At 38.3% G+C, this 288,358-nt stretch overlaps 2 protein-coding genes and 1 non-coding gene across 11 annotated transcripts; 2 read left to right on the top strand and 1 right to left on the bottom strand.

Annotated features, from left to right (window-relative positions):
* Window positions 1-1,056: 1,056 nt before the first annotated feature.
* On the top strand, window positions 1,057-55,254 carry Aass (aminoadipate-semialdehyde synthase). Of its 2 annotated transcripts, none has more exons than XM_034519755.2 (24): window positions 1,057-1,190; window positions 10,173-10,397; window positions 11,651-11,827; window positions 13,917-14,001; window positions 17,423-17,490; window positions 17,595-17,741; window positions 18,898-18,976; window positions 19,096-19,223; window positions 22,875-23,023; window positions 25,589-25,711; window positions 26,583-26,694; window positions 35,601-35,660; window positions 35,904-35,971; window positions 38,003-38,124; window positions 38,349-38,475; window positions 39,614-39,724; window positions 39,815-39,923; window positions 40,901-41,041; window positions 47,654-47,821; window positions 49,453-49,548; window positions 50,792-50,907; window positions 51,416-51,504; window positions 51,967-52,143; window positions 54,952-55,254. In XM_034519755.2, the coding sequence occupies exons 2-24, from the start codon at window positions 10,188-10,190 to the stop codon at window positions 55,068-55,070; spliced, it is 2,781 nt and encodes a 926-aa protein (XP_034375646.1). In that variant the 5' UTR covers window positions 1,057-1,190; window positions 10,173-10,187; the 3' UTR covers window positions 55,071-55,254. The 2 variants fall into 2 exon arrangements, with proteins under 2 accessions (XP_034375646.1, XP_076769769.1); XM_076913654.1 differs by lacking the exon at window positions 1,057-1,190 and adding an exon at window positions 1,220-1,359.
* An 11,009-nt stretch (window positions 55,255-66,263) lies between these two features.
* On the bottom strand, window positions 66,264-242,496 carry Ptprz1 (protein tyrosine phosphatase receptor type Z1). 8 transcript variants are annotated; one of them, XM_076913656.1, is made up of 30 exons: window positions 242,076-242,273; window positions 192,410-192,475; window positions 157,524-157,703; window positions 155,371-155,522; window positions 152,699-152,794; window positions 152,163-152,229; window positions 142,988-143,145; window positions 142,695-142,845; window positions 131,513-131,697; window positions 130,403-130,529; window positions 123,541-123,587; window positions 116,265-119,808; window positions 111,672-111,816; window positions 101,585-101,676; window positions 97,395-97,480; window positions 94,882-94,902; window positions 94,576-94,672; window positions 91,840-91,922; window positions 90,372-90,506; window positions 89,054-89,188; window positions 85,894-86,057; window positions 83,697-83,832; window positions 81,860-82,006; window positions 76,542-76,635; window positions 76,136-76,209; window positions 74,727-74,855; window positions 73,356-73,502; window positions 69,421-69,563; window positions 68,572-68,707; window positions 66,264-67,210 (listed from the first exon to the last, which is right to left on the bottom strand). In XM_076913656.1, exons 1-30 carry the CDS (start codon window positions 242,131-242,133, stop codon window positions 67,070-67,072), a joined length of 6,936 nt encoding a protein of 2,311 aa, XP_076769771.1. In that variant the 5' UTR covers window positions 242,134-242,273; the 3' UTR covers window positions 66,264-67,069. The 8 variants fall into 8 exon arrangements, with proteins under 8 accessions (XP_076769771.1, XP_034375071.1, XP_034375068.2 ...); XM_034519179.2 differs by having other exon boundaries at window positions 66,816-67,210; window positions 118,809-119,808; window positions 242,076-242,429; XM_034519178.2 differs by having other exon boundaries at window positions 66,923-67,210; window positions 85,894-86,075; window positions 118,809-119,808.
* LOC117721127 (U6atac minor spliceosomal RNA) lies at window positions 70,772-70,897 on the top strand. Its single transcript, XR_004608395.1, has one exon. It is a non-coding gene; the product is annotated as a U6atac minor spliceosomal RNA (small nuclear RNA).
* Window positions 242,497-288,358: the final 45,862 nt, after the last annotated feature.

The following is a 288,358-nucleotide window of genomic DNA, read 5'->3' on the forward strand; positions in this document are numbered from 1 at the left end:
GAACCCAGACCCAACAGGGTAACATCAACCACAATGGTCTCTCCCCCGGGAATCACTAATTAAGAAAATGCCACACAGGCTTGTCTATAGCCTGATCTTACGGAGGCACTTTGCTTGCTTGAGATTCCCTTCTCTCTGATGACTCTAGCCTGGGTCATGTTGACACAAACTACCCAGCACTTTAGGCTTATTTCCAGAAACTTGCCTTCACAAGTCTAAATGGAGGAGACACTTGTGAAAACAGGAAAAATAACACCCTTCTGGCTATGACCCTGAGGCTCAATGGTCACTGAGGCTAGTCTTTACGAAACCCGCATTTCAGCAATATTGGAATTTGTAATACATTGGTCATCCCTAAACTTCTGTTTCTTGAATGGAGGATACTCTACACTGTGCTTCTCAGGCCCTCAGCTATTGGTCTCATGAAGGCTGGACGCCGTGTGTGTGTGTGTGTGTGTGTGTGTGTGTGTGTGTGTGTGTGTGTGTATTCGAAGGTGGGAAGGTGGGAGTGGGGGGTGGGTGGGGGCACATCCTCATAGAAGTGGGGGGCGGGGATGGGATAGAAGGTTCCTGGGCAGGTGTGTGTGTGGGGGAATGGGGTAAGGGGATAACATCTGAATTGTAAATAAAATATCCAATAAAAATAAAAAACACGCTAGAACTCTCATTGGGCTGGACTTCCTAGGCTGTGAAAAGGCTCTGTAAAGTGCGCTTCAGAAAACAAACATGACACGTGCGCTTGCAACTTGTTCCAGGAGATAAGCAAATCTACGTAGTAGATAGTGTCCAGACATTTCTTTTGTGCTTTTGTTCTGCCCTCATAGGCTTACTGCCACGGGCAGTTACAAACCAAATCAAAATCCTCCTAGGGAGAACCCGACGTCCGTGAGCTAAGTAAGCTCCAGGGTCAGAGCTCTTTTAGGCAGATGAACTTTAGGGTAGAGCAGGGGCAGGGCATGACTTAGTACCTGGCAGCACCGCTGATTGGTGGAAGAGAAGGTTGTTCCTTCGAGGCTGCCGCTAATTGGCTGCGGGAAGAAAGACTTGTGACGTACTTAAAAGTTGAGCAAACACCTCCTTCTTCTGACCCCCCCGCACCCCCAGCCAATTTTTTTTGCAGGGAAATCAGAGTCTGTAGGGTCCAGATTCAGGAGCTCTGAGAGACTGGGGACCGATCCACAACCTACAAGGTGAGAAGGGGGACGGGAGGGCGGCTCGGATGCAGGCGCGACCTCTGCCTGCAGGATGCACTTGGAGCTCGCAGGGCAACCGCAGGACTCCAGCTGTTAGCCGAGAGATCGGCCTCCCGCCCCCGAAGCCGCTGGCGATCTCGAAGCTCCCTGTGACAGAACTAGGGAGGTGAGACAAGCTTTAGGCTTCTCTGCCCAGCTTTGCTGGGGGGAGGAAGGGCTGCGGGCTCAGATCCTCAGGACTTCTGAATAGGGAGGGGGAAAGGGGTGCACTTTTTGGCGGGTGGGCTCTGGTGGTTGTGGTGTTGTTGCTGGGGAATACAATACAGGTCAGTGTTAAAATTAAAGTTGCAGAGTGAATAACTTATTTATTCTTGGACTGAAAGCTTCTTTGACTGTGGTGGTTGATGGAGGGAGCAAGGTTCTCTCTGACCTCCTCCTAGTCCCCTTGGCTCGGTAGAATTCTGACACCAAACGTCCCCCACCCTAGCTGCAAGTTTAGGGCTGGCCACTGTGTCTGAGGTAGAGACCTGGCTGGGTCTGTCTGTAATCTATTTGAGATAGGCATGAAAAGGTTAGGTAAGTTGTGTTTTGGTGTCCAAAACTCTTGATACTCTGGGCAGCTGTGTTGGCCAGGCCAGTGCTCAAGGAGGGGCTCTGTGAACACACTTTGTTATGGACTCTGCATGGTTGAATGGGTTGGGGGAGAGATAGAGACAGACAGACAGACAGACAGACAGACAGACAGACAAACAGATACATAAATAGTGAGAGAGAGTGTGAGAGAGTGAGTGAGCAAGAGAGATATTGAAAGATGGAGAGAATGAAGAAATGAAATTGTTCCTAAATCTGTAGAGACTGTCATTTCTTGGATATTATAAGTCATGAATTGTGAGAATGTGAGCAAGGTGTAGCTGTGATGAGGCTCTGTACACCACACTGAACGGCTAGAAATTTATGTAGAGTTCTTCCAGTTCTTTATTCAAAACACAGATGGCCTGGTGTTTGTGTGTGTGTGTGTGTGTGTGTGTGTGTGTGTGGTTGAGAATGCATGTATTTTGCTATCCACTCCTCTCTGCCATGAAGGTAAGTGGACCTAGGGCCTATAGCTTGCTGGCTGTGCAATCTGGTTGTCATTCTGCCAAGTGACTTGGGAAATCGAAGGTTGGAGTTTATTATTTACTGGAGGTATTTCCCCAATCTTCTAGAAAAAAACATACATCTTATCACAATTCCCGTATTCACTGAACATAAGTTGCCTTAAATCTAAGATGCATCCGTACTTCAGAGATGCCAAAATGTGAAGACATTTCTTAAACTTGTTGAAATAAAGAGTAATGAATTTTACATGTTCACGGTGTCCAAAGAGTGGCATTCACATGCTCTTTCAATTCTCTCTCTCTCTCTCTCTCTCTCTCTCTCTCTCTCTCTCTCTCTCTCTCTCTCTCTCTCTCTCACAGAGAAGCATAATTTACCACAGGGTGGCAAAGAGCAAGGACAGGTAGTGTCTTCTACCAGGGGCGTGGCTATGCTCACAATGACGGAAGCTGCAGGTTGATAAACGTTTTCTGTTCTTCACATTTGTTGTCTGCAGCATGTGAGACTGGCTCAGCTCACTAGCTAGATGAAGGCTTGAACAGTCTTGAGAGTTAGTTGTATTGTATAGATGATGCACAGACAGAGTAAGGTCAGGTGCTGAGACCGTGTAGGGGACCCAAGTCCTTGGCATCTGTCTCCTGTTGCAAACTTTGGCTTCTGGTTAGTGTGGTTAATGATACACTCCTGAAGACTTAGGTGAGAGTCTTAGTGCTTCGCTTTCCTGTTCAGTGTACTTTGGCTGGATTTTACAGGCTAATTTATGTTCTAAAACTCCAAATGCACGTGTAGCTCACATCGCCCAATCTCTCCTGAGCTTAGTGGAATCAGAATATTATGGCTAAAGGGACTTTTCCTTTTCTTTTAAAAGATATTATGTTTAAAGATTTATTTAGTCTCCCTCTCTGTCTCTCTCTGTGTCTCTCTGTCTCTGTCTCTTTCTTTCTCTTTCTCTGTGTGTGTATGTATACAGGGTTAGAGAAGATAAGTTGACAGTCTGTCTGGTTCTTATTTATGTATCTATCATGCGTCTTTTGCTGCCTAGGCTTTTATGGTGTCTATTTAAATTTTGTCATCATTTATTTTACATAAATAATTTAAAAAGTTAACTGGCTCACAAAAATCATAGAACTATATATATTAATGGGTACCACATGGGTTTTTGGGATGCATGCATGTATCATATACTGTTTGGATCCAGACAAATATATGTACTGGCTGGTTTTGTGTGTCAACTTGACACAAGCTGGAGTTATCACAGAGAAAGGAGCTTCCCTTGAGGAAATGCCTTCTAGAAATCCTGCTGTAAGGCATTTTCTCGATTAGTGATAAAAGGGGGAGGGCCCAGCCCATTGTGGGTGGTGCCGTCCCTGGGCTGGTAGCTCTGGGTTCTAGAAGAAAGGAAGCTGAGCAAGCCATGGGAAGCAATATAGTAAGTAGCACCCCTTCATGGCCTATGCATCAGCTCCTGACTCCAAGTTCTTACCCTGTGTGAGTCCTGTCCTGTCTTCTGTTGGTGGTGAACAGCAACATGGAAGTGTAAGCTGAATAACCCTTTCCTCCTTAACTTGCTTCCTGGTCATGATGTTTTGTGCAGGAATACAAGCCCTGACTAAGGCATATATATCATCATCTCAAACATTTTTGATTTCTTTACTGTGAAGGCAGTCAAATCCCTTCCAGTTTGCCAAAATAGACAGTGTATTTCTATTAGTTATCGAATTGTGCAATTAGATTTATTCTTTTTTAAATTGTTGAGGTTTTCTGACATGCCATTCACTTGGAATACAGGAGGGAATAAATCATATTTCCTATCTTGGACTATAAAGTTTAGTAAGGAGACATGAATATAGCAGATAAATATTTTGTATTGCACTGAAGTTCAGAACAATTGATTTCCATTTCAGTGAGTCTAAATCTGTTAGCTTGGAGAGTCAGAGTTTTGTTTAATTGATTGTTTTATTTATTTATTTTTTGAGTCAGGGTCTTACTATATAGCTCTGTTTATTCTGGAACTCACTAAACAGGCTACCCTTGAACTCACAGAGATCCACCTGTCTCAGCCTCTGATGTGCTAGAATTAAAGGCTTTTGCCATCAAACCAAGATTTAAGAGTCAGGTTTTTATATCACTGCATGACTGCAGCTGAGAGATTGAGGCAATATGAATATTCTCAGACCAGATAAATAAACACTAAGAGACCTGTGAGTTTACATGCACTAGAAAAACATGATATATGGAAACATACCAGTGTGTATTTTGTTTTAAAATATTAAATATATGTGGCTGGGGAGATGGCCCAGAGATGAAAATCACTTGCTGGGTTTTGCAAAAAATTGGAGTTTGGGATCCAAGTCCCTAAAAGTTTCCATATGATTAATTTTGTTTCTGTGACAAAAACAAACAAACAAACAAACAAACAAAAACAACAACCTACCGAATAGAAGCAATTTGAGGGGGAAAAGATTTACCTTGTCTCATATTACAAGAGGGGATGCAGTCCATCATGGAGGGAAGGCATGAAATTACTTGTGGTCCTTAGAAGAGATGGATGCTCAAGCTTTCTCCTTTCCTTTTATTCAGTCCCAGATCCCACCCTGTGGGATGGTACCATCCACATCCAGGGAGGTTCTTCCCTCTCTGGTTAAATGTCTCTGGAGCAGCCTCGCAGACATACCAGAGGTGTGCTTCCTGAGTGATTCTAAATCCAGTCAGGATGATAGTGAAGACTGACCAGTCACAGTCCAGGTGCTTTTTCAAAATGTATTTAATTTTTACCATTTGGCTAGGTTATAATAGGTTCCACATGGAAGCATTTGAAAAATGTCCTGGCAAAAAGGAAGTGAAAATCTGGGGCCAGTGCTTTTGTAATTCCAGGCTTCATTCCAATAAGCCTTGAGTTGGGAGGGATTTGGCTTAGCTGGGACTAAAGCCATTGTCAGATGCTTTGTTAACACTGGAACTCTTTTGAAATTCCCAGGAACACTATGGTCTGGAGAACGGGCTAAGAAGCTTAGCTATGGAGCCACTATGTTAGTTTATATGCAAGGAAGACATGGTATATGGAAATATACCAATGTGTATTTTGTTTTAAAATACTAATATATGTGGCTGAGGAGATGGCCTAGAGATGAAAAGCACTTGCTGGTTTTGCAAAGAACTGGAGTTTGGGATCCAGCTCCCATATCAGGCAGCTCCTAAATACCTGCAACTGCATTCCAAGGGTTTGGATATCCTCTTCTGGCTTCAGAGGCTGTACTAGCACAGACACAGAAACACACACACACACGCTAAATAAAACAAATCTTAAAACTCCAAGTATATTTTAAAAACAATCTACATTTTTGAATGAACTAAAAGGACAAATATAAATAATTTGCATTTCTTATATATTAACATATTTCTTCATCGGATGTCTATGTTAACCCTTAATATTTAATGCAGGCGTATATCTGATTGCTGCAAAGAACTTGGCATTGAAAAAACCTCTACGTGTGATTTAGTAGTTTCAGTCACTGAATGATGGGGCGTGGGATTGGTTTAGCGTTTTAAAACAAATGGTCCCTAAGACAGGCCTGAGTATGGAGACCAGAGAGGGAACATTTGGTCTTAATTTCTTCAACAAGTGAGTGTGCACTAAGCTTATTCCTGTCACAGTGGGAGTGGGCACAAGTTAAGGGAAGCCCTGCTTAGGTATTCATATTCTGTGCATGCACATTGGCCCAGTGATTCCCAAGTTTACAAAGTGTTTTGCTTGAGTTGATGCTATACAAAAGGTTGGAGGAACAGAAAGGAAATTTTGATGTTTATAGAAGAATCACAAAGCTCCGTGAAAGGCCTAGGGAGATGGCTCATTTAGTAAATTACCTGCTGCACGAACAAGTGTGAGAACCTGGAAAAAGAGCAGTTGGAGGTGCTGTTATACAGAGCGAGTTCTGCTGCTGTCAGAATATGTCTGTGCAATTCACAGTGGTACTCTGGTGACTGTCAGAGGTATTTCAAGTTCCCGATGAATCCTATGTGAATAGGAATATACTGTAGAGCTATTTTTTTTTTCCACAAGGGCACAGAGAATACTTTTAAATTTACATTTTTGTATTCGAAATGCTGACCTTTCCACGAGTCTCCTCGAGTCTCTCTGGCCCTTTCCCCATTTCCTGTCCTGACATCCTCCTTACTCGGCTTCTCTTATCAGCATTCAGTAAAGTCAGCTGATCTCACTTGAGTCAATGGATAAGCCAAAAGCATTCCACCTTGCCGGAAAATAAACATGGTATTTACTTCCTAATGTTTTTTGCAAAGATCACAAGATCCGGGGCCAGGAAATCCCAAAGTTCTCTCAAGGCCACTGCAGGTAAATGTCTCTTCCTGTCAGTTCTGGAATCCCCACAATGCTCTACTTATGTCCTCTTGGTTTTGTGGTGTTCCAGATGGAACCTGTTTTCCTGCTAGGCACCTGTGTGTTCTTTCTTTGAGCTCCATCCTCAGCCACTTTCCTTTGTCTTGATAACCTTAAGTGACTGGGAAGCTCTGTGCTGAGACCGAGTTCCAACGCTCACTAAGCTAGAAGTGACCAGTAACACCTCCTAGAATCTTGGCCCTTTTTGTTCCCAAACACCCAGAGGTCTAGAGTTTACCTTGGCAGAAACTCAGACTTTTCAGCTGACAGAGGAAGAGGGGTCAGGAGGGGAGAATTGATAATTTACTAAAGTGCACAGTGGACACTAGGTTTCGTTTTGAAGCCAGTAGCTGTGTGTCAAATCTCCCCTGGGAGTACAGTCTCTGGCCTTTGGCAAAGCAGAGAAAAACCACAGATTTTAAGCTTTGTCCTAGTAATTTTTTTTCCACGCAAAAGTGAATCACCCGGTGAGTCTCCCATGCCCTATTCTTCATCCGTGTGTGAGGATAATGATATTATCTACTTGAGATTTTTGCCAGAAGGAAATGAGCTAGCATCTGCAAATGAGCATAGTGCTGGGCTCACAGGATTTAACCAATGGGAACTATTGTTTTGTTTATTTAAAAATGTGTATTACAGGAATTGAATGATTTTAGAATTTCTCACAGAAAGTGAATGTAGCTTCCTAAGATTCAGTCTCTGATTTTTGTCTTCTAGTTTTCTTAGACCAGCAGTTCTTTGCCTGTACGTCACGATCATTTGTTTCTGTGTATGTGTATGTGTGTGTGTGTGGGGGGGGGGGGGTCAAATGACTCTTTCACAGGGGTCACCTACGACCATCTGAAAACACAGATATTTACATTATGATTCCTGAAATTACAGTTATGAAGTAGAAACAAAAGTAATATTATGGTCGGGGGTCACCACAACATGAAGAATGTATTCAAGGATTGCAGCATTAGGAAGGTTAAGAACCAATGTCTTAGACTGTGTGGTGTGTCTCTCCTGCTGTCTCCTAGCCCAACCCACCAACTCCAAAAAAGCAAAGGATGTCACTGAGTTTGGGAAGAGGACTTTGGTTAATAATCAAGCTTGGAATGGTGCTTGCAAGTAGGGGTACTCAGTAATAGGAACATGTGCACGTGCCTTCATTTAGGGCCAAGAAGGGAAGTTCATCATATGACCACCTACGAATTCAAAAAATGAACTGTGTGTGTGTGTGTGTGTGTGTGTGTGTGTGTGTGTGTGTTCATGTTCAAAGGAAACACTGTCTTTGGAGTTGGCATTTAAGAAAAAAAATGTTCAGGCTTTGGTTGGGAATATTAACTATTATGCAGCTGGGCTTGAGTTTAACTTAGTTCCTTTGAAAAACAAAATTATATAAATAAACCAAAAAAAAATGGATTTAGTGTTAGCAATCCCTTACTGAAATGTTAAGCACATGGTTTTTCGTCTGTGTGCTCTGTAAAATGTTCAGTTGTGCCTTTCTTGGCTCTTAATGAGGTCATTGGCCATCAAAGCTGCCCAAGCCATTAACTTTTGTTTTTTGAAATTAAAAAAAAATTACAGAAGATGAATTTTGTTGTTGTTTTGTCTTGTCTTGTTTTGAGACAGAGTTTCTCTGCGTAACAAGCCCTGGCTGTCCTGGACTTGCTTTGTAGCAGGCTAGCCTCGAACTCACAGAGATCTGCGTGCCTTTGCCTCCTGAGTGCTGGGGTAAAAGGCATTTGCCTCCATAACAGTCTTAGAAGATAATTTCATTTAGACAGAAGTTCATTGTAGACTTACAGGTGGGAGCTTAGAGAGATGGAGAGAGCTCTGTTTCTGTGTAGTAAGAACAGGCCCAGGAAATAGGGTACTTTGTAGCTGCTGCTAAGGGTGTGGCAGTGACTTGGGTGACACATAGGGAAGGAAAGGGGCTGGTCAATCCAGTTGGGTCACCCAGAGATTGTTCAGGCACTTCTTCTCAGTTTTCATCTTCTGAAAAGAGTCTCTTCTGAAATTCCTGGCCTCCAGCAAGAGTCCCAGCCAAAGCCTGGACCGGTCTCTTGCATGTGATTTCTGCTGTGTGTAGCTGTTTCTTCCTGGACTTTTTCCTCCTTGCTTTCTCCTCTGGTTTTGTTGTGAAGTGCTCTATTTATAGATATCAAACATTTGTGAGTCTTTGGTCGTTTTCTCCACCTGTGAGAAAGGTGTTCTTTAGAGCTCGAAGTCTGAAGTAACAGAAATGTGTTTTTATCAAAGTTTTACTGTGTGGTATCTGTAATGAGTAGGAAATTTCTTGAAGTATAAAATTATGGGTAGGGCGGTTTGTTTTTGAGAATAGATAATCTCCATAATTTATTGCCAACCCTACATAGACAAATAATTGCATCTGAAAGATATAGAAAGCTATCATCAGCAATATGTGGCTTTTTGATGTTTACAAACATTCAAAAAAGGTAAAGTAAATGCTTTTAGACCTAGATATGTGTGTGGGATAAAAACTATATAAAATGTACTTGTATAGGACACAGAGTATTTATCTTGTAAATATGTTCGTTCCAACTGACTACATGAATGGGATTTTGTTTACTTGAACTGCAGTGAGGGCACTCGTTGAGACCCTCAGGGCTTCTACACAAAGGGCTGAGGACTGCAAATGAAAAGGGCGCCTTATGGACCTATGAGAGAGAAGCTAGAATCTATAATGTCGGCTTAGGCTGCTCTTCTTAAATGACACACTGCTGTGGTGAAAGCATCCATGACTGGTTGGTTTTATTCATTTACAGTAGCTGAGGAAACAGTACTTTTGGTAAATTCAGTAACATAAAGATATGGAAAAATGGTCATGAGAGTTGTTGTTATTATTATTAGTATTATGTTTTTTTCTCTTTTGAGACAGGGTCTAATTATATAGCCCTGATTGGATTTGAACTCATGGCACCCACTTTTGCTTCCTTCTCTTGAGTACTGGAATTACAGGCTTTTTCCACCAAGCTTGGTTGATCATGTGGTATTAAGATTAGACAGTCTTTCCTTTTACTTCTGATGATACAACTCTAGGTGGAGGGTTAAAAAAAAACAAACCTACTTGCGGTCACTAGGGGTCAGAGGAGCACACCGAGTGACTCCTATTCAGGAAGACTATGGAAAAAACTGCAGGTTGAGCATTTGAAGACTCTTGCATACCATTACAGGAATTACAAGCTTTATATCATCGAAATAGGGACCTGTTTGTAAAAACTGATATCTGTTATCTCTTTGTCTTTGTATAATAGACTAACATGTTTAAGCTTTTATGCTAAAAACATTTAAGAAGTTATGTTCGCCAGTTTTAGGCACTTTCATCTGGTTGGTTAAAAGCACATCTGTGGTCAGAGATTTGTCCCGCTCTTATCTATCAACCCGGCTGGTTCTCTTTTGCAACAGATTTCTAAGGAGAACAGAACTGATCTGTGAGGTCTCTCCACCCTTTTCTGTGCTACTGTTCAACCTTCCCTTTACAGCTATCAGATTTGAAGATGCTGAGAGTGCAGAGGCCAAGACTGGCCAGGCTGAGAGCCTGCCTGTCCAGAGGCCTCCACCACAAGCCAGTGATGGCGCTCCGGAGGGAGGATGTGAACGCGTGGGAGCGCAGGGCACCTCTGGCTCCCAAACACATCAAGGGCATCACCAAACTGGGATACAAGGTCTTGATACAGCCTTCCAATAGACGGGCCATTCACGACAAGGTGACTACTTTCAACTTTTAAAACACCTGTGAATACAACGGTGCTAAGATTTAAGGCATGTGCTACCACCTACAGGCTGAACGGTGGTTTTATAAAACTGGGTTAGTTCTGCCTCACAGGAATTCTATGGGAATTAGTTGAGACAATTTATACAAAGAGTCCAAAGTAACACTCACTAATATATTTAAAACAGTCAGTTATATTGTTGTTATTCATTATCTGGTAGATCTCACATTAGCTGAGCTGGAATTTTCCACATTGTGCTATCTATACACCCTTTTCTGTCTATGTATGTGTGCCTGTTTCTGACCTCTTCTTGCTGATGTGCCCCTACCTTCTGACCTCTTGCTGATGTGTGCTCCTGCCTTCTGACCTCTTCTTGTTGATGTGTGCCCTGCCTTCTGATCTCTTGCTGATGTGTGCACCTGCCTTCTGACCTCTTGCTGATGTGAGCACCTGCCTTCTGACCTCTTCTTGCTGATGTGTGTGTGCCCTTGCCTTCTGACCTCTTGCTGATGCTGCTGTATCCTAATCTCCACCTCTCAGAACCCATTCAGCCTTTTTGATTAACTTGACTGTCTGTTTCTTTAATTACCTCAGCAAGAAATTGTCTTAATAGCCAGTAGCCTAGAGTGTTCCTCAGATTCTTCTGACTGTAATGTTCTTTTGAGTGTTCCTGGCATCTTATATAAATTCCTTCATGGAGGTAACTTGCCTGTCTTTCCTTGTGTTATTCCTAGCACAGATCTTCATGTTAGAACAATAATAGATGTTAACTGAACTAAAAACAGTAAAAAAAAAAAAATCAGTATTGGACACATATGCAATCTCTTAATACAAAAAGTAAAAACCACTACTTGACATGAAATGTCGCAGCATACTATTCATGTAGAATAAACTTTCACACTCTGTTTTGTTCTTAGAAAGGGCTCCTTTAGTTCAGACTAACCTGGAATATGTTAGAAAGCCAATGATGACCTTGAAAATCTGCTTCTCCTGCCTCCATTTGTGACCAAAGTATAATTTGCTCTTAAATATGAGCAAATAGTGGAAATGTCAAATCTTTTTCCTCTAAATGCCAAGCCAGATAGATTTATCTTTTTGAGGAAGCATAAACGTTAAAAGTAGCTGTAGTATGGTTTGTTCTCATTTATCAAACTCCATCCTTCCCAAGCCTGTTTGTACTTTTTCTTGGAGAAAGCATGAGTGCTGAAATCTAGGGGAGTAACCTTTGTTCCCAATTGCATCCCCAGGAGTATGTCAGGGCTGGTGGCATTCTTCAGGAGGACATCACCGAAGCCTGTCTGATTTTGGGAGTAAAAAGGCCTCCAGAGGAAAAACTGATGTCCAAGAAGACTTATGCTTTCTTTTCCCACACAATAAAAGCTCAGGAAGCTAATATGAACTTATTGGATGAGGTCCTGAAACAGGTAATTGTGATCACTATTCAAGAGTAGTAATTTGGCATTAAGCAGTAGGTCCTGTCAATCAGTAGGAGAGGTGGTCCATAGCAGGATACCAGATGAAGAGGTATTCTCTGCCATGCGCGTTTGGAGTTTAGATAAACAATGCATCTCTTTCTTTTATATATTCTGAAGGAGAAAGATAAATGTCACCCCTTCCCCCCAATAATAACTAATTTATAAAGTCAAATACAGATATACCACCATGTAGAAATTTAGAGCTGGAAATAGCCTCGGAGATCATGCAATTTAACACCATGTTTTTCAGCTGGGTCTCATAGAGGTGCAGTAGCTTAACTGAGGTTGCACCGTCCTATGGCATCAGAACAACTGAAAAGGACCATCATAGATGGTCATAGAAAGTATTTATATGAGAACGGGCATGGATGGGAATGTTGGGAGTTGAGCATCTCAGCTTGTCAGACATCTATATTTTGAAAGTTGTCAGGAAAGCTGATGGTATGTTGGACATAGTAGCCAAGGAGAAATGCCAATCACAACATGCTTTTGTGATTGGCGTTTGGTCACTGACAAAGACCTGGAAGTGTCTACAGTTGGGTGATTGGATGAGTGTGGAAAGTGAGTGGAAATACAGACAACAGCTCAGGCTCAAAGCCTGGAATAAGGATGTCAGAATTTTGATACAGAGTCTGAGAATAGACTAAAAAACTACATTTACCAACAGTACAAGCAACAAAGGAAATGGATTATATATGGGACAATAGGATATGTTCCTATTAATTTCAAAACCACTCATCCTGGGTAGTGGCTAATTTGTTTCTAAAGAGCAGACTCAAAGCAATTAATGAAAACCATGCTGCAAAAACATTTCACCAGAAGCAAATAATCTCTTTAAGGAAAACTTCAGAGGCTTTCTGTTATATGAACTTTTGGTCCTCATTAGAAAACTAATAAAAATAAACCCAGCAGGATGGCTTTTGGGCAGCACTCTAACAAGTCATTCAGAGTTGGAGATACATTAAATGTCTTTACATTTGTAAACTTGATTTTAAATTGTACACCTTTCCCCCCTAGTACTGGGGATGCAACACAAGACCTTACACACGCTAAACAATCACTCTGTAAGTTAAGGCCCCTAACTCCTACTATATCTTCAAAGAGATAAGTGACTGCTAAAAATATCATGCAATTGTACTATAGCTTTTAAGACTACATTAACGGGGCTTTCCTGAGAGAGGGAAGGTCTTTGAAGAAAGAGAAAGAATTTGTATTTGGCAAAGATGAAGAAAAGAAATTTAAAGACAGAGAGGGGAAAGAAAGAGGGGATAAAATGCCAAAGAGAGAAGGAAAGAGAGAGTGTTGGGCTATACTGTTACAATTTTTAAAGTAAACAAATTGTTTAAAATGACTGAGGAGCAACTATGCAAGAAAGAGGTAATAGGGGGCTAGAGAGATGGCTCATCAGTTCCTGGCTTTACTAACTACTCTTCCAGAGGTCCTGAGTTCAATTCCCAGCAACCACATGGTGGTCAACAACCAGCTGTAATGGGATCAGATCCCCTTTTCTGCTGTGTCTGAAGACAGCTACAGTGTACTCATATACATAAAATAAAGAAAGACAGACAGAAAGACAAAGAGAGAGAGAGAGAGAGAGAGAGAGAGAGAGAGAGAGAGAGAGAGAGAGGTAATAGTTCAAGAAGACTTGGCATGAGCCAGGATTTATTCACACAGGGATGTGTCTTTGGAAAGATGTGTTTTCTTTGGGACTGGAAGATTGAGGATAAGTAGAGACATAAGTGTGTTTCAAATCGATTGGGGCAGCTTGGAGAACATAAAGGAAACCCTTGTCTCAGTTATTTCCTTGCCTCAATCAAGGAATGTAACACAAAGTTTATTCCTTTACCTCTCATTATAGATGGTTTATGACCAGGCATTTTCAAAGCATTTAATGACGCACCTGCTGGTAATGGGTTTGTAAATCAACATGCATTTTCTAAGAGGAAAAAATATAGAATTCTTACTTCTTTATATGAGACTGGTTCAAACTGAGCTGAATTTACCTGCTTGTGACAGTTTCTTTTCTCCCTTTCTTCAGGAAATCCGGCTTATTGATTATGAGAAAATGGTGGACCACAGAGGGTCTCGGATAGTGGCTTTCGGACAGTGGGCGGGTGTGGCAGGTAGGTATGATATAGCATGCCTATGAAGCTTTCTCAGTGTGTCTCTGGAACCCACATGTGTGTTCTCTTTCTTGTGTTTATTTCTACTGGTAAAACAAAAACACAAAGAAAAGAGAAAGGAAGCAGGCAACAGGTTAATACCTAGGAATAGCTTGTAGCATTCTAGATGTTCCTGTTGGAGAAACAAAGCTATGTTTGGTAATGGGACACCATAGGTAGAAAATCTGGGGGGAAATGGGGACATTTTGACTAAATGATGGGTCAGCCCTGTTGACTACTGTTCCAAGGCCTTTTGAGACACATCCAGCTGAGTGTGCATTCTCTCCAGAGAATGAACACATCAGAAACAAGTTGAGTGATTCAGAAGTAACTCCATATCTGTGAATGGAATGTAGCTTTTTTGTCTTTAATTGAAGAAATCATGGGGGCAAGATAACACACAAGTATAGAGTAAGTACTACTGGCTAGAAGAAGAGCATGGAGCTGGAAGTAGCTGTTAGGATTGTCCTTAAGATAGTGGACCTGAAGCTAAGACTCTGTGAATGATTAAACCTATTTAAGCAAGTAAGAGGGAGGGGAGGTAGGCATGGGTAAAGCCCTGCTATCGATAAAATTGAAAACAAATCTATACAGAGTAATTACCAAAGGAGATGGAACTGTGTAAAAGGAAGAAATATAAGAAAGGACATCACAATCTATTCTGCAAACACTGAAAGAACAAGAAAGCACTAAGGAGAATAAGCTTGATGAACTCAAGAAGAATTTTACTTTAATTCTTGTTTTTTATTTTTTTGTGAGTTTCATTCATGAATACTATATTTACATCAGTTCTGCCTTTCCTTCTAAGCCGCTCCTATAGTCCCCACACTCCTTCTCAAATTCATGACTTCTTCTTAAATTATTATCACACACACATTCACATACCCCACTGAGTTCATTCAGTGTTGCTTGTATGTATATGTGTTTATGGCTGACTACTCCGTACTGGATAACCCATGAGGGAGCTCATTCCTGCAGAAAAATGGATTCTCCTTTTGTTAGCAGTCACTGCTTCCCTGGCGTTCTTCATCTAAGGGTAGGCCTTATGAAATTTCTCTCATATACGTTGGCATGTCAACTGGTCATATCACTTTGCAGGACTTGTTTAGGTAGTCATATTATTGACACTTCATGACTACAACTTTCCTGTCATGTCTAGAAGACTCTATTTGGTAGCAGATGTCATGTTCCTGTGGCTCTTGCAATCTTTCTGCCCTTCTTGCACAACTGTCCTTGAGTCTCAGGTATAGGGAGTTATGCTATAGATATATCAGTCAAGGCTGGGCACCCATGGTCACTTATTCTCTGCATTTTGACCAACTGTGGATTGCCATTATAATCTCTGTCTACTGACAAAAGAAGCTTTTTTGATGAGGGGTGAAAGCTACACCTATTAGTGAGGATACATACATACATACATATGTGTATATTTACAATGCAGTTAGAAATTATATTTATTTAAAAAAATGTCAATAGTAAGGTCTCTAAAAGGTTTAAAGTCTACAAGCCTTCCAGCCATGGCTGTTTTACATCGGCTAGTTTTACAGTGACAGACCTGAGTCCCCTCCTATTGACCAGGTTGTAAGTATAATTAGGTATCTGCTGGTTATCCTTTTTTTCCCCCCATGAGACTCGGCGAGAGAGTCACATGGGAGAGACGGGGATTCGAACTCGGAGAGAAGGGCGCGGCTTCCCTCTGGTGGCAGTGCGCCACCGCTCGCTTGCTGCTGGTTATCCTTAATATCAGATAGTCTGTAGTTCTTGGGGGAGGATATTGTTATTATCCCATGTATCACTCCATTTAAGCTAAACATACACAAATTAAATGTGTGTAATGTAATATATTGTGTGTCTGCACCACAAAAACAATTTTTTACAGAAATTTGTAATAGTCTGGAAACAATACAAACAGAAATGGATAAACAGATTATGCTATAACCATAAAATGGGAAACAGCAACACTAAAAAGAAACAGAATTATTGATGCAAATGTAAAACTATGCTAGATGAAATGAGACAATAGGGTCTGTGCTTATAACTTCATTTACATAAAGCCAAAGAATCTAATCTATACAGATAACAGCAACATTTCCCATTTTAAGTCTGTGATACATGGGTGTGATGATTTGTTAATGGTTAATAAACTATGCACTTCAAGTTACATTTTACTGCACATAAACAATTTATTTAAAAGTTGACTTCAACAAAAAGATAAAAGAAACCTAGATAGAATTGCATGTGACAGAGGTGTTGGGAAAGGCATGGAAAAGTATAAATAAGGGGAAATAGAGAATGAGAGCATTGCTGTAAGTGTGCCGAGTTTTAGGTGTCTGAGGACACCCCACTTAAGACATAGAAAAATGACCTCATCCTGAAATCAAATGAAAAAAAAATCCGTACTGGAAGTATGAACGTGGGGATCATCCATACCCAGAAAACACTTATATTTAGGATGTGATGAAAATGAAGCTTTTAAGAGACTAGAGCCCCAAACACAATCCTGAAGGTGATAATATAATACACACAGAGAGATGCTTAAAGAAAGTAAGATTGATTCTGGGCGCAGGTATGGCTGTACCTGCTCAGAATCCTAGTACTTGAGACTATGACAGGAAGCTCTGGAAATTGAGGATAGCCTGAGTACATAGGGAGATTAAAGGGTAGCCTGGGCTATATAGTGAGACAAGAAGAAAAGGAAGGAAGAAAGAAGGATACAATCAAGTCAGGGATACTGAGAGGAATTGAGTGTTGATCCAAGAGAGTCTATATTGCCAAAAACTTCTGACTAGTAAATCGGAATCTGAAAGGCCCAACAAGTTTAATGATGTAAGCCACCTAGTATCTGTTAGGATCCCTAGGCCAAAGGGATTCTAACATTATTATTATTATTATTATTATTATTATTATTATTATTATTATTATTTTGAGTGTTTGCTTGCTTGCTTTTGGTTTGGGAGATGGGACTGGGTTTTAAATGTGAGGGAGGCTATTCAAGAATGAGTCTCTTGCTATGAAGGGCCAGGTCAGGTTGCGATCTGCAGACAGGAGGAGAGATTAATCTTTTATGAGAGGAGGGATTTTCTTCTAATAGGACTAATATGAGAATGGGACCTATGAGGGAGACATGGGACATGGGACAGAAGAGGACCTAGGTGGGTGAGGGTTTTGATAGAAAGTAGAGAGTATGGGCAGGATGTCCTGAGGACCCTTATGAATCTGAGATAATTATGGTCTTTGCTTTCTTATGGCACCCAGCAGGTTTAAAATGGACAAAGAGAAAAAAATGTATTATTTCTTCTGGTCAAGGCCTATGAACAGAGTTTATTTTGTGCACTGTTATTCCATGCCACTTAATGCTCTTTTTATTCTGGTTCTGTGACAGGAATGATTAATATTTTACATGGAATGGGTTTGAGGCTCCTTGCTTTGGGACATCATACACCTTTTATGGTGAGAGATTATTTATTTATTTATTTATTGGAAGCATCACGTTTTCAGTATAGAAACATATTGGAGCTAGTGGACTGACGTGAACTCTGTGTGCTTGCTTTCAGCATCTTGGCATGGCCCACAACTACAGGAACAGCAGTCAGGCTGTGCAGGCTGTCCGAGATGCTGGCTATGAAATATCTCTGGGTTTAATGCCAAAGTCAATAGGGCCCTTAACGTTTGTATTCACAGGGACCGGCAATGTATCCAAGGTAATGCCACCTGTCCTCTCTGGCAAGCAATCTGAAATGCTGAACATGCCATGGGCATTTCAAATAGGATGGATGACCATTCAACTGGGGTTGTATTTTTAAATAATTTAATTTTACTTTGTGTGCATTGGTATGAGGGTGTCAGATCCCCTGGAGCTGGAGTTACAGACAATGGTGAATTGCCGTGTAAGTATTAAGAATTGAACCTGGGTCTTCTTGATGAGTAACCAGTGCTCTTAATTACTGACCTATCTCTCTAGCCCCTGGGATATTTTTGTTATATGTTATTCTTGTAGCACAGAACAGTAACAGTCCAAGTATTTTCTTTTAGTTGATCTCCTCTATTAGAGCAGCAGTTCTCAACCTGAGGGTCATGACCTCTTTATGAGATCCAACAACCCTTTTACCACTGTAGAAAAACACAGATATTTACACTGCAACTCATAACCATAGTAAAACTAAAGTTATGATGTAGAAACAAAAATAATTGTATGTTTGGGGGTCACCACAACATGAGGAATTATATTAAAGGGTTGAGAACCACTGTATTAGAATTTAAAGTGTCCCTTAACTCTTCCATCTTCCTTTCCTCCCTCCTTCCTTCTCCTCCCTTTTCCTTTTATAACTCCTTGTTAATGATATGAAGTACTATTCTTCAGGTGATAGGTTGTTCCTTCACTAACTACCTAGAGTCTTGCTAGTAACTAAGGAAGATTAAGACTGGAGTTAATGTTTTCTTCTGGTGTGGTGGTGAGGCTGCATCTGTAATCACCCTGGAGAAACTTGTAACTGAAAAATAAGTGTAGTACAGATGTTTCTCCAACAGAACGTCTCTGTTAGTGTTGTTTTGTAAAGCACACATCTGATCTTTTCCTTCTATGGTAGACCATTCTCCCCCTTAAAATGATCTCTATAGCAAATCAAAAAGTAAATAGACATATGTTACACCCACATTTCTAAACATTACTATTCTGAAGAACCAGTTAAATGGCAGTCCATTCTAATGCAACTGAAACCAAAGCTTGTGGGATTTGTGCTTCTCTGTTGTGATCCTGGTTATAAGGCAGGGCAAATGGAACTACGGAATTGTGAGTCCTTGCAGGAAATCACGTTGGCACCATCCCTACTGAGGTTTGGTTCTTATGTATATTTACAGGGAGCCCAAGAAGTGTTTAATGAGCTACCTTGTGAGTATGTGGAGCCTCATGAATTAAGAGAAGTTTCAAAAACTGGAGGTAAGGGGTGGGGGAGACCTTACCTCTCACTGTTTTAAAAAGTCTTTGTGTTAGTACTTTGTTACCATAAATCGTTATCATTTGTCACTTGCTTTACTAATTCCCTTTTTCTTTGTAAGACCTCAGGAAAGTGTATGGGACAGTGTTAAGTCGCCATCATCATCTTGTCAGGAAAACAGATGGTGTGTATGATCCTGTAGAATACGAGAAATACCCCGAGCGCTACACCAGTCGTTTTAATACAGATGTGAGTATCTGTTTTTGATTGGGTTGCTGTGACACACCATAGTTAAGCTGTTTTCTGAGCGGGAAATCATAAATGTGTTGATCCTTGATCCCTGAGGTCCTTGTATAGACTGACTGCGAGTCCTTTGGTTCTCATGTGCTGGTTTTAGTAGTTGGCTCCTGCTAGGTTTGAGGCGGCCTTTGCTTAGTGGCTTTGGTGGCTTCTGTTGGGGATGTTCATTGCTTTATGGTCTCTTTATTTAAGAATGTATGTACTCATTAATTTTAAGCCAATTCCTGGAGAGCCTTGTTTTTATGTTAGCCTATACTAGTTAGCGCTGCTGAAAAAAAAAATGTACTTTATCTAAAGATTGGTCTTAACATACATCTATCCTAACATTTTTAAAATTGTTTTTCTTTTCAATTTAAAAAAGAATCTAGTGTTTCTCACCTCTCAAGTCATTTACCATTGAGCAACATCCCTAAAGGTTTACCTTCTTTTCTATGCCCCCAAAATTATAACCACAATCTCACCTAGCATCTCAATTGGCTTTATAAAAAAAAAAAAGACCATGGTATGGGTAAGAAAAGAGGTTATTTAGCTTGGAAAAAAAGAGGTTATTTATTTTGGAAGCCTGAAGAACAAAGCATAGTTCAGGATTTTCCATGGGTTCCCACTGGCAGCAACACATCATGGTGGGAGGGCATGTGGATCTCTCTGTGTGTAGTTTTGTTCCCTCTCCTAATTAAACCACGAGGATTCATCATGGATCTTCTACTCTCTCTAATCTAATTTAAACACTTTCCAAAGGGTCACCTCTTAGGAGCGTGGTTGCATTCAGTTTCTACTCTCTAAGTGCCACGCACATAAGGCTTTACTGGTTAACCTTTTGATAAGTTCAAGAGACAACTGTATTTCAACCACAGTATTATGTCCTGGGCCCAATAAAACTTATTTCCCCACATTTAACATATGTGCATTTCATCGCCAACAATTCCAAAGTCTTAACTCATCACTGAATTCAAATTTCAGAGTCTCACTTGGAACCCAAGATTAACATCTTTGGCTGTAAAGGCATATAAAATAAAGAGCCAGCTGGATGTTTCTAAGATACACAGCATGTTAGCTTCGTGGTATACATTCCATTCCAAAAGGCAGGAGCAGACAGTAAGAAAGGAGTCATTGGACCCAGGCAAACCCAAAACCCATTCAGACAGACTTCAACTCCTAATGCTCCAAGACAAGCATCTTGTGCACAATGTGCTAGATTTCGAGCACCTTCACCCTGGCTCGGGAAGCTTTACCTCTGTGCGTCATGTGGCTGTTGCCATAGGCTAGACGCAGGAGTCTGAGGCCTTCCTTGCCTAGGACACATGTTGCCTGATGTTTCTTCCAGTAGGGGTTGTGTATTTCTGGTTGCCTTACCTTTCTAGAGTTCCTTCTTTGTCTCCATTCCCATGGCTCCATCGTGCACCACTCATTTGGAGTACACTGTAGACATCAGCTCTAAGAAACATTTGCCTGGCTCCTCAGACTCTCTTTTGAAATGTTCTACTTCAGACATTTTACATTTTTTCCTCTTTGCTTTCCTTCTTTCCTTCTTTTCTTTCTTTCTCCCTCCCATCCCCCACATCATTGATTTCTCCCCCTCCTTTCTTTCTGTTTGTCTTTCTTTTGTTCTCTTCCTCCTTTCATTATTGTTTTTAATTTTCATTTCATTTTGATTTTTTTTTTGGACAGGCTCCTTCTCTGTGGCTTAGGTTTGTTCAGAATTCACTTGCATTCCCTGCTGTCCTTAAACTCTCAAATATTCTGTCTCTGTCTCCTGAGTACTGGTAGCATAGGCACAAGCCACCCCTATGCCTGGTTACAGACTCCTCATAACTTTGTTTATGGTACCTGGGATGGAAGCTAGGGCTTTGTGTATGACAGGCAAAGTATTTGTCCCCTGAGCGACACTCCAACTCTTTTGGGGATGTTCTTCTAGCCTGTTTTTCCACATCCAATTTCTAAAGGCCAATCGGTTCCAAAGTGCTTCAATATTTTCCAACATAGTAATAGTAAGGATTCCTTCTCTCAGCGTCAATTATTTTGTTTAATTAGTCAATATTGCATGTTTAGAACAAAATACCCCAAACAACTTTATAAAAAGAAAAGACTTATTTAAACACACAGTTTTGGAAAAGATTTAAGTCACAAGATCAGCCAGTCATCTGCTAAGCATTGGGGATGGCTGTGGTAAGGATCAGTGGTTTGGAGGAAGCATCCCAGATCAGAAGAAAGGTAGAGGAGAGACTTGCATTCTAATATCCCCTTAAAGGCATATCCCAGTGATTTGAAGACTTTGCACTAGGGTCTACCCTCTGAAGGTCTTCATTTAAGTAGTGCCAAGGCTGGGTCTTTGTGGTCATTCAACATCTCAACCATAGCAACCAGCGATCTCCAAATGCTTGTGACAGATTGCAGGACAAGAGGAGAAATGGTCCAGCTACATAAGCACCGTGCTATCCTCTTTGCCCAAAATATGACTTACAAACCAATCCCTCTGGTGGGCAAATAGCAGTTTTATTTACTAAGAAACACAATTGGTCATGTAACAGCTGTCTTCAAAATAAGCCAACAAACTAAATAGCAAATACTAACTCAAAGTGCATACATGTATTATGAAAAGAAACGCTTTAAATAATTTTAAGTGTGTTTTCACAAGGTAGCACTTATAGGTTCTGGTATGAAATTTAGCCGTTTGAGCATGGATAGTGTGCTACAGAGAAAGCTCTTCCCTTCAGCCTAAGACTGCCTTGAGATACTTAAGGAAAAAAATATATATGAAAACAACTGAAGTTGAAAACAGATTGAAATCTAGCATCACTTCATCTTTAGTTTCCCATATGTTGTTTCCCCCTTTCCTCCTCCCAACACTGACCAAGGACTGTGCGTTGATTCCTCTCAGATGCATGGTCTCTTCCTCTACTCCTCTCTCTATAGGTATGCATAAATAAATAAATACAACCTGCTCAATTCAGTGTTACTTGTATTACATGATTTCTGGGCCGACCATTCCACTAGACAAAGAACTATAGGCAATAAGGAATACTGAGAATAGGAGATAGTGTCCACAGTGATGAGGCCCCTAGTTGATTCTCTGCCCCTAATTTTATCTTGAACCTTCAGTTCTGAAACTGATGTCAAGGCGCTTGTCGCATGTGTGCCTGTACATGTGTATGTATAAGCAGTTCCCCAGAGAAGTTATCAAATTAATCCTCAAAGCGTTTTTTAAAGATCATTATTCCCATCTGGTAGATAAGAGTAATTGAGTTCAGAGAACTGAGTATGATTAGGGTTGATGTTCTCTGGTATTTGAACTGGAAATAGAGTTCTGGGTCACTTGATTCTGTTATTTTTTTTTCTAGCTGTGCAATATATTACAGAATAAAATCTTAATGTATTTATTATATTTATATCTTATCATGGAGTAATTCTACAGTGGACTGTAGGTGACTATTATCCTTTCCTCAGAAGAGGGGAGATGAGCTGGACAACAAAACATTCTGTAGAAGTAACACTGATGACTTACCTTGGCCTTTACTCCCAGCTCCTATACAGAGTTCTCTCAGTACATGGTATTAACATAAGCTACATCGTGTTTTGTTGAACATGGAACTTGCTTTACAGATTGCGCCCTATACAACTTGTTTGATTAATGGAATCTACTGGGAGCAAAACACCCCTCGCCTGCTCACACGTCAGGACGCTCAGAGTCTCCTGGCCCCAGTGAAATCCTCGGTTATTCCTGTGGAAGGCTGTCCTGAATTACCACACAAGTAAGGACTTGTACATCATCAAAAAAATGAAGGTTTTTTGTTGTGGTTTGGTTTGGCAGCACTGTTATTAGGGATCAAAGACCACAATGTTTCTATATGCCAGAGAGCTTAATTTTTAGTGATGGTCCACCCTCTCAGCATTTTACAGTTTACTCACCTCTTGAAACTGACTTCTGACTTGTTTTTTGTTCCAAAGCCCACCCCTCCTCAGAAATCTCTTCATCATTAATCTCCTTCCTCTCTAGTTTATTATTTTGTTTTGAAAAACTCACACTCTATTTTTCTGTGTTAACGATAGTTTTTTTTTTTTTCCTCCTACTGGAATTTATTCTCCTGAAAGATAGGCCCCTTTTGGTCTTGACTTTAATAAGTACTTGGTATAAAATAGACATTTAAGTAGTTCTTAAGTATTGAGTGAGTTAATTAATAAATATTTGTCAAACATCTTATGTATAAAATTCAGAGACGCATAGACAGGCTGTTTGCTGCTCTGAAGCAAACGTCAGTGGACCAGAAGGAACAACAAACAATGTAACAGGAGATTAGATAAAGTAAGCGGACTGCTAACACAGCACAATGGTTGGGTCATTTGATGAGCTCACCTCTGATAAGCAAAACCCTGCAGTGAGAGTGAAGCAGATTTGATTATTTGTAGCAAGTATGGCGAGCACTTGGGCTCATCCTCAAAGCAGTGTCTCCCTCAGTAATGAAAACAAGGGGCTTTTGTCTGGGGAAACTCCTCTATATTTACATAAGGATCACAGATCCTGGGATGTATAGGTGGACAGGCTGCTGGATGAGCTCAGTTCAAAGTAAAGTTTCTCTGTGCATCTCATATTCAGAAGATGAGGAATGGGAACCCTTCTTTTTTTTTTTTTTTTTTTATTGTTCTTTAATCATTTTTTTACAGTCCAGTTGTTATCCTTCTTCTTGTGCTCCCTCTGACTGTTCCTCTTCCCATACCTCCTCCCTGCCCCCTGCCATACACACCCCTTTCTAAGAGAATTTACACCCCCACCCCTACCCCACCAGGCCTCCCTGTTGCTCTCTTAGCAGGGAACTTTACTTCACTTCAGAAGTATGGGTCAAAATGTATTACTAATTGTGTCCTTGCAAGTTTCACTGAAGGGCCTGTTAGAAACAAAAAACCAATGGGAAGGTCTGTTAATAGTGAGGTTTTTATGTTTGGTTGGTTTGGGTTTTGTTTTTTTTTTTTTTATTTTTGTTTTTTGTTTTATTTTGTTTTGTTTTAGATAAAGCAGTACTGCTCTAAGCTTAGTAATTGTTCTTAAAGTATCTAATGAATGACTAACTCTGGGCTCAGCAAAGCCTTTTTAAAAAGGACTCGGTGGGGGTGGGGCAGGAAGATAAGCATTTCAATGCAGGACTGCTACTTGATAAGTAGAGAACCATTGAAGTGCAATAGTGGGCAAGCCTCTTGTATACAACCCTATTTCTGCACGTGGTGACAGCAGACAGGACAGAAACATTATGATTCTTTTCTTTTCAAAAGACTATGACTGCCATTCATAAATCTAGAGATTTCCATAAAAATACAAGTAGAGTTACGTAGTAGAGTCAACTCTTCCTGGTATGGAGAATGGTTTCTAAGCCCCAAAAGAGAGCAATATCTACAGATATCCAAGTTTCTCATATACTATATATTAACATCATCTCTGTATTGCTTCTGATGCCTAAGACATTACGACAGTTAGTGGAGCCTGTTGGTGTTGAGTGAATTCACCGCTGAATTCACAGCTACATGTGAGTAAGATGAAGCTTTACAAGTATAAATGCTGTCTGAGATAGAGGGACTTCAAGGACAAACTGGACAACATGGTGACACCCTGACTCCAAATAAAAAGGAAAAAAAAATAAAAGATAAGGATAGAGAGCTTAAGGGCTGGAGAGATGGCTCAGCTGTTAAGGATAGATAGCTTAAAATTCTAGGTTTAGTGCTCAACAATGGGGGGAAAGAAGAGAGAAAAGAATAAGTTAAATTGTATGCATGTATGAAAAAGTTAAAACTTATTTGTAGGTACACACTAATAAAATTCTTATTCAATAGTACATGCAAATGGTTATGCCGCATTGTTTAGGTAATAATAATGAGAATGAACATATTGTATGTATGTTGACTATAGATCCAACATTTTTCTCAAGTGCTTTTAGGTCTCAGTTGAATCTAAGGATGTGGAGGTATGGCGTAGAGAGGCAGCTGTGCTATCTACAATACTTATTTATAGGTGATGAACCAAGCCACCTTAATCTGTCTGCTATCAAGTTTTTCTGTAGGGAAGGGATTTCACCCACCCCTTTTCATTCTGATTCTGTCCCTTCCTTTTTTTTTTTTTTTTTTCCTTCATGATTCTCATGGAAACTAAAGGACCCTCTGTCTTAGATCAACACAATGTCCCAAAGACTGAACAAAGATTCTAAATGCCTGGAAAATATTTGGCATGCACAAAGCAATTTTTTTGACCACACTATGTTTTTCTTCATTGTTAGTCTTCTCGAAGGCTTGAGAATTCCACTGTCTCATCTGAGTGTTGACATTATTTTCAGACTTGTGGCAATATGTGACATTTCGGCAGACACGGGAGGGTCTATAGATTTTATGACTGAGTGTACTACCATAGAACACCCCTTTTGCATGTATGACGCAGACCAGCATATTATTCATGACAGGTGAGTTTGTCAAAGTTGATGCTTCTTTACCTTGATGTACTAGTTTGAATCACTCAACATTTCCCTTCTTTATGAAGGTGTAGACGTTTGGGAGTATATGCTCAAACACAGTTAAAAAGTAGTGAAAATAATCACATTGAAATTTGAATGCTTAAAGAAGTATTCACTATAGTTAAATGGGAGATGGGTTGCCAAGTTGAAAAAAAAAAGTTTTGTTTAAAAAGCAGTCTTTTAAAAAAAATTTTTATTTAAACATTTTTTACAGTCCAGATTTTATCTCCCTCCTGGTCCATCCCCTGACTTCCACATCATATACTTCCTCACCCTAATTTCCATGAGGATGTCCCCACCCCACCCACCACCCACCCCACCAAACCTCCCCACTCCCTGGGGCCTCTAATCTCTTGAGGGTTAAGTGCATCTTCTCTGACTGAGTCCAGACCCCACAGACTTCTGCTGTATATGTGCTGGGGGCCTCATATCAGCTGGTGTATGATGCCTATTTGGTGGTCCAGTGTCTGAGAGCTCAAGGAGAGGTCCCAAGGCCTGACACTATTACTGAGGCTATGGAGTGCTCATAAAAAGGGGACTATCATGACTGCCTTCCGAATGACCAAACAAGCAGCTGAAAGAGTCAGATGTAAAGATTTGCACCCAACCAATGGACAGAAGCTGCTGCCCCCTGTGGTTGAATTAGGGAAAAGCTGGAAGAAGCTGAGGAGGAAAAGCAGTCTTATTTATAGTGATATGCTTTTTTCTCAAGACTGCAGATATATAAATAACAATGATACAAATGTTGTGATGGAGTAGAGTCTGGGAAAAATTCAAGTCATATTTTGTGCATTTGAATAAAGGATGTTGCTTCTCTTAGTGTTGAAGGCTCCGGGATTCTGATGTGTTCCATTGACAATTTGCCAGCTCAGCTTCCAATTGAGGCTACAGAATACTTTGGAGACATGCTTTACCCTTATGTTGAAGAAATGGTAAGGGGACCAGAAGGCTCCACAGCAGCTCTGTGACTTTAAGTAGAACCATTAAGTGTGCTTATGAATGTTCTGGTCTTCTGTATCCAAGAAATCTGTTGTAAAATGAATTACCAGCCCTTCCCCAAATGTACTTATAGGTCCATTTTTGTTCAACATAATCTGTTACTTGTCTCCTGGGGACTGTATCTCTGACTACATGCTCACAATCAGTTACATTTATCTCATTATATACATTTTATTAAGGGTGTTTACGACATTGTGGGGACAGGTAAATTACTTTATCATCAATTCCCTTGCTATCTAGATCAATTTGTATCGGGGGCATTTTTACTGTGATATAATTAATAGATTGGAACAATTGGAAATATTCAAAATATCACTGGATGTCAGTCACTAGTATTTTGTTTAGTGGTGGCTTATGCTGAGGTGGTGTTCGTCTCCTGTGATTGACTTCTGAAATGCTGTGTAATCTAGATTTCTTCCTATTTACCAAAGAAACTCTTTCTTCCACCAGTGTTTATCTTGGGTTCAGACTTACCATGTGTTGTGTTTTTATTGCTGACAGCAGGCAGCCTTTGGCAGAGATTCCGAACCTAGGAATCACAGCTCTTGTTTGTGTCTTCATTCTCTATTTCTCTCTGACTATGAAACAATGGGTCCATAGTGAACAGTGGGAGAATAATCAAAACGTCTGCTCTGAAGTTGTCTTCTCTGAGTAACCAACGGGTTAATAAGAAGAAGATAGAGGATGTGCACATTAGAAAATCCTGTGGAAACATATTTTGTTTGTTTGTTGATGTGTTTGAATGTGTATGTGTGTGTACAGCAGCATGCTTACGCTGTGATGTACCTGTGGAGGTCAGAGGACAACTTGAGGGAGATACTTCTTGCCTTCTGTCATATGTGTCAGTGCATGCTGAGTCTGCAGTGAGTCTGAAGTTGGCTCTGAGGGAAGGTAGTAGCATTAGGAGAGTACCAATGGCAAGTGAGACTAGGTGTTAGCTAGATTTCTGACTCAAGGTATCACTCAGACACCCATCTGTAAAATTTGCTGGTTGTAGTATACAATCTTAATGGTTTTCCTAAGTGTTTACATTCTAGAGATGTAAATGTCTCAGTGTTTGCATGCATGTCTAGGGAGAAAGGAATAGTAAATGTCCCAGCTGTGTTTATATTCACTTTTCTTGACATTGTTTCTCTGCTGACTAGATTTATTTTTAAAACAATATTTATTATCATCATTATTAATTGAATGTATATATGTATGTATGTATGGATGGATGGATGGGTATGTGTGTGAGCATGTAGGAACCTTCAGAATTCAGAAGAATGCTTCAGGTCTGTAAATGCCATGGTAGCTTTTATCCTGGTAGCAAACCTGTCTGTGTACTTTTTAACTTCAGAGTAGTAGTTATTTGTTTCTTGGTACTTTTCCTTTTCCCTGCCTAGAATCTCCATGATTTCGTCACCATTGTCGTTGTCATCATTATCATCTTATTTTATTGTCTTTGTGATTTTTATTTTAATTTTTTATTATCTAACTTTTTGTTGATTCTTTGCGAATTCCACATCATGCAACCCAATCCCATTCATTTCTCTGTCCCTTCATACCCGCCTTCTTCTCTTGCAGTGTCCCCCACAAAAGAAAAAGATCTTATTGTGGAAGCTGTAGAATGTCATAGGTGTTCCACAGAATACCCTCTTGTCCACACTTATTTGCTTGCAGATGTTCACTGCAATGAGTCTTTGGTCTAGTTTGAGGCTTCTGGCTTCTACTACACCATCATTACTGGTTTTTTGTTTCTGTGTTTGTTTTTGAGATCGAGTTTCTTTGTAGAGCCTTGACTCTCCTGGAACTTGCTCTGTTGACCAGGCTGGCCTCAACTGCAGAGATTCATCTGTCTCTGCCTCCCAAGTGCTGCAACTGCCCAGAGTCCTGCTTTTCTTATGAATGTATTTTCTTTATCACATGGAACACAGTTTTAAAAGCCATTTTGCGATCTTTATGTTAGTTTCTCTTATCTGTGGAGGATACATTCTGGGAATTCCATTCATGTCTGAAACTATACATAGTATTAGATCCACAATATATATCTTCTCTATACATGCATATTTATGACAAAGTTTAATTGAAAAACATGGTTTGGTAAGAGATTGGTAATAACCACTAATTATGAAATAGAGCAATGATAATAATATCTTATAAAATTCAGGTCAATCTGGTCTTTCAGTCTCAAACCTTGTGTGCTGCATGCCTTTCTTGCTCGTGATAACTTAATAACAATGTCTGTAGGGTAAAAGAAAGCAAGATGAAAGATGTATGGACTGAGACTTAGCATTAAGCTACTGAAACACCACCACAGCTGATTCTCTTTCTCTCTCTCTCTCTCTCTCTCTCTCTCTCTCTCTCTCTCTCTCTCTCTCTGTCTCTGTGTGTGTGTGTGTGTTTGTGTGTGTGTGTAGTTTGTGCAGTATGAATGTACTGGCCATGTGGGATGCAGCAGGAAAGCACATAATTACATCTGCTACTCAGAAGGGTGTGTACTTAAAACTTATTAATAGTTGGTTTCAGGAATTTCTATTGATTGTTTTCAGACTGTAATTGACTTGAGTAAGCAAACCCATAGGAGGCAAACCTGGGGAAAGGGAACACTGCTGTATCTTCTCCTTCTAACACTCTGGAAAACTTGAGGTTGACGTTTGTGGATAGTTTGCACCTTTGAGAACAGATCATAGGGCAAGTGTTCTGGGTGCTGTAAATGTTATATTGTGGGAATTCTGAAAAAATGGTGATTTTTTTTTTAAAGCCAAGTTTAGAGCGACTTGTTTAGATCCAAATTAAAAATTACATCTCATCTGTGGAGCCGGCTAGCTTAAATAAAAGGAGCATCTTTTATCTTTACTTGAATGTGTACTGTACCCTGGCCTGCACTTGCTCAGTGTATAGATCATGAGACAGAAGAGACTTAGATAAAAGCTGACCTCTCTTTTCCTGAATCTACCAGTTTTTACCCCTAACACTCTGGAGTCTGGTCACTCTGGGCCTGGTACGTTTCTAAAACCCCTTTACCTATCCACTTGTCCTGTTAAATCTTAATTGTCAATTTGGTACAGCCTAGAGTCACCTGACAGGAACCAATACTTTGAGGAATGATATCACCTGAGGAATTGTATATTTCAGTCTGGTTTGTGGATTCTATAGGAGGTTGTCTTGATTATCATGATGTAGAAGGGTCCCAGTGTTGTTAGCATCGCTGCTTGGGCAGATGGTCCTGGGCTGCATTTCAAAGCTAGTGCAGCATGAGTCAGAAAGACAGCAAGTAGCATTCTGCCATGATTTCTTCAAGTGCTTGGCCAGACTTCCTTACATGATAATTGGTAAACCAATATAATTGCTTTCCTCCAGTAAGTTTCTTTGGTCAATATGGTTTATGACACCAACAGAATGAAATTAGAACATCACCCAAGGCTTGTTGTCAAAGCAATATGGGAAACTCGGCTATTCCTGTGGAAGCTTCTCTCCAAACTTGCTGTCCCTCTATTTCTAAACCCCTCATGCAGGTTTTTTTTTTTTTTTTTTTTTTTTTTTTTTTATTGCCTGAACTTTTTCCTAGGGTTTACACCTAGTATTTAAAGGAGGGATAGTTTGTAAGAGCTTAGTCCCTTAAGCTAACATGAAACTCCCTGGTACTAATAAGTGGATAGAGTCACCTTGGCTCCAGCAGAGTATTAGAGTAGCCAGAAGTACTGGCAAATCTCCAGCTTTAAGTCATCCTTCTCAGCACGGAAATTATGTATTTTAGCCCAACTTATATTCTGTTAAATGTTGAATATCAATCAGTCATATGGATGGGTATGACTGCTAATATTTCTTTTTAAATTTTATTTATTCTTCTTCCATACAATGCATTGTGACCTCAGCATCCCCTCACTCTATTCCTCCCAGTACCGCCCCCTCCCCCCCCCTCAGTCTCATCTCCCAAAGATCTCCTCCTCCTCCATTTCCCTTCAGAAAAGAACAGGTCTCCCAGAGATATCAACTGAATTCAGCGTAAGAAGATGCAGTAAGACTAGGAACAAACCCTCAAATCAAGGCTGGATGAGACAACCCAGTAGGAGGAAAAAGGTCCCATAAGCAGATAAGAGTCAGATACCCCAATGGGAGCATTGTTAGAACTCCTACAAAAATCCCAATGTAACGAACCACAGCATGTATGCAGAGGACCTAGTGAAGACCCGTGCAGGCCCCTATGAGCCCTTCTTAGTTGGTTCTGTGGACCTTGTTCTCCTGGTGTCCTCCACCCCTCGGGTTCTGATGATGCTTCCTCCCCTATCTTCAGTGGGGTTCCCCAAGTCCCACCTAATGTTTGGCTGAGGGTCTTTGTATCTGTTATCAGCTGGGAGAAGAAGCCTTTCTGTTGAAGACTGGGCTAGGCACCGATCCTCTGAGTACAACAGAGTATCATTAGGAATCGTTTCATTAACATATTATATTATATTATATTATATTATATTATATTATATTATATTTTGCTCAGTCTTGTTTGGTTCTACCCTAAGTCTCTGAGCTATCCAGCTTCTGGATCCTGGCCATCTAGGCTGTGACAAGCATTGACCTACTCTCCTGGTATGGACCTCAGGTTAGATTAGTCATTAGTTGGCCACTCCCACAAGCTCTGAGCCACCTTTGTTCCTGAGCATCTTGCAGGCATGGCAGGTTGTAGGTTATAGATTTTGTGGCTGGGTTGGTCTTACCACTGGAGCCTTGCCTGGTAATGGAAGATAACTAGTTCAGTCTCTATATCCTCTCTTACTAGGAATCCTCCTTAGGGTCAGCCTCAGGTTCCAGGAAGTTTCTATCGCATTAGACTTCATATTGCCCCCTAAATGCCCACCTATTTCAATCTCTCTCCCTTCCTCCCTCCCTCCCTCCCTCCCTCCCTCCCTCCCTCCCTCCCTCCCTCCCTCCCTCCTTCCTTCCCTCTTTCCCTCCCTTCCTCTACCACCTGGCCCCTCCTATTTTCATCCCCATCCACCCACAGTCCACCTCCAAAAATCTATTCTGTTTCTTTTTCCCAGGGTGATCCAAGCACCCACTCTTGAGCCCTCAATGTTACTTAGATTTTCTGGGTCTGTGGATTGAAGCATGATTATTCTTCCCTTAACAGCTAATATCCATTTATAAGTGAGTACATGCCATGTTTGTCTTTCTGGGTCTGGATTGCCTTGCTCAGAATGTTTTTTTTTTTTTTTTTTTTTTTTTTTTTTTTTCTAGTTCCATTTGCCTGCAAATACTATGATGTCATTTCTTTTAAAATTGTATACAATGTATTTTTATCTTATCTACCCCCACCTTCCACCCCCAGAAACCCACAAAATATCTCCCTTCTTAATTCATATATTAAAAAAAAAAAACTCCTGGGAACTATTAATTCTGCCTATATGTATTGAATGAGAAGCCATCTACTAAAGCACAGACATCTTACCCCTAAGAAAAATGACTCTCCCTCCTCGAGCAATCATCAACTACCAATAGCAGTTGGCTGGGAACGAGGTCTTATGAACCCTTCCCCCATCCATACTTGACTTAATTTTGTATGGGTTTTGGGCAGGTAACAATGTAACTTGGAGGCAAGGGCGTTTACCTGCTTGGCCATACCATTGACTTCCTACTTGTCTTTAATCAAAATTATCATTCAATGTAGTACATTTCATATAGATGTGGTGGGTCAATTAAATGAATTTGCACTAAAACATCATGAGAATTAGCCAGTGTGACTCATCATGACAACACTTATGAATAAAATTTTTGTTATAGAAAACAACATAAATATAAAGCTTTTATACTATGTAAAATATAAAGTGTTAAAGTATCAAATGTATGTGTTCCATAAAAGGAAGCGGCTTACCAGTAACATTATATGGACTGAGTAGACTGACACACATACACATATATATACACATACATAATATATGCATGCAATAATAATGGTAAAAGAATCTATGAATTTGAAAGAGATCGAGGAGAAGAATATATGAGAGTTTGGAGAGAGGAATGGGAAGGGAGAAATGTTATAATCTCAAAAATAAAATCTCCTACCATTTAAGAAAAAAAGTGAAAATGGTCAGATTACAATGAAAGCCATGGGTCAAAAGTCAGACAGCATTAGCATCCTCCATACCTCTTTGTTCTCACCCCATACCCTTCCTACTCTTCTTTTCAAAAGTTCCACATCTGCTGTCCTGACCTCTAACCCTGAAGATTTTGGTATCTGTTGAAAGACATTTGTGCTTTTATGGTGGATAAAAATAGCAGGAAACTTGTGTCTTTGTCTCTTTTAATCTTTTTTGTTGTTGCTGTTGTTAGTAAGTTTTATTCTTTTAAGGTTTTATACATATACACTATGTATTCTGGTTACCCTTTCTCCTATCTTCTTGAATGTTTCTCCTACCTCTACCAGTCCCGCCCCTGTCTCTTTTCAGTATTTACTTTGGTTTTGTTTAGTGTTCTTCAGAGTTGCATCAGAGCTGTCTGTGTGCTCATGCGTGGGGACTAACTGTCAGAACTTGATCTGACTACCAGTGGGTGTACAAGTGGATACCATGCTGTCCCTCAAGCCAAAATCTTTTGGTTGTCAGTAGATCAACAGTAAATTCTACAGTCTAGTGAATCCTTCCCTTTCTATAGCTTGGTGCCAAGAAGGACTGACTTCTGTGGACCTAGTGCCAGTACAATAGCCATCTACTATGAGTTCATGGTTGTAATATTTGTTTTGTACTTAGAAGTTGGTATTTTGCAGCCTCTCGCCCCATCCTCTGACTCCTTCACTCTTCCCCCACATCTTTAGAGAATAATTTCATCAGTAAATCTGACATTTACTATAAAATTTTCACATATTTTTACATATCAAAGACTTTTGAACTATTATAATGGTTGCTATATTTTACATTCATCAAGATTATATAATTTTGCTTTGCTAATATAATTTCTGTCAACTGATTTTCAAATCAAACCATCTTTACACTCATAGAGTAGACTCAACTTGACCACAATATGTTAATCTTCTATTTGTGAGCAAGTTCAGGTTGCTAATGGCTATATCAGCATCTGTTTATTTTACCATTGGTTGACATTTAGATGGTTTTCTGTTTGGAGCTATTACTAACAATTTTACTCTAAAGAGTTTTTCTGATATATCTTGAGTATGTTTATTAGGAAAAACAACAGGCCTCTAAGGGGGTAATGATAAAATAATGAAATAAAATATAATAAAACAAAAACTGACACATCAGAATTAGATAAAACAAGTAAACAGAAGAAAAAGAGCCCAAGAGAAATCACAAACAGTGACCCACTCATTCACATACTTGAATCCCAGAAAACCACTACATTGGAAACCAGAATATATATACAAAGGAGCTGGTATAGACCTGAGCAGGCTCTGTGCATGCTGTGTCAGTCTCTGTGAGCTCATATGAGCTTTGGTCATGTTGACTCGGAGGACCTTGTCTTCTTGGTGTCCTCTGTCCCCTCTGGCTCTTATACTCTTTCTGCCTCCTCTTCCACAAGGTTCTCTCAACCTTGCCAGGACGGATTTGATAGATATATCCTATTTAGGGCTGAGTGTTCCAAGGTCTTGGTCTGTCTCTCTCTCTCTCTCTCTCTCTCTCTCTCTCTCTCTCTCTCTCTCTCTCTCTCTCTCTCTCTCTCTCTCTCTCTCCATAATGTCTGGCTGTGGGTCTCTGTATTTGTTCCCATCTGCTGTAGGAGAAAGTTTCCCTGGTGGTGGCTGAGCAAGGCATTGGTCTATGGGAATAGCAGAATGCTATTAGAAGTCATTTTATTGGTACATTGTTGTTAGTTTTTTACTTTTGACTTGAAGTCCATACAGATTCTGTGGTATTACAGGGCACAGGCTTGGGAATGATAAGGATGTTTTGTTTCTGTTGGATTCAATAGCTATTTGTTGACTATCTGCTTCAGATGCACAAAAAAAACAATGTTATATTCTGTTTCTAGTATACCCCCACCCCCACCGTGTAATGACTTGTTTTTTATTTGGGTAAGTGTTCTAGACCTTAACCTAAGAAAGTCCTGACTGATACTCTATTGTTGGCCTCTGGGTCTTGAGAAAAAGAGAAGGCTTCTCAGGTGTAGTGAGGTGTGGGTTAGGTATAATGGCTTGTACTTCTAATCCCAGCACTCTGAGACAGAGGCAGGTAGAGTTCTGTGAGTTCAAGACCAGCCTGCTCTACAGAGTGAGTTCTAAGACTGCCAGGACTATGTAGAGAAACTCTGTCTGAGGTTACAGGGAGAGAAGGGAAGAGGATGGGAAAGGGGATGAGAGGTGGAGGGGGAGAGGGGGAGAGAGAGGAGGTGTCTTGTGTTAATATCTATCTGATTTAATCTTCAAAGAAAATGGACAGATTATAGATACCATTGAGCTCTACTTGGTCAAGTAATCATTCCCATGTTTTGAAGTGTTTTATTAACCATAAAACTAAATATGACCAGAGGGTGACGTCTACAGTGAGGTTGGTGGGCTTGGCTGTTTCTCATAGAACAGCTTGAAGTATTGAGATTGGACAGAGGCACTCAGAGGAAAGGTTATGGCTCTGATACTTGGGAAACTTAATATAATACCTCTGCTTATGAAAGAAGGGTCTTTGTGTATTCTCAGCAAGCAAAGGTGATTACAATCAAATTTTAGTTTTAATATTAGACCTTGCCTTGCAACATTATATTTCTTTACACAGAATTATTTATAATTTTTATGGCCATTTATTTATATTCAGCAATATTCAGAAAACTTTTTCTTTATGCAGAATTTTAGTCTGTTGATAAGTACCATGTGGCCTGGTTGCGGTTCTGTTTACCTCTCCCCCGCTCTCTTTGCTCACAGCTGTTATCAGATGCGTCACAGCCTCTGGAAAGCCAGAACTTCTCTCCCGTGGTGCGAGACGTAAGTTATCAGAATTCCTCCACGTGAATGTAACCTTTTCCTACCATCCTTTTCACTTCTTCTCTTTGTGGTGTGTATTCTTTTCCTCCTTTCCTGATGTCTGTCTATCTCTGTTTTTCCCATTCTTTTCTCCCCACCCCCCACCCCTGCCCTCTTTCACGTGTCTCTTCTGTCAGTCAGGTGTTCATAGTCCTAGGACTAAATGTTAAATACTAAAGGAATGTCTTGTGTATACACATCTAGGCAGTGATTACGTCCAATGGTCTATTGACTGACAAATACAAATATATACAGAAACTCCGAGAAAGCAGGTATGTACTGTTAAAAAAAATCTGATATTGTTCTTTATCATTACCTTGGATTTGATAAATATCTTAAAGATTTCAATGAGAGTTATTAATATTAGATTTATGTAACATGTACATTTTTTTTTTTTTTTTTGAAGAGCAGTGTAGCATCCCCATAGCGGTTCAAATCTGCTGGGTTCTGGCCGGTGAACAGAAGAGTGAAACAGTGTTACTGTTTGAATAGCTCTGTGATTCCTCTTCAGTTTGCTGCACACAGTGATTTCTATTTCTTTTTCCCAAAAGAAATCAATCAGCATATTAACTCTTTCTGTGGTACTTTCTGCTTGGGCTTTTGTTAAAGGTTTGGACTTTGCTTTGTTCAGTATAATGAATAGAAATTAACAGACACAGTGAAAAGGGAAGCAGATGAGAGGAGAAAGGTGCCTTAAAAAGCCTGTGCCTCTATCAAGGCAGCCCTCTGCCTTCCTAACTGACTCTCCTGTTCATATATATACCAAATATATGTATATTATGTGTGTGTATGTGTGTGTGTTTCTTATATGTGTTAGTTTGCATAGAACTGCTGAATTAAATGTGAGAATGGAATCTTCTGGCATTAAATGCTTGAATATTTAATTCTTTCTAATTCTTTCTAAAGAATTATAAAATTCTAAAAGAATTCTAAATTCTAAAATTCAAATGCTTTTGTAGTTCTGTAAGAGAGTTTATTCTAGGGAACATCATATTTGCTTGTTATTTATAGTTCTGTTTATCCTTGTTACCTGGATGACTCCTTACTGTGGTAGTAATGATGTGTCAACCAATCTGTCATGTCTTCAGTCTATGCATCAGATTTCCTGGGGCAGCTGAGCTAATTGGCTGCAGTTGCTGGAACTTCCCACTTTCACTCTCCAGTGTATTCTTATAGCAGGAATCTAATAATGGAGATCTTAGCTAGAAAGGGAATTTACTTTAGTCTTACAATCTTTTCATTGTTTAGTGTAGCGACTATTATCCTGGAATTTGGGGTTTAAGGGTACTGTTGATGTGGACTGAATTGGAATCTAGGAGTGTTTTAAACATTTTATATTGGTGCATCAAAATAATGTTTTATTTATATAAATTATATAAGGTACTACTGGAAAGAATATCTAATAAACAGGTAATGGTGGCTCTCTCAGCTAAATGGATGGGGATCGTAGTTGAAGGAGATCTCTTACCTGTAGTATGCATGTGTTTCTGTGTGAAGATGGATGGGAGCATTTAATATTAGTATTTATTCACTTATTATAAATGAAAACCTTAGCAGATTGGTGTGTGAGAGTACCCTAAAGACCTTACCATCCAAGTTTGCTGTGAAGACCCCTGTACCAGACTATGCTCATAGATTCCTGAGGACATCTGGGAATCTCAGCTAAAAGCATTTGATAAACTTCCATATTCAAAACAAAATGAAAAGTTGAGCAAGACCCTGTCACTACCATGGAAGTCATTGTTTGTCCAAACAAAAGTTCTCTTTCCAGAAAGTATAACTTTTAACAGAATAAATGGGTCAAGAATTAAAATCCTTTCTAGTCTTAATCTTTTACATTAGCCTAAAGATATCTGACAAAACATGTTTTGATGCAGATAATAGTAAGCCATTTTTCAGATTGCTGTTTCTTCCAACTGTGTGAGGAAGAAATAAGGTATTCGGCATCGAGACCCAAAATAGTTTTGAGTAAATACTTCTGGGAGGATAAAGTAAGAAGCAAGTTACTCAACTGTAAGTAAGCAGAGAAAAAAAAAAAAAGTCAGGTCCGCATTCAAGCCCCATGAATTAGAGGAAGTCTGTAGACCTTGACCATCTCAGAGGCCAGGGTCTATTATACAAGATCTAAAACAAATGATGTAGAGTGTTGGCCTAAGGAATTCCTGGGATGTTCTTACTGGAAGCAGTGCAGGGAAATTTTGTTGCTTCATCATCTAAGTTTCTGTTACACTTGGGGATCACAAGATTTTGTTATTTAAAAGAAATAAACTTAACTATCCCCCCTCTTCTTCTTTGTCAAACAGAGAACGTATTCAATTCCTTTCAATGAGTACCAAGAAGAAGGTTTTGGTTCTTGGGTCTGGCTACGTATCTGGGCCTGTTTTGGAGTATCTGTCAAGAGACAGCAATGTAGAAATAACACTAGGTAATGAGGGTTTTGTGTGTGTGTGTGTGTGTGTGTGTGTGTGTGTGTGTGTGTGTGTGTTTTGTTTTGTTTTTATTTAAGAAGAAAAATTAGTTTCATTGCCTGTTGAATCTGAACTTTAAATAATTTTTATCTCTAAGTTTTGAAAGTCGTGGAGATATGAAAACGTCTCCAGTGGAAGGAAATCTTAAAAAAATAAATGGATTTTTGTATTCTTGAAATAGGTTCTGATATGACGAAGCAAATGCAACAGCTGAGCAAGAAATACAATATTAACCCTGTCAGTTTGACCGTTGGCAAGCAGGAGGCAAAACTGCAGTCCCTGGTAGAATCTCAAGATCTTGTCATCAGGTAGTGGGCATCTTGTTGTTTTAATCTTCTTTTGTTTTCTCCCTGTCTCTCTTTCCTCCTTGCTCTTTCCTCCTCTGTCTTCTCTCTCATAAACACTTAACTGAAGAACATATGTATGAAAATATAAGAAGGTTGTGATGCGGTGGTACCTTCCTGTATGTCACGTACTTGCTTGAGTCTAAGAGGGTTTGAAAGTAAGAGGCCACAGTCAGGCTAATTAGTAACATTCTTTCTATCTCTGACTCTCTGTCTTTTTGTCTGTCTATCTCTCAATGTCTTTCTCTCTTCCACGTGCACGGGGGGGGGGGGGGGGGGGGTGTGTGGTGTGGGGGGTGTGGGTGTGGGTGTGTGTGTGGGGTGGGGGGTGGGGGGTGGGGGTGGGGTGTGTGTGAGCGCTCACACACACATGCACATACTCTTGAATAAAAAACCATAACTATGTTTCTCAGTGAACTGCTACAATGTTAATACACCTTCTAATCACTATCTGCATCAAGAAACAATGTTTATAATATCCCACAAGACCTCTTTTGACCTTTTTAAAATTATTTGCTCTATCCCATAAGCACTGTTCCTTCTTTGAACATCTAGCTTAGTTTTTTACATGTTTTCAAAGTTTGTAGAATTGAATCATTCAGTATGTCTTTCATTTGATATTGTGATTATGAGAATAAACTACTTATGCCCTTCTGTCTGAACATATCATTAATACTCTTGTGACTTCGATGGAATCTAGTTGCTTTGACTTGGGTTGTTATGAACATGCTACTAGGCACAATTTAGTGTTTGTCTTTTGGCAACTGTATGCCTATGCTCTTAGTGTTAGAAAATAAAAATAGAATTTCTGAGTTATGAGATATTTGTTATTTGAATATGTTACATGCATACATAGACATGCACAATGAGTGAACATAAAAAAGTTAAAAAGAAAAAAATACAGAAAGGGTTAGTGAAGAGCATTGTGTAGTGGACAGTAGGACAGATCTGCTCTGTAGTTCAGAAGTCCTTGGTCATTTCTGAGAGAATTCTTTAAGGTTGGCGTTTTCTTAGGACTGAGCTGTGGTGTAGTTCAAGCATCCTGGAAGGGAGGGAGGATTGGAAACCAAAGGTTCTGAATTCCTTCTCCCTCCATCTTCAGCTTGTTGCCTTATGTGCTGCATCCTGTTGTGGCTAAGGCCTGCATCGAAAGCAAGGTTAATATGATCACTGCAAGCTACATCACACCAGCCATGAAAGAACTGGAAAAGAGGTAAGCCTCCATCTCCAGTAAGGTGCTGCCTCAGGATTATTCCTCTTCTGTGTCTGACTTTTCCATTTTCTTCTTTTCCACCTGTGGCAGTGTGGATGATGCTGGCATCACAGTCATTGGTGAATTGGGATTAGATCCTGGTCTCGATCACATGTTGGCAATGGAAACAATTGACAGAGCCAAAGAGCTGGGAGCCACGGTGAGCCCCATTCCCATGCGGAATTCCGCTCAGGAGACACAGGGTCCACTTTTGCTTCTCATTAGTGATTTGCTGGACTACAGCTCTCCCTTTGACTAGTAACCTCAAAAACTGCAGAACCTACAGATATACCTGTAGAGTCAAACAACTTGGGTCTTAGTAACAGTTCTAGAGAAATAGATATTACTGTAATAATTTTGTTTCGTAAAGACTTTTGCCTTTGAGACAGATTCTTCGAAAAGACTTTGCATTTAGAAGTTAGAAAAAACCATTGGGATATTAGTCTGTTGTTTAATTAAGCAATTACATAAGAAAAACAATAACTGTATATGTAGATATGGTCAGTCAAATTAAGTGATTTGGGGTTTTTGCATATATATATACATATATATATATATACATATATATATATATGATTTTGGATATAAAACTTATTAGAACCAGCAAAGAAAAAATTAATAGTTGAATTTTTATTCATTTATTTTAAAGATTTGTTTTATTTTCATTTATGTGTATGTATATGTTTGCATGTACATATACTCACATGTGTGGATGCCCTCAGAGACCGTTGGATTTTCCAAGATGTCTGGGATTACAGGAAGTTGTATGCTGCCCGGTGAGGGTGCTGGGAACCAAGCATGGTTCTCTGCAAGAGCAGTAAGCACTCTTAAGTGCTGACCCATCTCTGCACCTCTAGCAGTTGAATTTTTAACTGAATGAAAATTTAGCCATTATCTCTACTAGACTTTATTTTCTTCATATATATTTTTTCATATATACATATGTGTGTGTGTGTGTGTGTGTGTGTGTGTGTATAAGTGTTTGACTTTGAGGATGTATATCTGAAATCCTTGATAATTTCAAAAAATAAATGATAGCACATTCAGCAGATTGATATTATTAACCCTAACTGATAACTTAAATAATTAGTCTTCTTAATATTATTGATTCTTCCTGATTTATTCCTTAATTTGCAGGTTGAGTCTTATGTTTCCTACTGTGGTGGCCTTCCAGCCCCTGAACATTCAGATAATCCCCTGCGATATAAATTCAGCTGGAGTCCAGTGGGAGTCTTGATGAACATAATGCAGCCTGCTAGCTATCTGCTCAATGGGAAGGTAAAGGAGCATCATGGGAACCTTAGAGATGGAAACCTGCAGTGGTGGCCAAAGGGACTCCAAACACTTTCCCCCAACATCAGTGTTGTTTGATGATGGCTGTGCACATGAACACACATGTGCAGAGTTGGCCTCCCCTTAGATGAGCGTTTCTATCTCTTTACGAAAGGTAGGCAAGTTCTGGAAAAGCAGTCAACCAATGTGTAGACTCTCTTTCAATCAGCTAAGTTTCTGTCAATACCCAGCTCTTACTGACAAGTACTAGTGTCTATTCTTGTCTCCTCTGATATTTCCCCGTGTATATTTTTTTGTTCTACTTAACGAGGTCACCTTTGATTTTTTTTTCCCCAATCCTATGTTCCATTCTTTCTTCTTGGCTCCTTCTGAAAAATGCATTTCTCATCTTATTTATATGTAAATACTGGTTATCTTTTTTTATTGGATATTTTATTTACATTTCAGATGATATCCCCTTTCCCCATTCCCCTCCCACACTGCATCCAAGAATCTGCTATCCTGTCTCCCTTCCTCCTGCTTCTATGAGGATGTGCCCCACCCACTCCCACCTCCCCACCCTTCATCTAGAGGTTAAGAAGACTAGCAGAAAACCCTGTCTCAAAAAACAAAAAACAAAACAAAACAAAAAACCAAACAAACAAGCAAAAATAAAGACAACTAACAGGAGCTGGCTTATTCTCTTCTACGTAGGTTCAAACTCAGGTCCTTAACCTTAGTGGTAAGTTCCCTTGCTAACCATGTCACTAGCCCCTCCAAAGCCATTTATTTAATCGGATTACTTTTTTTGTTAGGGGAGTTAGTAACTGGTAAGACCACTTTGAGAATTCCTTTTCCAGATAATATGTAGGAAGGGAGGAGTGAGGAAAGATTTGTCAAAGGTTATAAAATTACCATGATCTGGGAGTAAGGAGTTTATATACATAGGGTGACTATAGTTAGTAACCACAGAGTTTGTTTTTGTAAGGATTTACTAAGAAACAAGATGAATGTTCCTGTCATCCATGGTCACTCATGTCTGTGAGATCTGCATGAGTGACAGATGTGGCTGCACATTAAACCGTAATGAAAGTTTGAAGAGAAAGAGTACCTAAACCTCATTCCTGAAGATTTTAATTTCCTCAACTTTTGGTGAATTTTTAAATCTCTCCAAGTGATTTTTACGAAGCAATCTAACTTGAGAACAAGTAAGTTAGTAACAAGAAGATCACAGCATGTCAAACATGGCTACTCCAGCAGAGAATTTCAGGGGCATGCGCTAGGATGAGGAAGGGTGTAGATGTTGCTTTTATTTCCTCAGATGAAGGGATGAGATGAGAGCCATACTCAAGCTTTATGAATACATGGCTTGGGCTGAGCCTAGAGCATTTTCTTCTGTGTCCTAATTCCCCCTAGGCCTAGAAGTTTCTTCGGCAGTCCTATAATGTGAATTAATGAAGCCATGTAGGTTGCGATCTACCTATCAGCAGACTTATTGGCATTCCCGGAGTATTGAGCAAATATTATCGGCAGAAACAACCTAGTGCTTCAGAGAGCCTAGGAAAAAAACAAGTCTTTTTCTGGCTGCAGAACTTGTGTTTGTTAACTTTGAATTCTTCCCCATCCTTCCCTCTTCCCTCTTCCCACCAAAACTCGCTTTTTAAAATGGAGGGCATTCTTCCTTTTTTTTTTCTTTCTGACATTGGAGGATTTGAAGAGAAAACAGGATGCTTTTTCTTTTCTCTGCTAAAATGATACTTTTTCAAGGTCTTGTTCAGATTTTCTCTTGTAGAGTTTCCTGGCCACTTCAGCCTTTGTTCACTATTCTTTTGTCTGAACTCAATCTGTCTGACACTTAGATCCTTGGATTGTCTGTGTCTGAGAATTTTCAGTGATTTGAGTCTATAGATCTGTTCCCCAATCTTTATTGTTAAACTTCTTAAAAATGTCTCTCATAGTCTTGCCCTTCTGTCCCCTCTGCCACCATCTCCTCTGCCACTGTGTCCCTCAGCCACAAAATGGGCCTTACAGAACTCAGGCCTGTAATGATGAAGACAGGTGACTTCTCTGCCTCTGGCTTACAGTCAAATTCTTAAACTTTTCTAGTAATTAGAAAGGGTCTGTGAATGAGAGCAGACCACACTGTACAATGTTCTTGTGGTCAGTTCTAGTCTTTCATATTGTTCTGACTTCCAGAAAATCTGACTTCCTCCCCTGTGTCTGGGAGCAGTGACTAGTCTTCTCTTAACTTCCATCCCTGAATAGATGGTGGTACAGTTCCCAGCCTTGGAAAGTGGGAAATTCATACATGTAGAAAGGAGGCCCCTCCTCCTTTTTAAGAAATCAAGAGTCCAGTTGCTGCCTGTGCCCATAGCCGCTCTAGCCTGGCTTTCCAAAGACGGTACTCAGGGGCCTTTTAAAAACATTGAGAAAGAGGCAAGACCAAGAATCTCATGCACTACAGTAGAAAGAACACAAGCAGTGTGTTAGGTAGGTAGGCTTGAATCTGCCTCTGTATGACTCACAGTCTGTTTATACTTCTGAAAAAAGAGCGGGTAATTAACGTGGATTAAAAGTAAGCATACAAGTTACCCGAAAGACTGAGGGTTCCTAGTAAACAACAACCTGTACATTTACCATGCTAAATTTCTGATTAGTTTAATGATGAAGCTTACATTAACCCCAAAAACAGGAAAAAGGAGAGAGAGACCAACTGACCCAAATCACCATGGCCAAATTAATTAAAGCTTTTTAATTGATTAATAAAAACAAGCTTTTTTTTTTTTTTTTTTTTTTTTTATTGATGGACACAGGCTGGGCTGCCTCCCCCTAAGGCAGGATTCAAGAGGTCAGCATTAGATAAAAGGAAGACAAGATTTTCATAGTCAAGGGGGGAGGGATTTTCTAAATGAGGGACTTGGTAGAAAGAATTGGTGGTAGGGTCATAGGAGCAGGACATAAGCAATAAGTGTTAGATATCCGAGTGCAGCTTAGAACAGACCACACCAGACCAAACGGTTCCAAGGGGGGAAGTATTCAGGAGATAGGGCAAAGGTGGTGGGGTGGGGTGGGGGGAGAGAAGTGGAAGGAGAAGATGGAAGAAGAGAACGAGGTCAGGGGGTTCTTCCTGTTTTATGTGGGCGGTGACATAGCCTCTCCCAGGTAAAGGTAAGGTAGCCAGGTGGATCCTGGGAATGTATGGCAGTTGCCTTGGCAACGATGTGGGGGTGGGGGTGGGGTTCGCCTAGATGTGGTGTCACTGGGTTTGAGCCTGATACCAACCATAAGTTAGTCATGATGACCTCCCAAAACAAAAGGCATGATCGCAAGGTGATCATAACAAGGTAGTCATAGCTGATAACTGGTCACAACAAGCTTTTGAAACAAACATACAGTTCAAGATGGTTATAATAACTTTTTGAAACAAAGGCATGGTTGCCATTTCCTAGAACAGGCAGTACAGCACCATTTGTAGTTAAATTTATAAATGTGACAAAGCCCAAGCCTTGAGAAATAGAAGTTTAATCATAAACAGGAATAACCTCGTTTGTCTGTATTATACGATGCCTTTCAAGCCCAAGACAAAGGCAGGCTGGTTCATCACTTATTTTGAGGATTTAAGTAATTGTTCTAAAATAGATGCCTGTAATTCTCATTGGTTGGGTACCTGTATGAAAAAGAATTGGCCTTAGGGAAGCCTTCCATCACAGTCATGTCATGAGCTGTGCTTCTGCTGGGAGTGGGTCTGGGATGCAAGCATTGTCTGAGCAAAGAGAAACACGTGTCCTCTGCAAAAAGGATAGATGCATTGAAGTTCATAATATAATAATTGAACTGGACAAAGCTTATTTTTTGAGCCTAGGACTCTGGACATTGTCTGCTGTTTTCAAATGGTGAGCGGCGTTATTGTGGAGAGGTCTTTGATTAGTTCATTTTCTTTGCCACTTAAAGAATTAAAAGGCAGAAGAACTCTGGAGTGTAGTATGTGATAGAAGAGAAAATCTCAAGACACAAAATCACCCAGTGAAGAAAGGCTTTTTTTTTAGTGGTGAGGAACCATGCATGCAGCAAGGCCCTGAAAAAAATCGTCTGCAAAGTGGGTGTTCGTGTATGCAGAGACCATGGCAGTTCCAGATTCAGTCTCTGCGTGAAGGGAGGGGCCAATAGGGGAGAAAAATCCACAAGGTTTTAAGCTTCCTGGCTTTTGTCTCAGGTCAGGAGGGTAATGAAGAAGCCAACATCCTGGAGAGGAAGTTACTAGCTAGCTGTCTTGGAAGTTTGAAATCTGTATTACCTGGTTTTGCCTTCTCTGTCTGTCTGTCTGCTATTAGGGAGTCCATTTAACCCTGGTTTCTTATCCCCACACTGTTAACTGTCAGGTCCATTGGCTGTTAATTTTTCTAAACAAATCACTTGGTAGTCAGTATAAGTTATTTGATTTTATTTGCAAGAGTTAAATGAATGTTGCTGATTTTTGGTTGGTAACTTTCTTTCTTTCTTTCTTTTTTTTATTATGTAAAGTCTTTGTACATAGTTCAGGATTGCCTCAAACTTTTAGCAATTCTCCTGTCCTCCTGTCTCAGCCTTCCAAACACTGAGATTATAGTTTATTACTACAATCCCTGCCATGATATTTTCTTTAAAAAATTGTCCTGATCTTCAATTAAAGAAGCAGGGCTATAGAATTGCCTTAGGTTATAGAAGCAAGATGGATGTGGAGACCCACCTTGTGGCTTCTTTATTAGGTTATCTTTAAAACTAGAATCCTATTAGAAATTTAACACAGGGACTCTGAGCAAATTAGCAAGCATTCTTCACATTCTTTGGATTCTTCCTGAAGTATTCTAGAAGGTACTCTGCAAGTGACCTTGGCAACTGAAAAGATCTTACTTCACCCACTCTGGGTAGGCTGTAGCCCTTTCTTTCTGGGCCCCTAAGTTGTATATAAATTAGTTTCCATTTTCTCTCTCACACCTTGGTAGAGGTGAGCTCATCTACAAATGTATTCAAAGCATCATTACATTTAACCCACCTTCCCCTGGGAAAAATCCCTCTGAACTCTGGCTACTCCCCCATCCAGTCTTGGTTTGTGCAGCTTTAGAGACAGGGTCAAGTTGTTCCACCAGGACAAAGTCCAGTTAGACAGCCGCCTCAGCCCTAAATTTATCATTCCAGAATGTTTTTCATTATCTCAAGGACAACCACAGACTTCAAGCTCTTAAGAGGAAATGTAATACTTTAAAGTTAAAGACAAAATAGTACCTCATTGTACTTTGTGTTCTGGGGAAGGGTAGGAGGCTCTGGAGAATCAAGGCTTAGCTTCTGACCAGCGGTATCTTGCATATGAGCTTTATTGTGTAGTCTTGGCATTTTGTCTGTTGTCAAGGAAGGTCTTTTTTCTGCTGCCTCTTCAGCACCTCCCAGCTTGTGCCTTCAGTTTTATGCAGATGCAGGTGATTACTGAACATTCAGTAATTTTTTTTCTCCCAATGAATAAAGAATGAATAGATGTGAATTTTGTCTCATTCACTGTTTTCCTTATTCTCTCTACAACTTGTGTGATCTCTGACACATACATAATAGCCAGTAAATGATAGTTGGGTAACTGAAAAATACAAGACTAGTGCATGATGTATTCCAAAAAAATGTGAGACCAAAGGAAAGAATATTGTCATTGTTAGCAGAGCACACAAGCCACTGAACACACACTTGATGTGATTATATTCCAAAAAAGCACACAACCCACCAACCCACCAACCCACCAACCAATGAACCAACGAACCAACGAACCAACGAACCAACGAACCAACGAACCAGCCAACCAGCCAACCAGCCAACCAGCCAACCAGCCAACCAGCCAACCAGCCAACCAGCCAACCAGCCAACCAGCCAACCAGCCAACCAGCCAACCAGCCAACCAGCCAACCAGCCAACCAGCCAACCAGCCAACCAGCCAACCAGCCAACCAGCCAACCAGCCAACCAGCCAACCAGCCAACCAGCCAACCAGCCAACCAGCCAACCAGCCAACCAGCCAACCAGCCAACCAGCCAACCAGCCAACCAGCCAACCAGCCAACCAGCCAACCAGCCAACCAGCCAACCAGCCAACCAGCCAACCAGCCAACCAGCCAACCAGCCAACCAGCCAACCAGCCAACCAGCCAACCAGCCAACCAGCCAACCAGCCAACCAGCCAACCAGCCAACCAGCCAACCAGCCAACCAGCCAACCAGCCAACCAGCCAACCAGCCAACCAGCCAATCAGCCAACCAATCAGCCAACCAACCAACCAACCAACCAACCAACCAACCAACCAGTCAGCCAATCAGCCTAAAGCAGACAAAATGATACTATTTTAACTAGGAGCAAGAGCCAATTGAAAATAAGACTTCTGTTTAGAAAATAAAAGTGTATTAGAATTTGAAAGTTTTGGGTGGGGGAGCCCAGTAAGATATTCCAAGAGGAGCAGTCTGGCTAATGGCATGCTAAGTATCAATTGTAGTTTTTTGTTAACATTTCCAAAGCTCTGTTTGGTTAGTTTCTTTTGTATAATTAATGCAGATAAGCCAGAGGAAACAAACTGTTATGAACCCTAGCTATTTTTTCAATCTTCCTCAGGTTGTGAATGTGACAGGGGGAGTCTCTTTTCTCAACTCTGTCACACCCATGGATTACTTCCCAGGCCTAAACTTGGAAGGGTATCCTAACAGAGATAGCATAAAATATGCTGAAATTTATGGAATTTCATCTGCCCATACGTTGTTGAGGGGAACACTGAGATATAAGGTAAGTGCTGTATTTTAAACACATTGCTAGTTTTGATATAAGTAGTGTATTTGCTTACTTTTTTTTAGTAGTTAAAATGAGAAACCAAGTTGGAGGCTGTCTTTATTTGGAAATCTCTATTAAGTTAGTTGCTTGACAAGTTCATGCTTTTATACAATTTATTCTGGTTACATTTTTTTTTTCTGGTTGCTGCTCTTTCTGTAGTATTTTTTTTTTTTTTTACTGTAATCCTTTCTTATCCTCCCTAATCCCCACCCACCCATCCCTTTCCATACCTGTCACTTTCCAAGATTTATGACTTGATTTTTGTGTAACGACCCATTTAGTTTAATCAGGGTTATTTGTGTGGTCCCGGGATTGGGATTGGGATTATCCCTTAGGGAGTCTCTTCCCATCTCCCTGTCCTCCAGCTTCTATATTCCTTTTTCTCTCTCTTCTGCAATGTTTTATGAGCTGTGGAGGGATGCAATAACAACTCTCTTGTTTGGGGGTGAACACTAAAGTGAGAATATGCTCATATTCTCAAAGCCCTGTACAGCTATGACACACTCTTTCCCATCATAGTTCACTGGTTAAAAAAATTTTTTTATTAAATGTATTAGGGGCCTAACTCACAATAGTGATTTTATTGTATTGACCCTTTAAGGAATGGGAGCAGGTAGGAGGATAGCTAGCTTTCTATACAGCTGAGTACTTAGGTTCTTGGTCTTGTAAGAGTTGTGCAACTCTTGGGTTTTGTGCAATAGCAGACAGCTACCATCTTCCTGGTATGGCCCTAATAAGGTTCAAATCTAGATTAAATGGCAAACTGCGTCTTTCTCTAATAGCTAAAAGCATACATTTTGTCTTGTTAGTTGGAGTTTATTTCTGAGGTCAGTATCCTCTGTTGTATGTCTTGAGAGCTTAGGATGAAATTCACATCATTTAAAACACATGAACTGAGGCTGGGAGCAATGAAAAGGTTAAACAGACTTCTCAAAAAACAAGTTTGAAATGTTTTCCTAACCATAAAATAGGGACTTAACGTGATCACAGTTGAGAAGTTATAAGTATGTTCAAAATAAGAGAACCAGATTATAGAGCATGACACTCTTCTTTTCTTCCGTACCCAGATCTTCATTGTAGGGTGGGTTCTCTGCCTTGGGGGTGTGAATGATTGTTCCTTCCTTCACACAAAAGTAAAATAGAACTAAGTCGATAGAGTACTTTCCTAGCATGAATGAGGCCCTGTATGTGATCCTTAGTGTTTAAAAACAATATGTTGTAATAAAGAAAGATTAAATCTGACTGTTCTATTAAATAATATTCTGTTAAATCACATTATATCATCCACCAGGAAATTAGCCCTTATGCTGCCAGAACATACCACACAATATAGTTCTGAGAAAATAAAAAAAAGTCTTTTATGTAAACCAGTTGAATCATCATGACAACGGTTAATATTGATCCCATTTCAGCAATGAAGATTATTACCAAATAAGTTATAAAGATAAAAGCCCTCCCCCACCAACATTTTTTTTAATTAGTTGTAAAGGCAGATTCCCTCTTCAAGGAAAAAGAAGGGAGAGCAAAAATTCATTTGTCTTCGAAGGGAAAAATACTCATTTTCTGCTTATTAATTCTTGCTTCAGGGATACTCCAAAGCTTTGAATGGATTTGTGAAGTTGGGACTCATCAACAGAGAAGCATATCCTGCCCTCAGACCTGAGGCCAACCCTCTCACCTGGGTGAGTAGCTCCAGAATTCTGTGCTGTCTGCTTCACACACCTTCTGAGATGGCCAGATCTATAGCTTTGTTTTGCACTGGGCCAAGGCATCCCTTCTCTAGCTGGTATATGTTGATGAGTTCTCATGACTATCTCCTCCCCCTTCAGTGCTTTGGATGAATAGAGAAAGCAATGGGCTAAAGTACCCGGCCTGTTTCTGTATTCACTTACTCCCCAGGATAACTCCCTGAGCAATAGAGAAGATGCCTTCACTCTTTGCTTTGGACTCTGAAATTTTCCAGTTGTGTAGGTGGTGCCATGTCATTTGGACCTATTGAGTGTGATATTTAAGAGGATGCTGGTATGAATCTTGTGAGTCCTCTCACTGTGCTATTTATGGCCTTGAGTAATAAGTTTGTTACCGAGCTTTAGGCATTTCTGTCTCATGCCTAAATCCTAGGAAGCAGTGTACTCCTCCTGGGTCATCCCAAGATGCAGTTAGAATCCAGAACACGAGCAACAAGCTTGTTGCACAACATCAGATAGTAAACATTTTAGACTTCATGGGCCAAGCAGTCTCTGCAGAATAATCTGGTACTGGCATAGACAGTGCATAAGCACTGTAGGTACAACTTCCAGTGAACTTAATTTTTTTAAAAAGCAGGAAATGAGCCACACTGAGCTGATGAACCAACTGGTCGACTTCTGATCTAGACCATAGCTTCCTTCGGGGACCCTGGAAAATTTTTTGTTTAGAAATAAGAAAAATCCAGGGCCACTCTTTTAAGTGTTCCTTTGAAACTTAATTCCCTGTGAGATCTTTCTCATCTATTGAAGCTAAGAAAGAACTCTGGTTGCTACTGGCAACCACAGCACTAAACCTCTTGCACTTTAACCTGCTTCACATTGATTGCTATAGAGTACAGGGGTAGGAGTGTGGGATGAGAGTGTGAGTGGAAAAGTGTTGGGGAAAATACATGACCAGGAAATGGATTAGCGTTTCTCCTTGTTTGCATTAAGCATCTATTGAGTTTTTTTTTTATTGTTATGGAAACCCATGCATTTGTGATGTGTAGATATTCTTGCATGTGTGTGTGTGTGTGTGTGTGTGTGTGTGTGTGATGTATGTCTTAATTTTCTATTTTACTTATTTCTAACAAACTTTTGAGGTATACTTGATGCCTTATCTTAGTTGGTTTATTTCTCCGATAACTAATGTTTTACAAGTATTTACTTAGACTTTTCATTTTTATTTTTCTATCAGAAACAGCTCCTTTGTGACCTAGTTGGAATTTCCCGCTCCTCCTCATGTGAGAAGCTTAAGGAAGTTGTGTTTACAAAATTGGGAGGGGACAATACCCAGCTGGAAGCTGCTGAATGGTAAGTACCATATTTCTATTTAGATCAAGACATATTGGACCAATGATTAATGACAGTCATTTCTGGCCAAAGAAAGGCCATGACAGACTACACGCTTTGCATTTGTCTTTGAATAATTAGCTGTTTATTGACTGATTCATGGCCATTCATTGGCCTGATAGATTATAATTTATTGTGTTTATGTTCGGTTTAAAAAAGTAGATAGGGAAGAACCCTGCTGGAAATTATGATCTGGAAAATGTTTATTTTAAAGCATTTTGTCACTCTGTTTCTGGATCAAGTGGGATTTTTTTTTTTTTTTTGATTTTCTGCGGCTGCAGAATATTCATTTATGTGACTATGGTATACTTAATGTAAGACAACTAACTAATCTGTCAGGTAATCATGAATGAGCTGTTAATATATCATCTTTGCTCTGCCCTAAGGAGCAGTGTCTCAGGGAGCCCGAAGCAAATAAAGAACATGCATAGGCTGTGCACTAACTAACAGCAACCCTTGTGCTTTTCAGGTTGGGCTTACTGGGGGATGAGCAAGTTCCTCAGGCAGAGTCCATTGTGGATGCGTTCTCCAAGCACTTGGTCTCAAAACTCTCCTATGGTAGGTCAAGTGTTTTTTCTAGACATGGCTGAGGAAGAATCATAGGAAAGTTTGGCCAAAGGATCGTTTTCGAGAGCGGCAGTCATGCAGTACGAAGGAGAAGTGTGAGAAGAGGCAATGATAGAAAAATTCTTAGGAAATAGTGAATTCAGGAGCTGCTGGGAAGAAATAATAAAAAAAAGAGTTTTATATCTAATTTATCAAATAAATATCAAAACAAGTGTCTGTCTGCCAGAGCAATGCCCTTGTCAAGCCAACCAGATTATTTGGTACTGAGAAAGGGATACAGTCCAAATTACCATTCCCTTGAGGTTTTCACTTGGTCTTTGGGTGAAAAGCATCACACATAGTTATCTAATGAGAATATGTAATTGGGTAGAGAAACTAGAAGGGTGGAAGAGGTGAAGGACAATTATAGTTGAGCTATAACAATGATTTAAGACATCTGTATTTATTTTTGAGGCCCTGAAGAAAAGGATATGATTGTGATGAGGGACACCTTTGGCATTAGACATCCATCTGGACATTTAGAAAATAAGACCATTGATCTTGTGGTTTATGGAGACTTCAATGGCTTCTCGGCAATGGCTAAAACTGTGGGGTTACCGACAGCCATGGCAGCCAAAATGTTGCTTGATGGTAAGTTCCATTGGTACCAGGCCTGAGCCTGGCTCCGCTTTACCTTCAAGCCACTCAGTGCCTGCTATAATGAAAATGAACCATCTCATTTATTATTATTATTTTTATTAGAGGATACCTGGCTGAGGGCCACACTATGGTGAGGAAAGAGCACAGGCTCTGGTGTGAGACTAAATTTTCATCCAACTCAGTCACAGGACCTTGGAATAGTGGAATAGATGTGGCCTAACACCTATGGGCCAAGGTTTCCTCACACTGAACGCGGGTTGTGTCATTCCAAACTCGGGCTTGTTGCGACCTTTTAATGAAACAGCATAGAAAGCTGCCACTACACAGAGGGTCTGCTGGGAAGGGTGACTCCCTTACTTCTGTTTTTTATTTGTATATTTAGAGTGGTTGTTCTGAATTAGAAGAGGATGTTCACTTGTAGGTCATCATCAGTCTGTGGTTTATGCATCTTAGATTTAAGGCAACTTACGTTCAGTGAATACGAGAATTGTGATAAGATGTATGTTTTTTTCTAGAAGATTGGGGAAATACCTCCAGTAAATAATAAACTCCAACCTTTGACTTCCCAAGTCACTTGGCAGAATGACAACCAGATTGCACAGCCAGCAAGCTATAGGCCCTAGGTCCACTTACCTTCATGGCAGAGAGGAGTGGATAGCAAAATATATGCATTCTCAACCACACACACACACACACACACACACACACACACACACACACACACACACACACACCAAGCCATCTGTGTTTTGAATAAAGAACTGGAAGAACTCTACATAAATTTCTAGCCGTTCAGTGTGGTGTACAGAGCCTCATCACAGCTACACCTTGCTCACATTCTCACAATTCATGACTTATAATATCCAAGAAATGACAGTCTCTACAGATTTAGGAACAATTTCATTTCTTCATTCTCTCCATCTTTCAATATCTCTCTTGCTCACTCACTCTCTCACACTCTCTCTCACTATTTATGTATCTGTTTGTCTGTCTGTCTGTCTGTCTGTCTGTCACTATCTCTCCCCACAACCCATTCAACCATGCAGAGTCCATAGCAAAGTGTGTTCACAGAGCCCCTCCTTGAGCACTGGCCTGGCCAACACAGCTGCCCAGAGTATCAAGAGTTTTGGACACCAAAACACAACTTACCTAACTTTTTCATGCCTATCTCAAATAGATTACAGACAGACCCAGCCAGGTCTCTACCTCAGACACAGTGACCAGCCCTAAACTTGCAGCTAGGGTGGTTGATTGGTACCTGTGACTCCCTGATTCCTCCTGGCACCATGGCATAGTGTCATAAAGCATATCACTAGCTTGGTCAAAGCCCAAATTCTAAGTATAATCTATTTTTAGTGTTTTGCACCATTAACAAAGTTGACAACCTTAAAGCCAACCATTTTCCCCTTTTTCTTTTCTTTTTTTATTTCTTTATTCTTCTTTCATATATTACATCCCAACTGCAGTTTCCCCGCCTCCACACTTGTCTTCTCCTCTCCTCTCTCCTAGAGATCCACTCTTCCTTTTCCTAAAAAAAAAAAAAAAAAAAAAAAAAAAAAGCAGGCCTCCCAGGGATATCAACTGAACATGGAATAACGGGGTGTGATAAGACTAGATACAAACCCTCATCTTAAATGGATACGGCAACACAGGAGAAGAAAAAGAGGTCTCAAGAGCAGGCAAAGGAGTCAGAAACTCCCCTATTCAAACTGTTAGGAGTCTCATAAGAACACTAAGCTATACAACCATAACAAATAGGCAGAAGACCTAACATAGACCTATGCAAGTTCTGTGATTTTTGCTTCAGTAGCTATGAGCCTCTATAAGCCCTGCTTAGTTGATTCTATATTCTGGTAGTACTTTCAACCTCTCTTGTTCCTAAACTCCTTCCTCCCCCTCTTCTGTGGGGTTCCCCAAGCTCTAGCTAATGTTTGGCTGTGGGTCTCTTCATGTGCTTCCATTAGTTGCTGATTGATGTTTCTCTGATGATCATTGAGCTAGGCATCAATCCATGAATATAGCAGAATTTCATTAGGCATTATTTTGTTGACATTCTTTCCAGTCATGTTTAGGTCTATCCTAAGTCTCTGGGCTATCCCGTTTTTTGGTTCCTGGTCTTCCAGGCAGTGTCAGGCATGGGCTCCCTCTTGTGGCATGGCTCTCAAGTTAGACCAGTCATGGGTTGGCCATTCCTACAAGTTCTGCACCACCTTTGCCCCATCACATTTTGTAGGCACAACAAACTGTAGGTCGAAAGTTTTGTGGCTGGGTTGGTGTCACAGTCCTACTACTAGAAGCCTTGCCTGGCTACAGAAGATGGCCAGTCCAGGCTTTGTATCTCCCATTACTAGGAGCTTTACTAGGGCCATTTGTAGATCGAGGGAATTTCCATTATATTAGGTTTCCATTATAGTCTCCCAAATGCCCTGCCCCTTATTACAGTAATCTGTCCCTGTACTCTCTTCTTCCTTCCCTCCCACACCTGATCCCTCCTGTTCTCACCTCAGCTTGCTCCACTCCACCCCTGAAATCTGTTCTATTTCCCATTCCCAGGGAGATGCATGTGCCCCTTCTTCCTTGAGCCCTCCTCGTTACTTAGCCTCTCTGAGTCTAAGTTGAGATTTTCTTTAAAGGATTTCACATTTTAATTCTCCATGTTCTCCCTTTATGATCATATATAGATTGAACAGCATTTCTCTGCAATACAGTACTGTTTGGCCCTGGGGTAGGACTCTTGCCATAGAATTAGACCTTTAACATCAGCTTTAAGTCAAATATCAAAAATTTATTTTCTTTTAGGTGAAATTGAAGCCAAAGGCCTAATGGGGCCATTTACAAAAGAGATCTATGGGCCAATATTGGAGCGGATTAAAGCAGAAGGCATTGTATTTAACACACAGAGCACAATCAAGCTATGAGTGGAGATTTGTTTTCCTAGGCATCACAGATATTACCTTGTGTATGACAAACATGATTGCTAAAGCGGGAAGCACAATATGTTTTGAGTAAGTTCATGCAATGGTGTTTTTGAAACTCAGATTTCTATTTTAGTAAAGCTTTTGGAGTAGAAGATTCGAGGCATTACAGAAACCTTTAATAAGTCTCCTGTCTACTTTTTGTGTGTATGTAAAGGTGATGACGATCATAGTTTGTTAATTTATTGTGCTTCTCTTTTCCTGAGAACATATCATCAGCAAATACGGTTGTACTATTTCTTTTTCCAGAAAAAGTCACTTTATGTAGTTATATTTTTGTATTTTTCAAATTGATTCTGCTACATACCTTTTAGACTGGTGTATTGAAAAACAATTGCAAAAGTACTGTCTCATGCCTTTTGTAAAGTTATGATTTATTTAGTAAAATTGTTTGGAAAATCATTTTCTCTTGAATTTTTGGAAAATAGAGTTGATGCAATAAATTCAGTCCTCCTGGAAAATCTTTAACACCCTTCCATATAATAGAAACAAAATTAAATAATATAACTATAACAAAACATATAGCAAAACAAGAATGGAAAGGAATACCCTTGTAAAAGATAGCTATGAAAAACCCATAATTTATATCATACTTAATGGGAAAATACTGAATGGTTTTCACCAAAGAGCACAAGTATGTTATCACTTGCCCTATTGATTCAACCTGTATGGCAGGATTGGGCCAGGGCAATTAGGAAAAGAAAAGAAACGTATACACTGGAAAATAAACTCTATTTGCATAGAATCTTCAAAAATTGCACGGAAAATCTAAGAACATAGTCAAAATAATACAAAACAACATCTGGATTCATGAATTCAGAAAACAATGCAGATTCAAGAATAACCTGAAGAAACTGTCTTTCCATAAAGTATAAATGAGTGAGCCAAAAGTGTTTATAAAAACAATATCAATGGCATCAAATGGGGGGAAAAGTAATAGAATTTAGAGGTCAGTAACATTTGTGTTTATGTCCCATTGTCTTTTTAAAACTGTGCTAAGATAACAGAGCAAAGAAAAATAATGAGTTTTCATCAAATGAGGGTTGAAAATCTGCATAGAAGCAATGGAGCTGGATCACTACCTCACAGCATACATAGGTCTAAAAAAAATCTAAAAAGAGTTAATACCACGAAAATCTTAGAAATAAACATAGGCATAAATCTGTATGTGTTTAAATTAGGCAATGATTTATTAAGTAATTGAAACAAAACTCACAAGCAACAGAAGGAAAAAATAGACAACCTGGACATAATAAAAATTGAAAACTTTTGAGTTTCCAAGGAAACTGCTGAGATATAAAAATATTGAACTTTGAGGAGGGGAAAGGGGGTAGGGTGAGGGTGAGGAATCAGGTGTATGGAGAGAGGACAAGGAGAGTCAATGGAAATTGGTGATGGATGTAGTTGGAGGGGCACCTCTAGGATGTGCCAGAGACTAGGGACAGGGAAGGCTCCAGGGAGTCTATAAGGGTGACTGTAGCTGAGATTCCTAGCAGTGGAGGGTATGAAGACTGAAGTGGCTAACTTCTGTAGCTAGGCAGAACTCCTAGAGGAAGAATAAGGACACCAACTCACTCACAAAACCTTCAATCTAAAATATGTCCTGCTTATAAGAAGTTCAGGGATAAAGATGGAGCAGTGACTGAGGTAATGGCCAATCAATGACTGGCCCACTTGAGACCCATCCCATGGACAAGAATTAGTCCCTGGCATTATTAATGATACTCTGATATACTTACAGACAGGAGCCTAGTATAACTATTTTCTGAGAGGTTCCACCCAGCATCTGATTGAAACAGATGCAGAGACCCACAACCAAACATTGGATGGAGCTTGAAGAGTCTCAAAAAAGGGTTGAGTGAAGGATTGAGGGACCCTGAAGTGATATGAGGGACCCCATAAGAAGACCAACAGCATCAACTAACCTCAATCCTTTAGGGTTCCCAGAAACTGAACTACCAACCGAAGAGCGTACATGGGCTGGACCTAGTACCCTCCCCCACATATATGTGTAGCTTGGTCTTCATATAGGTTCTCTAACAACTAGATCTGGGCTGTCCCTCCCTCCCTCCCTCCCTCCCTCCCTCCCTCCCTCCCTCCCTCCCTCCCTCCCTCCCTCCCTCCCTCTATCCTCTTTCTCCTTCCCACTTCCTTTCCCCCCACTTCTCTCTCTCTCTCTCTCTCTCTCTCTCTCTCTCTCTCTCTCTCTCTCTCTTCCTTTCCTTTCTTCCTTTCTTCCTTCCTACATCCATGATCTGTGCTGCTGCCTTGGACTATAATGGGCAAGGAAGTTTTTTTGCACAGGTATTGATGACTTGCAAACTCATAGTTGAAATGAGAGACACAGAAGGCTTCTGTGACAACCTACCCTTCCCCCCTACCCCCAGCCTAGATTTTATATGAGTATGGGGGATCCAAATTCTAGAATCAAAGTCCTCACATTGAAATAGCAAGTTATGTACTTGCTGATCTATTTCTCCAGCCCCAACATGGCATCCTTCAGAGAGAAAGACATTCTCTCTGTCCAAAAGTGTCCCCAAATGGATAATTGGTTATCATCATTGTCTGTTGTGGAATTTTCCCCACTGAGGTGTTGTGCAGAATCTCTCCTTTATTGTGCACTACTTTTCTTTACAATGACTGACATTTGTTAACTGTTTGCAGTGCAACTTTAGGTATCTGCCCAGAATGCCATTTCAAAAGGCTTACAGGGAAATGCTGCTGTTTTTGCTGAAAAGAATGCTAGTGGCTGAGAATTAATCAAATGCTTTCTTTTTATTTTTTAACTTTAGTGATCTTTCCTAAGTTTTATTAGCTATCAAAATTACAAAATATACTAGAGAGTTCTACATTGTTAAATAAAAAGATTGTATCTCCATAATTTTAATTGTTGCTATAGTAAGATAGCCTTCCAGTTTTGTTGATTGACAATGCATGTAAAATGAACAGATTTCTCCTCCTCCTACACACACACACACACACACACACACACACACACACACACACACGTATTTTCTAGGATCCAGGAGACTCTGGTGAGTTGACATGAATTCTGCCCTCAGCTTTGACTCTGAGCTGTTGTCAAGCAAACTAGTCAAGCACATGACTCTAGTAACTATTCCATTTCTTCTGAGCCTGGTTCATGGTGAGATTGGCAGAGACCAAACCAACTCTGCATGGAAGCAAGAAAAAAAAATATGTCATTCATTCTCTTCAGGTTGATAGAAATGCTTGAAAGAGATAGAAACCAAATGGTGTTGAAACCAGCAGAGATGTTGTAAAACACAGGAGGAAACCAAGAAAAGAGGTGTGTGGGAGAGCAGGCCCTGTACCTTACCTGGGCATTGAGGTAGAGCTTGCGAGGCCCTGAGCAGGGGCAGTAGTGCAGAGCTGGCCTCTTGGAAAGGGAGCCAGAGAGCCAGTACCACCCGTTGCTGGGTGCCATAAGCAGGAGAGCTGTTCTTGCCCCTCACCTAGGCAAAGTGTGGAGAGCTGCCAGGCTGAACAACACAGCCACCACCCAGGCCCAGATCCAGGCCATTGAATTGTTTCACCCCAACATCTACCTCACTCATGAACGGCTGGAGCATGAAGGGAAAGTCCTGCAGATCCAAAGCTGAAAGAGCTCCATGACATAGGGCAACAATAGGATATCTGAGAGGAGTCCCTGTGAGCATCCAATATTGGTAGTGTAGTAGAAGCTGGAGGCTTCACACCAGATTAATGACTCAGTGTAATGAATATTTGCAAGTAAAGCTGTTTGGGCAAAAGGGTATACTGCGTGATGCATTGTGACACACTGCAGCTTCCATGGCAAGATGGTTCTATTTATTTGTTTATTTGTTTTATTTTTTCATTTATTTTTATGTTTTTGCTTTCTTTTGGTGGGGGTTGATAGAGTGTAGAGGACAGATGTAGAGGGATGGGATGATGAGTGGATTGGGTACACAATGTGAAATTCACAAAGAATCAATACAAAGTGAGAGAGGGAGAGAGAGAGAGAGAGAGAGAGAGAGAGAGAGAGAGAGAGAGAAAGGGAGACAGACAGAGACAGAGACAGAGACAGAGAGAGTGACAGGGTCCATCTGTTCCACTGATAAAATGGGTGAATGTCAAGGGACATAGAATGGACCAGAGTCATGCTTTTGAAACCAATCTGCCACAGTTTGGTGCCCTAAGAACAGTGGCAGGGCCATTTCTGTGAATATCATTAAGACTCCAAGGGCTCAGTCTTTCTTCTTGGCTTCAATTTTATTTGTGTTTTTTTTTTTTTTTTTTTTTTTTTTTTTTTTTTTCTAGACAGTTTTCTGAGCTCTTTTGTGTGTTCTCTTGGGCTTCAAACTGGAATACCACATAGATAAATTGGGAAAGGTTTCTCATTTAATAGTATCTAAAATCAAACAGACAACACACATTAAGAGCAGGAAGTGCATAATTTCAACTGTAAATGTTATTTAAAGCAATGGCTTGAAATAATAAGTATAATAATAACCTTTGGTATTTTAGTGCCTTAATTTTGAGAACCTCGTTTTAGTGCCTTAATTTTGAGAACCTCGATGCTGGTAGGTTTTTTTTTTTTTTTTTTTTTTTTTTTTTTTTTTTTTTTTTTAGAAAGAGACATTAAATAAGTGAGCAACAAAGATAAAAATCCTTTGCACTGGCCCACCTCTCTGCGACTCGTTCAGAACTATTACAACAACTGTGGTACTGAAACAGGAGCAGGAATGTGAGAGTCAGGGTGACAGCCATGTATACAGTGCTGGAGGAGGCAATTCAAACTAGCCTCTCTGACAAGTTGCTCTAAGGTCAATCTGTGTCTCGAGAACAGTTTAGAAACTCCCATGGTGATGGACTGTTAGAATTTCTTAAGGAGTGAATGAGACATTTCTATTTCACGCTATGTTCTTCTTTCTTTTTCAAATCTTGCTTTTATTTTAAAGACGATAAAGGACAATATTTTAAAATATATTCAGGTTCTTAACACCAGTACAGTTTTTATTTTGTTTATTTACCTAGATATTTAAAGCTACCTACTGTAACATCTCAACATATTAGTAAGAAGGGGGTATTAGCATGTATCATGCAGTCAGCATATTGGTATTCCAGGTGAAATATTATGCAAACTTGACAATGATAGGCTGCTAAAAGATGTGTAATAAAATACAGTTAGCAATATCAAAAGAATATGTAATCAGAATGAAGTCATAGCTGTGTTATAAGCTATTACATTAAAGATGTGTAGAATAACAGCTACAGTTGTATTGGAACAATAAAGTTTTAATAAAGATGACTGCTGGAGGCTCACCTGACCTTCTCAAGCCAGCTTCATTATTTATGATTTGTCTTGGAATGCACCGTTATCTCAAACATTAAGGTTGGAGAGATGAGGAAAGCTTGTCATACCTTACAGGAACTTTTGTTTTAATCTGTCTCAGATGTATGTGTTTCAGTCTTTGTAAATGACTTCATGTATTGGTTATATAATCATTTTCTCACAGACAAGATTGTGTAGAGTGCATTGCTACTAAATCAACTTAAAGGGGAAAGAAAAACTTTCCATCACCTCTCACTCTTCATTGTTGGAACAAAGGCTAAAAAGAAACCAGATACAACACAACGACAATGAAAGGAACAGGACTGGGACAGAGGACTGGAAATTCGAGCACAAAACTAACCATGACTCTCCATTCCCAAGGCTGAGGAGGATGAGCTTTAAGCCCTGGGATCAGTCCTGATCTCAGTCCCCCTCTCTTCTCAGTCCCTGACTCACACAGCCCCTCCTCCTCCCTCCCCCTCTCCTCTGATAAGGGGAGCCCCCCATACTGGGTAGCTGGCACCCCAAATCACTGCAGGACTAGACACATCCTCCCTCATTGAGGCCAGACAAGGCAACTCACTTACAGGGATGATATCAGAATCCACAGGCAGGTGACAAGATCAAAGATAGCCTCCCTCCAGTTGTTGGGGGACCAACATGAAGACCAAGTTGCACATCTGCTACATATGTGAGGGGGGCCTAGGTCCAGCCCACGTTTACTCTTTGGTTGGTGGTTCAGTCTTTGGGAGCCCCCAAGGGTCCAAGTTAGTTGACTCTGTTGGCCTCTCTGTGGAGTTCCAATTCCTTCCGGGTCCCTCAATCCCTCTGCCAATTTCCTTTCCTTGCTTTCTACCTCACTATGTCATCTCTCCCTGACATGTCACATGTCATCTCTATATGTCACCTCAGTGATGGGATTATGTATGTGTGTATATGTGTGCATTTGCATATGTACATATGTGTATTTACATATGCATATATGTATATATTTGTGCATTTACACATGTATATATGTGTATTTACATATGTATATATGTATATATGTGTGTATTTACATATGTATATATGTATATATGTGTGTATTTGCATATGTATATATGTATATATGTGTGTATTTACATATGTATATATGTATATATGTGTGTATTTGCATATGTATATATGTGTATATGTGTATTTGCATATGTATATATGTGTATATGTGTATTTGCATATGTATATATGTATATATGTGTGTATTTACATATGTATGTATGTGTGTATTTGCATATGTATATATGTGTATATGTGTATTTGCATATGTATATATGTGTATATGTGTATTTGCATATGTATATATGTATATATGTATGTATTCACATATGTATATATGTATATATGTATATATGTATATATGTATATATGTGTATGTATTTGCATATGTATATATGTATATATGTGTGTATTTGCATATGTATATATGTGTATGTATGTATATATGTATATATGTGTGTATGTGTGTGCACATATATGTATGCACATGTATTTGAGGAAACTGCTTAAATGTTATGCTTTAGGCCCTGAGCTTGGAGTTTGGAGCCAGTGTCCTCCAAACACTTTTGGCTAAGGCAGGGGATTGTTTTGAGCATCAGAGTTGGCTTATTTATGATTCTGTTTCCCTGTCTCTCAGTTTCACATAGCTCTTGAATCCTAATGATAACATAGGATCTCTCTCCTTTTTCCACTTAGGATGTATGACCTTCTGGTCCCAGGTTGTCTTTCTGGCTCCCACCCTCTAAGCTAAGTTGGCCTTTGCTCAGACTGGAAATACTTTTTTTTAACTTCCTGTTTGGCCCTGAATCAAAAGCTCCATCATTTCAGGGCACATGGTACTCTCACTTTCTTGACAACATTTTGCTAATTCTTCATAGCCAACTTGAGCTAATAGAACAAAACACCATGCTGTGGACGTCTATACACTACACAATTTTATGTTTCACAGTTCTAGAAATCATCTTGTCCAGGCAGGTTCAAAGTCTGAGAAGACCTTGCCCCCCAACTCCTTCCCCCTTTTCGTCACTTTATTTTATTTATTTACTTGTTTAAACTTTTTATTGATTCTTTGTGAGTTTCACATCCTGCACCCCAACCCCAGTCTTCTTACTCTCCTTTCATATTTGCCCTCTCCCCTTGCAACCTTCCCCATAAAAGAAAATTTAAAAAACTAAACAAAACAAAACATAGAAAACATCTTGTCATGGAAGTGTAATGAGTCACAGTGTGTCCCAAAATATATCCTTTTGTTCACACATTTTTACTTGAAAATGTTCATTGCAATGAGTCATTGGTCTGGTTCAAGGACTCTAACTTTCTCTATCATCAATCTATACCGTTAATACTGGATCCTCACTGGGACTCCAGTCCCTGTTGTTGTCCTTTATCATGGAGATCCTGCAGCTTTGAATGTGCAGGATGGGCCCTTTCATATGTTCCAATAGTTTATAGATGAGGTAGATTTTGGGGTCAGCCATCTCAAAGCCACAGATCTCAGCCTGTGTGGTAGTTGAGGTGTTCAGCCCTCTGGCTATCCTGCACTCTCAATACCAGGGTGAACTTTTTAGCACTGCCTCAGCTAGCTCATCCAAAGCTATAGTCAGCGAGGGGCAGGACCAGCTCTCCTGCTCTCATGCCCCTCGAGACTGGCTCACCCACCTCAACCCCAGCAGGGCCAGCTCTACTATGTAGCCCAGATGAGGTGCAGGGCTTGCTCTCCCGAGTGCTACAGACAGTGAAAGGGAGGGGCAGCTCTCCCAGCTGCCTAGGGTGACAAGGTAAGGGTGGTATCCCTTCCATGCCCATACCACATCATGGCAGGGGAGTGGCAGGCCAGCTCTGTCGAGCTCAAAAGAACTTGATATTCACAGCAGTAATCATCTTGCTGTAATCTTATGTAATGGAAAATGTAAGGGATCTCTCTCAGGTCTCTTTTACTTAGGGATGTTATTGTGGTTTGAATGTAAAATGTTCCCTATAGACTTGTGTTTGAACACATTGTTGCCAAGGACCAGCCTGGGCATGGAGAGAGGTTCTGACAGAGGGGTGTTTGGGAGTGACCAAAAGAATCGCTCAAAGTTAAATCATTGGTCCAAGCTGGTGATCTAGGTTCTGCTGGGATGGCTTTCCAAATTGCTCTAGCTTTCCCTCTCTCCCTCCCTCCTTCCTTCCCTCCCTCCCTGCCTCTTTCTGTTCTGCTCTAAAAACTCTCTGGCTTAGACAGCTCTCTTTACTAGTAAAAGTTCTAAAAGGCATCAGGATAGCTCAAAGTCAGAAAAGCTGCTGTAAAAAAACACTATTGGATCTTCTAACCAAGTCAGAAATCCTGGTAAGAAAAATTCTTGAAGATGTTTTTGCTCTCCAGAGAAGAACTGCTATCTCTTATTGCTAGCTCATCTCATGCAGACCAAAAGTCCAGTTTTTATTTACATATCAATTTAGTAATTTATTCTGGGTCCTTTTTGGATTATCTTATGAATAAGCATCTTTGTTTTTTTGTTGTTGTTGTTGGATATTTTATTTATTTACATTTCAAATGTTATCTCCTTTCCCAGGTTTCCCCCATAGAAACCCCCTATCCCAACCCCCTTTCCCTGCTTCTTATGAGGATACTCCCCCACCCACCTACTCCCACCTCCCTGCCCTGACATTCCCCTATACTGGGGCATCAAGCCTTCATAGGACCAAGGGCCTCTCCTCCCATTCATGTCCAACAAGGCCATTCTCTGGTACATATGTGGCTGGAGCCATGGATACCTCCATGTGTACTCCTTGGTTGGTGGTTTAGTCCCTGGGAGCTTTTGGGGGACTGGTTGATTGATATTGTTGTTCTTCCTATGGGGTTGCAAACCCATCCAGCTACTTCATTCCTTTCCCTAACTCCTCCACTGGGGACCCAAGAGACAACAGGCATACATTTTTTTCTTAACTTTTCAAAAGAATTCAGAGATCTGTCTGCCTTTGTTAACCACAGAAGATAAGTTAGTTGAGTGTGACCCTGCCTTGAAATTACCACTTATATCACACCCTGGGCCTAACCATGCTTTGTCTCAAGATGACCTTGAACTCAGGAATCTATCTGCCTTTGTATCTTTCTGACAAGCTGGCTCATAGTGAAGCCTGTCATAATTCATATTGCATCCTTATATTTTACATAGTTGAGATGTTATATGTATTTTGAACTCATGAATGAAGAGCTCTTTTCCATAGCCTTAAAGGCTGCCCTGAAGGTCTAGGTGTTTACCCTTTCGCTGAGACATTAGCCATACCTTCGACTACTGGACTTGTGCTGATTATCATGGCATCGTCAATGTTTACTGGAAGGACATTTCTCGGAGGAATGTGAAAATCTGTATATTATTACGTAAACAAGCCTTTTGCCCACAGTAGCCATCTACACTCATGGAAGTTCATACCAGGGCCCTATCCCACGGGCGGGAACCCTGTCACCATGTCATTCTGTCCCCACCAGGGCCATGTCTGGCTCAGCACTTTGCTGTGCTGTTCTGGAAAGTTATGGAACCCTTAGGAGGTGGGGCCTTCCTGGTATAAGTGAGTCAGGGGACAGGGCCTTGAAGTTTTATAACCAGGAAGTATTTCCCGTTCTCTTTCTTTCTGCCCCCAAAATTTGAAGTGATCAGAAGCCTCCTGTTCCTGTTACTATGCTTTCCCTACCATGATAAACCTTTTTCTCTTTGCCTTCCTAGGAGTGAAAATGTTAGCACATGGAGTTTTGGTAGTCATGCATATCCAGGTCAGGGCAATCCTATAAGACAAAAGAAATACATAATGGTTCTGCTTATTGAGCAAGTGGGTCCCAATGGTTTAATGATACATCTTGTAGTGGCAATACCAGCTGCTGTGTCAAACTCAAAATCACAAAATTTTGTGACATTCCTATGTTTCATAGAGAAGACAGTTTGGGAACCTGAGTTTGATACTCTGTCCCATTTCTTTGGGCTTTTCACTTTTTCTCAGTGGTACCTACGTTCACAATTTCCCATCATGTAGAAGAATTTTAATCCAGCTATATGACTGCTCTGACAGGGATCATATCCAAAGACCCAGGGCTGGCTGGAATACAGACATGCCCTTAGTATAGACCTTTAAGGTAAAATTAGTTTATATAAGGAAGCAGCTATGTTTGAATGTTATGTCTAATTGAGGGGCAGACAAAGTGATGAATTAGAGAAAGATTTGACAGAATGAGTCAGAAATAGGAGATGCTCAACTCTCAGGGGGAAAGCCATTTAAGAGCAGCACAGGGAGTCAGTAGGAAGTTGAGTCAGTTTGGAGGCAGTGCAGTGCAATGGAAGTGAATTTGTTTATGAGTTCATGCAGGTCAGCAGAAATAGTTGAAGCCAGATAATAAGGAGCCAGAAGATTAGAACAAATTGCCAGAGTAAGTTTGAAGTCAAGTAGAGCCAAGCAGAGCTGAGAGAAGCCAGACTGAATCAGTCAGCTTGGAGAGGAATTTTGAGCCAGAACTGCTGAGTTGAACCAGCCAGCCAGAGTTTAGAAAGAGCTAGAAAGGATGAGCATATTCAGCAGTAAACCTCTGAGATGACAATTACAACAGCTGAATAGAAGATACCATTACTGGCTTTCTGTAAATATGTTTGCCCTAGTCGAATTAAGAAACTTTAAAGGTTATAAAATAAAAAAGAAAAAATAAAGTATTTGTTTGTTTTCTGCTAGATGCAAAAAAAAAAAAAAAAAAAAAAAGAAGAAGATAACATTACACTGCTATACATAGGTCACCACAACATTCCACAAGTGAACACAAGTTAATGGCAATATTTATATTTATTTTTGCAACTTCTCAGATAAAAACCATTTAAGGAATGTTTGGTAAGGTGTTATTCTCATAAAAACATCTTTTAAAACAAGTGGTTTTCTATTTTCACAAAAGTTAAAATGACATGCAGAAACAAGGTTAGTTTCTTGAATAACACAGTACAGTTTTAAAAGACATGTAGAGTAAGTAAGACCAGAGAATAAGCTACATAATTAAACTCAAGTACACCACTAGAAAACTCACGCAGTAGTAAAATATAAAAATCTACAATTATAAATATAAATTTGGTCCATGGAGACACCAGAGCAGTATTTACATAAGTTACTATCATTCCTATTTCAGGTGAATACTGCAGTTGTAAGATGTTGAATATCATCGGGAATAAAGTGGTTTACTTACAATCTACTATATTAAAAGTTATATTTCTAGCAAATCTGATGATTGCTACAAATACAGCTAAAAATTTGACACTTAAGAACAAATATCTTCCAATGTTTGTGTTTCCTATTATCTACAAATTGATTTTTTTTTTTTTTTTGTTAAAATCAACATGGAAAAAAATACCACAATTCAATTCTTAGAAACATTGTAAAATTCAATCATTTTAGTTCAAACATAATAAGTGAATTACAAGAAGTCTTTCAAAAAGGCACACGTTGTTAATGGTGTCAATTTGGCAGCAGAATGAGTTACCTTCAGGTCATGGGAAGTAAACACATAACAGAACTGGACTCATTTTTCTAATTTTAGAAAGAGACAATGCTTGGATAAGGGTGGTCCTACACCCTTTCTGTGTTAGACTAAAGACTCCAGGCTTTCAGCTATATTTCCATCAGGCAAAGCTGCACCATTACTATCCAGAGAGGTGGATGGATTCTCTTCCTGCCTTGTGCTGACGAGGCTGAGGACCACTTTGTAGAGAAATTGATACTGCTCCTAGAAAACACAGGAAGGGAGAACACAGACAAGAAGCTCAACAGAGGCATGAATTTGCAAAAAAACAGGTCTGACTTCAGTTAGAACTGTTCATATAAGGGCATAGGGCTGATTTAATGGGATTGTACTCAGCTGAGGTGCACATTCTATATTTAGTTGTATCTGTTTGGTTAAACCCAAATCTCTTTGCTATGAGCAAATAGCACATCTGACAGTGATAAGCACTCAGTACTTAATTCCTTTGTTTCCTGGAGTTGGAAGATGATGCAGACAAACTTCATTTGTGCTTAGCATCTATAGCCTTAATAAAAGCAACATCTTTCCTTCCTTTCTCTTCTTTTTTATACATCTGAGGCTGGTCTTGAACTACTTAGGTGAGGATGAACTTGAACTCTGATCCTCTTGTCCCTACCTCTCAAGTGACAAGGTTACAGATGTGTTTTCTTTATCCAATTTATGTGGATGTGGGGATCAAAACTAGTTCCTCGTGCTTGTTAGGGAAGCATTCTACTAACTGAGTTTTATCCCCAACTCTCAAAACTCAGAGTCTTAGTTTCCTTTCTTTAATGCTATGTAATCAAATGTTTCTATCTATTTATGAGAAGTGCTCAAAAATGACTGTTTTATCACCAGGGAACTGCACTTTGACAGACACACAGCTCACCAAATGTTTTTTAATCTCCATCATTTTGTCTGGCTTGATGGTCTGCCTTGGGAAAAGGGTGTCATGCTCCCCAGTCATCTCTCTATGAGGTCCTTCTCTGTACTCAGCTAAGAAGCTGACAGTGACCGTAAGACTGTGATGTCCACCCAAAACTCTCACCAAGCTTTCTATTATTTTGCCACAATAATAACAACTTACAGGTTATTTCTAAGCTAAACCTTGAAACCAGAAGTGCTGGCTGTGTCTCATTCTTGACTGCACGCGTCTTTTTTTCTCTTAAAAGCACCTATGAATTAGTTATTTGTTAACTCCAGAAACTGGGTTCGGCCTGAGAAAAGAGTGAATAAGTCTAACATTTAAGTCTTTCAGATATATCTCTGGCTATTCTGTGAAGCCTCAACTTGAACCTCAGGAATACGACTCTTCAGCTTGCTGAACAAACCAATTCATTGGTAATTCCACTACAGGTATTTTTAAGAGTTACAGTGAATCATATAAAAAGGGCACCGAGTGACTGAAAGTTTTTTAATCTGCCAATTTTCTGTAAAGTTCCTACTTGTAATTCAGCTTAAATGATAAAAGCTAATGGTACCTACCAGCCTCTGTGACTTTCTTTATATATGATTAAAGAAAAAAAAATTTCAGTAACATCTAGGAAGTGATAATTCAACAGTGAAAGGTGAGGTTCATCACTTACAATGTCAGTGAAGACTCCTGGCCTCATCAAATTGATCATCTTGGCTACTTGGTAAACATCCATGGAGTTTTCTTTTTCTAGTTGGTGCATAAGGGTCGTGAGAGCACAAAAAGTTCCTGCAGTTACTCCTCCATGCCTTGCAGTAAAGAGACAGGGCAAAGACTCCATCAGATGCATTTTTTTTTTTTAAAACTCAGAGCACACAGCCTTGAAATGGCTTGTCTTTCTTTCTTTTTATTGTGCATAGAATTATCATTTAATTGGAGACAGAGCCAAGTGTGCCATTAAAAACAAGATCCTTTATAAAATGCTTTACTGTTTGATTATGCTTCGTTATTTTTACTCTATGAAAAAGGCAGGTAGAAAATGCTTGATTGAGGTTATAGTGTATAAACTATGTATCTTATAGAATAGGTTTAGCACAATTCTAGCCTTTTTCATTGTTATAGAAACAGAAGAATTTATGAAATAAAGATTCTTCTCTTAGGCAAAACAGAAACAACAACAAAAACTACCAAACAATAGTCAGTTTTACTCCTCTTTCAAGAAGTAAATAGCTTCAATGTATCCTACGTTAGCTCCTTTAAGTCCAGTACTGAAACACTGCCTCATCTCAACAAATACTCCCACTACAAAGCCTAGGAGCAGATTCCAGTCTTCAGACATAGGTGATCTGCCTTCACCAGGAGTTACCGGGGAGGCATAATGTTCTGCATCACCTTTATGACAGGAAATAGCTAATCCACCCTGGCTGAATCAGCACATGAACACAAAGCATCAGGCTGGTGTGCGAACAACAGAGTCATGCATATATTCAGAGGTCTCAATGACTAAGACTGCAAGACTTACTCATCGTGAACAATCATGGGCCCATCCCTGTTGGCAGCTTCTTCTTTGATAATACTTATAAGTTCAAATGTTTTACTAATGGGACTATCCGGATTTGGCCATTTGGGGCACTGAAAATGCCTTACTTCCAGCACATAATCGTCCTATGAGAAGAAAGAACAAATCAGTTTTTAAAAGAGTACTGCTGGGCTAGTGACAGTTGATCATGAATGGAATAAGTGGGAAATTCAGAAACCAAAGCTAGATGATAAAAATAGCGCATGCTTCATTTGTAGTTTATCCGTCACCGTGGAAGGAGGAAATCATTGCAGTGGGACATTAACCATGAGTTAACCATACACTGGGATGAAACACCATCTCCTTTTTAGGCCTATGTGTGGGGCTGTACATGTGTACACATGTATGTAGATGCACATGGAGGTAAAAGGTTGATATTAAATGTCTTCAATGTTTCTCTAGCATATTCTCGGGATCTTTCATCTGGAGCTTACTGATTTGAACTAGACTGGTTGGTCCAGCAAACACTTGGTATCTTCCTACCTCTACCTTCCCAGCACCACGGGGCCTGGTTTTCATGTTAGTGCTTGGAGTTGAACTCAGGTTCTTATGCTTCAGTGGCAAGCTCTTTAACAACTGATTCATCTTCTCAACCCCTCCCTTCCAACGTAATGGGGGAAGGGACTTGTAAGGTGGGACTGGAAGGAGAAGAGGGAGGGGGGCCTTTGATCAGGATGTAAAGTAAATAAATAAATGAATTAATGAAAGAAAACAAGAAATGTTCTTTGTGGGTGAACCATGAAAGTATGTCATAAAGATGTGTCTGCACTACTCAATTTTAAGTTACAAAAGGAAATCATGAGTGTTAAAATTTGTGTGGAAAAGAGCACAGAGACCATCAAACATCAGCAGAGCTCATCAGAATGAGATTAGACAACACAATAAGGAAACATCTGGCATGGGGGCGGATGTCTACTTTGAACTCCAGTCTCAATTACTTTTTGTGTGATTAACCAGATGACGTCATAGTGAAATAAACCTCTGACCTCCAAAAGTGAACTTAATGAGATGATATATTTGAAAACAGCTATCTCAGAATCAATTTTATGTAGTAAACGTAAACTTCCCAAACAACCAAAGTACTATTAACAAAGAAAATCACTACAGGGTATTGGCTTATCTGATATCAAGAATTATTATAAGCTAGAATGAAGACATTATCCGGTCAGCAGGGAGATTGACAAGGAGCCCAGTAGAAGGAAGTAGTGGTGCTAGAAACAAGTCCACATTCAGATGTGTGCCTGAGCTGATACTGTTGTCTGTGAGCATGAGGTCACTAGAAAAATAATATCACGTGTTGTATGAAAGGAAAGAAGGTTAGCACTTCCCTTGACAAGGATGGAAGAGGCCCTTGGGCCTAACAACACACATACGGTTAAGGCATTGCCACCTACTTTGTGGCATCTAACCACTGTTTTTTTTTTTTTTTTAAATGTATAAATGCAAAAAGGAAAAGGGGGCATGGGATAGGGGTTTCCTAAGGGGAGTGTGTGTGTGTGGGGGGGAATGGGGAAAGGGGATGCCATCTGAAGTGTAAATAAAATATCTAATAAAAAAAGAAAAATAATATCACATGGCTAATAATGAAAGTGCACTCTTGACTTGCACAATGCAATATAGAAACTATGGAAAAATAAAAAACATTTAGCAAACAATGCTATGTAGCTAAGTGTCTTAATTTTAGACATATTTTATTTTGGATCTCAGTTTGGTTTTGTGGCAAAGACTAGAATCTGGGAATCCATATATGTGAAATATTCATTCTGCTACTGAACTGCTTCCTCAGCTCCCAACAGGATTTTTATAATAGTGAATCCTAAATGGTAAATTCTTTCTAACAAAATGGAATGGGGAGGATAGTAAAATCTACATGAATTAAACTTGTAAACTTTGATTTACAGAAAATTAAAAATGTTAAAATTACATAAAGGAATATTTGTAACATGTGAACCTGGAAAGGGGTTGATACCTAGAATATACAAAGACCTCACACAAGTAAGTAAATAAAATTTCAAGGTGCTATGGAAATTTGGGCAAAACCCTTAAGGACCTATCACTAGAAATGAATTATCAATGCAATGGGCAATTTTTGGAAAGTTATTTAATGAGGAAATTAAAACTAGTGAAGGAGGAGGAAGAGGAAGAGGAAGAGGAAGAGGAAGAGGAAGAGGAAGAGGAAGAAGAAGAAGAAGAAGAAGAAGAAGAAGAAGAAGAAGAAGAAGAAGAAACCATTTCAGCCTCAACATAAAAAATGATGAGGAGATTCCAGACTTCTCATGAGCTGTAAATCAGAAGGCATCTGAGAGTAGGACCACTTTTAAAACAATCATAACGCTGAATAACTGGAGGCAGAGGGGATGTTCTCGTCCTCAGTAACCCATAAGGGATCCCTGGGTCCCTATGTTTCCATGTAGGTAAACATATTTAGTTGGTTACCATTTGTAATTGCAAATTTTTGAACAAAACAAAATGAAGCAGACTTTAAATAAGTTTGGATAGAAAAAAATGAAGGAAGGCAGCAACTATTTAAAAGAATACACACAATTTATGTAAGGGTCAGAATGTAAGATCAAACTAACACAGTCTTAAAGAAAACAGAGATAAAAGGTGAAATTATGAAGTAAATCCAGAGTAAACACTAATCGGGGAAGAGGCCACTGTATTTGGAGAGAGCATAGAATAGCTGAGTGGGAGTATGAATGATCTTAAAGGTCAAGACCGTGTTTCTTTATTGACCTCAGTAGCCAGCAAATCATTTAGTGTATTACTTTGATATATTATATATAACTTATGAATATTATTTTATTATATAATACTTGATATGTTAAAAATAGTCTTTATAAAAAAATAATTAACAGACTCTTAGATTTTGACATTAGACATTTAACAAACTTCCTGGAAGTTGGAATGAGTCCGGTCCACACAGCATAACCTTTTACCTCTTTACCGAACTTAAGAGCTATGACATGTGAGACATGGTAGCTATGAAGTGCCTACTTCATCTTGCTTTCCTGACCACTGCTTTAGAACTACCCCTTATTCCTGGGCTGGCCTTCTGGAAATTTAGACATCAATGGCATTTGATTTATATATCTGAGATGCATTGAACTGGAATCAATCCTGACTACTTATTGTATAGTGTGTTTTCTGTATAACACTTGAAAAAAACTGTACTTCCTAAGGCTGAGGTAGGCAATGGGGGTGGTCAGAATAATGCCTATGACAAGGCAATGGATATCTATTGATTATTTTCCCAAAGTAAGCCTTCTTAATAACCCTGGATACCTATGGGAGAAAGCATGACAAGGTAAGTGCTGGTTTTAAAGCAAGAATTAGAATTAGGGCCTGAAAAGATAGGTTTGCAGGTACAAGCACTGGCTGCTTTTCCAGAGGACCTTAGCTCAATTCTTAGCACACACATGGTGGTTCACACCCATTTGCAGCACCAGTTCTAGCAGATCTGATGCCCTCTTTTGGTATCCATGGGCATTACATACATCTTGTACACAGACATACAAGCAGGCTAAAGACCCATCTACAGAAAAAAAAAAAAAAACCCTCAAAGAAAAGAAAATTAGAATTATTTTTGTTTGTTTGTTCATTTTCAACCTAAGTTCTATTAGCAACTAATCTGGAGTGAAAGAGAAATCTTTGCTTTTCTGTGTACATAGATGTTAAAAATTGTATAGTTTAGCAAAGATTAGTAGTTTGATGATTTTGTAAGAGTTTTGGAAGTAAAAATGATAAGTATAGGAATATCTCTGGAATTGTCTCACTTTGTAAGAAATCATAATCCTTTTCACTTCTGAAAGATTCCCAAGTCACCGTATGTATCACACATGAGGGCAGTTCATCCTCTAACCCGGTTCTGTCCATACCTGTGTCGCTTCCAAGATGAAGTCTTGAACGATCAGTTTTTCCTCATTTGAAAGACATTTGTGTTCTTCAGACATAAGCGTGACTTTGAAGCTTTCGCAATTTATGGGCTCATCTTTATTTGGCCAGTAAACAAATTCATCCTCTGCCTGAGAAAGACCAAGGGAGAATATAGAGTTTTCATGGAGTAGTTCATCGGTCTGATTGGAAAATCAGTTCAAATGCTTGGCAAAGAAATTTAAAATCAAAATTTTCTTTGGATAACAACATTTATCATTAAAATGTCCTTGACATCTTAATCCAGATTGGATTTATGTGTGAAATAAAACACCACACAACCCAAACTATCACAGTGGCATTTTGTTCTCCCGGCTCATCAGTAGCATTGGTAAACCTGTTGCTTCTATAACTGCCAACTGAGTGAAGCCAACTGGGTGACTGAAGAGAGGGCTCCCCAATTTCTAGCATGACCTGAAATCTCTATAACTTTAGTTATGTGAACTGAGTATGAGAGTTAAGTAAATATGACAAGCCCAAATCACATATTAATTTTGACTGATTCTCTAGGTTTTACAAACAGAAAGAAAAGTGGACGTGTCTGAAGAGATCTGAAGAGATCGTTTCTTTACAAGTTTACATTTTTTTTAAGTAAAGCTTTCCAGCATGGACATCACCCTAGCTAAGAGGCTATTGGCAGGTGAGAGCAGCTCGGGAGGGAGATTCAGTCTTCTTTGGAGCTATGACCACTTGTAAGATGCCCATGTCCCATGCATACTGCTATACCCATGCTCGTATGGTCAACAATAATTGTAGTAAGTTATTAAGAAGAAACAACAAAGCAAGTAGGAAAAGGTGTGTGATGGGAAATACACCAAGAGTTGGGGGCAGGTATGGTCCTACTTCATTGTGTACATGGATGAGAGCCTCAAAGCATGAATTTAAAAGTTCCCCTAGTCTCTCCTTCATAAAAGAGCCTTGGCTGATATTATTAAGAGGATGTAACTACTTCTTCAACTATGAATTTCATGAAATTTAAAATGAAATAGTAAAATAAAAAAGAGAGTCTTAAATGGAAATTTCAATACCATACTATATATTTTATCTAAAAAATGCAAATAGAAGTGTATAAACTGGTGTCATTTGTGGGTGCATTCCTGATGTGCTTAAGCAGTGCCATAAATACTTAAATCTACATTTAGATCTCTCATTCACAACTTTGACCCAACGGAACTGCTTAACCAATCCAGTCTAGCAAAGCATGACTCCAGTGAGTCTATTAGGTAGGAAAAAGATGACTTTTCTTTGTATAATAGGCTTTTGGCCATTGTAATATTATATTTTCTTTACAAGAAAAGAATAAAAAACCGACCTACCATGTTTTGACCATCTGGAATCATAACCACTAGCTGGGCATTATGATCCCATATCATTCTCCAGAAGTCCTTGATGGTGTGCAGAAGGGGATGCTGGGTGATGATGAATTCATTGCTCTGGTAATAACCCTACAAAACCAAAGACACGATAAAAGAGCCCAGTGTGTGACTAAACAGAAAAATGTGGTTTTGTTAAAGTAGTGTATTTAATTCTAGATTGAATGCTGAAATAATAATGTATTACAACCAACATTTACTAGGCGGTGTCTGTATGCTAGGTACAGTTTTCTTTCGATTCAGGAATCTATGAAGATTCAGGAATCTATGAAATAGAATTATCATCTTCATTTTAAAGGTGATTTAACTGGGGTATACAAAGTTAAGTGCTGTGGGCACATTTACCTTAAGAAGTGGCATCACCTCTAGAAGTCGATGTACCAAAACAGCTTATGAAAGTTTCTCTTGCACTAGATAAGAGTGTAAATCCATGGCAGAGTTTTATATCCTTATTGTCCACAAACCCCAGGCTTCAGAATACTAAATCTCATATCTCTTCACCTTCCATGTCCTGGCCCCTGGCTGCCTCCCCCAAGAGAGGGATCAGGAAGGGTCCTCTCTGACTGTATTTAGGAAGCCTGGAAACTGGTATAACTGAATCGAATGATTTATATGCTCTTTATTGAACTTGAAACTCTCCTCTTGCAGTGTGGTCTTTCACACCCCCATGGGTTCACTTGAAATGTCTTGGGTGGTAGAGAGTGGTGACGGCACATCTTCCTGTTTCCTGCATCTCCATTCCCTGCATCTTCTTAGGTAATTTCTTTGCTGTCTGACTAGAACAGTGGTTTGGGAATGAATATTAGAACTCATTTGTTTCCAACCAAGCTGTGTGATTGGCTGTCCTAAGATGGTAACAGGGGGCATACAAAAGCCACCAAAGCACCGGTCCATTTATCAGACAATCTAAATGCAGAAGGAAGGTTTTACATCTTTAAAAGGCCAATAGCACAAATGAATCCAGTACTTAGGGAAGAGCTGTGCTGCAAACCTGGGGTGTGAATTTTAGTGAGTTTGGACTCTGTTGAAGTTGGTGTACCCTACCTCTGCCCCAGATCTGTGCCTTGGTGAATGAAAATACATTTTCTGTCTACTCATCAGCTCTGAATGGTGAATTTGGGACTCCATATTTCTTTATTGATTTCGATTGAGGTTTCTTCAGTCCTAGTGCACATATGAAAACATCAAGGTATGATGCCATTCCTTTGGCCACTGAAGACTGTGTGCCCTAGTCATTGTATTGGATGAATTTTATTGGACAGGTGCTGTTGCTGCATCCAGGAGCTCACTCTACTATTAATTCTGGTAACACAGATGGGCATGTAGATTCTCCCACGGTGTCTCTGACTTACCATAATATAGGATGCATTGATGTAGTCCGTGCCTTCCCCACTCAGGGATGAAATGCCCACCCTTGATCTTTCCACTGGAACACAGAACATTGCAGGTAACCAAACATGCTCACTGCACCGAGCTATCCCCACCCCCCCAAAACCAACCCCCAAGTGCAAAGTACAATTGCATTTCTCAACGGATACCTTTGATGATTAAACTAATTGTTAAAGTTAAGTTTTCCAATTTTTGATAAGACTTCAAGGATCTAAGTTATCTTTAATAATCAAATACTGGGTATAATCAGGACAATATGACAATATACATAACACAATTAGTATACATAATTATTACTGAAAGACATAGAAGTATTTTATTATGGAAATAAGAAACCCAGTTGGCTTTGCAAGATTCAATGTGACTTACCAGGGATGATGGAGGATGTTCTATTCTTCTCCCTGTTACACTGCTTCAGGGCTGTAGAGTAGTCACTCTGAAGAATATTTGACTGACTCAGAAGCTGACAAGGGAGGCAAGGAAATGTGCAGGTCATTTCATGCACTTCACCCAGATCCCCAAACACACACTGACACACCTCAATAAAAGAATGACATTTAATGTAAACATAGCGGACTCTTTGGATCCAAGGCACTTTTTGAATTGAGCCCCTTTTGAGTGAAGTCTCAGAAGCCTCTGTGCTGTGTCCCAAGCCATTTGATCTTGAGAGGATCTTCCTGATGGCTTCCTCTGTGGGCAAGTTTTGATGGCCTCCTCTGTGGGTGTGGCCCTTACATTTCTTCTTCTTACTCTCACTAATGTTAAAGAGTTATTTAATTTTTGGAATGAATCCTACAAACTACTTCATCAGGATGCTGCAGGATATACTGGTAGTTTTTCAGTCACTGAAACCCCAAATTCTATTTTACTGATACTGCTCTATAAGTGTTTTATGCACACACTATCAAGGTATCAAATATTTAGGCGTTCACTAAAATAAACAGGTTGGTTTTCCAGAGATTTTTTTTCTTTTTACTACCAAGCTTTGGAAATTTTTGTTTCTTAAAAATCTAGCAAAGCCTATGTTCTTCTCCATGTTCCCACCTATACTATATTTTTAAATTTAGAAAATATTTCTAAATTATGATCCTGTTTAATTTCCTCAACTTTTTTTTTTTGTTTGTTTTTTGTTTTTTTGTTTTTTTGTTTTTTTTTTTAAACAAGGTCTCACTCTTAGCCCGGGTTGATGTCGGCTTTGTGGCAATCCCTGATGCCTCAGGAAGTTGAGTGCAGAGATTCCAAGGTGTGAGACATCACCCTTAGCATGCCTGTATTGTGTTTGTGAATACTTACCCCTTCCTGTGTCAAGGACATCTTAGAGATTGTATATTCATTTCTAAGTACACCCAGTCCACAAACCACTAAGGTCTTGTTTTAGAATCCATCCCTTAGCCCGTGTTCTCAACCTTACCTCTTTACACTAAAGGATTTTTGTTAATCTGAATTTTCTCACTTCCCCTAGATTTAAAGGAAGCTCATACATTTCTTATTAAAACACACTCAAGGCTGGGCATGGTGGTGCACACCTTTGATCCCAGCACTTAGGAGACAGAGGCAGGCAGATTTCTGTGAATTCAAGGCTAGTTTGGTTTACAAATAGAGTACTAGGACAGCCAGAGCTACACAGAGAACCCTTTTCTGGAAAAAACCAACCAACAAAACAAAACAGCAATACCATCAACAACAACAACAACCACCACCACCACACAATCAAATCAAAATAAGCAACATAAAATCTGTCTTAGCCTCTAAGCTCATATTTCCTAGTACCTATCTTTATTATTTCTTTTAGTGCCAAGTCTTAAAAATACATATATATTTTATTTGTGTGTGTTTGTATCTATCTCTGTGTGCATGCCACATGTGTTCAGGAGCCCTAATGTCAATACATTTTGCTCTAATTGTCTCCTCTAATGGCCTTCTTGTTCCTCTGAGCTTGCTTCTTTTTTGTAAAAAAAAATTATTTATATTTTATGTATATGAGTACATCATAGCTGTCTTCAGACACACCAGAAGACAGCATCAGATCTTATTACAAATGGTTGTGAACCACCATATGGTTGCTGGGAATTGAACTTCAGGACTTTTGGGAGACTAGTCAGTGCTCTTAACTGCTGAGCCATCTCCAGCCCCTGTGAGCTTGCTTCTTGCTGTGCCCTTTTCATTGTTTTTCAATTCAGTTATCTGTCTTCAACAAAATAACCATTGCAAAGGTCATCAGTGCCCAGGCCTCAGCTCTACTGCCTTTTCCACAAATGTTACTAGAGTTTGCTGTTTTTATTCATTTTCTACTCTTGAAACCTTACTTTTTTAAGATTCTTTTATTTCTCACTGTCTCTTAGACTCTTGTGCCTTCTATTTACCCCTCTTATTTTCCCCCTTCCCTGCCTTTTCTTTTCTCTCTCTCTCTCTCTTTCTCTCTTTCTCCCCCTCTCTTTTTCTTTCTCTCTCTCTCTCTCTCTCTCTCTCTCTCTCTCTCTCTTTCTTTCTTTCTTTCTAAATTGGTGTTTGAACCTAGGATATGCTATGTGCTACATAAGAGCTCTACCACTGGGTTGTATCTCCATCCCTTCTCCCAAGCCTCCTTAAACACCTCATCTTATCTTTTTTGACCATCTTATCCAGTTTCAAGGCTTCAAATAATTATCTCCAAGTTGGCCAGACTCTTTCTCCATTCCTGATCTTTTACCATTTTGATGCAGTAGTGAGTTGCTTACTCCACACATTAACCTGAAGCAAGTTCTGTTATGGTTTGGCTGTGATTTGAATGTGTTTTCTAAGGCTTCAGGTGTTCAAATTTAATCTCTACTGAGAGAGAGGCATTGAGAGTGTGAAGCTGAGGTCACCTACGGTGTATAGAAGTGCAGGTTTGGGGAGGTGACTAGGACTACATTAGGTTAGAGTTCTTATGAATTAATCTTAGTGGCTATAAAATGGGTAGAGTTTTATACACCCACACATACACACACATAGACACACACACAGACACACACAGACACACACACATGCACACACACACACTCTTACTTGTCATATATCCAGTTGGTATTCTGAAGAACCTAAGACTTTCATCACCAGATGTGGCTCCTTGATTATGTATCCATAGAATCAGAATCCTAAATAAACTTTTTATTTGTAGAACCCTGTACTTCAGTCATTCCATTTAATAACAAAAGTCTTGTTAATATGCTTCTAGTACTTCAGAGTTATGTAGATGTAGGAGTGATCTGACCATCTTGTCCTCTACCACGTCCTGCAAACATGCACACTTCTCTCTTGAATTCTCTGTCATAGGAAATGACATCATCCCCTCCCAGTTAACAGAATTTCTTTTCCTTTCCAAATGTAATGTCCTATAAGCTGAACACCAAGTCCTTTTATGGACACATATGTTCTTCCCTAAATTGTTCCTCCACCTGTGCACCTATCGCATCCTTTCTTCCACAGTGGTGTGTTTGTCTGTTTTCTTATCTGTATCTTTCATTAGGCTGCAAGCACCTTGAGAGTATGAGCTGAGTGTGCTCTTTCAATTGTTTTAAGATATATTTTAGTATAATTTAATTTATGTGTATACATTTTTGTGTCTGCATGTGGGTATGTGCACCTGTGAGTTCAGATATATAAGGATTCTAGAAAGAGGGTGCTGGACATATTTTAATGTTTTTAATACATATTTTAATCTATGTGTATCTGTGTGTGTATCTGTGTGTGGGTATATGCACATGTGAATTAGGGTATCTGAGGATTCCAGAAGAGGGTGCTGGATTCCCTAAAGCTGGAATCACAAGCAGTTATGAGCTGCCCAATGTTGGTGCTAGGAACTGAACATGGGTCCTCTGCCAGAGCAGTTTAAATCTCCTAACTGCTGAGCCATCTCTCTAGCTCCTCCTTAATGTTTGTTTTTCAAAATGCATGTTTCTATTTTATGTGTGTGTATATGCCTGTGTGCATGTGTGCATGCATGCATGTGTGCATCTGTGTGTGTGTGTGTAGGCTGGGGATTGACATCAGCTTTTCTCCAATTATTTTTTTGGACATGAATTCTATATCTGAACCTGGAACTCACCAATTCAGTTAGACTATGAGCCAGCAAGCCCCAGAGATGCTCCTGCACCTGCCTCCACAGCTCTGGGATTCCAGGCACTGCACTGTGTGAAGCTTTTTGCCATGGGGCTAGGGATCTAAATGCACACTCTTATGCTCATACAGCCAACACTTTATTGACTGAGCCATTACCCAGCCCATAAGTTTATAGTTCAGCATTAAACACCGAAGCCTGACAACTAATAGGTATCTGATAAATATTTATGGAATAGGCATGCCATTTCTTTCAAGGAAAAATTTCTTTGTATGAACCTGAATGAATAGTGCTTTTAAAACATAACACAGCATGCCTTTATATCTGCATTCCCTATATATATTGTGAGCAGGAATAAAAAAAAAAAAGTCAAATCTCTCTCTTTTTTTAATTCAATATTTGTTGTATTTCTATTTAAATCCTGGATTAGTCAGTGTAAGCCACATCAGTTCTTGTAAGTAACCGTGCAGTGGGTAAATCATATTTAAGTGAGAGTTCTATTGATATCAGGTGATATAAATGTGAAATTGTGTTGCCAGGATGGCATTTCATCTCTGCAAAAGGTATCCTTCAAATTTCATTTCACACTTTCCTTTTTCTTTTTAAGAGCCTAGTCCGCATACTTTCTCCAAAGCATCCTTTGAGATCTGCATAGTCCTGCTGAACAAGGCTTGACATCTTTCCACAAAAAAGTTCTATCATTAGAAGACACACCAATCTTTTTGTATTCCCAGAGCACAGAAAGCAGTTTCAAGGTCAGAGGCAGGGGATTGATGCTAGTTAGCATACTCTGCTGTAGGTTAGGCAAGTAGCAAGGAGAAAAGGATCTCTTAGCCTTTCTCCAGAACCTTTTAAATTCTTCTTAGATATTATTTCCTTAGCCCCATTTCTCCTCAAACCCTCGGAATTTTGAAGATAGCGTGGGATTGTGTGCAGAGAAATCATAGCCCTCATTCTGTACTTTCTCTGCGATGAGAGGCAGGTCTGCTAACACCCACTTTCAGAAATCTTTGCAAAGTAATTTCTGAAAGTCAGAAAGCTTGTGTTTTGGAAGTTTGGGAGCAAAGCATGCCTCCACCAACCCCCCGACAAACACTCTGGTTTTCTATCTCAAAACAGGTGAGTGGGAGAAACTGGGGTTGAGGAAACTATTGTAAGTAGGTGGCCTACTTTAGTCCAAGGGCTTCAAGTGAGACACAGGCTGTTTCAAAGAGTACCAGGAACAGCCTGAGCCACCACACTTGTGCTGAAGTGGTCTGGTTTTTTCAAAGCAAAAAGAGCACTTATCCAGTTTGTATTGTAAGTTCTGTCTGTTCATTCTGTTATTCTCCATGTCCTTCTTTCCTGGGCTGTGTCGTGTCTGTATTTGTCAAAGTTAGTCTAGGGTTTCTGACAACTTTTCCTCTTGGTACTCAGAATTAAGCATCTCTTTAAAATCTACTGTGTGGCACTGTAACCTATTGTAAGGAACAAGGGCGGTTCGAACACAAAGCCATTATTCTAGCAACACTCCCAACTTTTCCACTTGGCCTTGTCTAGTCAAATGAGGAGCTACTGAGACGTTCAGTTCTGTGGTGACACCCGAGAGGCATTTGAGCAAGCAACTCACCTGGAATTGTTTCTCTAGTTTTGTCTTGCCTGTTGGTCCAGGTATGAGGAGTGTATTAACATAGGAATGAATGTGGCTGTCAGGCACCTCAGTTTCTTTGCTGAGTATGGCCTCCACCAGTGTATCATGAATGAAGACATACTGTTCCTGAGAAAACAACCACGACAGAAGGCTTTACATCTTCTGACAGACATATGGGTACAAATGTAGAAAGCTAGAGTTCAACAAAATGGTTGTGAGTGGTCCTGCCAAAGGTTGCTAATGAGGCCCAGTAGAAAGGTGGACAGGAGAGGAGGTGGCCTAGGCAGAAACACCCTCTTCTCATTCCTCCTCTCTGTGTCTCCCGTTGGTCTTGGTGGATTGGAAGGAGGACAGAAGACTTGGAAGGGCAAAGCCAAGTCCTCTGCCTTCCTTATGTCTTGAGCTTCTCTTTTCTATGAGGAGCACTCCCTTAACTCCAGGACTTCTGGTGACTAGCTCTAGTGGCTATTCTCCTAGTAGCCTCTCACATAAGAACAGAGTGGTTTCCTGGTTAGGTACATCATCATCCCAACACAAACTGGACATTGCTGAGAAGAGGAAATCTCAATCAAGGAATTTCCTCCTTCATATTCGCCTGTGTGTGTATGGGGGGCATTTTCTTGATTGTGAATGGATGTGGGAGGGTCCACCCCACCCCACTGTGGATGAAACCATCTCGGGTGGGTCTTGGCTGTATAAGAAAGGTAGCTGAGGAAGCCAGGGGAAAAGAAAGTCAGCATCTTCCAGAGACTGCTTCAGTTCCTGTTCTATCTCCCCTGCATTAGGGGGCTGTAATTTGTAAGCTAAAACAAAGCCTTTCCTTTCTTAACTGTTTTTACCCAGTGTCTTCTCACAGCAACAGAGAACAAACTGGAATAGTTGGGTTCAGGCTTGTCTAGTTTGTATCTAATGATTCTCTTATGTTTCACTGATGGAAATTTTCTCTGGTCCTGTCTGACAAAAAGTTATTTCAATGATGAAATGTGGTTTGTTTTTTTTTTTTTTTTTTTTTTTTTTTTTTTTTTTTTTTTGTCTTAGACTAGTCACATATTTCTTGTTACTCTTAGGGTCAATATCATAGCTTTTAACCTATAACATTTTTACTTGAAAGCAGAAGGGAATAACACAGAGATTTGTAAACTCTGCCCTGCCTTGTATATGATCATGTATTTTAAACAGAAGAAATGGAATCCATTAACTGCCTGTGTTGAGCAGCTTTAGGTGTTGGCTAGCATGGTGAGTGTTCTGCTGGTTCTGGATCTTTACCATAATTAGTGTCATATGAAAGATAGTCCTCCTTTTTGTTCCCAAATACATGGAGCTTTGCTGGCCTATTTGTGATTTATTAGTAATTTAGTGTTACAGGTTGAATTGCATTCCCCTAAAAGATAAGTTGCAGCTCAGCCTCTAAATATGGTCTTATAAATAGGGGCATTACAGATATAAAATTTTTTTTAAATTCAACCATTGGAGAGCAGTGGCTGGCATTCATATTAGTAGAAGGAAGTTTAAACACAGAGGGAAGATAGCCATAAGAAGACAGAGGGAGAGACTAGACCAATGCTCCCAGGATTAAGGATACACGCAGCCACCAGAATCCAAGCCACAAGGCAAGAAAGTATTCACCTCTTCAAGCTTCTGAAGGACTGCTTTGCCGATGGACTTTAGATCTCAGACCATAGCAAATGCGTTTCTGTCAATTTTACCTTCCCTTTAGGTAGTCCCTCCTTATGGCCACACTCAGAGAATAACATACCTAGATTTCAGTGACACACCCACACATTTGATGAATAAAGATAGATTTAAAAAGCAATACCTCTGTTTGTACCAAATAATTCCTTTGAGAACGAATGTGTTTTAAGAAGCCAAATATGTTGACGGTTCCTTCGTGTTGAATCTGTTGCAGCATACTGTCTAGCACAATGTATGTGCCCGTTCTCCCCACACCAGCACTGTACAGATGAACAGAAAGAAATACTTTAATCTCAAGCACAAAAGGAGTGTGAAAGTTGGTCATTATTAGTTGTCATGTTGATAAAATCAGCTTCCTTCCTCAAGCCAATAAGCCATACACAAACTTAGCAAAATGTATGTTGCAGTCCAAGTTGTGTTGAAAACCACTCTGCCCCACGCTTGGGGGCCAAAATGTCTCAGGCTGCTCTATCAGTGTTGGAACCTGCACTGCCAAAAGCCTTGGGGGCTAAACTGTTAGAGCCTGAATATAATAATAATTCTTCTTCCGAGTTCTCTAGTCCAAGTGTCTTCTACCTCATGCCTAATAACTAACTCACTTCTTCTGTCTGCCTCGAGCCTTTTATATGTCTCACTTCTAAGCCACGCCTTTAGGTCACACCTTTAAGTCATGCCCTTAGGTCTTGTCTCTAAATCTGATCTCTAAGTCATGCCCTTAAGTCACTCACCTTTAAGTCTCACACACCCAAGGGAAAATCCTGGGTATCTAAAGCAAGATGTTATCAGAGTGTGCTCAGCTGTTGTAGGCTATTGTAATCAAATCTCTTGTCAGGGTATATGGCTCAAGATGGCTGCAAGGATGATAGCCGCCTTCTGTCGGCTCCCCACAGCAATCTAAAGTTGTAATCAGTGTGGCAGTTCAGGGTAATGCTTAGACAAAGTTTACTTTGAAGTTTGTTTCTGCTGTGAGTCAAACAGCAAAGCTACCTGACTATTTCCATGGGATGTGTTAAAAGTATTTCCAACAGTTATTGGTGACTGTTCGCTATACAGTTCATAGTAAGTAAAGTAGATATTTAATCTGAGAAAAGTGGAAGCATCAGCATCAGCAAACTCTGAAAGGCCAAGGTCTCCGGTCTATGTTGCCAAGGAGACATGTTTGCAAAGGTTTTGACACTAGGGAGAAAAAAGAATCCAATGGGGCTTTCAGTTGAAAGTTTCATTTCAGTGAGACCACAAGGAATAAAACACAAGCCCTGTTATTTCTAAAGGGCTGTTATTGAGCCACCTTTTTCAAAGCCTCAGTCTAAGAGACAGAACTCAGGCAGGGCTTCTTTTCAACTGTCCCCACAAGTACTGTAGAGAGAATTAGCACCACTCTGCACAATCATCCGGTCCTTAACCCTTTGCTCAGAGACAATCCCTGACCTTCAGAAGCTTGTTTTCTGCAGTCTTTGGTTTTCCTTAGTTTGTCAAACAACCAGATTAAAGCCTCTCCAGATTGACTTGTCCAACTTTATCTGAGGAAAAGTCCAGGTAGGGTGATTGGAATGTGTCAGATGAGCTAGCTGTGTGTCAAAGGCAGACAGCTGCTTCTGCAAAAACACAGGCACTGCCTCAGCACATGCACTGAGTAGAGAAACAAAAGTGGTCTTTGCAGCTTCACTTGGTCGGTATTAACTGCTAATATTTTAACTACAAACAACAAGAGTAGCATAGGTCCTACAAACTGCCCACCTCCTCTTAATGGTGTTTTTTTATTTATCAGCCTCCTCTTGAAAGTTCTAGCTCCTGGGCAGCTGTGAATTGCTAACCGAGTCAACGTGACTTTTGAGAAGTTGGGAAAACAAGAAAGCGATTTGGGGGACAAACTATTTTTTAAAAGTCAGATTAGTTTGTTAAATTTCTCCAAGACTGAGTGCCTTGCCTTCTCTAATATAAACCTAGCATGATAACTGTATAACAGATTAAGTCAGACCAGGGACAGTATTTTAAGCATTTAAAGTCTCAACCAATGGTGTTGCGTGCTGCTTAATAGATGTTTAAGAACAAAATGGTGTTGTGCCTATCTCACCATTAATAAGCTGAAATCCAATTCAACAATCAGATAGACCAATACCTGCTGCTCTGAAATCTTTAGCTTTCCAATTTCGAGTCTACTATACTCGCCTCTTACTGATCAATACTTATGTGGATTGGAATATAATTTCACTTCCCTTGTTGCATGAAATCATTTCCAGTTTGGTATAAGTTGTTCCTTGAGTCCTCATGTGACAGCATAAGAAGTTCTGTGGGTTTGGGAGAACATCTCTGAGACTTACCTGCAGTGGACAACAACTGGCCCAACTGCATGGCGCTTGGCCTGGGCAGCCTTTCTCACAAAGGCCAGTACAGGCAGGGAGTACTCGGGAACACCCATGTCAGGCCACTGGGTGTAATGATACTGTGTGACCAGGCGCCCACTGGATCTTCCTTTTTGAGAGCCCTGGAAGAGTTCAGACAGCTGATAGCAGCAAATAAGAATTACACATATTTATGTTGTCCATCATATATACATACAGTGAAGCATGGGTACATTGTGACATGGCTAAATTAAGCTAATTATCATACATTTTACCTTACATACTTAGGTTTTATTTTGGTGAGAATATTTATGTTCATACACACATATGTTTATATTATTTATGATAGTCAACTTTATATGCCCATTTAGCTAGGCAGGTGTCATCAGTTCTGTGAAAGTGTTTGATTTTATTGTGGTTTCTGATTTTAATAGATGTGGCTAAAATTTAAATTTGTAGTTGAGTAAAGCAGCTCATCTTCCATGATATGAGACTGACCCAAAAGGCTGAAGCTTTGAAAGTCAAGACTTGAGGTTTCCTGAAGAAGAGATGCTTCTCAAGACTTCAGCACAGAAGTGCAACTAGAATGTGAGACGAAGTCTTGAGGATTTGGGCTCTAACCTGCACAAGCCTTACCTGAATTTCTACTCTCATCCACAGACTTCACACTTGGTCATTTTCAAAATTACATGAGTCAATCCAAACCCCAAACTCCATCTAACTAAGTATACTCATCTATTTGTGTCCATCTACCCACTCATCCATCTCTATCCATACAGCCATTACTACCACCATCACCACCATCATCACCACCACCATCATCACCACCACCACCACCACCATCATCACCACCACCACCACCACCACCACCACCACCACCACCATCACCACCACCATCACCATCACCACCACCACTACCACCACCACCATCACCACCACCACCATTACCATCACCACCACCACCATCACCACCACCACCACCACCATCACCACCACCATCATCACCACCACCACCACCACCATCACCACCACCACCATCACCATCACCATCACCATCACCACCACTATCACCACCACCACTATCACCACCACCAGCATCACCACCACCACCATCACCACCACCACCACCACCATTACCACCACCACCACCACCATCACCACCATCACCACCATCACCATCACCACCACCACCATCATCACCATCACCACCACCACCACCACCATCACCACCACCACCACCACCATTACCACCACCACCACCACCATCACCACCATCACCACCATCACCACCACCACCACCACCATCACCATCACCATCACCACCATCACCACCATCATCTCTCTGTATCTATCTATCTATGTACATATAGATGTATGTATGTATGTATGTATGTATGTATGTATCCATCCATCCATCCATCCATTCATCCATCCATCCATCCATCCATCCATCCATCCATCAAGTATTCATATTTGTCCTATTTCTTGTGAAAATTTCAAGGGACACATTGTTTCTCCAGGTATATTTGCCTCACTGATTTTTTAACTTGTACCCATTTTAGGTGAGTGGTGGGATTATGTCAAAGCTATACTGTGGAAGTGTCTATATGGGTCAGGAATTATTTTTCACCTACCAGTCTACTGCACCATGGGTTTTGGTTCTAAACGTATAGCTGATGCTTAGCCACGTGGAAGAAATCACTAGGTTTAAGATGTAGTTTTGTTAAGAGCTTTCTGTATCTTTAGTTATCCAGATTTAATTCTAATTTGGTTTTTATCATTGTGATGGCTAATCTTGGTTGTCAACTTGACACAACTGGGAAGAGAGAACCCCAGTTGAGGAATTACCTCCACCAGACTGGCCTGTGGACATGTCTCTTGGGGGGGCATTTAATAATTGATAATTGATGTAGGAGTCTAGACTATTATAGGCAGTGTGATTCACCTAGGGTAGGTGGGCCTAGGCTGTATAAGAAATCTGTCTGAGCAAGCAAGGGAGAGTAAGCTGGCAAGAAGTATTCCTCCGTGATCTCTGCTTCAGTTCCTGCTCTGGTGTCCCTTGATGATAAACAGTTAGCAAACTATCCCCTTTCCTTTCCAAGCTGGTATTTGGTCAGTGTTTTATAACAGCAACAAAAATCCAGCAAGGACAATCAAACATGTATTTAAGTAAAGACTGAATCTATCAAACACCAGATGATAATCCATCATTTATTTTACTTTTGACATTATTTTGTTGGGCAGATCGGAACTACGATGTATATATAGCATAAACATCTTTTAGTTTTGGAAACCTTGTGGCTCACTAATTAAGCTGATTAACAAATGCATTATCTTACACACTTTGTGGTAAGAACACTTAAATCTACCCTAAGAATATTTTTAGTCTTTTAAATTATAATCACCATATTATACAATAACTCTCTCAACTGATTTATTCTTGCACCTTTTGGTCAACACCACTATGGTTCTCTTTACTCACTTTTGTAGCTACCATTCTACTCTCTACTTCTAGGAGTCTAACTTCCTGGGGTCTACATATAAATAAAATCATGCCACATTTGCCTTTCTGTTTCTTGCTTACATCACTTAACATACTGTTTTCAAGGTTCATCTAAATTGTTCAAAATGACAGATGTCATATATTTATTAGGGCTAAATAATATTTCATTGTGAGTATATGCTCCAATATTTTATCAGTTCATCTATTGGTGGTATATTCCCATTAGTTATAATTTATTAAATAGTTTTTATGTTAACTTGACACTAGCTGGAGTCATTTTGGAAGAGAGAACAGCAATTGAGAAAATACCCCACAAGATTGGTTTATGGGTAAGGACTCTGGTGTATTTCTTAATAATGATTGATGGAGGAGGACCCAGCTGATTGTGGGCAATACCACCACTGGGTTGGTGGTCTAAGGTGTGCTATAAGAAAGTAGTTTGAAGAAGCCATGGAGCAAGCCAGTATGCAGCTTTCCTCCATGGCCTCCGCATCAGGCTCCTGCCTTGAGTTTCTGCTGTCTTTCCTAAATGATGGACTGTTTCTTGGAATTGGAAGTAGAAAGAAACGTTTTCTTTAGCAAGGTGATTTTGGTTCTGGTGTTTTGTCACAGCAACAGAAACCCTAAAACACTTACCTTTTTTATCTTTGTGTTTCTTAGGGTGAAATTCCTCACAGTATAATAAGCAAGCACCTGAACATTCTTCTGGTGGACTAGGAAGCTCCCATATTCTTCACTACCATCAGTAGGCCAGTACTGGTCACATTTTCTCTGTAAGAGAAAAAAAATAAATGTGTAATATTTATGTTTCCAACATCCAATGTGAATGTGCATATCACTCTTGAAATAAGTAAAGGTTTGGGACAGTGACATGAATGGACTATTATTATTGTATATTATCTTATGTGTATGGGTATTTTTCATACACACACACACACACACACACACACACACACACACATGCCTACAGAGGTCAGAAAATGGCACTAGATCCCTTGGAACTAAAGTTACAGGTGGTTGTGAGCTGCCATGTAGGTTCTTGACCTCAATTCTGGGTCCTCTAGAAAAGCATCCAGTGCTTATAACAGCTGAACGATTTCTCTAGCTCCATCCTAAACTTTTAAACAAGTGTCTCTTTTTTTCTAGGTGATGATAAATTAGTTATAGATGACACAGAGATCGAAGGTGTGAAAAAATCTCAGATGATCTAGTCTTGTTTTCCTCCCTTCAGATGACAACAAAAATAAAGCAGGGAGCTCTGTGTTCCTGCAGGCTCTGCATTTAAACCTAGGTTCCATGCATCGAAACCTACTCACTCTCCATTGTTTTCACCAAAGTTCAATTTACTCTTTCTTACACTATGAAGAATGCACTGAGGAAGCAGATAACTTGATTCCTAATGATGAAGCATTTTGATTGATAATGTCAACAGTTGCCTTTGAGTTGTCATGATGCAATTAGGATGAATACTATAGGGATGGAGAGATGCCTCAGTGGTTAAGAGCAATTGTTGCTCTTTCACAGGTTCAAATACCTAGCAACTACATAGCAACTTACAAACCACATAGTAACTTCAGTATCTGAGGGATCCAATGCCCTCTTCTGGACTCCATAGGCCGCAGGCATGCATCTAGTGCACACAAGTACTCGCAGGCAAAACACCCATACATATAACACAAGATGCAAATAATTAGAAAGAATATTGATTGCCTTTTCTAACTCCTTCTGCTAATATTAATTGTATCAGAAATTAGAAGTAGCTGGAAATGATTGTCTAGTTCTGTCATTCCAGCACTTGGGAGGCAGAGGCAGGGTGATTAGAAAATCAAAATCAACATTTTGTAGTCAGCCTAGGTTACACAAGAACCTGCTCAGAAAATGAAACAAAATGAAATGAACTAATTAGAAGCACCCCTAACTGATATTAGAGATGTCCTGACAGATGGCTACATACTCTTCCTTTCTCCACGAGATTTGTGATCATGACAATGACTTCCACGTTATGCTCCCATATCATTCTCCAGAAGTCTTCTGCTGTGGATTTCAGTGGACCCTGGGCAGCAATGTAAGCCTTTGGCCTGTTGTAACCCTGAAGAAACAAGTCACAAGTGTGTCATGGTACCTGAATTACATGCTTACTTAAAACTGTGGAATCTAATGTCAGCACCCCCTTCTCAGTATCTGAAAGTTGCACAAAGAACTCAAAAAGCCGTAGAACAACTATGGCACTAGAAAAGACAGCAATTTGCCTTCCACTTTAATTTTTGTACAAAATACTGTGAGTTATCTTTGAGATGACCACAGGCTTGCAACTCTACTCCAGATGCATTTGGTCCAAAGGTATTTACTGTCCTTCAAATCTAGTCCTTAATCATGTTATTTCCGAAATGGCTTTCAGCCAATGAAGTTCAGTTGTCTAGAGTTAAGAAAGTGCTAGGATTATGGACTCTTTCCTTTCCTTGGAGATGCCAAGCCTGGCTGTCTCTTACACATTACCAGCTGTCTCTTACGGAGCAAATGGTGCTGGGGTGACACTTTTCAAACACTGTTCTAACCTATCATCTCTACAAAATGGAAGCATCATTCCCGACCTGGTGTTGAAGTAAAAGAAGCTCAGAGGAGTTAAATGACCACCTAATATCATCGCTAGCCAGCGGCAGAGCTAGAATTCTAAGCATTTATACCCCCCAAGTCTACATTCTTTGGCACACTAATGGCTTCCGCTGGAAGCAGGAAGCAGGAGCTCTTATAATGAACACTCTACAGGTAGGAATTCACGTCTCTGAACTCAGTGTTGAAGGTAGAATGAACTCAGAGGAAGACTGTGAGACCAGAAGCCAGGTAAATGACAGAGTTCTGTTGACATTCAGTAAACCACATTGGTGAAATAAAATTATACCTAATCTAGAGTGCAACAAAGCTGATGTCAGGATTGTTGTCTAAAACAATAGAGGCTGAATACTGGCTTTATAATATCATTTGTATATTGTTCAGTACTACCACAGGAATTTTCAGTTTAGATTTATTTATCATCTGTGAGGTATATCTCACAGAAAATATATATATATATATATATATATATATATATATATATATATCACTGTGCCAGAACTGAGGGAAAATTCAAACTAAGTACTGGGCCTATACCCTCCCATTTGTGGAGGTATCAGTTTATGAGAATATCCATATCCTATCTAGAATGTACATTTTAGCCTGAATTCCCTCCCTCTCTTATAAAATAACAGAAGAATAACAGTATTATTTAATCCAAAGTCCTGTAGCTACAGGATCTCCTACAATTTATTCATTGTTTATTTGCAGTTTCATTATATATCAGATAACATTTATTATACAAAGCTATATGTACATCGTTGTGGCACAACAAACTTAGGGAGTTATAAAAGTCCCATGAAAATGCTTACATCAACATAGTTGGCATTGATGTAATCAGTCAATTTTCCATCTTTTTCAGCAAGTTGTGTGAGCTTAACCCTGCTATGATCATCTGGAACAAAAAGAGAATATGTTTCACTAAAGTACAGGTTGCTCTTTATAATGAAGGTCTTCTTATCTGTATCATAATTTTATCACAAAATTAAACTCAACACAAAATAATCTACTTTAGTGGGGCATATTAATTTGACAAATGTGACAAAGACAGATGGACAATGATCTCCAACTTAAGAAAACTTCTAATGCAGTGAGACTAAGCTCTTCAGGAAGTGGTGTACACGCCCCAAGAAGAAGGAGCGCAGTGCCAAGAGGAATTCGAGGTAGAAACTAAATTGGTGTAATAAGGCAATAACCAAAGTTAGATAGATTTTTAAAATGGCACAGGGACTGGGAACAGTGGCGTTCTAGATGAGATACGTGTGGTGGGAACTTCACCAAGCTGAGGAAGAGCAGCAGCAGACGCCTTCTGATTGTGAAGTTGGAAGAGGAAGCAGTGAAGGAAGCAGAAGGAGCCTTTGGAGTGTCTGTGATGGATTACAATCAAGGATAAGAAAGTAGATGCTGATCAAAGGATAGCAGGTCCATTAATCCACCCAACAGTAGCAGGCTACAGGAGTACAGACACATGTAAATAGACTTGTGGCTCTTGAGGGGTGGGGCTGGATGTCTTTCTTCCAAGTAATACATATTTTTCCTGGTTGTTTTTGGCAGGGAATAAAACAGTAGTATTTACAGTGCTAAGGGAACCTCCGCTCCTTAATGTAAGCAGGATAAATGTCGCAAGTGAAGAAACAAATCTATAGTCTATAGAGAAATTGTCTGCTAAATAGTAAATGCTGATGTGAATCACATGGCAAGGAAGGCAGCATCAATGAAAACTGCTGAAGAGAGCATGATAATTAAAGGGAGGAAGATGCAGCCCTGTGTGCTCCTACTACTGGACTGGAACCAGAATTTAAGTGACCTTCTGGTAATGCATTTGTTAGGAAGCCATCCAATGATCACATGAGAAAGGATCTAAATTTTTACATTTCTTTTTCCTTGTAGAGGGAGGAAGGAACATGAAGCTAGATTTCAAGATATGGAGGGTATAATCTGCAGGCTACCAAAAACAAAGCATATGCACCTACACAGCCACAAAACCTCTGGCCTACAATGTTGTCCTGTTTGCAAAATATATTAGGGCAATAGTGGCATAAAGCTTGTGGGAGAAACCAACCAATGTCTGATTTGACCTAAGGCCCACTCCATGAGATGGAACCCATACCTGACACTGCTTAGAACCGAGAACCAGATAGTAGAGAGTTCAGAGACCTAGAGCAAAACCAAATTCTATTGTTCTTAAAAAGAAGTAGTATTAAAATGGCTTCTAAGGACATTCTCCTATATTCATAGATCAGTGCCCTATTCAGCCATCATTAGAAAAGCTTCCTCCTGTAGCAGGCAGGGACAAATACAGAGACTCCCATAGCCCACACATTACACATACACACACACACACACACACACACACACACACACACACACACACACACACAGAGAGAGAGAGAGAGAGAGACAGAGACAGAGACAGAGACAGAGACAGAGAGACAGAGCGAGAGTGACAGAGACAGAGAGTCAGAGAGAGACAGAGATAGAGACCAACAAAGAAAGAGAGAGAGATTTTGGAATACTCAGCTTTAAATGTGATGTCCCCATCAAATCCCTCCCCTCAGAGCTCAGGAAACCCCAAGAAAGAGGAGACATAAAGAATGTAAAAGCCAGAGGGTGCAGAGGATACTAGGAGAATAAGTCCTTCTAAATCAACTGAGCAAAACTCGAACTCAAAGACTGAAGCAGCAAGCACAGGTCCTGCATGGGTCAGCACCAGGGCCTCTGTGTATAATTATGGCTTCCAGTTTATTGTCCTTAATGAGAATCCTGAGTGTTGGGGGTGAGTGGGTTTCTGATTCTTGTGGCTTCTCTTGGGTTCTTTTCCCTTTGTTGGTTTGCCTTGTTCTACTTTAATGTGATAGTTTTTACTTTATCTTATACTGTTCTATTCTATTCTGTTCTTGTTTTGTTTTTATCTCTTAGAATCCTATTCTTCTCTAATGAGAGACAGGAAGAGAGCGGGTGTGGATGGGAGGGGAGGTGGGGAGGAATAAGTGCTGTAACCAGAGTGAAGAAAAACTGCAATAGAAGAAAAAGCAGACATCAAACCGTGTTAAGGATGGAAGCACCAGCACTGCTCCAAGATGAGGAAGAATGAAGCTAAGAAAAGCAGGGGAGGGTGCAAAGAAGATCTTCAGCCAATCCTGTGTAAAACCCCAGGGAGAATTCCAAGAAAGTCTGGAAGCAAGCACAGGTACGAGCAGAAAGAGGAAGCCCGGAGAATCTCAGCTGGTCAATAAATTTACTAAGAGCAAGCCGATTCTCAGTAGAAACTGGGCTGTGAACTATAGAGAAATATAGGCTATAGGGCCTGAGGAAAGGACTAGATTAAAACTGAAGACGCTTCTGTATAAAAGAAGTCAATGCCACTGATGATAGCATGTGCAGAAGTGACCCTAGAATGATACTAGTGTTAGCAGGCAGAAGAGTCTCTCCCTGATCACACAGGCCTTGAGATAACCCCATTGAAGTCCATTGGCAGACAGCACAAGGACACCAGTTGACAACCGCAGCAATGAGGCTGCAGTTCGCTGCGTTAAGAACATACTTACAGGCTACAATATTGACGTATCTGTTCTTGTGCTTGTTGTCTGGGTGATTGGAGCTGTCTGCTGTAATACCTAAATCAACAGTACAGCTCTGCACTTCCTGGAAAAAAAAAAAGGCATGCATCGCATTTTAACATAAATTCTTTCAAAACAAGTGCCTTTAAATATAAGGAAGACAAAACAAATAAAATGGTCTAGCAAAAACTGTATATATATATATATATATATATATATATATATATATGAGACATATTTACATGTTACAACTACTTCTTGGCTAAAAGGAAATGCAGTGAAATAATGCCTTACCTGGTAAAACTCTTTCAGTGTCTAATGAGGAAATGAATGCCAAAAAAGTAAAGAAATCAAATTCCACAGCACACGACAAATGAGAAAAGAAAGTGTTCATATTAGGTTTACAATGGAAAACTATGGTCATGCAATAAATACATTTGTCACATACTAACACAACAGAATGTTTCAAACAGTTGCATGCAAATCAAAATGCCACATAATTTGGAACCTTTAATTATGTAAATGAAAAGAACCAACATGTTTAAATGGGGATGCGGGTATAGTATGATGAATATTTAAAATGCTAATAAGAACCACATATCCCATGACCCATTCTGTCATAGTAATTGGATTGGCTTAAGTACAAAGATAGTTTGAATTGACCTCAGTAGCACTATTTGAAACTCCGAATTAGTGATACAGTTTTTGAGTTATTTTATGGAATAGCTTCCTGTTAGGTGGTTTATAACAGATTTAGGGTTCTCATAACATTAAATAGTCCTAAAAAAGTTTCAATCTGTGATTAAATGACATCATCATTTTGAAACAAAATTTGCAAAGCATTACTTTGTATTGATTTAACTAGTAGAAATATTAAAGAAAAAAAAAACTTCTATGAGCATAGTAAAACTGTTTGGCTAACTTATCTATTAAAATGGATTAAGGACTTGTCCAGAAGTGTTTCCTATCTAAACAATCAGTTTGTAATTTTTAAATATTTAGAACTGAGATAACAACACCAAAGCCTTGCAATTTCAGAAAACATAAAACCCAAATATGAATCTAACCTCCAGCAAGTGCTCCAACCCCTCCCTATAAAAGCTCTTAAGACCTCTGTGGCCTCAAGACATTCTGAATGGCTAAAACCAGTCTAATATATGAACCACTTAAAAGGTGTAGCATTATTAGTTATTTAGGTAATTATCCAGCTAATGAGAAGTTTTCTTAAATCAGACTGAGTTAAAAAGCAATGGAATTAAGAAAAATTTTGTGTAGAAAAAAATGTGGTTATTAGGTTAATTTAATTCTATGGACTTGCTTAATAATTTCAGGATCGATTGATAGGTGTGAATTAATGACTGTCCCTGAGACAATTTTAACTATGAATCTTTTTTTACCCCTTAGTATTTGCTTTTGTGTATGTGCACGTAGAGAGTCACAGCCATCTTCGCCCATTTCCCCTGTTGAATTATAGCTCTGTTTGATGGTAGCCTGATATATATATTTTAAACAGGAGTAAGTGTCGTTAACAGCACAATTAACACTGTAGCAATAGTGTACTCTCAGGCACCTCCAGCTTATACTAAGAGAGCAAATGTGATGCTTTACATATGAGACTCATTATGCTACAGCACATTTCACTTCTATTCTTCTGAGTGCTTTCTAGTCTGTGCTCTTTTCCTTCCCTACCTACGTCTTGATTGACAGGACTTTGAGAGTCATTGTTGGGTATAAGAAGTTGTTGGGTACAAAAAGAGTAGTAGATCAAGGAACAACAAATCCTGAGATCAGGGCCAGAGTTCTAAAACCTTTAAAGAGCGAGTTCTAAGGAATGCTATGGAGGTGGGGAGTGAAGAAGAGATAAAGAGGTAATATATAGAGTGTAGTGCTTGGTGGCTGGGGTGACTGGGGGGTGGAAGGAGAAGCTGACCACTGCTTACTGATGTTAAGGTTAATGGAAAGCATGTGAGAGCCCACCTTTGCTATTTATCAGTTGTTAATTCATTTCTATGAAGTTTAATTGCATCAGTTATTTTTATATAATTCCATATAATAAAATCCTGGAGATGAATAAATGTTGACTATGAGGCCCCTGGCTCATAACTTGTAACCTTCAGAGATGGCTGCTCCGTGTGTGTGTGTGTGTGTGTGTGTGTGTGTGTGTGTGTGTGTAGTCTTCATTATTTAACCTGGGACATGTGACTCCTTATTTTGAGAAATATGCTTAAATGAAAGGTTAGTGGGCACGACACACTTGCAGTAAACTTTTCCACCTCTTTTAAGAGCATTTAACAGTGTCATTAGAAAAATTTTTATTGATTATAAACTTCAAATGATTTTAGAAATGTATGTTTTCTTGGAAATTGCATGTGATTTTTACCTTGTGTAACAGAAGCTTCTAAATGTTTCTCTGAGTTTGTGTTGGTGTAGGATTCATAGAGTTTTGCTGAGAATCATCAGGTTTAGTAGTTTAGTATAATTTATGTAACTTAGAAAAGAAATCACTGTTACTTATTTAGGTTTAAAGAAAAGAATGTTAGCAATATGTACTTAATGGGAGAGGATTTACTTTTGTTTGTTTCTTTGACTAGTGCCTGCTCACTGTTAAAACAGAAAGCCAAGCTTCTAAGTTATATCATAACTAAAAGACATTTCCTAAGCACATATATAATTATGAAATGGATATCATATTTTTTTTCTAGAAACAAAAGTGGTCTCAATGTCTTTACATCATGAAATAGTTTCATGCTGACTTGTTGACATTTATTACATTCAATATAATTAGAACAGACATATTTAAATCATACCTCAAATTCTTCAGTGAATCCATTACTTGCATGTAAGTCTGCAACATGCTTTGGAAAATGCTTTATTGGAATTGCTCCAATATCATCTAAGTGAATAAAATAAACACATTAGAAAGGATAACAGTGGAAACTACTGTCTCTTCCACTATAAGATATTGTTTAAAATAAATTCAAATTTCAACCTTGCTGACCCAACTAAACTGCAATTAACAAATATATATATATATATATATATATATATATATATATATATATATATATATGAATGATTTGGATTTGATTATAAACTTTTTCCTTATGTACTCTAAAGATAAACTAATTTCTTTTTGATTTTAGTTTATAAATAACCCTAAAGCCATACTTCTTAACAATGTGGTCATATTGTTTTGGACAATTTTGTTTTATATGAGTAAAGATTGTATATAAATTCTGGCACAAAGATAGGCAAAAATTATATATTAATTTACTTATTTAATACATGTTTATTTATTTGTATTTATGGACTCAGGATATAAAAGCTGGCCTTAAATTTGTCGTATTGCACTGCCTAGATTTAAATTTGCCATCCTGATTCAGTCTCCTGAATTGTCTCATAATCCTCAGCTATATTTTCAATTCATTATAGTGTACTTACAATTGTATAAAGTTACATAGTTTAATATCTTATTTTTATGACAAGATGCATATATTTATACTTGAAAATATTTTTTCCTTCTCTCTACATGTAAGAAAAAGCATTTATATCAAGGGTATTCATTAATAATAATGTATGTGATAATTTAAGAAAAACTTTGGAGCTTTTCATCTGTAAAGCTTCAAGAATTTTAACTTGAAAATGTACTATGTAAATGAAGCCATGAATCTGTTAACTTATTTGTAAGGGGGCAAATTATTTTAAGCAGCTAGCCCTGTGCTTTCCTTTTCTAGGAAAGATTTTTTCTGAGATTAAACAGAGTAGTTCACAGTATACAGTTTCACAAGTGATTTTTCTAACAAGGAAATGTCAAACACATTTCACTAGAAATAGTTATTTACATTAACAGATGTTCAGCATTTCGGCTTTCTAAAAATTTTAAGCTTCGGTTACTAAGAATTTGTTGATTAAAAAAAAAAAAAAGATTAGACTCCATCTGCTCTTCCTCTTAGGTGGGCGGACCTGAATACTAACATTGCATTAGCCATTGAAGCTTGAGAGCCACCTAGGTGTAATTTCAGCTTCACACCTATAGAAAGATTGTACTTGAAAGTAGCATTTATAATTAGGTAAGAAAACAAAAATGATCTGTCACACCTAAATCATTAGTTCCTATGAATGTCCTTTAGACCCGCAGGTCCCCCACCCTCATGCCCAGCCAACCCGGCACTTCAGACACGCCAAGTATTCTGGTAAGTCCTTTATAATTGGTCTGCAAGTGAGACTGGGATATCTCTTCATTTCCTAATTTTACATAAAGAGAAAACACTTTCCTGATCAAGGGCGGCTGTTTCAGACCTGAGTGAGGAAGAGGACCTGTCTTTGGTTACTGCTCTTTTGACATCCAAAATGCAGCATTTGGGATTTCTTAGATAAGTCCTTGATTTTGAATTACTGTATTTTATTGATAGTAACACATCATGCTGGACTCTGGCTAATATTAGAGCTAAGCTGAAAGCCCATGATAATGGGGTATATAAAGCAGATGTTTGGAAGTGAAAAAAATCACAATCCCACAGATATCTGAGAGTTTGCAGCCGCAATATCCTAAAAGTGTATCCTAAAAGGGTCGATGCTCTAGTAAAGTAACCTCATAGTCTTAATACAAGCTAGAAGAACAGAAAGCAACTTCTTTGTGTAGAAAGAACAAAATTAACAATACATATTCTATGTAACATAAATGCTGGTATAAAGAAAAATGTAAAGAAAACAATTGTTTTTCTTATATTTTGTTAATGGGATTCCAGAAGATAACAACACATAGAATCCAGGTCTCTGGCAACAATTTGTGGAGCAGCTAAAGAGTTTGAAACAAGACTTATGTTAATGACCACATGGAAGACCAGCCTCTTTTCTTGCTCTGCTTTAGAAAACCTTGTCACTGTTTTGTCACTATCTTATTCTTCTTCCTTTGCTTGCATATTTCTAAAAAACAAAACAAAACAAAACAAAACAAAAAACAAACAAAAAAACCTCCTTTTCTTTTAAAATATTAAAAATTTTTTTTGAGATTATATAGGTTCCCATTATTTTCCTCCCTCTAAATCCTCCATGTATACCTTCCTTGCTCTCTTTCTCTAATTGTTGTTGTTGTTGTTGTTGTGTGTGTATGTGTGTGTTTGTATTTTTAAACACACAGATACAAGCTGCTCAGAATGTATAATGTTACTTGTATAAATATATTTTCAGGGCGGACCAGTGTTAAGATAACAAATTGATGTGGTGTGCTCTTCCCTGGAGAAGACTATTTTGCCAGGTTTCACTATACCTTGGCTGCCTGCAGATGTTTTTGTAGGCCTGCGGCCCCATGGGTCTTCTGTTATTCATGTTAGCATGTCTATTGCTGTTCTCCGTGTTCAGCTCATGCTTAGGCAGTCGTGTTGATGAGACACTTGTGCATAACTTCTGCCATATCTTAGAGACACAGTCTCACAGCAAGCTTTCTGTTCCTCTGGCTTTTACAAGTCTTCCTACTACATCTCTCACAATGATACCTGAGCCTTAGGTGTCAGAATTGTGTTGTAGACCTGTCAGGGGGAACTGGGCTCATGGCTCTGCATTTTGATCAGTTGTAATTCTCTCTAATGGTCTCTGTCTGTTGCAAAGAGAAGTTTTCTTGATGAGGGGTGAGGACTCCACTTACCTGGCTAGACTCTAGAGAATGATGTGTCCATTTTTCCTTAGCCCTTTGTGTTCTGAAAAGTTATAATGTATAATGTAATCACATAAATGGCTGAGATTTTGGCCCTAGAGGCAAACTGTGGGGTCAGGGAGTGTTTGCATCTAAATGATTGTACTCTCTGAATGTTGTTGTCCATGCAAATATTGATATAATCGACAACTTTAAAAAATTCAATCATTCAATATCTGAAAACTTTCTAACAACTATACATTCTTGTTATTCCTGTCCTTCTCCTTCCTTAGAACAACAACCACTGTTTGACTGGGTGTATGTGTGCACCCCAATATTAAGAAATGTATTTTCCCATAAACACAGATGATCAGAAATGATCTGTCCTCTTACGTTTTATATCAACTGTACACACCAAGAGCCATTTGAGAAGAGGGACTCCTGAGAACTGGGAAAACATCTCCATAACATTGGTCTACAGGCAAGTCTGCCAACACATTTTCCTGATTCATGATTATATGGGTGGGAGATCCCAGTCCTCCATGGCTGATGGAACCCCTGGGCTGTTAGTGTGGAATTGTAGAAGCAATCAGTCTGGGCAAGCCATGCGGCACAACCCAGTAAGAAATGTTTCTCCATGGCTTCTGTTTCAGCTCCTGCCTACAGATTCCTGCCTTGAGTTTCTGCCCTGACTTCATTCATGGATGATTATTATTACCTGGAAGTGTTAAGATGAAATAAACCCTTTCCTTTCCAAGTTGCTTTTGGTCACAGTATTTTGTCACTGCAATAGAAACCTCAACTAACAAAGAAATTGGTACCAGGTTCATGAGATTGCTGAGAGAGATGTGACCATGTTTTGGAGAGGCTTAGGAAGGATTTTGAAATGGGCTAGAAAAGTCATTGAGTATTCAGAACATATTGATCTATTGACAGTACTTGCATGGTTATGTGAGAGCAGTGTAGATGATGGAGGAGGGTCTAGCTTGTGAAGTTTCAGAGGAAAATTTGAGAGTCCCTCAAGGATCCCAACACATGAAACCCAACTAGGATGTTTATTTTCAACTAATATTAATTGCTAGTGATTTTCTTCAATTAGAGCAGAATAATTATGAATTAATTTGCCATATCATCTCTATGACTAAGAATATTTGAAATGAGAACAGTATATAAGACTGTTTGCTTGACACATGATATAACAGTTTTTTTAGAAACAAATATTTACTCATGTGCATTATAGATATTTGGAAAATATTCCACTAAAGGCAAACCTTCCTTCATTGTTCTTTTCTTCAATATATACATAATATATACATAATATATACATAATATTCAGATATTCATAAGCACTTGCTAGGTCATTACCTGAAATTGGAAAGATGGGTGTTGGTGGTGTAGATATTACTCGAGGGGATGTATTGTCTTCTAAATAAAAGTGAGCAGTCTGGAAGCATTTCCTGACAAGAAAAAGAACACATAAGAAGATGACATCTAAGCTTCATGAAAATTGCAGTGGAAGTATCTAGATTACACCAAACATGGATCTATGACCAGGAATGTAACTATTACATCTACATCTGTTTTCATAAAGCAGAAAGAAAGAGGAATTTCATGTCACAGAGTTTGTCTCACTTTTACCAGCACCAGATGCAGAAGAGTGAGCAGATATCAGAGAAGCAGAGGTAGCATTTGAAGGGTGGTTGGTATCAAAAACTACTTTGCAGAAGTAGGGAATGTCAGTGCCTCAGGCACTCTCCCATATTAGCATATACCAAGGTGTCTTGTCAACTTGGCAGGACATGGGTTGAAAGAAAAGATAGTGCCCATGGAGCGTTCTTTTTTTTTTTTTTTAAATTGGATATTATATTTACATTTCAGATTTTATCCCCTTACCCCATTCCCCCCACCACCCAGGAACCCCTTATTCCATCCCCCCTCCTCCTGCTTCTATGAGAGTGTGCCCCCACCTACCCCCCACTCCCACCTCCCCACCCCCGAATTCCTCCCCGCTTGGTGTTCAGCCTTCATGGGACCAAGGATCTCCTCTCCCATCTATGCCCAACAAGGCCATCCTCCCCTACATATACAGCTGGAGTCATGGGTCCCTCCCTATGTGCTCCCAGGCTGGTGGTTTAGATCCTGGAGAGCTCTGGTTGGTTGGTATTGTTGCTCTCCTCTTGGGGCCACCAACCCTGAAGGAGCATTTTTAAAATAACCATGTCCTCTCGAACATACTCAGCCGGTCAGCAAAGCTATGTCTATATAGAAATGAAATTCTACAGTGGCATCACTTTGAGAAAAGCAGAAGGCAGCTTACTGTTCAGGAACACAGCAGTGGTGGAACTTAAGAGAATAATGAGCACGCCAGCCAAACTAGAAGTGATTTTTTTTATTTCTGACAGATGCTAGTCTTGTTGATGAGCATTTAGAGAATGAATATATTTAGAATCAATGACAATTGTGACCTACAGTGTCACCTGCATCTATTTTCTTTCAGATAATAAGAGTAACATCTGGTGAGAGCACACTACATAGCAAAGGCACAACTGCTGCTGTACAAGCAAGCAAGCCATCCCGTAATTTGGATTTAGGTCATTAAAACGGCTAATGACTCTTTTTGATGTGCGTTATTTTATTTAAGTTAGTCACAAATGGTTGGGTTTCCACCAAATATCTCTCTACAGGAAAATGTTAATCTTATTTTCCATTTTAAAGCTTCAAGCTACACGTTATTCATCCTAATGAGTTTTAACATGACATTTGTTCTTATTCAGTGACCTCCTAAATCTCAGTATTTTTCCAGTAAATCAGTTTCCTGGATACAGATCCTGAATGGCCTCCCACCGTTATTAGAATCATTTTGTTATTTCAGCCGAGAGCTGGAGGGTCCTAGCTTTCACCAGTCTTTGTCACTTCACTGCCAATAACCTCTTCACCCAGCAGACTTCAGTTCTCCTCTCTCTCTCTCTCTCTCTCTCTCTCTCTCTCTCTCTCTCTCTCTCTCAGAAGCCATATTTGAACTTTAGCACCTTGGCTTCTACCTCTTCCACTACCCACATGCCTCCTTCCCATCATTTTTACATCCTCTCAATTTCTCTGAGGGCCTTGGATATCTCTGTCACTATTCTCGCTTTGCTTGCTCAGTGGCACTTGTCACTATAAAAAATGAAAATCCTCCTCTACTTAGAATGGGACTACAGCTAGATAAAGCCATGGTTAAGTTGAAAAACATCATGAGCTGAAAGTCCATTAAGTGCATACCCAACCCCCACACGACGTAACTTAGCAAGACAGTATAAACTAGAGTGCTGGTTACTTGCTTTTATGACAACGTGGCTGGCTGGAAAGTTTGAGTCATTACCACTGCCCAGCAACTCAAGAGAAGTGTAAACTTCATGTGGGATCCTAAACAACTTCAGTGGGATAAATGAAATTCAAAATTTAAGGTACAGTTTCTACTGAGTGTGAACTCCTTTGTTAGTGTGCTAAAGACAAAACATGGTTGAATCATCTTAGGAAGTTTATGCATTTGGTTTTATTGTTTGGTGTTTTACATGTATATTTAGTTTCCTCCACCAAAGTATAAACCAGTAATTCAAAATAGGTAATTACTACAAGGTTATTCATCAGAACCATCATGTTGTAGGTACCCCAAGATACCCTTTCAATGAATATAGTTTTTCAATGAAATACTTATAACTTACTTTATAAAGTTAACGTCAAGATAAAAGAAAAAAATATAAAGCAACAATGTTCATAGCAAGGTGCCTGGCTCTGGGAGTAGAAGCCCTTGAAAAACCACACTGAGGAACAGTAGTGAATTTTCCAGAGAAAGCAGTAGTATAAGTAGATGAGTGGATAAGGAAGCAGGTGTCAAAGGCATAAGGAAACCAATTTCATCTTGGAAAGCAGAGTCTGCAGTCAAATGAGGAATAGAAAAGTTGGATATAACCAACCACATAAGTGACTGAATCCAAACTGGGACAGTCATGACATGGCAAAACTGTTGTGTATGCAACTATAGTTAGCATGTTCTGACACTGACATGGAGAAGATGGACTTGGAACATGCCTTCTAGGACTTCCTGCAATTCACAGCTGGTCCACGAGGCATTTAGCATCATCCCTAGTAATTAGTTTAGGTTTGGTTTAGTTTTGTTTGGGATTTTCAGTAGTAACAAGAGGCTCGATGTCACAAATCATATTTAGCTACTAAACATTTTTTTCTTCTACTGACTTAAAGCCCATTCTTCCCTGAATATTACCAAATGATAAAAAAGAGTAGGTCTTCCTGCTGTAATGCTGTGCCTACCTTTCCATTAATAGCTACCTTCTTGCTATATTGATCTACTATTTCTAGTTCAAATTTTTATATAGTTTTTGATTATGCAATCCATAGTGTTTCAATACTTAAACCTCTTTGTGTGTGGTTCTTTTACTCACTTTCCAATTTGACATTTATAGTCTAATAATCTATAAACAGCTGGCACTTGAGATTGCCTTGTTCTTGACAACTAATATCTCTTGCCTGCTTTAAGCACGATTCTCCTTGGGATACAAATGTCTTACTCATCAATAGGGCAGACAAACATCTTGAAGCTTCAGGACAATTCAGAGGTATCTGCTCTGTGAAATAGCTCTCATCTCCTAAGCAGGTTTGTGAACCTCAGTCCTTCTATCCACTGTACCTGATACAAGTTTTCAGTTTTAAATATCTGTAAGAGACTACTTTAGAAAAAAAAAATAGCTATCGAGTCAAAAAAAATGGTCTTGAGTTTCTGGGCAATACAGCATTTTAATTACTTTAAATAACTGATTTTAGGATAATTATTTTATAATATAACTGTTCTTTGCTACATCTTTATTACATTTTTAAAAGATAGGGCTTTGTCCCTTGATTTCACATAACCCCAACACAATATAGTGACAAGAATATAATGGTACTCAGTGTTTGTTGAATTAGATGGATTTTTAGTAGTAAATAAACCCTACCAACTATATGTCATTCAGATGCATGTTAGATTCTGTTGTCTGAGCCTCAAGTAAGATAATTTGAAGTTTCAAAAATTTTGAAAGATATAGAAGGAATATATAATATTTAAAAATCTGGATGAAAGGACAAAACTAAACAAAACAACATCAAAAAAGCTGGATAAGTAGATGAACAGAGGATGTGTCAATTATGGAGAGGATGGGGGAAAGGAAGCATTTAATAGAATATAAAAATGTAAGTAGAAACATAACGTTGTAATTTGCCATGTTGCTAACCTGTGTTGTAGAATATGAGTTAGTACCAATTGTCCTAGCTTCAAATACGTTCCGAAACCTTCACATATTTTTGAAGTCAGGTGGCCTGATGATGATATTTGACATTAATTTCCCCAAAACTCTTATAAATCATACCAAAAATTTTGAATGAGGAAATAATTAAAATTGCATATTTGTTTACAATACTGCAGTGTTATGTGGACAGTGACATTCTACTTGAAGGTGGTTATGGTAGGGAAAGTCTATATTCAGAAATGTTAGCTATCTCTAAGGTCCCACAAATATGATAACTTATATGAAATATAAGAGATAACTTATATTTCCTAGCTCTACATTTTTTCATGGAAAACAACTGTATTTATAGAATGTTCTGATTCTACACAACTTTTGATGATGTGTTCTTTTGCCACACATAATGTTGGTATTTTTCATGGTCTAACTCTTTTAAAATGCTCTAATTTTTGTAGTTTTCCTTTATTTAAAAAGAGCTATTTACAAATAAATCTTCCCATGGAAGTAGTTTTGCATCTTATAAGCTTACGGTGTGGCTCATGTAAATTATACCTTAAAACATCTGGAAAACAATTTCAAGGCATATTACTTAATGTATGACAAGCCTACGTCTCTATATTCCATCTGTTCTGAATAAGCACTGAGTGTCTTCACGTCTATGTGCTAAGTGTTGATAACTGTGTCTCCTGCTAATTATCACTCCGCCATGCTGAAAAAAGTGATGACTGTTTTAAACTTGTAGACATAGGTTCCATCAATCAATGGTAATCTGATTATTTAATTTACACCTTTCTTTCACAGTATTTAGAATTAGAAGCTGGAAATGTGTAATTATATCCATTTTCAGAGTCCTCATACAAATACAAAATAACATTCAAAATCGTTCACTGACAGATCACTTAAAGAAAGTCTCATGGCACACTTAGAAATGACCTTACAGGTATCACCCAATGGAAAACAGAGGAAACACATTCATAGGTCAGAAGTGACATAATAATACCATCTAATAAATTAGAGGTGAGACTGGGAAGCGACTCAATTTTTACTATCTATGATTCATTATTCTTCTGCTAAACCACTTTCTCTCAGTGTCTCTGCAAAGTACAGGTAGACACTTAAGTAAATTAGAGAAAGGATAGAACTTATGTTCCACTTTGAGATTAACTTTCTACTAAAAATTATATTAGCGACACATTGAAATATTTTTAAGGAACTTTATGGCTTTACCTTTCACATTTAAGTCTATGATCTCTTTTTAATTTTCTTCACTTATTATTTGCTTATTTTGCATGCATATGCAGGGATCATATGTGTGTGGGGGTCAGAGGACAAATTATGGGAGTCAGTTCTCTCTAACAATGTGGATCTCAGGGATTGAGGTCAGTGTCAGCTGAGCCATGTTACTGGTGTCTATAATCCTCTTTGAGTTTATTTATATGTGTGTGTGTATGTGTGTGTGTATGTGTGTGTTTGTGTGTGTGTGTATGTGTTATGAATAAAAAGGGCCAACTGGAGCATCTCCTATTCCCTTGTCCCATTTTTTAAGATTTATTTATTTTATGTATATGAGGACACTGTCACTGTCTGCAGACACACCAGAAGAGGGCATCAAATCCCATTATAGATGGTTGTGAGCCACCATGTGGTTGCTGGAATTAAACTCAGGACCTCTGGAAGAGCAAACAGTGCTCTTAACTGCTGAGCCATCTCTCCAGCCTCCCCCCCCCCCCGCCCCACTCCTTGTCCCATTTGTTGAAATGACATTATCTGTTCATGAGAAAGATTTGGGACTCTTGTCTAAGAGTTGATCACAAATATAAGAAATCATTTCTGGGCTCTTTATCCCACTTCATTACACTGTTTGTTCCTTCTTAGTGCCAGAACTAGACTCTTGATCCTTCTTGCTCAGGAACAAACTCTCAAGTCAGGGAGTGTGAGCCATTCATCACTGGAAAATTCATAGAAGAAAATTTACATGGTAAGTCTTTAAGAGTTCAGGTTAGGATCTGCCTTCTTAGATATAATAGCAAGTCATAAGTAACAACAAAAATGGATGAAGTGGACTTCATCAAAATAAAAATGTATATGCCTTAAAAGATGTTTTTAAAGAAGTATCTGCAAATGAGACCTCTATACACAGAATAGAAAAAATGTAAACTGGATAGTGGTAGATGTGGTAGCTTGTATGTAATCCAAGAATACCAGAAGGCAGAGACTTGGAAATCCTCAAAGTAAGCTGAGGAGCACAGATGAACTGGGAGACATGGGTTCAGCAAGACCTGGGTTCAACTTTGACTTTATATTTGAAGGAGGGAGATTGAGGAAGACACCAAAAATTAACCTCAGATCTTGCCACATATGCATACATACACATTTGCATGCATATCCACACACATACATAAACACACAGACATGTAAATACACATGCAAATATGCCTGCATAACACACACACACTTGCAAAATAAGACACAAATAAAATAACTTGATTAAAAAAATAGGCTGAAAATGGTTTGAGCACACAGTTCTCTAAAGATATGAAATTGTTGAATGAGCAAAAGAAAAAAACCATCTGGCACTGTTAGTCACCAAAAAAATTCTTAAAAGCACTAAAAGTCATTGCACTGCCCACTTTAAACAGATGGCTCTTTTGATCTAACAGGTTTTGTTGGTTTTGTTTATTTTTGTTGTTGTTGTTTTTTAAGTTTAGACAAACTAGCTTGGGAAAGCTAACAAAGACTGGGTAACATATTGTTTTGTTTTGATTTTTCCTTAGTTTTTCTTTCTTTCTTTCTTTCTTTCTTTCTTTCTTTCTTTCTTTCTTTCTTTCTTTCTTTCTTTCTTTAGCAAAGTAATGTCTTCATTTCTTCAACTTAAAATCAATTCAAGAAGAATTTTCTCTTCCTTAAAAGAAGGGACCCTAAGACTCTGTAGTGAAGCACATGAGCGGTAGCCCGCACGTGCACCTGCCTGCCCTGCTTTGCTGCAGTGAGGTTTCATTAGGGTGTCTCTTTCAGCACTGTTTTTGACCTGTCCTGCTTTCCTCTGTGTTAGCATATTCTCCCTTCCCACCACCTGTGGCTTTCACAAATAAAAAAAAAATGTACCCACTTGGTTGATGAAATTATATTATTAATAAATATATCTACATTGGGATTTGAATACTTCACACAAACCTTGAACAAGAGACTGTTGTGATTTGCCACAATTCACCACACCCAAAGTGTCTTACAATCAATTTAGAAGTTATGATTTCTAGAGAGTTACTTTCATGCAGACAGGTATTGCACAACAGTGAATGGGTTTTGAAGGGGGCTAGTAAAGGGCAGATTTCTTTCTTTCTTTTTTTTTCCTTTAATTTTTTTGTTTTATTGGATATTTTATTCATTTACATTTCAGATGCCATTCCCTTTCTTCATTTCCTCCCCTAGAAAACCCCTGTCCTATCCCCCTCCTCCTTTTTGCTTTTATGCCATTTTAATTACATGCAAGTATTATGGTCAGTTTTAGGTTGAGGGTCTAGCAATACAATAGATGCAAATAGTTAAGGAACAAGCAAGACAATAAACACAAATAGAAAAAGAACAAGCAAGGCAATAAACAAAATTCCATGATCACTCCTGTGATCACTGTTTCTAAGGGCTTATCAGGATGACCAAAATATCTGAGCCTACTTCCCTGTCCTAGCCCAAAATCATTTTCATATCTGAAGCCTACTTCCTTGTTCTAGCCTAAAATTTAGACTCCTGCCTGAAATTACTTTTTTGTTCTATCCTAAGATTTAGATTCCTGCCTGAAGTTCACTTCCTTGTCCTTGGCCAATGTCATATACCTGCCAAGCAGCCCCAAAAACTCTCCTCCTCTGCCCTTTTTTTTTCACAAACAAGACTGAGTCTGTCTTAGGTCATGGAATATGCATTATCAAATGCAATACACTTATGTCTTAGGTTGGTAAGGCTCTGTGCAGAATCTTACCTGTCCTTGGCTTGCCAGCCTGTTAAATTAATAACTCTGTCTGGGGGTTGTATTTCTTTTTTTAACACCACATTTAATAGACAAAATACATACACAAAACCACCCAAAATGTTCTTTTAATGGCATCTTATATACGAGGTATATGAAATAATGTTTGTGAGGAAAAGAGAAATATCTGACTCATGAGGATCAAGTGGTTTTGACAATTTTATGTGTTTTTCCTGACAATAGATATGGGGTGATCCATACTAACAAAAGTTAAAAGCACTCAGATTTAAGTTTCTCAAGAAATATCAAACAACATTAAACACAACAAATTTAAATTTGCACAAGATAGCTCAGATCAATTAGTAGAAATTATGAAACTTACTCTAATAAATTCTTTTTCATAAAAATCACCTGCCTTTTTATTAGAGTTTAACATTAGCACTATTTAATATGAAATATGATTGCTATAGCTTGTATCTTTTGTTAAATTTGTCTAAAACAAATTATTTATCCAAACAGTTCATTTTGTAGGGAAAATCAGATTAGGCAAAAATGAGTAAACTGTATAAACTGACTATAAAAATGTGTTCAAAATTTTGGGCAACGGGTCTAGTGGGAGAGTTAGAAAAAATCAAACAAATGTTGATTGAATAGCATTTATGGGCTCTGTGCGATGTTCAGACTCTGTTAACCATGGCATTTCTATACAAAGTGGCAGCAGTCACTGGAGCACAGCAGAAGAAAGCTGCTTTACATCTTGTTGTTGACTAAACGGGTTTCTAACAAAAACGTGATCTGTTGGCATATCTTGAAGTCTATTTCATTGCATAAAGGGAGTCAGATATGAGACACGATTGGTCTTAGAAGTGTTCTGTTTTAGCTCCACAACATCAAGCCACATGCAGTCAACAACACTGAGCTAAATACAATCAACACTGAGCTACATAAAAAGACAAGTTTGAGTCATCATTGACTTGGGCATATTCAGTTCAGTTCATTCAGCTTCCTGGATCTGCCCATGGCCCCTGCCTGGAATGCCTTCACCTTCATTGCTAATTCCAGAATCACCTGCAGGGCCAGCCCAACATTTTGTTTTCCACTTAACTCTGCAAGTCTCATCCACTAAAAGGTCTCGATTCTCTGATCACAATGCATTAGATTTCAGCCGCTAGCTATATATGTTTGTGTAATATTTTAAAAGTTTTTCATAGAAAAGAATTTTTTTTAGTAAGCATGAGTTTCTTAAAAGCAATGATACTTATTCAAAATTTACTATTTTTATATCTCCCAACTGTAGTTGACACAGTCATTAACAAGATACATGGAAAACAGTTAATAATTAGACTGAGAAAAAACATTTGTGGATAACAAAGAGCAGTGATTTGAAATTATAGAATGCTGCTGTTTAGCAGAAAGAATTTAATTTAGATCTCCTGAACACAAATCTCCTCTAGAAGAACAGCATAAATTACTAAAGCAAGGCATTTTCTTGGCTTATGGACAGGAATTCTCATATCATCATTGAGTTCTTGTTTTCCAAGAATCAGTTTTACTGACTTGTGTTGTGTCCTTGGTAAATTCATGAATTAGTTGTCTGTTCTACTTGGTACAAGGGAGGGAGCTTAGTATACAGGCAATTGTCCTGGTCCTTTAAACATCTGGAAGGATTAGTGAAGATTATGAAGGCATATTTCAGCTTCAAAGCCAATTATAAAGATTTTTAAATAAATGCCTTTGCACCTAACATAGTCATTTCCCATATCTTTATATTTTAATTGCTTCATGTTTGCTTTTGTGTATAGGCTATTATTTTTCATTACTATACACAGCTGATAAATGTCACTTTACTTAATTTTTTTCATATAAAATTGTTTTCCTAAAGAATAACTTTTGTACTTTTAAGAGTTGATAAAAAGCTGATTACTTATGGTAAATGCTATAATGATATTAGAATATTAATTTGATTAAAATGGAAATATAGCTGACAAGACATCTTAATAAACATTAAAATCACAGTTCTTCCATTTTACCTTCAGTCCTTTAAGTACAGAAACATCATTCTTTAGATTCATATGTTTGCCTTGTTCGGAGATGAATACATTAATGACAGCTTTAACGTAAAAAGAATTTTGAGAATTTGGAGCTCCTGTAGATTAAATAGAGGCAGAAGTCTGAGCTTTAATAATCCAAATTTCCAAAACACTCAACTTACCTCCAATAGATGAGAATACCAACAAGAACCACTAGACAGATAAAAGTCAGGGCAGACACGATCACAAGGGGTATAACCGCCTTCTTCTCAGACTCCAACCCCTCAGCTAGACCAATACGAGACTCATGGCTACTATTACTGGCCTCTGTAGTTGGAGAAAATTGAGAGAGTTGAGATTTAAGATGAAGGAAAAATCATAACAGTTTCCAACTGATTAAGAGCAACCTGCATTGTTGAAACTTACCTTTAAAATTATGACTCTATGAGCCAAAGGCTGTATTTAAGCAAAATAAAGTTTAAAAATTAAGGCAAGGTATTAGAGATATTAAAAAGATAAACAGAAATTGTTAGATGCGGGGATGTTGTAGCAGGATCTGGAAACAATGCTGGTTGAAAAAAATTGCTCGGAAAACTGAAGAACCAACATTAGAAAATTACTGTTAAAAATAAAGGTTAGAAAAACACAGTGTTATTTACTAAGTTATCAGATGTAACCTTGATATTCTAATGTTAATTTAGTGTATTTATTTTAACCTGGTGGTTTAGTAAACAATTAAGAAAAATTGATAGTAACTTTTCAATCAAGCAGACTTTCAACTTTAAAAATGGGTTGATTTTAAATGTTTTCAAAATTACTATTTTTTATTTTTCATTGAGAATTTCATGCATTCATATTATGTGTTTTGACCAGATCTATTTTCAAATTCTTATCTGCTGGGTTTTTTTTTAATCAAAAATGAATGTTATTCCACATGAACTTAAAAAAATAAACTTCCTAATAACTTGCTTTCAAACATATGAGGACTAAAAAAAATATGAAGACAACTTGAATTAATCTAAAAGGTGGAGAGCCACTAATTTTATGTCCAATTGGGCACTTTATTGTACAAAAACTTTAGAAACAAAACACTGTAACTATGTTATCTTTCCATGTTGTCAAAAACAACTTCAGAACTGCGAATGCTTTTCTCTGCTTTGAAGGGCATTTGGTGGAAAGTGAAGACAATTGTTCACGAGAGTTGTTCCAACTCTATGTGACCCTGGTTGCTTTCTGTACAGGTGCTTAGAAAGCTAAATTGAAGGTCCCATCAAAGTCTTCTTACATCCAGCATTTGATAAAATTCATGTTTTATACCAAATGCTTTAATCACGGGAAACACGAAAATTTAATTTCAATATGTAGTACCATTTAAAATTTGGAAAAATTCCTATAAATGGACATATAGAACATATATATATTCCTATAAATATGTCCTATAAATGGACATATATAACATTACTACATAGTTAACTGTAGTTGAACACAATGGCTTTCTTCTGTAACTAGGGTTGAGAGCATAGGGTTAAGAACTGAATTCATTCATTTAGAATGTACACCAAAGAAATATAATGATAGCCATATTTCCCAGGAGCTGATATTCATAAATGTTTTTGCTAAAAATGTGGAATTCAAAGATGTGTATATAAAAGTCATCAAACTTATATAGTAAAAAATCATAAACAATCAATATTTGTGCTGTAGTTAATATTCCTGCAAGAAAGACAAAGTTTTGATTTTTTTTTTCACTTAGTCATTCATATGCTCTGGTTGTTATGTCTGTGGAAATTCATGGAGACCCATAAATAATCTGATGATCAATACAGCAAAATGTCCTAAAACATTTAAAATAGCATCTTCCTTTTTCCATGGCTCTCTGCAGTTTTTTCTATTGTAACTATTACCTAAATGGAAAGAGTTTATGGGGAATAAATGAAGTAACCTGCTTTACAAAACCTTTGGGGCCCAGTAATAACAAATGGTGGTTAATATTCTCTATATCATTGGCTCTGAACTATAACCCACAGAATAGGAGCAACGACATCACCTGTACTTTTTAAGAATGCAGTATGGGGCCCTATTAAAACTCACTAGATTGTTTGAATCAAGCTCATGAACAAAAAGTAAGTGTTAATGAAGTTTATGTAACTTTAATGGCCCTGTAGGTTCTCACTGTAATATATATATATATATATATATATATATATATATATATATATATTATGTATAATTACACATATAATGTATAATTATATATAGGTTTGTATAGCTAAATATTTAGCTTATACATATATAGCTACACATGAAATATGTCAGATCATATATGTGATGTATCTGGGAAATATGTATCTTGAAAATGCATAAGTGCACTTTACATTCATATGCAGATATGTGTGAATTATAAACACACTCTATTATCTATTTATCTATCATCTATGTATCTAACTATGTATCTATCTATATATGTACCTTTCTATCTCTCTAATATATTATCTATATCTAGTCTATCTATGTAATCTATATCTATCTATCTATCTATCTATCTATCTATCTATCTATCTATCTACCACCTTCTCTGTGGACTTTTCTCAAAAGTTCTATGGAATATCTGATCTTCAACTCTGCTACTGAGTAATTAGAATGAGTCTATGGTATTTACAAATTATTGAAACCTAGGCATTTTGTATAGGATGGCATACCTTATAAAAACGTACAGTCTGCTAGCTGCTTTGTGTGCTTTTGAGTAAAACATTTATTTTCACTTATTAGAGACTAAAATGTTTGCTTTGATATAACTTAGTAGGTGGGTTATTTAAATGACAATAATGCAGTTAAGCAATAAAGAATAAGATTAATAGTTTAAAGGGCTAAGAATAAAACAGCATAACTTTGGTGTGAAAATTTAAGCATAAAATATATTTTATTGATCTCAATCACGTAAGCATGTTCTAAGAGACAGACACTAATAATACATCCCCAGAGTTAGTTTTGCATTGACTCTTTATGTGAACTAGATCAAGTGTCTTACAGTCTGTGTTCACTCTCATGTATATTTGCCCTATTTATATTATTTTAAGAAACATCATGTCAGTTTTTCTACAATTTAGAAGTACCATAAATGATGAGCTTCAGATTAGGGAATACTCAATAATTGGATAAGACTGACTTTGAATTAGTTTTACAGATACAGTTTTAAAAACGGTTAAAAAATTGTTTTCCCTAATTCTATATTTGATTCTACTTCCTTCATTAATTATATTATTTCCTGAAGATGGATGTCATATCCATATTGCTTTGTTTTCATTAGTGGGAGAACTTACTCTTGACAGTTAAATAAATCTAATTAGTACATCTAAGAGAAATCACTTTCTTCAATAATTCTAGTTGTAGTGCTTTGTTATATATGTATGGTCTTTCCATTAGAGTATATTCATGATCTTTCTCTTTCAAATAAATCTAAAAATATAAAGAGAAAAACAAGTGCTATAATTGAGGACTGATAACAATTCACATATGTAGCAACACTCCTGACTACAGTGACCCGTGGATTCATTACTCCTTCTCACACATTAGTTCAGACATTGAAGCTGAAATGCAATGATAAATGGAGATCAAGTCAGAATACAGAAAAAGAAGCTGCCCTGTCTAAATACATAATCTCTTAATTACTAAAGAGTTTGCAACTAATGTGAATGATGAAAATAACAAAGAGAATATATATTTTAATGAGATTGGCTCTATCCTGTGAATTTTGAATATTAAATTCTATGCAATTATTACCCAATATTACATATACATTAGCTTATCTTTTGACTTGTAAAGATTTAAATACTTTTCTTGTTAATTAAAAAAATACCTTATCACTTAATCAAAGCAAATTATAAAATTCTTGCTATGAATTCAATGGAGTTATACACTTAATGGAATTAAACTTGAGTTTTGTTACCATTGACATTTAAAGCACACATCTGTATTGCATGTTGCAATCTGCTCCAAGAAACATCTGGCTAATAAACCAATTTGCATAAAATATATTAACAATAAAATGCATTCCTACAGAAAAGGCTCTAGGCTTTTTCTTTTTTCTTTTACATCTTGTCACACAATACCTATACATACTATGCATATTCATGTCTATTATTTAAGTTGGAATGACACTGTAACAAACACAAAGTAGAATGTATTCTGCTGGTTTATACTGCCCTCTTTAGGCAACATAAAGAAGCTCAAAGAAAGATTAAAAACAATATGATGCTTATAAAAGCCTTCCTTAGCTATCAAATCTTAGCCCTGTAATTCTTTTTTAGAAGCTCTCCAAGCTGATGTGCACATATGGAGTGTCTTCTTGATTTCCATTGATGGATAGGTGCTTATAGCATATTACTGAGATTTTTAAATCCAATAGAATTGGTTTACAACTTATTTTAGAATACAAGTATGAACACTTAGCACACTGCGTTGTAATATACTAATTGTGTATTACGCATACATAATCGATTCTACACACAATAGGAACCCTGTAGGATAGGAATTAGTAACAACACACAAACAATGTATTTTGAAGATAATTAAATCAAGGACCAAAATAGGTTGGATATTCATTTGAAATCATGAATAAAATCGTACTTATAAGAGCTATAAATGGTTGAACGTTCTGATTAGAAAGTGACGATTTGCTGGCGGACCAGAATTCTTTTCTTCCACGATTCTTCTATTTTTACTTTCATAGCAAGAAAATTAGCACATCTAATTCTTTCCCTTTGCTCATAACTAACCTGCCTCTGAACTGTTGGATACTCCTGAATGCCCACTAGTAACAGATGGTGTGGAGGACCGTGGAGATCCCGGAGCTATGCCTGTGTCATCTGCTTCCAGGACACCATCAGCATCCTTTTCATTAGCATCTGGAAAACTGAAATCTGTGGAAGTCTCATTATCATTAAGGCTATCTGAGGTGCCTTGCCCTGACCCACTCTCTTCATCACTTGTCAAAACTGCCCATGCTTTAGATCCTGAAGCGTGAGGAAGGACAGCACTACCCATCTGGATGTCAGGATCCTCTCTTCCATCATGGTGCTTCTGGGGTAGTGTACTTGGTGGTGGTGATTTATCAGGACTTTTATCCACCCTAGTTACACCTGTACCTCCATTTTCTTCTTCTGTATTCTCAAATAGCAAATGTGATATTGGGTCACTCTGATCCACAAGACTGTTTTCCTGGGTGTCTGAGTCATTCATTACCTTTTCCTGTGATTCTCTATAGGGTAAACATGACATACACTTATTCACAGGAAAGCGGTCACTATCTAGGTCATCATAATCATCATCATCATAGTCATCACCATCTTCACCACCTCCCACTAAATTGGCATCAGATCTGGCACTATGAGTCAGCCTAGAAGTAGCTTTAGAAGGAAGAGGCAACTTGGCTGTGGTCACAGAATCATCTCTGTCGGGAGAAACAGTTGTCATGGAAATGGGCCCACTTCCTAATGGAATAGAATGGTCAGTAGATATAAGTACATCAGAAACAACAGTTGGGAGACCAGTAATAGAAATTTCAGTGCGTGTGAAAACTTCCTCAGAATACACAAGCTTGTTTATAAGCGTATTTTGTGGTTCATCAATTGATAAAACTGGAGTAGCGAATGCATGTCTCCCTTTTGGAGGATAGGCCTGGCTAACATCCAGATGGGACGCTTGGAAAAACTCGTCATTGCTGTACAAGGACGGCAGCACTTGCTGGGGACTTTTGCTCTTAAGCAAACCTTGTTCAAAATATTTCTCACTCGAGTGAGGGACTGTTAAGCCTTGAAGTGAAGTGAAGGGCACAGTAGAAGGTGATATATCGAGAACTGGTACAGATGTAAAGTGCAACGTGCTTTCGCTTGAAGTAGACTCTGATGCCATGGGATGAGACATAAAAGAGCTACTTTGTTCAATCTGGGGGGTTTCAGCCACTACTGGATCATTCGGCCCAGATGGAAGGACAGTTTTAAACAAGGTGTCAACATCAGAAGCCTGAAAGGAGGGTTGCAGCAATGCTTCAGTATTAAAAGGAGATGCAGTCTCATAGAGCAAGGGCTGTGTTGAAGGGTGTAATACTTCCCTAGAAGCAGTGTCAGAGAATGCTGGCTCTGAGTCTATGCTAAGCGCCGGTTTAAGCCATGTGTCACCAGATGCTTGAGATGCAGTGTGTGTAGGTTGAACGGGGAAGATAATTTCTGGAACTTGACTAATCTCCTGATCAAAAACCTTAGTTGTGGGATAAACAAGAGACTCTGAAAACATGCCCTTTATGCTAGAAATAGAAACAGAGGTTTCTTTTAAAGATTCACTCCACTTATTTACAAAATCAGACATCTTTGGCATGACTGTGCTTTTAGAAGGGTATGCCGTGTCACTGAAAGAAGACATTTTCAGTTCAGTCTCATTTCCATACATCATTCCACTTTTAGAAAGTGCCTTAATATCATCACCAAACACAGATGTTGTATATGTAAATTCAGCTACAGAAACAGGTGAAGAAACGTTAAGAGTTCTCAGCTCATCTGTGTCAGGTAAAAGAAATTCACTATCAGAGGAGGCTCCAGACCACTCCCCATCGCCAGAGAGGGCAGGAGGAGGCTGCAGCAATGATGCAGTTGGAGTAATAAACGAAGACTCAGGCATTGATATATGGCTAGGATTGATAAGTAAGGACCCCTGATCAGATACATCAACAGACTCATGCACAGGTATTGCAGAACTGTAAGAAACAGTGAGCACGTGGTGGGGGCCCTCAACGGCATAAGAAGGTTCAGGCCCTGAAGAATATGCATGCATAATGACATCACTGCTGGGTGATTCAATCTGAGAAACCATAGATGTTTTATAAAGGACAGCAGACTCACTACCAAATTCCAATGTGTCCGAAGCAGCGCGAGTAGTGGCCTGATGTGACACCACATCAGAATACTGAACAAGGCTGGGCTCTAATAGCACATCACCCCCAGCCACCAGCAGAGAAGCATGCAAAGACAGCTCATCCCTCTCAGCAGCTGAAGTAACTTGCGGAAGGGTTTGAGAAACCGTATGCAGATGGTGAAACAATTCACTACTGAAGGAAGCAGAGGAAAATGGGAGCAGAGGTGCATCATCATAGGAAGACAGGATGGATTCAAATGACACACCGACACTGGGGATTACAGGCGTAGCATGCAAGGCCGAATCACTACTTGAAGCAGCAGGGGTAGTGTTGAGGGTCTGATTGTCAAGCAACAAAGGGGTGACTAGAGGAAAGACGTCACTACTGTAGGAAGGTTGAAGAGGTGTCTCACCATTGTATACTGGTTGAGTTGTCTGCGAATGGAGGATGTTGCTAGTGGGAGCCAAATCAAGCGGTCTGGAGGATGGAGTGAAAGCCTGTGGTGTTACTTCGGTTGGGAGGTAGGCAAAGGTAGAATAATGTGGCATTTCCATATCTGTGACTGAAGGACCCTGTGACATGGTAACATCTTGAGAAAATGACTCAGTTGTCTCCGCCAATTCATCAATTTGTATGTCCGTGGAGTTAAGCGGGAGAAAGCTCTCTCTGCCAGACCCAGTCTCAGACTGTGTTGTTAGGTCCGTGGAGCCAGGAAACCATACACTCCCTTCAAGAGTGGGATCCTTTAGTGATTCTTCTGAACCTGATGGTGCTGAATCCTCGGGAGCATTTCTTGTAGATCCTGGCTTAAGGACATCATACGTGATTGCCTCGGGCATGTCTGAAGATGCTATGTATCCATGGGATATATTATCAGAGGAAAAAGGGACGGTGGAGGTTGCAGGACTGGAGCCTGAAGAATCATAGGCTCCCGTATCAAGCTTGAAATCAGTCAGTAAGTTTTCCTCCTCACTGATGTCAGCAGACACCTCTTTGTACCCTGTTATGGAAACCATATTTAAGGATTCTGCAGTCCCAGACAAGTTCATCTGTGGGAAGACAAAGAGAGTTTTAGAGCCACTGTTTAAGGAGGCTGAAGTGCCTTCTACACTGTGTGGTGGCAGGTTAGTTCCAGTCTGAGAAGTGAAGGAAATTTCTCTTTCTGTATCTAATTCAACAACTTGTTGGGAAGTAGAATTCAGGGATGTGTTGAGAACATCACTCTTTCCGGATAATTCAGATCCTCTTGTTGGAGATCGGTTAGTCTTGGCTTCATTATATTTAGTCCCCATGTGATTATAGTGAGTTGTGGTAGAAACCTGGGGTTCCTTTTTCCTTATTTGGTTTGTGGTACTGTCTCTACCAGGATTCAAGACTGCGTCTTCTTCATTGCCTTTTCCATATTCTTCCTCCTGTAAGAGGCAAGCAAAGTTTAAAGAAGCATAAAGAAATTAGAGAAAAACGAAGTCTAAATATCTTATACAGCATTTTACTATAAATTTTCACTTGTGTGACGTTCATGACTTCTGACCCTCATAGGACACCATCCTATATTCTGTCTATTCTATTCTATTCTATTCTATTCTATTCTATTCTATTCTATTCTATTCTACTTTATTAATACTATGCATCTATTCAACAGGCATATATCCTATAAATTTTATTTTATGCTCACTATGGAAAGCTATTAAACTAAACAAAGGCACTTTAGTTGTAGCTGCCTTCATTTTAATACTACATAATATAGAGCCAAAGGAATATCACAAAAATATTTAAAATAATTTCACAAAAAGTATTTGCTTTATAATCTGACCCCAGTTTTCTGAGCACCCCTGTTCAGCTTAATGGAATGGAATTTCTATCTTATCCCTCAATATTAAAAGTCTAAGAATCTGCCTAACTCTCTGATGTGACTCCACACCAACTGCCAACACCAAGCACCATTCAAGCCTTCCACTGCTTGCTCTATGTCTCATTCTCAGCAGACACCAGTCTTTTTCACTAGCGGGGGTGGGGTGGGGGGTGGGGTGGGGTGGGGACAGAAGCCAAACCACAAGAATCACATAGGATCCTAACATTGAAAACACTTCTCAACTAAGTCAGCCCCCCCTCCCTTCCTATTGTCTCTAAGCACTTGTTAGCCTTTCCTTCAAAAGCTCACTCCTACATCTGTGTGGGAGTCTACATTCTAGGGTCTCCTTACAACTTGAACACAGTTAAGCATTCTGCACTTTCTCAAATCCCCAGATTATTCTAACAAGATTAAGTGCATCTTCCCTTCTGTTGAAAAAGAACATAGAACACCTTTAATTTCATCTCAGTTGTCATTTAACCTTTTTCTCCCTTCTAAACTGAATCTCCTCAAAGATATGTCATGTACTGTTATACATGATCTAACGATTTCTATGGGCCCCTACACTAATATTCATCTTCGCTTATGTTCCACATTAACGCACTTTATCATACCCTTCCATAAACCATGCAGATCTCCATAACAATTTTATGAGAGCTTTATGGGTGCTCATCTGTTTTTCCATTGCATATTTTGGTACAAAAACTATATACACAGCATAAACATATACTCTAGGTGATTTCTTTTCTAGTAGATTTTAAATTTTATGACATTCAGTAAGACACCTCTTGGGATCTGAGGGAGATGACTGGACATTCTCTATGCTCTACTGGATTTTGTTAGGTTATATTACCTTGTGTCCCTATTTCAAGAGTATGTCATTTATGCTCTATGATTAACATATGTATTATATCAGTACAAACATTTTAACAGATACCCTCTCCTGTAAGTTCTTGCAGAATTGTAATTTGTCTTCTTTTTTCTGAACCACCACATCTGTTTTCTCAGCTCTTTCTTTTTTAACTTTAAAGCCCCATTCATGCAGAGATGTTTACTTTTCAAACTGAAGGTTTTCTACATGGAGAGGATCTACTTCTCATTTCAATTCTCAGGACTTAAAAATCCTCACAGACACAATCCACATAGTTGTCAGTTTTTTTCATTCACTCCTACCTGAAGTGTAAGATCAGAAGTTATTAGGAAGTAAATAGTGGGTGGTTGAGCAGTATTCTCAACTCATCTCCAAGTCACACTGAAGGAAATCACACTAGTTAATGTATCTGTTGTGACCTGACCATATACTATGATAGTTATCATAGTATCATATAATCATATGATTGTATCAATAGGATACAATATTCTGTCTTGTAAAGTTAAATTGACTAATCAGGGCACCTGGACTTATCATTTTAAGCCCCACAGTATGTCTGGCATTTTCCCCACAGCCATGCAAAGTGTGTTCTGTTTATACTTTATAAAATGGTATTTCTTTTTTTCCCATTCTGTAGGGCTAGTAAATGGGAAGAGAGTAAGAATATTGTCCAGGAGTCTTGCCACCTACGCTTTCATCACGGGATGGCCCTGTCCGTCTACTGAGGTCTCAGCATTTGCTGGAACAGTCTGTATACTTTTGTCCTGCCTTTCAAGTGTAGGTAGAGCAAACCGTCTCTGACAGCTGCAGGCCCACATGTAGAAAACCGCCTCCTCTAGACACCCATTTACCTTCTCTAACATCTTTGATTAGAGCTGTTTATTAAATCAACTTCAGTGAGTACACTTGACTGTGACATCTGTTTCTTGTTGGAACCTAGACAGATATGCTGGGTTACTTTTCCTCCTCCTGTTGAGGAACCTTTAACTATAGCATGATAGACTATAATAGATGTAATATGAAAACATTGCAGCTTACTTTTCTACTGCTTGTGTTTGCAGTACACATAGTTGGTGACACTTAAGTAGCATCCCATATGTGTGTGTGTGTGTATGTGTGTGTGTATGTGTGTGTGTGTGTGTGTGTTTATATATGCTTTAGCATCCCTGATCTAATACTGCTAGAACTTATAGCCTATTCACACAACTAAATGTTATAATAACTGTAACACTGTAGTTTTATACCACAAATTGCTAGTGATCAACATTGGAAGATTTCAAGCAACTTTTGTAAGTATCCCCTGAGATCTTTTTAGTGTCAATATTAATTAAGAATAAAAATAAGTAGGGAATTGGAATCATGAAGATTATAATGAAAAGTAATTGCAGACTGCATTTCATATACAATGGAACCCAAATAATATCATTTACTAAATTGCTCGAGTCAGGGGCTTGCTTTAGTTTATCAGATAAAAAGAATTGATTTAGCAGCACAGCAAATATTTTTCTTCTTTAGATTTGATTCTGAATTTTAGTAATTTCGATTGTAAAACTGATTAGTAATTTTAGGCATTATTTATACACAAGTAAACATGAGCATGCAGCCACATACACAAAGTTATCCATAGATAATGTAGATAGTTGTCCCTTGTAATGTAGAGTAAGTATTTGGGTAAGATAATCCATTGTAAGAAAGACCAGCCATAGCTATATCAATCATTGAGGTAATTATATATGTAAAATGAGAACCTGATTTCAACCATTATTGGATAACGGCATTAGTTATCACTTGTCTTTTCTCCCGCACAATTTGGACATATTCTCATGTCTATATCATCTAGTGTACCTGGTTTGAAAATACAGCTTCAGTTGTGATGAAAATACATTTGGGTTTAGGTTAAAATACACACTCACTCAACTGTTTCCTCTCATGTCAAATAGTAAGATATTGTTAAAATTTATTTATATTCTCAAATATTTATTTACTTAGAGGACATTGTGCTAGGAATGTATGTTTTCTATATGAATAGTTCAAATACGAAAAATATTCTGTTTATAACCTGGCTCATATTTATTGTGAATCCATCAGTCATTGATTATTTATAAACTGTAGCAATGTTAAAAGCTAGAAAAATATTGTTAGAAAAAATTGGATGCTACAAAGTTTCAATATAGCTTATAGCTACAATTATTTGTAAAGTTGATTAATTTTTTTTCATTATAACTATTTTTTGGGTATTACACTAATCAAACATTTTCCCAAGTTTTCATGAATCGCATGTGTGTGTTTGTGTGTGTGTGACATTAAAGCATAGTAATTAATCCAATAGTGAGTCATACAACAGTATCTAAAATTCAAGCAATAATTCTAGATAGGCTTTTAAATTTTAAAACATTTAAATATAAAAAATGGCTATGATACCTTGATTACTTCTTCAGTTCCAATTAATTCAGGAAAAAGGTCAAGTTCTAAAAAGTTAAAAACAATATTGTTAATGGTTTTAATTCAACTCCTGCATCCTCGTAGGCTTATCTTTGGGTGTAAAGAGAGAAAGTTAGAAGAAAACGGAGAAGTCACTACCACTGAAAATATCTCAAAATAAAAGTGTCAAATTCTAGTTTCAATGCTACAGACAAACTGGAGAGAGCACTACAAAGTGACATGTGACAACATTTTCATTGATCTCTACCTTCTGCTCAGATCGTCTTTCTCAAGCCCACCCCCAACACCCATGAAAGCAAAGAAGGAAAAAAGACTGCACAATGGTGAAAAAAGTTAATAATAAAAACTAAATAATAATAAATAATATAAATAAAAAATAAATAATAAAAAGTCCAATTTCTCATCAGTGCATCTTCAGGGCCAATAGAACTTACTGGGACTTTCTAGACACTTGGCTAGGATTAATTTTCTGATTTGGCTAATTTCCTGAAGTTCTTCTGACTAAGGGTCAAGCCATTCATTCTTGCTCATCTGACTTGTGCTTATACTTATTGGAATACAGGGATCCTGCACTGGGCAAGAGGGGAGAGCTTATTATCAGTAAGCTCCAGCAACAGGCTGACCACAGGGAAATCTAGAGAAAAAGATTGTACGTGTTTTCTCCAGGGAAATTGAGATAATAGCATTTAGACTATTGTAGAGAACTCAGTATCCACATTCATTCAGTTGCTTTTTTGTTTTCCCAACCAATTAGAATCAATGTATTTTTATCATTGAAAAAGAAAGATCTGTTAGAATAGGCTAAGAGCCCACTGATGTGGCCTAGTGGTTGAATGCATGCTGGGAAAAAGAGTGGATTTTTGGTGTCCAGAAGTAATTTGTCTAAGACACTGACAAATTACTGGGAGCTGGTAGATATTTCTCAGGCTTTAGGTAAGCATCTGGGTTATTCAAAAGGGGATAAGCACAGTAGCAGTGAGGGCTTGGGGGAACTGTTAAAATGATGTTTTCCATATGTTTCAGCTTTTCTGAACCTGTACTCCATTGGCAGTTTCTGCTCTTCTCCGTCTTGATGTTGCGTATGGTCTGTGTTTAAGCCTTTACACAGTATGTGCATCTTCTAAAAAAATTCCGTGGCATAACTGAACTGATATTAAATATTTCATCTTATCTTGACTTTCCCTTCAATATAGACTATCACGAGTTCATTTTTACTATCAAAAAACTCTTTGGGTATTAATAACTATAAAATCAAAAACATTCTCAGAAGTTCATTCTTATCATCAGAAACTCCTTGGGTATTAATAACTGTAAAATCAAAAACATGATTGGGCACATGAATTCTGTTTAGAAGAGAAATCACATAAAGTCTACAACTGTTCTCAATTCCTAAGATTTCACCTTCACACTCTTAAAAGCTTAACTATTCTGAAGTGATTTACCCTTGCTAATTTCTGTGCTATCAAAGTGAAAATTTTCACTTGAAATACTCCTAGACTTACTTTAAATTCTCCTCATTTTTTTTTTTATGGGTGGCTTGACTGTGAAAGAGTTTGGCCAATTTTTCTATGGATCAATTGTTCTGTTCTTGTTCCTATGTAATCATCTCCCCACATCTTGTTTTCAAGCTTTTTACTCATAATGGGCCCAAGTTAAAGTAATTTCAATTCTCTCAAACACCTGAGTCTTTGTAACCCTCAAAAAAAAAAAAAAAAAATGTGGGAAGTTAATAACATGCAATGCACTGCAACCGAAACAACTTTCAACTCACTCTTCTGAAAGCTACAGCTAGAATAGAAAAGTTCGTGTGTGTAGTAATCTTCAATTCCAGTCCATGAGACACTACCTGGGCTTCTCAGAAGCCCTGTCTTCTCATCTGCTTTGAACCATTTTAATTATAAGAAGGGCAGGCCGTAGTAAAATATTTCTTAATGACACCTGTGTTATACTATATATTTTCACCTGTGTGTATTAAAAAAAAAAACCTCAACCATTTTATGCATGCATCAGGAGATGTTTCTTTCTGATCATGGATTTTAATGATCTCATTTATTGGATAGAGTTGGCGTGAAGGCTGGCTTCCTTTCATCTCAACATTCTCAGTGTGCATTGCATTTGATAGATTTCACTTTTTACTAGTGAGTAATGTTAACTATATGGATCATGATTCCCCCCAATGTGAAATGTGTATAGTAATTGAACCACGTGACCCCAGAGTCGGAGTGACTGCTGTTGTATGTGAGTTTGCTGTTTGCTGCAACAAACAAACCTCTGAACTACCTTGGTCTGGAGGAGCCTGAGTGTCCTCTTGATCCCACGTCAGTCTCATGGATGGGGACCTTAGGAGCAGGAGCCTTCACAATGCTAAATACAAACTCATGTCGGAAGATCTTGACTCTGGTTTCCAACCAGACTCAGGTCATTTTAATAGAAATTCTTGGGTTTCATAAATAGGACAATTCTATAAACTGTGTTTCCTTTCAAGAGTCTGAAGAAGTTGCACTTCTGAGTATGAAGGGTTAAAACCCTATATCCAAAGTAGAGCTGAACAATAACAGCTCTCATATTCATTTCCCCTTGCTGCTATTTTCTTCAAAAATAGTAACTGATATTTTAATAATTACCAATTGACTCGGGTGTTACTGATAAATAAGAAGTTTACAAATTATATTGGTTTATAGAGTATCCTCACTTCAGCAAAACAGTTCCCACAAAAGCTGGGGGAAATATGATAGTGAATTTGTGTCTGTCTTATTTTATTTTTTGAGTGGATACTTACAATTCACATTTGTATAATAGCTGAACATATGCAGGTGGCACATGCTGTTTTGAGGCACATGTAATCTTATGTGTACTTAAAAGTAATATATTAGTAGAACATGACAACCTTAATATTTCATAATACAAAGAAGCAACAATTGATGAAGTTTGACAACAAAGTTATTTAATTGTTTTAAGATAAGCCAAGTTTCACAGTGCAAAATGTAAAAGTAATGGAGACTCCAATTGCTTCAATGTGTAACTTAAAGTATAATGATTCCATAACATTAGTAGCATGGCATGATGCAGGAGAACCAATGACAGATGCAGGGATGCAGCAAGACACCCAGAGACAAACTGCAAAGCACACAGTGCATGGAGACTCAAGTGTGTGGTTTTATTCTGTCATGTACTTACATTTAACATATACAGTTATTAAAACCTTAAAGTCTGTATGTTAAGGTGCCCTCTATACTGTATAATCTTCATCAGAGAATTAAACATGCTTATGTTAGTTACAATGAAATAATATACTCATGAAATATATATCTGTAAAGGAAATTTTCTAACATGTCTCTTAAAAGAATACTTCTTAACACTAAAAAGGCATCCCTGAGACTTTTAAATTGTTTTTCTTAATATGAATATGCATGGCTTTTAAGATAGAGCTTAAAGTCATACTTAATAGATATTCATATCTATTAATATTGTTGTATTGTAGTTACAAGTAACATTAAGATGTGATAAAGTTGTAAAATTATCAGTTTAAATGCTCAAGGTAAAGATTAGATTTCGAAGACTGACTTTTCCTTAGCTATGGAGTGAATACTTGAGATCCATGCAACCACGAGGGTGATTACCAATCACTTTCTTCATTTCATCTGAACAAGATCAATAAGCGATTCAGCGTTTAGAAAACAGCTTATTTTAAATAACAGCAAAATAATTCAATGGTATGTTTTATCACATCACCAAGGAAAAGTAGTGCCAAGGTAAACAGGATGAAATGGCTAACCTAACACATTCTTAAATTAGCCACAAAAATAATAAAATTTACTAATTAGAAAGTAATCTATTTTGCCCAACTAGAAAGTACTATCACGGTTCAAACCGAGACATGTTTACGATAATAACAACATTTAAGCTAATGTGAATTGTAAGCAAGTGAACTAAAATGCAGCCTTTAAATTTTTTTAGAAGTCTAAAAGAACTAAGGTTTTCTTCATAGTTAGCAAGAAAATTCCAAGATTGAAACAAACTGGTTCTTGATGAAGGGAGATTTTTGATGGGTATAGTTAGAGGATAGTCTACCTACTACGTTCATTAGCTTGGGTTCTTACATTATCCGGTCAAATACCACCCTATACCAAAGCACCAACACTGTACAAAGCACTTTAGGGGGCTAAGACATCCATGGAGATTAAATGGTAGGTCCAACCTAGCGTCCCATCATAGAACGTTCAACAGTGTCCCGATCCTTTGAATAAATAGAGATTAAGTTGTAATACTCATTTTCTGTACAGATGAGAACATGCTACAAAGATTAGCAATGTGCCAACACAGGCTCATTCTAAGAACAAAGCACTCAGAGATAAGTTTATACAGAAGATATCTATCTGATCATCATCATATGCAATAAGCATCTCAAAATGAACAAAAATTTTCTAAAAGTTCAACATTGTGACATAGTGACCAGTGTAGAACAGGATAAAGGCAGAAATACATTTTTTATTAGTGCCTTAGGATCTGCTTTATGTACAGAGATGAGAGTGATTTAACTAAGGAAGATAGTTATGTGAACATGCCCAATATAATTCATACTAAAGTGCACCAGTAAGAGTAGGAGGATTTTCATATAATGCATGCTGGTCTATTTATATATGCCTGCCAGCTTGGACAATGTTATCCTGTTACTGATATCGCTTTCTGGATAGACACACGTCGGGGATTTTGGGGAAAGCTGCTGTTCCGTGGAACACAAAGGCACAGAATATAACTGTGGTCAGTTCCTGCGAGTCTCACTCTTGAATAAGATTTAGCATTTACTTTCCATTTTAAAACAACCCAATTTGGAAAAAAAAAAAAAAAAAACTAAATAAAGGCAGTAGGGAAAATGATCTTATAGAAGCCATGAGACATAACATTAAAAACCAGTGATGTTATCACAGGAACGAGTCACCAATGGGCAACAGCTTGACAGGCATTGTAGTGTTTGGTTGAGAAAGAAATGCAATGTGATATTTAGCGGTCAGTCACACAGGGCGATGAAACATGTACACCATGTGAGCTCACATTGGACTAAACTTCTGTTAAAGCCTTCAGACAATGAAAGCAAGGCATTCTCCCCTATGCACATAAAATGTAGTTGTGTTATAACTACTAATTGTTATAAAAACTTGTAAACATTTTAATGACTTGAACCATGAGAGGGATGACCAAAGAACACCTATGTGTGTATATATACATTTATGTGTTTATGTATATTGTGATGTACATCTGTATTCTAACACTTGAAAACTTTCAATAATTGAATCAAGGCTATGTAAATCTGTAAATTGTCAAATGATGCTTATATCTTGATTTGTTTATTGCATATGTTTGAGATCAAAAGATTTTCCCTTAATGTTTGGAAAGGATGCATGCAGATAAACACAGTTAGAAACAACTTTCATTTCTGTGAAAATAAGACTGGGATTAACTTAAGAGAGAGAAAAGCATCCCCTGGATCAAATTATAAAAAGTGGAAAAATATTTAAAGTAAACTTTGAGATGCTTTGTATAGATACTTGAAAATACCTGCCACGATCCTAGGATGGAGTATACTTACTACATGCTTTGGGGGCTGAAAGGAAATAAGTACAAATGAAATTAAACCAAGTCTTAAGTTGACGTCTCAAATAATCTCAATATTCACTCCTCCATTTCCATTTGATGACTTTTGCAAAGACAAATAGATCTTGTTTTCCTTATCTTGTAAGTGTCAAAATGGTGGCAATTAATAATAAATTTACAGATTGATTCATATTGGGTTTGCTAAGTTCCAAGCCTCATGGGAAACCAGATATAACAGAAAAGTAGTTTTCCCTTGGTTCAAAAACATGTGAAGTCAGTTCTGTGTTTAGGTTTAGGAGACCTCTCTGTGGCTTTCCCTACTTCTCCTCAGCATTGCTTGTTCCTCCCACCCCCGCCTTGAGAATAGCCATTCTCCTTAGGGTGAGATGGAATCCCAGAGTGCTTTTAAATTTGTCTTTCACTGACGGCTAAAAATGTTGAACACTTATTAAAATATTTATTGGACATCCATCTTCCTTCTTTCTTTCCTTTCTCTCTCCCTCCCTCTCTCCCTCCATCCCTCCCTCCCCCTCGCTCTTTCTCGCTCTCTCTTTCTGTGTTTTATTTTTAGAACCATCTCTTTAGTTTGCTGAACTTCGCAACACACACACATTTACTGCTGCTATTCAAAGCATACTATTCACAATAGCAGCAAATGGGGCCAGCCTAGATGTCCATAGCAGATGAAAGGATGATGAAAACAAAGTATGTACACACAGTAGAACTAAAGTCATTTGTTAAAAAAAAAAAAAAAAAAACAAAAAAAAAAACGAAAACATGACATTTGTGTGGACATTGGTGATGCTAGAAAGTAGTGTGTGAGGCTAAGTAACCCAGACCCCAAAAGACAAACACTGGTGTTTTTTTTTTTTCCTTTCACATGTGGATTTTAGATTTTAGTTTTTAGGTATGTGTAAGAATAGGTGGGTACAGGTCATAAAACTAGAAAGAAGGACTCCATGAGAGGGAAGAGGTCCTGTGTGTGTGTGTGTGTGTGTGTGTGTAAGATAATATACATGACACGAAAGCAGAGAAGTGGCTACTGGGACAGGAATGGAACCAGGGAAGGAAGGAGAGGAGAGGCGTTTTGAGGATCAACACAAGCAAGGGCTAAAAAAGGATGCTAATGAAAATTTAACTTCATAAAAACACTTAAAACAGAACAAAGTCAGAAGAAAGCATGTCTGCTCAGTAACCAAAATAGCACCATTTACTCAGAAGGTGGAAGGGCACCTCAAGAAGCACTCACCCGCATCCTCAGTAGGCATGTCGACTATCAGTTGGTCACTGTACTTTCCATATAAGCCATTAGAGCATATGGCCACTATTTGGAGAACGTAACTCATGTTAGGTAGTAAATTATTGAGAATGGCACCCTAGAAGAAAGATATTACAAATTATACTGAAATATTATTCTCAGAAAATTATTAACAATAAAAAAATAACCTTGACTATTTGTGCCTGCATGCAAATGCATATGTGTGTTCACACGTATGTGTAATTGCACATGTGTACTCACGAAGCAGTAAGTTATTTTCTTTATAAATTGTGAGAGGAAATGTTTGCTCACAAATTCAATTCTCCTATACTATTATGTTTATATTTTAGACTAATGAATATAAGAGTAGTTAAATGATTACCTATTGTGTCCATATGCTATCATCCAACATACTAATAATGGCAGGCTTATTAAAGTGGGTTCCCAGGACCAGTCTTGCTTCAATGTTGAGCCCAGTTCTTGCAGGTAGATGAGAGGTTGCTAACCCTTTCCTACCAAATCAAAGTCTGTAACCCAAACCATAATGTTTGGGTCACAAAGGGATTCTGAACAATATTTTCTGTAATTCACTGAATGGCTATATTATTCTGTCCTCCAAGTCATGACCCAGTTATCACTTTACATATGTCATCTAGAAATTTGATGAAAAGGACTTTTAAAATCCACTACCTGTTTTGTTGTTGTTTGTTGTTTTTTTTTTTTTAAGTTTTTTTCCTTTTGATAGTACGTGATAGTACACAACATATATAAGGTGAGATTCTTGGGCCAAATGTGAGATTTTAATTAGAGCACTTAATTATTCTTTATGTTACTTTATTTATAAAGGAGGGCCACATTAATAATATACAATGCCTAAGTTTTCCATATGTATCCACCTTCCACAATGTTGTTGACAGTGTCATGATCATCTCATTTAATTCTAACTACCGACATTATTTAGTATGCCCATGTTCCCTGGGAACACCTTTCCTCAAAATGTAAAGTGACCAAAGGCAAAACTAAATAATTATTTGTAAGTTCTTACCTTGGAAGTCAAACTAGAAATGTTATCAGACAGAAAGTAATTCATCTTATAGTTACCAAGTCCTGATAGCCATCTGTTAAAAACTCATGCTTGGTTTGGTCATTTCCCTCCAGTGGCTGGTACAGAACTGCAAACTTCTCAATCATCGTGTCATAAACAACCCGAGGTCTTTCCCACGTGACCAGAAGGCTGGTGTAATTCTCAGGGTCAGCTTGCACATTTTCTGGTTCTGAACTACACACTTCAGGGTCAAAAAAAAAAAAAAAAAAAAAAAAAAAAAAAAGTAAATCATTGGCTTAGTCATTGTTGGTTTCCAGGATTTGTATTAAGTAAAATGTACTCTCTGAACATTTATTTTATTTTATTTTAGTTCAATATGAAGTAAGATAGTATGTCTTTTTTTTATCATGATACTTTCACTTGTGATGATTTTTTTGTACCTAAAATTGGATTGTGTTCATAAAAATGAGGGTTACTCTGGCTCAGAGTTCTGGAGGGTAGAAGTCCTGGTTGAGGGCCCCTTGACTATAATGCATCTTGATGGGAGTGTGTGTAGACTTCACTGTCTGTATGGGTTTTTCCTTAGTCCTTAGAACACCGACAGGATTCAGTCACAGGTGTGCCACGTAAAACCCAATCTAGTCACTTTCCAAAGTTCCCACCTGAAAACACCATACTCTGATTATTTCCTGCCCTTTCAATACCATTAAAACATAATAAGAACAATAGCTCCTTCCCCCCTTTTCTTTTGCTATTGCCGAGAACATGGTTTTGAGAGTATTTGACAGGGACATTCATTTTTAGAACAATGAGTTGTTAAGCTCATGGTGTGTCTGTATGTAGCTTATTTGAGATTTGACAAACATACTTAGCTCAGGACTTAGAAAAAAATCAACTATAAAACATGGTCTGCATTTGGCTATTTCTACTCTAAGAGAAAGCTTGAAATAATTCAAAATTTCCAACCCTAGAAAGCCATATGATAACTACAACCATCGATTCGGTCTTTTTGAGAACTGGTGATGAAATCTATCTCAGGCATCATTAAAAGATTAAATAAATAACTACAGGGAATTAGAATATTTGTCTCATGTGGAAATAATATTGTGAATAAAATTTCAAAATTTCTTAAAGTAACTTTAAGATCACCCTGGGTGGGAACTGAGCCAAACTTTAGTCCTGTCTGAAACAGTCTTGACGCTCTGCAGCATGTACATATAAGTGACTTACACAGAAAAGGTTAGATCTCACAGACCTTTGTAAAGCAGAGGGAGAGAAAAATCTCTCAGGACAAGGGTGAATTAACAAAATTCACTGGCTAAGGTCACCCACTTGAGCCCTGGGAGCCTCCAACCAAAGAGCATACACAAGCTGGTCCGAGGTCCTAGCATGTATGTAGCAGAGGGCTGAGGATGTGCTAAGTCCTGTAGAGACTTGATGCCCCAGGGAAGGAGGATGGGGTGTGGGGGAAGGGGAGAGAACCCTCTCAAAGGCAAAGGGGAGGGGAATGGGGTGAAGAACTCTGGGAGGGGGAGCAACATTTGGAATGTAAATACATAAAATAATTAATTAAAAGATGAAAGAAAGAAAGAAAGAAAGAAAGAAAGAAAGAAAGAAAGAAAGAAAGAAAGAAACTTTATAGCCAGGCACTGTTTTCAAAAGATATCTGAAACTACAAAGCTGTTTCCTCTAAGTGTGTAGGTGTCTTAGATAAACCAATCCCCATGGGTAAGACATCTGAAAATAAGTCAGCAGCCTTTTCAGAATGTGATCCTAATGGATGTTTTTTTCTCTTGGCTCTTCTAGTTTGTAATTTGTCTCATGAACACATGAGGGCAACCACGACTAACAATTCCCTGCATAAGTAGACTTAAACACAGCATCAGCAGTCTAGCAGATCAACTCTGTGGTTGCAGCAGTACCTTAATTATTCACAAAATATAAGCATATGCTTTGAATGAATATGGGGAAAATTATATGAGCTAGAGATTTTTCTGCAAACAAGTAATGTTTTTTTGGGGGGTTAGAGTGACGTGTTCCTTGGAGGTGGGAGTGGATGGGTGGGGGGTGAGCACCCTCTTCGAGGTGGAGAGGGGGATAAGGTGGGAGGTTCATGGGAGCAGGACCAAGAAGGGGAATAACATTTGAAATGTAAATAAATAATATAATGAAGAATGTTTAGAAAAAGAATAAGAGAAAATTATTGTGAGAAATCTTTTATTGTGAGAAAATGTGAATTCAGACCAAAAATATATTTTCTAAGCTATGTTTAGACTGTATCATTTAATGCTATCTGTGACTATTCTGTGATTTTCCACCAGATGGCAGAAAACCCTCAACCAATCTCAAAATAAGGGCAGCACATAAGCTATCGTTGGAAAACAGATCATCTCCTTCCTCTTGGCAGAGGAGCGTACCTGTAGAAAGTAAAAGAGGATTCCTGGCAAATTATAATTTGTAGATCTTCTCCTCCTAAAATAAATCCCTCTTTCTGGAGAAAAGGGATACTTTAAAGTGACTTACACGCTTTTAGGATGTACTCCTTAAAATTCAGTTAATTTAATGTACCACATAAAACACAAAGGTCTTGAGAAAAGTAGAAAAGTGTTAGTTGAGATACATCCACGGCATTCTATCTAGCTTCTCTGGCTTGTCTGTTTCTGTCTGATCTTAATAGTGACAAATAGGACATGCTTCAGGTGTTAAGCATCTGGGTCAATATGAAGTGAGACTCTTCAAAGGAAGTTTTATTTCTTTGATATCAGGTTTTCATTTCCTAGCTATCTTAATTATGACTAATATGACCATATTAGTTATTTCAATAGTTTGGACTTATGCATTTCTCTTATATTTCTTCATTCTTCTTTCTCAACTACTTGCATATTGTCTCCACTTTCCTAACCACTCAGTGTCAAGTTTTCTTTTTCTCAAAACTATGAAGTTCTGTTTGCGTTGACTGATTACTCCTGAGCATGGGACCTTCCTTGGGAGTAGTTAAAATGCACAGTGTCACTCAATTAAAGAAAAGTGACATTATTTCTCCTAGCAATTTTCTGGCAAGTGGTACTCAGCTAGAAGTGGGATTCATGCCTTTTTCCACTCCTTTGTACTGGGATTTTGTCTGGTTCGAGCTTGTGCAGTTCTTGTGTGCACTGATGCAGTCTCTATGAGTTCTTAAGAGCACCTGCTCTGCTGTGGCTGGAAGACACTGTTTCCTACATCTGTGACTCTCGGAATCTTTCCTCTTCCTCTTCTGCATAGATCATTGAGCATCAAGAGGACAGTGTGGCAGAGACATCCAATTAAAGGCTAGGCATTCCAAAGTCTCTTGTGCTCCACATGTTGGCCACTTATAGGTTTCTGTGTCAATTTCCATAGGCAGCAAAGAAAAATCTCCAATGCAGGTTGAGTCATTCACTTGTCTATGCATATGAAGATGTGTCATTAGGAGTTGTGTTATTGCTATATTTATTTAGCAGAATAATTTAAGTAGACGTTTCCCCAGGGCCCCTGGCCTATTTAGCCAGAGGTTCTTGGTCTTGTTGACAGTGTAGGGTATGGATGAATTCCATATTGTGGAGTGGGCCTTAAATCTAGTTTTTAAAAAGTGGTTGATTACACCCGTTTCGTCTGTGCCACTATTATACCAGCAGGCATATCTTGCAGGTATGTCTTTATTGTAGGTCTCAGGATTCAGAGGTATGTGAGAATGATGATTACTTTTTCTCCTTTGGCACCTTCAAGCGGTATGAATGAGAGCCAGAAGGCTGAAGCTTCCAGTTGAGTGCCAGGTAGATTTCTCCATATTCTGTGACATAAGCACACGGTGTCTTCAGCAACGGGATTACTGTTAAAGTCTGGAGTATAATCAATAGCAACAGCAATTGCCCATAATGTTTAGAAATACTATCAGGTCCTGCTAATGAATGACTCAAAATGATGGAATTTATTCTTAATTCTCGGGTCTTTTAATTGGTAGCATGCAGTGTCTAGTTGGAGTATTACCACCCCTCATTATTATGAGGGGTTACTCAATTTATACGCCTTTAAAATATGTATATGTCTTAGGAGGCTTCTGTAGTAGTAGGCTTCCATAAGACTTTCTAAAAATAAAAAATTTTACCTTCCATGGCAAATTTCCCCTTGACTTACTAGCTCACCTCTATGTGCTGTGAAACATATATTTTGAGCTTTATTATAATAACATTATTTTAAAAGTATTGCTTTTATTAATTGATAAGCAATAACTTAGTAATATGAACCTTCAGCTAACCTGTTATTTTATTTTTAGATTACATGAATATGTAGTGTATGTGTCTCTGTGTGGAGTTGTACACACTGCATGAAGACAATGGTGCAGTCTAGAAAAGAGTGTGGACTCACTCTAGCTGGAATTATGGGTAGCTATGAGCAGATCTGCATTGGTGATGGAAACTGACCCCAGGGCTTCTGCAAGCCTATTAGGCACTTTTAGAAGTGGGTTCTTGTAATCCCTGAATAATTTCTCTAGAAATTTGGGTAATTATTTTATTATATATGTAAAATCTAATCAGCCAATAATCTGGATTAAAAATCTAAAATTTTTTTAGATCAGTATATATTTAGATATTAAATACATGCTCACACAAATTTAAAAAGTAACAGAATTATAATTTACTTGTATTGGTCTCATCAACTTTACGGGAAGCAAATGTTGCCTCTCATTTTATTTTCCACAAATTATACTCAATCTGGATCACAGCTACTCCTTCTTTAAGCAACAGTGGCTGAAACGGGGAACCTGGTACTTGAAGAGCATATAGAGTTCTAGAATGTGCTTCAGTGACATTCACAGCCAAAGGGACTCCCTACCAGATTAGCTTCATCATGGATCCATGTCTGTTCTGGAATCAGTTCCAACCCGGAACCCAAGTTGGTTCTGGTTACTAACTGGCACGTAGGTGTCGCTGTTGTTCCTACCCATTGGAAGCTTCGTAGATTTCTAAGACTGACACTCAGAAAGCCTCATGTGTTTTTAGTTTCGAAATTCTAAACTTCATTCACAGAGAAATGCACAATAAACCAGGACCAAATAAACAACTATTACTCGGACCACATGAGATTCATCAAAAGCCACATGTATCCACTTAAGGTTGTAGAGTGTCACGTTTAGCTTTCATAAAGGTTGGTGGTTAATTAGTTATTATATTGTGTGGAAGAACATGTACTACATCAAGGGAAAAAAAAGACAAAATTACCAAGCAAAGTTCTAAGTATCTTGACAACAAAAGGAAAAGGCAGGGAGAGAAAAGATGTCAGAAAAGATGTGGAGGAGAAAGACAAGTGAACTTCTTGGTCATGAAAAATCTCTCTGTTAACCAAGTTGATGTAGAGGGCACAGCTAGTTTGAGTTCTCTTTGGCCTTTTTTGTTCTAGGGTGTGGCCTAAAACACATGAAGTTTGCTGGGACAGAGGGAGCATATTCTGACTTGCATGAACTATAGCTAAAAATGTGGAAAGGTAAGAAAGTTCAGGTAGGTGTGCCTAGAGGAGTGTAAAAATGCCATTATTTGCTGACTGTGCATGTACATATACTTCACGCTCTTCTCCAGGGATTGAGAACAACGTGATCAGCACTTTAATTTGAAATGCATGATTGTCAAAGTAGTAAATGATCTTTTTATCTTTCCTGACTATAATTAGAGCTAGTGCTAGCTAGGTGTGACACTAACAAACACTATTTACAACTACTGACTTCCCAGAAAGTAGGTTTGCTAATGTATAATTTCATAATGACATTTCCCAAGAAATGGTAGAAAATATCTTGTAGTTCATGTACCCTATGCTACATGGTTCGGATACATTATGCTACAAAGATACTCCCAACATGCTCTCTGTCTTGAGAAGCACACCATATTCTACTCCTTTTAAGTTTTACATTAAATTTATTACAGTGCTAGCTAATGCTGGAGTACATTTCATAATTCTATATCAAATTAACTCAAATGCTCAGCATGCAAATTTTACAGCACTCTTGTTTCTTCGTGCATGTGACACATGACAATGATATCAGTCACTGAGTGTGCAGCTCATTCATCTAAAGCGTGGTAATACATTGCAAATTTTAGCTCAGTTGGAGTCTCACAGCAGCCCTCTGAGGGGACCAAATGTAATTCTTCTCATTTTAGAGGTGAAGACATGGTGGTTTATGACATCAACAACTTCACAGTTAATATATAATCAAGTACTGGTGCTGAGTTTGGAAGTAAATGCTCTCTGGTCTTTGAAGCTCAGACTGTGTTTTCTGCATGCCTCAATGAGCCCCTGCTCTTCAATGGGAGAGTCTTGCTAGTGTGCTAAGAGCAAGAAAGCATATGGCACTTGCGAGGCTGGGAATAAATGTGAGCTTCTCCTACTCTACTCGTGTTTAAATTGTTGTCTGTAGTACTTATTATTCAGAAGCCAGCTTCTACTAAAGCCTTCCCAATCAGATGGTTCTACTAAATTCTATGATTCTTAGAGTCTACCATGTCCACTTTATGATGCTCAGATCAAGTGCCTTTCTAAGAAACAAAAAACCATCAAAGCAGAAAACAGAACATTGGCATTCTGATGAGATGAATTCTGAAAGGCTGCTGCTGTATGTATAAAAATGAAGATGGTCTAGGCTTTCACCTCAGAGTGCACTTGGAAATAGGGAGTCACATGCTTTGTGCCATGATTTGGTACATATGCTGGAAATTCAGGGATCTGAGATGTATTTATTTATTTGTTTTTTTCGAGACAGGGTTTCTCTGTGTAGTCCTGGCTGTCCTGGAGCTCACTCTGTAGACCAGGCTGGCCTCGAACTCAGAAATCCGCCTGCTTCTGCCTCCCAAGTGCGCCACCACCGCCCAGCTCTGAGATGTATTTATTAAGAGAAAGGTTCTGACAATTTTTATCGTATTTTTTACTTCTGCTGTAACCAAAATGATAATGTTAGATATTTATAAAGGTTGAAAGTAAAAGTATACCCTCAGTGTCCAAGACTGAGGAAAAAAGTTTATACATTTTCACAAAACATGGGAATACTATATGACAGTTTTAATGCTATCTTAAAGATTCATTTAATATCACTATTTATATACTTACCATTGTGAGATACAATATGTTTTTAATTGGAGTGAGAGTCTAAAAGCACATTGAGTTTTCAGTGGTCAGTTTAATGATAACATTAAAAAGAATTTTTTAGTGTCTTCTGTGGGTTTACTCAGATTTTCTACTTTAACAATGGCACCTGCATGCCTTATTTTCAGATTAAATTTGGTAAAAATCAAAACCTGGATTCAATCCTCAGTTCTTGTCAAATTCAGCTTCAAAAAGAGAACTATCATAGGGATATGCTCAGCAAATGCAATAATATAAATGCGTACTGAAATGCAAACCACTGTGATAGAAAAAGAACTATCCCAGCTCATAAATAATTCTAAATATTCCCAAGTCCCCGTTCTCAATCATATAGAGCATGTAGCTCAATTTTTTATAAGTTCAGCAAATGAAAACATTATACAATGAGAATCTGTATGATTACTATATAATTATTGTTATATGCTAAATATACACTATTGTCAAATATAATAATTGTTGTAACTTAACAGTGACAGAGTTCAAGTGAGGGGAGTGAATAGATTCACTGCATCTTTTTCTCAGTCACCAAAAAAAATGACTTCTTAATTTTATTATGACACAGATACTGTTTTTAAAATGAATTTTTTTGAAACTGTCTTTTGTCGTAAATCTGGAATGTATGCTATGCACTTTTTTGATGACTTTGAACAATTAAATTTTTTTCAAAGAATATTAAATAAAGAAGATCTTGGCATTGCCTCATCTGGAAATCTAAAGCTTCTCAATCCTGTTGTGCCCATTGCCAATAACACATGTTCTTTGTAGCCCCAAAGGCTAAGGAACAAGTGAACCTCAACCTATTCTTCAATTCTCTCTTTTATTACTCACTTATCAAGAGAGAAGTCTGCCCCTACAGGACAATGACTGTCCTTTATTCCACAGTGAACTGTGAACTGTGAAGGGTGAAAATCTACCAAGAAAGTGAGGCAGGTGCATAAGCTCTGAAGTGAGGCAATGAGGAAGAGCCTGATTGCTGGTACCAGGATGGACCAGGATGGTTCAGCAGAGAGCTCTATTTGCAAGGATGGAGAAAAGGCATGTTGAGTAAGACAGGAAACAGAAGACCCCTCCAATTTAAATGAATAGATATATTTCCAATAGCACCCTTTCCTAGTTAGTTCTGCTGTTTTAATTATGTTCAAAGAAAATGACAAATATATGATTCATATATAGCCATATATGAATCTGACAGCCACAACAATGCTGCCACAGAGCTGTGGGATAGTACGACAGCACCCATGAGCAGCTGACAGGAGTTAAGAGTGATGCCCGTATGTTCTCTGTGAGACCTGCCTGCCTTCCGCAGTAACCTCTTCACCAACTTATTGTAACTCACAATACCGAGGAACACGGAGGCTACAATGTCTCCGTCTGACCTTGTTTTTTAAGGTCATTGATTTTTATTACAAAATTATATTCCTTTCCAAGTATTAGGCAAAGTGAAAAGAGCTATGGCAGGCTTTAAAGTCAGAGACACCTGAGGTCAAACACTGATATCACACCTTTCTATTTGTATAAAGTGAGACGATTCATTTAGCGTCAGCTTCCCAGTCTGTAAACCATGAAAATGTTGGCTAGCATCATGAACTGGGTGATGTGAGACTTAAGTATAATACACTTACATACAAATACACTTTGGTCCAAGGTAAGGGAGTGTTAAGCAATAGTTGGTAGCTACTATTGCTTATTGTGAATACTACTAAGTTGAGCCTTTAACTTTTTTTAGTTGGATATTTTATTTATTTATAATACAGATGTCATCCCCTTGCTCCATTTCCCCTTCCTAGAACCCCCTATCCGATACCCCCTCTTCCTTTATGCTTTTATACCACTTTGATTACAGGCATGTATTAAGATCAGCTCTAGGTTGAGGGTCTAGCAATACAATAAACACAAATAGTCAAAGAAAAAGCAAGGCATTAAACCCAGTTATATGAACACACCCGTGATCGCTGTTTCTAAGGGCTTATCAGGATGACCAAAGTATCTGAGCCTACTTCCCTGCCTTAGCCCAGGATCATTTTCATGTCTGAAGCCTACTTCCTTGTTCTAGCCTAAAATTTAGATTTCTGTCTGAAATTACTTCTTTGTTCTATCCTAATATTTAGATTCCAGCCTGAGATTACTTCTTTGTTGTAGCCTACGATTTAGATTCCTACTTGAAATTACTTCTTTGTTCTAGTCTAATGTCAGATTCCTGCTTGAAGCAGGAATGTCCTTGGTTAGGCCTTTAACTTAATCATGCAAACTCTATTGCCCTATGGCAATTCAGAGCTACATGTGGATTACACACTGAACTTATCAAGTGTCATCATGCTTTTAGTATATGGAAGTTGACTCCTTCAGACATGCAGTGAATATTCAGTGATTTGGTTTAGCTCCGAAATGCATGTAAAGTGATAAAATATTGCATCGTAGGCTTAGAGGGCAATAGAAGAGCCAGGCACATAGGCAATTACTATAGTCTGGTAGTTAGTGGGAAACATATACTTGGGCGTTTTGAACAGAGTCCAGATGAGCGTTATTTACCTTGAACTTCCTGATCATGATGCCACCTTAGACTAGCCCAGGACAAATTCAGACATAGTGGGAATAAGAGATGGTCTCCAAGTCAAGGGATGTCTTGCCTGACTTTCAAAGAAAGGGGAGTGGGCAAAGACGGGAAGACGGCAGGGAGTAGCATGAGGCATAAAGAAAACATCTTCACTGTGACCTGTGAGAATGGATTTTTGTGCTTCAGAAGACCTCAAAAAGTTTAGTGGAAAAGAGAAAACCTTGCCAAAGAAGGGTTAGTATTAGTATCAGTGAGCATGAAAGACCTTACGTTAAGTGACAGACTATGATCTTATTCTTAAAAAACTGAAGTTCCATCCAGAGTTTTGATAAAATGTGATTTAAAGTACAATGGTAAAGAAATCATATTTTTTAATTTGTTGTTTTGTCTACTGTATTTTAGAAAGGGAGGCGGTTTAGGTTCATTTTCATGTTTCTAAGCAATTACCTATTATTCACTATAAAGACTATTAAAATATTTGTTATGGCTATAGAAATCACTTTTACCAGGAATCAAATTTTATTTTGAATGCTTATGTCACACTAGATATAGTTATTTGACAATGTTGTTTGTTGTGCTTTTTGTTGGATAGCAAACAATTCTAAATATTATATTAAAACAATAAGAAAATGAATATTAAAGATTAATTTTAAAAAGAAGTTGATTATTAAATTAATATCATTCATGACAAAATTTAAGTGCAGGGCAGAAATTAAAGAAGAAAATCTGGTTTGGGAAATCTTAATACCCCACAATAAAGGCAACTTCAACTGTTCCTTCATGGATTACTACAGTCTTATATAAACAGAAAGTTAGAAGTTAGAGATACCTCTGGTTGTGTCATCTGGCTTTATAAGGGCTTCTGACTCCTGTGTCAGTCAGAAAAAGCACAGAGCATATGCAAGAAACCCAAACACCATTTTTTCCTGTTGGTTGATTATGACAAAGACAAACTTATTTTCCTCCAAAGAAGAAGAGCAAAGACATTTTTGTTTATTAACAGTAATTCAGTATAGTGGGTGCTTAATTTTTTTTTCTTGGAACTTAGAACCTGGCTTGGAACAGGTGTGTGTAGCATAATCTTATGTTGAGGTTCAGTTCGTGTTTCCATCTTTGGCTCAAACCCATGATCATCCCTACCAGATGTGCCACCCCAATGTCTGAACATCTCAGCTTCTTACTCCTTTTCCTCCTGTAGCGTTTAGTCCAGCATATGTTTTGAAGTGGATTTGGATTGCCTAGTTTTCTATGCTCCCCACTGTCCTGGGATTTGGAAAACTTGCTTCCATTTGCCAGGTCTTATTTTTTTTCCTCACCTGTACAAAATTCCTAGAGGAAGAATGAGGTTTTCACATTCTCATTTGTAGATGTGGGAGCCACAATTCAGGGCAGCTAAATTGCTTGCCCAAAGCTAGAAAAGTTAATTTAAACCTTTCAAAAGCTGTGTAAGTCTTGTGTATTTTCCACCACACCAAAATAACCATCTCTGCCGAGTCTGTGAGGAACACAGAGAAATAAAAAGATATTTCAATACATACCTGCTTCGTGGATCTCTTCCTTTCCAGTGTATGAGGAAAACACCTGCCTGGAAAACTTGTACTGTTGTTCTCGGAAATTGTTCTGTAGGTAATCCATCAACATGACATACCCTGACTGTTGCATTGTGAGAACTTCACAAAATACAGCCAGCTGGAAAGAAGACCAAATCATTTAACATGCCTGCTTCAAAAGCTTCAGTAAATGCTCCAAAATGATACACAGCAGCAGAGCTACAAAATAATGTTTTTACAATAGCTTCGAATTACTCTATTATGTGAACCTCTGAGATTACCTGGCTTTCAGAGATGCTAACTGTATCCTTAAAAACAATCCATTCGACGGTGTCTGTGCAGGGAGGGGATGTCAATGAGCCGTTGTAAATGTAATACTTGTCAGTGGAGTTTGGCAGGAGGTTCTGCAAGATGAATGGATCTAAGGCAGCCTGCTTTCCTATGAAGTAATGATACACAACTCAGCTGGGATCCCAATACTGGAACTTAGTTATTAAATCTGCTATAACACAAGGACACATTCTTACTTATAGATTTAGTTAGAATTGAAGTTTAAGACTTTTATACATATATGTGTGTATAACATATATACATCAATATACATAAGATATATGTATATATGTAAATATATAGAGAGAGCATACTAATTGCTTAAATATATCTTTATAGGTTGTTAGATGTCTTGTCTTGCAACATGATGCTGAAAAAAAGACCATTTTATATAAAAAGATAAAAAAATATGATTACCTCAATAGATAACAGCTATATCTTTTGAAAAAAATTCATTCTAGTTCACAGAATGCAAAAACAAAGGCCTATACTATTAAAGTATATTTTTGAAAGCAAGAGTGAGCATTGGTTTAAGGGTAACTTACTGAAAGCTTCCCCTAGAAAACAAGAAAGAGACAAGGGTGTCTCACATCATCACTTTTGTCGGATATTAAACATGAAAGAAAGGAAACAAACGTGTGCTGAGTGAGCGGGCCCGTGACATCAATGCAGCACCTGCGGGGCTGAGGACGACGATCGTGAGTTGGAGGCCTACGTGGGTTACATAAGGAGATGCTCTTTAAGATGGGATGGGGGAGTGTTGAGGAGAAAAGCTCTTGGGATTTATAGGAATTGTTATTATCACCGTTTGCAAACAGCACATGGCCGTACATCTGTGGTTCAAGGAAACATCACAAAAAAAGAGGCAGAGAGATTTTTAAGAGCCAGAATACCATAACATTAGTTGGGAAACAATCTCTCCTAGAAATGGCTGTAGGAATAAGACTATATTGATGACAATATCAATGAGCATGCTAACCGTGAAAGGAAGAAAACCTCATGGGTCTCATCCCTAGACAAAGAACCACAGGCAGCATATGAGTGCTGAGAAAGGGAAAATTAACCTCACACAGGGTTTAGCTCCCTCGTTAGTTGTCCAATGAGGAGTGGTCAGCTCTGAAAGCCATATACACACAAACTACAAAAGCACACTCATCAGGTTGTATTTCTATACAGTTTTGGCATACACATACATACATGCACACACATATGCATATATGTAAATGTTGGTGACAGTAATAATTAAAGAAAAAGAGGCTATCAACTTGAGAGTGAAGTGGGACATGGGATGGCCTGGAGGAGCTAAAGGAGAAGGAAAAATAATGTAATTCTACTTCAATTAAAAACTATTTTTAAAAGTGGACTTTCTAAATAAACAGTATTCAAAATGGCTACCACTCCCACAGCAATTGCAAAAGGAACTATGTAGTCACTCTGAAAAATATTTTGAAAGGAAGCAAGAGACTGAGAGGACTCTTGGAAAAGTAATTAAGTGATTATTGTTGGGGAAAATGGAAAAAAAGAAAGCCAAAGTGTGTTTAAGCCAGCATTCCTTGGATTCCGGATTCTTTGCAATTTCAAAATCAATACCAACGGATGCTCATCTGCTGTTTGTTGCACTGTTCTCATATATCAGAACATTTCCATTCTTGTAACACTTTGGTATGTGGGAAGCACAACAAAATACTATTAATGACGGTTAAGGAAAATTCACTTGTAGTAGAGGACAATCTCAAATATGAAAAAGAATAAATAACAAAAATATTACTATACAGAAAGAAGCACGTGTTGTATTCTGAATAAACACTTGTCTTTGAAGAAATGCTTTAAAGAATAAAAAAGATGAAGAACTCAGGGCACAAACAAAATTACACTGATAAGAATTTTTAAGGCAAGGAAATTAAGTAAGCTTATCTGCGGATAAAGAACATTTATTATCTTCATAGACAATGTAGAACCAATTTAATGTGCTTGAAGTGTCTTTTTTTTTCATTTAAGTTTAGTATTACTTTTGCCATTTACCCACTTACATGTTTCAAAATAAAATTGAATTAAACATGTATATTGGGAAACATTTTTAAAAGACTATTCAATTTAATGGATGAATTAATCAAAGTCACTGTGCACAATAAGAGTACGAGGAAAATAACAATTGTTTTTCTACACCAGCTTTAAACAAAAATAGTTTTTCTGCAACATGATTTTTTCCTCTATTCTTTTTCTTTAAAATTTCTTCATATAATATATTTTGATCATATTCTTTCCTTCCCTTATTCCAACTCCTCCCATATCCTTCTTCCCTATCTCCACACTCAACTTCATGACCTTTCTCTCTCTTAAAAAACAGACAAGCAAAAATCCCAACACAAACCAAACTACCAACAACAAAACAACAAACAAACAAATGAAACAAAACTGGAGGCTATTTTGTATTGTCCAACTACTCCTGAGTGTGGGTTCTGCCCTGGGATGTGGTTGATATACTCAAGGTCACTCCAATGAAGATTCCCTTTCCCAGAAGCTATCAATAGCAAAATCAACATGTTTTAAAATAGCAACAAGTATGAAATACAAATAAAATCTATATTGTAATATAGTCTAGAGAGAATGAAAAAATCTTTAAAAAACATAGAAAGGATCATGGCTTGGGTTTAAAAATTCAATAGTGTGATATGGTCTGATTTTCCTAAATTGACTTACAAGTTCAATAAACTCTTAGTCAAAAATCTCAGTGTGTGTGTGTGTGTGTGTGTGTGTGTGTGTGTGTGCGCGCGCGCACGCATCTGTATGTCTGTGCTTGTGTGTGTGCCCTGTGAGTGTCTGTTTTTGTTGTTGAATATGTCTATTTATTTGTTTAACACAGGGTCTTAGCATGTAGCTCTGACTGTCTTGAAAATCACTATGTAAACCAGTGCCAGGACTAACTACTCTCTATGCTGTTTATCTGAACTGGAATGCTGATTGTAAAGTTTAAACAAAATACAGAGTCTATAAATCAAATATTATTGGGTAATAAAAAGCTAGAGGAATGTCATTGTCAGATGAGAAGTCTTGCTGACCATATATGGTTGAGAAGACCATGAGACTACCATATTTAGCAGATACAGAAAAAGAATAAAGGAGAATAAAGGTCTATAAATATATGATTACTTGATTTATAGCTGAAATAGTAATAGGGAGTGTAGAGTTAATAGACTTTTCAATAAGCAGAACTGTATTAATGATCCTTGAGAAAACAAGTGAATTTCAAGTATTCATTCATTCATCATTCATTCATTCATTTATCATTCATTCATCATTTATTCATTCATCATCCATTTATTCATTGGGTGCTAGAGGCTGAACATAGTATTTTAAGCATGCAAGCATGCACTATGTCACTGTGCTACACCATCATCTTTAACTCTGTGCTATAGATTACAAATACTAACCAATTCTAGATGGTTTATAGGTTTTAAAGTGTTGTCACTTTTAGAAGCAAACATAAGACGTTATCTTCACATAGGCAGCTTGAAATTTCTCCTGTCAGTTACTTGTGAAAGGAGTAATGATGCAAACGTAAAGGATGCCATGATCAAGATTTAAAAGGTAATTATTTAGGGGTGAGGATACAGGTCACTTGCTAGACTGCTGGCCTAGAACATATGATGTCCTAGATCTGACCCCAAGAGCCAAATAAAACCAGTCTGTCAGCGTATACTTGTAATTCTTGCTATAATAGGTAGAGTCAAAAGGATCAGATGCCCAATGTAATCCCAAGTGGCACAGTGAGTTTGAAGTCAGTGTGGTCTTCATGAGGCCCGGCCTCAAAAAAGAGTCATTGTTAAGACAGTGAACTCAAAAAATGGAAAATGTTTTGAGAATATACTATGCATACACACATTTATAATTATATGCAGATTAGTCTTATATTGATTTGTGTTATGTATATTCTTGCTCATGAACTTGCATGCAGATTAGAAAATTCCCTATACAATTTTGGGTGCATTCTATTTTGGGTCTTCCAACAGTGCTTGTCCACACCACCACCTTGAGCATCTAGCTCTTTTGGCTCTGTCCTCACTCATATACACAATGATTTAATCACTAGCTAGATCTGTCTTTTGTATTTGCCCATCTTTATCACTCCCCTGTCCAACACATGTCTTCTGCCCTACCTGGGAGATTTAGTTCATTACACAGTAGTTTCCAAAACCAATTTAGTTTATGTGACGTGATGCCATATTAGAATAACCCAAAGAGTTTGAAAATCACACCAGTGTCACAAACTTTCCACCACTGGAGATAAACTTCTAGGAGTGCAGCCTGGCCAGAAACATTTTTAAATTTCTCCCCAGATGAAGCAGACATGTATCAAAACCCAGGTAAAAGGAAGTGCTTTCAAGATTTTCAACTTCCTGATCACACTATTCATGGGTATTGTTGATAATTAAAATTAGAACTTATTGATTATATTTGAGCTAAAAGCTAAATCTTACAAATGGAAACCTATTTGACTGAATTACATTTCTCCAAGGTCAAATAAAATCTTATTTTAGTCCATTAGAAACTTTACATTTTGTTTGGCCTTATGGACTAATGATGTCTGTGAACTATCCAATATCAAGATGAGATTATCAGAGTTCAGAGCCAAATTAAGTCTGGGGTAAGCCCATGTGGCTTCAGCCCTACACAAAGAACTTTAGGTAACTGAGGAAAGCTGTGAGCAAGAGAAGAGGTCTTCTCCAGGAACAGGGACACCAATTGTTTGTCCAGTGCTAAGTAGTCAGGTCTGAAAACATACATATAGGTAGCATTATACATATTTAATAGGATATATATATATATATATATATATATATATATATATATATATATGCATGAAATAACAATTAGTGAAAAAAATAGGCCATGGATTTTGTGGATTATACAGAGGGGTATATGAGAGGGAAGAAATGGAAGAGAGAAGTGTGATTAAATTATAATCTCAAAAATGAAAAAGATGATGACCAGAGTTCAGATCTCAATTCAAGTTCTCAGGAACTGATCAGATTTTTCCTGTTAATCTATGGGTATTCTCCAGTTTCTGATTCTAACTTTTAAGGGCTGATTTTTTTTGTGTGATTAAATAATTTACTAAAGATAAAGTTGTTTTACATGTATCTTATGAAAATGTGATTGTGAACAATATTAATTAAATAAAGAGGAACAAATTGATGTTCTGATACCCAGGAGAAGATGAATTGATGCCAGAAGATCTCAAGGCAGGGCAGAGAGGACAAAGGTTTGAGACCTCTGTGGATATGTGTAACACAGAATTTTCTTGGAACATGGACAAAGGTAAAGAAGATTAAAAAGAAAAGAAGAAAGAGAATGTTTCTTTCTCCTTAATACAGAATTCACTCTTTCTTTTCTTTTGTTGACCACAGTGTGATAGCTACTAAGAGGTACCCTATATTATGAATACCAACTGATTGCCATGGAATGATATCCCTTTTTCTGGCTGTTGTGTTATCACCAACTGTATGTTGTTCACTGTATGATGGACAATGAATGCTGGATAGTGTGTTATGCTCATTCTGTCATAGGCACTGTGTTGGCCATGGTGTTATGGCCATTGTATGATTCTCAATAGCAAGCATATTTTCTTGCTGAGAGGCTAGAACTTCACAGTGTTTGTTACAGCTGGTGTTTGCATGTTTGTTCCAACATTCTGTCCTAGATGTCACATAGGATTTTCAGTTATGATTCTTCTTTTCAGTCATCTACTGGGAAAACTGGAGTATGGTGACATTTTGTGACTTAGAAAGTAATCATGAATTTCATCTGAGTACATGAGAGACTTACACCTGGGCCAACAGCACTCCACTAGTCCTCCATCAGTCCTCTAAATCCCTGTCCCTCATAGATGGTCAACCAACCAGCTTACTAGATCCTTCCATGGGGAGGTTGACAATGAGAAAAAAAAAAAAGATGAGGGACAGTATAGCCAAGCAATAAGGGAAAAATGCTGAGGACTTAAAACCAACTATTTCTTATGACAATGGCACTTAAGGAGCCACTTCAGAATTTCTTGTAAAGGTTTTTCAGCATACAGATCCCTGGGCCTAGTTTGCAATTGAGCAAGCAGCACATAATTTGTTCTGATGAGACCTTTCATTTGAGAATCACTGATAATATTACCTGGAAGTTTTTCTTCTTTGCATTTGGAAAATTTTCACTAATACTTTTCTGTGTGTTCTGCTTGAAGAATATAAATAGTTTTCTTTGTATCACTGCAAAGTCCCTACTGATTCCTCAGTTTAGAGATACAGTATTGTCTAGCACAGAACACCTATGGTGAGAGGAAGATCACAAAGAACAGGCTCTCAACAAGAAATGAGGTTTTTCTTTTAGAGAGAAAAGTAGGACATGAACAACCAGTTCATGATATAGCAAGAAGATTTTATATTCTGAATGATGTAGTATTGAGTTGTTTATAATTCTCCTTACATGGAGAACATGGATTAGGATTTGGAAGTCTGAGTGCACTCCTTTTTTTTCTTGGATATTTTATTTATTTACATTTCAGATGTCATCCTCTTTCCTCATTTTCCATCCCTAGAAACCCCCTATTCCATCCCCCCTTCTCCTTTTTGCTTTATACCATTTTAATTACATGCAAGCATTATGGTCAATTTTAGGTTGAGGAACTAGCAATACAGTAGATGCAAATAGTCAAGGAACAAGCCACACAATAAACACAAATAGATGAAGAACAAGCAAGGCAATAAACAAGATTCTGTGAACACTCTAGCGATCACTGTTTCTAAGGGCTTCAGGATGACCAAAATATCTGAGCCAAATTCCCTGTCATAACCCAAAGTCATTTTCATGTCTGAAGCCTACTTCCTTGTTCTAGCCTAATATTTAGATTCCTGCCTGAAATTACTTCTTTGTTCTAGCCTAAGATTTAGATTTTTGCCTGAAATTACTTCTTTGTTTTAGCTTAATGTCAGATTCCTGCCAGAAATTACTTCTTTGTTCTAGACTAATGTCAAATTCCTGCCTGAATCTCACTTCCTTGTCCTTGGCCCATGTCAGATTCTTACCCAGCAGCCCCAAAAGCTCTCTGCCTCTCCCCTCTTTTTATTTCACAAACAAGTCTGAGCCTATCTTAGGTCGTTCTGCCAAGAGTGCCTTCCTTACCCATTGTAAGGAGCCATCTTGAGTGTCATGCCAAATACCATTGGATTCATGTTAGTTCTAAAACTTACAGTGGTAGTCATTATAATTAAGAAAAAGTTTAAAGACATTTGTAATGTATTTGGCATAATTCTAACACCTCTCTGGATGTTTTAACTTTTCATAGTGAGCTTATGATTTTAAAGAATGCTGCTCTGCTGAGCGTTGATTTGGCAGATACTGCTGATAAAATTATCCATGGCCTGAAGTCAGTATTTCTATTTTGGTCAAGCTTTAAGAATGGCAGATATAGCTTGATCATGCTAGCCCTTTTTATCCTGGGATTACTTTTATTCCTGTCCATTGTGTTATAGCTTGTTTTGTTTTGTTTTTTTTTAAATCAACATCAGTAAGTATGTTGGCAGCCAAAGTACAAGGCTTGAACCTGAAAATGGACCCTCAGACAGAGTTATTAAATTGAAAGGCTGGCAAGCCAAGGACAGGTAAGATTCTGCACAGAGCCTTACCAACCTAAGACAGAAATATATTGCTTAGTACACTTCTAGAATCTCTTTTTCTAAGGGTAAGAACTATTTTTAGTCTTTAAGATTCCCTTAAATAGTAGGTTAGCATCCCAAAATTAGAATTCCATAGTTTTCCATACTCTAGAGGATGGTCTAGACTTTAAAAGAAAATAGAAAAGGTTCTATTACTTTACAAGTTATAGTTAATAGTTTGATTCTCTTGTCCCATGAGCTGATGTAGAACACAGAAATAGTCTAGGTTTAGATTTTATACACCTTGAAGGAAGTGTTGAAATCCAACCTGGTTCCTTTCCTTCTGTTGGCTAGAATCCACTTTCTGACTTATTGAGAAAAAATTAAGTGAGGCTTGTCGTATCCAATGTTGAATTTTGCTTTCTAGGTGGACTGGGAGGGGCAGTCAGCTGGACCTTGCTTATGATTACAGGTGAAGGGTTGGAGCAGGCTTCTCTGCTGCAGGAGTTCACACATTCCTGACCTCTGAAAATGTCAGTCAATTTTGATCCTCAAATGTTAGGTGAAGAAGATGAATCAATCTTAGTTTGGACTTTGCTTTCAAAAAAGGAGTTTATGCGAGTCTTGTTTCTAGCTTTAGGTTTGGTGGCTTTCTAGAGAGTAATAATTTTCACTTTATCAATAACTAGAAGAGGATGATTATTGTTTGTGTGGATTGTTACTAAATGTAAAATAGCAACCATGAGTTTTTAGCCTGTCACCAGTGTTGCTAACAGCATTTGCTGTGACAGATGACCTAGGTACACACCAGACAGAATAATATAAAGCATACTCCATCCTGTTCAATGTTAGAATCCTTCTTCTTACAAATATCTTACCTCTTTGAAATACTCATCTGCCAAGGAAACCACCAAGGCATAGGTGTCTATTTGTGTAAAATAGTCTTTTCACTTCATAATTTAGTATTTGTAAAATTAACTGGTCTCATATAGTCCTTAAGGTGATATACAATGCAGACTTAGAATAGATGAATATTTTTAAAGCATACTATAATCAGATTATTTTTAAGAATGAATTTAGAGAACAGCAGACTCTTCTTTACATTGATAGCCTATAAATTAAGTTTTAATTAACCTATTAATAATTTATTTATTTGAGACAGGACCTCCCTGTGTAACCCTAGCTAGCTGCCCTGGAACTTGACATATGGACTAAGACTGCCCTGAGTTCACAAAGATCTACCTGCCTGTGATTCCCAAAGGTTAAGATTAAAGACATGTTCTACCATGCTCAAGTTTTCATATTTGTTATTTTACAAAATTCTCTTATAAATGGTTCTGTACGTTGTGAGAAATGTACAGAGTGGTCAAGTATGGGAAGTGAGATACGTTCCTCTTTAAAGACATCATCTTCTCTATCTTTCACAAGAGATTTCCTTATACTGCAAATAGTAATAGGCATTCATTTTGTAATCTTAACAGCTTACCAAAACGACTAACACTCTCAGTCCCATCAATAATGGCTTTGTAATCCAAATTTTCTTCAACTCCAACCTGTTAGAGAAGAATGGGATTATAAAAACAGGATGCAACAATTGACTAATTGCTCAACAATAAATTCCAAATGAGTATAAAGTACAGTATGTCCCAAACACTTTTTTCAATAGCAAGGTAAAAACAAAATAAATAAAAATCAGGCATCTTTGCATTTTACAGCATGTAAAGAAAAATGGGAAGTGCCATGTTTTACAGTTACTACTCATAAGTTGGGACACATCATAGACAGATGAGCAAATTTGTGTACTTTGAATTGTCTACTCTAGGTGGAAGAAACCTATTCAATTATAAATATGAGCCCTTTTTAAAACCTACTAGTTGAGGGTAACCATTCTTGGAAATGACCACCAGTGATCATTAGGGTTGTGATCTCTTCAGCTTATAAAAGTATTTATATTAACATATATAACTGACAGCTGGTATGATTTAAGAAGAGATTAATTGTAAACCAATGTACAATCATTACCTCAAATAAAATGGATAAAGCCCTTAACCTTCCTTTTCCTTTAACTGCTTCCTCAAAACTTGAAAATCGGTCCGCATCAAAGCAGTAGACTTGCATCTGTGAACATAATGATGATAGCTTCATTAGAAGCACTTCACAAAAGTCAGTGAAGAGATGTAACAGAGAAGCCAAACAGCTTAGTAAATTCTACTGAAAAATTTTACAGACTATACAGTTCTATAATCTCTGTGTTTTCCAAACAATTTCTTAACTACAGATATACATGAGTAAGTTTGCTATCATTTGTATCCTTGGACATAGAAGGAAATACAGAATCTTCTCTAAAACAGTACCACTACAAGGAGAATAGCAATAGCTATTATGACAATAATTCATTAAGTAATCATTGAATGTAAAAAAAATTGACAAAGCCTCTTTTAACTATTTTGCTTGAATTGTACAAACGTGGAGCTTACTGTTTTTGAGCAAACATTGCTTTCTTTTTGGAGCATTGTTACAATTTTGGGTATTATCATGATGTACTTACTGTTCTTCCACTGAAATTCTAAAAAACTCTGATTGTATCTAAAAATGCCATGTGTTTTAAGCTTCCTGTTGTAGCTTCTACTGTGAAGCTAGCCCTTGTGAATGAGTATTCCATTCTAGATGCTCAGCCATGATGGGCTCTATTCCAGCTTTTAATGTGTTCCTTGCCCATGGACTGAAATCCAGGTAACTTCAGTGTATAAAGGTAGAATCAGGCAAGAGTATAAATCCTCTGAGAACACTCAAGGATTGATAGTGGAAAGGCACCATACTCAGCAGGATGGCAATGACTATAACATGCCACCAATGCCTTCTCAGAGAGGGTATCTTAGCTGATCTCTGAAAGAAAAATAACTTTGAGCAATTGAAATCAGGAGGGATGGAGGTTGGTCTCCTTCTTTGGAGACTCTGAAAGGTGTACATAAAGAAAGTATAAGCATGGGAAACTGAAAGTCATTTTCTGTGATAGCAATGGATCATTGTAAGGGAAGGGGCTGGAAGAGCAGGCAGTGGTCACACCAAGGAGCCATAGGAAATCACCATTGCCCTTTAGAAAAGAGTCATAAAGATAGGTCAAGGATAGGAGTGAGGACTGGTAGAAGAAGGTTAAGATTTAAGAAAGACTAATATATTGTCATTTAATAAGCTATGAAGAAATAATGGTGGTTTGAGTTTGCCCAAAAACACACATAATTTGTAAAAAGAAATGAGAAGAGTTGTTTTGAGATCTGGAAGAGAAAGGAATAAAGAAATGGAGAAAGACAGAAAGAAAAAAGAAAAGAATGGAAAAAGAAAGAGAGAGGAGGTGGAAATGAAGAAGGGAGGAAGGAGAAATAAGTATGCTCTAGGATGTTCCTTTGAGGTCTTATCTGCACATAAATCCTCTGAGAACACTCAAGGATTGATAGTGGAAAGGCGCCATATTCAGCAGGATGGCAATGACTACAACATGCCACCAGGTTATTATTATTATTTTTTTTATTTTGTCTGCATGTTTAGCTGTGAACCATATGTATGTCTAGGAAGGCCAGAAAAGGGCATCAGATCCCTTGTAACTAGAGCTACAGATGATTCTGAGCCTTCATATGGGCGCTGGCAACTGACCCTTAGTCCTCTGCAAGAACAACAAATACTCTTAACCACTAAGTCAACTCTTCATACTTGATTTATTTTTATTTTTAAATTATGTACTTTTTATGTTTTACAAAGTTGGAAAACTACTGCTGATTAGGCCATTTTCATATTATTATTATTTTTTAATGCATTAATATAATAAAACATTTTGTGTTGGGACGAGTGTGTGTGTGTGTGTGTGTGTGTGTGTGTGTGTGTGATGGCATGCAGGAATAGAGGTGAGAAGACAGGCTTGGATATTGAGTCTTGCCTTCCACCTGTTTGAAGCTGGATCTTTTTATTGCTCGGCGTGGGTTTTTGGGGAGTCTTCTATTTCCTCCTCCCATATTGCTGTAGGAACATTGGAATCACTAGCTGAGCATCTCCCTAGCTCCAGCATGAAACTTTCTGTGTTTATTCGAGATGTAATTTTTAAAAGGCCTAATATTTTATCGTAATGTATTTAATCATGGTCTTTGTTTCAATATTTAATATTATAAATAAATATTTACACATAAAATTTCAAGCATATTTGTAATTATTGTTGCTATACTCTGAATAACAAAATACTGAAAATAAAGTTTTTAAGACAAAACAAACTACTTCCCAGAAAGTTCAGCACTTTAGAGAAACATAGGAAAATGTTTGTCTATACACATCATTTATCATATCTGTAGCTCTTTTCTAGTTTTAAACATAAGATTTTCCTTGTTTTAATTGGAGGACTTGACTGAAAGCATTCTGCTATACATTGATGACATCACCCCTTTTATTTTATTAATTTATTCATGTAATTACTCATCTGCATTTATCGATTAGCTAGTGAGTCACAATCTGGGTATCTAGAGGTAGAAAGCTAAAGATGGTTCTTGTGCTTACTGAGTTTATAGTCTTGAAAGCAAAGCATGCATTGATCAAGTCATCAAGACACAACTGTATGATCGAAATTCTCAACTAGACAGCAAGTCAAGTTCTGTTAGAGAAACTCTCAGAGATGGAGATGATAAGACTGAAAGCAGTAGCTGCTACCTTACCTCAAGTGGGAACTTCTGTCCTTCTAAGCTATGTTCCGATCCTTCAGATGACGCATTGCATTTTCCCCAGTGAAAAGTTATTTTGCTTGCCTTGAAGACCTTTTCTGAAAGTCCTCCACTGAGATAGTAGTCATTGGTGAGATTTATTTCGACTAAAGCAAAAATAAAAAACCAAAGTATTACATATAAGCTTCTGAAAAAAAAAATTAGGAATTTAACTGGATCTCCTTCTACTTAAGATAAAACTCACTCAACAGATTTAAGAGTTTTAAAGTCATTTGCATTTCAACTTTGCCCTCGTATTAACATACTTAATGTCTTATGGTCACAAATCAAGGACACTGAAGATATGACCACAGTTCGATTCTCACCACAAGACAGCCAGCCCACTTAAGCTATTTGGTCAACTGACACTGCCAGTCCTCCAAGGCTCTCTGGCCTCAAGTTGCTTGATGATAATAATAGAACATTTTTAAGAGAGCCAGAAGAGATGGCCAGAAGAAAAGTCTTTCTCTGTGACAACTGTCACCTTTCACTGATAGCCTGTTCTTGCTCTCACGTTTTGCTCCATCTAATAATCCCTACGTTCTCTCCAGACATCATCTGGCTCCACAAATTGTCTTAAGCAAGCAGTTGGAAGCCCCATCATATGAGAGGACATTGACATTTCATATTTGAACCTGGAGTGTCCACCGTTAGAACCAGAAACTTCTCCAAGTCCCACAGATTTTATTAAAGATTCTCTTCAGAGCCTAGTGAGAAGATGATGATGTCTCTCAGTCAGGTTTAAGTAGTCCTTGTTCTGCCAATCAGAAACCACAGATGGCAATGGCACTAGTGATTAAATCCCACACATGGGCTACCAGCTAGTGATAAGGCTTCCATTGATTATGATAATAATAATGTCAGGTACAGTGTCAATAATGCAAATAATAGCAGTCAACATGTATCACTTAATGAAGTACCTGGTAGGATATCAATTGCTTATACCTCTTAGCTACTTGATTGTCACATAACCTTAGAAAGCAAAAACCACTGTAACCTCTGTTACAGATAAGGCAACTGAGTAACAGACAAGACAAAGTGGCCTCTTCCAAGGTTTACACTGTCATTTGAATGACCACTGATAAAACCAAACAGACTGTAAGGAACAAGTACCTGGCCATTACACCTTGAAACAACCAAAGCAGAGATCATATGTTAAAAAGCCCTACTTTTAACACTCACAAAATTGTATTAAATTGTCAAGATTTGGAACAATTTACTTTAATCATTTGAATTATAGCATAACATACCAAAATTTTCTGAGGTATTCATTCAAATAATATTAAATGATAGAGAAAAATCCTTGCTCTAAAGAATGTGAAATTGAATTATTATATTTATTAATTATATTATTATAACAAGAAATACAGAAGAAATTTATTCATTATAAAACCACACTACCAGATCTGCTATTATAATGTTGACTATTTTTTCTAATTTTTGTAAAGGTGTACACTTATATTTATAAAATTTCCTGACAAGCTGTTTCATGCCAAAACAAAATAACCAAAAGGGAAACATGTCAGATCTTGAAAACTTATTGTGTCTACATATAGTTTACCAAAATTTCCTAGAACTTTAAGGAATTACATTTTACATGAAAGAGATAATCTCACAAAAGATGCTTATGGAAGTACTTCCTTAAAGTTAGATAGACTATAATTTTAAATTTCCCAAATAAAAGGACTATTATTTATTTTTCTTAAATTGAGTTATAACTGATTATCTTGTCATAGTTAACTATTGACTATAGCATAAAATTGAGAATCCAAGATCAAACTCTGATGCTTAAGATCTGGAACTCCTCACCAAGTGTCTGACTATGCACCAAGTGGGAACATTTCTCTAGCTATAATTTCACAACATTTTTTTTACATCACCAATGACAAGACCACTTTCATTACACAAACAGAAAACACTGCATGTTTCTGTTACTTTTTTTTTTTTACAAGTTTTTGAAATGTTGACTAAATGCTGACTCTGCTCCATTTTGTCTGTTACTATCAGCCTCTGTTCAGTTACTAACATATTATTCAAAGGAAATGCATTTTATCTAAAAATATTCACAGTATGAAAAACCTGTCAAAGGCAAAAGACAAGGATGTTACCTGTTTTCCCAGTGTTGTGAATGAATGTGTTTTCCAAGGATGCTTTTTCCCAGCCCTGAAATTTCAGTTTCTTAAGATTCACATTGACTTGTGTAAGATCTTCATCAATATTAATAGGGGACTGCTTTGGGCTATTACATATTGGATATTTCTTTCCCCAATTTTTTTGATTTAGTGCTCCTAGAGAAAAGGAAGAAGAAGGGAATTAGTTTCTTGAATTACCATGTAAAAACTACAATTTGACATTATCAAATAATATATTACATAAGAATAGATTAGAATGGTGGAAAATGGCATATCTTTAAAATAAGTCACACAATAACTATGCCTCAATTAGAAGCTGGGTTTTTTTCCCTAGTTTCACTATTTTATTTTATTATTTTTTAAAAATTTCTATTGGATATTTTATTTACATTTCAGATGTTATCCCCTTACCCCATTCCCCCCCCACCCAGAAACCCCCTATCTTATCCCACTACTCTTGCTTCTATAAGGATGTGCCCCCACCCATATCCCCACTCCCAATTCCCCACCCTCGAATTCCTCCACACTCAGCATCCAGCCTTCATGGGACCAGACAAGGCCACCCTCCCCTACATATACAGCTGGAGCCAGGGGTCACTCCCTATGTGCTCCCAGGCTGGTAGTTTAGACCCTGGGAGCTCTGGTTGGTTGGTATTGTAAAGGCAGGGTTTTAAATACCTCATCATTTATCACAACACAAGGAGAGTATAATAAAGACTGGGCTTGCACCAAAAGATGTGTTTATTTAGAATTTTCTAAAATCCCAAATATTGTAAACCGTAGGCTTACACCCATACACCTGCCAAATTCAGGGTTCATCAATAGATTATTTTCTTTGTCACCTTTGCCAAATCTTCAGAAAGCCAAGATATATGTAAGTTACGTGGTCATGCTCAGCTGCAGACCTGGTCAGGTACCAGGAGGTGATGCTGAAATCTTTAGCAACTCACGGGAGGTGGCCTTTTTCAGACTCTTTGTCACTGGTGCCAGCAAATGACTTGGCTTGATTTCTATCTGTTCAAGTCTTATTTATGAAAAATAATCATCAAGAATCCTTTTACTGTCTGGTCATACATCCAGGTATTATTACATAACCATATTAAATCAAAATACCCTATCAAGACTTCTGGGAGAGAATTTTTATTTCTTCCACAAAATGAAAAGCCCTCTGAACCAATAAGTCATCTACACTGCCCTTTCTTTACTTCCACCTGGAGACATTCAAGGTTAAGAATGGACATTTTTTTAAAATTTAAAGTTTCATTCAAATGTGCAATATTTATTGTAAGTCCAAGGCTTAAACTCTTCTCAGCTTTTCTACAGTTACAATAAGGAAAGGAAAATGGCAGCATAGTTTCAGTAGATAAAATTTGAACATCTTTTCTTTCTCAAAATGAGTATGGCTGAAGCTAAGTTTATATTAATAGAATTTGGGGGAATCACAAGTAAACATTTCTGGTGCCACCCCAGCCTACACCACACTCTCCTGGTGATGTGAAAGATGGTGCAGGCTAACTTCAATGTAAGCTGGATTGAAAGACCACCTCTTAATCGTGTGTGTCGAAGCTAATTTGCAAAACATCCCTGAAAAGAAAGGATCATTAGTCACACCATGATGCTGCCTCTGAAGTCTTGGAGAAAGCAGATAATACCCCACAGTGAGGCGTCCATCAAAATCAGTAGGTGCTGAAAACATCCTCTAAATGCTGGCCATACTCCTCTCAGAGAGTTGAGCACAGTGTGCTTTGGATATGCACGGTGATGCATATTGGCTTCTAGGAACAGTTTTATTGATTTCAGTAATGATATGTTGATTTCACTTCTAAGACACTTTGGCATGGAGACAAGAAATTGCTGCTTATTTTACAAATGTCAGTGTAAAAGAAGAATAGAGAGCTGCAGCGTGAGTCAACACGTCCTTTTCATGGCTTACATTTTAAAATAACAGTACAATAAACTCACTTTGGAAGAGTCACACAGCCACAATTTACAAAGCATACTATTTTAAGTCTCAGATAACACTGCATGTGACCGAGAAGTTGGATGATTCTGGTCCATTTCATTTCATCTTCACACTGACTTGGATCTCGGATCTTAGCATATACAAGCTAGATTTTTTTTTTTTTTTTTGAGACAGGGTCTCTCTATAAAGCTCTGGTTGTCCTGGAACTGCCTATTTCCAGACTGGTCTCGAACTGTCACATATACACCTGCCTCTGTCTCCTGAGTGCTGGAATTAAAGACATGCATCCCCATCCCCATCTTCCAAAATGGAACTCTTGATTTCTGCTCTGAAACATATTCCTAATACACTTTTGCCATTCTCTGAACTTAACAAATATTTGATAGGTCTCAGTTTTCCACCTAACTAACTAGTCATGTGGGATCTGCCTTCAAAATTTCTGATTGGACTGTCTTTCATCTCTACCATCACACATTAGCTCAGGTCACTGTCACCCTTTCTACACTTAATGCTCCACAAGAGGGCTCCTGAAAGAGGCCTTTGGAGGGTCAGCTATCAGTAGTCTCTGAAGTCAGATTTGCATTTGAATACAATCCCTAGGAAATGCATCTACATAAATCTCCACACTAGCTTAAGAGATCAATAAAACTGTTCCTAGTGTATTTTCACCCATCTACAGTTTGGTCCCTTCTACAACTCTGTTCTCCCTGTAGCAAGTGCAATTATGAAATGACCCTCCAAATTCTCACTGTATTTTATACCTGTTTCATATAAATTATGTGTGTAATAGTGGGCAGTCACTCTTTTGATTAATTCATATTCCATGGCGAAGGCAATAGCAAGTCACTGCTTAACTTTTATCTAGAAAGCTCCTCAGTAACTGTGGATTTTAACCTGGCTACCTTTGAAGAGTTGGGCGGCCAGACTGTAACAGATCACATGCCTATGAATTAGGGGTCAGGGTTAGGAGCTGAGGGTGCATGCTCCTAACCAGAGCAAGCAAACTAACAAAACCAGGCATCACCATCTTGCCATCTCTCATAAGTGAATTCTAACAACAAAAAGAAGGCATGCTTCAAATGAGATACCTTGTTGCTACACTTGTGAGTCTCTGAACAGAGAGCCCAACTAAGTGGGCAGACTCCAGGCATACAGAAACCATGAACAAATCTGTGTTTAAATTACTATGTAAAAATTTTTCTCTGAAGTCAAAGAAAACCAATTAAAATTGAGTAGTAAATCTTTTGATGTTGCTTTTTCTTTTCTTTTTTTTTGAGTCCCTGTCACTGGGTAGCCTCAGAAATCACTTGAGACCAAGCTAACTTGAACTCAAGAGATCTGCTTGTCTCTGCCTTCCAAGTGCTAGAATTAAAGGTATAGCAACAATCACTTCCATTCTGTTCCCAAAGCATCAAAAACTTGGCATTTACTCTCATTTCCTGGACTGCTCACCCAGATATCTGCAAGGCCCAGGTACTTTATTTTCTTGCTTCATTTGGGTCTCTATCAAGCACAACTACCCAGAAACACTATTTCCTAGTAGCTTGGTGAAATAATTTTCTGCTTTTGGTCATACTCAGTGACTTTCCTTTATTTTTCTTCTTTTTTTTTTTTAAAGAGACATATCTCCCCTTTTATTGTTGTTTGTTTGTTCATTGGAGACAAGGTTTCTCTACGTAGCCTCAGCTATTCTGAAAGGCACTCTGTAGACCAGGCAGGCCTTGAACTCAGAGATCCACCTGCTTTTGCCTCCCAAGTGCTGGTGTTCTTCTGAGACTCCTAACAGTGGAAGTGGGGTATTTTTCTTCTTCTAATACACAACGTTTATTTTTTGTTGTTTCCATACCCTCGTATCTATAATAAATAGTACACGGACGGTGTTCAATGATCATTCATTGAACCTTACTAGAAATGATGGTAGTTTTATGTATTTTAGTTCATGGGACTCAAACATAAAACAATACAATTAAAGAAAACAAAAGGTCAATTACAGGAACATTCCTAAAATCAACTACAAATCTTGCTATTGCTATATGATACTAGAGTGCTTTCTATTGAACACCTGCTGAATGATCAGGAAAAACAATCAAGGTATGAATTCTATGCTTTCTTGTTAAAGCACAATGGGACTGAACAGCTGGATTGTGTTTCAAATGTACTGAAATGGCAGAGTGTGCACCAGTCTACTAAACTAGGGGTTTTGGAGCAGCACAGGATCTAAATGACTCCTTAATCTTTATGATTGGAAGTCAAAAGAAAAGAGGCAGGGATAGAGTTAAGGATTTTATTTTTAGCAGAAAAAAAAAAAACAATATAGAAAAAAGACAAAGGCCAGAAAAAAAAATCAACTTAGGATTCCAAGGGCAGGTCGTTTAAATGACCAGGAGTTCAAAAATCAAGAGAAGTTAGCCCATAAATGTCAAACTACACACACACACACACACACACACACACACACCAAAAGTAACAAGCATTAGATGCATTCCATATGTGTTTAATACAGAAAGGTTAAACTACTCTTATACTTTGGCATCATTATATAAGTTCTCAAATTTATCACTAGAGTAATTGGAGACTTTAGTATCTGTAGTAGCTGAAGCCGAGGATTGTGCATCTGAAAAAGCAAGTGGATAGAGTCACTAATGAAACTGAATCTATGCGGGCTACATTTGGATAACTTTCAGAAGATCATTAGAGGTTTACCTGTAGCAAGCTTTCCAGAAGACTGAATGGAAGCAAATGTAATGTAAGCAAATTATTCCTTTATCAAATCCTTTCATTCGTTCACTGACACACCTGAACTAGTACCACTCCCATAGATTTCTTGTGCTTGCCTACTGGAGCATTAAACAGACTATAAATTTACAGCTAACTTGTCTACTTCATGTGTACACTATTGCCAAATCAAATCTAGCAGACAGGAAAAGCAAATTAAGACTTGTGTGAAATGGCCTTTGCACATCGAAGTGTTTCTGTATCATGCATGTACCCTTTCTTCCAAGTAGAAAGGAAAGCAATTCCAAACTCTGTAGGTGGCACACAGGAATTCAAGGTTGTTTGCTTGTTTGCTACTTTCCAGAAGGGAATGTGTGGGGAGAATGTTAAACATGCCCATATAGGTCTGAAAGAGTGACCATGACGAATGAAAGTGACCAAGCGTGGTGAATGTGCACTGGGGCTGCCATGGATAGATACGGTTATGACAGAGGGAACCCACACCATGCTCTGAGTGATAAGCCTGAGCAAATTTGGGTGGCAGAGAAATTTAGGTACAGCTCAGACAGCAATGAGCAGGCACATGATGTGTTCTCTATCTGTCTATCTGTCTGTCTGTCTGTCTGTCTGTCTCTCTGTCTCTCTGTCTCTCTATCTCTCTATCTCTCTATCTCTCTATCTCTATCTCTCCCTCCCTCCTTTCTTGTTATTCCAGCCTTGAAACATCCAATAATCCACAAAATGACTAGAATATCAGTTGAAAACTGATAGGAATTTGACAAAAGTCCCTCTCTCTCTTTCTCTCTGCCTCAAATTGCTATTACTTAATAAGTTTTGAATTTTAAAGCTTAAAACTAACTGATCGCTAATGGCTGACATGCTCTGGAGCAGGTCCACACCCAAAAGCACTAAGGCAACACAAATTCTATTCAATTGTGTTTTGTTGTTTGTTTTGCTTTGCTTTGCTTTGATTTGTTTTTTTTTTTTAAGAGACAGAACACAACGTTGAATGTTTTTTCTAGTAACATTTCAGCCTTTAGCAATCAAGTTTCATGACCCTGCCCATAATCATAAACCCTGTTGGTTTTAGGTCTGATCAGAAGCAGTCTCCTGATCAAAAGGGTAATCTTATAGAGAATGGTGTTGCTGTGGGAGAAAGGGAGGCACATTTCCAAAAGGATATTGAATAGCCGGGGTGAGAGTGGAAGATGAATTATGTTGTTTATGTTACTGTCTTTCATTGGTTTGGAAAATTATTTCTGGAATGTTTGAGGATCCTAAGAAAAAGACTAGTGGTGAGGGCATTCTATAACTGTTTATAGTTCCAACAGAATGTGACTTTATTCTTTTGTAGTGGGGATTTCAAATACAATATATAAAATATTTTATCCAAGTGAATGTTTCTTTCCCAACAAAATCATTATTCACTATATCATTAATCTCCTTCTAAAATTTGAACACAGTATTTAAGGTTGACTAATATTTCCAATGCTATGCTTATTATTCTTCCTGAATAAAAACCCAAACCGAAAGTGATTGGTTAATCCCATAACATTCCGACCACTATTGTGCAAGTGGGCAAACAGCCAATATTTAAATATAATTTAAATAGTATAAAGATCTTGATAGTAAAGTGACTTAGGTTCACATTTTAAATTATTCTGGTATACAAAGAAAAATAAATCAGTTTCTATGAAACTATAAGATAGAATTTAGAACCCCAGCAAAACAGAAAGATGATTTATGTAAGGAGACTTTTTGATTTTGTTTGTTTCCCTCAGATATAGCCCTTATTCCTGGAGCAAAGGGATCTCTTAAAAGAATCAGAAGCCTAAAAATTATTAATACATGTCACACTAGGACAGGTCTAAACAAATGTCCTAGTATCACTGTAAAATGTAAGGAAATCATTAGCTGAAATTCAACATGCATACACAGACTAGAAACTTTTTCCAAACTTCCTCTTTAAAATCATATACATTTTTCAATTTGGAAAGTGTCTCCAATAAAATCCATTCAATACTTAGTGACTAAAAATATTGTTTTGCAAATTTATAACAGACTATTGAAGGAAAATTCAAGATAAATAAGTATAAGGATATTGAAATAGTAAAATATTATTACTCTAGCTATGGGTGATCAAACCTAATAATTTTGGAAAGTATAATGAAATCAGTAAACAGAACAAATAAGATCTATGGTTTTAAGCTACCACTAGCATACTGTTTTCCCACAGTCTCTGTAGCCCAGATCTCCTGATGGATTCAAGATTTATATTTCTGACTGCTGGTTAAAATTATTCCACTACATTAGTAAGAAAAAAAACTTACTTTACAAAGCATTTAATGATGATAAGAAATAATAAGGGCATAAACCCTGAAACAGAATTGTGGATCAAAACACAAAGTCATCCCGAAGGATCTGGAACTATTTGAAAAGATTGATTCACTGAGAAATAAAGAGAGAAGAGCTAATAATGCCTTAAATGTTACAAACCCGGGCGCATAATACCTGTCACAGAGACAGATATGCGTAGACAGGGTTTGAATAGGCTCTCTTGTCACTGAGAAGCCTGTAGATGTTCACTAGGCAATTAAAACTATGGTTCCGGAAGCCACCGGGAGGTTTGGACTACTGGTAGAGACTGTGGACCATCGGCATAGTAGGTTAAAATCATAGATGTGTCTGAACTATTTTTGTTCCATTTGGTAAATGACAGGAGGGTCGATTACGACAGGACCCCTGAGACTAGTGACACAGAAAATGCGAGGAGAAAAGGTAACCGCAAAGGAACTTAAAATTTAGTGTCCTGCAAGGGGACTGCAAATCTAAGAGAAAATGGTGTTACGAAAGTCACAGAAGGATGGGATAAGGGACTAACCTAAAGTAGGTGTTACACACAAACCACAAGGCCTATGGTGTCACGACTGAAGAATGATCTTTGAATGCTATTTCCTAACTCAAAAGTTAATGTTCCTGGAGTAAAACAATTCACAGCCACAGATTTGAATTTACAGAGTGAATCAGAGGTGATAAAGTAGGTCACATAGGGTTTTCAGCAGCTTGCCATGAAGAACAGAGTGATAGCTGGTACTCGGAGACAACTATAAACGGAGAACTAGTCCTCTGAGGCGTGTGTTTTGGCTTTACTAAGTTTTAAATTTTGGGCAGAGATCAGTAGAACAGGGTAGGGAGGAGATAAAGGCTTGAGGACAGGAGGTTCTGGCACTTTGTGTTGAAGCGCCTTGTCGTGGTTTGGAGGTAAAATGTTTCCCATCAGCTCCCATGTCTGAACTCCTGGTCTCCAGCTGCCAGTGCGCTTTGAAACCTTTAAGACACTGTTAAGAGGTAGAACTCTGCTGAAAGGAATGCATCACTTGGGGGTGGAGCACAAGTTTTATAGTCCAGCCCCCTTTCTAGTTTTCTCTCTTAGTTTCCTGTGTGTGGATGCGATGCGTTCTGTTCAGCCAGATTCTGGGTCCTGTTGATTCTGGGTCTTTCCCTGACTGTTGCCATGTTTTCCCTGGCACAAAAGACTATATCTCTGGAACTGTAAGACAATACCAACCTCCTCTCCCTCGAAGTTGCTTTTTGTTGTGTTGTTTTATGGGAGCAACAGAAAAGAAACTGATAAGCTCCCTTACCACGGCCTCTAATCTGTTCCAGGAAGACGAAAGTAAACGTTCAAAAAGCTATTGAACAACTGCGAGAAGGCTTTTCCTGCAACTCTTCCTTCTAAATTTAAAATGAGAGATTGATAGTTCTGAATCTAAATATTGAAATGAGTTCATTGCTTCAGTCTGGTATGAAACATTAAATCAGAAATGGAAAAAAGATCACATTGGAAATTTAACAAACTTAAATTCCATGGAGTTCTCATTTCTCTGGCCTCTCTGAGAAGAAGGAAAATGAGGCTCAGAGATTATTAACTTTGGTTAATGTTATAGCTTCTCTACTTACCTATATTATCTACATGAGTTCAGTGTATTTTCATATTCAGGCTTTAGTCTGAAGGCAATGAAAGATGATTCATTGTAGCAATTTCCCCCCAATATTAGTTATGATTAAACTAATTTCTCTCAATGAAAGGCAAGCAATCTATCTGAGAAATGATTGAGAGAAACAGGAATACTTGATACTGAAGCCTTGTTTATACCAACAAAATGAGCAAATACAGAAGACACAGCTTTAGAAATTATTCTGGTTTGAAAACACGGATGGTGGTGGTGGTGATGATGATGGTGATGATGATGGCTTATAAATATTGAAAACTATCCTGTGCTCATCATCTTTCCTCTTACTTCTCTAAGAGATCAGCCAGGTACTTAAAGCAAAAAAATAGCCTGATAGAGGATAACAACATAGGTCTCTGACATGACACCACCATCATGCTTGGTTTCCATGTTTATTATCCACGAAAGGCACGACTATGGCTCTGATCTTTAAGTTTGGTATGATGGTCAAAGATTCAAGTTTAAAATCTGAGACATGCCTATGTCCCATCATGCTCTTCATGACAGGACCTCTTTTTTTACAGCACCGCACCACTGTTTAAAGAGCACACTGCTTAAAGGGTCAATGCTTTCTTTAATTCTTATACAGAGTAACTGACTTATCCCAGTTGCTAAATATTAGCCAGAAAACAGTCTCTTGTATCAGATCTCCTAGAGGCAGGTTACTGATCTCATGTGAAGGCCAGGAAATAATCTATGAGTCTATTACAGCGGCGATCAAATTCATGGTTTAGAATTCTGTTGGGTTGCTTTCTGATCCTGTCCAATCGCAGTCCTCCTGAAGGCAGTTTTTATTGCCCCTCTGCTTACTCATTCGCTTAGTACTTATGGAGTGGTTCGTATGAGCCAGTGAGTGAGGCTTAATACAAGAAGTTTCAAAGATGAACAGAACGTGTGCTATCAAGGAACTCACTTGCTAGAGGAGGCAGACATTATGAGCTGCTGCCGTTCTACATATTCAGCATACTGGAAATATGTACAGAATAATGCAGTGACAGAAACAGTACACAGAACACATGGGACAAAAGACAAATATCCTGCAAAACAACATATTTGGCACAAGTCTTAAGAGAGACAAATATCCAACTGGAGATAAGGAAGGAATTCTGGGTTATATATTCAAGTAGAGAGCGCAGCATCCACACAAAAAAGAGACCACGGCTGTTCGGAAAGAACGGTAGGAATACCATGCTAAGATGAGATACAAGTCCTAAAATACTAAAAATCACTTTCAAGAGATACATTTGCATGGACTTAAATGTATTTGAATTTACATGTGTATTTTTAACATCCTGGTTAAAATCTCTTACTCCTTTATTTAGAACAATAGAACTAACCATATTTTTACATGTAGTTAAAGAGTAGGTTCCTTGCCTCTGCATAATTGCACATAAATATGTTGTCAAAGGGTTAAGGCAAAGGCTGTGAAGCAGATACTGAGAAGTGAAGTGTGTCAAGTCACAGAAATCCCAAGGAAAGTGTAGGACTTCCTCTGATAGTATAAATGAAGGAGCGAGGTCGGGGCGGGGGGGGGGGGAGGGGCAGGCTGGCCACAGATTAAGCCAGATCTTCGAAAGGTTGAACGGCCAGTGAACCTATGGCTTCATGTATATCACTATCAAGCAGTAAAGCACCACACTACCAATAGGTGTTCCTAACGGTCAGACCAGAAAAACCCTCTAAATAATTCACTCTTCTTCCCTTCTCTAACCAAAAAGCATAGAAATTGTACTACTCATATCCCAAAATATGGCCAACTAGGTTTCTTCTCTAGTGGCAGTTGAGAGCCTAAAGTAGTAACTAATTTACAAACACACCTACTCCTAGAAGACACTGCTGCCCTCCACATAAAACATCTGACTATGAACCCGACCCTTCCGTATGTCTGAAAAAGCTGATTAATTGTCTTCCCAAATAACGTTCATTTTCAATGAATTTACTCCGATTCTATTGGCTTGAAAGAAAACCAGACGGAACATGGAAAAGTCCTCTGATTCTAAAATCCAATTCAACCACAGCCCATCACGTCTTATAAAAGAATCATTTGGCTCTTAAAATCTTTCAAATCAAAACTATATTTTGTGAGTTATTTTTAGGATATGATTTTCACAGAGTACACACTTAGAGCCTTGATGGGCATCTTGGAAATGAGTGCTGGCTCTGAGCATTATATTGCTATATCTAACTGTTGTTACCCCTTACCCCATATCCCCCCGCCCAGGAACCCCCCATCCCAACCCCCCTCCTCCTGCTTCTATGAAGATGTGCCCCCACCTACCCCCCACTCCTACCTCCCCACCCTCAAATTCTCCCATACTCAGCATCTAGCCTTCATGGGACCCAGGATCGCCTCTTCCACCTATGCCCAACAAGGCCATCCTCCCCTACATATACAGATGGAGTCATGGGTCCCTCCGTATGTGCTCCTGGGCTGGTGGTTTAGACCCTTGGGCAGCTCTGGTTGGTTGGTATTGTTGCTCTCCTCACAGGGCTGCAAACTCTTTCAGCTCCTTTAGTCTTCTCTCTAACTCCTACTTAGGCACAGAGGAAAAGTTCCTGAACAGAATACCAATGACTTATGCTCTAAGATCAAGAATTGACAAATGGGACCTCATAAAATTGCAAAGCTTCTATAAGGCAAAAGACACTGTCAATAGGACCCTATTAAAAATGGGGTACAGAGCTAAACAAAGAATTCTCAACTGAGAAAACTCAAATGGTGGAGAAGCACCTAAAGAAATGCTCAACATCTTTAGTCATCAGGAAAATGCAAATCAAAACAACCCTGAGATTCACTTCACACCAGTCAGAATGGCTAAGATCAAAAACTCAGGTGATAGTAGATGCTGTCGAGGATGTGGAGAAAGAGGAACACTCCTCCATTGTTGGTGGGAATGCAAGCTGGTACAACCACTCTGGAAATCAGTCTGGCGGTTCCTCAGAAAATTGGACATAGCATTACCTGAGGACCCAGCTATACCACTCCTGGGCATATACCCAGAAGATGCTCCAATATATAACAAGGACATATGCTCCACTATGTTCATAGCAGCCATATTTATAATAGCCAGAAGCTGGAAAGAACCCAGATGTCCTTCAACAGAGGAATAGATACAAAAATGTGGTACATTTACACAATGGAATATTACTCAGCTATTAAAAACAATGAATTTGAGAATTTCTTAGCCAAATGGATAGAACTAGAAAATATCATCCTGAGTGAGGTAACCCAATCACAAAAGAACACACATGGTATGCACTCACTGATAATTGGATATTAGCCCAGAAGCTTGAAATAACCAAGATTCAATTCACAGACCACATGAAACTCATGAAGAAGGAAGACCAAGTGTGGGTGTTTTGGTCCTTCTTAGAAGGAGTAACAAAATACTCAAGGGAGCAAATAAGGAGACAAAGTGTGGGACAGAAACTGAAGAAGGGTCTATCTGGAGACCATTCCACCTGGGTATCCATTCCAGTTGAAGTCACCAAAGGTAGATGTTGATGTGGATGTCAGGAAGTGCATGCTGACAAGAGCCTGATATAGCTGTCTCCTTAGAGGTCTGCCAGAGTCTGACATATTTAGAGGTGGATGCTCACAGCTAACCATTGAACTGATCAAGGGGTTCCCAATGTAGTTGTCTTTCTTATCCTGGCTGGCAGGGGTCCGCTACTTGCCTTAGTTACAGATTCCCACACCCCAACCCCCACTTTTATCACTTCCAGGCAGGAAAATAGAATTACAAATTTTCCTTGTCTAGGCACCTTTGCTCCTTTACTGTGTGTGCACATGCACATGTGCACGTGCACGCACACACCATTTCTCTTCCTTCCCTGACTCAGTTTTTCCTCTTAGGTGAAGTCATCCTAGAGCTGCCATCTCATTCAGCTGTGTCCGTCTCACAACGCTCATTATAGGGCAAATTTATTCCTACTTGTTTGTTTTCATCTTTCTTCCATAATAGAACCTGAGTTTATTTCGAATAGGAGCCGTTTTAGTCTTGTGAACTGTGGAACAAGCTTGAGTAACACCTACTGCTATTTCCGTCGTTGTGCAGTTAGCACCCATTGTTTCACCAGGCAGAAGTGCTGCTTGAAGCAGGCAAAAATCAAAGTTGCATCTTTAGAAAACAAGAACATACAAAGAGACACATTTCATAAGGGTGTATTGGTTACCAAAGTAGACAAGCTCATGAAACCCGTTCCCACAGTTCCCAATGACTGACAAAAGTTCAGTTTATTGTAACACAGAATTGAGTCTTGTGTGTGCCAACGGGTCATATTAGAAAAGTTCAGCATGCACATTAAAAGGAAACACAGTTACAAATCAACACAATATCATAATGACAGAGCTATTTAATTTGGCCTTGGATTTTGCCTCAGAAATAAACATCCTGAGGGGATAAATAACAAAATCATGAGTGGTCACGAAGCATATTCTTTTAAATTGTATTTATTTGTGTCACGGTGTATTTGTGTACATGGACATGTATGAGTTTCTGTGCCTTGGTGTGGATGTCAGGGTCAGGGAACAACTTTGTAGGGTTGGTTTGCTCCTTCTGTCTGAATGTGGGCTATAGATTTAAGTTGCCAGGCTTGCATAGCAAGTACATTTTATCTGCTGAGCCATCTTGCTGCTCCCACAAAGCATATTCTCCCTATGGCATCCCACTTCCTCTTATTTTATCCAGAATCCCTGGCAGACATAAAGGAAGTTTACATTAGAGTCTGAGACTGTTGATTTGCTTTCAGGTGAAATAATTTTGATAGAAAAAAAAAATAGAAAGCCTAGCATAGACTAATTGAATTTTCTATATTCAGTTAAACTATAGAGTAATTTATAGTGAAAACTGTGGACTCCAATTTTTGTCAGCATGTGTTGATGAATTCAGTGATGATTTCTTCCCTTTCTTTTTATAAATTGCATGTACACACACACACACACAGAAAAAGAGAGAGAGAGACAGAGGGACAGAGAGAGACAGAGAGAGATGAAGGGAGACAGAGAGAGAGAGAGAGAGACAGACAGACAGACAGACAGACAGACATATGTGCAGGGTCATTGTGCTATAGCATGTGTGTGGAGATGAGAGGATACTTAAAGGTGTCAGTCCTCACCTTCTACCATGTTTGAGGCAGGGGCTTTCTTGTCCACCTCTGCATATGCCAGATGAGCTGGACAGTCAGCTTTTAGGTGTTCTCCTATTTCTGCCTTCCGCCATAAGACTTCAGGGATTAGCAGTGTACAGTACCATGCCTGCCTTTATATGGATTCTGGAGTCTGAAGAAAGTTCTCATACTTTTGTGGCAAGTGCTTTTCCCACTGGGCCATCTCCTTGACTCTCTCCTTCTTTTGTTTATTAATCAAATTAAAATTCTCATGCATGGTCAGTGCATCATACCAACACCAGAGTAAAATATTGAAAGGCTCCATTTTTATCCCCTTCATCTTCTCTCTAATTTAAAAAGAACGTCTATCTACTAGATGTTTTTAGAGTCCTTTAATCTTTCATTGGCATTGGGTACCTCAGTTTATGCTTCTTACATGCAAGTATGTTTTCCCACACAGTCACAATACAATCATAAAAGTATTTGCCCTCTCCCTTTCCAGTAATTATAGAAGTATGGACAACACCTCTCCATAGCATCCTTAAGGGCGAGACTCAGTTTGGTTAGAGCACTTTTATTGTCACATCGCTTTAGTTTCAACTGCTAACATTTTCTGCATCATTTCCTGCAGCTCACGCTCTCAATCCTCTGGACACCTGTGGCTACTTTACATGTTCTCCTTCTTTTTGAATTTGTGTGATTCTTCCTCCTGAAAGATCTAGGCTATGCATCTTCATTAGGAATGTCCCCCAAAGGATGCTGTTTTATCACCACGCTTTAGTCACAGGGAGTCTGTGTGGCTCATCATTGCTGGTGTGTTTACTTTGATCACTTGATAAAAGTGGCGTGTCAAACAGTCGTGAGCTCTGTCACTACAATGTCATGGTCCTTCTCTTTTAACTGGAAGGTATTTTTGTGGGGGAAGTAATTTGAAACTCCATGTATATTTGAAAAGTCTCTGTCAAATCTAACTTCCTTGGTTCTTGATTTTTATTGGGTGAAACTCATTTCCTGGTTTACTCATTAGGTACAAGTGGTTGTACAGTTATTGACTGGAGCGCTACAGAATCAGGATCTTTTCCTCCCTTTTGTTTACTGGCTGATCCTTCTCAAGAAAGATGTTAAAAGACCCATGTACCCATTCTTAGGATTAACATACAAAAATCAACAACTATTGTTCCTAACTGGCAATTCCTGAGGGCAGCTTTGAAATCGTCTCTCAACTGTATTCACTCTCACCATGTCCACTGTAGCCTCATGCTAGAGAAAATTCTCATGGCTTGGATTATCACTAAGTATGGAACACATGAGAAGGTGTTACAATACTTCCCATGGGCAAGTCATGGTTCTAGGGAGTTGGATAATTTTTCCCAAATGTTTAGGTAATCTTTAGGCTCCTTTCACACTTCTTTGTTCAGAGTAAAGATTTTTATTTTAGCTCCAGGAGTTTCAGCCATCTTTGCCTACTCCTGTAAGAAGTATTTCTAGACTTTTCTGTCATTATCAACTTGACTGACATCAAAAAGTCTATACATGGTGGGTGGGGTACAGAATTCTCAATGAGTAAGGGATCTGTCATAATCAGGGCAGGATGTCTTTAGAGTCCTCCCCTATGCTTAGCTATGCTTCATGATAATAAGTTGACCAAAATGACAAGCTGCCTCTTGCAAACCTCTAAGAAAATGATCCTGTTAGTAAGTCTAACATGCTTTAAAGGGTGGTGAAAATGAGGCAGCTGTTAAGCTACAAGGGCTACTGAATGGCTTCTAAAGGGATAGATAACTCTTCCCTGCACTGGATATGGATTGAGATGCTGAGTCTGGCATTCTGCATCCAGGGTGTGGAAGAAATCAAGTTCAGAATGCAAATGAAGACGTATGACTGGCTGCAAGGAGTAATAACTAGTTTGACTTCAGTGGTTTCTGAGGAGCTTGTACATGGCATAAGACATTACTAACTATGGCATGGTAGGCTTTTTCAAACTCCCTGCTAATAAACAATGAATCTTCTTAAACCAGTGACAAATTGATTTTAAGCAAATTAAATGGGGCTGGGGAAGTATTACACAACTTTTAACTTTGAAAATACATAGATAATTATTATTTAATTAAAACAAACTTGTTTGGTCTTAGAAATTGTTTATTTACTTAGATCAGTGGCTTTAATCCCTATAATTTTGGGAAAACTCCAGAGGATAATTATCTAAAGTGACTGTCCTTGACACTCAAGGTAGACAGTCACCATGAGTCATTTCTTCCCCTGTATTTTAGAATCCAAACTCCATAAGGGACACTTAGTATTTTTCTTTCTTTCATTTCTGTTGCTATTTCCTTGTGCTGGCGTATAAGCATGCTCAATTAAGATGCACTGACTGGATAAATGAACGAAGCTATTATGCAACAGATTCAGGCTCTAATATCCATTACAAGTCAGTCATGGTGGGTGTGGTGGCTCTTGCTTATAACCCCAGCACTGAGAAGCCGAGGGCTGATGCAGAAGAATTGCATAAACTTGAAGCTGAGTAACATAGTGAGTTGCAGCCCAACATGGGCTATAGTGTAAGAAGTGTCCAAAACCAAAACAACAAACCAAAAACAACCTCAAAAAGATACCCTAAAAAGTTCTCTGCTAAAGCAAAGAGAACTGACATACCTTTTTTTTTTTTTAAATGGACATTTAGTACAAAACTTTAAATATATCCCCGAGACCTGAAGCTGGAAATCTGAGAAAAATTCAAGCCAGTGATGGGAAGTATAATTGTCCTGTGCATCAGTAAAACCATTTGTCTTGTGTCTGTGACAGCCATGACTTGAAAAGTGATGGTGAAATGACTTACTCAACTGAAAGCTGCTAATGCAGAAAAGAATGAACAGCAGCTACATAAAACAAAAATCAAGAAATGCTTTGAGAGTTTGAAAGGCACCACGAAATTGCAGTAGTACCAAAGCAAACTGCTAGAAGGTTCGCTTTGATTTATTGTATGTATTATTAATAAAATACAATGTAGTGGACTTACACTGTTGGGATTTGGAAAAGAAGGAAAGAAAGAAAAAAGAAAGAGAGAAAGAAAGAAAGAAAAGAAGAAAGAAAGAGAAAGAAAGAAAGAAAGAAAGAAAGAAAGAAAGAAAGAAAGAAAAGAAGAAAAAAAGAAAGCCACAAGAATGGATAATCTCTCTCTCTCTCTCTCTCTCTCTGTGTGTGTGTGTGTGTATGTGTGTGTGTGTGTGTGTGTGTGTGTGTGTAATTGTGGGCACATAGAACGTGTGGAGGTTGGAGATAAACTTCAGGTATCAGTTCTTACTTTCTACCTAGTTTGAGAGTTTCTCTTGTTCTCTTCTGCACATGCTAGCCAGCTAACCTGGGAGCTAAAACGGATGGATGACCTTGCCTCCTCCTCTGAGGCCGACACAGAGGCATTGTGATGACAGATGCACCTGGGATTGTCTTTATCTTCTCATGGGTTCTAAGGAGTTCTTCATGTTTACAAAGCAAATACTTCACTGGCCTGTCCCCAGATAGAAAATATAATGTTGACATTATCAAGGAACACGATCTCTTTAAGTCAAAGAAATTTTTTAAAATCTTTAAACTATATAAAAGATTTCATTCATTCTTTGAGAATTTCTTAAAGCGTATAATCTATTTATTCCTAATCATTTCCACTCCTCCTCTGGACCCCCCCCAGATCCACCCTTCTCCCTCCCATACCTTCCCAATTTCTTGTCAGATTTCTTTTTTTTTCTTTAAGGTCCACGGAGTCCAATTTGTGCTGTGCATATAGTCACAGGTGTGAGTCCATCTACCAGAGCCTGGATGATCTACCAGGAGGAGCACTCTTAAAGAAAACTGTCTTGTAAATCTGTTTGTCTAGACCAGTAGACTGCTGACGTTCTCAGACCCACTCAGAGAAGCTTCTTTGTGCAGTGGACAGTGACTCTCGGGGGCTAAAGTGCAGAGGACCAGTGTCTATATGATGCTGAGCCACAAATGGGACATCTGTATCTCACCTCCTCTCACATGATGGGACAGCTACACTCAGGAATTCAGTAGCCATGGCTGCTTGCTTAGCAAGGCAGTCAATAGTCTAGCACAGAGGTGGAAGGGCTGACAAACTCCAACTTCGTAGTTCAGAAGCTATTGACTATTGACAGGAGAAAGTAGAACCATTTTTTAAAAGAATCTTTTAAAAGATTTAGTTTAGTTTATATTTCTATGTATGTGTCTGTCCGCATGTGTTTGGGTACTTGCGGCGGTGTGTGTGTGGGGGGGTGGTGTTGAAAAGGGCATCATACACCCTGAAAGCTAAAGTTACAGGCAATTGTAAACCAACAGATGTCAGTGCTAGGAACTGGGGTCTTCTAAAGGAGCAGTAAGTACTCTTAACTGCTGAGTTCTCTCCAGCCAGATGACTCTTCTTTCAAGATGGAATTTGCTTAGAAGTCATTGGCCGTAAACAAGCCAGAGGAAATGAACATAAGGACAGCTCATAACAGATTCACTAATGACTGATGCCTACATAATGCAATTAGGCCAGGGACTTCCCCAGGTAAGAGGCCTCCATCCGGATGGGAAAATAATGCAAGTTGCAATACTAAGTGTTCATCTGTTATTGACACAAATAGCAGGTTTGAAAAGTAACTCAAGATCCCTACATATTACACAGAAGCAGTCATACTGTCTCTTATGTCAACTTACCTCATCCACAGAGCTAAAGCCCTTTCAGATGTACAGAAACATATTCTCTTTCTCTTCTACACTCTGCCGTTCCACACTTTGCAAATTCTAATGGCATAAGCTGGATGGATCCTGTTTCTAGACACTGAAAAGATGAGGTTTCTCCTATCAGCAGCATCAGGTGACCTGAGAATTTTGTTAGATATTAAAGTTGTGACCTCTATCTCAACTTCTTGAATGAGAAACTATGGCAATCAGGCCTGGCAATCTTTCCTCTTCAGTAATCCGGATCTCCAGGTAATTCTGATAACTTCTAAAATGTAGTAACCTGATTTAGATTATACAATATCTATATTTAATCTTTCCTTCATTTTTTTGTTTTTACTATTGTGCTTGCTTTGGAGGAAACTTCATTTTGAAGAGAAGGAGCAAGCTATGGAAGTTTAGGATTATTCCAGCTAAGAAAACGAAATCCTCAGGCACCCCATACTTTATATAGAATGCCATATATGTCCCATACGAGCAATATATTGTTCTAAGACAGCCCGTAAGTTTTTACTTGACATGTCCATATGCTATGCAGAAACATTTTTTGTATAACTGTCAATACCTTAGCACAATTTTAATACTAATAAACATAATAAATCGCTGTCTGTGAGAATATATATAATCCTAGCATATACAGATTTCAACACATAATATATTCCAAACATGAGAAAACCATATATATACTATATATACACATATATGTACACATATAAACCATATATATACATATATGTATATATATGTGTATATACATGTATATATGTATATATATGTATATATGTGTGTGTATATATATATACATATATATATATATATATATACAATCTGTTATTGACACAAATAGCAGGTTTGAAAAGTAACTCGAGATCCCTACATATTACACAGAAGCAGTCATACTGTCTCTTATGTCAACTTACCAAATATATATATATATATATATATATATATATATATATATATATATATATTTGGCAAAGTTTAATACTTATCTAGCCAACAGCTGCTGTCTGGTTAATTGCTTAACATTAGAAAATTGGAAAGAAATGTGATTATCTATCTAAGGCCAAGTATTAATTAGGATCAAATAAATATAACTCCTTAGATCTCCATGGTATCTAATCTATATCAGCATCTTTCAGTGAGAACTCATAAATGATTAAAGGCAGGCCAGATATATTAGAAGATTCTGCATCATATGCCAAAACTCAATTTTCTACTCAATTTACTTTTAAAAATGTTGGTGGCATAAAAACACATCAGTGGGACTTAGATTTTAAATCAAGGCTTCTCTCCTGTGCTCAGGCATGAACAATCAATCACCAGAATGGAAGTAATAGAAGTGTTAGTATAATTTACCTACTAATGTACATCGGGAGGGGGTTGAATCATAACTAAGGCTCTCTCTAACTGTGCTCTGAAATTTCTAAACTGCCTTTCTTCCTTACCACCATAGAAATTAAAGATGGGAGTTTTCTGCAAATAGAGGTTAGAGACTGCTCTGTAAACATGAATTCTTCCAGCAAAGCCAATGGACTCTTTCAAGCTGATGGAGGCAGAGAACAGTGAACCAGGATGGTCGATGCGGGAGAGGCAGGCATTTGAGAGGCTGTACCACTGAACCTTTCCATGGTATAAATAGAAGCACCCATGCCTGCTTTGTAAGAAATCCTAATTAAATTTTGTGTGACACACACACACACACACACACACACACACACACACACACACACAAAACCAATCAAATGAAGACATGAAAATGTGGGCGGGGCCTGTCAGAACTTGTAGGATTTGTTGGAAATTGGAGAGGATGAGAGAAGCTAATGTGTGTGTGTGTGTGTGTGTGTGTGTGTGTAAAATTACCAAAATACTCTGTATACATGTATGAAACTAGCAAAGAATTACAAATTTTAAAAATTCTTTCCCAAGCTGGGCATGGGGTGCATGTCTATAATCATAGCACTTGCGAGGCCAGGGCAGAAGTATCACCAGGAACTCAAAGCCATCCTGAGGCATAATAAGGATCTGTCTCAAAAATTAAAGGTAAATAAACAAAGCAAGCTTTCCTCTATATTTTTTGTACCAGCCAGGTTCCTGAAGGATTTAGGTAATCTGGCAATATTTGTATTTGTGATAATTAAAAAACAAAACAGAACAGTGTTGAAGAGGATAGGGACTCAGTAGGTCAGCAATATGTCTGTTAGTTTGCTTCAGCTGCAGGTTGGGATGGCTCTGATGCATTTTCGGAGGGCATATCCTGATTGCAGGTTCCTGAATAATTGTTCTGACTTTGTAAAAAACTCCACTCTGTGGTAAGTGATGTACAGAATGTGGCTGAGCTGGCGGCGACACAGACAATCACTGTGAGAGATTGGTTCTTACTGAGAGGGAGTAATGATTCCAGATTTTGAAATGAATTTAGAGTGAGGTTACTGCACCATAGCAGAGAAGAAAATCAAATCCCAAGACACTGGAAGTGCCGTGGGAAGAATCCTAGCTGGACTGAGACTTAGTAAAATCCTGATATTGAGCATGGCTGTTCTTCTAAATGAATATTCTCATGGGAAGTTTTCCCTACTCTGTAAGGACATACATGATTAACAGCAGTTCTGTCTTGATTGATCACTAAATTAGTTCATGGTTACGCAATTAGAGCCAGGGGAGGGAGCTAGGAAAATGCAGAAGACTTTCTGTCTCATCTATTTTTTTCATTCAATAAAATCTTTTAAAATTAATTAACTATTTCACTTTATAGCACAGCCTCCTTTTTCTTCTCCTCCCAGCCCCACCCTTTCATGCCCCTCTCCTATTACCTCAGAGAAGGCGAAGTCCTCCCAGGAGTACCAACTCACCCTGGCACATCACGTCATAAGGTCATCCTCTCCCACTGAGGCCAAACAAGGCATCTCAGTTAGTGGGAGGGGTCTAAAGGCAAGCAACAAAGTCAAAGACAGCCCCTGCTCTAATTAGGAGCACCAACATGAACACCAAGCTGCACATCTGCTACATGTGTGTAAGTGGGACTAGGTCCAGCCCATGCATGCTCTTCGGTTAGTAGTTTAGACTCTGTGAGCCCCAGTAAGCCCAGGTTAGTTTACGCCGTAGGTCTTTCTGTGGTGTCTTTGACCCTTCAGGCTCTCTCATTCTTTCTCCTCCCTCTTCCAAAAGATTTACCAAACTCCATCCAATGTTTGGCTATGGGTCTCTGTTTTCTGTCCTGTCTTAAGTCACCCTTAGAATAAAATAAATTCAATTTATATTGTACAAGATAGACATTGAATTACCTTTCTCCCAACTCAGTTATGAAATGAATACATGTCTGTAAAAGCTAGAAAAATGAGGTAAACAAAAAGACAGGAAGGAGAAGAAGCTACAACTCCAATTTCAAGAAATGAAACTCCACTTTCTCCTCTTTTCAAGGCAGAAAGCTCGTGTGTATGGTGGCACTGAAGCAATCACATTTTATATTTACACAGGAATTCAAAGCTTACAGATCCCTGGCTTCCATTTACTTTTCAGTCACCAAAGCAGAATTAGCCTCTGTGTCTGCAGGGATGCTCTGGAATGTTAGGATGAGGTGATGGTACATTCGAGCAAGGGGTCTTCCCAATACAGTGGCTGCGAGCTCAGAAAACTTCAAATCAAGGGACTACAGAAGTCTGGTACTTAGGCAAGGTAGCCAGAAACATCTAGAGTTAGAGTCCTGCTTACAAAGGGGCTGGCACTGCAGCAGGTGCAGAGAGAAGTCATTATGAGGGCTGGGGACGCATAGGTGGCCAGGAGCGGGATCATTATAACCAATATGTGACATGCTATGTTGAGGAACTCATTTTATCATTCTGTGAGTAATGGGTAAAGAGGAAGGGTGTGTGTGTGTGTGTGTGTGTGTGTGTGTGTGTGTTACATGAGCACACAAGGGTATACCCTTCTACCCATGCAAATGTAGAGGCAAGAAGTGTGTCACTGTGCCACTCACTGTTTTAATTTTTGAGATAGTGTCTCTGACTGAGAAGTTATAGTTTGGGTTAGCATAAATGGCCAGCAAGTCCCCAAGATCTGTATGTCTCTGCCTCTTACCACTGGGGTTCAATTGCATGCTACCTCACTTGATTTCTACATGGGGGAAGGGGATTTAAACCCAGGTCCTCATTCTTGCACAACAAACACCTTACATACCATCTCTCCAGCTACCAATGAAGGGATCTGAACTGAAGAACCATAGAATGAATGAATATCTATATGAATGAATTATATATATATATATTAACCTGGTCCAAGAAAATTCCTGAATAGAAGAGATTCATGTGACTTCATTAACTTTATTATGTACTTTATGCTTGCCAGGTTTTATTTCTAAGTGTTTTGTGAATATAGACTCACTTAACCATGTCAGTCCCTTTGAAGGAGGTATTTATGATGACTGTGAAATCTGAGAGTTTAAAAGAAATGAAGGGGAAAGCCAGATTTAAAGTTGAGCAATTAGATCAACTATACAGCATACACTCTCCTTACCAGGCAAGCCAGTAGAAGGACATCCACTAATCCTGCTTTGTTAGAATACATCCAAGCCAATAATTATTATCTCACAGTGAACTCCCTGCAGAGATATGTGACATGCCCATTAGACCCGTCTACTTGAAATCCTCCCATGTTAGGAGCATGTAAGACTTCCTTCTCCCATCCTTTTGAGCTCTCTCTCACGGTCTTCTTCCATTACCTTACCAATTGAAATGTTAGTATAAAATCATGCCAAGCATCTGCTAATCAAGAATGTTAGTAACAACAAGTTTAGGTCATTGGCAATAAAAATATAATGTTACCCAGAGTCCTAAATGGAGTAAGGATTATAGAAAGAATTCATACATCAGTGAGATTGTCTGTCATATTCATTCCTAATCTGGGTCAAAAGGCAGGGAGGCTATAGTAGGGGATGGAGTCTGGAGATGCCTCTCTCACCTATAGCTCAGCCCAGTGGCTCGATTTAAATGGAACAATCCTTTGCAAGGCTAACATGACTACAACTTGTTTCCTGTCTTGATTTAAATTTCCTCTCTCCCCAGGGTCTAAACCACCAGCCTGGGAGCACATAGGGAGGGACCCATGACTCCATCTGTATATGTAGGGGAGGATGGCCTTGTCGGGTATAGGTGGGAGAAGAGATCCTTGGTCCCATGAAGGCTGAATACCGAGTGGGAGGGGGAATTCGAGGGTGTGAAGGTGGGAGTTGGGGGGTAGGTGGGGGCACATCCTCATAGAAGCAAGAGGAGGGGGGATGGGATAGGGGGTTTCTGGGTGGTGGGGGGAATGGGGTAAGGGGATAAAATCTGAAATGTAAATATAATATCCAATAAAAGTAAAAAAAGAAATAGATAATAGATTTGCTTTAAATTCAAATAAATGTTAAACATGAAAAAAATTTCCTTTCTCTAGCCACTTTACCTCAGGCTATTCCAGAGACTGCAGACCCTGTGCTGCCATGATCTACCACTGTGGCACAGATCACACTTTAAAAATCTCATTGTTATCACTGTCATCACACTGCTGACTGGTTCCTTCCAGCCTCCCTGATGTCCTGCAGTTTCTGGCTCTTGGTATACAGCCAAGGAGTACTGATCAAACTAATGACCTCAACACTTTACATTTCCTCTGTTAATGAGGCGGCAGTGCCATTAAAGTGGGGGCAAAGCCTGGAGATGTGATAAGATACTGATGCTGACTCCCTCACATTCTAACACTGGATGATTAAACTAGACATCCCAGAAACAGAGAACCAAGTGTGTTATAGGCACACTTGTATGTAGATGATTTTTTAAAACAAACTCCGGGGCTTGAAAACCATAGAACCATGCAGAATTTATGAAAAGGATGCTGCAAGCAGATCTCTTGTTCTGGAGACACTCATGAAATATGTAAAGATGGGAACCACACATGCAAAGGCTAGATAAGCCATCTACCTGCAGGCTATAGGCTATCTAGGATGGCACACACCTTGCTTAGGTTTCCTGTTGGCACTAGTTCAGGCTGGAGTGCCCTGTTTCTTTTCCCAGGCTGGAAAGGTATACAAAATGCAAACTTCTTTTTTTTCATTTTCTGGTTCTCTGTGAATTATACTTGCCTCTCCAGTAGTCACAGTCATTCCACAGTGTGTGTGTGTGTGTGTGTGTGTGTGTGTGTGTGTGTGTGTGTATTCCTTTTTGCTGCAAGGAGGATCTGAGAGAGTCCTTTGAAATCTGGATTTTAGTGATCACAGTTTTGTTCCTGACTCCATGCTGTTTCCAGTGGTGACTAGACACCTGGGAGCTTGGGAACCCCAGCTTCCATTTCAGCCTATGCCGTTTCTCATTTGGGCTAAGGACCCCACCCAAGGCTGCATTCTCCTACCCCTGAGCTACCTGCAAACCCATGACAATGGGTGTAGGATAAATGCAGTCCCATTTTGTCTGCCCAGCAGAGCTCTTAACACTCCAGTGACAAGGCACTGGAGCACAGAACCACAGCTAACCTTCAGTCAGCTTAAGACACATCATGTCTTCCAAAAGGGCTCTGGAGCCATCTTTTTGGCATTCAAACACCTAGTTAGATCACTAGGTTAAATAATACTCTTCCAATTTCCATAGAAAGACTGGAGTCCAACTTCTGTAAGCCCCTTGCATCAATTTGTAGTGTTTTTCCTTTGGATAAAGCCAATCTGTCAAAATGGTCGTTGCAATTGCAAGTTAACCATTGGCTGAACTATTTGTGATCAAAATTACTGTCAAGTCTTCATACATAAAGGCTAATTATTGTTTAACTTCAAAAATGTAAATATAATGAGTTATGACTGCTTGATTATGAATGTGATAGTAGTCTTTTACAATTTTTTAGAGAGACTACATTTGAGGGTTACATTCTTCAACCTCACACCATAATCAAACCACTGTCTTCTCTACTACCTTATAGAAAGAATTTCTGAGTTAAGATAAATTTTTATTTTTAGCTATATTTTCTCTAACAAAAGGCATTAATAGTAGTTGTGTGTGTAAGCATATATCATACATATATATATATATATATATATATATATATATATATATATATATACATGTGAGTATATTTACTTATTTTAAATGAGCATGCTTTCCTCGTGGGCAAACATATACCAAATTGACATTTGGTCAAATTACGGTGCTCACCAGGAAAAATAACCCGGATGTCATACTTCATTGACATCAGCACGGAGAGAAAGTGGCTAGAAAGGTATCTAGTCTTTCCCTGCAGGGACTCCAATGTCTGGGTATGATCTTTTGTACCATTTATCATCAGAACTTACTCTACTAAATGAGAAAGTTGAAGAGCATCCCCTAGGGGAAAAGTGTAGCCTATGGGTACAAGAGTCTAATTTTAAGTCCAAAGTTGCTGTTCCTTACTGGGGACCATCAGTTGTCACCAGGCCATGTCAGTTTGTACTGGCTGTCACAATACCTCTGTACCTTGGAACCCTGAACATTTTAGTTTCCTCCTATGTTTATTTCTGCCTCTTCAGAGAAAGCCCCATGGCAGAGTTGCTTGGGTGATTTTGTTTGCAGGCAGAACGTGCAGACATTTTAAGGGGATGGAGTCTCTGCATAAGGACTCGTTAGAAGAGCAGCTAAGAGCAACATAGTGACCCTAGACCTATTCTTATTGATACTAGGCTATGCTTTGCACTCAGATGCTCTTGCCAGCTTTCTTCCTCCACAACACGCTTCCTAGGGCTACACGCTGTCTTTCTCTGTGTTCTGGTTTCCATCAGGCTCACTGTGTATGATTTCTCAGATGCTACATACAGATCTAACTCCTACCTTTGACTAGGGTTCAAGTTTTTTTCCTCTTCATGAAAACCCAAGATCTTGGCCTATGGGGTGAATCTAGCCAACTGTTACAGGTGTATAAGAATATTCTATGATAGTTAAGAGGCTCCCTAAATAAGGGATTACAATTTGGATGCTAGAGTGCAGAGAACACAAGAAACACTCTGTATTCCATACAGGAGAAATCCTAATTCTCCTAATTCTCCTAGAAGGCCTCTAACATCAACAAATCAGTCTATATGCTTAAGGCAGTGATGTAGTATTTAGATATAAAGGGATAAACCATCATACATACACATACATATACATAATTACACTGGGTTATATAAAGTGTTGTTATGCATGTATGTTATGCATCTAGTGTACCTTGAACATATTCCATCATGCCTTCCTATTGTCTTCATATCTTTCCCATACCCCATTAGTCCTTTCTATCCCCAGACACTTTCATGTAATCTCTTCATATGTGTTTGTGTGTGGCATGTGTGTGTGTGTGTGTGTGTGTGTGTGTGTGTGTGTGTGTGTGAAATATAGAGGTAGTAAAACTTGGTAGCTCTAAACTTATTTAAATATATTCAAAAGCCATTTGGGGAATTATATTTCTCATTCTTTAAAGTACATTTCATTTAATAAAAAAATCTTTCTGGACATATGAAACCAGCTATGTCTGTTCTATCTTTTCCTCTCTGACAACCCTTGGTTTAAAGAATCAGGGTTACCATGGTGAAGACATGGGAAATCAAAACTAAGTAAACCTTCCATTTGGTCCAAGCTGGTACATAACATAGGAGGGTGCCATAGGGTAAATTATGGTAATCAAATTTGACATCTGAGTTTAGATGTCCAGTTCTCATGACAATATAAACTATGGCTTAACCTTGTTGTTGTCTTGGCTAGTCATGTAGTTTCTCTTCTCTTTTACTTCTGATGTGGTGTAGCTCTGCCATAAAGCAGATGATTTGGCACTACAAGATTTTCCCTTGCCACAGGCCTAGAGTCAATGTAGTCAGAAAGTATAGGCTGCAATATGGGAAACCGGGAGCTATAATAAGCCTTCTTTTTTTACAATGGGTGCATTCTTAGCTGTTTAGTCAGAAATGGAAGGCCTGACTAACACAGGGGAAACCACTCCAGAGTCCAGTTCTGCCAGTGGATGAAAGAAGCACTGATTACTTGTGATGGCATTCTGCAGTCATTTCTCATTTTTTCCCCAATTTCTCTTTTTTGTAACATTTTTCAAACATGTTTATGACATATTTATTTTGTGTTTAATAAACTAAAAATTACACACATACCAATTGTACTGTTTCAATATACGTGTATATTGTATAATGGAGAAATTGAGCTTAGAAACATTTGCATTACCTCACTTCTCTATCATTTTATGACAGTGAAAACATGGGACCTTCATTGTTTTTAGTGATTTTTGAGAATATAGTAAAAGAAAATTCTGAGTTTGACACTGCTACCTGAACCTTATTTAGCCTATACAGGCAAACGTGACAAGTCACCACATTTACCACCGGGAAGATCTCTACCAAAAATATAAATCTTTAGAAAGCTTTAAATAATACTCAGAACATAGGAAATACCTGTCTAGAATGTGCATTTTAGATGATCAACTCTTTCCAAATCCTCTTGTGAGATTATCAGATGTTCCTAGGCTTGTTCAATCTGTGTGGGCTCAAGTGAAAACGCTGCCAAACAGTAATCACTTGGATCTGTCGCACACAGTTCTTGCTCCAAGAGCTTTCTTGCAACAATGGGAGGCATTTATCTAATCCATACACAATTAAGTAGGGCATTATTAAGAACTTTTTACAGATGAAAAACCTGCAAAGAAGAGCAATTAGCAGCCTCTCTTGCCTGCAGGTCAGCCGTAGCCATGGAGCAGGATGCAGACAGTTGCAGATGCTCTAAGTGTCTACTCTCCGCCAACTGAGACTCAGCCATTCAGAGATGCCATGTCACAGTGAGTGAAGACACAGCTGTCATGCTCCTCTAATAACCTTGCCCATTCTAACTAAAATTAAGACAGATACATTAAAATATTCTATAACAATTTTTTTCAAAATACCTCTTTGTCAATATAAAGAGTGCTCTGTGAGCTGTGCACAGTGGGAGCTGACAAACATGTTGCTATGTTTTCATCTGTTTCCACTGATTCATTCTCCAGGATAATGATACCAAGAGTCTGGTCTGATTTTCCCCCTGGGCCTCTCCTCTCTGCCCACATAAATGTGAAACTTTATATGGAAATGGGTCAATTCTTTTCCTTGAATTTTTTTCACATCTACTCTTGAGATGAGAATAAACAGTCTCTTTAATATAAAGTTTAAATATAAGGGATCAAAGAGTATTTAACAGATTAAAAAGACACTCCAGGATCAAAAAAAAAAAAAATCTGGACAAGTGAGACCACCCATTATTCTACATATATTCAAAGATTCTTTGAGTTGTGTATGGTCTACTTAAACTGTATCCCTATTCAGACATCACACCACACAGCTCATATTACTCTATATTTTCTCTAAGTAACATCTTCTAGTCTTCTAGTCTATATATTTGCCAGGCAAGAAAAGATATTCTACCTAAAGAAATAGGATCACTTTAGTATTTAAAATCTCTTTAATTCTGGTATCCACACAAGTCTAACAGTGGTCAGAGGGTTGCACTTTCTGGTTTGTGCCAAATGTAACCCTTTGACTAAAACTTAACTGTAAAAAGGTTCTTAGAGGCAAGAAAACATGAGAATACATAGCTATGAAGAATTTTCAAAATTTCTTTAAAGAATGCTAAATGGGAAATATTATAGCATTTATAAGTCTAGGAAGTAAAACTATTTCAGTAGGGTACCATTCTAAAAATAGAACAGTTCAAATGCATATACTTCTGATAATCCTATTTGTTATTCAAGTTTGTAGACAGGACCAAACAAGTCAAGTAGAAAGAAGATTCCAACAACTCTTAGGAGAATCTTGAGCTATGCATTTGTAATATTAAAAATGAAAGACAAAAAATGACATATTTTTCTTCACTATATTATCTTTATTTGGACACTGAAAATTCACTGTTGTACTTGTAGAGAGTGAACCTGTCTTCTGAAGGCATGGAGCGAGGCCATGATATTGGGTTCTTATGCTCACACTCCCAGGATTTCAATCTGCCTTCCCACCATTGCCTGTCTTCCTCAAATAACTCTAAAATGGGACCTTATTGAGCAACCCTGTCCTTTGTTAGCTCAATGACAGCAGGCTTGAATGGAAAAGTTGTTTTTAATCTATGTAAAAAAGCACAATTAAGAGAGTAATTTTTCCGCCCTTTATGTCTCCGCCCATCTGGTAGCCAGTAGGGATTTATACTGTTACTTCATCTCTTACAATCACACAATCTTTGATAAACAATCTCAGCTTAAGTGACTCCATTTAAATTATGTTTGATGTGTCATGAGTCTGAAATGACTTACGATGGCCTGATGACTCTCACTGAGAAATGTCAAGCTTGCAGTTTTTATTAGTAGAACACTCTATGTGCAAACACTTTCTGGAATCCTTTTCTGAAAGTTCAACTACTTGGACAAATTCAAATACTACAATACAAAATGCAGCCCAAACATGGAAAATTGAATGAGAACTAACTCATTTCTGCCATTTACAAAGTTAGGTTATTTGAGAGCCATACAATGAACTTAGTGGCAGTGGCATTATATAGTAAGTATAGTTTTTCATTTTTCAGGAATATGACAATATTAATAAGCATAGAATTAGAAACATTAGTCGACCTTAGACACCTGTATTCAAATTTTAAAAAGAGATGAATGCTATGATTTTCATAGTAGAAATACATTCATTTGGATAAACTATTTTATTTATTGTATTTGGTATCTTGACTACAAAAGAATAAATCATATTTTTTATTCTTGTTGGGACTATAAACAATTATCAAATGTCCTCACCACTAGTCTTTTCCTTAGAATCCTCACCATTCTAGAAATAATTTTTCAAACCAATGAAAGACATTTATATAAACAACATAATTCATCTTCCACTCTCACCCCAACTATTCAATATTTTTTTGGAAATGTGCCTCCCTTTATCCCACAGCAACACCACTTCTTAATAAGATTACCCTTTTGATCATGAGACTGCTTCTGATCGGACCTAATAACGAGAGGCTGTTGGTTATGGGCAGAGTCATGCAACTTGATTACAGAGGCAAGAACTGTTCATTATGTCCGCACAGGGCCATTCAATCCAAGCCTGACCACATGATGTGCCATGTCTGGCTCAATTAGAACGTTCAGAGGAGTTGTTCTGTGGCTAACTTCCCAAATAATAGTATATTGCACAGTGGCTTTGCATTGTTGTTAATGTGTCTACTGAAACTCACTAATAAAATTGCTTTCTCCTTAGCTCATGAGGCACACCCAGCATTTCTCGAACCTGGGGAAGATGGGCAACATCTCCATTGTCTTTCTATTAGTCTGTATCTATCTGCTGCCCTTGCTTGGAGTGCTGAGAATGCCAGCTCTCTCTAACCTAAAAGGACTCCATTCTCTGAGTCTACATTTGGGGAATGGAGGGTGCACAAAAGCTTGCTGTGAGCTTTAGCCTAACAGTCCTGATCTTTATCTGGGTTCTTCATTTGAAAGTTCATTGGAGAAAAATAACTTGTTTTCATGACCTCTAAAACTAGGAAGTTTGTTGTTCAGTAGACTAAACCAGATTGACTCAGTGAATGTAGCTTTGTGTAGTAAGTCTTCTATAACAGCAGTGTATTAGTATTTGTTTACAAAAATATTTTTAAAAATAAAAACAGTTAAGTGATACATTTTTGAGAGATGGCTTGTGAGTTTCTTAGTAACAGAAAAGAAAAAAAATGTAACTTTAAAAGTCAAAACATGTAGAATTTTTAAACCTAATGAAAAGTCCTTTGGAGAAGAATTCATGTCAGAGACAGCATTTTAAAATTACTGATAGTCACATTTAAGAAGTACTGAGAAGATGGTTTGCCTCCACACTGTCCAGAATCTGACACCAGCAGACATTGTATAGAGCAATCCATTGAGATGTCATTTTGATGTGGTGAATGATTTTGCTGGCATTTGTCTTTCCCACTTATTAAGGTGTAATAGTAGCAATTCAATATAAGACACAGGATTTATCTTTTGGATAAAAATAAATCCAAAATGATTGCAGTTGTCAAATATAATGTTATAAAGTATATGAAATTAAAGTTTTTGGAACACTAATTTTTATTGATTAATAAACTTACAACTCAATCAATAAATCATACATGAAAAGATATTTTATAGCAATACAAATATATTACCTATGTAAAATCAAGTTTTAATAATATTCATCTTTAAAGAAGATAACATGATAATAGTGGGAATTTAAAAAATTATTTAGCTTTAGTCAGTATAACAAAGGTAATATTGGAAAAATTCCTAGATAATCCATGAGTAGTATCAACTGATTTAGAATTGATACTTTTATTTATATATCAGAAGTTACTTTTGGTCACACTGTACTTTCCAGTGTCTCAGAAATAAATAGACAAGCAATTATTTTCCATTAGTTAAAGTTTGACTGTAATAATTATTTTATTATTTATATTATTTTAGCCTTAATATTATTTTAATAAAGTTAAAATACTTAAACTATTAATTGTGATACAATTTAAAAATGAGATACCTTTGTCCTCTACTTATGAAAGCTTACTTTTAAGTTTTTATGTTGTATGTGTTATGTATGTCATAGAGAAAAACTTGTCAACTCCTAGAATCAAATGCAGACCTAAATTCTTTCAAATAAATATCACATAAATATGCATAAAAGCACAAATAAAATTACATAGGTCAACCCTCAGGCTCTCTTACTTTTGATTTTAAGTCTTTATGCCCTACATTGTTAACTGAACATCACTTCACAATATCATAAGTCCCACAACAACATAATTCAGCCTCTGTTGTATGAGTGAATTAACAAATTAAATAATTTCGAAAATGAATATTTAAAAAATGTGATCTTTTACTAATAATTTCATTGAACTTTTAAAATTAGCACTACTGAAAATGTAGGAATGAGAATTTTAAATGTTTGGCTCTATCTCATGATGAATATAAAAATATGATATGATAAATTATACAAGTCCTTTGATCAAGCAGTTCATTTTATCAAAGCCCATTTTAAAGAGCTCAGGTGAATAGCTGTGGATTTAAATCACGAAGTAGTGATGTAAAAGCAAACTAATGAAGGAAAGAAAACTAAACAATTTCAACTGAGAGAGAACTGTGCATAATTTTTCTTATATATTTTGCAATGTTTATAAGATAAAAATCTATTCTCTATAGGTTTTGAGATCATTATTATATATAAGAACATTAAGGACAGGTCGTTTCAAATCATAATAAAGGATTTTTATTGTCATCTACTAAGGAGCTCACAGTGCAGGGAGATCAATTTTCCTATTGTGATACTACATTGATTGTTTCCCATATTCCAACTGAGATTTTTTTTCTTATTCTTTTCTTTTTTTTCCCTCTCTCTTTCTGTTTCTCTGTCTCTGTCTGTCTCTGTCTCTGTCTCTGTCTCTGTCTCTGTCTCTGTCTCTCTCTCTCTCTCTCTCTCTCTCTCTCTCTCTCTCTCTCTCTGAGACGGGGTCTCTCTACACAGCCCTGGCTCTTCTGGATCTCATTGTGTAGACCAGGCTAACCTTGAACTCATAAAAAGCCACCTGTTTCTGCCTCCTGAGTACTGGGATTAAAGGTGCGGGCCACTATGCCCAGCTTTGATTAGTTTTCTTTAAAATTGGATTTCAGAAACAATCAGAGGTTATATATATATATAACCTCTGATTGTTATTACAATAACAAATGTCATAAAAATAACAAATGTCATTAAAAGAAAGAAAAGAAGAAAGAAAGAGAGAAAAGAGAGAAGAAAGAAAAAAGAAAGGAAAGAAGTGAAAGAAGAAACCCATAAGATTAGTAAGGATCTGTAAAATGCCCAGTCCTGCATAGCACTCAGTGAGACATCGCTTATTTCTACAGAGTGATCTCTCCAAAATGAACTTCAGGAAGTATACACTGGAACTCTTGAAAATACCAATTCTTTTCTCCTAATTAGAAATTGCATATAAATAAATGACAAAATTAACTGTCCACAACACTTATAATTACTTATAAGATTTAGCTATATGAACACAAAGGGAGTAGTTAAATAATAAAATTTCTAATCGCTTCAGTTTCAGGCATACTTTAAGAACTGTTAAGGCCTAGGTAAAATATTAAGTCCTAGATGCAATGTTACAGCCTAGGCAACTGTTACCTGGCTAGGCTGCCATTTTGTCCTGTTACTAATATTATAGAAAAATGTTCTCATATGTTGTTTCTGCTGTTACTAGGAAACTTTCTTATGCCCAAGTTGATTGCATATTCTGTTATGGTCTGTACCCTTTGAAATCAATCACAATAGAAGTCAGTAGTACTGCTTTGTACACTTACCTACAGTAAGCTTGGACCTGAAGCAACCACCCAGAAACAATGCCTGCATCTGTGTATAAGGTTTTCTGGTACTGTATGGATGAATATACCCAAAAAATGGTTCATAATGACACCCACTATTTTGTGTACTAACAAAAATTAATAAAAAGGAGAATGCATGTCTATCTATAAAATTTAACATTTTGCTGTTTGTTTTATTATTTATTTATTTGCTTTTTAAGTAAAATCAAGCTCAAACTATCTAGGCTTATGGTCAGCCCCTTGTTTTCTGATTTCATCTCATCAACTAGCTTGTAAGTCTATTCAGTGTCGAACTGTGCTCATCCACAGTATCCCAAGTGGTTCCCAAATGTGTTGTCCATACAAATTTCTCTTGTGTTCTCCAATCAACACTACACTTTCTCTTCTTTGTGAAGCTTTGCTTATGACCTGTGGTTAGAATTCTTTCTAACCTACTTCAGATATTTATGATGATTCAAGCCACGTACAGTCATTGTATGAAATAATTTTAAACTTTGGCTCCAATGAGCTCAATTACAGACATCCAGAAGGAAGACCTTACTCAAAAAAAAAAAAAAAAATGTACATTATCAACGTTTGTAAAACGAGCGAAAAATCATCACTATTTCAATTATCACAACAGCTAGTCCTTAGTGAAAGTTCCCACTTAAAAATAAAAAGGTTTAGGAAAGTGTTTTCTAGTTTGTTGACTCATTTCATGTTCAGCCTAGCCCTCAACTTCTCAGATGAAAAAGACTGATACTCAAGTAGGTTATGCATATCCCCAAGAAATACAGATAAAGGTCTGAGAAGCAGGTTCAGCTTTATTCAATATGCTATACTACCAAACTTATGAGAACCCCAACAAATATGGTTTTCTACCAATAATATTTTATTAATTATGGAAGTAGACAAAAATAATGTACAAGAATGTCTTTTGCATAAAGTAACAAATACAGAGCAAAGAAAGTTTTTGTTAATTCTCACTGTGAAAGAAATATGCTTACCTGTGTAGGACCAGCCAATCTCTTCAACAAGTTTTCTCTGTTGTCTGTAGTATCCATAAGCCCAGTCTAGAACCAAGAAAATGAAATGATTAATTTGAAGAAAAACAGATGGCAAAATTTTTAAAATGATAAGTTGTCTAAATTTTTCACAGCACAAGTGGTTATTTTTAACATTCTTTTCTAGGTTATCCTCCCAACGTCTCTATTATGTCATATCTCTACCATTATTGACATCAACACATTTGGAGTAATTAAGTGAAGACTTTAAGTGATGCTTGTAAAGAATGCTCAAGTTTAGGCAGAGGCAGAGTGAAGTTCTCAGTACCTTGGAGGCATTGTCACAAAGAAACCGTGGCCAGAAAGGACAGCTTCTGAGCTCAAGATCTGAAATCCTGTTACTTGAAAACATTTGGGGTTTACAATCTAACACATATTTGTAAATTCTTAAAAGAGCCCAAAATGATTATCTTGTGTTCAAAACATGTTTTCTTATAAAATGAAATTAAATGTCTTGAGGATTTGAAATCTTGAATTTACGAATATGAGGAGAAAGATTATATTGGACATTGTAAGTGAGCTCATCTCTGGAGGAATGGGAGTACCTGATTGAGGTAAGGCTGTGGGAAACTTTCAACATTGTAAAAGAGGCAGATGGGCTCATGGCCCAAGGAGACAGGCTCTAGGGGAAATAGTATAATTCATATAGGAAGATGAGCAGAAGCCTGGTCTTCATTCTGTGTAATTCAAAATGTGCCTAGACCTGTCTCAGCATCCAAGGATCAGGATTCACGGTACTAATTCATGTGCCATACACCCATAATCCCCGAGTACAGAAATGCCACTGCTCTGATCAGTGTCAGTGTAGCTACAGAAAAGCTTTGTGGGCTGTGTCTGGGACCTGATCAGTACAGCTGACAGAACGTCTTATGCTTAAAAGGCCACAGTTTACTGATGAACTTGGGTAGCACTGTCCATTCTAAGATGGGGTTCTGACCATATATCTCTCACTTGAGTATTCACACATAAAGGCACATGTTGTATATTGATTTTTTTCTTATTAATAGGGAAAAGTATTTATTCCTCTCTCTGTATCTAAATATGGCTAACAATTCATGTAAACCCAATTATACAACGAATGATTCTGTGATCAGTTTCATTCACTTTACATATTTTTATTGCTGCTATACCAAAACTATCTATTTTTAACACCAAGAGTATTCCACCATATGGTAGCCAAGATACAACTTCCCCAGGCTTGACTAATGTTGACCAGTTAGTTCCCGGTACTTGATTAGTAACCTTCATTGTCTTAGACTACCATTTTACTGAAGAAATGCTGGAACTATAAGATCTTTTCTCTTCCAGTTGAGCTATCATGTGGTTGCTGGGACCTTGGGAAGAGCTGTCAGTGCTCTTAACCACTGAGCCATTATTCCAGCCTTCTCTTCCAGCTGAGATGCAGAAATCTTTAACTACCAACCTGAAAATGTACTTCTTAAATACTGGGAACCAGGTCTGAAGAGTGCAGCCATACAGGGAAACGGTATCCTTGTCCCACAGAGTCAGTGGGCACTTGCAGCACACGCTAAGTACCTGAGTTTATTACCTTAGTTTATTTCCCTTTGGATAAAATCTGCTAACAAAGCCGGGTGGTAGTGGAACACAAATTTAATCCCAGCGTACAGGAAAGAGGTAAGTGGATCTCTAGAAGTTCAAGGCCAGCCTGATCTACAGAGCAAGTTTCAGAACAGCTAAGGCTACACTGAAATACCCTGTCTCAAAAAATGACGAAACAAAACAAAAACCTGTTAACAAGCACAGGGGCCCTACTGCTTTCTTCAAGTATCTTTCAGATCTTCCCAGCAGCTCATCATAGCCCTTAGAAAACCTTATTGCCAGAGGTGAAATCAGATTGCCTCTGGATGTTCCCTTTGACCACAATAGCCTTGAGAACACTGTTTCTAGAATGTTTACATTTGCCTGCTGAAAATTTCGTTTGGAAAACAGAACACACCCTATTTTATTTGCCCATTCATCATCCAGTGGCTACTCAGGTAGTTTCCATGTGGGGTATATTATGAATAACATTGTTTTAAACAGTTGTGCATATATTTGTCTTGCTGCTTGAAGATGAGAGTAGAATCACTGTTACTTGTTCAAATCAAGGTCTCTTAAAATGGTAGTTATGCACACTAATTTAAATGCGGAGGATAAATGAACACATATGACTGAGTATTGGAAAACACCAATAAATAAATAATAAATAAATAAATAAATAAATAAATAAATAAATAAAATCGCTAGACTTTAACAATTGGGGGCATTTGGTGGATTCTGTTTCATTATAAGACAATTAGCCAGAGCAATAGTTTATACATGTCGTCATTGATAAAAGCAAAGCTCTAAGGCCCAGCTTCTGTTCCCCCATTCACTGATCCTGCCCCAGGATTAAGGGGCTATTCATGACTTTCCTAAGGTGCTGTCTCCAGACCAGGATCCTTGCATAACTTCAAGGGAAGTGAAACAAAGCAGAGTCATGTGGCAAGCCAGAGAGGTCTGCTTGCAAACCTGAAATGAGTCAGCTATAGAAGACTGACTCTACATGTGAATTGTCTTGGCAAGCCACCGGATGTTTCCCCGTACAACTTTGCATCCACACTGCAAGAAGTGATTTTCTAATCTTTTACGCATTTTAACTGTATCTTTTTAAATTGTAGGTATTTTTTTATCACGTAGAAGTATTGTGATGATTTGCCAGGATCAGATACCGTGCAAAAACTGACTGTCCTTAACCAGCGGTGCTTTGAAGTAAGTGTAACCATAAACCTTTACTTTAACATTTCCTTACAAAGAATGACAACAAACCATGAGCCAACTTTTGGGGTTTTTTTACAGGGCTTCATCACCACACAAGTGAGTATTTGTCCTGGGTTTCTAATTACATACATTAGGGAAGCATTTTCAATAAAACATTCCCAGGTGTTGGTAGCTCTCATCAGCCCCTTTATGGATTCTTCCCTTAATTGTTACTTCAAACAATGCCGTTACACATTCATATGCTAACTACACAGACCTTGGGCGTGAGAGAGTATCCCACTTTAAGAACTGAGCTCTGAGGTCTGATAGATGAGATGTGATAGCTCCAGTGAACAGGAAAAGAGGAATAGGCTCACTTTTTTTTTTTCTGGCATACTATACACTGAAAACCAGTAAATCCTACATAAAGTACAATCTATCAAACTGCTTAAACATTTGCCACTCATGAACATTATAAATTATAAAGTTGTTTTCTTTTTTGTGTGAATTTTAATTTTTGTAGCTTTGAAATTTTTATTTTTTATTATTGTTATTAGATTGAAAATATACAGTAAGTGTGTACTGGCTAGTTTTATGTGAACTTCACACGAGCTAGACTCATCAGAGGAGGGAAACCTCAATTGAGAAAATATCTTAATCCTAACTAGTACAGTCTGTTTAAATCTGTATTGTAGTTATGAAAGCAGGAGAGAAATTCTAAGGAACTGTACACATGAATATAGGTAAATAAATATGTTTCCAGACAACTTATTTTAAAGGCTACTCTGAAATTTGTTTATGAAAAACAAATTTATTATATATTAATGAAGTGACTTTTGACTTACTTAAAAACTTGAAAGAGATTCAGCTGATATACTCTCCGATAACCGTAAACATTTATTTTTCAGCCCATTTCATCTTAGTCTTGCTTGAAGAATCCATATAAGGGGCTCAGTGGATAAAGGCACTTGCTACCAAGAATGAGGATCTGAATTCGATCCTGGGAATTCACAGAGTGGAAGGAGAGAAACTCCTGAGAGTTGTCCTCTGACCTCTGCACATGGACAACAGCACAGACAAAAAATTTTTAAATATATATATATATTTAATATATGTATATTAATATATTTAATATATATTTAATATATGTATATTAATATATGCATTTTATATATGTATATATTTTATATATGTATATTAATATATGTATTTTAATATATATGTATATATTTAATATACATATATATTTAATATACATATATAATATATTAAATATATATAATATATATTAAATATATTTAATATATGTATATTAATATATATATATACCTTTCAAACAACCTAAGAGATTAAAATAGGAATATTCATGCAAGCAAACACACAACTATGTATTTATTACTGTTTATACTCATGTAAAACAAAGTTTTACTTTCCTTCATAGTTACCATTACTATATTTCTCAAGTTTTAAAAGCTCCTCTTTCCAAATAAAACCAAGCTACTCTTTCCCTACTAAATATCCTAGATATTTAAATCATGAAATCACTCTAAATTTACTTTTAAAAAAAGTCTTTGTTACATCCTGATCAATGTTATCACCTGCCTCCTATTACAGACTGTAGGAACAGTGGTCTTATGGTACACATAGAGATATGTGCATATTTAATATCATACAGTTTCCAGAATATGAAAAGGAAAAGAAATAGAGTGATTCTCAGAAATAGAAACCAGGGAAAATATAACCACAGATATAAATTTGAAGTTCAGCATTCATGACTTCTGAAGATGGCCTTGCCCAAGTAGAGAGTATTTCTACCCTATAACCTTTAAAGACATCACTAAGGCTCTTCAGCAGAATGAGGAACCCGGAAGGGTGGGGAAGTAGCCAATTAATTAGAATGAAGTTTGGAAGCTCTTGAGAAACGCTGACAAGGAAAGCCATGAAGAGAGGGACTGTGTGTTCTAGCAGAAAAAAAAAAAAAAAAAAAAAAGAAAGAAAGAAAGAAAGAAAAAGAAAAAGAAAAAAAAAAAGGGCTGAGTATTAAGAGAGGCCAACAACGGAGCGTTCCAAAAGTTGTAGGGTCAGCCAAACTCTCATGTGAGCCTGCAGGTCATTAGAGACATATTCTTAGTACTCTTTACTGTGATGAAAGGTAGAATCTCTCCAACTTTAATTTTCAGCTTACTTTCTTTTCTTCCTGGGATTTCTGGTTTTAATGGGATGCAGTGTGTTGAGCTGATGGAAAAGTGTGTTGAATGTATGGGTAAACTTTGATGTCTATCAAAAAAAAAGATGATGGAGTAACAAGATAAATATTTTATCTGAAGTGAACATAGTGAACGTATGTTCGTGAAGAAAGCTAGCTGACTTGTAAAGCTTGAACAAGGGCCCCAGAAATCTGAAGACAGTCTAGTATCACCAGAGCAATTATTCACTAAATATTTTGACATGAAGCTATTATGCATCAATGATTTTTTAAAAGATTGACAGTGACATCAGTCATAACTATTGTCACTAAATATAAAACAAATCCCTTCTTTAAAGAAAATACAATAAAATAAAGGCCAAAAAGAGAGTTAAAGAGAGGACTCCACTTGCGATGAAAGAATGTCCATGAACATACCACACAGGAGTGAAATCCTCTCTGGGTGGTTGACACTACATTTACATAGCTGTGACCAAATACTTGATAAATACCATAGAAGAGAGGGAAGATTTGTTTTAGCCCAGCAAGGCCAGGCTATCTCCTAAAGGACTCAGTGAGGGTGACCTACTCTCTCCCATCAGGTCTCACCTCCTAACATTTCTAGACCCTCCCCCAAATAGTGAGACCAGATTAACCACCTAACACAGGAGGCCAAAGAGAAATAAACAGTTCCTCTTCAGACCATAATGTAATGTGTGCTTACGTTTCCCTGCTGGGATTGTCTTTCTCTTTTTTTATAAGAAGCTTGAATTCATTATCCCAGTGATCAAAGGTCAGCAGCAAACTGATGCAAACTTTCCATATAAAATTAAAATCTCCTGTGGGTAAAGAGTTGTCGGTATCATTTTAATGTAAGACACTTTAACCCAATTCTTTGTTTAAGGCTAACCGATTGAGCTGGGTTTTCTCTGCACATCTTCTTGTCATTCATTTCTAATGGCCATGCAGCCTGTCTTTTTCACTTTCATGCAGCATATATACAAACACTTGTGGATGTGACTTGACTAATTACAGTCAGGCAGATAATATAGCCTCATTGGGATATAGTAATCAATCAAACATTTTCTTACCATCAATTACTATAAATGGAACCCAAGTCTCTTAAAAACACATTTCAGTGTTAAATATATAAAATGTATCACTGAGCCCTACTTTAACTCTTCAATTTCAGTCTCCTTTCAGTGTTGAAAGGGAGCACTTCACTGGAGAGCCTTCTCCAGAGGCTTAAAAGCATCAGCAATGCCTATACTCTCAAACTTTAAGAAGAAATACAGTGTAAAATAGGAGGTCTTGTTAATTTATCTTATTAATGAGGAATGCTAGGTTAAAAGTAAGTTTAATAGGCAGGAAAAATTGTGAGTTGAAAGTTTTGTGGCTGCATTGGTATTTCCATCCCTCCACTGGACGTCTTGCCTCGTTACAGGAGGTGACCATTTCACAAGGATGGGACAGATGTATTCCCCTACACATATGTAACAGATGTACAGCTTAGCCCTCATGTGAGACCTCTAACAGAAGGAGCAGGGACTGTGTCTGATTCTATTGCTTGACTTTAGATCCTTTTCCCTTAAGTAGAAGGCTTTGTCTAGCTTAAAGAGAAGATGAACCCAGTCCTACTACAACTTGATATGCCAAGGCAGACTGATATCCATGGGAGGTCTCTCCTTCTTTGAGGAGAAAGGGGGAGGACGAAGGGGGAGGTGAGATGAGAGTGAGGGACTGGGAAGAGAAAAGGGAGGGGAAGCTCTAATCAAGATGTAAACTAAATAAATAAATTACTGGAAAAAAAAAACAAAAAATAAAACCCAACCAAGATATTTGAATAACTCTATAAGCAAATATTTACCAACTCTATTCAGAGTTTCCAATAACAACTCACAGGCTTCCCTTGGAAAGTGTTTAATGTATTTTCTTAATCTTGAACATACACTTGTAATCTCCAGTGACTTATCAATATTTCTAAAATTGAAAATTTTTTAAATTGAAAAAACATGCTCATAATAATCTTTATTATATAAGTGTTCATGCCTGTTTGTTTTAAATAAATTAGAAAAATGTAGATATGAAAAATAGTTTTTAAATCATATAATCTCTTTTATTTATAGACAATTGCAGCTTGTGATCTTATGCATTCATTTTATTTATTTATTGTTTGAGAGTTTCATATGTGCATATAATGATCAAATCCATCCTTTTTCTCATGCATCCCCATACCCCAACACACACTTTCCCTCACAAATTCATGTGCTCCTTAGAGCTGCCAATATGTGCACGGGTATAGACTCATCTTCTGGACCATGAATAGACTCTCAAAGGCTATATATCCATGAACAAACCTGAGTCTCTCTCCTCAATCAGCACTCAATTGCCAATCACTCCTCAGCTAATGGTGGGACTTCATGACCACCACCTCTATTCATCCCAGGATTTTAACTGGCTTAATCTTGTACATGCAGTCACAGTTTCTCTGTGTTTATATGTACAATGACCCTATCATGTCCAGAGGACACTCTTTTGTTGCAGTCAGCCATTATGTCTGATTCAAACAATCTTTTCACCTCCTCCATCATGATCTCTGAGTCTTGGGACGGGAATATTCATATATTTTTAAATGGTGGATATTTATATATATTTAGTTTAGACTTTATGTAACTTTAATCAAATTGCTTATTTAGTTGTTACTGTCCATTTTCACAAACTTACAAATTACTGATCTAATCTCAAGGTAATGAATATGCTTCTACAGCATCATAGGAATATATTTAACTCATTCTCTATACTTCAGTTATTAATATTTAAAGTCTGGGAGTGGAAATATGGCTCATCTCCAACTTCAGCTCCAGGAGATCTGACTCCCTTTTCTAGCCTCTGTGGTACCATACTTACATGCACAAACACACACACACACATACACATATATACATAATTTCAAATAATGTCAATAGTAATCATAGTAACATATTTTAGAATCTGCTTATGTTTGAAACTCTTATCTCATAGATTTAAATGAGTGAGGATAGTTTTCATTATTTCAGCCTAGGGTAAGTTGATATATAAAATGAAGCTTATAGAATACATGTCTTTTCTATAAAAAAAATGATGAGATAGACAGCACATTTTGTCATTACCCAATCATATGTACATACTTTACACCTATAATTAATAGTGAAATTGTTCTGTTATAAAAGAAAAATTCAATTTTCAATGACATAGTAATAATAAAACTAGCAATAAAAATAACAATGCATGTAAAAATAAAAAGTAGAATGAACTGAAAGTGTGAAAAGTAGTAAGAGAAATTCACATAAGAAAACATTGTGAATGTGGTTAAAACACTATAAATTATTAAGTGTGCTATTGTATTCCTATTATATATCATTGCATTATTATGTACCCTCGAATCATGTGTACAGATAGTGTATTACTATTTAGTATGCTTCCAGGAAGTTTTTTGTTCTCTGGCTTACACTGAAATTCAGTAAGGAAGAAGAACATCTGCTGCTCCGTTCTATGATAGATGCCTCAGCTTTTCCAAACAAATTGCACACTAATATGAACAGCTACCGAATACAATGGCATCTATGAAAAATGCACAAAATAGCAAGAAAATACATGGAGAAATCATGCTGGAATGGCACTGCTCCATAGTTTTCAAGGTGCTGGAAGCTTCTTTGCAGGTTGTTGAGGGAGAAAAGTTAAGAGTCTTACCCAAGCTGTGCACTCTAATAGCACACTACTGGCCTGACAGTCAAGGTGGCTCACTAGTACAATGGTGTCAAGACTGTTATAAAGGTAACCAATTGCTCTCTGATTGGATTTGAGGCTTGCTCCACAGGAGAAAATTCATGCCAAGTAATATAAACAGTATCAAAAGTTTACTGCTAAGGAAGTTCTAGGCCATACTGGGAGAAACTTGTACTACTGTTTTGCTAAAGGGACATTCATATGTCCCTTTGAGAGGTTCAGTCCTGTACAAGTAATCAGAGCTACTGTGAGTTCTTGAGTACAACATTGTTGAAGTAAATATTTAAAAATGGCCGCCAGTAAAGCCGACTACCTAAGCTGCAGCAGCTCTGCTTAGCTTAGCTGCCATGTTCTGTGGCTAGAGGCCATGTGTGCACCGCAGCTAGAAACAGCCAGCCAGAAACACCAGCCCTGCCACCTACAAGATGCCAGCATGGGAGATGGCTCTGCCAATCTTCCGTGCTGTCTCTGCAAGGCTGGGCACTGCCCAGACCATCCTGCCAACGACGTGGGCTTGGTACAAGTGAGACTCTAATGCTTAGATTATGCAAAGTCTTATATATTTAGTAATGAATCAATAACAAGATGCCCCTACAATCAGAGGTGCAACCCAATATCCAACCTAGATATTCCAACTACCTTTGACTGCTACAGACAAGCAAACATCAGCCTCCATGTTTCTCTCTCTCGTTCTCCATCTCTCCCTTAGCTCCTCCTCTTCCTTCTCCTCCCACCTTAACTCCTCCTACACAAGACCTGTGTCATGCCTGGAAGACAGCATTCTACAACATTCCTTCCCCTTCCTCCTCTGGCTCTTATTTCCATGCCTTCTTCAGTGATGGTTCCTAAGCCTTGAAGACAATGATTGAAGTGTTCTATTTAGGACTTAGCAATCATTACCCATTCTCAGCACATTATCAATCTCTGCAACAAGTGTTACCCTCCTGCAAAAAGAAGCTTCTTTAACTAATGCTATGAGTTTGGGGAGCAGAATCATAAAAAAAATAAATATCTGGGAGATAGTTTGATGCATATAGATATTAATGTTTTTATAATTGTTAAATTCAGAGCATAAATTTCTACACATCAGAAAGAGCAAAATACGAACAGAAGAAAAAAGTAACTGGGTGAGCAAGGGGAACATCCCTCCCTTGCTGGTGGGAGAGCAAACTTGTACAGCCACTTGGAAATCAGTATGGCAGTTTCTCAGAAAATTGGGAGTCCATCTACCTTAAGACACAGTTATATCACTCTTGGGCATATACCCAAAGATTGGGAAATGGAATAGATTTAGTTAGTGGACTGGGGTTGGTGGAGATGGTAACAGGAGGAGTTTGTTGGAGGAATGGAAGGAGAGAGTACTGGGAATGACAACTTGAATGAGAAAGCACTGGAGAGGTGATGTGGAAACCTAATGCAATGGGAGCACCCTGGAATCTATGAAGGTGACCCTAGGGAAGACTCTTAGTAATGGAGGATACAGAGCCTGAACTGGGCATTTTCTGTAAACAAGCAAGGCTTGGAATGCTACTGCAGACACAATAGATCTACTGAGAATTGTAAGATTGGGGCCGGGAAATGAGCTCAGTTGGCAAAGTTCTTGCTTTACAGTACAAGGAGCCACGTTTCCTCCCCCAGAACTCATGACATATAATTGATGTGACTGGATCTTTAATTTAAGGCATATACACTTTGAAACAACATTGGAAACTACAACTAAACAAACTAGAGATGAACAACTCTTAGAAAGACTCTGTAAAGAGCATCAAAAACTGTTGTCATGTTGGGCTTGACCATAGAAGCTTACCTTTTTTTTTTTTTTTTTTTTTTTTAACAAGAAACTGCATGTGCAGATGCAACATGAGGAGCATCTTAAAGTTAAACTGAGGAAGACCATACCCAAGTCTATACACAACGGGCAGCGTCAGACCACCAAAGACACAACTAACTATGAGAGCCATAGACTTTCCCTAAGGCTCTCTGGTCAGACAGAGAGGGTCCTCCATGTTGGAGACATGAAAGTACCTTATTCTCATCTGCATCTGAGTTCTAGGAAATTTCTTTACAGGTAAAATTAACCCCCTGAAGTCTATACATTGAATGGGAAAATTTTGTCAGCTTTATGTGCTAATCGATTCTGAAAAAGGTGTATCTTGTACTTTAAAACTACTGCCAGCATGTTTATAGATTCATCATACAGTTATGTCTGGGCACAACAGCAAGCTTTGCTTGACTCCCTTCCAGGGGGATTGACTGGAAACCCATTTTTTTTTTGTCATTAATACAATTTAGATTGTTTCCATTGGTCTAGAAAAAAATAAATTATTCATAGGAAACATTTCAAAACAATTAACTTCTTGTTGCCTCTTCAATAGACTTTTAATGATTTAACTTTTTGATTTGCCAGTATCGTTTACAAACTGAATAGGCCATGTGTTATTGCTCATTAAACCTATTTAAGACCAGTCAATGTGTTTCAAAAAAGAGATCAAGGCAAACATGGCAGACTTGTCTAATTTTAATTATATTCCTATGGAAATATTTGTGTGTCTCACTTCATTCTTAGGGAGAAGAATGACACTTAGAGAGATGACCTTAACAAAGTCTTATCCTTTGCTTCTATTTGCACAAATGAAAAAGCACCCCTTCACCCACGATGTCAGCAAGGAACAGAACATGTCCTGTCAAGCTGTGTTGTTTTTCTTAAATGCTTATGTCACATATATCATTTTTCTAATTGTTTTTAGACTTTTGAAATTTTTAATAATAAAGCAAAATAAAAAGATTTGACATAGATAAGATGTGTATTGCAGACACTTTCATTTGCAGAACCGTTCACGTGGTTATTGATGCTACCCAATTCTTAGCACACAGAGCTCTGGATCACTACAAATAGTCATGCAATGCACATAGAGAGACATTAATATTTGAAAGCACATATTAAACTGCTTCATCTCAAGAACAGTATGAATACCAGGAAGTTCAAGACTGAATCTTAGTTGGACTTAGAGGGACTACCTTTATTTAAGTGTTCCAATGCTCCTCAAAATTAGTACTTCATTGCCCTTTCTCATTTGAGATAGTGTCTTCCAAGTCACCACAAGGTAATCCCCAGTCCTGACTCTTCTGTGTCAGTCATCCCAAGTGCTAGGGTGAGCTGTGTACTATCCCCTACACTCCCAGCTTTCAAAATAAATACAGTGCTAACAGCAAGATTTTTAGAACACTGATACTCTCTTTGTTTTACAAGAGGTGGAAGATAAGCTTAGCTCCATTGTTTGTTAAAATTTCACACCTTTTACATTTTTCAACAACGTTCTCCATTGGTAAAGTTTTCTTTTAAATGTGTTTAATTATGTCATTAGTTAGTTTTAATGTAAAGATATTTTCATTACATTCTTAGTTGCTTTCCATTGTTACTGAGTACCAATTCACATTAGACACTGGCGCTTTGTTTTTGTTTAAAAAAAAAAAAAGATGACAGCTACTACTGTCTTAGTATGTTTAGGTATGTCACTGCCAACAGATGATCCAAAAATAGTCATTATTCATCTTGGTCTTCTCCACTATAAAGTGTGAGGCAAGCAGAAACTGCACATCCTATCACGGCCTTCTGGACCATTGGGTTGGTTTTGTGTTGTCTCTCTGCTTGGCATTTAGTCTTCTCTCCATCCCACATCTTTACTCGTTGCCAGGCATACTGCATTCTCTTCCAGGGATATGCTTTCTTTTTGGATCTTAGTATCTGCACAGCCCTCATTCCCTGAACCAACAAAGTTGTCCCGCAGTAAAAGGATTTAGTTCAACCACCAATTGCAAAACGCTTCTTCAAAGTTCTGGTCAGTGACCTATCTTGACTAACAACAGAACTGGATCTTATTGGCTCAGTGCTGCAACAGCTGTTCACAAATTTTGCCTGAAACATGAATGCTTACTGCAGTGGCAGATGCTCAAAAATGCTCATTAGGTGGCCTAGATAATACAGATTATTGTGCTTATAGGAATAAAATGTATAAAGCACTCCTGTTCAGTGTATAATTAATAGCCTTGGAGAATAGATCTCACCAGTTACATTTTATACACAATCACAAATGGTTGGCTAGGGCTTCAATATTATTTTTCTTGGACTAGCCAACTCAGTTAGAACAAATACGTTTCCCCCAGGTTTATCATTTCATTTGTGAGGATATGAAGAGACACAACAAGCTAAAACAGTTTTTGGGACCTGGATTGCAACCAGGACTCTGCTGGCACCTAGCCCTGATGTTATTAGGCCACTGGGACACCTCAAGGTAATTAACATACTCCTGCAGGGTGATAATGGTGATCGGGAAAGAAGGAAGAGCAACTCACAACAGACCAAAGGTAGCATTTTTTTCAACCCTAGGGAGCTATCTTTATGTGTGAATTAAGGGGGAAAAATGGTACTTTCATGAAATGATTTAGGCCTTAAATTTTATATATGATATACCACAAAGACACAAGATATTGAAACAGAAAGATGATTCTTTTCAGGGATTAAAAAATTATTAGCATTTATTGGGGAGGGGGGGTGTTGCCCATGCCCAGGCACATGAATGGACTTCAGAAGCAAACTTTTAGGAGTTGGTTGTCTTCTACAGGTGTGTTCTGGAGTTCAAATGCAGGGTGTTGGGCTTAGTGGTAAGCATCATTTCCCCTTGAACCATCTCTCTGTCCTCATAAATATTTTAATGACTAAGCAAAGACACTTTGTTGCAATTTATACTTCTGCCATTAATCTCACTAAAGCAAAATTATTTTGATGGGAAACATTTGATTGACGACCTGCTATATCAGACAAAATACACACTGATTCAACTTTCAAAATAAAATCTCACAGTATTTTGTACTCAAAGAGATCATAAACCAGCAGCATGCACCAGGATCTTACTATGTCAGCCAAGCTGCTCTCAAACATGAATATTCCTTCCCCAGCATCCATTCTATTGAGAGGCTTGACCACAGTGTTACAAATTTAAGCCACCTTTACATCCTCAAATACAGTTGACATGTCGAGACTACTGACTTGATCTTAAATGATACATGCATCCTAAACTGAACAAAAGCCTTGTGTCTATATTTAATGAATGCTCCTTATTGAGTTTGGATTCTCAGAAGCCTCTCTGGTCTCAGAGCAAGGAATAAGAGTTATTTGGCATTAGGAGACCCTTTCTGGGTACACAGACACTTTAAACACTCCTTAGTAATAGAACAATAGGGTTAGCTAGTGATTCGTGATGGCGGTCCATGTCAGGAAACCACAGGTGGTGCTATCACATGAAACAGGTTTCTCATCTCTTATGATGGCTCTCATCCAGAAAGAAGGCACTGTAGCTTACCCTGTGCTGGGCTTTACTCATCAGGGGGAAAGATATCCCCCTCTTCCACAGATACGCAACAAGAATTAGTGTGCCATTTCATCCAATTTTCATAGCTTGGACAGTCCAATTGGCAGTGCTTTGTGAAATAAGAAGAAAACTGCCAGGGGTGTTTTTATATGTAGAACCAGCATAGTCCTGGCACATTGGGAAGTAAATGAAAGTTACCAATCAGTTTCAGAGCTGCAGAGAGGCAGGAAGTGTTCAACAGGAGCTTCTTAATACACAAGATCACCAAGGGGCTTGATTTCAGTGACTCCAATTATTCCATCAGTTCTTTAAGGAAAAATTAAACAGTTTTGATCTTTAAAGTAACACTGACTGCCAAAGGTATTTCAGAGGAAGGAGGAAGGGGAAGGAGGGAGGAGAGACTGATTCAGCAGATGATTTATGATTTTAATGAACTTGACTCTTTGAATTCAAGGCATGTCTTGAGGATTTTTCACAAAAAACAATCAATCCTTTTCAGGGCTTAACGCCACAGTAACTTCCTGCACTCAGTTAGCGCATCGCCATGGACACACTCGGATGCCTTTCACTCTCCACCTCTCCGCAGGGCTGTATTTCATGATGAGAAGAAAAAGCCATGGTGCTTTCTATTTCTAAAGCGTTCTTGGGTCCTTCGACAACATCGACCTTTGTATTATGAATGATTATCAGAAAGTTAGAGAATGATAAAAAAAAATGATTTCCATTTACTAGACAAAAGAGAACTACTGCAGACTCCAGAAAATACCAGGCAACCATAAACAAATGGTGTGATTTAAGGCAGCAGTAAAGATGTAAGACTCTCAGAGTTAGAGCAGCCTAGGGTGAAGCACCAGGTCTGTGCTTCTCGTAAATGAACACCACGTACAAAGCAAACAGGGTAAGGATGTAACTCAAACATCAATTAAGCGCACGGCTGAATAATTCTAAACCTTGATTCCAGTTTTTTCCCCGGCAAATAAACCAGATTATTTTTGCCTGGACATTATGAATAATTTCCAAAATGCTTTAATTTGTATAAACAAGCCCAGAATTCTTTGGTCGAATGTTTGAAATTTCAATCAATGTTACAAGACTGTACTGACATTAATAAACAAAGAGAGAACATTTTTCCCTTAGTTGCTGAGGTGAGGTAACTATGGCAATATCCAGAGAAACCCCTACCACGACGTTGTTGGTTTTACAGATCATCTGTAGACTAATTGGAATACTCACAGCACAGGTTAAACACAGACGCATCTTACCAAATCTGTATTTGCTAAACACATTTATTCCAAGAAATATTCACTTAAAACCTTCAAAATATCTACTTCGTGCATTTATTAATCTTACAAATGAAAAGTTTTATGGGTCACTTTGCAAAGTCCTTAAAACCACTTCAGATCTCAGCCTAGTCAGAAAATTCTAATTATATAGTGCCCCTGGGTAGTAGATAATAGCTAAGAATGTTTTTGGTAAAGAGATAATCCAAAGTACCATAGAACATTGAGTGGAATGCCTTGCTGCCCTCAAGCTTTAGTCTGCCCCCAAAGTGCTGACTCAGGCATCCTTCACCTGGATATCTTGACTTTCTTCCTTCTCTGCCTCCCCAACACACCCCAACCCTCTTCGTTCCATGGCACCTTAATGACGGCATAGCTTTGTCTGGTGAACAGTCTTTCTCAGAGTTGTCACTGATCACGAATTGTCTAACACATTTTATTATTATTATTCAGTGTGGTTTGCTCTAAATTCCTTGAGAATTCAAAAAGTGCCTATCATGTTCCCTACACTTAACTAGGTTGTCCATACACCTATGTGCTTCGTTGGGGTTCAATAAATATTAATTCGATGAATAAGCAATGGATGCTGAGAGGAATATTTTCTGCCACTTACAAATCTGACTTCTTTGTTGCTAGAGAGAGCGGTGATCTAACTCTCCCCACTTTGTGGTTAGGAGCCGACCTTCCAGTCTGTTTTTATCACAGAGCAAACAGTAGCCACTGCTCAGAATCTGCAAACTTTCTTCTCCACCTTTCAACTAATTTCCATCCTCACACATTGACTACTTCCCCTCTAGATTGCATGAAGCCAAATGTCCACGCTTTTCTATCCTCCTACTCCCTGTAGCATTTCTTGAGAGTCAATCTCTCTCTTCATTGATCTCCTTGGATCAGATAACAGAATCGAGCCTAACTGCCCTAAAATTTTTCTTCCATTGTCCTCCTTTTACCAAATGTCTTAGATACAGGCATCTAAGTGTTCAAACATCGCTCTAACAGCACCTGTCATCTTCCTGTGACATTTCCCTATCTTCGTTCTGTCCCGGGGAACACTTTAACCAGCAGAAGCCAGGGAGTCTATCAGCTCAATGGGCAAAAAGTATGTAATTAATGAATAATACAGAAAGGAATGAAGGGTTACTGAATATAGAATGAATGGCAAATGATGCAAAATGCACTTCCAACTTAATAAACATCTCTTATTTTATGTTCCTAATGCTTGCTGCTGTCAAAGAGAACAGCACACACACAATAATGTGTTAGTGTCGAAAAGTACACCCTGTCCTTCTGTCGTCTTCATAGAAGATGGTTGCTGTTAGACATAAACATATGAAGTTACTTCAAACTTCCCCTAGAATTTATCAGGGTTTCCTGAAGTTATCCAGTACTTCCTTCTGCTCAATTATTGAAATCTTCAATTATACATTAACACCTTAAGATTTTAAAAAAAAATCCAGTGCTCAGAACAGTAGAAAATACCTCAACATAAGCTTCCATTTCAAATATAATTTTCATCTCCCTTTTCAGAAATAGCTTTACTTTTTGATTAACAGGTCATAAAGAGAACTTCAATTAATTTCCCTGTATGTCCTTCCTGTACAGATTTGCCATTTAAATAAATGTAATAACTGACCTTATAGTTGTGTAGGTGCCTACAGTACTGCAAAGCTTAATGAAATACTGAATACCTTATTAAAACAAAAACCTTTTCACATAGTCACATAAAATGTAGACTCCTAATTTTCTTTTATGGTGTATATGAGTGGTCCTATGTCTTACATACCCAGCTGTGAGTGAGAGACAAAAACAGTTACCTGAGGGGGAAATTTCGACTTACAAAGAACTCATTAATGGAATTTGTTCCTTGGTAACATTTTTTTTTTTTATTTTGAGACTTACCCTTAGCAGCCATAAGAGAGGTCCTAGGAAGTTTGGTCATTTACAGGCAGACCCTTCTACCATACTCTGCCACCTATCTAGGCAAACGAAGGACAATGGAAGACAAGAAAACTGTCAGACACAGCATGGGGTCTGCATCAGAATTTAGGGGATGAAGAGATATTTTAACTGCATTCAGTGTAGAAGCACTTGCTATTATTATGAGGCAAACCATCAAGCTTACTTATTTATCATTACATTTCATATGGTAAAAAGTTCATTTTACTTTAACTGGCTGATTATAAACACAAATCAATAGGTCATCAGTGTGTTAAACTATGTAAAAGCATGGAGCTTCTAATTAGCTCAAAGCTTAATTCCATGTAGTGCATAACTGGATATATTACACAAAATGAAAACCATTTTAAGTAATATGTAGGTTGATTAGGTTTAACCATCTGATTCTTAATGAATAGTAAAACACGAAGTGAACTCAGTTTTGGTGTAACTGAATGGTATTTATCAATTCTCCTTGGAATAATTGCAACAGAAGATGGATGGTTCACAGTAACTGGCTGCCAGTCTCCCTCTGTTGTTGATGTGATTTGTCATTCTAGGACTAAAATGTTGTAGAGAAGAGGAAAGGCCCCCATATTATCCTCAGACTTTCAGTATATTCCTGTGTTTGTTCAATCCCATTCTTCCTTCTTAACCCACATCATGCATGGATCTGAAAGGTGTGGGATGATGGACAAGGTGAAAGTTTAATTTGAAAACAGAAGAAAAGCAAAGAAATCGGCCAAAAGATAACACGAACAATGTTACTGAACACATAGACCACACAGAAACTTCTCAGAACCAGAGCCTCTGTGTGCTTGCCTCCTATACTATACACGCTAGATACATTTCCATGACATGAATCTTCAGGTACCCAGAACCCTCTATTTGTTTTTAACATCCTACAGTATTTGTTTTGGAATTGCACTTTCCTAATCCTTATCCAGAGAACCTCATATTGTTTCAAAAAGAGGAGACACACTACTGTTATAGAGTGTCTTTGTGACCCTGACACAAAGATAGAATGTCTAAATAGGATGACGATTTTACCACTGGACATCTATATTTGCCGATAAGTCAGTTTCAATCATGAACACAGAGTCTCCAAATGGTAGTTTATATTCATTTGACAAAGAACACTTAAAAAGTGATTTTAAGAATTGAGAATCTTATTAAATTACACACCTGAGAAAAAATAATTGTGACATTTTGTTAGTGTTTGCAAATTTTATTATTTAAATTTACTCATTTATTTTTGAAACTTGGAAAAGAATTGTTTGCTCTTTCCATTTAAAAATTTATAGTAATTTGTGAAATACATAAATTTAAACTATAATAGACATATATAAAATAAGATGTTAAAATATGCTAATTTATGTCTTGGGTTTTTTTTTTAACCTTGGACCATTCCACAGATTTTGACATATATATAGTCTATAATATATTGTGATATTTTCTAGGCTTTTAAAACATTCTTCTAAATCTATGACTAAATAAGCTATGTGAAAGCTTAGATGCTTAGATAACTCTTTAATGTATGGTCTTGGGCCATCACTAAGAAATCAGAGAAAGCATTTGGCACATACAAAGTCATACAATGAGACTTCCATTTATAAAAATCTCTATTGCTAATGTTTATCCAGACATGACAAAATGAATTAAATGTCTTCAAATTTGCTTCCATATTTAATTTGTTTTGAACATACTCAAGTTGTTTGCTATAATACATAGTTCAGTAAAACTAACAAGAATTTTAATGATCATTCCTGTCAGTTTAAAATCATTAGCATTCATTCTTAATAATAGGCACATGATGTAACTCTGGGTTTTGGTTAATTTGGTATTTATAAGTAAAAGTGTAATTTAGATTATATAACATTACTTCTTTTACCATGTATTAGTTACATAATTAATTATTGATGGAACTAAACCCTAGAAACAGTATTTACTTAGATGATGAGATTTTAGTTATCGCAAAGAATATTCACATACAGACCTTTCTAATTTTCAATTTCATTATCTACATTATTCAATAAAAACTGAGAAGTCTCTGAAAACAAAGCATGGAGTTTGCTTGATCAAACAGTAGTCTTAAAGATCTAATAAGTTATTGTCCATATGAATACTAAATATAACTCATCTTCCAAAATCATAGACCACAGGCTTCACTTTCTAAATAGTGTGAGAAAACTAGCTCTTTCCAGGACAGCAAGATCTAGCTAGCCACTGTGCAGAGGGTGTCAAGTCAGGGCATGCTGTTAACGTGCATGACATGTGTGGTCAGAAATCCATGTTCTTTCTTATCTAAATCAAGCCTCGCTCCCTGAAACTGAGGGGAACTCAATTATCTAAAGCTCCCCCAAACTGTACTTGAAAAAATGTATTGATGTCAAACTAGTACCTAGCAAACAATGACAGTCTTCAATTTAGTTATCATTCCTTATAAATCATGAATCTGAAGTTGAACTGTGAAAGGTGGCATTGGTTATTGAATATCAGACTGCTACAGTTGAACAAAATGGATACAATTTAATTGTGTTCATTTTACATCCAGAAAACAATCTAGACAATTTTATTGTAAAAGACTGTTATATAACATTAAAGAAATAAAACAATCATTTAGACATTGGAAAGTGACTGTTACCTATCTGTCTGTTTCCTTAAATGAGAAACTCACATTTTCAATTCAAGAGATTTATAGGGCAGGAAACATTCCTGACATGAAGTTTCATCTCTGACACACTGTCTTTAGTCAGCCACAGACTTTTTTTTTTCTTTTCAAATGATTGCTCTCTTTAAACGGAGGCAGTCTTTTAAACCCTGTTGTCACTAAGCCATTAATAAATTTTAAGTTTTCCAGTTTCCTAGGAAAATCTACTCTGAAATGAGATAGAGGGATAAAAAAATCACCACATATACAAAGGTCATCTGCTGCAGTAGGCAAAGACATTAGTATTTTGTACGGTGCAAGTAATTGACAGAAATGTACTTGTAAAGACTATAGACATAATCTTTAATAAATCGTGTCAATTATCTTGGAAGGTGTTCCAAAAACTGATGGAGCAATGGGGATAGGGAGATGGTAGTCACATGGTTTCATCACAGAGATGTTTTCAGTTTCACTCGTAACTTTTTATTTGATTTAGTATCATACCTAGTTTTTCTTTTTCCCTCTCCTAATAAAAGTCCAGATGGCCTCCATTTCTTTGTGTGTATATGCATATGTGTATGCATGAAGATATAAACACATGAACCATTGTAAGCAATGATTTTAGATTAAAAATGTCAATCATCACTTCTTGAAGAACTTCCCACTTTTTCGAAATGGCTCCCACGCTGTAATGTCTTTATCTGTTTGCCTTTGTTGTAGGTTGTGACCTGGACATGAGGTGAAGCATCTGTTCTCATAACATCAGTCAAGGGAGCTGTCCCTGGTGACTGTCAGTACAGAACTCTCTCCACAAATGCTGAAGAGTGGAGTGAGGGATTCTGGGTAAAAATTGGTTGGTGCAGGTTCTGTTCTCTTGGTTAATGCAGAGTAAAGCATTGCTTCACATTGTTGTTCTAAATATTGTTGGTACACTCTGTGGAATGTGAAACACACAGATACGTTGTTCTCTTCACCCAAGGACTGAGAACAAAAATGCCAATTCAAGAGAAAAAGTCTTTCTCGATATCTCTTTACTAGGGGAATTACCTATAGTTCCTTGGGGTAATCAACATAAAAAAGATACCCTGAGGCTCAAAGAGATACTCTCAGTCAAAGAGATTTAAAGTTGATTACATAGACATAAATCTACATAATTATAGTTCATGTAAAAGATTTCTAACTAAACAACTTGCAAGGGTAGCAAAAATGAAGTTTATTTTTAGTCTATCAAAGTAAAGCTGAAACTGCACCTATAACTCTTAGGTCTATATAAACACTAAAATATGATATATTGTGGGGCAGTAGACTGTGCTAGGAAACTTGGTAAGGTTGAGTGGGTTGGAAGACTCAGAACCTCATACATACCAGAGGATGCTAGGAGCTTCATCTGCTTCTGATCAGGACCCTGTCACGTGACCACAGCACCCCATGGAGAGGATCATGACCCTCCACATGCAGATGAGGCATCCCTAACATCTCAGACTAAGCCAATAAAAAGCATCTGCTGTCAGACCCCCAATCCACTCCAAAATGTATATAAGATCCTATCTAGAAGGAATAAAGGTGTGAGAATTACTGCATCATGGAACATCCAAGAGCTTTTGTCACATAAGAGCTGTAACAATTCCTGGGGAAGAGGGCTCTCTCCTGAAACTTTCAGCCAGTGTCCCTGACCTTGGTTCCTGACAGCTGCACCTAGCTTGCTAGCAGAGGCCCCTGCTGGCTCTGCACAGTGTAGGGTCTGACTGCTTAGCGCAAGTCAGACACACATACACACAAACACACACACACACACACAGAGAGAGAGAGAGAGAGAGAGAGAGAGAGAGAGAGAGAGAGAGAGAGAGAGAGAGAGAAGGGAGAGGGAGAGAGAGGAGGTTTCTGAACCTTAAAAAGAAAAGTCTAACAAAAACAGAAGAAAAAAAGGAACCACAGTATTAGAGTGTATGGGTTCCTTAGGATATAAATTGCCCTTTCTAGACCATTCTGTTAAATGAGTATGCCTTGAAGCCTTCACTATAAATTTCCAAATGTACTTTCCTTTCTGAGTTATATGTGCTTGTTAGAATGAGGGCATGCTGATGGTCCACTTTTTTTTTTTCTGGGCAGTAGGAAAGAGAAGTATGAAGATGAAAAATGGTCTCTCATTGGGGAGTAGCTCACTCGGCTGGCTGGCTGCAAGACAGGGCACCAGAGAAGAAAGAGGGCATGGAGGTATCCACGGCATCAGAATGGTAATGATGAGGAGGAGGAAGAAATGAAACCTTTTTTGTGACATTGGATTATGATAGGTGAAAGGACACCAAGAACACAAATCACAAATATGACCTCTTTACCAGTTGATAGGCATTCTGAAGTAATTTCTAGGGAAATAAGTTCAACCAGTAGCATCAGAAGACCAAATAATTGATATTTTATCAAAACCTAAGCATACATTGTTTTGATGTATCGAGAGATTGATTGATTAAATTCCCACTTGGCATGTAATATCTCCATCATGTTTTAGAATATTTTAACCAGTGAAGACATTTTATGTAGCCAGAGAATTCTATAGGTCCTACTACAACACTTGTTTAAAAAGTGAACTGTATTCTATATTCTAAGTCGAACATGCAAAACCCCTGTTGCTTTACATTTTCTCAGCTATTAATCATTTTAATGAAATATAGGGTTTCCACAATAATACTTACTTCAATTTAACTTCTTTATAAACATTTTTATTAGCTCTTTGAGGATTTCCTACAATGAGTTTTGGCCACATTCACCCCTTTCCCCAAATCCTCCCAGATCCACCTTTCCTACTCAATTCAACTTAGTGTCCTGGTTTTTTTCTCTTTCTTTCTTTCTTTCTTTCTTTCTTTCTTTCTTTCTTTCTTTCTTTCTTTCTTTCTTTCTTTTTTTCTTTCTTTCTTCCCTTCTTTCTTTTTTTTCTTTCTAACCTACCATGTCCAGATTATGCTGCCTGTGTATTCATGAATACGTGGTGTTCCAGTAGGGCATAGTGACCTATGAATGGCAACACTCTCAAAGAAAACTAATTATTCCTCCCCCAGAAAGTTTTCCATTGTCAATAGTCCCTTGGCCAGGGTGGGACTTTATATCCCCCTTTTGTCTCCATACGGTTAGTTGGTCTGGCTTGAACTTGCATATAGGGTGTGTGATGCAGACATAACCTATGGATTCATATATCGAAGTGCCCTGCTACTGTTTTCTTGGATTTATTCACTGCCTTTGGTTCTTACATTCTTTGCACCTCCTGTTCTTCAATAAGACCTAAGACTTGTGAGGAGGGGATTGGCATATATGTTCCATTTCGGGCTGAGCAACCCACAGCTAACCATCCTCTGTACCTTGGCTAGTTGTGGATCTTTGCATTACTCACCATCTACTGCAAATAAAAGTCTCTCTATGACAGTTGAGAGATGTACTAACCCATCAGTATACCAAATAACTACAAGTCATCTTATCGTGTTCATTTAGCAGAAAATGTAGTAGGTGGTCTTGTAGAGCTTGTTTCTACTATAGAACATTGTTTCAACTCTATTTTTTTCACCTTAAATAAGTTGTGAATACAAAATTAAAATTTCTGTCCGAAAAAAAATGTTTTGCCTGAATTATGGAAGATATTTCCTAAAATATTACTCTTGCTTATTTTGTTCTCATTTGTCTTGTTTCATTCTCAAGAAAAAGATATTCATAATGCAATGGTATTCCTGGTAGTAAATAAGAGAAACAGATCAAGGTATATATGTAAGGATACAGGAAGATTACTGGAGAAATTCTCTCCACTGCATACTCTGGACCTTTGAACCAAGTGCTCACACTTACCAATTACATGACTGTTATGACTTGGAAGTGAACCACCTTCCTCAGGCTTGTTTAAACTCTTAATTTCCAGCTGATGGCACTATAGAGGTTGTGGAACTTTTAGGAGGTGGGAGGTGTAGCTAAAAACCAAGGCCATCTCCTCTCCCCAAACCTCAACAACGTTATCTAATTTAATCAAGAGAACCCCACTGAAAGAATGTGATCCCACAGAAGAAGAGCAGCCATCTTCAGACAAAGAGACAAAAATCACGCACAAGAAGCTTGTTCCTGTTCCCAGTGAGAAACCTTGCCTTGGTTGTGCTGGTTTCTGCAGTGGCCAGGGATGTGACCCCGTGCACACTGCTAACCTTACGTCTTTGGCATTCGGTTTCAGCTCACTCCATTTATCTTCACCCTAGTCATGTTTCATACTTTCTTCTAGCTTCCAAACTTGACCTCTCCACTCTGAGAATCAATATGAGCTTGACACCTGTCTCTCAGGTTTCAGTGCCTGCTCATGTATCCTGTTCTGCTCTAGTAAATATCCATCTCATCTCTGCTTAGACTTTAGTTGTGACAGCAGCATACTGGCTGGGCTAGCGTATGCTTCAGAAAATGGTCTGAGATCTATCTGTTTGAGGAGTAATGAATTTTCACTTACTGACATCATAGTGGTTAAACTACCGAAGAACTAATTCCCATGAACAGGTGATATTCCCAGACCTAGCTTATACTCTAACTTTTTCTTGTCCCTGGTTCCAAGTGTGGTCTCTAAAAATACATAAAAGATATCTTTAATCCATCCCCTCCACTTTATATTATCTCAAGAGGATAGCCAAGAGGAAGCTGAAAGCTGCTTTACAGCCCTGGCTCAGAATTCACCAACTAAACAGGGTCCTTCCCCAAGTCTAAGAGAAAGGCTCTCCCTTGTCCCAAGTCCAAAGCTACTCAGTCTCTCTATGCTCTGATTCTAAGGTGCTCCAGAATCCAAAGTTCCCCCTTCCACCTGCTGGAGCAGAAAGAAAAGAGGTCAGGAGAGGAGAAGGGTGGGAGGGATAGAGAGAGGAAGAGAGACAGAGCTGGAGAGGACCACTAAATTAACATTTTGTTCAAATGAAATCCAAGCTTTTTGTAACTTTAACAATAATAACAAAACTTCCAACAACAGAAAAGCACATGAACTCACAGTCATGTGGATTTATCATTCATTCATATATATATATATATATATATATATATATATATATATATATTCAGCATTGCATATACAACGCTGAAAATAATAGATAGCAAAGCAAGAAAGATACAGAACATGCATTTGAGAGCTGTGTAACTCACCTAGGAATTACATTTACCCAAGCATTAGAGCGCAGAGCCATGACTGACTGTAAATGCAATTAATATGAACTCGGATTTGAATGTCTGTGGCTGCTGGGATTTGCAGAAGGAATCGGAGATGTTTCTATCACTATTATTTCAGTTCAGTGAAGGTCACCAATATTGAGAGCCTTTTAAAGCTAAGAAAATGTTGCTACCTTGTAGATTGTAGAAAGAGAAAAGAAAGCAGTATTGGAATAATATCACCTAAAGAAACTGAAATTATAGCCATGAGTTGAGGTTTTATGATGGTGAATCTACAGACTGTATACCTTGGGCTTTCTGAGTTTTTTCTGGCCCATCATTCCTTGAAAATTCCTTGTGAATTATGTCATAAGCTACTCTATTCTATATCCTACTTTACTTATTAGTGTGTGTGTATGCATGTGCTTATATGCACATGTGTATATGTAAAATGTGTGTGTGTGTGTGTGTGTGTGTACAGACCCATGGAGATATGAGGTTAATGATTTACTTTTCCCCATTCACTTTCCACCTTAGTTTTGAGATAAGGTTTCTCCCTGAATGTAGAGATAAGCTAACAGGCTAGAAACTTCCAGAATCCTCCCATCTCTGCTAATGGGATTACAGGGCAAGCTGATACACTTGGCTTCTTATATAAGTGCTGAAAATCTGAACTCAGGTCATCATGCTCGAATTGTCAGCACTTTACCAACTGAGCCATCCACTCAGCTCCCCTAATTTACTTCTTACTTATGTGTTTTATATTAATTTTTTTTTTGCTTAAGGATAATTAACATCAAGTACTTGCTAAAAAGTTCCTATTCACTTTCAGATAGATCGTTGTGGCAACAGGATGGAGGATGGGTGTGTGTGTGTGTGTGCGTGTGCGTGTGCGTGTGCGTGTGTGTGTGTGTGTGTGTGTGTGTGTGTGTGTGTAGGGGGCAGGCGACAGAGTCACATGACGAATCTCAGGCAGTTGGAGATAAGCATCAGGGTGAAGATCTGAGCTTAGTGCCCACCTTATATATACAGTGTTTGAGCCAATTCCAAACCCCTAAATCCTTGGTCAATCATATCTTGCCACACCTTCACCATGCTCAATGAAAGCCCTGCGTAATGAGGTAACTCAAGAGTGGGGGTCATATCTTCACCTGGGAGGACTTCCATGAAGATGGTAGAAGCAGCCATACCCTGGCCTCGGTTCCTTTCTGCTGTCTCACCGGTTTGCTGGAAGCCACCTTACATCTTACTGCTGTGTACAACAGATCGGGACTCTTTGAGGAGTCATAGGAGCCTGTGGCAACTTGCTCTCCATCCCACTTTTTCCTTCACAAGATTGACTTCCACATCCCCCACAGATTCTAAGTAGGAATACTTTTCTTTGAAATAACCATTTGCTTTTAGAGTTGCATCCACCCTGTTCTAACATAAATTAACAAATCACCCAGCATCATTGTTTGAGCAGATTTTTCCAGTTCCTTCAAAAAAATGTATTTGAATGTATTCCCTCATCAACCTGAAACAATTTCAGCAATGTAAATGAATTTAGCACTATGTTAGCATGGAAGATAGTAGTATTTTTAAAATACTGTATGTTTTAAAAATATTATTTTATGTATATGAGTACACTGTAGCTATCTTCAGACACACTAGAAGGGGGTATTGGATTTCATTACAGATGGTGGTGGGCCACCAGGTGGTTGTTGGAAATTGAACTCAGGACCTCTGGAAGAGCAGTCAGTGCTCTTAACCCTTGAGTCATGTCTCCAGCCCGATAATAGTATTTTTTAAAAGTTAGAGTTGAAAACAAACTTCTACTTTCTCTGTTCTAGAAAATATGGTTTAGGTGCACAGCAAGAACAATATCTACTGCATTTCCATCACAGCTACAAACCTGCAAATAATGAGATTTTCCATAAATTTCTCTAGCATCAGAACTGCCTTCTGAAAATGTGTTAGAGCATTGGGAGATGGACATGTGTCCATCTTCTGCTGAGTTCTATAGAGCGCATAAATAAACTGTGAGACACTCAGCAGTTTCTTTTTCACGGTTAAAGCAAGTTCCTCTGAAAGGGATTCTTATCCATAGGATGAGACCTATAATAGCTGAGCATGTTCCTTGACACGCTACATGCTTCTATGGTTTATGATTCTGTTGAAGTCCATACTTCTTTAGACATTTGTGGTACCATTTTCTGAAACTGTAGCATTTTCATGTGTTATCAAAGAGTTATATGCTGCATCTAACAAGAAGTTACTTTCTTAGTAAAAGATTTTATTCTTAAGATTAAAAAACAGATTCAATGGGTCTACTATAGTATTGTAAGATTTTAGAGAAGGTAGTAGGAACTTAAAAGCCTTAGCTGAATGACCAAATGAAAGTCAAAAGTAGAAAAATTGACCGTGTATACTATCATGCCCTTCTGCATTCCTAGCCAGACAATCATTTAGCAATTTTTGATCACTAACTCTTTTGCCCAGGAAGCAGTATACATTGATTGTATGCTGCCATGGGAAAGAGACAAGGAAAGCTACTGAGCATGGTCCTGTGATGAAAAGGAAAACTAAGGACCATGGCATCTTTGTGACTGATGAGTGTTAAGACAGAAAGTGGCCAAGAGGCTTCATAAAATTCAAGCAGATAATACTGTATTCCAGAGCTACAGGAAAGAGGAATCTACAGAGGGATGTACAGGAACAAGCACCTACACCTTTGGACAACCACACTTCTGCGTCCACTGTGGACACCCACACTCCTGAGCTCACCATAAACACCCACACTCCTGAGCTCACTGTGGACACTCACATTTCTGAGAGCACCATGGCAGCACCAAGCCTGAAACCAGTGTCAACTTGAGCAACAAGAGATTCTGGGTTTTCAAGGAAAATACATTTTCTGGTATAGAGATCGGTTCTTAGTTATATGCTAAAATGTATATGCTAAAATAAACTATCTCAAACCAATTTCAAACCCTACTTCCTCCCATGATTTTCTGTAGATCCCATTACCACAGAAGGTGACAGGGGCTAAAGGGGTAGCGGGCTTGAGAAGGAACAGATTGAGAACAGATTTATGTTCTTCTATCGCCCAATTGTGAATAAACAGAAACTAAGGCATTAGCAATGCAAAATGAAAACAATAATGTCCATCCTGGTACTATAAAGATCATATGAAAACATGATATTAAATGAATATCTCAAGAGATCATTCTAATGTGACAATAGTAATTAAGCTGTTTCCTCTCCTCGTATAGAAAATACCCCTTATTATGAAATAAATTCCCACAAAATTAAAGACTCACACATATTGCCAATGGTAAGAAACATATATAGTGGTCATGTCATGAGTAAGAAGTAGAAAATGTCTCACCTTTCACAGCCTGTTTCCCTATGCTCAGAAGGATTACGAGGCATTCCTCTTTCTGTAAGTGACCTTGTTCCACTTTCTAGAGTGTTCTTAAGATCCCTCAGTGCCACAGCATTATGTTAAATGTCCTCTGTTGAAGGTTGAATGAAATCCCATTGCATGCATATGCTAACACTTCTCTGTCCATTCATCATCTGTGAACACTTAGGCTGTTTCCATCTCTTGGCTACTGTGCAAAATGGCTCAGTATCTAACATACTCACACTCTTAGATGAACTGAATGGAATGGTGGGTTCTGGGGCTTTGGGGAGAATGACATGTCAGTTGATATTTTTCTGAGAGTTTCTGAAATTCAAGAAGAACAAACTCCATAGACATCCTGTGTATAGCATGCTTTTAGTGAAGAATACTATACTGTATAATCAGAACTTTTAAAGAGTAAGCTTCATGTAATATATTTTTAAACCTATTATATTTTCATAACAATTGCATAATTATTGATATTAATATACTCTTCAAGTGTATGTGTCATTAACTGTAGCTATTCAAAACTCTATTATAAATTATATTAATCTGATAATTATTAAAGACATCTACAACTAAGTGTCAAAGGAAAAATCAGGTTTGATTGAGAGAAAAGGCAAAACAGTTGACTTTCAGAGAGCATAGAACATCTACTGAGTAGGACCCAGACAATGTGCCCCAAATGGTGATATTGGCCTTCCAAGTGCACTCGAAGCAATATGTGTCTGGGGACAATGGGAAGGAACACATCAGGGACAAAGAAAGATGCTAAGACAAGCTTTTTTGAGATTTACCTGGCTACAGGAACAATCTAGTGTTTTTAATTTCTTTAAAAAAAATTTTCAGTCTGATGCAAAGACTGTAGATTGCAATATATTCTCTATATCTCTATATAATAGCCTCTTGGTCAATGGGTCGTGGCCCACTTGTGAGTTACAACAACCTTTGTATAGCGATTGCCAAAGACTGTTGCAAAACACAGATATTTACATTATGATTCATGACAGTAGCAAAATTACAGTTATAAAATAGCAATAAAAATAATTTATGGTTAGGGGTCTCCATGAGGAACACGGAACAACGTGAGGAACTGTATTGCAGGATTGCAACATTAGGAAGGTTGAGAACCTAAGAGACTTGGGTCAATTTGAGGCATCTCCAAGGCTCTGAAATTGTTGTCTTAGACAAAGAAATCTTTGTTTCTGAGACGAGTATACAAAACTAGAAAACACAGAAAAATGCACCTGATTACAATAAAACCACATGTAGGCTAAGCTCCCACAACATATGAAGAACTAAACTATGTACTCTTTCATTATTTATATTTCCTTTACACGTTTCTCAATGAATATAAAAATGCCCTGCTTTTTTGGGCAGGAAAATAGTGTAAGAATTTGATAATGATTTTTTTTTCTTAACGTGCTGACCTATCTGCATTAAAACAAATAGTTCTCTTATGGCTAAAAAGATGTTTCTGTGGATTAAAGTACTTATCATGAAAGCATGAGGACTGGAGTGTGGATTCTAAGAACCCAGGTAAAGTCAGATGTGCTGGTATGCATCTGTAATCACTGCATTCCTACAGAGATGGGGGAGAGAGATCAATTGATCATTGACTTCATTGGTGTTTCCATTCTCTTCAGAAATTAGAGTTTAAATATCTGCCTCCAAAAAGACAAAACTATTATCATACTTCTCTAAAAGAGGAATCAGGGTGGACAAGATTAGAAGAAAATATGAAGGAAAACTGGTAACTTTCATTTCTCCTATTAGAACCCATTGTTTTTGAACAGTGTCTGTGTTTGCTCATCCTATTGCCAGGGACTCGTTCTATTTTAGAAGAGAAAGAGATAACACTACACCTCTTCAAATGTCTGAACCTCAAAATAAAAATTTCAAACAAAGGAGAGGAACAATTCATGCAAATGAAGTCCCCGGAGTACATAGTTTTCTTCTCTTCTACAGTTAAGGGGAGAGATTAGCATTTTAAAGTGAATTGAAAGCTCAACTAAGAGCTATTGTGACATTCAGGGTATCTTTTACTTCTAAGGTCTATTCATGTTCAGAGCCAAAAATTAAATCAGCTTACAAGTTACAGGTGAGGGAAACAAGGAACATAAATGCTTACCCCAAAGCATCAACTAACACCTGATTTCCAGTGTGCTTTGCCAATCTGAGCCAACGTTTTAGTGATATAGACACTACTGTAGTCGAATGATTTGTTTAACAATTTATTCTAAACAGTGATTGGAATTTAGGATGAAGACTTTGAAATTAGGAAGTAGTGGACCAAAGTCTCATGTCAGTCAACCGTTTATTAGCCTTGGGAATATGGCCAAGTTATGCAAAACGCTTTTCCTTACTGTCTTCTAAGTCTGGCTTCTGCAGTCACAGCATTAAAGGAGGGAAAAGAAGAGCCTAAGATGCCTAAGAGCGGTATCACATGCCATTGAGAAAATTTATATAAAAGTGTTCATGTTAGTTGTCATTAAATGTGCCGGTGATTTTGGTGAGGAAATTATTAATAAGACATTTCTATAGGCCACTGAATATACAGAAGTAGAGAGATGTTCATTAACACATGGTGGGCCTGGGCAAAGAATTTGTTAGAACATAGAAATCCCTATTTCACAGTAACAAAAGTTAGGTAGCTGACCATATCGAATAGATACCAAAGTGCCCATTGTTTCTTGTGGCAACATGGCTAAATGCTGGCTAAGTGAGGGAACAGCTTCTGCACTGTGCATTTGAAGGGAATTATACAGGCCCTCCCGTTTTTCATTTGATAGAACACTGGTGTGGCTGTGAACCATGCAACAAGTTTGGACAACGATAGTGCTGCAGAAACAGGGGAACACTATATAGAAAGTTCTCAGGTTTCTACCCTATGGTATATAAGCCATCTCCACTGAATGTGGGAACATGGCCAATCAGTGTGGATTCACAGACTAAAGAGAAAGAAAGGGAATTTCCCTGTCTGACCCATACCGCTGAGACTTCTTCAGAATGCACCCAAACTATATTCTAATCCTCACTAATAATACCGGTAAAAGTGATGATGTTTATTGACATGAGACAATTTTTCACTCTGTTTTAAATCCAACCAGCAGATCACCAACCATTTGTATAAAAGCCACCGTAGAAGGAATGGGATGCCGAGTCACCGAGTGCTTCAGGAAAACTCTAGAGATAGTGGCAAGGCAGAGAAAAAAAAATGGAAAAATTGAGAAGGACATAACCTGACTTCAATCTTAGCAAGCTCAGTCTGGCTGATGGGTGAAGCAAGGCAAGGAAACCAGCTGGAAGGTACTGTGAGAAAGCCAGTGAGGAACCATATGGGGTGGACGACAGTGAAGACCGTTCAGGAGACGCACCCACATTTGCTGATATGTTAACACAGTCAAAGAAAGGCTTCTGCCCTTAAGGCTTTTGACTTGATCCAGAATATAAGAAAGATCAACAGATCAAATTAAAGTCTACTGAATATTTAAATGGTGTCAGTATGGTGTTTGGGTAAGAGCTCAGGCCTACAGACACAAAACCTGGAGACATCCATGCAGAAATGTAAGAATGAGACAGTCACGCGAGTGTGCAGACAGAGAGGCCTACGTTTCCTAGCTTTCCAATACTGTAACAGAGGTTATCAACCTAAAGAGAGGAGGGGTACACTTTGACCCATGGTTTCAAAGGTGGCAGAATATAGTCAACTGACTCCATTGCTCTGGGCTGGTAGCCAGTCAGTGGGTATGGCAGGAAGAACATGGCAGGCCACACTGACTTTCCCATGACAGAGGGGTAGAAAGGAGAGGAAGAGCAAGAGGTGAAAGTCTAAGCATCACCTGTAAGGACACACCTCCAATGATCTCACTTCCTTCCATTACACCTCACCCTATAAAAGTTCTAGCACTTCCCAATGGTGCATATTCTGGGGAATCAAGCCTTTAACATACAGGTCTTTGGGGAAGGGGTTCAGTTAGGATCCAAACTATAGTGCAGCCCAAAGCATGAGCTCTGGGGACAGTAATGCTAGAAGTGAGGTTGTAAGAATAGGTGAAGAAGCTGAGAGAAGGCACTGGGGCAGAAGAAAAGGCCTAGGGGACATTTGGGAAGTCACAGGACCAAAGCATCTCCAGAGTTACAATTGCAAACTGTGGCTCAGCAAAGTCATGACAGTGACGGCTGCCTATTCCATGTAATGATGTCAAGGGGACTATGGAGATGAATCAGGGGAGGTTCTTGGAGTGAGGGGAGCAGATTCCTGTTTACTACAGGCTCAAGAGCAAATGGAAGGAGAGAAAACACAGGTGCTAACTGGAAAATTCTGTCTAAAAGGTTAGCAGGATATGAAAGGCCAGAAATGCGGCAAAGGCAAGGCGAAGAATATTGCTCTGTTTTGTTTTTATGTGTTTATGGATATTCATGTGTGAGTGTGGGCACATGTCTACCATGGCATGTGCATATTATAACATGTGAATGGAAGTCAGAGGACAGCCTTGGCTATTAGTTCTCACCTTCTACCTTGATTGAGTCAGATGTACACTGCTTGTTGTTGGAAACTCGGGGCTAGCTGACCCACAAGTTTCTAGGGATTCTGTGTCATCCACCCTCACCTCCCCCATTTCTCTGTAGGAATTCAGTGATTACAGATGCATACCAGTACATCTGGCTTTATCTGAGTTCTTAGGATCCATACTCCAGTCCTCCTGCTTGCATGACAAGGACTTTATCCACAGAAACATCTCCCAAGCCAAGAGAAAAATATTTGTTTTAATGCGGACAGGTCAGCATGTTAAAACTAATCATTAGCAGTATGAAATACTAAGCTAGTCACCTGAGAGGAAGCATCCATGATTTGATTACAAATGGACATAATGGGCAGACAAAAGGAATCCCAGACCTAGAGAGCTACTTCTCCTAGATGAACATTCAGTCTGGTTTGCTCCATGATGACAAGGACCCGTCCCACACATTCCAGGCACCCTTGCTATATTCTCTACTATTTAATAGTTGCTTCTCCTTCTGATGAAAAGGTCATTCAATAGCAAGTATTTCTAAAAACAGACTATTTGTAATTTCACAACTGACATTCTTATGGCCTCTGAACTGTAAAGTGGCGAATTTTTCATACCCCCTCATACTGAATGTTTAAGTGGGGCTTTTATTTGGCATGAATAAAAAGCCAAATTCTTCTGAAGGCCGAATGAAAATATTCATTACTTTAAAACTAATGTGAAACTACCAAATTCATCCCTGTGCTCATGATGGCAAGATTTCAATAATCTAATTCATTCCCCGTGTCACCGTGTCTGAACGCCCAGTTTTTCCCCCACACAAAGTCCCACAAGAATCCTAATCATTGCTTATAGATGCTAGGCAATTCTTTATTAGCACAAATACTGCTGCTTTTAGTGACTATTTAATGAAATGGTGGCTTTTAAACCTCTAATCACCTAGTTAATATTCTACCAAGTGTCACTGCTCCATCAAGCAATCTGGCTTTGGGTTTTACATCTGAGTATTGTAATTATTTCCCTCTGATGTGCCGTTTCCTCTTCATTTCTATTCCTTAAGGTGGTTGCGGTTGCATTTGAACACATTAAAACCTACATTTCACGTTCTTAAATCTCCTACAATTCGATATCAGTCCAATTCACACTGAGTTTAAAAAAAAAAAAAAGGTGTATTTTTTTCTAGTGTGATTATGTGCGCAAGAATATTCTCCACTTGGCCATGAGTCTCGTAACGACTAAGTCACTTTTATGAACAGAACAGTGACTTCTTTATTATTCTACCAAACACTTGCAACCATCTTGGTGGATTTCTATTTGCAGCCATAGAGACCTCTCTCTCTATGCCAGAGACACAATGCCAGCAGCTCAGGAACCGAGGAGATGCAAAGTGTAGTGGTTTTAGAATGCCTCTCAGAGTCCCTAAATGGAGCTGGGCACAAGTGTGCTATTCGCGTTTGTTAAAGACTTTGAAATGTCAACAACTCCAGTCCCCTGTCCCATGAAAAATAATTTTTGCTCTATAAATCTATTATGGTGCTTTAAAAATTTAAGTATAGACCCAGGACAGAATAAATACTGACAATAGCACTATTGACAGCTGCAGGTAACCCATGGGCGTGAGACACATGGCACTTTCTCCATGCTTGAATCAAACAGGATCTCACATATCTCTGATCTTGTTCTTGGGAAAAAAGGGATAAAAGAGGTTGAGGGAAATGCTCTTGGCTGGCGCTGACTGGGGTGTTGGAGGGATGGAGAGGTGTTGTTAGTGAGAGGGATCCGGTATCTTTTTGTTTCATTAAACCCTGGCTTGACAGGAAACGTAGGGGAAGCTTACCCAAAGAAATGGTGCATCCGCTGTGCAGGCCAAAAAGTAGATTCTCCCACCGCTACGTAGAATAAAGAAACTTCTAGTACTCTTTCTCTCATGTTTCTGGCCACCGTCGTGATTCTGCCTGTCTTCTGCATTCACTATTGTGCTCTATTCTAATCGCTTAATTTTCTTTCTTAAAAGTCTGAATGCCAAGAGTAAAAGCCTTTAGGAAGTTGTCCATGATTGAGTGCCAATTGGGTTCAAAACCTATATAGGCTCTTGGACCTGTTAAAATCAGAATGTGATTGGATTGGCCCACTTTCAGTTTACGTTTTGATAAATTGGAGGAACTGGGTGAAGTTGAGGGTGAAGTGAATTCTAATTCCCCGGTGCTTAAAGTAGGATCCCAAGTTTCTTAGTCTGCTAAAGAGTGTCCTGAATGAGTTCATGGAGGGGGGCATTGTTAGCTAGGTTGTATTAGGTTTTCTATCATAGGTATGATAGTTTTGGAAGGAATTGCACTCACATATATTACTGAGATATACTGGGTACCTACTATATAGTCAAGAGGTATATCCCTTATAGCCCGGTGAATGTAAATTTTGAGGTTCGTTTCCTCAAAAGAAAGCAAACTGGAAACAACTGGGATGCAGAATGTACACTGCATGCCGTGTGAGGCGGTGTCCTGAGGAAGCACTGATGTTATTAGGAAGTTACAAAGAGGATACAACCAGAGATTCAGGAGGTCAGAAGCCACCACAGAGGGGTGAAAACCTTGAGTCAAGGGGAGCTAGCAATGTATGAGGAATGAAGGAAAGCTAGAGAAGTAACCTGACTTGTTCAGCTTTGGGAGCACCTTGGACACCCTGAGAAGAGCATCACTGGACATCAAAAGTCACGTGAACCTATGTGTCTTTCCCAGTCTTGGCTAGTGTAAACATAAAATCTTACCCAATGTTTCCTCAAAGGTTTCTGTGGTCAGAAACTCTGGCAAACCTCACTGGGTTTCACTACTGAAGCCGGTTGCAAAAGATTTCCTTCTTAGACTATGAAAGCACAAAGTCTTCTTAGGTCATGAGTCCCTTAAGGCATCCCTACTTCCATTGCTACACACTTGCAAAAAAAGGTTTTTAATGTTGGTCTTGGAAAAACAATGATTTTATATCAAGACTCTAAGATGGATGTTCACTGCATTATGTACATTTCCTAGGCCGGAAGCAGGCAGATTTGCGCTTATTTTCATGGCTTGGAGTTTATATTTCCTATAGTGAAGCTTTCCCATCTGTGTTTTTGGTTAATTATTATGTATTTCTGGGATTCTCAGGTGACAAATAAAGACAGACGTAATATGTTCGAAACTTTTTCATGTCTTATTACTGAGTTCGTACAAGACACCTGTGAGGGATAATTGATGGAGATTTCAGCTCCAGTCTACAAGTTCTAAGGTTACATGTGCACAGGTTAACATTTCTCATTGAAAGTTCATAGTTCATCCTCTTAGGGAGCAATAGTCAAGCGTAATAACGTCTACACAAAACGTCTGTGTCAATCTATTCTTGATGACCTATTTTCTATTTGTCTTCTCAAGCACTGCAATCACTCACACAGATCTCCAGCAGTCTACAAGATTTTGCCCAAAGGTTCCCATCAAATATCCAGCATTCCTGTGTTTTTACAAGTGAAAACTTAGTGCACAGAGGCACACTTTGCCCACAGGAGACCTAACCTGCCTTGTGGGAAAAGGACTAAGCATCTAAGCTTACAGTAGAGAAACTGCTTGCCTTTGCTTGCCTGAATGCCATTGCATCTAATAAAATTTCAAAATTTCTAAGAGCTAAAGACCCCACCTTCCAGTTTACAGGTGCCACAGAATTTAAATTTTTAAGTGTAGAAAACGAGGATGCTGAAACGAGCTGCTGCCAAGGAGTGAACCAGAAGGCTGTCTTAGAGGCATCTTGCCATGGGCAGAGAGGTTTGTATAAAATCTAGAATTCACTGAGGAGCATGCAAGCATTTTGTGTTTTGATTAATTCTGCCAAGAATACTGAACAGTAAGAAAGTGCTGAAAGATTAGCAAAAAAAAAAAAAAAAAATCTTGGGATCACTGTCAAGAGGAAGGCATCATCTCTGGGCACTTTATCTGGTGGGATAGACGGAGTCCAGATTGTGCTGTGTCTTATAGGATTTTAGGGCAGCATGCCCTAGTCACTCGTGCCTAATTAAATGTGATTTCACTCTTCACGAAATCTATTTAGCAGACGGCATTGCTATCTATGTTCAGAGTTTTCCAGAGAAGCTTAAAATTACAGGTTTACTAACTGTCTCTCTAACATGGTAGCATACAGAGCTGACATTCGTGATGTAAGGGCAGCTCCCTCTGTCAACAGTTAGGCCTCATGGTCGAACAGGTCTAAATGTACAAGTCATGTGACATGTTGCCAGCACTAGACATGAGACAGAGAAGGTTTTAACTTATAAATTTATTTAAATATTTTCCTAGCTACATGATTATTTTAAATGTGATGAGAGGAATACTGAAAACTAAATGCATTTCAGAGTAAAGATGCAAAACTCAGTGAACTTTTGCTGAAGGATGTTGACTAAACAATCTATGATATGAAACTAATAATGTAAGCTTTTTCTGTTTTTTTCTCTTTCTTTCTTTCTTTCCTTCTTTCTTTCTTTTTCTTTTATTCTTTTTTTCTTTCCTTGCTTTTGGTTTGTTGTTCTTATTGTTGCTTTTTGTTTTTAAGACAAGGTCTTGTGTGCTACAGCCTTGGTTGGACTGGAACTTTCTATATACACCAGGCTGGTCTCAAATCCATAAAAGTCTGCTTGCCACAGAAAAGACAGAGGAACATAGCAGAGGCTTATGCTATAAACTGAAACAGCAAATTGACTCTTACAAAAGAAAGAGGGTCTGTTCACATGCTTGCTTGACTTTTACAAAGTGTATTTACATCTTTATTTTTATCTCTCCTTTTTCTGACTTTACTCCACCATATTATGTTTTGTATCTATAACCAGATTTACCTCTCAAAGATGGAAAATACTGATTCAAGCCCAAGTGGGTTGCTAAGCACACAGTGACTCCTCAGCAAGCACCTGCCAAGCATCACCTAGTTTTACTTCTCACTAGGCCCAGCTCCTGTGGAGACAACAGAATTGACTCAGGTCACAGGGAGCAATGTACATCTTGCTTATCTTTCTTCCTCTTGGATCCAGGAAAAATTCAGGCCCAGAAATGTCAGAGAGATATCAGGCTAGAGAGATAGCTCAGCCATTGAGAGTACTTGGTGCTCTTTCAGAGGACCCAAGTTTGGTTCCTAGCACCCACTTCAGGAAGCTCACAATTGGCTGTAACTCCATCTCCAGGAAAACTGATACTATTCTCTGGCTTCCACAGATATATATATATATGGCATCATTTTCACACAGATACACATGCACACATATAAATAAAAATAATAAAATGAAATCTTTAAAAGAAATCAAAGTATGTGCTAGAATTAATCTGAATAGTTTTCATAAAAGATATTGTTTTAATACTTAAAGACACTTTCATTTTGAGCAACAAGAATCATACATATGTATACCTATTCATATGAACATGTATTTATAAATCTTTATTAATTTATCCAGGAGTACATATATCTATATAATTATATATTTATAATATAGTTGGGTAACTGTAAATATATGACTATTATGTACCACTTTTCCATTATGAAAGTCATCAAACAAAAACTGACCTCAACCAAATGTATCTTATATACAGTCAGTAATTTTTGATATTTTAACTTTGCAATCAAATCCTATATAGCACAGTATACTATATTTTTAATTACTTAGGGAAATCTGTGCTCATATTTCCATTCCATATGGTAAAATAAGCTTACATTTTGGTTTTGTTACTACTTTCTTCCTTTCCTAAGCTATATAATTCCTCAGTTTACTGTTTCATGTATCATAAATATACCTTAAAGGGACATACAGTAAGTACTAAAATTCTATTGTATTGTTCAATAATTAACAACAATACATCAATCTTGATGTGCATGTTTGAGTTCGAATTTCCAGAAAGAGTCTATGTAAAAAAAAAAAGTCTGCATGATAACACATCTGTAATCCCAGAGTTCCTTCAGCAAGATAGGCAGCAGAGATGGAGAATTTCCAGTAGCTTCTGAACCGGCCAGACTGGATCATGCAGGAGTAAATAACAGCAAAACGGATTCAGTCACAATCAAGGTGGGTGGGAAGGAATGCTATCCTAGGTTGTCCTTCATACATGCCATGGCAAGCACACACGACACGCACAGTATTGTGTGCCTTCTCTTCCTCCTTCCCTCCTTTCCTCTTGGGAATAAACTTCAAAGCAAAATCAGGGAAGCACGGCCCATCGATTGTTTTCTTTCACCCTGTCTTTAATGCGCAGCCCGCACTGTAAGCAGTTTCCAGAGACATGAGTTTATGAGAGATGACTATGATATACTTCAATTCATATGAACTCATGGATAATTAAGAAAGCTATTGGACCATCAGCCTGCTGGCTGCAACACTACAGGAGTGTGTGTGTGTGTGTGTGTGTGTGTGTGTGTGTGCTCATCGTGGAAAGGACACACACATGGATGTCCGAGGTCGATCAAGTGAACTGTGCCAAGGTGGGTGCTGCAGATGAACCTGACGATATCGATCTGTTCATATCCTTTCACTCCTAGAATGACATTTGCTTTGGTAAAGTTCTGACTATGATCTATACCAGCAGCAACACTTGCTCTGATTGTTCTGATCGCTGCCCAAGTCACTGAGTTAATCAGTTTGGAGGGAAGTCTCGCTTCAAGGCCCCAGGCTCCATTTAACCTACTTAGTTTTACTTTACTATGGAAGTTCATGCTCTGACCCTCACTCTCCCTCTGTGTCCTTACTGTCAGCTCCTGCAGAGCTGTGCAAGTTTGCTGACTGTACTTTTCCTTCTTGCACATCGGTCTGATTCTCCATGTTCCTTGCTACATCTTTACCTTCCCAGGCCAGACACCCCCTCGAGGTTCACGAATGCCTTGTTCTTAGATGACGGCATCACATGCTATCAAGTACATCAACTCTATTTAAATCAAGTGAAGTGATAGATGTGAAAGTGCTTGCTAGCCACTTTAAAGTGGCTCGAGAGGATGCTGTAGTCCTGTCATACTCTGGACTACCAAGCAAATTCCACAGTAATGGCACTGAAGCAGCCTGATATCCTGTCTCAATTTGCTTCAGTCACCCAACTATGGTAACTGAGTTGTCCTATAATCTAAAGACCTGAGAAGAGGCAATGGGTCGGCGGGTGCATGCTGTAGGAGAATGAGATCTGGTTTCAGATCCCAACTTATACATAAAAGCCAGGCGTGGGGGGTGTATGCCTATAACCTCCCCCCCGACCCCCACCCCGGGCAATGAGGAGTATGCAGATGGGACTCCGAGAGTTGATGATCAGCAAGTCTAGCTAAAATGGCAAGGACTGGGCTCAATGAGAAACCCTGTCACAAAACAGAACGTAGAAAAGTAGGGTAAGAAAATACCTTAATACCAACTTCTGATTTCCACATGTGTCCACGAAGATGAACACACCCACAAAGGAGAGCAGGGGAGCATACCACTACAAATAACCCCGCTCACTCTCACTCTCTCACTCTCACTCCCTCTTTCTCCTCCTCCTCCTCCTCCTCCTCCTCCTCCTCCTCCTCCTCCTCCTCCTCCTCCTCCTCCTCTTTCTCCTCCCTCCTTTCTCTTACATGCACATAGAAATATAGTAGTAGTAGTAATATTTTTAAAAGTCTAAATTAAAAAAAAATACACAGATTTCTCAAGCAATTTTACTGTTCGAAATCTTGCTGTCATGCTCCATTGTGGTGGATGAAAGTCAGTTCCAAAATTTTTAACCAGCTGTTACAAATGTTCCCTACTATTTGAGAAATTGTATTGCTATTCATCCATCCAAATCATTGCTTCCTTCCAAATACTACATTTTGACTCTCTTTTATGTTTCTGTAAATGTCTTTGTAGGGCCTTATGCTTTTTGCCCCCACAGTGACCCTGAATGTCTTCTTGTCCATCCTCCTGCATGGTATTCAAAGAGCTCTGTCTTCTCAGAAGTGGATATATACATATATATATATATATACATATACATACATATAAATATGTATGTATATGTATATATACATATACACATATATACTTACACATATATACTTACACATATATACATACATATATACACACACATATATATATATATATATATATATATATATATATATATATATATATCTTTACCCACATAATCCATCTGTAAAGTTTTCCATACTAGAAAGCTACTTTTATATACTGTGAAGTTTTAATTAATACTACTATGTATATATCATCTTTAGAGGAATATTTATCTCAGAGAATATTCTCAGTTAAGAGCCATGGCATCTATTTGTGCTTATGTTATCATTACTGAGTATTAGTGTATTGAAGAAGGAATCTGATCATCCAGGAAAGTCCATCATTAGCTTTTAAATGGAAGCTACTAGGGATTTTGAAACACTGTAAAATGCAGATAGCCAAGACATAATAAATAATTGATATTTTCCTTATAAATTGTATCATTCATAATTCATACATTGAGAACTTTTAGAGACAACATAAAATAGATAAAATAGAAGGGAGATATAGCTAAATCTTGTATTAACTTAATGAGTAGAAAACACTAACACTAACTAGTTCTACTGAATAATTCATGAAGAAGACAATACTGGGTACCACTAAGAATATGCATCACTGGCAAATGAAAAGATAATAGACTTGAACCTTTGTATCAGTTCCGAGGTTCTTACCCTCCTAAGTCTGGCTTGCAGACTCTGAGGTCAGTGCTTCAGTCCATGCTCCTCTTCTAGGGTTACTCTGAAACTGAAACTACCTTAAGAAGAGGAAAGAGGGCTGGGACATTTTCCAGGGCCTTTGTCCCTTGCAACTGGCTTTGTTTTAGCAAGCACATAACCTGCCAGTGTCTCGACCTGCAGAAAAATGAACTAAGATTAGTGGTATCATGAGGTTGGCCTAGATCTGTGGTTTTCAAGCCCTGACTGTGTCCTCCAGTCACCTGAAGTGTTTTAAGAAAACATCTATACTTGACTACAACACTCAGATGCTACAGTATGCTGAGCTAGAAGTTGTTTGTATGTGCTGCTTAGCTCTGGGTACTATGACAAAACTCTTTAGAGTGGACGGGTAAAACAACAGGCATTTGTTTCTTGCTGTTTTGAAGGCTAAAATGTCCAATATCAAAGGGTCAAGTGATTTGATCCTGATGAAGGCTTCCTGTGGCTTTCAGATGGCTGGCTTCTTGCTGTGCTTTTACAGGATGGAAAAAGACACTGCTCTTGTCTCTTCCTCTAAGGGCATTCATTTCTTTTGTGACAGCTTGGACCTCATGACCTATTTAGTCATCAGAAATCTTGTTTCCAAGTACCACAGTCCTGATAGGGATTCAACACAGAATTTGGAGAGGAAGCACACAATCACACCTGGCAAATCTAAAGTGTGGCCAGGATGAGAACTCATGACCTCAGTCAAGGTCTATCAACACTTCTGCAAAGAAACAAACCTGAGACTGACGTCTTGTGTGTTCCTCAATGTCTTGCTGGCGGCTCCTGTGGGCAGCCCTTGATTTTCTACAACTCTATGTAACAGGAGACGCCTTTACATATTCTATTCAAGAAAATGTGTAGATGAAAGTGGATGACAATTTAGTTACAGAAATCAGATTTACACAGGTGGTGATGTGATTGAACACCATGAGAACATAAGGAAGGGTATTTGTATCTGTCCAGCATTCCAATGTATGTAATTAGGATTCACACAGGAGCAATATCTGCTTCAAATGGTCATTTTTTTTTGAAGAGTATGTTTTTTTCTATTTATTCCTTCTCAGGATACTGAGTTAATCAGCTCCAGTAAAGGTCTAGTAGTAAGACCCTTGCTTAGAGGGAGTCTGAGAGAGAGAGAGAGAGAGAGAGAGAGAGAGAGAGAGAGAGAGAGAGAGAGAGAACACAAGTCTCTAAGAGTGAAAAGATACCTGTAGCCTAGTCACTCTTATAAATATTTTAACCCAATTTCCTTCTTTCTAACTCAAGAGTAAATTACTCTTTCCAAAAGTATAAAGAACTTATTTCCAAAGAAACTTACAAAATGCATGCCTTATGAACATTCTCACGAAATGACTCACTCTTATTGAATCAACCAGCGAGTTCACATCAACTAAGACCCTGAATAATTGAGTTTACTTTAATATCTGAGCAAATATCAGAAGAAAATAAAGACAATCAGGCCTATTTTAACATACAGGAATTTTGAGTAGAAGCATCTGTTGACCTACCCTTTTAAAATTATGCTAACTACCAAGCCCTCCAAATTATATTAACAAAGTAAAAATATGTTTGCTAATGGCATCAAATACCATCAATTTCCTCCCTATCCAACTCTTCATCAATATGTGGAAAAAAATGTGCCAAGTTTATTTGATTGTTTAAATCCATGCTCAAAGGAAGTGAAGATTAAAGAGGAAATACCATCAGAAAGAAAAAGAAGTAAGGAGAGAGGGAGGGGAAAATTGAGAAAAGTATCAGAAAAATATCATAATGAAAGACCAGATCTCCTTAACTTCTCCATGTGGCAGTATCTCCCCTGTTCCAAGTCCCACCCACTTGAATTCAGCTCCAATAAAACAAAAGCATACTCCACACATGCCATATGTAGGGCTAAACTATGCCCTACATTTCATCTCTAGGAGTAATAAGAACGTGATACAAAGACTGTTAAAATCATATGTCTTGAGATACCACTGTACTTCCATCCTCATTGTGGTTTTTTTGTTTTCATAACTGTCTTGGGCCACAATCTTCTCTTGACCAGCTTGATATGACTTATCCAATATCATGGTTTGGGGTTGATAGTAAGTAAAGTCCTGATGAATAAGACCCTTCATTTTTTTTTATTCTTGACCACCCTTCATCTCCTTGTCCTCTTCTCAGTAACACACATACACACACACACACACAAGTACACTCACCCTAAACCCCGGGACATAGCCAGGGTCAGTCTTACCAACTCATCCACAATTAAATGTTTACTTGTGGCTACCCTGGCAACTGTCCATGTACTATTAATCATAGGTACTTTAATTTCTCTGTACATACAGTGTCTAGATCTAGGTAATCTTTAAAGGACATCTGAGAGAACCGCTAAAAAAAATGAGGATCTGGTACCAGAAGAGGCATTAATGATGAACAGGTCAAGGTAATGCTGACCAAAGTCTTGACCTAGAGGAGAATCAAAAGAAAGACCAACAGAATTGGTTGATTTCAATAACATAAAGGTAACCCCAATGCCTTGAGCATTAAGGACTTACTAAACATGTCCTCTAGGTTCCAGGTCTAAGAAGCTAGTGATGAATACAACACAGTCTTGGATGCTGCTCCAGTTGGGAAGACAGACAAACTATAAGAAAATACAGTATGTGGTAAAAGCAGATCGTGAAGAATGCAGTGTGAGAACAGATCACTTGCACATAAATCACCCGTTTTGAATTCCAGTTAATAAGGAAGTAGCCATTAAACTTTCTTTAGCCATTACACATAACCATCATCATGTCTCAGGATGTTTGCACAGTTGACATAATGCAGTCCAGAAATAACCACCAGGAATCAACAGTTCAAATAATTCTAATGACTTCAGAATTCCTTTCTAGTTGAGTTGGTAACTTCTCATGAGGTCAAAAACTTATGGTTTTTCTTCTTTTTAACTATTGTCTTAAAACAGTGTTGTTCTGTGGATAGTCTTTACATGTGTGTGCAGGTACACACATGCAGAGGTCAAAGGATAACCTCAGAGGTCATTCCTCAGGTGCTACTCACTATTGCTGTGACAGGATCTCTCATTGGCCTAGGGCTTTGCCTAGTAGGCCAGGCTGTTTGTTCAGTAGGCTCCAGGGTCAGATCTGCCTCCATCTCTCATGTTTCCCTCCATTAGGAGGGAAACATGATTACAACCACAAAAAAAGCACATATAGCTTTCATACGGGCTCTGAGGATCCACATTCGGGTCCTTGTGATTACAAGGTGAGCCCTTTGCCATCTGCATCATCATCTCCCAATCAGAAGACTGAGAAGAATATCAGAAAAATATCACAATGAAAGACCAAATCTCCTTAACTTCTCCTTTAGAGCCAAGTGACAATATCTCCCCTAACCCAAGTCAGATATATACATATATGTATATTACTTAAATAGTATATTTGTATATATATATATATATATATATATATATATATATATATATATTACTTAAATTGGCTCTCACCATTAGCAAACTAAGTGAGTGGAAGCATTTTAAAATATTTGAGAATTTACACATTTAATACACTCAGAGACTGTCGGAAAAGACAGCTACTCTCAATTGGTTGTCAATGGAGAGGCTTAAAAGTTAGAACCAGAGTTTTAGGGGGCAAGTATTTATTGCTGTTGTTGTTTTATTGAGTCAGTTTCATTTCACTTTGTAGAAAAGTCTGTTGTCCTGAAGCTCACTACGTAACCCAAGTTGGTCTTGAACTCACAGCAACCCTCCAGCTTCAGCCTATCAGGTGCTGGGATTCATGCATGGCTTTAAAATGAGATTTAAATGTCTTCAGTATGGGGTTGAATCAGAACAGGTGGGTGAGGGGGCACAAGGGTCGGGACTCTGTGCTTAGAACTGCTGATTCTTAGTATTGCAGCTGACAACAGCAAAGGGAGAGACGCAATAGTATGGGGCAGGGGGCTGCCTGCCTTCATTGCATGATCTATGGATTTGTCACTATTTTCAAGATTTCATTGAAGCAATTGTTATTGTTACCTACAAATGATAGGCTGAGCTTAAATTTTTAGAAAGGAAATAAAGGCCATATTGGAACATACAAGAAAAGTCACCAAGTGCATTTGCAAGAAAGCAAACAGGACTAAAATTCTGCATTTCATCCTGGGAAATGAGCCTGTAAATTCTCAACAGGAAAGGCTGTCCTCCGGAGGGAATACAGAAAGGGTCACCAAGGTGTGACTCTTAGAAGGTAGAGGCAGGGAGGTGAGGAGTTCAAGATCACCCTTGGCTACACAGAGCTTTTAAGGCCTGCCCACTACCTAAAACCCCTTCTAAAACAAAACTAAGGAACAAAAGAGTCAAAAGTTAAACCACAGAAAAGAAAGTTTCTGACCTGGAAGAGACAAAGACTGGCTAGGCTGTGTGCTGCCAGAAAAGTCATGTGACTTTTGTGTGCTTGTTTCCTCAACTGGGATTCATAGCAGATGGGGGACAAAGAAATGGAAAGATAGATGCTACCATCCTGGGGATGATACCAGGTGAGTGCTGGAGCTGTTGGCAAGTGGATCTTGAGCACAAAACTCATGTTCAACAAGCCTTTCCCTAATGTGCTGTAGGCTTGGCTGACAGAGTCATTTTACAACATAAAAAAAAAAAAAAAAAACGTGAGCAAACAAGTACTCAAATTGAGCTCCCAAGACAGATCTACTCAGAGCTTCCTGAAGTTTGAGGGTTGGGGAAACAGCCTGTGCTTCCAGGAAAAAAAATTAAGTTTTTTTTTACCAGAAGCAAGATTGTCATAACATACAATTTTAAGCAAGATCCTTCATTTCTAGTATAGACGTGCAAGTAGAGATGAATTTACTGATGAAGTGGTCTCTCCTACAAACTTCCCTTTTGAGAACGGCCTTGCTGTGCAGAGAGACAGAGATCCCAAGCACAGAAGAGCATTCTCATGCTAGCCAAAAGTAATAACTTTCCTGAATAAGGATTAGTTATTATTTGGAGGAAGCAGGAGTGTTTTGTGTTCGAAGTATGATTTGCTATAGAGGACAAACTGAGTCGGAACTGATGAAGACCCCTGGACACCACACCCAGAGTGACTGAAGTCATAATTGCTACAGGGGCCATAGGTCTAGTCCACTTTAAACATGGCCCCTCAGCAGTGAGACCTGACTAGGAAGTTTAGAATCGGGTTCATTGCCTGTTTGACAAGAGTGTGTACCCTGAAGCAGTTCTGCAACTTGCTTGCTCCTAGATCTCGAGGTGTCATGAATGAAAAGAAGTGATCGTTAACAGCTCTTCAAACCCCTCGCTTTCCTCCATATTTCGCAATCTTACCTTCTTATGGGATAAGTCAATGGCTTGGCTCCCTGGTTCAAACCACTGGGACACCTGGGACACAGAAAGTGATACTACTCTGAACACAGAGGTGCCCTTCATGGTAAACAATAAGTACCTTGGGAAATTCTTGACCACTCCTGGATAATGGTAAGCCTGGTGGTCTAATTATGTAGAATTGCCACCTACACCACACCTCAATCAGTCATGGTACCTGGATGGCTCCAAAGACACTGAAGATGAGAAATAAATACATCCATAAACATTGATGTATATACATAGGTGTGGCATTAAAAGGGAGGCTGAATTTTTGATTCATAGATAATGTGTCTCAGTTTTCTACAATATGCCATTCCAAAGTCAATATATCCATATGATTTGCCAATGTCTCCAGGACAGCTTCTTGATAGCAGTATAAAAGGCTGGTTTAAAATGGTGAGGGATACAAACATAGGCATCTCATAGTTGCAGAAAAAGAGAGGGGTGGAGGGAGAGAGAGGGAGGGAGGGAAAAAGAGAGAGAGGGAGAGAGAGGGAGGGAAAAAGAGAGGGAGGGAGAGAGAGGGAGGGAGAGAGAGAGAATGAGGACTAAAGAAATCATATTTCACTTCAAATAGACAGGCTTAGATTTAATGCTATTGCACAAGCTTGTAACAGTCTTAAAACAGTGCATTCAGTTATTTCCCCTTATGTTTTATATTTTCAAAGGCATGTGTCCAATCAGCCAGAATGTATGCAACCCTAAGCAGGTCACAAAATAATGCCTTACTACGGGGAAGTACAAATCAACTTTGCAAATGTGTGATTTGCATATAATGGGATCTGTCTCAGTCATAAAAACCAAGGAGGACTGATACATGCTAAGACATGAGTAAACCTTGAAAACATTCTGCTAAGAGAATGAAGCCAGCCCCCCCCCCCCAAAAAAAAAAGGCTGCATGTTTCCTGGTTTCCTGATTCTGTTCAGATGAAATGTCCAGAGCAGGCAGATCAATAGACACAGAGGCTGAGCAGGAAACCTTAGTTAATGAGCAAGGAGGGCTGATTCCATGCTCTGGGATCAGATGCTAGTGATGGCAGACAACTCTGTGAATATAGTAAATACCACTGAACATTATTCTTCAAACAGTTAAATTCTGTGACTGTTAAATTCTGTTTTTCCTCAATCAAAACCATTCCTAATGTAATCTTGGGCTTGTGTTTTACTGAAGTGCAGAGTAATCCCGTAATTTGCTCCCCTAATACTGTGAGATCTCCTTAAACAATAATTTAAGTACCAAGAGGACCTAGCTTTGTTGCTAAAATGTCTATAAGTGAAATGTGGAAATGTCAATTCAACAGGTGTGGAGTACTTCCAATGAACCAGTCTTTGGAGTCAACAATCAACTTCAAGCCTGCCCAGTCTGGGAAGGCCAGGGGCTCCTTCAGCTGAGTGGCTTCCTGCAAAACATCAGCCCAGAGCACTTTCACCAAGCCTTAGGGATTGAAGTTGAGTGAATACACCGAGTGAGTGAATTACAGGCAGTCATCACCATAGTGACCTACACAATTCGTATCAGTCAGAACTTGAAATGACTTCCGTTTGTAAAGGTCACGGTGCTAAGAGGAGCACCATCCATTGCATTGGAAATGCATGTTTAGTGTATCCTTTGTTATAAACCTTCTAAAACATAAAAGTTGGGTTATAGGACTGATAGGAGCTAAACAGTTATACTCACAGATCGAGGTACATATTCTAATTTTTAGGTTAATGGCTCCAAACAGCCATTTAAAAGGGGCTTTCGGTAGTTAAAATAACGAAACAAAATAACAAACAAACAAAAAACAAAAGACAGGTTCTAATTGTTTTTTTTTTTTTTCCTTTTTGAAAACCTAAATCTGCACCTCCAGCCCAAGTAAATATTCTCACTGCTGACTAACTACCGAGAGTAATATCCATTTAATACGTGTATGGTTCGGAAGACTGCGAGAAGGTGCTTGTGTCCCCCGTAAGCCCATCACTGGCAGCTCTTTTCTCTGAAAGCTGGGCCAGAATGCTCACAGAGATTTGACTGGAACTTTTTTGTAAGTGACTGCCTGGACTTGAATGTGACTAAATTGAAAGTACTAGAAAAGTCAGGTTGGTGCTTGTTCAGCTTGGTGCCTTTCAGGTGCGTGTGTGCATAATTCAAGTCAGACACGTGTGCCTTCCGTTCAAGTCCACAATACTGGCAACATAAAAAACATGAACGTTTAGGTCGCAGCCCCTCGCCACTGCTGTATTGTGTTTCTAGTCATTGACTCATTCTCTTATTTAGGTCTACAAGGCTATTTTCACAGTTTGCAACATGGAGAAAAGCGCTCTCGGGCGCGCGCGCGGGAGGACCCTGACAGGGCGACCTCGGGTGTCCAGGTGTCCTGACGACACGAGTCTCTCAGCAGGAGCACCCAGCTGGTGTAAGCGGCGCAGTTGAGGGGGTCGGGGCGCAGCCCGCGCAGGTGACATAGAGGGGTTCAGGGTAACTCTTCCTGGGGTGCTGCCGAATGTTCTGAACTCCCCCTCCCCCCAGCCGCGTCCCAGAGACTGAACCCCGCGCGGCCGCCCCGCCGAGGTCCCACCACTTACCCAGGCGACACACACACAGTAGCTGAACGCACGCGAGGAAGCTCTGCAGGATTCGCATCTCCAGCCGGGTCCGCGGCCCCTCGCCAGCCGCAGGGGTACAGTTTAGGGTGCAGACAGTGGGGACACCGAGGCAGGGGACGCCGGTGACTGGCCAGGGTCTAGGTGGATATGGTGTGTGTGTGTGTGTGTGTGTGTGTGTGTGTGTGAGAGAGAGAGAGAGAGAGAGAGAGAGAGAGAGAGAGAGAGAGAAGAGAGAGAGAAGAGAGAGAACAAGAGGATACAAGGCTAGGCGGCGCGGGGACCGAGCCCGGGCCAAGCGCGGGGCTTCGGGCGGGACGCTGTCCCCTGCCTGAGCTGGCTGCAGCAGCCAGGATCTGAGCGCTCGCAGCGCAGCGGCGCGGGATTGCGGGGACGCGCTCTGGGCTGGGCACGCGCAGCGCGCGGGGGCGGGGGAGTAGGAGTGCGGGCGGGGGCCGGGGTCGCGCAGCGGCAGAAGAGGGGCGTGGCGGAGCCCAGCCTGTTCCAACCCCGAGCCTCCCCCCCACCCCCCCACCCCCGCCCGGGGCTGGAGGTGGAGTGGAACCCGCTGGGGCTTAGAATCGTCTCGGAGAAAAAGGTCTCTTCATTACCGCTCCTTCATCCCCCTAGAAAGACAGACTGGGTCCCCATTGTCCCGCACAGCTTGGGGCTGACCTTTTGGCTTCACCTCTGGGAAAGTCTTTTTTTTTTCTTTGTTTATTGTCGTCTCTGTAGTTACCAAGCGGATCCTATCTGGAAGGAGTGAAGGGAGCCGGGGTAAACTGAGCTCTCCCCCCACCCCTTCCATTTTCCTAGTGGGTAAAGTAATTCCAGCTCCCCATTACCATTAGGGTAGTTAAGTCCAATCACTTCCAGCACTGTTGTGACCATTTGGTCCTGGCTGACCCTTCATTAGACCCCAATCATTCTGCCGTGCTGAGCACAGCTGTGGGGGAACTCTCAACACTGTCCTGGTCCTGCTGCAAGAAACTCCCCAAGTGTCTCTTTGAGCAGGGTCCTCCTGCAGGAAGATTTTTTTTTAATTGCTTGATTGAAAGATACACAAAAGAACTATAATACATAACCTGTGCTTCCTCGGAGCTGGGCATGTGGCTCCTTAAGAGCCTGTTTCTATGGAGGTGTTTGTTTGCTGTGTGGGAGCATGAATACTACAACCCGAACTCCTGGCTTGGGGCAGGGTAGGGAGTTTAATAGGTGTTCCTGAAATGTTTGTTGAATTATGTTGAGGTCCACATGAAACAAGTTAACTGGTGGTGATATCACCCAATCGCCTAAATACACCGACCTGAATATTCATGAGATTTTCATATACATGATGTGGTTTAGTTATTGGTACATTTTACACTGATAAGAGACTCTATTCGGAACCTTTTAGGAGTCACACTCAAAGACACAGAAAACCTAAGTTCTGGAATTATCCCTGGTACTCAGTTTGATGTAGGGATCTGTACAGCATGTACTCTTGTGTTCCGTTATTGTCTCAAAGCCAGTGCTGTAGCTTTATAAAATTCAAAGGATGCTTAATGCATACAAATTGGGATTCCAAGTCTGTTTCGGCTGTGACTACCAGTTCTCACAGAATTCCCACCGCCTCTGAACACTGGGCTCAATGTAGGGAGCTAATGATGCAGCTTGCTATCGCTTCGTGGATGGTGAATGCACCGTAGTCACGAAAGGACAGATCCTGAAGCTAGAGTATTTGTTTAGGAACACATATTAGTGTAAGAAGTTAACCCTTGATCTTATTCTTCCCATGAATAGAAATAGAAATGATAATAAAGATTGAGAGTTTCCGTAAGGAAAGAAAATTTCTGGTCATTTTTGCTAACATAACAACAGGTTGTACATCCACTGGAAATGCATCCAGGGTTCAGGGGAAAAAAAGTGTTTATTGAATGTGGGCTGGAGCAGGCAGAGACATTTTCCTGGAGATGTGCAGAAAGAACAGTTGGAGAATCTGATTATCAAACAGGCTGGAGACCAAACTGAAAGTCACTGAAGTCACATGTTTTATTGAAAACACTGCCATTTCCAGCAAACTGAGAATGCTCATACTACGGCCAGCATTGATTTCCTCATGAAGAAGCTGGTACCTAAAATGCTAAGCCTTCTTGCTTTGAACACCTAGGAAACCACACACACACACACACACACACACACACACACACACACACACACACACACAAAACTTCAACTGCTTAGTAGAGGCTGGGTACATGCAAGATGGCTCAGTAGATAAAGGCACTAGCCCCACTAAGACGTGACTTTCATAGGTTGCCCTCTCTTTTATTTGAATGCTATGACATGCACCACCCTTAAATTAGATAGATAGATAGATAGATAGATAGATAGATAGATGTAAAATTAAAATAAAATAGAAGCTAAGTTTACACAGGGAAAACGTATGTAATACAGTACATCTCAATTATCGAGGGTTCTCCACTAGCCTGGGAGAATAGTCCAGCAATAACAAAGATTATGTTAGTTCTTCATTAGTTGGTATTAGAGTTGATTCGCCAAACAAAGCACCGGTAGAAACTAAAGTTTCTCTAGAAGAGCCAATAGGTGAATCTATGATTCCCTGATAACTCCATTCTTGTGGTTAAGAATATTACCAATCACATGTGAAGGCACAAAAGCCAACATGAAGAGTGATCATTCTGTACTGGGGTTTGTGGGGGAAACTGAGTGTCAACTAATTCTCCAGAGTGACAGCAATGAGAAGTTGAGCTGGAGAAGCAGCTGGTGTGGCTCTGGTAGTTCCGTGGAGAGATGATGGAGGGGAAGGTTGAAGTCCTTGAAACAGCTAAGCGGCAGAAGAATAAAAGACATCAAATGAGCAAGAACATCAGGAACCTACTGTCTCATTTTCACAAGTTCTGACAAGTATCATCTGATTTATGTGCGTTATCTGTTGTGAGTCAGTTGTGAGGCCATACAATCACACGGCATCAGGTTGGCCATCGTGTCACATGCTTTTGATAGCAGCACTCAGGAGGCCAAGATAGGCTGATCTCTGAGTGTTTGAGGGCAGCCTGGTGTACATAGTGTGTTCCAGGACAGCTAGGACCACATAAAGGCTCTGTCTCAAAAACACACACAAACACACACATACCACCTCCCTCATTTGGAGTCTGAATATGTGTTGGTATACATATATATGCCTATATGTAATATGTAAGTCATATGTTATATATATGTACAAACGCACATACATTTGATTAGAAACAGAGATAGAATAAATATATGTAAAGCCTTAGAAATTTAGATTCATTTGATTATCATTTATATACAATCTTAGAGGATGCTAGATAATCCAAAGCCCTGGAAGCATCATTACCATCTCTCTCAGATATAACATACCATTGAATGTTGAAACAAGAGAAGAGATCTTGTCATCTGATCTTATCAGATGAAAGACTATTTCTGGAAGGAGATAATGATTACTTGGTTGAAGACTGCCAAATATTTCTGAACTCAGAATTTAATATGGAGGAAAGACTTTCGAGTAAATCGCTTGGTCACTGGACACACTTCCCCTTTATGACTATTAAGCATCAGGCACTGTTTAAGAAGGAATGTCACCATCCCTATCACAGACTGATAGTCTAAGAGAAGAAAATGGCTGTCACTAGAAAAAAAAAATCTTGCATGCAACTGGTAGGTAAGTAGATGAGACTCAGCTAAATTTACATATTAATGTTGAATAATTTTACAATGCAAAGTAATTTTAGTGCACTACAATGCACTAAATTTAATGAGGTGTTTTAGTATGATGAGGCATTTTTCACTATGAAATGATCATTAGGATACTTCAACTGAATATTTGTGACATATTTATAGTTATTAGGGACCATTTATATGAAATCCAAACTTAAGAAAATGCTTTGCATTTTCTCTACTAAATCATAAAGACTCTGCCTTGATATGTTTTTGAGTTCCTGGACATTAAGGTTGGCCATTTGCAGTTAAAAAATAGCCATGTTTTTCATGATTTTTTTTTCATGACTTCACAAATTATTTCTATTGAAAACTATACTAAAGCAAAGTTAGTGAGCTGAACCAAGTATTGACTGTAATCTGATAAGAAAGTAGTGATTTTTTTTTTTCAAGAAAAGCATATCTTTATAATCGAGATGTTTTCAGAAGCAGGTCTCATTTTACAAGACATGTATATCTTAGATTATGAGAATAGATTTATCTCATGCTTTGTGCTTTACAGATTTTGTTCACATCTGAAGAATAATTTTACTTTCTGTAGTGTAGTCAGGTGAGTTGTTTGGCTATGTCCTAAATGTTACTTTCTGTTCACTCTTACTCACGTTGTCTTTGCATCTTTGCTTCTCATGACTCTTGAGAGTGTAGGCTAAGTCCTTTGCAGGGTCTCCGTGAGAGGTCAAGGGTGAGATGGAATTGATCCTGAGACCATCTGGAAGTGACAAAACATCTGGAAGTGACAAAAGTATACTTGAGAGAAAAAATTAGCATGTTACATATGTACCTTTTGTTTTCGTGTTGTGGTCCACAATGAAATTATTCAGTTTAAACTTATAAAATTCCAAATATGATAAATCTGTATTGACGAACAGTGAATGACAGTAGTTCTTCCTTGTCCAGAACGTTTGACATCCTAGAAGATTCTGGTAATTTTTCTCCCGGGTGCCAATAGATTAATCTATTGTATAGTTTGAACTTAAAAGAGTGGTAGAAAATAAGCATACATGTAGAATGTACTTATGGTTGAAATCCCTTAAATTTCAATTTTTCTCTTATACTAAAAATCATTATCATGAAGAGCCTATCTTTTATCTGTCAAGGTCAGCTGCTAGTGCAAGAAACTGCTAGCCAGTGTAGCCTGGCTTGCCATCAACAGAAATCTATTTGGAGGCTGTGGTCCAGGATCAGTCACTGATAGCTTTTTTTGTACGTGGTAAGACCCAATTCCTCCTTTGTTAATGTCTAGCTTCTTACTGAAACCTAGTATGGCCAGTGGGCAGAGTCACTCTCCAGAGCCTCATCGCTAAGGGCACTAATCTCATTTGGGAAGGACCCACGGTTAGGATACAATCAGCTCCCAAAGGTCCCAACTCCAAGAGTTGCACATGAGGACTGGGTTTCAGTGCATATATTTATAGGGGATAAGAAAACTTTTAAGTGTTTGTTCTATTATGATTCCGTATTGATGGACATGTCCATTTGTTGGTATTTTTTTTTTTTTAGAATTAAAGTTATTAAGAATCTTTCAGAGCCTAGCTTTATCCCAACCTAAACTATTTTTATTTGATCAATCTCCTGTAAAATTATTTTGATTTTAAAGTAGATTTTATTTTTAGAATAGGTTTAGGCTCAGATCGAGGGATTAAGTATAAAATCAGAGTTCCCACATATTTCTTGCACCTAGAGGTTCACAGCCTCCCCTTTTCATTGTCCCAGTGATACATGTGTTATGATGAATGAATTTACACAAGCACACTATTTTTCAAAAAAGTAACATATCAGGCTTACTCTCAATCTTGTATATTCTACAGATTAGGTCAAAAACTGTAATCGTATACAATAGATTGATTCATAAATACATTGAAAGATGACAGACGTATACATACATACACAGAACATACATGTGGAGAGATGCAGATATTGATAATATAGCATCACACAATAACCTCATTGCCGTAAAGATCTTTTGTGCTTTGATATTTACTTCCCATAATTTTCATTTTTTTCAAATGTCTTGTGGTTGGATATTATGCAAGATGTATCTTTTTCAGGTTACTTGCCTTTCATTAACAATTTTTCTTAAGTTCCTTCAAGTCTTCATAGCTTGATAGGTCATTTCTTTTTAGTACTAGATAGTATATTGTCTGGATGTGATAAAGTTTGTTTGTCCTTTTACCTAGTGAGGAGCATCATGGTTGCTCTTTTGCAGTTATAAACCAGGTAAATATAAATATCCATATGCAGGCTTTTGTGTAGATATAAGCTTTCAACCCATTTAGGTAAACACCATGGAGAATGGTTGATTGCTGGGTCATCTACTAGTGTGTTTAGTTTTATAAGAATCTTCCAAACTCTCTTCTAAAAGGGTCTTCTATTTTCACTAGCAATGAATTAGAATTCTTTTTATTCCACATACTTAGCAAAACTTGTTTGTGTCAGTGTTCCATGTGGTGACTATTTTCATAGAGAGTGGTACTTAATCATTGTTTCAATTTAAAACTTGGAATGGCAGATCCTAAAATAATGGAAACAGTGAAATGAGTTCCTGTGTACACATTGTCCATGTTCTCTGGGTAGTTTTACATTTATAATTGTTTCTGTTTTTTTTCTTCAACATCTATTTATCATACCTACATCCAAAAGCCAAAAGGTTCTCTTGGAAAAACAGTTGGATTCATGTAAATTGCTTCATCACCTCCTCTTGTGGAAATGTTGCTTTGCTGGATTCTTGACAACACTAAAGGAGCTTTAGCTCATTACAGAGCACTGTATTAAAAGCCTAATTTATGATCACTTAAAAGAATTGGTGGTCACCAAAATCCATCTTAGGCTATTTAAGAATAAGCTGTGCTTGTTCATGTTTTCTCCTTAGTAAAGTTGCCTGTGATTTTTAAAATATTTATTCTGAGCTATAACTCTCTATCTCTCATTTCTTGCTCACCTTGTTTCTGCCTAGTTGTTTTCAGTGATCTGTCCTTAGTCCATGCTCCATTTCAGAGTAAGTTTCTAAAACAAGAATCTTAAGGTGAACTACAATCTAGTAAGTAAGAACCAGTGACTACTTCTTAAAACTTGACATATTATTCAAAATACATCATTTTTTTCTTACACTAGGAGCTTTTATTGGGGATGTGCATGTTAGTGTGCAGTGTGCTCTATTGAGTGTTGGTTGTATAAAAGTGATTATTTTATCTATTGCATATTTAGAGAAGGGATGACAATGCCTCTTGTACATTGTGTTGTCTCTAAGCAGGGACCATCTTTAGATCTTGCTCCCTCTGCTCTACCTCCCTTGTGGAGGTGATGGAGAAATCATATTCTACCCATAAGCTTAACTTAAATATTGATTGCTATATAAGTCTTAGATAAATGTCCAAGTTTTGGTAAAATTAAAAGATAGTATAAAATAAGTTCTGGGAATCAACAAATGAGAATAATAAGTTTTGGCTAAAATAGTCTCAATGTAAGTATTTCTTGCAAATAGTTATCTAAAAGTTTAACCCTTTTTAAATTAAACATAACTTACAAGCACTCTAAATGATCCACTAATATATATATATAATATATATATATGTACATATATATGTCTTTAATATATATGTCTAATATGTGTGTGTGTGTTTGTGTGTGTTTGCTTATTTTGTTTTTGAGATAGTTCAGCTTAGATATAAATTATGACCCTCCTTCCTCAACCTCACAAGTTCTGGGCTTGCAGAAGCGCAACAACCATACTCATCTGTCAATGATGCTGTTTTTAAAATCACATTAAAACTATTATTTTAATCCATGTATTTTTCAAAATATTATGTCTCTATAACTGCCACTCATTTGACTTAGAAACACAAAGCAAATAGCTTCTGTATACTTAGGGAAAGAATTTTTATTTTCCTCCAATTTTATAATGAGGTCCTTCTGCTCCCAATATATTCTAATTTTTCTCTATCTGAACCATCTGGATTTTATGGGGTCAGAGGACTATTAAGCCTTTTCCTCTCCTGTGCCTATTTATTTTCCTTCTGAACCAAACCATTACAGTATTTTTTTGCTTCATTTTTTTCTCTTCACCTCATGTTCTCATTATAATTAGAGTCCCAGTGACGCCTTCTTTTATAGTTTTCTTGTAAGACCAGACTATAATCATTTTGTCTACCTTTTCATTTTCTAATATCTCTTGAAGCCACTGAAATTAGGTTTCTGCATTCATGTCAAATAGAGTGAACTTAGTCACTGTTCTATTCCTGTGAAGTGACACCATGACCAAGGCAATTCTTAGGGAAGAAATCATTTAATTAGGGGCTGGCTTACAGTTTCAGAGGTTTAGTCCATTATCATCATGGTGGGGAGCGTGGCAGCATGCCAGCAGGTGCTGGAGCCATAGCTGAGGGCTATAACTTGATCTGTAAGCAAATAGAGAATGCCTAGGCCTGTGATGGGTTTTTGATACCTCAAAGCCCAGCCTCAGTGACTCATTTCCTTCAATACCCACTCCAACAGGGGCATAGCTCCTAATCTTTCCAATCCTTTAAAAAAGTATCACTCCTTGGTGACCAAGCATATAAATATTTGATCCTCTTTTGGCCATTCTTATTCAAACCACCGCAAAGGTAAAAACATTACTTCCTAATGTTTTTGCAAATGCTGTGCACCCAAAGCTGAAGATCTCATTTTTCCCACGTGCTTTCTGTGGTCTACAGAGCCTGGAAAGTCTTAGGCCCTCTTCCTTCCTCCCCTCTACCTCATCAGTCACCAGGTTGATTGACTACTTTTCAATTTTATTCTGTTGTTATCATGCTTTTTAATATAATCATTGGGCTTGGCGTATGCTCACTGTTCAATAATTACTCAAATACATGAACTTGTCTATCCAAGAAATGAAGTTTTTCAAGTCAGTATTGCCTGCCTCTTGTCTGATTATGCCAAAGTTCCATTCAGCATCTTGGGTGTTTCTGTCATTTTCTGCACACTAACTGATTCCCTCAGACTATGAAAGGTTTTCTTCTCTTGGTTTCCTTGCTTTTCTTGGTGTGGATAGTCGACACACTATTCATAACCTATTTGTCTTGACTTGTAATGTGGTTGGTTTCAAGCTTTCAGTTCTTCAAATAATAGCATGTGCTAGCAGGCTATTAAGCCACTTCTAAGGTAAACTGATACATCTATTCCTTGCACAGAGGGGCCCAACTAAACCTGGAACTTTGTTACTTTCTTTGAAGGTCCAAGCGTCATTATTTGTATATATTTATTTACATTTTTAACATGTTTATAAACTTTATTGCTTAAGAACTAGCAAATAAATAAAAACACGACATTTTCAAGAGTTAAGAAGCATTTCTATTTCTGGACTCTGTAAAATCCTGGCATTTGCCTTTAACCATTTTCCTTAAGTATCTACTGCTACTACGTTATTTCTAGCTAGCTTCTCTGTTCCTAAAAATAGGAAGAGAAGCTGAGAAAGTCTACTGCTCTGGGGAACTCGCTCACTATTCTCCTAAGAAATAGGAAATGAAATGTTGAGAAGCTGGTGTAAAGCAAGATGTCAAAGCATCATCAACCTAGTTTATATCCTGTAGTCACTAGAGGAATCTGTTTGATGAGCACTGTGTCAATGCTTATATAGTCCTCACAGGAAACCTTTGAAGGAGCTACCATGACCACTGTTCCAATGCCACTGGAAAATAGAATGATGTGCCAAGAGTCATGGAATTGTCTATACCGTTTCCTTGCAGACATCAGTGAGATTCAACACTAACCAATTCCTTGTCAGATTCTACCCAGGTGCCTTTCATGGTTGAAACTTGTGCCTCCTTTGCTCCCCCAAGACATAGTACATTTAGAAATGTTGGTCCAGAGTCAAGTATGAGTAATGTAAAAGGTATGTGATATGAGAAATAAACACTATTCCAAAAATTCAGATATACTTTCTGCCCAAATAAGGTGAGTATTGTCCTGAGAGGAATTTCTGGCTTGTGTTTCTACTCAGTTATTCAAGTAGAGGTATTTGGTAATCCCTGAAAGATTCCGGAACATTAATGGAAAATTGAACAGAGACACCGTGATTAGATAATTCAGGCTTTGACCAAAGCTTTGCTTCTTGGCTGAAAATGTGGGCTAAAAACAAACAAAAGGTGATACCCTTGAAACCCAAGTGACATTGAAAGGTACAGCTTTAGAGAATGATTCCTCTTTAGACTCAATGAAGAGGATGTGAGTGTCCTTTCTGTATGACTTCCCTGAAGACCGCACACTGTATGGCTCTAAAGTCTATCCAAGACTCAGGGAGGCTGTGAGGGAATCGCATTGTGGACAGGATGCTAAAACATGATGTTCATGTATCAGCATGGTTTTTATAGCTGTACATGAAGAGTGCTCGATTTGATGGCTGCTTCCTTGGCATGTCGCCGAGCTTTGTCTGTCCTTACCATTTGTTCTATTGATTGTTTTTAGCACCAGCTAGTACTACAAATTCTAATCACAGTGGAGAAGAATGTATTTTCTGCCCCAGGGAGCTTAAAAATCAGAGAATGTTTTAATTGTACTTCAACTTGCACTAATTAGGATTATTAATTACGCCTCACAACTTGGTCTTAAACTCCTCTTCCCGTTGAGCCACGGATCTTAACTTGTCAAACCAAAAGAATCTAAAAGTTTATATATGGGGAAATATGCTATATGTATTTGAGTGCCTACAAAGGACAGAACAGGGCATCAGATTTCCTTGGTGGTGGAGTTAGAGGCAATTGTGAACCACTGGACATGGGTGCTAGAAACCAAATCTCAGTCCTCTGCAAGAACATCTAGTGCTTTCAGTGACTGAGGCATCTCTAATGCCTCTACAGGGGTTTTAACAGTCAGCTTCTATACAGTCAATTCTCCCTGTCAAATTAGCTGAACACATCTTTTGGAAGTCTTTCACTATGAAATGAAAAGTACTTCAGATAGAGTCAGGCGGGTCTTGATATGTATCAAGGGCTACAATCTAAGGTACAAAAAAAATCAAAGGTGACAGTGTTAATGTACAAAAAAAGATTTAAAAAAAACCGACTTTTAAGAGTTTCACCTTAAGATAGGAAAAATTAGGGCTAGAAAAATGGCTCAATGGTTAAGAGTGCTTGTTCTCACAGAGGACCTGGGTTCAATTCCCAGCACTCACATGGCAGCTTATAACTGTCCATAACTTCAGTTCCAGGTGATTTGACACCCTCCTCTGACCTCTATTGACACCAAAGTATGCACCAAGTATGGTGCATAGTCATACATGGTGAGAAAAGTACTTGTATAAATAAATATTAAAGTTTTAAGGAGATAAAAATATACTAAAAATGGTACAATAAACTATAAAGAATACATTAAACAACATGAACATATTTAAAAAGCAATAAGGTACATAAATATGATGTCCATAAGACACAAAAGTGGTGAAAGAGAAGAACAACTTTCAAAATCCATAAAGAACAAAAAACTGTAAAATATCACATGCTAAGATAAAGGATTAATGAATCTGAAAACAATAGCAAAGTTTGTATTTCAACTTGCACTAGTTAGGATTATTAATTATACCTCACAACTTGGTCTTCTGGGTCTCCCAGCTTGCACTCATCTACCAAGGTGTTCAAAGGGAAACAACACATTAAAAAATTCTCATTTCTCCTTTAATGTTTCTTATAGTTGAACCAATTTAAACTCATCCCTGTCTCACTTACAAATGAATGGGACTGAGATTATGATTATTTTATTTGGCTTTGATAATTACTGGGGGTAACCCCCTAAGCTACTTTTCTAACTGCTGGCCTGTCTACCTCCCGAGATGTATATGCCAAATACTTGCTGTTTCTCTTGACCATGTGCCTATGGTCCATCTCCTCTCACAGAAGCTTTGTCCTTCCTCGATGTCCTTTCTTCTTCCTCTTACCTGCAACCCCTATCTGGTAACTGAAAATTTGTCTACCTCTATTTCCTCCAGTAATTGGCTGTAGCCATTTTTATTCAACCATTAGTTTTAAATTAAGGAGCAAGGTTTGCACAATGAAAGCTGATATACATCTTGAGGCAACTAGACCGTGGCATACAGAATTTGGCATTACAGTACATAGCAACAGAGCATGCGTCAACAGTTTACTCACTCCGCTCACTATGTTTACATTCTAACTTCAACCTTTCCCAAATGCCACACACTAGGGATTGTTTCCCCATTTTTACAGGTGTTCCCCAATGCTCAGAGTTCAGTATTACTAGACACAAAGATTTGGTGGTCACATTGGACACAAGCCTCAATTTCAATGATCACAGAGTATCAGCTCATTAGCTGCTCAGCCATCGGAAGTCATTTTGTTATAGCTAGTCGGCCATAGGAAATCATCTTTCCTAAGCAGTACTCAGGTCTGTCAATATCATCTAGGGAGCACCCGCCATACAAGCTGAGTCTAACAATATATATGCTAGTTTATCTTGCAGTGAAACTGCTTCTTCTCAGCACTTATGTCTATGAAGTTTGCATACAGGTCAACCTGAAATTATAATTTGAAGCTCAATCAAGCTCTCTAATAACATGAAAGAATGCCTCCAAAGAAAGGCAAGTTAAAATGACAATAGACAATATGAGACAGTGAACCCATCAGTCAGAATGGGCTAGGTTATATTGCAATAATAAGGAAAACTGGATTTACATTGATTTCTTGTTCACTTGATGCCCATAGTGGGTTTAATTGACGGATTCCCTGGGGTAGGTAGCTGCCTTACAAGTAGTTAGTCAGCAGTCTACTGAGCTATCAGTATAGGGGCAGCTTCTTTTCAGCATGCGTTTTCACAGTTTCTGGGAAAGAGAGAGCTGACCAGCCTTAGACACTGACAACTTAATTATCTCCACACAGGCAAGAGATATCTATATATATGCCACCATCCCCATCACAGTGTGTCTAGAAGGAGATGAGAAACAAATATGAGTAGTGATAAAATAATACACTCTAGGGGTACGTGAAGGGAAGAAGCAGGGACCAAGCAGAAAAATGATAAAGGAAAATAAAATATCATGAAGAAGCCTGGCATCAGTACTGTATACTGTGTATTATGGCCTTGCAATGATTTCACCGTCTTTCCTCAGGGTTTAAATGCTAAATGTGATTCTAAGATCTTCATTGTCAGTGGTGAAGTGGTATAGGAAATATTAGCTCCTATCTTCTGTGAATCCCCAAGCTGCTGCTCCCATCGTGATGGTGTCTGCAGGAAGGATGACAAAGAGTGGAGTGGTGGATGATGGGAGCAAAAAGAAACAAATTTCTTTTCAGTCCTTCCTCCTTCATGCCAAATGGTTTTATGTGCTTTAAACTCGTGACATCATGGGCTTTCATCTGTTTGTATTTATAACAACCCAGTCTTTATACCAGTGTTTATAAAATGAAACAATTTTATGATTTTAAACTTGGGTTACATATCCTTCTTTTTATGGACAAAAGATTACTAAAAAATACTTTATGGCTAATATTCACTTATTAGTGAGTTTGTACCATGCCTGTCTTTCTGGGTGTGGGTTATCTCACTCCATGTGATATTTTTTAGTTCTATCCATTTACCTGAAAATTGATGATGCCTTTGTTTTTAATAGCTGAGTACTTTCTGTGGTGTAAATGTACCATATTTTCCTCATCCATTTGTTGATTGAGGGACATCTAGGTTATTTCTGGTTTCTGGCTGTTATGAACAAAGCTACTATGAACATAGTTGAGCAAGTGTCCTTGTGGTATGTTGAAGTATCTTTTCACTGTGTGCCCAGGAGTGCTGCATTCCATGGACCAAAAAAAGCTAAGTAAAAAGGAGGATCCAAGGGAGGATGCTTTAATCTCGTTCAGAAAAGGAAATAAAATAGACATGGAAAATGGAAGAAGGGAGGGAACAGGATGGGAGATGGAATGCAGAGGGGAGAGGGAGTTTAGATCAGGTGTGGGAAGAGGGGGAGAAGAGGGCTGGGAGAGAGAATGGAAACCAGTGGTAGGAGGCATCTCTGGATAAACCAGAGGCTTGGGACAGTGGAGGCTTCCGGGAGTTCATGGGGATGACCGTTAGTTGAGATTTCCAGCAAGAGGGATTCAGAACCTGAAGTGTTCACTTTTTGTAGCCAGGAACTGGCAGTGGAGGGGAAGGGACACCAACCCACACACAGACCTTTGACCCCCAATTTTTCCTGCCTACAAGATGTGCAGGGAAAAACATCGAGCCGAGGTTGAAGAAATGGCCAACCAATGACTGGCCCATCTTTAGGCCTATTTTATGAGAGAGAGCAAACCCTTGACACTATTGATGACACTGTTATGCTTGCAGACAGGTGCCTAGCACAACTGTCTTCTGAGAGGCTTCATCAAGCAGCAGATGGGCACAGATGCAGAGACCCACAGGCAAACATTTGGTAGAGCTCGAGGAGTCTTGTGGAAGAGGTGGGAGAAGGATTCAGAGAGCCAGAGGGTCAAGACATCACAAGAAGACCTACAAAGTAAACTAACCTGAGCCCATTGGGGCTCACAGAGATAGAACCAATCAATCATCAAAGAATTCTCAATAGAGGAATCTCTAATGGCTGAGAAACATTTAAAGTAACATTCAACATCCTTAGTCATCAGGAAAACACAAATCAAAACTCTGAGATTCCACCTTGCACCAATCAGAATGGCTAAGATCCAAAACTCAAGTGACAGCAGAAGCTAGTGAAGATGTGGAGAAAAGAAACACTCCTCCATTGCTGGTGGGATTGCAGACTGGTACAACCACTCATATTTTCCCATACTTCCAAAAGGACATGGTGCCTTCAGTACCCACAGTGCTCTCCAGGCTCTGCCCCCAACCAAGCTGCTTATGCAGCTTTCCCACTGTCAGTTAGAATCAGACTCTCAAGATGGCTAAGTCAATTGATAATGTCCCCATTTTTCTATTTTGGTTTTCTCAGCTTATTCACTTTTTGAATGATTCTCTCCGTCTTCCTTATTCTATAATACCTTTCATTTAATATTTTTGTATTAATTGTTGTTTATATAAGGTTTTTCCAAGGAGTGGAGATGTGTCATGTTCCAGCCATCATACTTTAATTGAGATAGCAAATATACTCTGATGGATGAATGACTTAGAATCCTCTTTATACTAGTCATCTGACTTTGGAAAGAAATGAACAGAGAAAAAAATAGTTTTTTTGAACACACATTGTACTCTCTAAAGAACTGAATACTAACTGCCTTTTCTCAATAGGCAATTCTAACACAGGTTCTACAGTTAGAAATGGCTGATACAGGGGCTGGGAAGATGGCTGAGGAAGTAAAAGTACCTCCACCAAGCCCAAAGGCCAAGTTCCATCTCCAGGCTCATACGGTGGAAGGAGAGATCCCACTCTCACCAGCGATACTCTGGCCTCCATGTGAATATAACACAATAAAACAAAATGTCCCATTCAATAGTGCAAAGATGTGTGAGGTGACCTCTTTAGATGAAGCATTTAATTTTGATCTGTGAACTAAAATCCTGGTGTAACAAGGAATTCTATCCCATGTCTTACTCTATGCTAAATTATATAATTCCTAGCAAAGTCTATGCCCACCTCCAGGTAAAAACACAAAGTTGCCCAGAGGAATGTAATAGATTCCTGAGAATTATTGCTTTGTCTTTCTGCCCCTATACCTTTGCTTTTTCCTTACCTCTATCTACCTTCTCTCTCCCTTTTTCATTTGCAAAGCAGTAGAACTCTTTGTACATAGCAGTGGCAAATATAATTTAAAATAGTGTATAGGAGAAAATGCATTTCCATGGCTTCCTGATGTGTAGTAGTTTATGCTATGGGGTATTTTGCATCTTATTAAAATAACCTATGTGTCTTCCATTACGTATTTATTTTTTATTTTTTCTATGATTATGAAGACGCTTTGCAAACATACATGCATACATATTTACTTATACTAAAAAAGGAAAACAAAGATCAAGTGTTCTGCTACATTCACTATATTTTTTTTTCCTGGAGAGAGGGCCTTATGTAGCTCTTGACGTTACTATGTAACAGAGGCTGGCCTTGAACTCTCAATCATTCCATCTCTCTCTCTAACTTTCCAGTGCTGGCATTACTGTGCAGTACCATGTACAGATTATATACTGCTGGGAATTAAACCAAGCTGCTTTCTCAACTGTAAGTATACAAGCAGACTTTTTTGTTTTACTCCAAGAAACTCAGGCCAGTCTTCAAGAGCTAATTATTCAGATTTAAAAATGTATAGCTCTTCAAATGAATACAATGCTTGGTATATTTCATAGCATGTGGTACTGTGTGATAGCGAATGGAGGTATTCAATTAAAACTTTCAGGAAAATATATTAAACCATCAATCAAATAAAGCACCATTATTATAGTTTGAGGAATTTCAGTATTTCCTTCTTAACATGGTCAATAGTTTTAAACAACTAGTTTTAATATAGTATTTCATTATTCATTGATTTTATTTAATGTTTTCTAATCAGATTCATCCTCTATTTCTCCTTTCTAATTTCAGTTCCATCCCCTACATCCTCCCAGTTTTTGTAGCTCATACACATACGTATGTATATATGTATGTATGTACATACGTGTGTATGCATGTATGTACATATGTATGCATTTTAACCAGCTACGAACTCCAGCTTGTGCTTCCTATATTCACATAAATTTGAAGCCATCCACTGGAGAATAGTCAACTTGCCAGGAACTTCATCCTCAATGAAACTGTCTCGCCATCAACAGTCAGTAGGTCTCATGTATAGAGTTTTGTGAAAAGCTACCTACCCTTCGAAGCTAAAATATTGACTGTCTTGATCCTGTGCAGGTCTTCTGCAGGCAGCCACAACTGCTGCGAGTGCATGACTACAACAGATCTGTCATGCTCAGAAGACACTGGTTTGCTCTAGTCATCCCTAACCACTGGCTCTTACAATCTGGCCACCCCTTCTTTGACAATGGTCATTGAACTTTGGGGTGGGCATGTAAGATAGATATCACATTTGTGCCTGAGAATTCCGCTGTCACACATTCTCTGTACTTTGATCAGTTGTGAGTTTCTACTTTAATTATAGTCCACCGCACAAAGAAACTTCCTTCTTAGGAGTGCTTCATCAATGTGTAGGTATAGACATGGACATCTGGGGAGTAGTTTGATAGTATATTCATTTAACAAAGTAATCATGGTAAGTCTATCCCTGGGACTTGGGAATACCCAACTGTGGGATCTTGGCTTGGTGGAGTGCGCCTTGAATCCCATCTGAAAATAGTTGTTTCTTCCCATGGATCCTATCTTGCTGTGCTGGTCATTATTACATAAATCAATAAAAGAACAACTAGCTTTAAAAACTTGTTTTCAAACTTGCATTATAACCTCATAGGCGAATTTACCTGTTAATCATTTGCAAGCCCATAACACCATTTCTTTCTCTAATGTTCTCATTCTATCTGAGTAGCATGTGTTAGCACCACATCTGCTTCAAGCTGAAATCATTTTCAGTCCTAGCCTGCATTCCTTCCTTCTCCATCATTTAGAAATGAACTCAAGCACAACTATACTTTTCTATGTGATAAAAAGACAGACTTTTTGCTCTATTAATTTTTACATGAGGGCTTCCTATTTGTTTCATAATTCCTAACTTATACATTGTTAGATTTTCCTCAGTGACATGATTATCGAAGACGATACAAAGCTATGGAGATGACTCAGGAGCTAGGAGTACTTTCTATACAAGCAAGAGGATGTGAATTTAACCCCCCAGCACTCACTTAAAAGCAGGATATTGCTATCAGTAACTCAGCACTGGGTGGGGGGGGGGGCAGAGGCAAGTAAATCCCAGAAACTCACTATCCAGTCATCATAGCTGGGAATTTCAGATTCAGCAAAAAACCCTTTCAAAAACCATTGTGGCGACAGAGGAAAACACTTGACATCATTCTTTGACTTGTGCATGCACACATGAGCTTATATAAAACACACGTGAACACACATACATACATGAGCACATACATACATGAGCACATACATACATGAGCACATACATACATGAGCACATACATACATACCACATCTCACAAACACACAATTGGAAATAATCAGACCACGCCACGTGTGCCTAGTGCTAACAGTTCACTTTTACCACTACATCTGGTTTCACAGGGAGTGTGATGTTTGCAGAAGCGGGCTTTTCCTGACAATCATATTTCCTGCATGTCTACAATCAGTAGTTTATATTATCATTTATATACAGAACTTAAAGTTGGATAGAACTTAATATTCTAGAAATCATTATAGCAACATAAGACACGACGAAGCTGTGTTGTACTGCTGTGGATTCTTTACGTTAAATTTGGGTCGTTATTTGTCAAGGTGAAACTTCATCTTTGATCAGGGTGATGATGTCTAAATTTTGCGAACATCCAGTCAGGGAAGGAATATAATGAGAATCCACGCTGCCTTAGCCTGTAATTGAGCCATTCACACTCTGAAGATAATAGAAGAATGAACTCAGGCTGGCAGAATGGTATCAGCTCATGTTTTTTTTTTTCTTCAAGGGCAGCAGCCAGGATGCTATAGCTAAAGCTCCATTATTGTGGTCTTTGACATTTAGAGACCTATCTGGACTTCAGCTATGTTATTTGCTTGTAGTTCGGGTAACATAGCTAAACTTTGGTTGGCTCACTGGTAATATGAAAACTGTAACACACACACACAAATATATATATTATAAACATTATATATATATATATATATATATATATATATATATATATATGTTTGTGTGAGTGTGTTTTGTAAGTTTCAGTTTTCAGTGTCATCATCTATGGAAAAATGGATGGCACAGCCCTGTGGATGTTATAACACACTTCCTGACAATCATGAATTCAGTAACCAGTGGCATCGTGCCTTATACTAGAGAGAATGTTGTTCAGTAATAAGCAGTTATAAGGCAACCTCATGAATTCCAACAGAACAGGTCTGTCTTGGGGCAGATGCTACATATAGTTTTTTCCCCTTCATATAAAGTAAGCTAGCTATAAAGCTCTGTCCTTTGCAATTGAAACACACTGATTCAGCATTATAATCCTTGATTAAATTATACTTTTGAAATAATCTTTCCAGGCTAGCATTAAAAGTAATATTTTTCCTTCTAAAGAGTAATAAACATTTAGAAAAATTAAGTTATAATTTATCTTCAGATGATACTACATATATTTTTGTATTTATGGCTACTTATATGATGTCTACTTATAGCTAGTATTTTTTACCTGAAGACTTCTATCCAGTTTGAAATTTATGAGAGAAAAACGTGTATCTTCTGTCATCTGGAAATTATGTAAGTTTGTGGTATATGGTATGATTCTATCACAGTGTGCAGTTGGGACAAGGTTGATACATAATATCATTCTGACTGCCCATCACAGTGATCAGTACCTACTTTACAGGGCAGCTCCATTTGTCTTTGCTTAGATGGTTGTCTGATTGGGTCATCACTGCTAATTCCTTTTTAAACCAAAGAAAACTGAGGGTGTTTACTTCCATTCCATCATAAAAACAGTTTGCTTGTAAAATTGCCATGATGATGATGATAAATCCAAAAGAACTGAATAACAAAAACATGAAATATCATGATATATTTTACTTTATCCTCTCTCCATCCTATTCTGTAGTATATACACTGTTTCAGAATTACTATCATGCTTCCAAGTTGTACTCTACCATAAATAACATTCCAGTTGAGGTCCACATACATAAACATATTTTTAAAAAAAATTTTTCTCCTTAGGATAGATGAATAGAAATAAGAATCTAGGATGAAGAACAGGATGAGTTTTAAAACTTATTTTGTGGTAGTTTTTATAGGATTGTGTGTGTGTGTGTGTGTGAGAAATGGCTAAAGAATATCCTTTGTTTATGAAGGGCAAGCAAGCAGAAATTTAAATTAACTGTAGAAATTTAAATTAACTTTTGAAACTGAGGAATAATTGTTTTAGTTCCAATTTCCTCTATAAACCTCTAAATCTTCCTGTGGAAGGATGATAGTCATGGAGGAGGAGATGTGGGGAGCCCTCCTCCAGCTGGGTGAAGTTAGAGTAGAGAATGGGACCGCAAATTGGTGAATCCCAAAAGGAAAGACACTGTCACTGAAAATATAAGCTTTTCATGAAAAGTTAAAAAATAAAATATTCTTATGTTTAACCATAAAGTGTCAAGTTTTCTTAGTAGCTTTGTTCATAGAGTGTTTTATCCGTAGTCCAAGTGACTAACATCAATCAATATTCATGAACTGAAGCCACAAATCTATTACATTTTTATTCTTTGTAAATATAGTATGAAAATGTTCTGTTTCAAAACAGTTTTTGTTCAATTTATAAAAAAAAAAAAAAAAAAGGAGTGGTTATTGAATCCAAAAAAAAATTCACTTCCCATTTATCCTATGAAAATGAGAGACTTTAATAAAAATTTAATCAATATAGTATTTTGATTATATTTTTCTTTTCCAAACTCCTATTGGAGTTTTTTTTCCCTAAGAATCACAGGCCTTTACTTTTTTTTTTTTTAGAAATAGTATAAATTATGTTTTGGCTATAACATTAAAATTGTACTTTATTATAAAAGGAAATATGAATAAAGTATAAAATGGGAAATCACTCAGGACTTCAAAAAAGGCAATAAAAACAAATAAAATATGGTTATCCATTTAAAAACACAGATGCAAAAAATAAGAAACAGAACAAAACAAAAAAGCAGAATCATTACATCTCCTCTGTCTGCAAACAGACTCAATTCCCAAGCAGTTCTGCAGAACAAGGCAAACATGTTTTGCATGTTTTATAAATTATGAGCTCTCCACAGGCAATGCCACCTAGCTTTTGTTATCAATTTTAAAATTTTTGTTTTACTCTTGATTAAACTGTAATTACATCCTTTCTCTTCTCACCCCCAATGTCCCTGCATCTCTCCCAACCCCTGCATACCATTCCCAAATCATGACCTCTTCTTCTTCAATTATATATAGCTATATAAATAAATACATAAATACAACTGGCTGAGTCTTTTCCATGTTGTATACATTTTAGGGTTGACCATTTGGTATTGGGTAAACCAATTGGGGAAGACTATTGCTCCCTTTCTCGGCACTTGCTTTCTTCTCAGCTATTGCCAGTAGCTCCTTATTTAGGGGTAAAGCCCTGTGGGATTTCCCCCACCCATACTGGGATGTCAAGTAGTGTTAATATTGTTTAGGTCTTATTAGGCATTCATATTGTTGAGATTTTTATGGGAGTAGTTTCCCTGACATATCTAGAAGACACAATTGCACAACAAACTTCCTATTCCCCAGGCTTGTATGATCTTTCTGTACCCTCTTCTGTGATGATCCCTGAGCCTTGGATGTAAGAGCTGTATTGCACATACATCAACTGAGGCTGGGCTCCCCAACGTCAGTTTTGTTTTGTTTTGCTTTTTTTTTTTTTTATTTTTTTTTTTTATTTTTACCAGTTGTGGTCTCTGGAGCAAAAAGGAGCTAGTGACGAGTGGTGAGATACACTTCTCTATAGAAATAAGGATAAGTACTTACAGTGAGATTAGAAATGACTTGGGTAGTTAGGTAGCAGTAGTAGGCTCTCCTCTAAAGTCCATGACCTCACTGGCCATAGATATTTAACTATTTCCAGTACCAGTCTTGATTTCTTTCCTGTTGAGTGTATCTTGAGTCCAATTGGACAGCTACGAATTATTCTACCTTTAGGAATATCATACCATGCTAGTCATTCTTGTTACCATGGTTTTTTTTTCAAATTTTAGCTAATGTACTGATTATTTCTCAAGCTGCCACTCAGGATAGGTGAGTGGAAAAATGCAGTGACATGGATCTACATTATGGGTGAACGGTGGCAAATACACTGAAATAATGTTATGCTAAATTTCATAATATTGATTGTGTTACAAAATAATCTTTTGAGTCAATTCTAAATAAATTAGAGTTGGCTACTATTTAAATTTAAGGTAAGTATTAATGTAACAGAGGATAATACTATATAATACCAGTATCAATTTTCTTGTTAATTAGGTATATGTTGGAATAGATTGTATATATAGCATTGTCTTGGGAAATTACAAATACAAATTACAGAATAATTCTGCCGTGTCCATATCATAAATTATATATGCCTTACAGAAGCTTTTCACTTTCTTGATGTCACATCATTAATTGTTGATTTTAGTGGCTGCACTATTGGTGTTCTCTTCAGAAATTTGTCTGCTGTGTCAATGTGTTCAAGGCAAAAGACACTGTCAATAGGACACAATGTCAGGCTATAGAATGGGAAAGGATTTTCACCAACTCCACATCTGACAGATGGCTAATATCCAAAATGTATAAAGAGTTCAAGGAACCAGACATCAACAAACCAAATAATCCAATTAAACAATGAGATACAGATCTAAACAGAGAATTATCAACAGAATTTCAAATGCCTGAGAAGAAAGAAATGTTCAACATCCTTAACCATCAGGGAAATGCAAATCAAAACAGCCTTAAAATTCCATCTTATACCTGTTAAAATAGCTGAGATCAATAACACAAGTGTCAGCTCATGCTTGCAAGGATGTGGAGCAAGGGGGACACTCCTCCATTGATGATGAGACTGCAAACTTGATCAGCCCCTTTGGAAGTCAATATGGCAGTTTCTCCAATAATGGGGAATTTATCTTAAGACCCAGCCATACCACTCCTATACTCAAAAAAACCACTTCACTTTACCATATACTTGCTCAACTATATTGATAGCAGCTTTTATTCATAATAGCCAGAAACTGAAAACAACCTCAAATGAATATCCCCTAGTTGTCCCTGAGCTGAAGAATGAATTTTAAAAGGTGGTACATTTACACAACGAAGTATTACTCAACTGTTAAAAAATACGACATCATCACATTTGCTGGCAAAGGGCTAGAACTGGAAGAGATCATTCTGGGTGAGGTAACCCAGATGCAGAAAGACAAACATGGGTGTGCTGGAACTGGAGCCTAGCGTAATCAGCATCAGAGAAAAAAAAAGAGATGCTTCATCTAGCAACTGATGAGAGCAAATGGAGAGAGAATCCCACAACCAAATATTAACTGGAGCTCAGGCAGTCCACTGGAGGAAAAGAAGGAAAGATTGGAGGAGCCAGAGATACCACAAGAACAAGAACATAGCCAACAAAATCAACTGACTGGAGCTCAAATGGGCTCACAGAAGTCAGGGAGCCTGTATGAGTCTGACCTCCGTCTTCTACATATATGTTATGATTTGTAGCTTGGCGTGTTTGTGGGCTTATTAACAGTGGGAGCAAGGGCTGAATTTGGCTCTTTTACCTGTCTTTCCTCCTGCTGGGTTGCCTCATCTAGCCTTGATATGAGAATGTGTATCTGGTCTTATTGTAGCCGGTTACGCTATATTTGGTTGGTTTCCCTGGAAGGCCTGCTCTTTTCTGAGGGGAGGTTAAGGGAATATTGATTCATGGAAAAAGAGGAAGTTCCAGGGAGCACTGAGGAGAGGGGAGAGAGAGGGTAACTGCAGTAAGTATGTAATATATGAGAAAAGAATAGATTAATATAAGTTTTATCATATATTATTCTTTTGAAACAGGAAATATACATGTACATGTTTGTTCATGTAGAGCGAACTGGTGATATACTCTAAAGTTTTGCCTACTATGATGGTTTGAATGAAAAATGGTTAAATATTAGTTAATATAATAGGTTTATCATATCCTGCTTTATTTTTAACTGTGATGAACTAATGTAATAATTGATGTGAAGAGAATTTGTATTATTTCCATGCCAACTGTTCCTAAAGTTAAGTTCCCAACTTATTTTTAGATTTGCTATTATTTCAACTGTAATTGTGTACAATTAAAAGGAAGTTAACACAATGAGGCACTAGTTACTGAAAGCACACTCTGTGGGTTCTGTCGGTTATGGCTTCATATTGACTTGCTTTGATTGTGAAAGAAACTAGAGATCATACAAAATGTGAAATTTTTTCTGTGTGGATTGGAAATCACTGCAATTTAATTCTTTATACCTTGTATATCATTGTGTACAATGTGCCATCAGATCAGAAATTAAGTTATTACACTGCACTTTAGCCCAATTTGACACATTTTACACTTTTGAACTCAAAATCTGTGCTGAAAATATTTTTATTACTATAGTACAAATATAAGAGTCTTACATTTTCACGGTAATGTAGAGTACAGAAAAGAACTGTGGCTTGTGCGTTCAGACATAGATCTAGAAAGAGATAAGCAGGAGTGGTGAGTGGAGTGAGCTCTGAAATATCCAATAAAGGAGTTTCCTATTTGTATTTGTTGATACTGCAGCATAAAACTAGGCCCCAAATGTGTCATCCTCAAACAACAATCATTATATTCTCACATAGTTTCTGGGATTAGAATGGAGAAATAACTATTCTAAGTGGCACTGGCTCTGGGCTTGCATGAAACAGAAACCATGTTATTTGTCAGGATCAAGGCTGTAAATGTCATGTAAAAAGTCTCCAGGTGATTGTCCTGGAGGGTGGCTGTTATCAACCTACATCATCCTATTTATTTGATGTTTTTTTTAAATCTGAAAACACTCATTAAGTCTCCACTATATTGACAAGGCTCAGAGATCATCTTATCATGTCTCATGGTATATTGCATGTATTTACCATGGCCTGAGTACTCTTCTGAGTCCTTATGTGTAAGGACTTATGCCATAATGACTAAACTCCTTCTTCTGAAGATTTCACTTTTATTCTACTATATCACATGTAGATCATACAGCTTATCACCTAAAGTTGCTTCATATCTAGAGCCATGCCACCCCAAACACTTCATCTCTTCTAAAGTTACTTCCCTCTTTAAAGCATTAATTTAAACATGCCTTTCCTCAATCACAACTGATATTACAAACTTCCTTATTAACCAATTATACTCCAGTGATTTTTATGTTTTTTTCCACCTCATTTATCCTCAGGTTTTCTTCCTTTAGTTTCCCTTCCTTTCTTATAATATATAATTTTAAGTCTCTTATTGTCAGTATTTCTACTTTTTGTCAGTCAAAGCTCCACATTGAGGTGAGATGGTTATCTCATTTATTTATGCATTAAGCTTTGAGAATGTGGCAAGAGAGATCCACCATGGGTAAATGTGTTTCTCTATAAACATACCATGCTAAAACTCAAATATATCCCTACTCTGCCTGAAATCCAATCTAATTTCTCAAGTCATGTCTTTCTATTTAAATAACCACCATTGTTTTAATTGCTATCTGTCCACGTGGGACCAGTCTCTAATGTGTCCTCCATACATTAACTTGCAACACAAAAAGTCTGGAGCTGAAATGGGAGTAAGCTACTGCAATACCTCAACTTCTTCTCACCACATTCCCAAGTGCATTTGCAGCCTGTCCTTTGTTGCTCTGCTTTGAGTGAAGGAAATGCATTCATCTGTCTCATCAAAGACAAGACATTCAACTTCACCAGGACCACATCTCTTGCTGTAGGTCCCCACCCCACCAGTTATTAAGACACATCTCTCTCATCATCACAGTTACTTTTGCCTCTATAATTTTTTCCTAAGTTTAAAATAAATAAATCCTTATACTAAGTATTTTTCCTTCCTACTTCTGCTGCCTTTCTCTTCTATTTATTTCTAACACATTCGAGCCTCATGCGGTTTCTTAATAGTTATATGTAAGTGTTCTTTTCTTTCAAGTTCAGGGATTGTAAGAATTAATATTGTGAAAATAGAAATACAAAAGCAATCTATAGACTTGATACAATTCCAATCAAAATACAAACACCATTCTTTACAGAAGTAGAAGATACAATCTTAAAATTCATGTGGAAGCACAAAGGTCCCTGGATAGTCAACCCAATATTGAGAAAGAACAGAGTCACAGGTGCCATCATATCTGATCTGAAGTTGTATACTATTAAGGTGTCATAACAGAGAGAGTGCCTCACTGGTCTGAAGTGGACATGTGGGTTAATGGACTAGCACTGAGGACCAAGATATAAAAGCATGCATATCTTCAACAAAATGACACTAGAAAAAGTGGCTGTCCACATGAAACTATATTCTCACTTTTCAACCTGTACAAAAGTCAACTCAAGGTGAATCAGAACCTTAAGTAAAACTTGAAACCGAAAAGGCTATTGGGAAAAAATAGGGAACACACAAGTATGGGCAAAGGCAAGGATTTTTGAGTAGGATTCCAATAGCTATGAAATTGGCCAAATGTAGCAAATTGGACCTCATAAAATTAAGATACATCTGAATGGCAAAGTAAATAATTAATAAAGGTGAAATTAAGAATGAAGCCAAATTAGAATTTTTTGGAGAAATTTATTCTCCACTTATTTGATACTTCAGAGTCTCTCTCTCTCTCTCTCTCTCTCTCTCTCTCTCTCTCTCTCTCTCTCTCAGTCTCTCTCTTTCTCTCTCTCTCTCTCTGTGTGTGTGTGTGTGTGTGTGTGTTGAGAAATAGGTGTGTACTACTGAGATCACAGGAGCCATATTTTCTCTAATAATTTTAAAATTAGCATTATTCCAGTAGCACAGTGTGAAATGGCTGATAAGCAATATGCTGACATAATACACATGCAGAAAGAGTGTATTTTCATGCATGAAAATGATAGACTATAACATTGGAAGTAGCTATACAACTTGTGCTAAAGCTGGTTCTTGCCATGCTACAGGAGTGCAGGTGAAGTTTATTCAACAAAAGATCCAGGTCACCGAAATGATAAAAATTGATGACACCATGACACCAAGCAGAGAACTTAAGAATTCTATTCCACATTTGAAAGATGATTGTGAAATGCAGTTATATGCCGGCCTTGCACAGACTGTTTAGTTTTATTCTGAGCTTGTTTACAGAGGTGAAGCTGTTAACAAGACATTATGCAGTACTGAAGAACAACCAAAGGGAAATTTTTGAGTGATCTTGGAATATGGATAGAATCATTCAGTACGATTTTGTAAAAGGTCTTCTGAAGTTTTATTTTGAATGATTACAGTACCTATTATGACTGAAATGGAACTTTAAGTGGGAAAGGAGACAGGCACTTTTCAAACCCTCTGTAGCTCAGCATTAATTTAAAGAAGATGACTGCTAAGATTCTATACAGTCACATTTGAGTAGTTGGAATTCACAGTGAAGTCTGATTTTATTACAGTAATATAATGGGATAAGAAGTGCAAATTCTATGTTGGACTGTGAGTTTCCTACTTAGAGTTAATGAAATTGATGAGGTCATTTGTATAAATAGAGGATAACCTGATTATGATACTCAGGCAGGGAGCCTTTGTATAGGGCTCTTTGAAAATTCGTCGTTACCTGCATGAGAGTTATGCTGAAGTTCTCCAGGATAATCAGTTATTGTCTATAGCAGTCCCATCCAATAAAATTCCAATGGTGATGCAAATATCTGCAATGTACCATATGGTAGCCACCTGTCACATACTGCTCATGTGTACTTGAAATGAGTCCAGCCTATCTGAACATCAAATTTTTAATTGAATTCATTGATGTTAAACTTTGATTTTAAAGGACCAAATGTGACTTATGATCATATTATATACAAGATTACTGTTTCTCAAGAGAACCGGTGGAGAAGCAGACATTAAAAGGATGACATGGATTTCAAGTAGCTGACATCAATAGGGAGTAGGTGTGACATAATCCTATGTTTAATCACCAAAAACACCAACAAAAATATAATGAAAGCCATTCAACAAGTCTTGGGAGTGAGGGAGAGAGAAGTTGAATCAAATAATGAACAAACCACTTAAAACCTCTAGGATGTAGAAAATTAAACAACTGTTATAGAAACAAGAACTTAATTTCTTAGGCCATGGAGATTTAATTTTTAAAATATAAGGTACAATAGGCAACTATTCATAATCTGGGTGAAAAAACACTTTCTATATTTGTATTAACATATGGAATCATTGATAAAGCAAAAGACATTTTTGTCTCCAAAGTTATTTTTGGTTACATTTAATCTTTTTAAAATAGTACTTATTTATTTTTATTTACATGAATTCACGATAGCTGTCTTCAGACACGCCCGAAGAGTGCATCAGATTCCATTACAGATGGTTGTGAGCTACCATGTGTTTGCTGGGAATTGAACTCAGGACCTCTGGAAGAATAGTCAGTGCTCTTCACCACTGAGCCATCTCTCCAGCTTGGCTGCATTTAATCTTAATCTCTGAAACAGTGTATGCTAAGACAAAGAGTATCAGAAACACTAGAGCAGTGTTAAAGTTGTAACAGGAACTATGGCACTACTATGCAGCATCTAATGTTGTCAACAAACATTCAATAACTCAATGCCTTAGTAAACTGTTTCCTTAGTTACTCTATGATTACTCCCCATGACCAAAGGCTACGTGGAGAGGAAAGGGTTTGTTTCAACTCCTCTTCTGGAAGTCACAGTTCATCATCAACGGCAGTCAGGGCAGGAACTCAAACAGGGTAGCAACCTGAAGGCAGGAGCTAACGCAGAGGATGCGAGGGAGTGCTGCTTACTGGCTTGCTCCCTACGTTCAGCCTGCTTTTTCATAGCAGCCCAAGAATAGCACTGTGCAATGGGATGGGTAATTCCATGTCACAAATTAAGAAATGCTCAACAAGTTTGTCTACAGCCAGCTCTTGTAGAGGCTGCTGCTTTATTGAGGTTTCCTTTTTTTCAGATGGATTGCATCAAGCTGATATAAGACTAATCAGTGTCCTAATGTTCCTACCATGAAAAACTGTCCAAGAGATACAGGAAACATTTATTTTTGTTAATATTGGACTGATGAATAAATGAAACATCAGTATAAGGCAGGTCAGTTTTCTAATATAAATCTTGTCACAACTCTAAATTATACTAGCTTTTATTCCTCTAGTAGGCGTGACATTTCTTTAATTAATGTTGAATTCACCCCTCCCATCATTCCTTAAATAATTGACGGGTAGAATGTACTGTACTGAAAGTGCAGAAATATTTCAGGAGACTCTTACCATTGTGACATTATATACCCAAAAGTGCACACATTTAACTGATAAGATGAAATAAAGATTTTAAAAATGGAAGAAACAAAACAAGAGAGGTGAAAAAACAGGGCATTATAAAATAAAACAAGAATTTGAACCCAGTTAGGGTATGTCTATAAATAAAAATAATGCTCAAAATTAACTCAAATGGCTTAGATAATAGACTAATGGGAAATGTTTTAATAATTGCAAACTGGAATGTTTTCTCTAAATATTAGTCTTACATCAGGTGTATGTTGGAACCAACCAGAAGCATATGTTTCTATGTAAAGGAAGACTTGCATCAAAGTGCAAAGATGAATGGCAAAAGAGGAAGCAACGAAAGGAAGCAGGCTGCAACTCACACCATAGATTAAAACCTGCTTCCTAAATTTCCTTCACACTTTAGAGAAACGAACCTTCATCCTTGAGACCAAAGATTTGTGCTGTGGTTTCGAGAAGTGTTCCCTAAAGGGCCCAGGTAGTGAAGCTTGATTCTCAACCCACAGTGCTACTGGGAGGCAGAAGAATTTTGAGGAGGTGGGGGACTAGTAGAAGGAAGTTAAGTCCAGGGCTTTTGAAGAAGTTTCTAGGGCTCAAGTCTCTTCCTCCTCTGTCTTTGCTTCTCCCTGCTGTGGAGAGACGGATGTTTCCGCTACCTTGGTATCATGCTGGACCACAAGCCAAAAGCAAAGAACTTCCCAGATCATGGGCCAAAACGTTCAATACTGAAAGCCAAAGCACAACGTTCCACTTCTAAGTTGATTTCCCTTAATTACAAATGGACATAACTCGATAGAGTGGTGAACACCTGGCAAGACAGATCACAGAACAGGAAACACAAGCAGAAAGTACAAGACCTCCAAGCCTATTTTCAACTTAGCAATTTTCCTGGGGTGCGAGATGCTTTCAATGGGTGTAACAGACAAGAGGAGTCTTCCCTGTGGTACTTTATCCTTGTCTGTGCTACAGGTGTGTGAACGGAGCCCCTCTTTGCCTTCCATTACCAAAGGTCACACCACACACTAGCCACAATCACCCTGAATCCTGAAGTTAAGGCAAAACTCAAATTCAATCTTTAAATAAATACAGATCTGTAATAATCCACTATCATCTATAAAGGCTCTGCACAGCAGAGAAGGTAATGAGCAATACCGAATACTAAGCTTGCATCTCTATTTCCCCAGAATTTGACAGACGGGAAGGGCAGGGCGTTTCATCCTACTATTTAGTGAGGTTGGGTCAAATTTCTGGAGAGAATACCCTAAAATAGAAACAAACAAACAAACAAACAAAAAGAAAAATCAAAACGTAATTCAGCAAATGATAGAGTAGGTTAAATTTAATCCATTAATGACTTGCTATAATTTACATGCAAGATTATAAAAATTACATTTGTATACTGCTGTAGAAATCAACAGGTCTCTCTGTAAAGAAACTAAAGGTTAAAATGTTTGAAACCAGTGAAGAGTTTAATTGTACTGATTGTATGAGCTCGTTTTCTGCTTAGTGATATTTAACATCATTTAAGCCTTTCCCCATATGTTGGGTTTATGTTGGTTTTCCTTATCATTTCTATATCTCCATTGAATTTGAATGTAAATATTCAGAGAAGTATTTGTACTGGGTGTTTTATGGTGGTTCTTGTAGCCATTCTTCTAGAACATGGCTAATAATATAAAAAAGACGTGGCTTGTCTATTATAGACACATGTGACCTAGTGACAGAAGAGGGACTAGGTGGAGGATGGTGACAACATACTCGGAACTACTGCAAGCAATTTAGAATCCAGAAGGACTTCAGCTTTAATTTGATTAGCATGTCCCTATATTAAACTATGTGTTAATTTTAATCTTATTGGATTTGAAATAATATTTGCTATGATCTTTACAAAAATGTGATTGTTTTGTTCCCTGACATTGAAAAATTAGTAAGCATTGAGTGTCTTGCTCTAGATCCTAAATTACAATCTGTTAGCCTGTGGCAGAATGTGACATTTTATTATGCCACGCACCGACCAGCTGTTACTTTATTATCTAGGTATATTTGCTCAAAAAAAAGCAAATAATTTTTAAATAAATCATTAAAACATTTCCAATGGAGTTGCAGCCTAGAGCCTTTTATTTGTTGCCTCCAACTTCACGTAGGAAGATAGACTCCATTTCTGAATGAAAAATTTCATGCACTTTAAAGTCAGTTTTGGTAAGGGTTGTAATGTAAAAGAAAACACAAAAGCACACTTGCAATTGCCACATTATATTTTGTAGCTCAAACAAAAATATTTTACAAGTATGTAGACAAAAGTGCATACTTCCCAAATCTTTCATAATAGTACAGAATTTTTAAAATGTATACCTTATCTGTAAATTCATACTCTGAAACTTTATGTTCCCTTGGTTTTTGAGCTTGCTACTCTGTTAAAAACCCATGCTTATCTGAACTACATATTTCCATTAAAGTTCTTGTTCTATATTTAGGGGAAAGGGCACATCTACCACAGTCAACATGTTTATATCTAAAGGTGACTAATCATGTCCTCCTTTTCTTGTTCACACTTTTCCCTACGTAGATGAAATGTTTTGCAAATTTAGAATGTATGAGCCATCTGGCTCTGGTGTACATTATTCATGCACTGAGGGGTATACAGCTCCATGATAAAATAAGGAAGTCCTTTAGAGGCAGAGAGACAGACTTTCTCCCTTGCAAGCAGTATGTGTGTAGGCTGGTTCTTTACACCTCTGACCCCAGTTTTCTCATCTGTAGGAAGACTACAGCAATACTTATTTATAGAGATATGGTATAGGCTAAGCCGGGAACTGATTAATATGAAAGCACTACATATATCTTTCAGATCTGAGCTAACCTGATAATTGGCTAACATTTACTTGCATATAAAGCAAGTATAAACATTTACCCAAATCAATCCTTTGTAGCGAGCCAGCCTAGAACTCAGAGATCCACCTACCTCTGTCTTTCAAGTGCTGGGATTAAAGTCATGTGTTACCATGCCCAGTGATATTTTATTTTGTAACAATGTAGCTATAGGGAGCTTCATGGCATAAGAATCAAATACTATTAGATATCAATATAATTTTCAACTGAGATCCATCAAAACCAGACGTTTATATCTAGACCAAAGAAAATGCAGTAGCTCCTAAGAGCTGTCTTGAAACATGTGCCAAATTCAGAAAGCATGCAACACAAATAAACTTGTTCAAAGAAAAGTAGTCTGCTATATTTTATATCTAAATATTTCAATTGATACCTCTTTGGCTTTCAGTTAAGTCTAGGGAGAAACTTGTGTGTTGACTGAGAACTGGCTTCCTGTAGTTTCTCCCAAAAGGGAGAAACCTTAAAGTACTTCATTTCCTTATGCAGTGGTTATAACTCAGTGTCTCCATCTCTTTCTAGAAAAAGTCCCCACCTAAACATTAGGAATTTATCCCCATTCAGTCTGTAAACTCTCCACCATGCTTGCTAGGCAAATGCCCAGCGGCGGTGTCTTATGTGGCTTTCTGGGCTGAACTGAACGGACAGACTTAGACTGAGCCTTTATTTCCAAGGCAGATTCTGTGCTCTTTATAACTCATACCAAATTGAAAATGTGGATGGCCTCCAAATGATTTCATTAGTGAAATAAAGCCGTTGAAAAAATAAATAAAAACACAGGAATAATGTTGACTGAGTGTTCACATTATGAATGTGTCTATTTCATCTCTCAAAACTTGTCCAACCATTTTCAATTTATTATGTGCATGTTTTTAATTTTTTTCAACGAATATGTTTTTAAATGAAGTCAGCTTTCAGTTTTTCGGAACCTTCAAAAGTATTGAAGCACATGATATGTTAGATATCTAAGACATTTTTAGTGGTTATTTTGTTGGTGAATCCCTAAGAATGTCTGTGGCATCAGGGCGAAAAGTATTAAGACATAATTTACATATTAGCACAATAGTAAATGATGAATTGATATTAAAATATTAAAGGGCATTACTAAACTTTAAATTCCTATAAGGCCTCAATAAGAAAACATTGTGGATTAATGCAAACAAGGTCATGTTTATACAGTATATGCCCTACATTTTGACTTCTGAAGGTTTCAGGGTGTATTCTAATATCTGACTACGGGAATATCTTTTGTGCAAAGAAAAGGTCTAAATAAATTTTTAGATGCTTTCAAACAGTTACTTTCATCTTATATGCCAAAATAGAAATCAGGTACAAGTGTGCACTGTATCAGTTCCTAGAGTGGACATCAGGTATGTGCGTAGACTACAGAAAAGATCTAAGAAATGGAACTACTCATCTGTGATTGTTTTTCATGCTATTCTTTCAAAATGAGAGAAAATAAGTCATGAGATAAATACTTTTGAAGTACCAATGAAAACAGAAACTAAAACATTTGCATATATGTACATGCTTATATATTAAGGGAAATCTCTCTATATATTTAAATTCTTATAAATACTTAATATATTGTATCATATACACATGTGTATCAATATATGTACATATATTAATATATGCATATACATATTTACATATCATGTGTTTACAAGTATTTATATTTGTATACACATATTTATATCATGTATAGAAGCTATGCATCATTGCCAATGTCAAAAAGGCGTCATGAGTCAGGTTGAATACTTGGTGGTTTGTATGGTCACTTTTTATGTAGATTAGTTGGAAATTGTTGCTCTCCTCCCTTGTGCCACTTCCACGAAATCAGCATTCAGCACGTCTGGCTTCCTGGCAAACAACAGAACATTCAGCTCCTATGTAAGGGAAGAATCCCACCAATGAGAAGGGAGGGCCCAGAATGGGGAGAGTGACAGCTCTGGCACAAAGGCGCAAAGAACGGTGGTGCAGAAGGAGGGTGGGAGAGAGAAGCCTGCACCCAGGCTGCTGCCTCTGCAGAGATCCGCAACTGGCACTTACTTGGCCCATAACTGCCTGGGCACTGACCTCGGCCACTTCACAGAGGCAACCTTCATGCAAGCAGGAACTGTTTCTCAACAGTGCCTCCAATGCACTTGCTACAGAAATTCTTCTTTTCCTCTTGTAAAGAAAGAAAAAACATGGGAGAGTGTATTCTATTTTTCCATTTACGTCTTTTCTCCTTGTACGGCCAGCACTCCTGGTTCGCTGTGGGAGATTCCTTATGTGCCTCACATGCCCTTCGTACTCCTCTCGAATGTGTAAACAAAATTTAATTATAGGACATAACAACAATGCCTTTTATTAGGTCACTGCAATTATTTTCAGGTCAAGGACATAAAATAAGTAGCTTTCCCTAGAAGCCTTTGTGTCTGATGTCATGTGAGGTAATGTCACTCGGAGTGAGGCAGTCTCTCCCTGGAAGGCTATCTTCTGTCCTAATGGCCCTTCTTCATCCACACATTACATTTTTAAAATGGCTGTGATGTTCTCTTTCTTGCTTCCGTGTATGTGGCCATTAATTACCACTAATTCAGTATTCTCATTTCTCATGTGCTGATCATCAGAGGAGCCGAAAATATACATGATATATTATTGTATTGGGGAGGGTGGGGGGGAGAGAAAGAAAGCTCTTGTTTGAATTAATGCTCAGAGCATTAATTCAGTGGGAGAGCAAAAATGAGAAAGTAACCTTGTTTGGTGATTAATGCGGAAAGACAAGCAACAGTTTCAGTTCTGGAAAGAAAAAAAAAGTATTATCTGTAGAGTTCCCATGCCCATGCATGCATGCATAGTAGGCTGCCGGCTGCGACTGGTGGTCAGCCCATTCAAACATTTCAAGTCTGAGCTCCTGTGAGAATAATGTGCTTTTGTGCCTGCTAGCTCCACGTCAGAAAGGGCTTTCCCCCTCTCAGCTGGCATCGGGCTTGTACTGAATCACTAGCTTTTTTTTTTTTTTTTTTTCTGCTTTTCTTCTTCTTCTTGGGACATTAGTGGTGATTATCAGTGGCTCACTGTAACTGGTTTAAAAAAAAAAACAACAACAAAACAACAACAACAAAACGGGAGCAATTAAAGGGAGGAGTGGGGGTGGGTAGGATCAAAACACATTGTGTCGAGTTCCCAAGGAAGGAGTAAAAATATATTTAAAAAGAAAAAGCTGTTCTGGAATAAATTATCAAGGAATGTGAAGGCAATACCTCTGCTTAGGTTTGAGCTGAACTCACTATATATGCTTCCCAGAAGTAGAAGTTAGTGTACTGGTTCATCAGGTTCATAAGTCAGATATTATTGGCTTTACTGATGACAGTCAGATTATGCTATGAACTTGGAAAATGTGTTTCTACTACATAACCAAATACTTTAAATTTTTTTCTTTTAACTTATAAGATTATATAATTACACTATTTTCTACCTTCCCCTTTCTCCCTCCAAACTCTTTCATATCCTCTCTATTCTCTCTTTCATATTCATGGCTTCTTTTCTTCATTAATTGTTCTTACACACACACACACACACACACACACACACATACACACACACAGGTGTAATCTTAAATAACTACACACACAGGTGTAATCTTAAATAAATAACTACACACACACACACACAGGTGTAATCTTAAATAAATAACTACACACACACGTGTAATCTTAAATAAATAACTACACACACACACACACACACACACACACACACACGCTCGGGATGTATAATGTTACTTGCCTGTACACGTTTTCAGGGCTGACCATTTGGATGAGCAGTTGGTGATGTGCTCCTCTTTGGGGGATTCTATTGCTTCCGTTGTGGGCACTTCTTAGTTTCCTGTGGTTCTTTGTATAAGAGGAGGCCTCATTAGCCTTCCCTCAACCACTTTAGCACAGATATTGTTGCTGTCCTCCTCATTAGCAGACGTTTAGGAAGCCATGCTGGTGAGACTTCTTGAGTACAGCTTCTAAGGCAATCTTAATAACAGACTTCCCATTCTCCTGGCTCTCACCATCTTTCTGGCACCCCTTCTGCTGAGTCATCCTGAGCCTAGGTGCATTACTGTGCTATAGCTATAGCAGTTGAAACTAGGCTCTACAACTCTGCGCTTTTTGGACTCTTGTGTTTGTTTTTTCATTTTTTTTTTTTTTTTGTAATGGTCTCCATCTATTGCAAAAAGATATTTCTTGACGAAGAGTGAGGATGACACTTATTTGTGAGTACAAGGACACATATTTAGAATGTAGTTAGGGGTTATGCTGCTTTACAAAAGGAGTGATTGTAAGGTCTTCTCCAAAATCCGTGACTACACTAGCCCTAGATAATGAGCTAGGTTTCCAGTAATAGACATGATTTCCATCTTGTTGAGCTAGCCTTAAGTCTATTTAGAGAGCTATTGGTTACCATGAAAGTATGTGTGCCACTACTGGACCCTTAGAATTGTGGGTGCCAAGCTGGTATCATATCTGAGTAGGACCGTCAGTTACATCCCTCCTTTGGAAGCTTGTGTGGTACCTTTTGGTACTATAAAGTACAGTTCTCAGAGAGGGACATTTGGGTCAGTTTTGGCTCAGGGGGCCCTGGGCCTAAGTGCATAGTGTCTTCTGCAATAGGGACTTACCTTCCATCTATGGGGTCAATCAAAGGCAACAGCAGTAGCCTGTAATGTTTTGGAAGTCTCTTGGACAACATTAATGAAAAACTCATAAGATGGTTTCTCTTGCCTGTTGATATTTTTATTAATTTTTTTTCTTTGAAGGAGAATTGTCAGCCCAGATGGGAAAATTTCAATTAAGCTATATGTATATATTTATACATTGATTGTGTATAAGTGTATGTTGTAAGTATTTTTAGGTAAATGTTACAGGATATTTGAACCTGTTTCTGTTAGGGTGTGGCCCTTAGCATACACCTTTAATTCCTCTGCCTGGAATACAGACATCTGTACTCTGATGTTCATCTCTCTATTGCTCCCTCATGCTTCCCAATTTCAAAATGATCAAAATGATCAAAAGGTTTTAATTTCCTAATACCGGAGTATTTTCTTCACTGTTTTTTTTTAATGAGATTGTAATATGATCACAATGCTTCTTCCTTTCTTTCTCTCCCTCCAAACTCTCACTCTCCTCTTCACTTCCTGCTATCCATGGATAAATTTAATCTTTGCCCCTGACCAAGGAAATTTCTTTTTGCACCAGACAGAAACCATTGCAGAAGACCACAGCCAGTTAAAATGTAGAGTTGTGGATCGAAGTCCCAATGGATACATCTAAAAACACTTCCACACCTAAGGTTCAGGAAACCTTGAAGAAGAGTGGGTGGAGAGTATATAAGATGCACAGATCTAGAGGTTTTTTATGAGTTTGTGTTTCCTAGTAATATCAGAAGCTGTATTTATAAAGCTTCACCAACATGATTGGCCAAATGTAAGAAGATGAATAAAGTATTGCTAAACCAGTCTGAATATATTTCCATTTCAGAAGACCATTTTGCATAATAATTCAGTACTATATTATACTCTAGCTTATAGAGTAGATATAGCACTATACATATTTTAAAATATTCATCTCAATTTAATTAATAAATGACAGAGTATTTGTCTATCAATATAATCTTCTCTCCAAAATAAATTCCTGAAAGTCAATACAGTTTTATCTAGGTCACTACTGTATCTCTATGACCTGTTAGGTACTCCATCATTATCTGTAATCAGTGAATGAACAGCTAGCACGACGTATAATATAGTTTATTATTTAATGTTTCTAAAAGACAATTGTAATCCTGAATAAAACCACAATCATGGAGATGTGGAAACAAAATGAGCTTAGTTACTGTCTATAACTGACTGGGTGAAGACCTACAGCAAGGAATGCCATTCAGGTGAAGGTGGATGTATTTCACCTTTGATGGACAGGTCAATACGTTTCCTTTATTAAAATCAGAGCGATGGAGAACAATGAGTCCAGCTTCAATTGTACTTGGGAATACGTGGAAGGAGATGGAGTCAACTCCAGACAGCGATATCCATTTCTGCATTGAAATTTTCTATTACAGATAAGGGTATTTAATGAATTCGTGCATCACAGATTCCATATGTAAGAATATGCAGTATTTATATCTCTGTATTTGACTTGCTTCACTTAGTATAACGTCCTCCATGTTGTGGCAAAGAACAAAGTATTTCTTTTATAGAGGCTAAAAAAAATAGTCGAAAAAAAAACACAAATAAAAAATAAACACAAATTAAAAAAACCACAAATAGTATGTGTGTATGCTCATTTCATGTTCTCCATATCTATCCATCTACTGATGGATATTTCCATCTCCTGGGTATTATAGCAGCTGGGAATCTACTCATTTATCCCCAGAATGTGAGCAGATGGATATTAGGGTAGGTGGTTCTATTTTAATTATTTGAGAGACCAGAGACCTCTGGGCTGTTTTCTATGGCTGCTGTCCACATGTACATTCCTGCCAGTCATGTACACATTCTCACTAGTTCTTGTCATCTGACTTTGATAATAGCTATCCATATACAAGCTGGGTGTTACTTTATTGTTGTTTGGACTTACATTTCTCTAAGTATTCAAGTCATTGAACATCTTTTTTTTTTTTCATGTTGTTTAAGAAACTATAGTTTTATTTTCAGTAAAAGTTGAAAATATATGAGTTGAGGATAGAGCGTGAGCAGGACCAATCCCAGGCAGCTTCAGAGTCTGAGCTCCTCATACCCATGTGGTTTCAACCTCTTCTCTTTTGGGACTACTTTGGAAAAACATATCGTTCCAGAGGGAAACAGCAGTTTTGCAAGTCAAGTCATCATCCTTTGAGTTCTTCTCTGGCTGGTCAGAATCAATGTGATGCTCAAATCAGTCTCATGGCTATTTCTGTTGTAATCATTTACAAGAGAGAATAAAAGGTAAACAGTTCAGGCTGAAGTTACATATCAACTCCTTGAACTAGGGTGGTGGTGGCTATCCAAAGACTTTAATCATTTCATTTAAAAAAAAATAATGAGACATAGATGCTGAATTACCTAAGCCCGGTAAATCTGTACCACAGTCTGCTGCCGTCCATGTATACAGATGAGAATTCACATGAGTGGTATACTATCAGTCCTTCCATAGAAAGGTGTTCACATATAAATACAATTCTGGGAGAACTGACTAGGTGCATTTTTGTTTTTTAGACAATAGTTCATGCTAGAAATGGTGCCTTGAGAACCTATGGACTGTTGCTAAAAAGTACATCATAACTACTTTTTCATATAACAATGCACATAAATTAGGATTTTGCTGGAATCTGACATATGGGATGTCATGATTTACTCACCCATTGCTTTGTCCAAAATGGCATAGTTCAAGAATTCTTCATATGCTTCATTGAAGTAAGGAAACTTCTATCGGTGACATTTTTTTATCAGTCCACTCACAGAATGAAGTTAAAAATGGAATGCCTTGTATTTAAATATCCAATATATTTATAATAGCTGTTCCATTTATTTATTCAACTTAATTTTTTCCACTGTGGTAGATTATAATTTAATGTTCTTTTATTAGCTAGTTTTCTGTCACTGTGATCAAAACACCATAAGGAAAAAATTAAAGGGAAGAGAAGAATATTTTGCCTGGTACGGGTTCACTGCATCATGACAGGGAAGGCAGGCTGAAGTAGCTTTCCCCACATTAGGCAGTGGAAGCACATGGCAGATGGTCTGCAATCACAGGGAACCAGGCAGTAGGAGAAGGGAGAATAATGATACCCTTTGTATTTCTTCCATTTTGGATTGTATTCTTTCCAGGCTCCCAGACCATAGGATGGTACCACTCCCATCCAGGGTGAGTCCTCTCTTCTCAGTTAATCCTATGAAAATGACATCATTGTTATATGCAGAAGTGATTATAGGTCTGAGTTGCATCAAGCTGACAACAAAGACTAGCCATTGCACTTGTGTACACCATTTACCCTTCTTCCTAGCTTCAAGATCATTCTCCTTTCTGCATATTGTACAAAGCATAAGTCGGGTGATAGCTCGGTGTCCAGTATTCTTTCAGTTGTTGAGGAGTCAGAAACAAGCTGTCTTGAATAATGGCTTGCCTAAAAGAAGTGCTGAGCCCCCTAGATTCTCCTTCTCCTCTCTGAACACTGCATCATTTCTGAGACCTCTCTGTGCATTTTTACCTTGAGCACATCACTAAGGTTATTTTTGTGGTCTATGAGTTTTGAGCATCATCTTGCTTTGTCAGTTAGGACATTCATATTCCCAACACTTTTCTTAAAGTTCTTACTAATTGATCTTAGCCTTGGTCATCTGCCCACATTTTATGGCATTTCTTGTCCTGTGGGTGTGTTTGGTTGCCTCCCTCTTCAACTGAACATTGAGCATAATTATTTGGTAGAATGTCTTACTGGGCTGCAGTGATAAAGTCTGCTTATCTTTCTGAATTACTTAGAAAAGAGTTATTTTCTTTAATTTTTTTTCCAGTCTTTCTTCCCACAAAACTTGGGACTTCTTTAGCTCTTCTCTAAAGTCCCACTCGCCACTCTGTAGCTGACCCTCATGCTAGCTTAACCTAAGTAGCGTGAGGTTTTTCCATCTCTTCTTACTTCTCTTCCATGGCAACTATGTCTCTTTTCTACGTGATTGAAGTATCATTTTCCACACTGAGGTATTTTCCATTCCCGGGCCTGCCAGCTATGGTAGCTTCTGCTCCTTACAAGTGGGAAACAAATGCTGAACAATCACAGCGAGTCATACAGTTCGAATCTGTCTTAAGCAGAACAAAGCATAAAGAATATTCCATTTTCATCCTTCAGTTATGCAGCCCTATTTAACATTGAAACTTTTACTCAACATTGTTGGCCTTTTTGTAGTGCCAGTTAGTTCTTCCAGATTCAACAGCTACCTAGCAGAGTTCTTTCCCATTCTGATGCCTTCAACAATGCTTATACTGAGTGAACCTGTCTAAATCCGAAGTTCAGTTTTGCAAACTTGCTTGGTTGGATGCTTCCATAAATTCTATGTTTGGCAATGTCTTATTGGTAACATTTTCTTCTCTCTTTTTCCTTTCTTCTTTCTTTTACTTATTTTCATTCTTTCTTTTTAGCTTTTCTCTTTGTTAGTTATGATGTAGAAAAATGAATATTAACATTTTAATTCTATCAAACGTCAGACCTGGAAAATGTTTATGTAAACACTGACTATAACTCCATGGTTGGTCTTACAGTTAAAGCATGCTAGTGTCTCTTACCATATATTTCCCTAAAGACAGGTCTGGCCAGAGCTGGGTGATTTCAAGTTCACTGAATACAAATGAAATCACTCTGTGACAATGACCTAAAAAAAGAAGGCTTTATGCTTGATAAAAAGAAAATGAAAAGATGAAGTAAATAAGAAAGAGTGAAATAGGTGGATAGCAAAAGTCAGTACAGGAAATTATAGACATAAAAATCATTAAGTTCCCCCAAATGGCTCCAGATATGCTGCAGATTGCACATGTCAGAAGTTCGATGGCAAGGATTAGAGTGAGTAGCCATAAAGGGACGGTATTAGAATGATCCAAACTCTATCTTAACTTCTGAAACAAAGAGCCCTGTTAGGTAAGAAGGAATCCAGCAGAAAGAAATTCAAGAACAATTAGAAAGATGAAGGGATGGGAGAGATGGAGATTTTGTTTCTCTCTGGTTTATGTATTCGTATATTCCTATTTTAACTTAACTTGGGTGATTTGTAAGTTCATTAAAGATGAGTAGCTATTTATCTGAGCATATTGAAAAGTGATAGAGACTTTTTTAAAATATTTCTGTGAGGTTTTTTATTGGTTATTTTCTTTATTTATATTTCAATTGTTTTCCTCTTTCCAGGTTTCCCCTTCTGAAATCCTCTATCCTATTCCCCCTCCCCCTGACTCTATGTGGGTGTTCCCCCACCCACCCACCCATTCCTGTCTTCCTGCACTGGCATTCTCCTACACTGAGGTATGGAACACCCTTAGGCCCAAGGGCCACTCCTTCCACTGATAGCCATCAAGGCCATTCTCTGCCACATACTTGGCTGGAGCCATGGGTCTCTCCATGTGTATGTACTCTTTGGTTGGCCGTCCAGTACCCAGGAACTCCTGGGGGTCTGACCGATTGACACTGTTGCTCCCCCATGGGGCTGCAAACCCCCTCAGCTCCTTCAGTCCCTTCTCCAACTCCTCCATCGGGACCCCAACCTCAGTCCAGTGGTTAGCTGAGAGCATCCACCTCTGTATTTGTCAGGCTATGGCAAAGCCTCTCAGGTGACAGCCATATCAGGCTCCTGTCAGCAAGCACTTCCCTGCATCCACAATAGTATCCTGCTTTGGTGAGTATATATGGGATGAATCCTCAGGTGGGGCAGTCTCTGGATGGCCTTTTCTTCAGTCTCTGTTTCACATTTTGTCTCCATATTTCCTCCTGTGAGTATTTTGTTCCCCCTTCTAATAAGGACTGAAGCATCCACACTTCGGTCTTCCTTCTTCTTGGGCTTCATATGGTCTGTGAATTTAATCTTGGGTATTTTGAACTTTTGGGCTACTATCCACTTATCAGTGAGTGCATACCATGTGTGTTCTTTTGTGACTGAATTACCTCACTCAGGATGATATTTTCTAGTTCCATCCATGTGCCTGCAAATTTCATGAAGTCATTGTTTTTAAAAGCTGAGTGGTATTCCATTGTGTAAATTTACCACATTTTCTGTATCCATTCCTCTGTTGAAGGACATCTGGGTTCTTTCCAGCTTCTGGCTGTTATAAATATGACTGTTATGAACATAGTGGAGCATGTGTCCTTGTTATATGTTGGAGCATCTTCTGGGTATGTGCCCAGGAGTGGTATAGCTGGGTCTTCAGGTAGTATTGTCTCCAAATTTTTGAGGAACCATCAGAGTGCTTGTACCAGCTGGCAATCCCACCAACAATGGAGGAGTGTTCCTCTTTCTCTACATCCTCACCAGCATCTGCTGGATGGAGACTATTTTTATAAGCAACAGATAGGCTTTGGATAAGAGACAGATCCTACTCTGTCACTATTTGGAGTAAAATGAAACACACACATATATAGTCAATGGTAAGGAAAGATACATGAAGGAAGATTGATATAGTTTAACACTGTCTGGTGTTTTCTAGTTTTGTCTATTTAACATCAGAAATAACTTCCTGTGTCTTAGTCCCTGTGACAACCACCTCAGTCAGTGATTTAAGTGTCAACATGGACTGTATATAATAGACATATTTTTTTAAAGGAAGTTGGGCTTATAGGTTAATATATTGGGATGTCATAGCCAGGTCATGGTAGAGGCAGAGTCTGGTTCCAAGTTACTCTGTCTCCAGAAATCCAGCTTCTCCAGCACAGTATCTGGGCCAGCAAATTTCTTTTTTGTAAATTGTCAGAGAATAGAGATTGAGAGTTTGTGGTATGACTACTTTACTGTGCTACAGTCCAGAAGCAGCTGTGGACTGTATAGACATGGATGAGCATGCTGGGCTTATGTAGACATGGATGAGCATGGCGGGCTTGTGTAGACATGTAAGAGCATGCCTGGCTTGTGTAGACATGGATGAGCATGCCTGGCTTGTGTAGACATGGATGAGCATGGCGGGCTCGTGTAGACATGGATGAGCATGCCTGGCTTGTGTAGACATGGATGAGCATGGCGGGCTTGTGTAGACATGGTGAGCATGCCCTGCTTGTGTAGACATGGATGTGCATGCCCGGCCTATGTAGACATGGATGAGCATGGCAGGCTTGTGTAGACATGGGTGAGCATGCCCTGCTTGTGTAGACATGGATGAGCATGGCAGGCTTGTGTAGACATGGGTGAGCATGCCCTGCTTGTGTAGACATGGATGAGCATGCCTGGCTTGTGTAGACATGGGTGAGCATGCCCTGCTTGTGTAGACATGGATGTGCATGCCCGGCCTGTGTAGACATGGATGAGCATGGCAGGCTTGTGTAGACATGAGTGAGCATGCCCTGCTTATGTAGACATGGATGAGCATGGCAGGCTCGTGTAGACATGGATGAGCATGCCGGGCTCCCACAAACATGATTTGCAGACACAAAAATTTGAATTTCATGTAATTTTCACATCGCAAAATGTTATTTTTTTTTCTTTTGGTATTTTTTTTTCCAATGATTTGAAAGAGTTTTACCTTTTAGGCTCGACAAAAACAGGTGGTAGGACAGATTGGCTTTCAAGCTATAGACTGTCAACTTCTGGCACAGAGCAAGCTTGTCAAATTCACACTCTCCTCAACAGTGTTCCAAAACAGACATTATCCAATCAGAGGGAAAATTGAGGCTTATTAGCCATCACGCATTGTGGATTAAAGTCTGAAATGATCAGTGAATGTGTGTTAGTTCTATCTAATTTTGATGGCTTTTGGCCACAGTTAGAATAGAAGAAGGCAGACAGTAATAGGGGTTATGTTTATGCTATGCATTATTGCTTTGTCCTTCTCATTTATTCACCGTGCCTGAATGGATGTCTCCATATTCCTAGAATGTGGAGGCGGCTAATGGAGGCAGCCGGAGATTATGAGGCAAGGAGGGGCATGCCAACAGGGCAGCTTTTTTTCCTCAGGAAGCAGATATTTTACCTAAAGGACTCAGGAACCCCACTATTTAAAGCACATCACCCCCAGGTTTTAGGAACCACTCCACTCCAGTTCTCCATAGCCAGGGCGTGTTCCCTGAGCTGCTAGCCACAGGGTGCTATCCTTTGTTTTTTAACAAATATTTTTGCATCATTCAATGTACTCCTTTATTAGCCTCTTCTCATTTTTCACAATGTAAACATGCCCTGTGTTTACTCTAAGGACTCTGTGGTACAGAACGCTGTAATTAGGTTTAATAATAATCGTTTAACATACTCTCCAGAGCTTTTCACCAACTGCAGGAGGAAAATGCCATTTTCTCTTATGTTACCTTGTATCCTGACATACTTTTAACAGACTTTTAAAGATTAATTGGCATAGAACATCATAAATTTCATGTACTTAAGATACACTTTTAATATTTTATTTTTGATAATGCCAAACACGTATGCAATACATTTTGATCATTTTCTTCCCTACGGCTTTCTTTCCTCCCCCTTCCTCTCCTACCAAAACACTTCTTTCCCAGAATCTCTCTTTATAGTTTGATGTCCTATTTTTTGTGTGTGTATGACCCACTGAGTTTAATTATGGTTGTTTGCGTGAGCATGAGAGCAGGGTTATGTACTGAAGCATGGGTAACTTATTGACGGCTATGCCACTGAAGTAAATGACACTGTTCCAGGGAACCTTTACCTATAGTCCCTCAGTGAGAGCCTCCTGAGCTTTCCCATGAGTGTTGGAATGTTGATGGGTATTAGGCAGGTAACCGTAGCTACAGCAAGTTCATGAGTGCAGTCTTCATGTCGCATTTATAAGACACTGCTTCCTAACACTCTTCCCCGACTTCTGTCTCTTATACTTTTTCATCCATTCATCTGTGTCATTCCCTGAGTCTGAAGGAGGTGGGGTAGATATTTTCTTAAGGACTTAGCACTTAATACTCATTCTCATCACTTTGACCAGTTGTGAGTCTCTTCATTAACCACTGGCTGCTGCAAGAGAATTTTCTCTGTTGAAGAAAGAGAGTAGCACGAATCTATCACTTTATACATAAGTATCTACAAGTATCGCTAAGTATTTAAAAACATGGTCATTCAGAAAAAAATAACCCCAGTATTATATTTCCTCTTAGACCTATGACTTCTCCAGACATGGGGTCTTGACAGGTTTATATAGTAACAGGCATAAATTCCTTCCTTTGGAGTGAGCTTCAAACCTAACCATATAGCAGTTAGTTATACGTATAACTATGTCACCATTGCACTAGTGGGCATGTGTTCCCAGGCAAGTTGTTACCATAGCTCATGGCGTTCATAGTTAGGTAAAATCACTGAAGACTTCTCTTCCCCCATCGGGCTGCATAGCACCGTTCAGCACAGTAAGAGCTGGCCAGCAGAGAGGGAACTTCCAGATCCATTCCAGATTGATTTCTCCATATTATATAATCAATGTGTGTGATATCTTGATTGATAGGATCTTACTATCTACTTCTGGTGAGTAACCAAGAGCAAGGACAATAACCTATGTTGTTGGGAGGGGCTCTGAAACCTCCCTTTCTAACAACTCCTAGGGAACATTTTATTATGTAGCATTAGCTAGTCTGATAATATGCAATTAGGCTGGCCTTGAACCCACAGCAATTCTCTTGGCTCAGCCTCATGAGTGCTGAGATTATAATCATATATCATCACATCCAGATCAACATTTTAATGAACTCTAGTACATACATACATACATACATACATACATACATACATACATACATATGAAAATTCTTCACTACTATGAAAATAATTGATAGATGATTCTCAAAGTTTTTTCACATGCCTTAGTAATCATTCTGCATTTCTTTTCTATACCCACAGATCTTTCACCACATAATTACCAGTCTAGTTTTTAATCACTGAGAATTATAT

This window comes from Arvicanthis niloticus, chromosome 15, assembly GCF_011762505.2.
Source record: "Arvicanthis niloticus isolate mArvNil1 chromosome 15, mArvNil1.pat.X, whole genome shotgun sequence".
NCBI classification, from domain to species: domain Eukaryota; kingdom Metazoa; phylum Chordata; class Mammalia; order Rodentia; family Muridae; genus Arvicanthis; species Arvicanthis niloticus.

Excerpts from the sequence above, each read along its gene's own strand:
- Aass (XM_034519755.2), top strand. The coding sequence starts at position 10,188 with ATGCTGAGAGTGCAGAGGCCAAGACTGGCCAGGCTGAGAGCCTGCCTG. Across the intron at positions 17,491-17,594 it reads GACATCATACACCTTTTATG|CATCTTGGCATGGCCCACAA; the intron begins GTGAGAGATTAT and ends GCTTGCTTTCAG. Across the intron at positions 41,042-47,653 it reads GCTATCTGCTCAATGGGAAG|GTTGTGAATGTGACAGGGGG; the intron begins GTAAAGGAGCAT and ends AATCTTCCTCAG.
- Ptprz1 (XM_076913655.1), bottom strand. The coding sequence starts at position 242,133 with ATGCGAATCCTGCAGAGCTTCCTCGCGTGCGTTCAGCTACTGTGTGTG. Across the intron at positions 94,903-97,394 it reads GATTCACTGAAGAATTTGAG|ACACTGAAAGAGTTTTACCA; the intron begins GTATGATTTAAA and ends TTTCCTCATTAG. Across the intron at positions 76,210-76,541 it reads AACATCCTCCATCATCCCTG|TGGAAAGATCAAGGGTGGGC; the intron begins GTAAGTCACATT and ends TCTGTGTTCCAG.